The following is a 228,635-nucleotide window of genomic DNA, read 5'->3' on the forward strand; positions in this document are numbered from 1 at the left end:
TGTGGGCAGGATTGAGGAAAACCAGTAAGAGACTGGTAAGAAAACCAGTAGTACTCTAGGCTTGTTTAGGAAAAGCAGTCAAATCCTGGAAGCCTGAAAGGGAGTAGGGGAACCAAACAACAGGCCAGAGCTGGAGCTGCCAAAGGCCACAAGATGTGATCTGTGGTCTTAGGGAAAGATGCAGAGCCACTGACAAGCTGGACTCGTGGAAGGGAGCTCCTTTCAACATCCTGCCAGTAGTCAAGCATTGGCCAAACTCCATGAAAAACCAAAGGTGGTGGGATCAAACCGGCCACTGACGTCAGCCTCCAGGACGTAGGGAAGGTTGGAGAACAGCAAGGAGGGAGACTGGGAGGGACAGAGAACAGTCAGCATACCCCGTCATCCCCTAGCAACCACAAGCTAATGAGGTCCCAGGGCACTGAATTTATACTAATCTTCCCCTCACCAGCACTCTCTTAGGAACAGGGAAGAATATCCTTGCACTCCTATTCAGAACTCAGGACTTGTGTACAAACCCCAGCTCTCTCACTGTATCAGTTTCTGAGGAGCTGCTGTTACAAATTACCCCAACTGGGAGGCTTGTTTTGCTGAAAGTTTTACTTTCTTTTTAGTTTTGAGGGATTCATTAGAAATGTTCATTACACACAATAAAAAATTTCAATATTTAATAGAGGATTATTCATTTTAATTTCAATATATAGTCATTAAAAGAAGAGAAATAGAAACAATAGAGAAAAGTAACAGCACATACATCACCAAATTATGTTGACCAACATCCAGACTTGAATAATGCTGGTAGGTCCCTCATTAACAGCAATCTGGAGTCCCAAATGGGAAAAGGTCACGAGACTTCTTAGACCCTGGGGGTTAGCCAGACCCTCAAGGGCTCAAGAAAATTCTGAGACCCACTCCCTTTCTTATCTAAAGTGCCATCTGACTTGTGCTTGCTGGCAAGCATGGAATCCAGGCAGGTCAGAAGCAGGTCAGAGGCCTGATTTCCTGCTTCGGAAGCCTGAACAAGACTTCCTCCATTTTAATTTCCCTAACATGGCTTAAAACAACAGATGTGTAGTCTCTCAAAGTTCTGGAAGCTGAAAGTCCCGAAACAAAATATATAAGCTACTATATGTAACTGGTACATGAATAGACAAATTGTTCAATGGAACAGACTAAAAATCTAGAAAAGAAGAATCTAGACTACATCTCGAATTTAGTATATAGCAAACATCCGCTGGATCATTGAAAAAGCAAGAGAGTTCCAGAAAAACATCTATTTCTGCTTTATCGACTATGCCAAAGCCTTTGACTGTATAGATCACAATAAACTGTGGAAAATTCTGAAAGAGATGGGAATACCAGAACACCTAACCTGCCTCTTGAGAAACCTATATGCAGCAACAGTTAGAACGGGACATGGAACAACAGACTGGTGCCAAATAGGAAAAGGAGTATATCAAGGCTGTATATTGTCACCCTGCTTATTTAACTTCTATGCAGAGGACATCATGAAAAACTCTGGGCTGGAAGAAGCACAAGCTGGAATCAAGATTGCTGGGAGAAATATCAATAACCTCAGATATGCAGATGACACCACCCTTATGGCAGAAAGTGAAGAGGAACAAAAAAGCCTCTTGATGAAAGTGAAAGAGAAGAGTGTAAAAGTTGGCTTAAAGCTCAACATTTAGAAAACTAAGATCATGGCATCTGGTCCCATCACTTCATGGGAAATAGATGGGGAAACAGTGGAAACAGTATCAGACTTTATTTTTTTGGGCTCCAAGATCACTGCAGATGGTGATTGCAGCCATGAAATTAAAAGACGCTTACTCCTTGGAAGGAAAGTTATGACCAACCTAGATAGCATATTGAAAAGCAGAGACATTACTTTGCCAACAAAGGTCTGTCTAGTCAAGGCTATGGTTTTTCCAGTGGTCATGTATGGATGTGAGAGTTGGACTGTGAAGAAAGCTGAGCACTGAAGAATTGATGCTTTTGAGGTGTGGTGTTGGAGAAGACTCTTGAGAGTCCCTTGGACTGCAAGGAGATCCAACCAGTCCATTCTGAAGGAGATCAGCCCTGGGATTTCTTTGGAAGGAATGATGCTAAAGCTGAAACTCCAGTACTTTGGCCACCTCATGAGAACAGTTGACTCATTGGAAAAGACTCTGATGCTGGGAGGGATTGGGGGCAGGAAGAAGGGGACGACAGAGGATGAGATAGCTGGATGGCATCACCGACTCGATGGACGTGAGTTTGAGTGAACTCCAGGAGTTGGTAATGGACAGGGAGGCCTGGCGTGCTGCAATTCATGGGGTTGCAAAGAGTTGGACACGACTGAGAAACTGAACTGAACTGAAAGACAGCCTCTGAGTCAGTGGAGATACCGTGGATTTTTTAATAAATAATCTTGAGACAATGAGATAGCCTTCTGAGATAAAACAAAACCACACTTCATACAACAAAACAAATTCCTGAAGAATCAAATATTTAAATATCAAAATGACATTGACTTCCCCAGTGGTCCACTGGTTAAGACTCTGCCTGCCAATGCAGGGAACATGGTTTAATCCCTAGTCCAGGAAGATTTCACACGTCACGGGGTAACTAAGCCCATGGGCAATGACTGCTGAGGCCCGCATGCCTAGAGCCCACATACCACAACATGAGAAGCCACTGCAGTGACGAGCCAGAGCACTGCAACCAGAGAGTCGCCCCTGCTTGCCACAGCTACAGAAAGCCCTCATGCAGCATCAAAGTGCCATGCAGCCAAAATAAAGAAACAAAACTTTAAAAATAATGTCATGAAAATATTACAACAAACTAAGGGAGAATTTTTGTTGTTGTTGTTGTTATATTTGGGAGAAGCATGACTTTCTAAGAATGACACCACAGCAGAAGCCATTAAAAATTGTTTAATGCATTCAGTTACATAAATATAGAATTTTTTCCCATAGGAAAGTAAATACCCTAATCAGAGTCAACAGACAACATGAAAAGCTGGAAAAACATATTTGCCAATTATGTCGCAGACCAAGACCTAGTTTCCTTGGTATTTAAACAGATCTTACAAATCAATAAGAAAAAGTCTAACTCAACAGAAAAATGAACAAAGGCCATAAAAAGTCCACAAAAGAGGAAATATAAATTGGTCCTTAAACATATTAAAAAGATGCTCCTCTTCACTCCAAATAAGAGAAGTGCAAATTAAAACCACAACCAGACAGCATTTTTTTGTCTACTAAGTGGCAAGGATCAGCAATGCTTGTTAATACACGGGGTCAGCCACTTTTGTATCCTGCTGGTATGTCCTCACAGACTCCAAAGATAGCAATTGGTAATATCCATCAACTGACGGTGTTTTAACTGCATATATTCTGTGTCCCACCAACTGCACTCTAAGATAGTATTTTACAAATATATTCTCACATGTGCTTTAAAAATATATATGACCAAAGATATTCTTTGCAGCATCGTTTGTTATGGCAGATTGGAAAAAATCTAAATGTGGACTCACACAATGAAATATTATCATTCAAAAAAAAGTGGAGAGTAGAATTAAGGTCAAAATGCAAAAGTAGGAGGTCAAGAGATACCTGGAGTAACATGCAAATTTGGCATTGGAATACAAAACGAAGCAGGTCAAAGGCTAACATGGTTTTGCCAAGAGAATGCACCAGTCATAGCAAACACCCTCTTCCAACAGCACAAGAGAAGACTCTACAAATTGACATCACCAGATGGTCGATACTGAAATCAGATTGATTATATTCTTTGCAGCCAAAGATGGAGAAGCTCTATACAGTCAGCAAAAACAAGACTGGGAGCTGACTGTGGCTCAGATCATGAACTCCTTATTGCCAAATTCAGACTTAAATTGAAGAAAGTAGGGAAAACCACTAGACCATTCAGGTATGACTTAAATCAAATACCTTATGATTATACAGTGGAAGTGACAGATTCAAGGGAGTAGCTCCAATAGACAGAATGCCTGAAGAACTATGGACAGAGGTTCCTGACGTACAGGAGGCAGTGATCAAGACCATTCCCAAGAAAAAGAAATGCAAAAAGGCAAAATGGATGTTTGAGGAGACCTTACAAATAGCTGAGAAAAGAAAAGACACAAAAGGCAAAGGAGAAAAGGAAAAATATACCCATTTGAATGCAGAGTTCCAAAGAATAGCAAGGAGAGATAAGAAAGCCTTCCTCAGTGATCAATGCAAAGAAATAGAGGAAAACAATAGAATGGGAAAGACTGGAGATCTCTTCAAGAAAATTAGAGATACCAAGGGAACATTTCATGCAAAGATGGGCTCAATAAAGGACAGAAATGGTATGGAACTAACAGAAGCAGAAGATATTAAGAAGAGATGGCAAGAATACACAGAAGAACTATATAGAAAAGATCTTCATGACCCAGATAACCACAATGGTGTGATCACTGACCTAGAGCCAGACATCCTGGAATGTGAAATCAAGTGGGCCTTAGGAAGCATCACTAAGAACAAAGCTGGTGGAGGTGATGGAATTCCAGTTGAGCTCTTTCAAATCCTGAAAGATGATGCTGTGAAAGTGCTGCACTCAATCTGCCAGCAAATTTGGAAAACTCAGCAGCGGCCACAGGACTGGAAGAAGTCTGTTTTCATTCCAATCCCTAAGAAAGGCAATGCCAAAGAATGCTCAAACTACCACACAATTGCACTCATCTCACATGCTAGTAAAGTAATGCTCAAAATTCTCCAAGCCAGGCTTCAACAATATGTGAAAAGTGAACTTCCAGATGTTCAAACTGGATTTAGAAAAGGCAGAGGAACCAGAGTTCAAATTGCCAACATCCATTGGATCATCGAAAAAGCAAGAGAGTTCCAGAAAAACATGTATTTCTGTTTTATTGACGATGCCAAAGCCTTTGACTGTGTGGATCACAACAAACTGTGGAAAATTCTTCAAGAAATGGGAATACCAGGCCACCTGACCTGCCTCTGGAGAAATCTGTATGCAGGTCAAGAAGTAACAGAACTAGACGTGGAACAACAAACTGGTTCCAATTAGGAAAGGAGTACGTCAAGGCTGTATATTGTCACCCTGCTTATTTAACTTATATGCAGAGGACATCATTAGAAATGCTGGGCTGGATGAAACACAAGCTGGAATCAAGATTCCTGGGAGAAATATCAATAACCTCAGATATGCAGATGACACCACCCTTATGGCAGAAAGTGAAGAGGAACTAAAAAGCCTCTTGATGAAAGTGAAAGAGGAGAATGAAAAAGTTGGCTTAAAACTCAACATTCAGAAAACTAAGATCATGGCATCTGTTCCCATCACTTCATGGCAAATAGATTAGGAAACAGTGGAAACAGTGGCAGACTTTATTTTGGGGGCTCCAAAATCACTGCAGATGGTGACTGCAGCCATGAAATTAAAAGACACTTATTCCTTGGAAGGAAAGTTATGACCAACCTAGACAGCATATTCAAAAGCAGAGACATTACTTTGGCAACAAAGGTTCGTCTAGTCAAGGCTATGGTTTTTCCTGTGGTCATGTATGGATGTGAGAGTTGGACTATAAATAAAGCTGAGCACTGAAGAATTGATGCTTTTGAACCGTGGTGTTGGAGAAGACTCTTGAGAGTCTCTTGGACTGCAAGGAGATCCAACCAGTCCATCCTAAAGGAAATCAGTCCTGAATATCCATTGGAAGGCCTGATGCTGAAGCTAAAACCCCAATACTTTGGCCACCTGATGCGAAGAACTGACTCACTGGAAAAGACCCTGATGCTGAGAAAGATTGAAGGCAAGAGGAGCAGGGGACAACAGAGGATGAGACGGTTGGATGGCATCACCAACTCTATGGACATGGGTTTGAGTAAACCCCAGGAGTTGGTGATAGACAAGGAAGCCTGGCCTCCTGCAGCCCATGGGGTTGCAAAGAGTTGGACCCAACTGAGCAACTGAACTGAACTGAACTGAGAATTAAGGTCCTCTATTTGTCCTAATATGGAACTATGTCCAAGACATCTGAGGATGAACTTTATAAAGCCAAGTTCAAGGGCAGATGCTGGCTGCCCCAATCCATCCGCCAGTACCCACACCCAAAGTTTCATTCACTGTGTCCCCAAGGGAGCTGAGGCTTCTGGGCTCTTCCCTCACATAGGCCACTGCTAAGGCCCTGGGACAGGCCCTGGCCAGGTGTGCTCAGGTCTTGTATTTTTGTAAAATCTGCAAAAGATATTTAAACCCCAATTGATAAGACCGCTGCGTCTTTCCTTTCACACTCCCCTCTGTCACACCTGGTGACACCTTGTGTCAGGTGGCATCAGGGCAGCCAAGTGCGTTTGGGGTTCCTGGCCAGGCGGAAGGTGGGTTGGAGACACATTAATTACAGGTTGGTGGTATGGGTTTATATGGCCTAGAGTAACTTCCCCCACAGAACCAAGTTATTGCTTGGGGTCCCTGTGTCGAAATGGCTTCCAGAAATATTCCTGTTGCCCACTGTATCACCACATCCGGGCTGGTCACACCAAGTTGTAGGTCACATGAACTGCACAGCAGTCAGTAAGGATTTTTAAATACCGTGGTATTTTTCTGGATGTTACAGTGTTCGTGACATTTATGCTTTTCTTAACGTGTAATTTAGTTTGATTTTTCTATGCTTTATACCAAAAATAATAAACAAAATGCCAAATCCCTTGCTATCCTCTATCTTTGGGGGAAAAAAATTGTCTACTGTCTGAAATGTCCCTTCTATTGGCTTAGAAGTCTCAGGAGTCCAGCTAGCCTGATACTATCTGTTTGGACTCCCCCAAAAGGAAAATTTTATTGGTAGGAAACCCCTGTCCTCTATCTGATAATGGCCCTTTGTCTCTTCTACGGAGTTACCAAAGCCAAGTTTCTCATACCTAGAGCATTTGCTCCCTGTCTCTCCCCAGTTGTAAGACAAATTAACAAACTGTTTCCTGTGTTTCACTGCTGGCAAACATTCACGTAATACAGCCTTTCAGCGGGTGTTGGCATTTCTGTAGGACAGATTCCTAGAAATAGAATTGCTGTGTTAAAGGCTGTGCATGCTTAGGTTGTTCTCCAGAATTATGGTGCTCTCAGACCATGGAAAATTATATGGCCAATAAAAATAATGAGGGAGATGATTGACCAGTTCCCAAAGTTGGGGGAGCAGGGGACAGGCTGCAAAACAAGACATAGAACTTGATTTTAAAATGAGGGCAGTGGGGGTGGGTAGGCAGTGTTGGAAGAGAGTTCCACTTTCTGCTTGAGTCCTCTACATTTTAAAAATATTTTTTCATGAACAAGTATAGGCTCCCCAGGTGGCTCAGTGGTAAAGAATCTTCCTGCAATGTGGGAGTGTTGCAAGTCAAAGTGTTAGTTGCTCAGTCGTGTCCAACTCTTTTCCACGCCTTAAACTGTCGCCCTCCAGGCTCCTCTGTCCCTGAAACTCTCCAGGCAAGAATACTGGAGTGGGCTGCCATTCCGTTCTCCAGGGGATCTTCCTGACCCAGGGATCAAACCCAAGTCTCCTGCATTGCAGGCAGATTCTTTACCATCTGAGCCACCAAGGAAGCCCTGGGTTTAATCCCTGGATTGGGAAGATCCCCTGGAGAAAGAAATGGCAACCCACTCCAGTATTCTTGCCTGGGAAATCCCACAGACAGAGGAGCCTGGTGGACTACATATAGTCCATGGGGTTGCAAAGAGTTAGACACGACTGAGCATGCACACACTGCCTTTAGAGTTTTTAATACTAACAGGAAGGAGGCATAGCTGATATTATACAAATACATCACTACTTAAAGAATAGATTCCATCTGTTATTGAGAATTTTCTCAGTGACATCTCTCTTGAACTCATTCCTGAAACAAAGACCAGCTTTAGGGTTTTAGGATTATTGTTTATCTTGGCTCAAGCTGGCAAAGAGAGTCTCTGTCCCCGACATCATTCCAGATAGGGCCATTTCTGCCTGCCTCAGTCCTGGCAGATTTCCAGCCCTCCCTAGAACAAGCCTGGGGCGGGGCTGACGAGGATCCGCTCCCTGGTTTCCCAGGGCCACCCGTGGACCCCTCCCACGTTTTCCTTGTATTTATGGCCATGAAACACTGGTGCACTTTGGGTAATTGTTGCAAAACACCAAGACCAGCAATATTTCAGAGCTCTGTGGGTGTGGGGCTGGGGCTTTGAGGCTGGGTGGAAGGATTTTTAGGGTGAGTAGCTATGGAGAGGCTGGAGGTCTGGTGGGGGAAACAGCACACTGGGTCCTGGGGCAAATGCGGACTTCCTGAAGGCCACTGATGGTGGGGGGCCCAGCTGCCCAAGCGGGGCTCCAGAGGTCAGAGGCCAGCACAAGTCAGGCTGTGGGGAGCTTTGGAGCAGGATCTCTAACAAGGCTATGACTAATTAAGGCTACTCCAAAGCTATGTCCACCTCCTGCTCCCTGGCCTCTCCCATCCAGCCTGTCATCAAGTCTGGTAGATGGATTTCTCTTCAACCAGTAAGTAGTGAGTGCCCGCTGTGTGCCAAACGGTGGTCTAAGTACGAGAGGTGCATCAGTGATCATGGTCCCTGCTCTCATGGAGCCTATCTCTAGCACTGAACAAAAAGGACGACTTAAGTATTTCATTGTAATTGTATTAAGCGTTATGAAAGAAAGGAATTCTGTAAGTCCTGCAATTTCTTTAAGACATTAACTTTATTTGCCTGTGTTTCCTAAACTGACCTCAGAAATTAACACTCCCCCTTATGTTGAACATAGAGACTTTATTTTTAGAGTAGTTTTAGGTTCTTAGCAAAGTTGAGTGGAAAGTGCTGTACGGAGTTCCCGTATGCCTCCTCCACTCACATATGTGCCACTTTCAACATCCCACATCCGTGTGGTGCTTTTGTAACAATAGATGAATCAACACGGACACTTCAGTGCCAACCAAGGTCCACAGTTTACATTAGGGCCGCATTAGGGCCCTATTTAAAATTGTATGTATACAATTACGTGATAACACTGAGACTCAGAGCTGCAGGCGGTAGGGAGCCTACAAGCTTTCTAAAAAGGAAGTGGCATGCTTACATTAGTGTTCTGCAAACAATTCATTCACTGCTTCTTCTTATCTGACCCATGAATGTGCCCTTATCTTCTGATATTTATTTGGTTTAGATGCCACAGACACCATTTGCCCAGGCTGTGGAAGTGACCTTTATACTCGTCTGCCAGTCACCAGATGGTCCCACCACTTTCACCCCTGATTTGACTCGGAATCCAGATCTGCAGGTTACAGAAGAATGCCACTTTCTCTGTGGCATGAGTTTGCTCAGACATTTACAGTAACTCCTACCAATGGTTTTCCAATATTCTTATCCATGGAACCCATTTGGTGATGGCAGCAGAATATAATGATTAAAAGCATAGGCTCTGATATTTGTAGTCCAGAGATGACATCCTAGCTCTAAGAATCCCAAATTCGTCTTTAAAGAGACGATGATAATACTGCTTGTCAAGGAGATGGGAGATTATGGGGCTTTAAAGAGACGATGATAATACTGCTTGTCAAGGAGATGGGAGATTATGGGGCTTTAAAGGAGATAAAACGCATAAGGTACTTGCATGCATGCTGAGTCCCTTGAGTCGTGTCTGACTCTGTGACCCTGTGGACTTGTGGCTCACCAGGCTCTTCTGTCCATGGGATTCTTCAGGCAAGAATACTGGAGTGGGTTCCCACACGCTTTTCCAGGGGCTCTTCCCCACCCAAGGACTGAACCTGTGTCTCTAACATCTTTTGCATTGGCAGGCAGTTTCTTTACCGCTAGGGCCACCTGGGAAGTCCAAAGTGCTTACTAGCATGTATAGTAAATATTTGACAATCATTAGCTCTTAGTGGTTTTGTTAATACTACTTCTCATAGTAAATCTTAAAGGAAGTCTAAAATATGAGATATAAAAATCAGTGCATATTATCTGAACATTATGATTCTACCCAGCTTACAGGACTAATCACTCAGCCCAATCTGATGTCCTTCCACCCCCAAATGCACTGTTCACCTTCACAACATTCACACAATACTGATCATCCACTTTGCACAAAGATGACACAGACTCTGAATTTTTGTCCATGCTATTCTTTCACTTCCTCTACCCGTCAAAACCTTATCTGAAGTCTGAGGTCCCAATTAAATACAACTTCCCACTTCCTTCTGAAGGCTTCCCTGGTGGCTCAGATGGTAAAGAATCTGCTTGCAATATGGGAGACCTAGGTTCGATCCCTGGGTCGGGAAGATTCCCTGGAGGAGGGCGTGACAACCCACTCCAGTATTCTTGCCTGGAGAATCCCCATGGACAGAGGAGACCGGCAGGCTAAAGTTCATCGGGTCTCAAAGAGTCAGGCACGACTGAGCGACTAAGCACAGCAGAGCAATGAACAATGAAGCCAGAGCAAATTTTTGTGACAGCGTCACATTTCGGAGAACAAGAGATCACCCTCTTGTTCTACTCTCTTGTACTACAACTTCAGGGAAACAATGCGGAGTCTTGATGGAGGCAGGAAATGGAACATAGCCAGAGCCACTCAAAATAGAGTGACCCCCAAATCAGGTGAGGCAGTAGCCAGTGGGGTGCTAAGTTGGAAGTGCTAACATTTTCAGAATGGAGAAAATAATACCAAAACAACTTAAAATGGCATTGGAGTTTAGCCTCTTTCGCCTTGGAAAAACCTTTCACGCTCTGTATCTTCACTCGTGTTAGGGGTGATAAGATGCTTCAGCACCTGGTTGAATCTAAGTGGTATGGCTTTGTAGCTTTCTTCCTCTGCCTGTTGCCACCATCAGGGATAAGGGATGAAGAAGACTTCTCTGAGACTGAGCAACATCCTTAAAGGACCTAAGAATGGATGTGGAGGGGGCACAGTGAAGGTTCAAAGCAAGTTCTGCCCCTTGTCTCTACAAACACCCAGCCTGTTTACCCATCCCCACTCCACCCAATCAGGGAAGGACTGGGGGGTTGGGAGCAGGGCTTGGACACCCTGTATTTTATCTAGCAACCTTGAGAAGGAAGGTCACCTTCTGTAGCCTCCTCTGCACTCTGCCATTTGTTACATAAAGCTCTTCTTGTTGTTGCTGTTCAGTTGCTCAGTCGCGTCCAACTCTTTGTGACCCCATGGACTGCAGCACGCCAGGCTTCCCTGTCCTTCACCATCTCCTGGAGCTTGCTCCAACTCATGTCCATTGAGTTGGTGATGCCATCCAACCATCTCATCCTCTGTCATCCCCTTGTCCTCCTGCCTTCAATCTTTCCCAGCATCAGGGTCTTTTCTAATGAGTCAACTCTTCACATCACGTGGCCGAAGTATTGGAGTTTCAGCTTCAGCATCAGGCCTTCCAATGAATATTCAGGGTTGATTTCCTTTAGGATTGACTGGTTTGATCTCCTTGCAGTCCACAGGACTCTAAAGAGTCTTCTCCAATACCACAGTTCAAAGCATCAATTCTTTGGTGCTCAGCCTTCTATATGGTCCAACTCTCACATCCATACATGACTACTGGAAAAACCATAGCTTTGACTCTACAGACATTTGTCGGCAAGGTAGTATCTCTGTTTTTTAATATGCTGTCTAGGTTGGTCATAGTTTTTCTTCCAAGGAGCAAGCATCTTTTAATTTCATGGCTGTAGTCACCATCTGCAGTGATTTTTGAGCCCAAGAAAATAAAGTCTGTGACTGTTTCCACTGTTTCCCCATCTATATGCCAAGAAATGATGGGACCAGATGCCATGATCTTCGTTTTTTGAATGTTGAGTTTTAAGCCAGCTTTTTCACTCTTCTCTTTCACTTTCATCAAGAGGCTCTTTAGTTCTTCTTCTCTTTCTGCCATAAGGGTGGTGTCATCTGCATATCTAAAGTTATTGATATTTCTCCCAGCAATCTTGATTCCAGCTTGTGTTTCATCCAGCCTAGCATTTCTCATGATTAACTCTACATATAAGTTAAATAAGCAGGGTGACAATATACAGCCTTGTCATACTCCTTTCTCAGTTTGGAACCAGTCAGTTGTTCCATGTCCAGTTCTAACTGTTGCTTCTTGACCTGCATACAGGTTTCTCAGGAGGCAGGTGAGATGGTCTGGTATTCCCATCATACCATAAAACTCTAGCACATTGGAATTGGAAGCAATCTCAGATACAGTTTGGACCAGCCCAACCTCTGCATTTCACTACTTAAAAAATGAGTGATATCCAAATGGGAGCATGAACCCCAGGGCCTTTGATTCCAAGTCTAAAGTTCAGTATCCGGACTGTCTGTCTGCCTCATGTGAAGGCAATCCCGCATGTTTACTTTTCATGTGATTTCACCCATGTGATAAGGAACCGGCTGCAGTATCGTGGAAAACATTGCTGGACCTGGAGTTACAAGCTAACCTGCGAACCCCAGCTCTGTCCCTGAGGAGCTGTGTGACACTCGACATTACTTAAGCCTCCTGTGTCTCAGTTTCCTCATCTATGAAATGGGAAATAGTAATAGAACAACTTCCCAGGATTGTTGGGAGAGGATTAAATGAGGTGGGCTTTTTGAGGGTTTGGTGAGATGCTTGGAGCAGAGTGAGCCTTCCCCAGATGTTATCTACTTCTGTTGCTGCTGTTCCTGGTACATATTTCTGAACCTTGGTTGCAGCAAGCATGGAGTTAAAACACATAATGTATGCTCCTAACACGCATCACAAAAATGGCAGCTTTTATTATTCACTGTGCAAGGAGAGACGGAGTTATAAACATTGACTCTGCTCTTTAGGACCTTACAATCTAGTAGGAGAAAACAGGGAAAGCTCTCTTAAAAGAATACAATTAACAGGCAAATCTATGATTCCTAGGGGCCACATGACTGTAAATTCTTAGAAAGGGGAATTGATCTTCAAGGGATGGTCTGAGAAACCGAAGAAAATGATATAGCATGGGACGTTCGTAGGAACAGAAACAAGGTCTTGCTTTTTCTAACCTTCCTCCTCCCATCTGCCCACCCCACCTCCCCCTTGTTACTGCTGCCCCCTGGTGTCTATCCCCTTCCTAGCGCGCCTGGGCGCTGTTCCCTTGTTCACTAGGAGGAAGGGGCCACCACCTGCCCAGGACACAGCCAAGCGGGACAGAAGATCGGCTAGGTCCTGCTGGGAAGGAAATGAAAAAAGTCAAAGTATTAGTTGCGCAGTCGTGTCCGACTCTTTACGACCCTATGGACTATAGCCTTGTCCATGGAATTCCCCAGGCAAGAATACTAGAGTGGGTAGCCATTCCCTTCGCCAGGGGATCTTCCCTACCCAGGGATCAAACCTGGGTCTCAGACGCTTCACCATCTGAGCCACCAGGGAAACCCACTGGGAAGGAAGGGATCTCTTTTCTTCAGGTTCTCCAGCCTGGACAAGGACACAAACAGCAACTGCCTAGATGGAGGGGAGGGAAGAAACCAGGCATTTATGGTTCGCTGGAGAGTGCATCCAAAGTTGCCTGGGACACATCCAGTGGCTTCGAGACCTGGGAGCAGCAGACAAAGGGGCCGAATCTCCAAAAGGGAGACAATTGTGACACGTGAGAACAGGTTGCCCCTCCCCCTCCTAGAGCTTCAGCTTCACTCCCTCATTGGCGTCAGTGTGTAAACATGCTTGTTTTTCCTTATAACAAAGATAAACATCTCAACCCTTTTCAAGATTCACAGTTATATATTTTGTAGAATGCTTGCCAACTTGGGCTTGTTTGGTGCTTTCTTATGAATAGACTGAGGTTATGGGTTTGGAGAAAGAATATCATGGAGGTTATATGAGATTCTTAATGTATCATATCAGGGACCCCCTGATATCGAATGACTTATTGCTGGTGATGTTAACCTTGATTGCTTGGTTAGGGTGGTATTTGGCTGGTTTCTCTACTGTGAAGTTTTTAATTTTTCCCTTTCCATACTCTATTTGTTAGAAGCAAGTCACTAAGTCCAGACCATGTTCAAGGCAAGAGTTATTAAGCTCCATCTTCTAGAGCAAGGGACAGTACATTAAAACCCTCACAGTAATTAGTAGGGCTAATTTTGGAGCAGATACTTTGAGGCTTTACAAATATCCTGGTCTCCCTGAAAGTTTTACCTACAGATTTTAGCACTCATCAATGGATCTTGCCTATAGCAAGATGGTCTAATGGTGATTTCCTATTTCCCTTATTCCTTCTACACATATTAAGAGAAATTTTTTCTGAAAAGATTATCCCTTCTCTCATTTATTCAGTCATTTATTTGTAGCAGTGTGGACTTACAGAGATTTATTATTTGAATTATAATCTAATATTATCATTACTTTTTACATTGCTCAAATTGTTTCAGCTCTGGCCACTGGAACGTCATTTGAGTTGGCTCTTGTGTCTTTTGAATAGGTGCCTTGCCTTTTTGGCACTTACTTTCTGGCAATGTACATTGCTCCAGAATTACGTCGTATTTTCCCTGTTCCAGTTCTAGAATTAGCCATTTTTCCAAAGAACCCTGGTTCCTTTTATTGGAGAATGGTATTTAGAAGCCAAAAGCTAGATGCTAGGTGTCTCCATTGCTAATGAGTGCCACTCATTTTAGGCTTTCCTAGCAGACAAAGCTTCCAGAGAAGGCAATGGCACCCCACTCCAGTACTCTTGCCTGGAAAATCTCATGGATGGAGGAGCCTGGTGGGCTGCAGTCCATGGGGTCGCTAAGAGTCCACGACTGAACGACTTCACTTTCACTTTTCACTTTCATGCATTGGAGAAGGAAATGGCAACCCACTCCAGTGTTCTTGCCTGGAGAATCCCAGGGACGGGGGAGCCTGGTGGGCTGCCGTCTATGGGGTCACACAGAGTCAGATACGACTGAAGTGACAGCAGCAGCAGCAGCAGCAGACAAAGCTAACAAATATATGTATGTATATTAACCCCTATATACACACAATATCTATATTTATCTCTGCATCTATTTGTGTGTTTATGTGTGTGTAATATGTACATATATATCATAGAGATACCTATGGATTATTGGTCTATGTAGATATTTATATAGCTCTATTATATATATTCTATAACATGTATAATATTATGTTAATAGACATAGACATAGATATCTGTAAAGTGAGAATGAGTTCATTCTGATATCTCCAACTTGAATCCAGCACCACAAAGTTTATTCTGGCCTTCCACTCCCCACATCAACCTAACCACCCCCTTCTTTCCCTGACAGTAGAAACCCTATCTCACTACAATTTATTTACTTACTGTTCAACACTAGTATACAGGTTAAGTAGTATCAGAATTGTTAACCTGTGACCCTTTTACCAGCTATAACCTTTATGTATGATTCCTTTTGTCTTACAGTATCCAGTCAAAACACTGTTTTCCAAAACTACCTGTTTTAGCTCCTCCCCCACATTTTCCATTTATATTCATAATACAGTTAGATTCATATATTACATTTTGCATTCTATTTAGGATTGAATGACTTTTAAAAGTTTTGATTACAATTAAGTTCTTTCTTTGTAGAGTTCTATAGATCTCGACATAGAAAAGTGGCATAGAGTCATGTGTTCACCATCATGATAATCACCCAAAACAGTTCCATCACACTGAAAATTCCCATGTGTGATCCCTTTGCAGTCAACAACACCTTGTTCTCTAAGTATTCTCCCTGCAACCACTGATCTGTTTTCTATCATTTTGCCTCTTCCAGAGTGTCATGTAAATAGAATCACACAAAATGTAGCCACTTGAGTCTGGCTCCTTTCACTTAGCAAAGTGCGTTTAATGCTTATGTATATCGTTGCATGAATCAATAGTTCATTGATTTTTACTGCTGAGTAGTATTCCACTGTACGGGGCTTCCCAGGCAGTGCTAGTGATAAAGAACCTGCCTCAATGCAGGAGATGTAAAAGACACAGGTTCAGTCCCTGGGTCGGGAAGATCCCCTGGAGGAGGGCATGGCAACCCACTGCAGTATTCTTGCCTGGAGAATCCCATGGACAGAGGAGCCTGACAGGCTGCAGTCCACAGAGTCACACAGAGTTGGACACGACTGAAGTGACTTAGCACATACGCATGCATTCCACCACATGGACATACTACACTTCATCTGTTTACCCACTGAAGAACATCTTGGTTGTTTCCAGTTTGGGTTGTTAATGAATAAAGCTGCTATACACATTTGGGAACAGACTTTTGTATGAACATATTATTTTATTTACCAGGGTCAATATGTAGGGAAGAGATTGCTGGTGGTATTGCATGGCAAGTCTATGCTTAATCTTATAAAGAATACCCACACTGTTATGTCTTTAAGTCTTGTATAGTCAAGAGGTTCCTTCCCCATATCCTTTTTTTCCCTTTTCTTTTCTTGAAATGTTTTGTGGAATCGACCAGACAATGATGCCATTAAAACCATCTTCCAAAAATATACCAAACCCCTACATACTTCCCAAATTGCATCTGGAGTTTCCAGGAGGTATGTGAGATGTTACTCCTCTGCAGCCTTCTTCCCGACACTTACCAGGTCTGGCAAGGGGTGCTCCAAGCAGAGCCCAAACCCACCTGGAAGCCTGCCCAGGGTGCCCTCCCCACGTGCCTTAGAGGTCCAGACATCCAGCCAGAGAAGGCGACTCGAAAGTTCTAGGGCAGCTCGTCCTGCACCAAAGCTCCAGGCTGCCCGGAGACCATCTCAGATTGTCCAGGGAGCAAGACAAGAGTCGGGTGAGGGGAGTGGTAAGCTGCAACAGCAAGAATGTGTGTGCCTTTCCCCTCCCCCAGCACACCTTTCCAGGTGACCTTCCACCCAGAGTAGGCCAGACTAGATCTGTGAGAAGGGGGCAGGGAGCTGTTTTAGAGCCTGAAGTGGGAAGGAATGACCCTTAGTTGACAAGCAACTCTAGTTCTCAAACTTCCTTGTCCTGGAGAATCACCTAGGGTACTGTTTAAAATGCTGAAACTCAGGCCTGCCCCCAGAGAATACAACAGAGCAGGTCAGGGGTTGCCTAGGAATCTGTATGAAGAACAAAAATGAAAAAATAAATAAATAAAGCCAAAAACCCTCCCTAATGACTCAAACACAAGTGATCCTCAGACCACACTTCGAGAAACCCTGGCCAAGAAAATGTTTTCTGGCACCAACCGAAGATCCACCCCCCTTCTCCTCTCTCCCCCAACTCCAGCCTCAGGGAGTTGGATGTCTTAGGAACCTGGGAAGAGACAATGACCCTGGGAGCTGACCTACTTTAGGATTCTAATGGGAAGAGGGGTTAGGCCTTTAAATTGTGGGCCCAGAGGGCAGAACAGTGCCCTGGCAGAGCAGTCACAAGGAAGCAGATGAAGAACTGTAAGGCAAATCTACTGTACCAATCCCAACCTGTTGCTGTCGTGATTTAGTCACTAAGTCGTGTCTCTTTGCAACCCCATGAACTGCAGCACACCAGACTTCCCTGTCCTTCACCATCTCCTGGAATTTGCTCAGATTCATGTCTATTGAGTCAGTGATGCTATCTAACCATCTCATCCTCTGCCACCCTCTTCTCCTTTTTGCCTTTAATCTTTCCCAGCATCAGGGTTTTTTCCAACTCATTGGAAAAGTATTGAAGTTTTAGCTTCAGCATCAGCCCTTCCAATGAGTATTCAGGGTTGATTTCCTTTAGGATTGGCTGCTTTGATCTCCTTGCTGTCCAAGGGACTCTCAAGAGTGTTCTCCAGCACCACAGTTCAAAAGCATCAGTTCTTCAGTGCTCAGCCTTCTTTATGGTCCAACTTGCACATCCATACATGACTACTGGAAAGCCTAAGCCCAATCATCTAGTGGGAAAGCGCCCTTTACCTTTGGATAGGTTTCCCACTATGGCTACAAAGCCCCTCAGAATCCAGCTGCTGCTTCCCCCTAGTCCTTACTCATGGCGCCCCATTTCTAGAACTTCACCAGTTCTATGAGTGTGCCAAGGCCCTGATTTGTGGGCCCTCCCTCCAGATATAGTCCATTTGGGGGTACTGCCTGGGCCTGCCCTTGCCCCACTCTCAGCCCAGTCAACCCCCAGGTCATGCTTCAGATCTCGGTCTAGAAGTCAACCCCAAAGTTCCCTCTGACCCCCACAGCTGGATGGAGCATCCCTACTCTCTGTATCCCATATTAAAATTATTTATTGCCCCCCACCCATCTGACATACTGTCTGTATAAAACACCTTTACTGAGTTGAATTGTTGAGTTATAATGCACTGTTTTTAATCTGTCACCCCATGAGGCCATGGGGTCCTCCAGGACCCACTAGCTGGCATTTAGTAGCTGCTCAATAAATGCCTGGCAGTGAATGAATGGCAGTGCCCTGGCAGAGAGTAAAACAGTCTGCCTGGGGAGGCAATGAGCCCTCATCACTAAAGCCTTTCATTCACACAGGCTGATGCATCCCCTGTCAGATCTCGCAGGGGGAGTTGAACAGTGCTGGCTAGGACATGTGCGCCCTGGGTCCCTCCTGCCATGGGAGCACTGGGTGACCACACTAGCCCTGCTGGAGGATACCTTTGAGGAGCAGCCACGCCCCAGCGAGCCAATCACCTGATGTCAGTCTGGTTCGCAGCAGTTTGTGTTCAGGAAGATAAAGCAAATTCATTGCAAATCAGCAATGACCAGACCAGAGGTCACCCTGGTTCTCTTGTCCTCCATTCCAGAGCCAGCTTCTGTCACACCCACTCCTGAATACATGGGGACTTGCCAAGCCTGTCTGGACACACTGGACACAGAGAGGCCCCACCAGCCTTGAGGCAAGGCAAGTTCCTAATACCTGAATATCTCTGGGCCGTGGCCCCTGCTGTGTGCCAGGCTCTCCCCAACCCACTGGGACTTGGGCCCCCAGGCTGTGAAGACAGGGGGCCATCCAGCTTTCCCAGGCTGGGCTTGTCAGTGGTGATAGCTGCACATATAGAGCGGGCCGGAGTTCAGGCAAAGCCAGGGCTCCCAGGGAGCTGCTTAGCTTCCTTCAATCTACCTCTGAAGCATAGATCTTTCCCAAATGTCTTCACAGTCCCCAAAGAGGGCAGAATCCAGAGCACGGATGGGCCCAGGCCATTCCTCCCTCAGCCCCTACTCTGCTCCAGAGAAATAAGCTTCGGGGGCCTGACCCCCATGGGTTAGGACATCTGAGGGTCGGCTCGGGGCAGGAGCCCAGGAGTGTAGCGTTCAACCTGCTATTGATTAGCTGTGTTATAAAGGGCAAGTCCATTTCCCTCTCTGAACCTTTGAGTCCTCCTTGATAAATGAGGGAGAGGGACTAGACAGGTGTTTCCTGACCCTGGCTATGAATCAGAATCATCTCAGTGATAGTAAGAGAAAGTAACTTGAAAATACACAGATTTTCCCAAAGCTCCTAAAGGAATCTGAATCCCCAGGGAGGAGAGGTTTACAAGCTCTCGCTCCCAACCTTGCCCTGGTGGGTCAGGGGGAGGCTCTGTTGTCGGTATTGTTTAGTCCCTAAGCTGTGTCTGATGCTTTGTGACCCTATGGACTAGAGCCCGCCATGCTCCTCTGTCCACGGCATTTCCCAGGCAAGAAGATAGAAGTGGGTTGCCATTTCCTTCTCCAGGGGATCTTCTCAACCCAGGGATAGACCAATGTCTCTTGTATTGACAGGCAGATTCTTTACCACTGCACCACCAAGGAAACCCCCTAAGGAGCCTCTGGGACCCTTCAAACCCTCCCCAGCCCCCTGCACCATGACTCTGGGATGCGGTCTTCCCAGCCACAGCCCACCGCTTACCAGGTTCTAAGCTTCCTCCAGCCAGGGCTAGAGTAAGCTGCCCCATATCTCTCTCCAAAGAGTTCTGGAGCCGGAAGCACTAGTCAGCGAGCAGTTTATTAGCCATCAGCCTGTCCGGGCCTCCCCACGCCGAGGCCTGTACACAGTCTAGACAGGGCCTTCGCTCCCGGCAACCCTCCGGTCCTCGTGTGCAGGCCCCACCCAGAGTCCACCCCCACCCCAGTTCTCCACACTCTCCTGCTCCCACCCCTTCAAGGCAGCACCAGATCAGGGGCCACACCTCAGCTAGAGGAGGGGAGAGAGGGCAAGGGAGAGGAGGCGAGAGCTAGGGAAAACGGAACCAGATTGGCCCCCAAGCCTCTGGAACCACCACCCCAGGACAAGGGAAAGTGGGTAGGGCTGGGAGCAGGGTGCCAGGCGATGGTTCAGGCAGGAGGCTCTTCTCCAGGAGGTGCAGGGAAGCCACTCAGGTCTCGGCCAATGATCTCACTCACTGTAAAGGAGGGGCAGTTGAGAGACTGGGAGCAGGGCAGGTCGCCTCCTTTTCCAGAGACCCCCAATCCATTCCAGGCAGGCCTCCTTCTAGGATGCCTCTAGATTTCTCCTGCACTGGCTGGCTTCTCTTCCACTGGGCCTCAGTTTCCCCACTGTGTCCTAACACCTGCTCTCAATCAAATCTTGCTCAACTCTGTCCACGTGGGCTCTCGGGCCCTCATGCCAGCCCCTTCCTGCTGGCTCAGCCCGCACTGTCAGCAGGGCCGGAAGTGGGTGTAGCCGATGGGAAGAAGAAGAGTAGAAATAAGTGTCCTCATCGCCACTCAAGACCACAGTCACCATGTTTGGGGGGAGGTGAGACAAGGGAAAACTTGACTGAACACCAGCAAACCACTGCCCCCCTCTGAAACTCAGTGTCTGAATCTGCAAATTGAGGGAGCTAGATTGAATGGTCTTGCAAGTACTTCTAGCCCTGTGTCTTTGTGATCTGGGGTCGAGGGCCTAGGCAGAAGGGTGGGGCAGGTACTCCCTGCCCCCTTCAGAATTAAGTTAACCGGAGTCAGCTGGCCACACGCACCAGGCACTTGCCTCCTGAGGCCCTCCAACTGGCCCCGAGGGGCCATCAGGGCCCAGTCTCTGGAAAGCCAAACTCCAGCCCTCAGTAAACATGCAGAGCAACCTCTTGCACACACTCACACTCGCAGCCCCGGGTCCCACACCCACCTTCCTCCAGCGTGATACCCTGGATAGGGACACTGTCTCGGAAGCCGCTGCCGTAGCCACCCCTGGATTTCTCCTGCTCCGGAGCCCCCTCCCCAGGGCCGTAGCTTGGCCCTACCTCACTGTATCCCTCAGCAGGTGGGGGGTGAACACTGCCCTGGGGAGGGAAGGGGCCTTCAAGTGGTGGGGATGAAGGCATCGGGGGCCGGAAGGGGGAGGGAGGAGGGAACTGCAGCCCCAGGGGAAAGGGGGAGCCCCGTCCTCCATAGGGGTCACTAGGGAAGGGCCGGGGAAGGAGAGAGACTGGAGGTGGGCGGGCACAACCTGTGGCACCCCCAGTCTCAGGGAACATCCGCAGGCCGGGTCTGTAGGATGGTGGGGGCCCCGTCTGGGGGTACAGAGGGGGCGTGCCATAGCTGAAGCCTTCTGACAGGTAAGGAGTTTCATAAGCAGGGTCTTCATGGGGATAGGAGGGGTAGGGGGGCCTGGGTGGTGAGAAGTCCATGTCAGAGCCAAAGGGGGGGCCCGATGCTGAGGGGAAGCCCCGGAGAGATGCATCCGGCAGAGGCTCCTCCTTGAAGATCACTGGATGGAGGGGAAGCAGGAGGACATGCTGGTGAGAGGGCTGGCAGTCTCCCCACCACATACCCGCTGACCCCACCTCTCCAGCCCAGGTTTCATCCAGCCCTTAGCCCCTCCCCATGGGGCACTGCATCCCTCTGCCCCTGCCTTAGCCCCCACATCCCCACCCTGCCACCACAGGCTGTACCAGAACGCACCAGGCAGGAACTTGAAACTCTGGGTAGGACTGCGCTTCCTCCGCCCATTGGAGACGTAAAAGTAGACCTGGACCGGCCGGGACACGCGCTTGTTGCTGTACTCAGGGACGGCCAGGGTCAGAGTCACCTGGGGAGGAGCAGAGGATGAGGCACGGAGCCCTCTGGGATCTAGGCTCAGCCCAAACACCACCTCCTGGCTTTTTCCATTTGCTAAGGAGCAAAATTCATCCCCCAGAGGTGTCCCTGCTTCCAGAATGGCCAGGATGTCTCCTCTAGCAAAGAACAGGTCACTTCTGGAGTCCACTCCCAAGGCAAGGGAGTCAGCTGAGAATTTCCTGACTTCTCCCACCCCCAGGGTGGAGACCCTAGGAACACGGGTACCTCATTGCTCTGCAACCGGTTCACCGTGGCCTCCTCCTCCCATTGCAACTTTCCATCTGTGCAGAAAGAACAGGGAGCTCCAGCCCAGCCCCACAGTCCCTGCCCACTGCCATTTCCCCTCTTGCTGAGCTAAGGCCACACTCAGAAGGTCCTAACAAAGCCTGTTTACTCAATCTAATGGAACAGCCCACTGCCTGTTTACTCAATCGAATGGAACAGGCCGGGTTTACAACTGTCTCCAAGATCTCAAGCCATCAGTTGAGCCAAGAGGAATGGCAGGACCAATCCAGGGACCATAAAAAACTCCTGAGCCCTCCCACCCAACTCCAAACATCATCCCCTCGCATGATAGAGCTGGAAAGAAGTTCAAGGGTAGGAAAGGGTCTCAGCTTGAAGGGAGTCAATAAGACTCCAAGTCTCAGGACCCAGAACCTCTGACTCTGCTCTGATATGGTCCTAGGGTGCTAAACTTGAAGGCAGGGGCTGGGGCTCTGAGCAGGCAGGGTTAGGGGCGAGCTGAGCCTCAGGCTGGGGGGTGTACCTGGGCCCCTCAGTCTTCCCTTCTCACCCCTGCAGCTCTATGCTGGATGCCTCACAGGCTCTTGTCATCATAGCTGTGCTGCCAGTCCGGAAACTCAGGAGGGGCTCAGGGTCTGGCATAGTCCCTGAGGGCTACGGGTATAGTCCCATAGGGCTATAGTCCCATAGTCCCATAGTATAGGGCTATGAGTCCCATAGGGCTCAGGGTATAGTCCCCTCTTCCTTTCTCATCTTCCCTGTCCACATGAGGGTAAATTAGCTCACAGCTGACTCATCTTTAATAAAAAGAATGTGTATTTCTTACATTTATTCACCATCTTGAGCATTTCAGATGGCTGTCATATGCAGGGGAAGCAGTGCAAGAGGAAGGGCATCTTTCCGTTCCATTTTACAGGTAAGGAAATTGAGGCTCCACTTGCTAGTGCAGAGACTGTTCACCCTCCCCGTTCCAAGCTCTTCCTCCCAGAATGGGTACTCACCAGGGCCCCTCTCGATGAACACCACCTTGGAGTCTGGCAGGAAGTTGGAGCCAGTCAGCACGAGCTCCTCCCCTCCCCTGACAGAGCAGGCACTGGGGCTGTAGGCCTCCACCTGGGGCAGCTCCTGAGCTGATCGCTGGGCTGCAGAGCAGTGCAGGAAAGGCCTGGCTGGGCTGCTATGGAGAGGACAGGCTCCTGCGCCCCCACCCTGCCTAGGATAACTGCCACAGAGCCTGGAGGAGCGCTCCTCAGCAGCGGACACACAAGAAAAACAACAGTCTTCCTGGGGTCACACAGGCCAGGTAAGGAACCCCTCCTGGGCGGAGAGAGAGGCCAAGGGGCTGCCCAGGGGCAGATGGAGGCTAGGGTTGCTCTGGTCCAGCCTAGGGGCCGAATCTGCAGCCGGGGTAAAATAGAACACTTCCCCCAGCCCACCCACAATAGAAATAAAGGCTGGGTCCCTTAGGGGACCAGCCAGGCACGGCACACTGTGGAGGCCATGGGCAGACAGACACACGGACAAGAAGTTAGCCAGAGACAGAAGGACGGCACAGGGCCTCTTTGCTCACAGCACTCGATGGGTACCGATGCTGTCTGCACCGAGACAACCTTCCCGCTGCCTTGGGGCACGTGTACTCGGAACACCAGCCGCACGCGTGTGTTCTTGCGCCCAATGTCCGTCTCGCCCTTTCGTAGTTCAATATCTGAATTCCGCAGCTTCAGGATTCCGGCACAGTCAATGCTGAAGCCAAAGAACGGAAGGCAAGCCCTCCCATCTGAGGCCAGAAGGGGATGCCTCCCAAGAAGGGAGTCCCCATCCTCCATCCAAAGCCCTAAATGACCTTCTCTGGGAGATTATGGGGGTGGCTGTTTTAACCCAGAGTGCTCCCCACCCCCAAAGTCCTCCTCTAGATAGTAAGAGGGCCTGACACCTCCTAGGGATGATGTCTAACTCCTCTGGGGAGAGGAAGAGTTGGCCTAGCTTAGGCCCCATGGAAAAGGCTAGTCCTAAAGCCGGGAGACCAGAAGGAGATGGAGTGAGAACCTACTTGGCTGCCATGTTGTTCTCAGGGAGCAGGGTCATCTCCAGCACCTTGGTGCCGCTGACTACGGCTTCGTAGCTGGCCGTGGCCACCATCTTGCCGGTGATGCGGTGCACCTGATAGAAAGCGTGGGGCCGCAGGTTCCTCTCGTCCGCTGTGCCGATGAACATCTGCAGGGTCAGGGGCTTCTCGCTGTAGCCCAGGAGCTGGCAGAAGGAGACGGAGGCCACCCGGCTGAAATTTCCCCTGTCTCATCCTTCACCCACGCCCAAGTTTTCAGTCCCCCCACCCCCCACCACTCCAGAGGAGTGAAAGATAAAGGACATCCTGGAAGGGATTCCCAGGGGGGATTGGGCACCAACTCTCCACCAGCTGGGGAGAAAACGTGGCCTGGAGTTCACAGTGTTATTCTTGGAATGAGGCCCAAACTGGGCTGGGTGAAGGAGAAAATCTTCCAAGAGAGACTGGCCCAACTGGACAGAGACAACCTAACTCCCAGTGAACTTTGGCCTCAGCCTAACCCCTCCCCCACATCTGGCAGCCCACCATTTTCCAGAGTAGACAGGAGGCTGGTGTCCCAAGGGATGAATGGAGTGGGGGTGGAGGCACAGAAGAGTAGAAAGTACATCCGGGTCCCTGAAGTGCACCCTTCCTCCCCAGCACTAGTCCCTCCCCCAGGCCGCCTGCAGGGTCATTGCTGAGAGGGAGTGTGGGAAAGGGCAGTGCCATGGGTCTGCACAGCTGCGGCCCATCTGCAGGGATCTGGGACTGGAGAAGAGACAGGCTATCAGGCCTGGCTTCTACCACTTACCTTCACTACAGGGTGACCACCAGGGGCTGCTTTGACAGCTCCCCGGCTGCCCTCTGTCTCATAGTGGGCCCGGTGGTGGGCTCTGGGCTGTACCTCAATCCTCAGCTCCAGCTGCTCATACTGGCTGGGCAAAGGCCAGTCGAGTGGGGGTAGGGCAGAGGTCCTGGAGAGAGACACAGAGAAGCACTGATCACCTGCAGCCTCAGACCTGAGTCAGGGCAACCCTGGGTCCCAACTCCCAGGGGTGTGAGGGAGGAAGGGGTGGGGTGGGTTTGAGAGAAAGGAAGTCAGAGCAGAAGTAAAATGGTCCACAAGCCTATAATCAGGGGCACTATGGGACAGGCCTCTGAGAGGCCCTCGAGATAGGGGGGTGGGGGACACCAGGAGTGAGACTCCCTTCTTCCCAGCTCTGAACACTGGGTCTGGTGGGGGTGGGGCAAGGGTTCCCCTGGATACAGAGGAACCCCAAGATGGGGTTCCTAGATGGGAAGAGTCAAATAAAGAAGCACAAATTCAGGGAATTCCCTGGTGGTCCAGTGGTTAGGATTCTAAGCTTTCACTGCAGGAGGCACAGGTTCCATTCCTGGTCTAGTGATCAGGAGCTAAGATCTCGCATTTCAAGTAGAACATAGTGGGCTAAGCAAGCCAGCAACTAACAGAGCAGGGCCTGATCGCATCCCTTCCCAGGCCAGCACACTTTCCACTAGTTGGAGCTGGACGGGTGGGTTCCAGAGAGCTGGGGATACAGATGTGCAACTTCCCTGTAGTGAGCACCCAGACACTCTGCGCCAGGGGATCTCAACTGGTAAGTGCCCGCAGGTGATATTCGGCAATGTTTGGAAACAACTAAAAAGTTGTTACAACTAGGAGAGTGGATAGAGGCCAGGATGCTGCTAAACATTCTACAATGTCCAGCTCAACCGACACAACAAAGAATTATTCTGCTCAAAGTATCAGGAGTGCTGAGGCTGAGAAACCCTGCCCTACAGGAACCCAGAGGAATGGGTGTTAAAATTTCTTTCCCCCAGGAAATTTTTCTGGATGAAACCAGCTCAATCTGACATCCAAGATTTAGGATTATAGAAATAGACACGGTTCTTTGAGGGTGAGAAGTGTAGAAGGGCAGTAAGAACTGCTTGTTTGAACATGAATTCTTTGACTTGCAAACACATGCTACTTCATCTAAATTTTGCAGATATACTTTTAAGCCACAAGTCAGGGCCAAGGAATTGAGTTAGAGAAAGGGGACTTCCTGCTGCCCATTGCAGGGCAGAATTCCAGCCCAGGATCCAGCACAGAGCTGAGAGTGGAGGACGCCTAGAGGAATTCCTCCTTTACCTAGGTGGTCCTTCTAGGGCTCCAGGGGCTTTTTCTAATATACAGGGAGTGACTGACCTTCGGCAAATCATCTGTCCAAAGGAGATGCCCGTTAAAAAATTCTTCCTAAAACTGAGTGAATGGCAGCAGTCAAGCTGGTAGTAGAGTCTCTCTTCTGTGCCCTAGGACCTTTTCCAAATTCATCCCTTGACCCTCCTACTCCCTGGGTGGGATGGCTGGAGACAGTGGTGATTTCAGGCACAACCCTCACCTGAAGATGGGGCTGTGTCCCCCGATCCGGGCCTTGGACCACGCCAGTGGAGAAGGCACCGCCAGGTAGTCCATGCCAGCTGCCTCCTTCCGAGGACCCCCAGGAGGAGCCCCGGCCTCCTCTGCTCCCGAGGGCAGCTTCCCATTGCATGGGGCAGGCTCCTCAGACCGAGGCAGAGCCACGGCCTGCTCGCTGGAAGTCCTCCGGGTCTTCTGGGGTATGCTTTCAGCTGATGGGGCTCCCACATAGTCAAAGGGGCCAGGGGAGCCAGGGTCCCGGACCAGAGGCAAGGGGGGTGGTGGAGGTGGTTCAGGCCCCTCCTCCCCTAGGCTGCCTCGGCGGGACAGAGCTGGGGAGGCCGAAGATGGGGTTCCCGAGCTGGAATAGCGCCTCTTGCCACATGGAGAGGCAGGTCGTGGGGAGGCTGGGGTGGGCCCAGGAGCGCTGAGGAGTAGCCAGCTATCCTCTGGCCCCCGGCCTCCAGGACTCGGACCATACAGGCTCCAGGGGTCATCGGGGGTCCACGGCCTTGGGGAGGCCCGGGGTGAGGGCAGTGGGGAGCCCAGGCCAAACCGGGAGGCTGCCTCATTTAGCTCAGACTCCACCTCGTCACAGGCCGCATACAAGGCTGCCTCGTCCGAGGCATCCGAGAAGAAGCTCCAGGAGGACAGGCTGCTGCTGCCCGGGCTCGGACTGAAGAACGGGCCCCCACCCTGCCCCCCTGCCTCTCGGTAGCCTCCAAAGCCTTCCGGTGGGGGGTAGTCCCTGGGGGAGCCTTCCCCCCAAGGATCTGGGTTGTCCTCCAGCGCAGCTGGTGGGTCGGGAGTGGGAGAGATAGAGGTGATGCGGATGCTGGGGCACTCAAGAACACGGCCTCCCCCAGCCCCCCCGGAGCTCCCTCCTGGCCCCCCCAGCCTCACTGATCGGGCTGGCTGGCTCTCCCAAGTGCCAGGTGAGGGGGCCGGGCGGGGTGGTGGGGAGTGCATGCCAGGCCGAGGGGGTGGAGGCCGGGGAATGCCAATGGGAGCAGCGCCATAGGGAGGGGGCTCCCCCAGGGCCAGACGGCAGCATGGTGGGGTGTCCTCTGAGTCCAGTTCTGTGGAAAGGGAAGGAGACAGAGACAGGGATGACACAAAAGGCGGGGAGAGAAAGAGGCAGGTGAGATGTCTAGGTTCCTGGAGTGGGCAGCCACCCCTGGCCAGTATGCTACCCCCGCCTCAGCAAAGAGAGGTCTCTGAAATGCCCTTCAGAGCCACAGAGACAAAAGCAGAGTTGGACTTGGGAAGGTGGAGGAGATAGATCCAGAAGTGCCGGACCTTTTCCTACTCAGAGAACCTCAGGGCTCTGGCCCTGGGACCTGGGGTACCAGACAGGGGGCGGGTCTCAAGGCGGGTCGAGAGGGGCTGGAGCTGGGTTTGGAGGCGTGTTTAGGGAAGCATTGGGCTGGGCTGGGGGCGACTCACACATGAACCCAATTAGCAGCGGTTCCCAAACCCCCAAACGGCGCTGGCAGGAGCCCCAGTTGCCATCGCAACGGTGGCCAGGGGAAGGGGGGCTCCAGGGCTGTGATGACGAGGGAAGGTGGCTCCTCCCTCACTCCCCCCAATCCGGGGGCGGGGGTGCAGCGAAGGGGGTGCTGCGCGCCGGCCCGGGGAGGCGCGGGGGGGCGGGGGCGCGGGCTGCGCGGATTCCGTGCGAGCGGCGGCCGCCGCCCCCGGCTCAATCCCAGCCATCTGCCTCTCATTGCGGCCAGACGGGGGAGGGGGAGGGGCGCCCTGGCGGGGCCTGAGAGCGCCCCCAGCCCTCGGCGTCCCGTCTGCGGGCCCAGAGCTCCGTCCCCGAGGGGCAAGCTCCAGAGTGTAATGTCCCCTTTCCCTGGCGGCGCCCTGGGCTCTCAGGACCGTGTTCCCGCCCGCCCCGCATCCCAGTGACAGTCGGCCCTGCCGAGAGGCGGCGCGCAGCCAACGGCACCCCCACCCCCACCCCAGTCACGACCTAAAAAGGAGAAAGTGGTGCCGGGCCCCCAGCCTCACGTCTGCAGATCCCCCCGAGCCCCGCGACTCCCCGCAACCTCTGACCCCCTCATCTCTCACCCCAGGCTCTCTCCCCTGAAGCCCCCAGACTCAGGACACCCGCCCCCTTCCCTCACGGAGCCCCAGACCCCTTCCCAGCCCCGCACTGACCTTCCCCCGCCCCACCCGCGCCCAGCGGGGGGGCCTCCTTTTCCTCCCCGAACACCAGCTTAAACTCCAGCTCCTCATCCTCGCAGCTCGCTGCCCCCATGGGTCCGGCCGGAGCCCCCAGGTCCCGGTCTGGGCGGGAGGGGGGATCTCAGGAGGCTGCAGTGTCTTGACCGGCGACTCCCTCCCTCCCTTCTCTGAGACGCCCCCTCCTCCGCCGCTGACGCCTCCCTCCGGACGCCCCCTCGTTATTATAGAAACTTTTCCAAACTTTTTTCCCCAAACTTCTTCAAAGTGCCCCCCCAACCTGTCTCTGATTGGCTGCCGGGGATGCTCCAGCCCCTCCTCCAGGGATGAGATGGGAAAACCACGCGCCCCTTGTGCCCCCTCCCTCCCGCAAGCCTCCCCGTCTCCCTCCCTCGGTCCTCTCTCCAGTCCCTCCCCCTCAAAAAAAAAAAAAAAAAAAAAAAAAAAGAACAAAACTGAATTGGAAAACGGTCTCTCCAGCGTTGGTAGGACCATAATGATGCCTATTGGCCCTCAGTGGTGACAATCATTTCCCGCAGGGCGCAGTCCCACCGCAATCCCCAACTTAGTCTGAATTCGAGGGCTCTGGGTTCGAATGCCTTAAAGGGGCCACATCCTGGGCCCACAGTGTAGAGGGCCCACGGAAGACCCTTTCTGAAGAGTTGTGCAGCCAGCCAGCAACTAGCAAGGAAGCACCACATTTTATCCCCTTTCCCTTGTCTAAGGGCAACCAGGCTCTGGGGTGCAGAATGGCTCCAGGCTGCTCTGAAGTGGAGAAGGCCATTCCTTTGAAGTCCCTAGCCTGAGGCCGCCCCGCCTAAGCCTTCTGGAAGGAAGCCTTTACCTGGCCGAACCAGCCCCTCCACCGGTCCATCTCTCCCTGTCCCCCAAAAGTGAAGAAGAGTTATTGGTCTTGAGGCACTGTTCAAAGGTCCATGACTCCTGATGGGCGACAATCCAGGCCGGACTTTACTGCTGTCCTAGTCCCAGCCACCCGGAGGGGCCATTAACTAGCCTCCAAGGGAAGCCGGCTCTCTCCTCCCTAGAATCTTAGTCGGGAATGAATCTCGGTTCCGCTGGCATCCCGCTCCAGCTCTCCTGATAATCCTGGCCAGGTTTACCGGCGCCCAGCAGTCCTAAGACCGTGTGGGCCCCTGGGTTGGACACCTGTCACCTGGGCGGGAGAAGGAAGAAAGACTCGGACTGGAGTTCCTAGAAAGGACAGGCATATTGGGGTCCTGTTGTGCGGGAGGGATTTAAGTCGAAATTAGTTATTCAGATGCCTGTCGGTTAGGGTGGGTGCATGGGTGTTGGTACCATTCCCCCTACGCAGACCTTAGGCTACAAACCTATCAGCAGGCCGCAGCTACCTTTAATCTAAAGACCTCCAGCTGAGGGCCCAGCCCGCAGCTGTGCTCGGGCCCCGCACCGAAGGGGTTAAGCGACGGCCCTAGGCTCAGACGTTTACAAACACTCGGGAGCCGGGCGGGGACCGCGCCCGCTACTCTAATGAGAAACAGGCTCGGCGGGGCCAGGGCGCAGGGGAGGGCTGGCCCGGCCGGCCCGAACTCCGCCGCGGCCGAGGCGACTGCCCGCCCCCCTCCCCTCCCGCCCTCCCTCCGGCCCGCCCTGGGGACCCCCCAGCCCCGGGGGACCCCAGTGACGTGCGGAGCTGCCCCGGCGGCGAGCCCAGGACCGCGACGCCGGAGGGGCGGGGAGAAGAAGCCAGGCCGGCGGGGAGAGAAGAATGTTCCGAGGCCGAGCGGGGAGGTGGCCTGGTTTGATTTTTTTTTTTTTTTTCCTTTCTTATTACCCCCGCTTTGGTTTGTCGCCTCAGGTTACATTTCCCTTCCAGCTTCATCATGGAAATAAAGAAAGGAGAGACCCAAGGAGAGAGAGAGTGAGGAGCATCCTGAGACGGACTGCCAACCCGCACCTAAGAGGCTGACCGAGGGCCGTGGGAAGCCGAGGCAAGGCGGGAAGGGGTAGAGACCCTGCCCCTGCTCTAGCTCACCATCCCCGACACGCCGCCTACGCACCCCGCGGCCCCCCCGCCCCCTGCTCCGCAGCACTAGCAGACGTGCGCATTCTTTTCAAATGTCATATTTCCTTTGATCCTGGGCAGCGTTTCTCCATGTGTCTGGCTCAGCTCCTGCCCAGCCAGCCGCTCCCCCCGCCCTCACCCCACTCTGTATTTTCCTGAGGTCCCTCCCCCTCCTCCCAGCATCTGGAAGGCCCTGAGGACTGGCGTTGGCGCACATTCCCCTGGAGACTCTGGCCTCGCCTTCCAGTGACTCAATTTCCCCTCTGCGGGTGGGGGCCGGGAGGTGTGGTGCGGGCGGAGAAAAGAGTTGTTGCGCGTAAATGTGGTATGAACAAGCCTGCAGACTGCTCAGAGCGCCAAGCTTTCCTCGTGGGGCAGAGGAGGGGGGGCTCCCCTCGACTCTGAAAACCCTCGGATCTGTCTGAACTGCAGCTAAGGGATGGAATTTATAATTTCTGCGAAGTCCTGCCCGGGGAAAAGTGGGTAGTTGTAGGTTTGGGTTGCTCCGCACATCTGCCCCCTGGCGACCACAAAGACCCAGCCGCCCTCCCTCCCGCGGGTCCGGTCTCTCGACCGCCCGGCCTTGGTCCCCGATCCCCTAGCGCGCACATCTGAGCACAGCTCCTCTTTCTCACCTTGTGTTCGTGGAGCGTTGACTTCCGCTCTCCACTTTCACAAGCGTGACTCAACGGCCTTGGAAGCGGACTTTTCTTGTTGTTGTTGTTTCTAAATTACACAAAATACAGTCTCCTTGTAAAGGATTCAAGCCATACAAAAATATATAGTAAGCTGTGATCCCCCACCATTTTGTCTAAGTTTATTAACCTGTATATGGTACATATGGCTGGGCTTCTCAGGTGGCTCAGTGATAAAGAATCCTCCTGTCAATGCAGGAGGCACAGGAGACCCCGGTTGTATCCCAAGGTTGGGAAGGAGGAGGAGGAAGTGACAACTCGCTCCAGTATTCTTGCCTGGAAAATCCCATGGACAGAGTTGCCTGGAGGGCTACAGACCCTGGGGTTCCAAAGAGTCAGACACAGCTTAGCGACTGAGCTTGCACACACGCATGCCTGCCCTTTTTGTGTATGTCAGACCATGTTGCAAGCATTTTTCTTGACTTGCTTTTTTTTTTCCCCTCAGTTAACAAATGACTTGGAGATCTTTTCCTGTCAGTACATGTACATCTGAAAATAGTAATAAAAACACTCCTCTTCATTTGAGATTGGTGAGAAAGCTAGGTCTGGAACCCAGGTTTTCTGGGTCCTTGTCCAGTGCTAATTCTACCATACCACATTTTATGTAGGAATCTGTCTTAGAGTGGCCTTCCCCCACCGCCGAAAATCAAACCCTTAAAAAAGAATGAGATGATGCAGGTAGGTTATTGTGGAGAGCAACCACAGGGGACAAAAATGGGGAACTGGGAAGAGTGAAATGGGAAAGCGGAAAAGCCATCCAAACAAGTGATGTGGAGCTGGTGGCCACCTCAAACAACTGGAACATTGTCCCAGCACTTTCTGTGGAGCCATACAGAATGTGATTCCAGAGACAGGATATTCGTCTACTCACCCTCACCTCCAGTGGTCAAAAGTCCCCCTTTAACTGTTAATTCCCTCACTCTTCCAGCTTTACACAAGTGTCAGAAAATGGTAGGTATTCCACAGTGCTGCAGCAAAGACGCCCCCGAGCAAGAGGCGTAAAAGATAGGAGCCATACCTGCAAGCTGGTACTCTCAGGTGACAGGGGCAAGCTATTGCTTGCCATAGTAATAGCTGGAGTAAAAAGATGGATGGAAGATGTGTCCTATCTAATCTTTAATTCACACAAAAAATATGTGTTGAGGAACTTCTATGTTTAGAGGCATTTCTAGGCATTGGGTGCCTGTATTTATAGAACAAGCCTCCAAGAATTGTTGGGTATCATCAGGTTAGAGATACATTTCATACTTGACATCTCCTTTTTCCTTTCCCCCTAACTGTACAGAACTGTTTTATTCACAGAGTATCTATCTGTACTTACTTATCTATCTCCTTCCTTTGCATTCCCTTCATTGCCATTCCAGTGTAGACCTTGATTTTTTCTTAGACTCTCAATAACAGTATTAACATCAATGACATACTTTACACATTTGATAACTGAAGCATATAATTTTTAAACCCTATCTATATGATTTTCAGTATTAATCATGTATGAAACAATAATAGCCAGACAAATTGGAAAATAATAATTTTCTTTTATTGACTTTATATGCTCATATGTTTAACAAGGCAAATAAATATATCTATATATATGTCATATAGATATAGATATACATGCCATATAGTTACAGATTATCTACATATATATATATATATATATGGCAGTACAAGACAGAAAAAAGCAACAGATTAATAATTGTAATTTTATGCATATAATTTTTATTTTAAATATAAAGGGAAAACATACACTTACATATTGGTCTGTCATAAGAATGAATTATAACGTTACAACTTCTGTCTTAATTTTTGCAAATTTGTCAATGATTTTGTCAAAATTGATCTTCACATATAGACAGTATAGCCAGATTTGTTGATCTCACTTATGGCTGATCAAAGAAAACTTTAATAGTCTTAATTTTTTGAGATATAATCCATATACCATAAAATCCACTCTTTTGGAATGTACAACTCAGTAGGTTTTAGTATATTTACAAGGCTGTGCAACCATCACCATATCTAAGTCCAGGCTATTTTCATAACCCCCCAAAAGAAGTGCCATACCCACTAGCAGTTACTCCCGATTTCCCCCTTCCCTTTCTCCCTGGAAACCACTAATTCACTTTATGTCCCTATAAATTTGCCTCCACTTAGCCTAATGTTTTCAAAGTTCATCCACTGGTAGTACATACCAGTATTCATTCCTTTTTATGACTAAATATTTTAATTTAAAAATATTTTTCACAGACACCGATAGAAAAAAATCCAAGGAAAAGATTGGCACAATTCATTAACAATCCCATTTCACAGTAAGTTCCAAAAATTGCAATATGGTTTTGTTTCTCCTTGAAGCTAACAGCTTTCAGGTGCCTCCTTCACTGAAAAGTTTTAAATACAAACACTTCACATTTTTACTGTAATAGTTTCTATTACTGTATAACAAATCACTTTCAAAACTGGGTGCCTTCAAACCACAATGATCATTTGTTATCTCGAATAGTTTCCATGAGTAAGAAATTCACTAGTGATGAAGGCTCCTTATCTGCTCCACAACGTCTGGTGAGAGACTTGCAGGCTAGGAGCTGTAGCGGTCACATGTCTAGCTATTGACATTGACCGCTGCATGAAACTAGCCAGAACAACTGGTTGCACCACATACATGTGACTGTTCGGTGTGGCTTGGGCTTCCTTACCAAACAGCAGCTTTGAGAGCACGCTTCAGGTAGGCACTACATTCTTTTCATGACCTAGTCTTTTTTTGTATATATAATTTTTTTCATTTATTTATTTATTGTTGGCTGTGCTTAGTCTTCATTTCTGTGCAGGCTTTTCTCTAGTTGTAGGGCACAGGTTTCTCATTGCAGTGGCTTCTGTTATTGCAGAGCAAGGGTTCTTAGGTACTCTAGCTTCAGTAGTTTTGACATGTGGGCTCAGTAGTTGAGGCTCCCAGGCTCTAGAGCACAGGCTTAACAGTTGTGGCACATAGGCTTAGTCGCTTTGTGGCATGTGGGATCTTCCCAGATCAGGGATTGGGATTGAACCCATGTCTCCTGCATTGGCAAGCAGGTTCTTTACCACTGAGCCATTAGGGAAGCCCATGTCCTAGTCTTGAGTCACAAGCCCCTGGCCAGAATCAAGGGATGAGAACATAAACCCCTCACCTCTGGGTAGAAGAAGTATCGGTTATATTGGAAGAAGAGCATGTAGAATGCACTAAACACATACATATGGTCTTCTTTAGAAAATTAAATCTGTCACCATTTGGTCATAACAATCCACATTCCTCCCACATTCATCCTCTCCCCATAAGATCTTAAAGTCTCATCCCATTACAGCACCAAGCTCAGGCACAAGGGCCCAGATCTCATCACTTAGATCCTGGACCTCAAGCCTGAGCAAATGCTGTTTAACAAACCACCCTGATACTTAGTGGTTCCTTCCAGCTACATATTATGTAATTGGGAGATAAAATATAAAGGTGAAAGTTATAAACTAATAAAAATGTTTAACAATAACCAATAATTCAGGCAATGTAACAAAACAATTCTATCCATAAGAGATGGTTGGTTGGAAGCAACAGAATATGGCTCCCTGTAACTTAAGCAAAAGAGGAACATTTTGACAGGAGAGATAGCAGAACTAAGAGAAAAGGAGAATCCTTATGAACTTGGGGCTTCCCGGGTGGCTCAGCTGGTAAAGAATCTGCCTGCAATGTGGGAGACCTGGGTTAGGAAGATGCCCTGGAGAAGGGAACGGCTACCCACTCCAGTATTCTGGCCTGGAGAATTCCATGGACTGTATAGTCCATGGGGTCACAGAGTTGGACACAACTGAGCGACTTTCACTTTCGCTTTCTTCACTTATGAACTTGGGTTGAATCTCTCTTGGTCATAGTATATGATCATTTTTATGTATTGTTGGGGTCTGTTTGGTAATATTTTGTTAAGAATTTTTGCATCTATATTTGTCAAAGATATAGGCCTGCAATTTTCTGTTTTGATAGTATCTTTAATTTTGGTTATCACTGTGAGAGTAGCTTCATAAAATGTTTTTGGAAGTATTCCCAACTCTTCAATCTTTTGGGAGAGTTTGAGAAGAATCAGTATATGGTCTTCTTCGTATGTTTGGTAGAATTCACCTGTGAAGTCATCTGGTCCTGGACTTTTGTTTGTAGGGAGTTTTTGTTTTGTTTTGTTTTTTGGCTATGCCAGATGGCATATAGGATCTTAGTACCCCCACCAGGGATCAAACTCACAGCCCCTGCATGGACTCAACCACTGGACCATCAGGGAAGTCCCTGTAGGGAGTTTTTAAGTTCCAGATTCTACTTCTCTTCTAGTGATTGGTGTGTTCAAATTATCTGTTTCTCCTTGATTCAGTTTTGGTTGGACTATATGTTTCTAGAAAGCTGTCCATTTCTTCTAGGTTGTCAGATTTGTTGGCATATAATTGTTCTTTTTTTTGTTTGTTTGTTTTAATTTCTGTAGTACCAGTTGCAATTTCTCCTTTTTCATTTCTTATTTTATTTATTTTGGTTCTCTATCCTTTCTCCTTGTTGAGTCTGGCCAGAGGTTTGTCAGTTTTGTTTACCCTTTCAAAGAACCAGCTCTTGATTTTATTGATTTTTTTCTATTGTTTTTTTAATCTCTATTTTATTTATTTCCTCCCTGATTTTTATTATTTCCTTCCTTCTGCTGACTTTATGTCTTGTTTTTTCTTATTTTTATAATTCTTTTAGGTGGTAGGTTAGGTTGTTTACTTGAGATTTTTCTCATTTTTTTTTTTTAAGGAAGGCCTGTATCACTATGAATTTCCCTCTAAGAACTGCTTTTGCTGCATCTCATATATTTTGTATGCATTTTGATTCTCATTTGTCCCAAGGTATTTTTTAATTTCCTTGTTAATCCTTTGTTTTTTTAGTAGCATGTTGTTGTTTAATGGGGCTTTTTTGTCCTTTCGCTTCTTGTGGTTGATTTCTAGTTTTAGTCCATTGCGGTCAGAGAAGATGCTTGAAATAGTTTCTATACTCTTAAATTTATTGAAGTTGGTTTTGTGCCCTAGTATGTGGTCAGTCCTAGAGAATGTTCCATGTGGACTTGAGAAGAACGTGATTTGGGGGGTGGGCGTGGGGGTGTAATGTCCTGAAAACATCAATTAAGTCTAACTGTTCTATTGTATCATTTAAGGATCTCTGTTGCCTGATTGATTTTCTGTTTAGAAAATGTGTCCTTTGATGTTAAAATCTTCTACTACTGTATTCCCATCAATTTCTCCCTTTATGTCTGTTAGCATTTGTGTATGTACTTGGGTGCTCCTATATCGATGAGTGTATTAATAAAATCCTCTTCTTGATTGGTCCTTTTATCATTATATATTGTCCTTCTTTATTTTTCTTTATAGCTTTTGCTTTAAAGTCTATTTTGTCTTGTGTGAGTATTATAACTACCACTTTCCTGTCACTTTCATTTGCATGAAATATCTTTTCCTGTTCCCTCACTTCATCCTGTGTGTGTCCTTTGCCCAAAGGTGTGCCTCCTATAGACAGCATATGGTAGATTCGTGTTTTTTTAATTTTAATCCAATCTGCCACTCCATGTCTTTTGATTGGAGCATTCAGTCCATTGAATTTAAGGTAATTGTTGATACATATGTATTTATTGCCATTTTAAACTTTGTTTTCCAGTTGATTCTTTGTTTCTTCTTTTGCTTCTTTTTGTGGTTTGATAATTTCCTTTTATTTCATGCTTGTTTTCTCTTCTTTTTGGCATTTGTGAATCTATTGTATGTTTTTTATTTGTGGCTGCCCTGTTTTTCAAGTATGTTAACCCCTACCTACCTGTTTGCTTTAGGCTGATACAGCCTTTAGTATTGCTGTATTCTTTTAGTTTTTGCTTGTTTGAGGCTCAAACACATTCTGAAAAAAAAAAAGAAGAATCTGCATGTTCTTACTCTCTTTTCCCACATTTTATGATTTTGATGTCCTTTTTTTTTTTCTCACATTTTCCTGTTTAACCCTTTTGCTGTTCCTTTTTTTTTTTATCATCACTTTCACAAATAGGTGTTTTTTTCCCTTTGATCTCTATACTGGCTAATTTAAGTGATTTACTTTCCAATTATGATTTATTTCTTCCTATATCTTCTTGCTTCTTTTCTATATAGAAAAGACCTTTCGCTATTTCTTTTAGGATAAGTTTAGTATTGCTGTATTCTTTTAGTTTTTGCTCATCTGAGAAATTACTTATTTCTCCTATTATAAATGATAATCTTACTGGGTAGAGTATTCTAGGATGTAGATTTTTCCCTTTTAAGACTTTTGAATATATTTTTCCACTCCCTTCTGCCCTGCAGTGTTTCTGTAGAGAAATCAGCTGACAGTCTTAGGAGGGTTACCTTGCTATTAAACCTTTTTCTTTTTTTTGCTGCCTTTAGGATCTTCTCTTTACTTTTAATTTTTGAAACTTTTATTGTAATATGTCTTGGTGTAGGTCTGTTTGGGACTCTCTGTGGTGGACAATCCCCTGTGAGCACAGGCTCACGCATCGCTGGTGGGAGTGTAAAGTGATACAACCACACTGACAAGATGTTTAGAAGTTTCTTCAAAAGTTAAATATACCTATCATGTGACTGAACATTCCACTCCTAGATATTCACCTGAGAGAACTGAAAACATAGGCCTATACAAAGACTTGTACATGACATGTACATTTGTAAGAGCCAAAAAGCATTGTCCATGAACAGATGACCTGATGAAGAAATTGTGGTACAACAGAATACTACTCAGCAATAAAAAGGAATAAACTATGCATGCATGCTATCACTTCAGTCATGCCCAATCCTTTGTGACCCTTTGGACTGTAGCCTACCAGGCTCCTCAATCCATGGGATTCTCCAGGCAAGAAAACTGGAGTGGGTTACCATGCCCACCTCTAGGGGATCTTCCCAATGTAGGGATCAAACCCGTGTCTCTTATGTCTCCTGCACTGGCAGGTGAGTTCTTTACCACTAGTGCCACCTGGGAAGCCCGAAACTATTTATACACACAACAGCATAGGTGAATCTCAAAATAATCACATTAAGTGAAAGAGATCAGATAAGAAAAGAAAACATGCTATGTGATCCCATTTATATTAATATAAAATAGAAAAGGCAAACCAATCTAAAGTGACAGAAAGCAGATTAGTGGTTGCCAAGAAAGGGAAAATAGCATAGAAAGGCAGAGGGAAAGATTAGAGGGAAGTTTCAGATGTGATACATATGTTCACTATCTTAATTGTGCTGATGGTTTCACGGGCACATAAGTATGTCAAAACTCATTACATTGTACACCTTAAATATGGGCAATATATTGAATGTCAACTCTACTTAAATAATGCTGTTAAAATATTTAACTTAAAAAAGTTGATAGGAACTTCCCTGATGGTCCAGTGGTTAAGAATCCAAGCTTCCAGTGCAGGAGACATGGGTTCAATCCTTGGTCAGGAAACTAAGATCCCACATGCCAGAGGATGAAATAAAAAAGAAAGAAAGAAAGAAAGAAAAACTGATAAACTTACTTGATTGATTCAAAGTCCAGCTTCCAGAGGACTCTTTCAGAGGATCTCACCCATAAAAGAAGGCAGCTGAAAGAGCATCAGTTCAGTTCAGTTGCTCAGTGTCTGATTCTTTTTGACCCCATGGATGAAAGAGCATAGACCTGCCTTTTTAAAGTTTTTGTATGACCTTAGACTGTTTACTTAAACTCTCACAGCTTCTCATTTTCTTCATCCATAAAATGGGGCTAATAATAATCTGCCTCACAGGTTTGTTGCTAAAATTTGAGTGAGATAACAGATGAGAAAGCTGTAGGTACATAAAATATGATTTCCCATCTCCAAAGGAGTTAGATTCATTTCTGTTCCCACTTTTGCCCTCTTTCCTTCCAGACAGGGAGGGATCCTAGACACAAAGACATCCAGAGGATAAACAATGAGGAGGAAACACGGCAGAGGGCTTGGATTGTGTTCCCCTGAAAACACCGTCTGAGGCCAAAACATGAGACTTCCGGAGGGTGGTCCCAAGGGTCAGAGAGATGGAGTAGAAAATGTGAGTCAGGGAAGGAGATGATGCCCCGAAAAGCCATCTATTGAGCTAGCTACTGTTGTGGAGCTCAGTCCTGTCAGAGACGCTCTGAAGAGTAATAGGGCATAGCTCAGAATTGACCCTTTGGGGCTTTCCTGGTGACTCAGTAGTGGAGGGTCTGCCTGCCAATGCAGGAGACACAGGTCTATCCATGATCCAGGAAGATCCCACATGCCACAGAGCAACTAAGCCCTGAGCCACAACTATTGGGCCTGTGCTTGAGAGCCTGAAGCCTCACCTAAAGAGCCCTCATGCTGGAACTACTGAGCCTGCGCACCCAGAGCCCATGCTCTGCAACAAGAGAAGCCACCACATTGAGAAGCCCACAGACCGCAACTAGAGAGAAGCCGGAGCAGCAACAAAGACCCAGCACAGCAAAACAATAAGTTTATTTATTAATTTTTTAGATGATAAGGGCCTTCCCCAATGGCTCCGCGGTAAAAGATTCTGCCTGCAATGCAGGAGACACATGAGACATGGGTTCAATCCCTGGGTCGGGAAGATCCTCTGGAGAAGGAAATGGCCACCCACTCCAGTATTCTTGCCTGGGAATTTCCATGGACAGAGGAGCGTGGTGGGCTACAGTCAATGGATCCATAAAGAGAAAAGAAAAAAGAGAATTGACCCTTTGAAAGACAGGAGACTGGGGCACTGACCCATGTCCTCCACCACGAGGGTTGCCCCCAAGGCATTAACTCTCCTCTCCTCTCACCACAATTCTGTCAACTGAGAGAGAAAAATTGAGACAGGCCTTTTGGATGGGGTGCTGGCAGGATGGAGGCCGGTTGAGGGGGGCGGGGGGCATATCTACCGTGGGCGCAGCGCAGATCAAAGGGGGCCTGAGAATGTGTGGCGGGGGAGCACCAAAAGCAGCTGCTTGGGGCCCAAAGCCCGTCTTTGGGTCAACCACGTGACCTCCTCAACCTTAGGCAACCTGACAGTTGAGAAGCTTGTGACCCGGGATTCAAGTCCTCCCCTAGACCACAGGCAGGGACACAACTGACTTCCTCAACTGCTCCCTCTGGACACTTGTCTGGGAGAGAGGAGTGAGAATACCTGAGGGGTGAGTCATTAAAGGGGCCCTGGGAGGAAAGGGCGGGGCTGGGAATTTACCAGAAGGAAAAGCTAGCTATTTCACTGAGCAGCGGTGAAATCATTTTTCTCTGCTCTACAAATAGTGAATTAGCAATGCTCCTCAGATTGGAAACACAGTGATACTGATTGTATTAGTGTCTATCACTTATTAAGCACACAACATGCACCTGGAAATGGGCTGTATTCTTTCCCGTGTTATTTCATGTCATCCTCTCAGCCACCCAGTCCAGTCGGTAGTATAATTAATTGAAGTGCAGAGAAACTGAGTAACTTGTTAAATTTTAAACAGCTAGTAACTTGCAGAGGCAGAATTAAGTTCCAGGTAGCCTAACCTCAGAGCCTGGACCTTTGACCACTAGATTATAGTTAACTCCCTATGAGAGAGAGCAGAACATTCAGCTGGGAAAGCTGCCTTACTGGGATGAGAGAGACTAGGAGAGCACAGAAATTAAATCATCAACATTAATTAGACACAGAAAGCAAAGAGAGAAGGACTCCACACTGATATTAGAAGGTGAATCATGGTTGTCTGTGTATGGACAGGCTCCCCGGTGACTCGGTGGTGAAGAATCCACCTGCCAATGCAGGAGATGCAGGTTCAATCCCTGGGTTGGGAAGATCCCCTGGAGAAGGAAATGGCAACCCATTCCAGTCTTCTTGCCTGGGAAATCCCATGGACAGAGGAGCCATGGGGTCCATGGGGTCACAAAAGAGTCGCACATGACTTAGCAACTAAGCAACAGCATGTATGGACACTTGTCATTGATGGTTGTTCAAAATCTTTTTAGTCCCTTTATGATAAGGTAGAATAGAAAGAAGCTACCCTTCCAATTTCCCTTGCCTTGAAGGTGCAGACAGCTTAGGTTCTGCCAAACCTGCTCTGTGAAGAGCCAATGGTGAGCAGAGATTCCATTTGCTGAGGCAGGTGGCCCTAGACAGAGTAGTTCTTTGTGAAAGCATCAGTCTTTCCACTTTGCTGAGGAAAACAAGTGAAAAAAGGCTTTTGTCCTCCTTGGAACACTAAAGGAGAAAAGCATGCCCTGGACACTGAAAAGGTTTCCCTCCAAAATGGATCCAAAAGCAGAGAGAAGCAGGAGCCACCTCAGTAGGGATCCTAAAGGTTCTGGACCCAGTTCCAATGTGTGTCAGGAAGGGGCAGGTGTCTCACAGCACCAAGGAATTCTGGGACACCAGCAGGGTGTCCGACAATTCAACTCAACCCTGACACTACCTGGAGAGAGCATCAGATCCCACAAGGTAGTGAAGGGCTCTGTTCTACAAGTCTGCCCCTCCCCCAACTTCAGATAGTAGTCTCAACTCCAGGTTATCACCTGGGTTTCTAGCCAACAGGCAATAGATTGAAGTTTCCATCAAATCTTGCCTTGGTGTCAATTAATTGACTAGAGCAATGCAGAACACAAAGAAAGATTGCGCTTACTAGATCTCTGGTTTATTAGAAAAGGATTTAACTCAGAAACAGACCGATGGAAGAGATGCACATGGTGCGGTATGGGGGAAAGGGCACAGAGCTTCTGTGCCCTCTCCAGGTGCCACTCTCCCAGAAAATCAATGTGTTCGCCAACCTGGAAGCTCTCCAAATTCATCCTTTCAGGGTTTGTGGAGGCTTCATTACATAGGCATGATTGATGAACTCATTGCCATTGATTCAATCTCCAGCCCCTCTCTCTGATCCAGAGTTTGAAGATGGATCAGGTACCAAAGGTTCCAGCCCTCTAATCACAAGGTTGGTCCCTCTGGCAACCAGCCCGCATCCCTTTGGTACCTAAGGGTTTTCCAAAAGTCACTTCATCAATGTAGCAACATTCCTCTCTCAACACTGGAAATTCCAAGTGTCTTAGGAGCTCTGTGCCAAGAATGGGGCCAAAGAGCAACTATTTCTTGTTAGATCACAATACCATAGATTCCCCTCCAAGCAGAACGTTTTCTCCATAACTCTTCTCTGCTCCCTGGATGGGGGATGGGGGAGGGTTGGTTTGTGACTTTTCTAAGTAGGATGCAGCCCAGTCTCCCAAAGTGACAGTTAATTTGCCCATAGTTGTACCCTTTCCCTCGCTGGGGAGGGTATTTTTTAGCAGCTTGGAGCAGAGATAAGATTTCCCCCGATAAGCAGAAGCAGCTGTGTGCCAGTGAGGGGAGGACCTGCCCTGCCACAGTAACAGAGGTTCTTGATTTATGTTTGTTCTTCACATCCAGAACAAAAAGAGAGAGAGAGAAATAAAAAATTTCTTCATCTACAAAATTTGACAATAGGTCTGACCTCTCAGAATTGTGATGACATTCTGTGAAAGGACTTTGTAAACCATCAAGTGTAAAAAAAGACTAGCTTTTTATCATTGATGATAATGATGATAATAATGACTTATGGTAGGGAAAGGTGACTTAACCAGTCTGGACCCCTTGTCTTTCCCAAAGTTCACACTGTAAAGTTTGCACTTTTGCTCATGACATCCTCTCTGCTGGAATCACTTCTCCCAGGTTTTGTCTGTCGAAACCCTATTCCTTACTGGAACACCAAGGGCCAACTTCAATCAGGTATTAAATGTGACACCAGCAGATGGATAGCTGCCAAAGTCAAGAGGAAGCAGCAGAATAGATTTCCAGGTCAGGGTAGTGATAGGTGGGAGAGGGAAGCTGCTGCACCTCCAGTCCTGCGGGAAAAGGGAGGCTGAGATGTAGCCCTACCAAATAACTTTCACAAATTGACTTTTGTGTTGTTCAGTCGCTCAGTTTGCAACCCCAAGAACTGCAGCAAATCAGGCTTCCCTGTCCTTTACCATCCCCCAGGGCTTGCTCAAATTCATGCCCAATGAGTCAGTGAGGCCATCCAACTATCTCGTCCTCTGTCATCCCCTTCTCCTCCTGCCATCATTCTTTCCCAACATCAGGGTCTTTTCTAATGAGTTGGCTCTTTACATCAGGTGGCCAAAGTATTGGAGCTTCAGTCTCAGCATCAGTCCTTCCAATGAATATTCAGGGTTGATTTCAATATTAGGATTCAATATTAGGATTGACTGGTTTGATCTCCTTGCAGTCCATCAAATTCACTTTAGGAGAGTTAGAAAATACAGATAAGCGGGACTTTCCTGGTGGTCCAGTGGTTAAGAATCTGCCTTGCAATGCAAGGAATAAAGGTTCAATACCTGGTCAGAGAACTAAGATCCCATATGTCTTGGAGATCTAAACCCACAGGCCACAACTATTGAGCCTGTATGACTCAATGAAGATCCTGTGTGCCACCAACTAAGACCCAGGACAGCCAAATAAATAAAAATTTAAAAATACATAGAAAAAAAAGAAAAAAAATACATAGAAAAAATATGAATATAAAATATAAGAAAATAAAAGCACCTGAAAACCTACCACCCATCACTTTAAACATTTTTCTATTTGTACATTTGGATATTTATATATATCTAAAGTTTAATGTTTCTTCCCAGTAAAATTTAATGTGTGAATTTAACTCAGATGACCATTATATCTACTACTGTGGGCAAGAATCTCTTAGAAGAAATGGAGTAGCCATCATGGTCAACAAAAGAATCCAAAATGCAGTACTTGGATGCAATCTCAAAAACGACAAAATGATCTCTGTTCATTTCCAAACCAAACCATTCAATATCACGGTGATCCAAGCCTATGCCCCAACCAGTAACGCTGAAGAAGCTGAAGTTGAATAGTTCTATGAAGACCTACAAGACCTTTTAGAACTAACACCCCCAAAAGATGTCCTTTTCATTATAGGGGACTGAAATGCAAAAGTAGGAAGTCAAGAAACACCTGGAGTAACAGGCAAATTTGGCCTTGGAATACGGAATAAAGCAGAGCAAAGGTGAATAGAGTTTTGCCAAGGGAACGCACTGGTCATAGCAAACACCCTCTTCCAACAACACAAGAGAAGACTCTACACATGGACATCACCAAATGGTCAACACTGAAATCAGATTGATTATATTCTTTGCAGCCAAGATGGAGAAGCTGTATACAGTCAGCAAAAACAAGACCGGGAGCTGACTGTGGCTCAGATCATGAACTCCTTATTGCCAAATTCAGACTTAAATTGAAGAAAGTAGGGAAATCCACTAGACCATTCAGGTATGACCTAAATCAAATCCCTTATGATTATACAGTGGAAGTGAGAAATAGATTTAAGGGCCTAGATCTGATAGATAGTGTGCCTGATGAACTATGGAATGAGCTTCGTGACATTGTACAGGAGACAGGGATCAAGACCATCCCCATGGAAAAGAAATGCAAAAAAGCAAAATGGCTGTCTGAGGATGCCTTACAAATAGCTGTGAAAAGAAGAGAAGCAAAAAGCAAAGGGGAAAAGGAAAGATACACGCATCTGAATGCAGAGTTCCAAAGAATAGCAAGGAGAGATAAGAAAGCCTTCCTCAGCGATCAATGCAAAGAAATAGAGGAAAACAGAATAGGAAAGACTAGAGATCTCTTCAAGAAAATTAGAGATACCAAGGGAACATTTCATGCAAAGATGGGCACAATTAAGGACAGAAATGATATGGACCTAACAGAAGCAGAAGATATTAAGAAGAGGTGGCAAGAATACACAGAAGAACTGTACAAAAAAGGTCTTCACGACCCAGATAATCACAATGGTGTGATCACTGACCTAGAGCCAGACATCCTGGAATGTGAAGTCAAGTGGACCTTAGAAAGCATCACTACGAACAAAGCTAGTGGAGGTGATGGAATTCCAGTTGAGCTATTTCAAATCCTGAAAGATGACACTGTGAAAGTGCTGCACTCAATCTGCCAGCAAATTTGGAAAACTCAGCAGTGGCCACAGGACTGGAAAAGGTCAGTGTTCATTCCAATCCCAAAGAAAGGCAATGCCAAAGAATGCTCAAACTACCGCAGAATTGCACTCATCTCACATGCTGGTAAAGTAATGCTCAAAATTCTCCAAGCCAGGCTTCAGCAATACGTAAACCGTGAACTTCCAGACGTTCAAGCTGATTTTAGAAAAGGCAGAGGAACCAGAGATCAAATTGCCACCATCTGCTGGATCATCGAAAAAGCAAGAGCGTTCCAGAAAAATATCTATTTCTGCTTTATTGACTATGCCAAAGCCTTTGACTGTATAGATCACAATAAACTGTGGAAAATTCTGAAAGAGATTGAAATACCAGACCACCTGACCCGCCTCTTGAGAAACCTACATGCAGGTCAGGAAGCAACAGTTAGAACTAGACATGGAACAACAGACTGGTTCCAAATAGGAAAAGGAGTACGTCAAGGCTGTATATTGTCACCCTGCTTATTTAACTTATATGCAGAGTACATTATGAGAAACGCTGGGATGGAAGAAGCACAGGCTGGAATCAAGATTTCCGGGAGAAATATCAATAACCTCAGATATGCAGATGACCCCACCCTTATGGCAGAAAGTGAAGAGGAACTAAATTATGACCAACCTAGATAGCATTTTAAAAAGCAGAGATATTACTTTGCCAACAAAGGTCTGTCTAGTCAAGGCTGTGATTTTTCCAGTGGTCCTGTATGGATGTGAGAGTTGGACTGTGAAGAAAGCTGAGAACTGAAGAATTGATGCTTTTGAACTGTGGTGTTGGAGAAGACTCTTGCAAGTCCCTTGGACTACAAGGAGATCCATGCAGTCCATCCTAAAGGAGACCAGTCCTGGGTGTTCATTGGAAGGACTGATGCTGAAGCTGAAACTCCAGTACTTTGGCCGCCTCATGCGAAGAGTTGACTCATTGGAAAATACCCTGATGCTGGGAGGGATTGGGGGCAGTAGGAGAAGGGGACGATAGAGGATGAGATGGCTGGATGACATCACTGACTCGATGGACGTGAGTTTGAGTGAACTCCGGGAGATGGTGATGGACAGGGAGGCCTGGTGTGCTGCAATTCATGGGGTCACAAAGAGTCGGACATGACTGAGCGACTGAACTGAACTGAAAGTTTAATGTTTCTCCCTAGTAAAATTTAATGTTCAAACAAAATAACTAAATGTTAATAGAAATCTTCATATCTCCCTAGCTAATATATGGAATCACATTTTTATCAGGTCTTTTTGTGGTGAAATATACATAACATAAAATCTACCATTTCAATCATTTTTAAATGTACAGTTCAGTGGCATTAAGTACATTCACATTGTTGTATAACCACCACCACTATCCTTCAGAAATTTTCATCTTCCTAAACTAAAACTCTGTACCACGCAAACAGTAACTCCTCATGGCCTTCTCCCCTTAGCCCCTGGCAACCACCATTCTCCTTTCTGTCTCTATGAACTGATTATTCTAGGTAGGTCATAACAGTATAATCATACAATATTTGTCTTTTTTGTGACTGGCTTATTTCACTTAGCATAATAGCTTCCAGGTTCATCCACATTATAGCATGTGTCAGAATTTTATTCCTTCCTAAGGATGAATAGTAGTCCATTGTATGGCATAGACCACATTTTGTATTCATTCGCTGATGAACATTTGGGTTGTTTCCACGTTTTGGCTATTACAAATAATGCTGCATTTACAAATAATATTGTAAATAATGCTTACATTTCACCAATAAATACACTGGTGTATAAATATGACTTTGAGTCACTGCTTTCAATTCCTTTGAGTGGAATTTCAATTCCAGAAGTGGAATTGCTGGTAACAGATCCTTTTTGCTTTTTTCTTTTCTTCTTGGCCATGTGGCATGTGAGGTCTTTGTTTCCCAACCAAGGATCAAACCCATGACCCCTAAATTGGAAACTCGGTTTTTAATCACTGGACAGACAGCAAAGTCCCAGCAGATCCTTTTTAAAATCAGTGAACCACATCTTCTCATTTCTATGCGTCTGATATGATGCTAAAAGATTTTGTGGTTGAACTTATGAGAAAACTGATATTCCTTCTTGCATTTCACATGTTCCTTCTGGGGTAGGTTTTCTTCGTATTCCTGGTGCACATCCACTGGAAATTTCTTTAGGCGACTCTTTAGAAATTTCTTTAGAGGACCCTGTAGGTGTTAAACTCAGTTTTCACTTATTTGAAAGTGTCTTAAAAAAAAATAAACTTTGTCCCCAAAATAACTTTACTGAGGATACAATTCAATGTTTATAGATTTTCCCCCCTTTATTTTAGCACTTTGAATCATTCCAGTGTCTTCCGGTTTCTACTGGCTGCTGAGAATTGTGCCACTGGCTTAGCTGTATTTCTTTGCAGATGCTCTATGTTTTCTCTCTAGCCTTTAGTTTGTTGTTCTAAATTGTTCTGCAGTTTTACTGAATTGTGTCTAGATGTGGATTTCTTCAAATTTATCCTTCTTGGCATAAATCATGCTTCCTGTATTTGTGAATTCCTGTCTTTCATCAATTCTGGAAATTTTTCAGTCATTTGCTCCTCAGATATTGCCTTGCCCCATTTTTTCTTTCTCTTCTCCTCATAGAGAAGCCAATTTGATGACTGAAAGATCACCTCGCTTCTTTTGCCTCAACTTTTTTTATCAGCTTGTCTCTGTTGCTGCATTCTGATTAATTTTTTCAGGTCCATCTTCTAGTGCACTTTCTTCAGCTGTGTCTTCTGTATGACAGTTTTAATTTTAATGGTTACATACAATTTTTTATTTCTTGATAATTTATTTTTTTCCTACATCTCTCTGGGCATTTTTATAACCTCTTATTTCTGGTTTATGTTTTCTATTCCATCTTCTGTTTCTTTAAACACTTCCCAACAGCTTCAGATTCTTCATCTGATTGTTCCAAATTCTGGACCCCTTAAAGATTTAAGCCTGTTGATTATCATTCCTGCTGATACTCATTTGTGGTGATTTGAATCCTTACATATTTATATTCAGTAATTTTTTGATGAGTTTTATATTTGGCTGAATTTAATCCAGAAGTTTGGATTTAAGATGCTTTCCTCTAGGGAGAATTCCATTTGCTTCTGTTGGACTTCAAGGAGCATTAATAACATGGGGCCATTTAACGTTTTAAGCTGATGGTTTACTTAAAAAAAGGGAACGTTAAAATTCCAACCACAAATCCCTATGTTAGCAGATCTCACATGGAAGCTAACATTTTTGTTGATGTTAACATCTAGTGCTGCAGTCTGGATAGGTTTGCTTGTAGGTTCCCTCTGCAAGCAGGTGGACTTCTTCCTTTCTGTTAAGAATGTAGCCCCTTGAGGATCCAAGCTTTGGGGAGAATAGAGTTGTCTCACATGTAGCTCTTTACTCTCTGGTTCTCCCCCAAACTCTCTTACCCCTACCCAGTTCCCAAAGCTCTAAGTTTCTACTTAGTTGACCTCTCTGTTTACTTACGATTTCCTTTTTGCTTTGTATTATTTTGTTTGTTTCAGGGGGACACACTTGGGAAATTATCCTTATTTCCGCAGGACCTCACCAAGTTACTTTAAAAATACGTTTGTTGTGCTTTATATAGCATTTAGGTATTCTGCCATGGGAGGCTTCTATGAACTCTGTCACACTACTGGAAGAGAATTTTTGAAGGAAACCAAAAAAAAAATGTGATGATACGGTATATATTGTTTTATAACCTGCTTTTTTTCCTTTGATATATGATAAACCCCTGTTGTACTAATAAATGCAGGCCTAGAGCAGCATTTTAATGGCTGCATAGTCTTCCACTGTGTAATGTATTCAATCTTTTTCCTATTATTGGGTATTTAAGTTTCTATTTTTTCACTATTTTAAACAACATTTCCGTGAATATCCTGAATCTTTGGCTAAATCTTTGCATACATCATAAACTTTTTCTTTCTTTATCTGTTTATAAAAGTGATACCTGTTAATATAAAATATTCAAATACTAAGGAAAACAACGAAGAAGACAATGGCACCCCACTCCAGTACTCTTGCCTGGAAAATCCCATGGATGGAGGAACCTGGAAGGCTGCAGTCCATGGGGTCGTTGAGGGTCGGACACGACTGAGCGACTTCCCTTTCACTTTTCACTTTCATGCACTGGAGAAGGAAATGGCAACCCACTCCAGTGTTCTTGCCTGGAGAATCCCAGGGATGGGGCAGCCTGGTGGGCTGCCGTCTATGGGGTCGCACAGAGTCGGACACGACTGAAGCGACTTAGCAGCGGCAGCAGCAGCAAGGAAAACAAAAATTCTCCATAATCTTTTTTGCTGTCACCTCAATTAATACAATTTGGTCTATAATTGAAATCTCTTAATCAAACAACAGAGGAGAATTAGGGCTAGAATATTCAAGAAGAGAGACCACAGTCTCTGCCCCTACTTGCATCCCAGCAACTAGAAATAGGGAATCAGAGCAGGTACAAAGGATGGGCTGAAGGTCACTGAAGACAATCAGCTATAGAGAACCGAAGGGATGAGAGACACCCAAATAGACTCCAAAGGCCTGGGACAACCAGGGTCAGGTGTCCCCGGCCTCAGAAAAGGCCAGAGCTTCAAACTCCAGGAATCAGCTCTGCCTTGCCAGTTCCGCACTGCTGGAAGAAGAAAGCAGAGGTCTTCTCAGGCACTCACTCCGGGCTCCTCTTCCTACCCCTCCTTCTCTTAAAGACGCTTGGTTTGCTTTTTATATTTTTTTAAAATTTCTTGATGATGTGCCTGAGTATGGACTTTTTTTTCTTCATACATTTGCTGGAAACTAGTGGGCACTTTTGTTTATTTTTGGCTGAGCTAGGTCTTTGTAGCTGTGTGGGCTTTTTCTCTAGTGGCGGCGAGCAGGGAAGACTCTAGTTGTGATGCGAGGGCTTCTCGTCACAGCGGCTTTTCTTATTGTGGAGCATGGGCTCAAATGTGCACAAGCTCCAGCAGCTGCAGCTCATGGGCTCTAGAGCACAGCTCCAGTAGTTGTGGCACACGGGCTTGGTAGCCCCACAGCATGTGGGATCTTCCTGGACAAGGAATCAAATCTGTGTCTTCTATATGGACAGGCAGATTCTTTACCACTGAGCCATCAGGGAAGCCCAAGTTGGTTTGAGTCAAAAACTATTATAGGTTCTGACACCATCCCCAATCTTACACTTTACAGTAACTTCTTCCGATTCTCAGGCTCGTAGGTCAATCTAAAGAAATCTAGCTGTAAAAGGTTTTTAAATGCACCTCTAACTCCTTTCTGACTACTCTCCTCAAACGGAGGCCAGGTGTTGAGACCATGAGCTCAAAAAGAATCATGAAAGGAATGACTGTCCTCTCTGATGGCTCTTAGCTCCTGAACTAGACTTTTTTGAGGAACTGCCAGACTTGCATTTATATTCTGTGAGATACCACCATATCACCACAAGACTTCAGATGAATTCTGTCAACTCTGCAGGTACAAGAAGACACCCCAAACCATAAAGAAACCCAACCTCCTAGCTCCTCTCTGTTGAGTATGGAGCACCACCTGGGATGATTAGCATCTCAGTGAAGCCTCAAAAAGTTAGGGTTGTTCATTTATTAATCCAATTCAACAAATATTTATTGGGTACCTACCTTGTACCAGCTTTTAAACAGACTACAGTTTAAGAATTCCCTAAATAGGTCAAAAATAGCATGCACTGACTCCATCAGAATTCCAGATGTGTATCCTGGAGCTCCAGTTTCTGGAGAAACCACAGTTAACTGCTGGCTGCTTTTGCTCGGCTAGAGGAGTCCATGGACCCCTGGACAGGATGGAAAGTTCCACAAGGTGAGCACCTTCCAGTAAGTCTTGCCCCACGACCCACAGGGTTGAGTCTCCTCATGAAGGACTGAGTGCATAAGGCTGGTCGTATCTAATTCCATAACCTTCAGCTACCGTCAGGCCTTGGGCAGGTAAAGTATGAACACCTTCTGTCAACCCTGAATCCTTAAGTCTCCCCAAGCTCCTGAGTTCTCCAAGACCCTTGTCCAGAGCATGTTTGTCAGGAAGATTTATTAATATTAACCAGAGAATTTGCAATGGAGGAGTGGCTGTGGGGAGAGAGGGCAAAGAGGCTCTGCAGTGTCTCCACTGCCGTGTACACCACAGTATCAGCAACTCTCTGGTGGGCTAATTCACCTAGCTGACCACAGCACCCTGGGAGAGGTCTGTATTCGGAAGGAATAGAGCCCAGTGGACACGCCACACTTTCCCTAGTCACCTTCCCCACCAGCTGACCCCTTTGCGAAAATGGCAAAGCTTCACGGTTCAGAGCCAGCTTGACCAGGTGCTTAAACGCTGAGTGCTTTCTCACCTATAAAGAAGTAACAAAAGCAGTACCTATCCCCTTGGGGTTGATGTGAGGATTAAATGAGCTAATGGCATGTGGTGAGCTTTAGAAAAGTGTTAGCTATGATCTTAGGGCAGCTGTGGGAGAACAGAGTCCTAGGACCATGACATCCTACTCAGCGCCACCCCCCACCCAACCCTCCACTCCCCCCAACCCCGCCGCGGAATCCCAGGCTTGGCGCTGGAGCTGGGAATCCTGTGGAAGAAGGGAGAGAGACCAGCGGTAGGAGGTGGCTGTGGGTTCCTGGAGGGTGAGGATACCCAGCGACAACTGGACCTGACCTGACACCTTAGGAACAGCACTAGTTTCTGTTCTGCACCCTGCTCTGTGCCGTTCCCCGCCCTCGGGGCGGGACTGTAGAGGCATCAATTAAAGAAGGAAGTGGTTCGGGCAGAGAGATCAACCCGGCGAAGCGGGAAGCGGAACCGTGAAGGAGCCTGGAGATTGACCCCTCTCCCAGCCCTCAACTCCTCTTTCATCCATCCGTGGGGGCTCGCAACTTCCAGAAGCTTCTCTCATCTTCCAGCCTGATGTCTGGCTCTACGTTATGGTGAGTGGAGAGTGAGATATGGATGCGCCTCGTGCCAAGACCAGGGCACAGTGGGTCACACGGGAGGGGCTGGGGCTCGAACTAACAGCGCTGAGCCGAGTCACGGAGGTGGCGGTGGCGGGGGGTGGGGTGGGGGGGCGGTTAGAGGGGTGGGGATGGGAGGGGAGCAGGGAGGCCTTGGGCCCACGGCCGGCTGGTTACGTGGCCCCCTCTCTCAGGCCCAGCGGTGCCTCAGCCCCGCTGGTGCCCATCGAGGAACTGGAGAACCCGGAGTTAATAGGCAAGGGCGGATTTGGCTCTGTCTTCCGGGCACATCACAGGAGTTGGGGCGTAGAAGTGGCGGTCAAGATCGTGAACTCGTGAGTGACCCGAGGTGGGGGTCTGGTCCGGGAGGCTGGGCCGGGGAGGAGGGGCCGCTGTGCCGCGGGGCGGGGCCTGAGGGCGGCGGGAAGGATCTCTCAGGCTCAGAGCTGACGGCACCCCTCTCCTGAGGGCAGGAGGGCCATATCCAGGGAGGTGAAGGCCATGTCCAGTCTGCGTAACACGAATGTGCTGCCCCTGCTGGGGGTCACCGAGAAGCTGGTGTGGGAGTACGTGTCTGGGCCGGCTCTGGTGACTCCATTCATGGAGAACGGCTCCCTGGCGGTGCTGCTACAGCCCCGTTGCCCTCGGCCCTGGCCGCTCCTCTGCCAGCTGCTGCAGGAGCTGGTGCTCGGGATGTGCTACCTGCACAGCCAGAACCCAGTGCTTCTCCACCGGGACCTCAAGCCCTCCAACGTCCTACTAGACTCAGAGCTGCACGCCAAGGTCAGCCCATCCCTCACCCAGCCCATCTTCTGGACCAAGTCCTGCCCCAGAGCTGCTCAACCCCATCCGCGGGACATAGGACCCGCATCTGCTGCAGCCCTGTCTCCTGAATACCCTCAGCATCTCCCTCTGGACACAGGGCTGCCCAGGTGTCAAGGCCCAGCCTGGAGCTCTGGCCCCTGCCACACCAGGTGATAGAGGCCTTGACCAACGTGGTCAGGTCCACAGGTCCACCCCACCGGGCCCTCCAAAGATCCGTGGCTGATCTAGCCCAGGAGACTCAGACCTCAACCCAGTGCCATGGAGAGGGGACCCAGACCTCCAACCAGAGGCCCACTGGTCCTACCCTTCCCCTAACCCTCCATACTGTCTTTACAAGGCTGGGCCTGCACTTTTGGGGGGAGGGGGGTAAGAAAAGCGTTCTCGGAGTTTCTTGGACCTGCCCATTCCCTATCTCCCCCTATTTATCTCCCTTTTCTTCCATCCCCTATCTCCTCGTTCTTATCTCCCTTTTGCAGGTGGCAGATTTTGGCCTGTCCACATTTCAGGGAGGCTCACAGTCAGGGGCAGGATCTGGGGAGTCAGGGTGCACCCCAGCCTACTTGGCCCCAGAACTGTTGGCTAATATAAACCAGAAAGCCTCCAGGGCCAGTGATGTCTACAGGTAAGGCACCCACTCCAAACATATATCCAAACATATATCCCCAATTTCTACACCTGTCTGGATCCTTCGAAGGGATGCTGTATGAAAAGGGATCTTGCCAGCAGTTGGGTCAGGCCTCAGCTTTGTGTCTACTGCAGCTTTGGGATCCTAACGTGGGCAGTGCTAGCCGGAAGAGAAGCTGAGAGTAAGACAGACTCTGGGATCCTTCACCTCAGGTGCCCCCCTCCCCTAAGCCCCCAGTCTCCCAATCTCCAAGCCCTCCTCCTCCTCCAGTTTACCTGCTCAGACTGCCCGACTCCCTCCTCACATCTCCTGCACTCCCCACCCCTTTCCATGATGGGGTAGACTTCATACTCTGAATGCCTTCTCTTCACACCCCCACCCCCACCCTATTAGTGCCCCAGACATCATTGGTGCGGGAAGCAGTGTGTGAGAGGCAGATCCGGCCCCCACTGACTGAGCTGCCCCTGTCTGGGCCTGAGACTCCCGGCTTGGAAGAACTGACAGATTTGATGCAGAAGTGCTGGAGCCATGAGCCCCAGAAGAGGCCTTCCTTCCAAGGTGTGCTGGCCATCCAGCTGGCAGTCAAGATAGGCCTGAATTTGTCAGCAGGGGCTTTTCCCCCGGAAAAGAAATTTTGTTCACCTGCCACCCACTCTGCCTTCTCTCTAGAATGCCGAATAAACACCAAGAAAGCCCTTGATCTGGTAAATAAAGGAGATGTGTCTGGGAGAAAGATGAATGCTGCAGTCTTCATGGTGAGTGCTCAACACCCCCATCCAGGAGCTGGGCAGGATGGCACAACGTGGCTCCCTTGGCCACTCAATGACCCCACTGACCACCATTCTCTAAGCTTTGACTATGGTCCCCCCTCTCTTCACCCCATCCCTGAGTTCCCAGGCAACAGACATGGACCCAACTCCCTTGGGTTTACTCCTGCTCTCCCACCTCCATGCCCAGCCAGCTCCCCATCCTTACAGGTGAAGGAGTTCCTTTCTGAGCACAGGGGCAGCAACAGCCCAGGCCTGGAAAGGACAGAAATAGACAGTCCTAGGGAAACCACAGGAAGCCATGACTCCTTGGTCTCTGAAATGATGAACCTGAATCTCGAGGGGTGCCCCAGCTCTGTTCCTGAAAAATGTACAAACCTTCTTGAGAGCATCAGGGTCCAGAGAGAGCAGGTTCCACCTGCCTGGACAGCAGAGACATCTTCAGATTCAACAGCCCGACCTCCTCAGACTCCAGAGACTTTACCTTTCAGAACCCAGAATCCCTGCCCCACCTCTGCTTGGACCCCAGGTCCTGGACCCCAAGGGAGTCAGGTGAGACACTGGCAGGACTACAGGATGCGCTGGGACTCCTGTGAATCCTGTCCGCTTGCCAGGGGACACTTGGGGCTGAGGGTGTCTGCCATAAGGGAATAGGCCCCAAGACAGGGAGCCTGAGAGCCTGTGTTGTTTGTAGGGGGCTGAGAGATGTGACACCAACTGGCCTCCCAGAGGGCCGGCACCAAATCTGGTACCAGGTACCCACTCTCCACTCCTTCCTTTCCCTGCTTAATTCTTCTACTAGCTTCTTCCTCAAGACCAAATACAGATCCCAGGTACTTGGGGAGGGGGAATGAGAAAGGGCTAGAGCCCACCTACCCCAGCCTTCTCATTTTGTAAATGAAGAAACTGACAGCCACGGAGGTCACACAGCAAAGCCAACCTGGCTCCTGAGCATTTGGACTTGCCCCAACACCAGCTCTGTGAACCTCTAAATTCCATTCCACTGTCGCTGTGTTGGTCCAGAGGGTCACCCATCAGAAAAGACCCAAATATCATCAATCCAATGGACTTGAGTTTGAGCAGACTCCCAGAGATAGTGAAAGACAGGGAAGCCTGGCATAATGCAGTCCATGGGGTCACAAAGAGTCGGCCACGACTGAGTGATTGAACAACATCAGAGTCTCAGATGTTAGTTGCCACTCCTCTTTAGCTTCTGCAAACCCAATTCTGAAGGTGCAGCGTGAAGGGAAAGGCTGAAGACAGTCCGAGACCCCACACTTGCATTTCCCCAGGGTGAACACGAGGTGTCGCTGCCCCTCCATCCTGCTGCTCCTCCTTACTATAAATCTCCAGCCACTTAATCCTCCCAACATCTCCACTCTTTCTCTTAAAGGGCCATGGTTTCCTACCATCTTTAACTGCCAAGGAGTACAGATTGGAAACAACAACCGCCTGATTATACAAGGAGGAACTGCCTTATCCACGAAGGGCGTGGCGCCTGGGGGCGTGGATAGGGTCCCTCAGTGCACCCCTCAAGGAAGAAGTTCAAAAGAAGGACCGCAAGAACCTGAAGCCTGGACTGGGCCATAGGAGGTATCATAATAGCAAGAATTGAAGCAGCTTCTCAACTGCCTCCTGGACTTGAGGCTGCTAGCCTAGACTTTCTCTGAGGGCCATCAAGCCTTCACCTGAATTGTCTTTGTGGCCCCAGGAGACAATAAATGTGGAATTTTAACCAAAGCACCATGAAGGAGGCTAAAGCTTCAGCCAGGGGCAGGAAGAGACATGGATGAGAGATGGGGGAGCTGACATCGAGGGAATGGGAGGCACTGTGGTTTCTCTGTGTGGCCAGAGTGGGATGCTGAGGGTTGTGGGTGGGCAATGTTGTGGCACACAAGGTCAGGGCCGTGCTGGCGGTGGGGGCAGGAAGGAATCCTGGCTCCTGGGGCAGCTCTAATCTCAGGGCAGAGCACTTCCTGTAGAGCAGGCAAGACCCCACCCTAAACCAAACCCTGAGGATACAGGCTAAGGTCCTGCCACCACCTTTTCTTCTGAGCTGTAGACACTTGGCAGTGGAGTCCTGGGGAGGGCGCTCTCCCTGGGAATTCTCAGACCCCAGCACATCTTTGCCCTGCATGATGCCCCTAGGCTCTCTCAGGTCAGCCCCCATACTACCACCTCCCTCCCCCACATATATTCACGCACACATTGCTTCCATGGACACACTGGAAACCTTTGATTCTCAGCTGGTATTTGGGAGTGGACAGCAATGGCCCCATGAAGCTACACGCAGATGTGCCCCTCCCATGGAGCTGGACACCACTGGAGTATAGACCGCTCAGACGTGGCCACAGCACTGCCATCCAGGCTGGAGGGGCAGGGAAGGATTGCCTCTCATCTGGACCTAGACCCTGGTCCCCCTGTGCCACCATGCTTTTCTTCCCCACATCCTTGCCAGCTTTTGCTCCAGCCCACCCTCAGTCTCCCCACACCCAAGGTTTGGGGCCCATTTTGACATTTAACACTTGGTACAGCCCACACCACCCCTTGCATCTCTTCCGTGGTCTACATTCCCATTCCTTGAGGGGAACAGATGTGGGGAGGCTGTGGTGTCAGGAGAGACAATCAGAGTCGGGGAGGAAGCGGGAGTGCCGAGCATGGCTAGGGCACAGGAAGGGCCGGGCCATCCCATCGGGGAAGTAGGAGGGGGCTGAGGTGCCTGGAGGGAAGCGCCTGCTGCCCTGGGCTCAGAGCTACTAACCTAGCAGCACGCTGACTCCATAACGGTGCCCCAGAGTTACTTGGTTCAGCTGCAGCAGCATCGCGGCCGTGAGTTGGGGGGAAAAGGAGCGGAGGGCTGGGGCTCCTTTGCTTTAACCCTAAATCCTGTGCCCCTGGCTTTTGCCTGAGCACCTCTGTAGTCTGGGTTTGAGGGTCGACATCAAACGAGTGGGGAGTCCCCTCACTGCCAGCTGGAAGAAGGCTGGGAGGCCCAGAGAGTACCTGGAAGGAGATGGGATTGCCGTGAGCTTGGGAAGTCTGGGAGCAAGTGGCGTGGTCCTGGTGAGAAGGGCACAGTTGGGGCTGGTCTGGGCCTCAGACAGTAACTCACCCTGGCCCTCCTCAGCCCCAGGGGTCCACCCCCAGGCAGTGTGGCGCAGGGCCTGGCGAGACCATGGCCCGCCTCTTCAGTCCACGGCAGCCCCCCAGCGAAGACCTCTTCTACGAGACCTACTACAGCCTGAGCCAGCAGTACCCACTGCTGCTGCTGCTGCTGCTGATCGTGCTCTTGGGGCTCCTGGCGCTGCTCCCTGTGGCCTGGGCAAGTGGCAGGGTGAGCAGGGGAGCGGAGGAGGGCTCTGGTGCAGGTGTCCTTGAGGACTGCGGGACAGGCACTGCCTCCAGGGCATTTTCAGGGTTGGGATTAGTGGGTCTTCTTTTCGATGTGTTTTCTTTGCTGGGACCCGGGAAGCAAGTGCTGGACCTTGCTAAGAGCTGCAGTGACCCTGCACAAGTCACTGCCTCTCAGGGCACAGCTCTGGGTCTATGCAAGGAGACAGCTGGCCCCTCGATGCTTCTAATTTTTCTGTGGGTCTGACCAATCTTACCCGTGCCTGTGATCTGCTGGTCCTAGGATTAATCCAACGCCGGGTTTTCCGATTTTCCAGGGGGGAAATTACACTGGGCCCCATGGGAATCTGTTTCCTGGTTTTCTTTCCCTCTTCGGGGGCTGTGCCACAGTTGTACCCACAGACTCCCAGAAAGCACTTTCCATCCTGCTCTCATTTAGTCCCCAGATAACCTATTTCCAGTTTCTTTTGTGGGGGAAAAGGGCTCTTCAGTTCCATTTCTGGAAATATCCTGCTACATGTTTTCTTTCCACATTTCGGAGGCAAGGTGGGAAACCCACTGGATGAGACCAATGGTCCTCCTCCAAGTCCAGGAAGAGGTGGGGACAAACGGTGGAGCCTGGGAACGGGGTGGTGCTTCTGCGCCTTGAGGAATGGGGAGATCCAGCTCCTAAGCAGGCAAGGGAGTTTCTCGGTGTCCCCCTGCCAAAGCACTGGGAGGTGGGGACAGGTTGAAACTCCAAGTCTCAGGCCCCTGGCAGGGAATTTCCCAAGCCAGTTGGCCTGATTGGATACACTCATGCTAAGTCCCTCTGTGAGCTAGAATTTTTCACTTCCTTTGGGATTCCAGGGGTGGGGTGGGGGTGGGAGGGGTGCTACAGTTCCTATCTGACAGATGAAAAACCTGAGGCTCGGAAAGGACATAGATTCACAAGCAGCCAATATGAGGTTGGAGCAAGGTCTTCTGGGTACATGGTCCAGGTTCCGTCGCCCTGCAGTATGCAAGTGAGATAGTGAGTTGAATCACAAGAGACTGCTGGCTCTGTTGATTAAAAACAGATTATTCGCATTTTCGTGTATTTCAATCTAATGTGAAAGACAAGTGGAGGCGCTTTGCTCACTGCTGTCTGCTCCTCCTCTTCTTGGATAAGCTCCCCAAACCCCACATTCCAATCTTGCCTCATGTTCCCCCTCCCCACCAGGAGCTGGCCGCAGACCCAGCCTTCCTGACCACTGTGCTGTGCGCTCTGGGTGGCTTCTCACTGCTGCTGGTCCTGGCTTCCCGGGAGCAGCGACTGCAGCGCTGGACGCGTCCCCTGTCAGGCCTCGTGTGGGCAGCACTGCTTGCACTAGGCCACAGCTTCCTGTTCACTGGGGGCGTGGTGAGCGCCTGGGACCAGGTGAGCAGGTGGAGCAGGGCAATGGGGATTCCTAGGCCTCAAACATGCACCCAGGCCTGGAGGAGCAGCATAAGCTTGCAACTTCCCGTGCCTCTCTCCCCTAGGTGTCCTTTTTCCTCTTTGTCATCTTCACTGTGTATGCCATGTTGCCCTGGACATGCGGGACGCCATCACCGCGGGTGTCACCTCCTCACTCTCACACTTGCTGGTCCTTGGGCTGTATCTTGGGCCTCAGCCCGACTCTCGGCCGGCGCTGCTGCCACAGGTGAGCACACAGGAAGCACAGGCTGCATCCGGGGCTGGCTCTGCTGGGCGCTGCTTGCTTCCTCTGGGCGTTCACCAGCTGTTTTGTTGAGCTGACTCCATGGCAGGGCTCAGGGTTGAAACAGACTTGGTGGAGCTGGTCCACAGTGCCAGCGCGATGCCTGCAAACGCCAGAAGAGGGCTCTGGCCCCCAGGGAAGGGAGTTCGCCAGGGGACCAGGGTGATGGGGACAGATGTGGATAACAGAACCTTCACAGAGAATGTAAAAATTAGAGCTTGAGTAGTTTCCTGCTGCCGCGTGGGCGGGGATGGTGGAGAGGTATTCTGGCAGAAGGGTTCTAGGCCTAAGAGGCTATGTTGGTGCAGCAACCAAGGGTCTGGATGGGGTGGCGGGATGAGGGAGAAGAGCCCCCTATAGACTCCACAATGCGGCACCCGTTGCCTCGAAATACTCTTAACTGTAGAGTCCTCCCTGCCATCTCGGTTAGCCCCCCGCCCCCACCCTGGGGTGCTGCGTTGCCTGAGACTGACGCTCCCCGCAGCTGGCTGCAAACGCGGTGCTGTTCCTGTGCGGGAACGCGGCCGGAGCCTATCACAAGGCGCTGATGGAGCGCGCGCTGCGCGCCACGTTCCGGGAGGCGCTTAGTTCCCTGCACTCGCGGCGGAGACTGGACACCGAGAAGAAGCATCAGGTTCTCCGGGCCAGGAGGCCGAGCGGGGCTGGGGCTCGGAGAGGGGAGTTGTTTGGGTCACACAACCGAGCTCCGGAGACTGAATGACTTTAGGCGGGTCACTTGACCTGTTTCTTCCTTTATAAAATACAGCTATTGTCTACCTTGGAAGGCTGCTGTGAGGTTCAAAAAACCTGAATCTTGTGAAAGCACTTTAGAGCTTTATGATATTAAACGAAGGGCTCTAATTCCTGTGTTGGTGCTGGAAGTTTAATCCCTAACATCGATCAGTGCAGGGCAGAGCTGGAGCCGGGCTGTGGGCGGTGGGAAGGACCTGGGCCATGGCTCTGGTGAACACCTCTGGGGCTGGGGGAGTCTGTGGGCTCCTAGGAGTTTGAGGGGGTGGGGTTCCTGGCTTTAGGGAGTGGGGTGAGGGTTGGTGCTCATAGTTGCCTCCCTCAGGAACACCTTCTCTTGTCCATCCTTCCTGCCTACCTGGCCCGAGAGATGAAGGAGGAGATCATGGCACGGCTGCAGGCTGGACAGGGGTCACGGCCAGAGAGCACCAACAACTTCCACAGCCTCTATGTCAAGAGGCACCAGGGAGTCAGGTATGAAGGATGGCCAGAGGGGAGGGGGTGTGGGCTGAGACCCCAGCCCCACTGATGCTGTCTCCCCTGCCCAGCGTGCTGTATGCTGACATCGTGGGCTTCACGAGACTGGCCAGTGAGTGCTCCCCTAAGGAGTTGGTGCTTATGCTCAACGAGCTCTTTGGCAAGTTCGACCAAATCGCCAAGGTCAGAGGGGGCTTCCTTCCCCACCTTCAAACTCCCCACCCTGGAGAGACCCTGCCAGGGAAAGTCCTGCCTTATAAGATCCCTGTCCCACTTCCAAGCTCACGTGGGCTCCCAGATACTCCACTGCAGTAGGAAACCCTCTCAAACATCCCCAGGTATGGAACTACTCACAGCACACCTCAGACTTGGAGGGATCTTTCAACATCCTCGCAGATGTCCCAACCACAACACCCCCAAACAGGCTCTGAGTCCCAGCACAGGTGTCTCTGGACACCACAACCAAATCTAGATGGATTTTTCTGATGCACTAATGTTAGGAGGCCCTTCCAAGGGAAATCTCTGCCCTCTGCATCCTCAGCTTAGCTACCTTGTCAGTCCCCAGGGATGCCCCCAAGGAATTTAATCTTGGGTGTCCTCCCAAAAAAACCCCTCAATCCTGAGATGACTTTCATATGCTCAAATCTGGATACACCCTACATGTGCCAAAGCTGGAGAGATTCACAAACATCCCAACTCTTCAGATGCCCTTCTGAGAAAGACAGCCACATACAAAACCTCAGCCAGCCCCATATCAAGCTGAGGGAGGCCCTAGATCTGATCTCGACACTCTCAACCTCAGAAGTTCTTCAGGGCTACCACATTTGCTCCCACTTGTCCCAGCTCCTTCCTGCCTCTTCTGGCTGCTAACCAGCTGCCGCCACCCCCTGCACACCCTTCCCCTAGGAGCACGAATGCATGCGGATCAAGATCCTAGGAGACTGTTACTACTGTGTCTCCGGCCTGCCGCTCTCACTGCCTGACCACGCCATCAACTGTGTGCGCATGGGGCTGGACATGTGCCGGGCCATCAGGTCAGCTGGGGGGGGCAGGATGGATGTGCAGAGGAGCAGGCAGGATGGTGGAAGTCCTCCTGGAAAGAGGGAAGGGTACAGTACACCATGGGTAGGGCTGAAGTCAGCATTCAGACTGTTCTCTACACATCTCGCTCAGGAAACTTCGGGCAGCCACAGGCGTGGATATCAACATGCGTGTGGGCGTGCACTCAGGCAGCGTGCTCTGCGGGGTCATCGGGCTACAGAAATGGCAGTATGATGTCTGGTCCCATGACGTCACTCTGGCCAACCACATGGAGGCGAGTGGAGTGCCAGGGTGAGAGCTGGGGCTCCAGGAGGCTATAGCGAAAGACCCATCAGGCCTCCCACATGCCTGGTTTTTATAGTTCTTTAAAATGAGCATGTTCTCAAGTGGGGCTCAGGGAGATCCTGGGGACAGGAAGGGGAGCTGGGAGACACCTCCTGTAGCACAGGATCTTGCTGGAAGTCATACCTCCAGGAACGATCCTCGAAAGAAATGAGAAATTTGGAATCCCTCCCTCCTGACTCCCCCTGCCCTCTTCTTCCAGACGAGTACATATCACAGGGGCTACGCTGGCCCTGCTGGCCGGGGCTTATGCTGTGGAGGATGCAGCCATGGAACACCGGGACCCATACCTTCGGGAGCTAGGGGAGCCGACCTACCTGGTCATCGACCCCTGGGTAAGAACCCAGCCTGGACCCCATGACCTGGCCCACCCCGACATCCACAGCCAATGAGCCTGATCTCGTCCATGCCAGAGATTGAGCTCCTGGGTCCTGATGTGTGTATCACGAGGGAGGGGACACAAGCCTTAAAGGAGTGTGGGGAGAATGGGGAAGTCAAGTCAACGTGATCTTGACTCTCAGCCCTCATATGGCCCAGGCTGCAGAGGAGGACGAGAAGGGTACTGCAGGAGGGTTGCTGTCCTCTCTTGAGGGCTCCAAGATGCGTCCATCACTGCTGATGACCCGCTACCTGGAGTCCTGGGGTGCAGCCAAGCCTTTCGCCCACCTGAGCCACGTGGAGAGCCCTGTGTCCACATCTACCCCTCTCCCGGTACGTGCACCTCCTTCATGAGCCCAGCACTTAACATCAACCCACCCCCGTGGCCCACTTCCAGCCCTTCCTGCCCCCTCCACCAGTGAGTCACTTGATGACATCCCAAGGTCCTGAACTGTCTGGTCACCCCAGTCACTGGTTCAGGACCTTCCTTGCCCTTCTTTCCAGAGAAAGGACAAAGATGACTTCCCTCTGAGCTGAGTTCAGAGAAGACTCAAGACCCCATAGACTCCGTGCCCATTGCTCCCCGGCCTCCATTCAGGAAGCCCTTCCCCTGGAACCATACTCCCTCCTAACTCTGAGGCCCATGCTACACACCCCTTCTCGCCAGGAAATGGGTCTGTTTAGCTCAGACCGCACGCTCTCTTCTTCAGTCCCTACTGGGACCAGGACAGTGGGGGCCAATCACTTGTTGCCCCCACTCTCCAGCACTTGTACACAGATAAGATGAAGTGAAAGTGAAAATCTCTCATGGGCTTGAAGAAGGAAGTAACAATGAGTGGGCAGCATTGGGGAGAGGACAGAGAGACTGGCCTACCCCTTGTCTGGAGAAAGCTAGGGCAGGATGTTACTGATCTATGCAAAACACTTCAACGTAATGAGTGATTCATCATCTGCCGGGAAAGCCTGCATCTCCCCCACAGGCTCTTGGTACTTGATGACGAGTGGCCTGAACCCCCTCATGCAGGGACCCAGGCCATGTCCCTAAAGGCTTGCCCTGGGATTCGATTCCTCAGCCTCTTCTTCTCCATTGTACCCCATCTTCCCGAAAACTGTTCAGCATTCCTAGCCACTTGTCCACAGATCTTCCCAGAATCTTCTCAGCAAGGTAGACCTGCTTGGATTATGGGGCGACTCCAGAGTACCCTTTCTGTGTCCCATCCCCCCTCCTCTCCCATCCAACAGGAAAGCAGACCAGAGATCAGTGAGCAGTGGGGTGCGGGGAGGGGTGGAGGACCTTGGCAGCAATGGCTCAGTGGCTGAGTGCCTCAGCGTGGGGAAGGGAAGAGGTCAGAATGCTATGCTGGCAGGATGGAGAGGAAGGAAGGACCCAAGACCCAGTGACTATTGCAGGATGAGGCCGCCTGCTGGGGGTAGGAGAGAAGGGGGCTTGCCCAGGGGCTGTAAGACGGTGTTGAGTGCAGTCCTCATCCATCATGGTGGGGATGCCTCCTCAGAACCCTGCCAGATCTCCCTAAATCCTTCACTGTCATGCAGGCTGATAAGTGTTAGGGCAGAGTGGCAACCCCTTATTCTAAGGTATCTTTCAATGCGGACCACACCAGCCCAGAAACTCCCTTCTCAGTTCCTGACGTTCCAGGGTCTCATTTAAATGTTAGGGATCCTGAGAATCACACTTGGATTACTATTAAACAATGTGGAACTGTGGGGTGACTGGGCAGTGTTTGTGTGGTGGCTACCATCCATCCATATCTATTCCTTCTACAATCTTTCATTACCTACTATGTGGCATGCACTAGGGTAGTTCTTGAAAAGACAGAAATGAATGAGATAGTTCCCCGCCTTTAAATAATTTATAGGCATAGGCGTGGGCAGGAGGTAGTTTGATAAAAGTTAGACTCAGGTGTAGATGTATAGATGGTTCCATGCCTAAAACATCTCTCAGTCACTATGTCTCTCCCTCTCTGCTCCTCTCACGTACACAGGGTTTTGGTCTGTGGGCCAAACCCACAGGGTGGCCCCGCTGTGACCTGTTTTCTTCACGTGAGCCAGGGGAGTGGGGAAAAATGATCACCCTACATCTTGCCACAGGTAGTGGCTGTGGCACTTCACCTCCTTCCTTGGTACTCATCCTCAGTTGCATGCTGAATCTCACATCTCTGCACACATTGCATATTCCTTTTGGTGCAGAAGAGAATGACCTCAACCAGGTTTCTCTTCCTCTTCCCCATTGTTTTCCATTTTTGGTTCTCTCCCCTACCACCTCCCAGCTCAGCCTGATCATCATGAAAGGGCAGAGGAGATTCAAAGTGTTCTGCATTGCCATTCCAGTTTCAACCAACAGGGATTTTTTTGGCATGGGGTTATGGGCAAGTCACTGCCTTTGGAATCTGTTGCAGCCCTTAGGGAAGATGAGACACAAGAAATCACAGCCATCAAGCCTACAGAAGATCCAGGGTTGCCTCTTAAGTGATAGAAACTATGAGGAAATCAGAGGGCATAGAGATTCTCGGAGTCTGAAAGGCCAGAAAGAAGCTTGAAGAAATAAATGTGGTTTGTGGGCAGGTGGGATTTGGTAGAGATGGAAATGGAGAGAGAAATGGTGATGTGTATATAGAGAGATAAAGATAAAGATAGAAAGGGAGAGAGAGAGAGTTGAGTCAGATGCTCAAGTCAAGGCCCGTGCAAATTTGAAATGCCTCGCTGCAGAGAGGCTCCACCATGGTGAAGGATGCTCACTGTCTTTCATCTTCCTCCATCCCTGTGTTCTCCTTGCAGGAGAAGGCCCTGTCTTCCTTCAGCCCCCAGTGGAGCCTGGACCGGTGAGGTGGTCTGAGCAAATTTGAGTGGGATTGTCCCTGCGACCAACTTCCATCCTCCCTCAGGGGCTGCTCCTGCTTTGCCCAGATGCTTTTGAGGGTCTTCCTGGTGACAGGCTGGGCTCTCACTGTGCAGGAGCCGTACCATGAGGGGACCTGATGAGGAACTAGACACTGGGGATGCCAAGTTCTTCCAGGTCATCGAACAGCTCAATTCTCAGAAGTATGGAGATCTGAAGAGGGCTGGGAGGGCTGGAGGCCAGGGCTCGGGTGGTAGAGGAGGGACACTGCTTCCTCTGCCCAGAAAGGAAGGGAAAACCTTCCCAGCTCTAGCCTTTCCACTCACCTGACCACGCCCCACCCCCCACCCCCCGCCCCTTCCTCTTCCGGGCTTACTGCCCCCCACCTCCCATCAGACAATGGAAACAGTCGAAGGACTTCAATCCACTGACACTGTACTTCAGAGAGAAGGAGATGGAGAAAGAGGTAGGCTGGGAGATGGCACCAGAGGACTTCCCAACCTCAGTTTCTCTGCCTTGGGGAGGGGCAGGCCTTTTGGTCCCACCTCCCTTTCCCAGTTCTGGGCAGTTTGTGACCTTGAAGGGGTGAAGGGCTCGTACTAGTCCTTTGGATTTCTGGTTGGTGATGAGAGGAAGGAGGACAGCTCCTTGGAGAACCGGTAGGGGCTTCCTGGGTCAGAACTGGAGGGTGGGACAGTGAGTCTGGGGCCCACTCCTTGCTCAGGATTGACACCTTCAAGGTGATGGGCAGCACTGGCGCTGACCCCTCCCCATCCCTTGCAGTATCGGCTCTCTGCACTCCCCGCCTTCAAATACTATGCAGCCTGCACCTTCCTGGTTTTTCTCTCCAACTTCATTATCCAGATGCTGGTGACAAACAGGTGAACGACCCCTAGACAAAGGAAGCCCTGATTCTCCAAAAGAGATCCCCTGGCTCTTCCAGACCCCTAACCCACACTTTCTTCCCTTACTCACTTCCCCTCGGCTCAGGGCACTGAACCACAGAGGAAATGGAAATACTTGTCCTGGGGAACCAGTAATCCTAGCCCTCATCTCATTGTCTTACGTCCTGTGCACTTTCTGCATACCCCCAAGCATTTTCACGTGTCTATCTCCCTGTTCTAACAACAGTCCCACGAGATTTGGATTTCTTTTGTTTCCATTAAGAAATCCAAATCTCACAGCATATGAGCTTAGAGAGTAGGTCCCCACTCCTAGTTCGCTGCTAGGAAGGGTGAGGACTCATTCAGAACTCAGCCAGGTGAAAGAACTTTGGCCCAAAAGCCCAGAGACCAGTCTGATGCAGCCTCGGCCACTCTCATGAGCCCCCTTCCCTTCAGAAATTGTCCCTGGGTTATCCCAGTACTGTCCAAGACCCTGCAGCTTTCCCAGGTCATCAGTATGTAATGTCTTTCATCTGCCCAGGCTTCAGCAGCAGCCAGTTCAGATCCCCAGGACCACTTTTCCCTGTGTCCCCCACCCAGACTGCAGGATGTCTTCCCAGCACACAGAAAGCCTCTTCTGGCTCTTCAAGGCCTCATTCTTGTCTCTCTGTAGGCCTCCAGCTCTGACCATCACCTATGGCATCACCTTCCTCCTCTTCTTCCTCCTCCTCTTCGTCTGCTTCTCAGAGCACCTGATGGTGAGGTGGGCTTAGGGGCAGACTGGTGAGCTGGGGCCCCGACCATGACCTGGCCCGTAGTGGGTGCTCCAGCTGCATGGCTAAGATTCACATGCTCCTTCCACAGAAGTGTGTCTTGAAAGGCCCCAAGATGCTGCACTGGCTACCCACCCTGTCTGTCCTGGTGGCCACACGGCCAGGACTGCGAGTGGCTCTGGGCACCGCTACCATCCTGCTCGTCTTCGTCATGGCCATTACCAGTCTGGTGAGAGAGAAGGGGCCCTATGCACCCCCATCAGGCCATGCTGGACCTTCCAGATGCTGAAAGAGGACCCTTGGATTTGGGAGAACAGCTGGACTAAGGCCAGGGGATACTGGAAATGTTGGACAAGTATAAATGAAAATTACAGTCATGCACAGCCTACCACCTGGGCATAATTATCATTAATAACACTTTGGTGGACATCCTTCCTATCTTTTTTTCTATGTAGGCAGCTTTCCTTACTTACCTTGAAAATGAAAATAGTATTAGTCACTCAGTTGTGTCCAACTCTCTGTGACCCCATGGACTATAGCCTGCTAGGCTCCTCTATCCATGGGATTCTCCTGGCAAGAATACTGAAGTGGGTTGCCATTCCTTTCTCTAGAGGATCTTCCCAACCCAGGGATTGAACCTGGGTCTCCCAAATTGCAGGCAGTCTCTTTACCGTCTGAGCCACCAGGGAAGCCCTACCTTACACAATTATGATTTTGAAAGCTGAGTTTGGCAGGTTTTTTAGAACTTAGAATCATTCCTAGAATTCTATCCCTGAAAAACACTTTAGGAATCATCCCCCAACCAAGTTACAAAACCAGAAGCTGAGGCCCAGAGAGATTATGTGGTTGGCAAAAGATCACACAGTGATCTTGGATCGTGGATCTTTTGATCCATGACGGTGCTCATGACACCCACTCCCCCAATCCCTGCTCACTCCCAGCAAGGACCCCAGCACCGAGACTCCCTCACCAACCAGGGAGGATAGCAAGATCTGCCACTTTGGCAGAGTCTGGCCCCAACTCACCCTTGGGTCAGCTGAAACCCAGATGAAGTCACCATCATGCCCAAGCAGCTGCCTGCTGCCTCAGCTCCTTGTCTCCCGCAGGTCTTCTTACCAGCAACATCAGCCTGCCCTTTTCAGGCTCCCAATATGTCCTCCATGGCTTCCAACCTCTCCTGGGAGCTCCCTGGGTCCCTGCCTCTCATCAGCATCCCAGTGAGTGTCCCCCACAGCCCTGAACGTCCCTCCCCCACTCCATCCTGCAGACAGGGACAGACACAAGTCCCACTCGGTGTGTGTTTGTGTGGCTGTCACCTCTGCCCCTCCTTGATGGGACAGGAGCCCTGGGGTGTCCCTCGCCCCTGCCCGTGGGACAGGCCCCATCTCCTGACCGCCCTGCCTGGCCCCACAGTACTCCATGCACTGCTGCGTGTTGGGCTTCCTCTCCTGCTCCCTCTTCCTGCACATGAGCTTTGAGCTGAAGCTGCTGCTGCTCCTGCTGTGGCTGACGGCCTCCTGCTCCATCTTCCTGCACTCCCACGCCTGGTTGTCCGACTGCCTCATCGCCCGCCTCTACCTGGGCACCTTGGACTCCAGGTGCGCATGGCCGCTGCACAGAGGGGCCCAGGCTGGGATGGGACAGAGCAGAACTGTCCGCATCTCTCTGCCTGAACCACCCACAGGGCAAAGAGAGAGGGAGGCAGAGGGTTACATGGGAGCCGGTGCAGGAAGTGATAGGGAAGCCATGGGACAACGCTTATCTGTGGCCTCCTCAGGCCAGGGGTGCTGAAGGAGCCCAAACTGATGGGAGCAGTCTCCTTCTTCATCTTCTTCTTCACCCTCCTAGTCCTGGCTCGGCAGGTAAGTCTCCCAGCTCACCACTCCAGGGCCTCCCTAGGAAGGGTGAGGCAGGGTCCCCATATATGTGACTTAGTCCCTCTCACCCTTTCCCTTAATTTCACATTTCCAGGGGCGAACCCAAATGGTCTGTCCATTGGCAGCTTAAAGTGAAATTTCCTGCTCCCTTTCTTCTTCTTTGCTCCCTAAGGGGTGTGCCCTTAAATCCTCCCCTCCACCCCTCTCTCCCACCCCAATCTAGGAAAATCATGTTTAAGAAAAAAATCCTCCACCCCTACTGCCCTCCCTCATTTGAATCTAGATTTGAGGCAGTCTCCCTGGGCAGAGTTGCACCTTAAGCTTTTCTCTAAACTGGGGGTATGGTGTGGTTTTAAGCATCATGTGTGAGGGGTGAATGCTCAGAAGCCGGGCCCTCCTGTACCGTGCCTCCCCATGGCCCGCTATGACCCTCCACAGAACGAATATTACTGCCGCCTGGACTTTCTGTGGAAGAAGAAGCTGAGGCAAGAGCAGGAGGAGACAGAGACAATGGAGAACCTGACTCGGCTGCTCTTGGAGAACGTGCTCCCTGCGCACGTGGCCCCCCAGTTCATTGGTCAGAATCGGCGCAATGAGGTGACTCCCCATCCCCAGCTCCTGAGCCCCAGAGGACGAGAGCCTTGGCTTGGCCCATCTTGTCTGGACTCCTGCCTGACGGGTTGGGCAGCCACCCAAGCCCCCATGCCTGTCAGGGGCCTCCGTTTTCACAAGTTCTTAGGCTCTGTCTTTGGTGAGCACAGTCTCTGCCTCCCAAGGTCTTACTGGGAAGGAGTGTCCTCTCTGATGGCTGCTCCCTACCCTTCAAAAGCCTCATGGAGTGTCAGTGGGAACTGTGTGAAGGACATAGTCCTCCCATCCCTCTACCCCTTCACTGTCCACTTTGGTAGCCATTAGCCCCAGTGTGGCCATTCTTTAAAATAGAAGATTCAGTTCCTTGGTCATGCTGGCCCCGTTTCAAGTGTTCCACAGCTGCTTTGGCCAGTGGCCACCATATAGAGCAGCGCAGCCAACAGAACATTTCCATCACCACAGAAACTTCCGCTGGGTGATGCTGCTCTAGACTCTTCTTTTCCCTACTATTGCTTTTTTTTTTTTTTTAGTTTGAATAGCAAAATTTATTTCTCAGAGTTCTGGAGGCTATTAGTGCTTCATTTTATCTTCCAAAGTGTAGCTATCTTTGTAAGCTGACTTAACACTTTTCAGCAATAAGATATAAAGATAATTCCCATGGATATGATCCTAGTTCCAAAAGAGACTCCCTTCACGTTGCCGTGAGGTGATCTTGACTCCGAACTTCTCTCTTTCCTGGAATCATAGTGAGACCCAATCTTTAACTCCTGCGTCACATCCCTGGAGCAACCTGACCCTACCCCTCTGCTTCCTTCCTGATCTTTCTTAAACTGAGGGGGAGGAGTGTGGACACAGGGAGGAGGAGCCATACAGACCCAGAATGGGGAAGAACAGGGCATAGCCCCTCATGGCAGCCCCCTGCCCCCCCCAGGACCTCTACCACCAGTCCTATGAGTGTGTGTGTGTCCTCTTCGCCTCGGTCCCAGACTTCAAGGAGTTCTACTCTGAATCCAGCATCAACCATGAGGGGCTAGAGTGTCTGCGGCTGCTCAATGAGATAATCGCTGATTTTGATGAGGTGACAGCTCCAAGGGTCACCCCCAGACCCTATGTCCTGGATTCTAGAATTTCCCACCAGGCCCTCCTTCCACTTCACTCTCCTGGCCAGGAGGACCATCCTCCCCTCCCCAGCCCTCCGGCTCCTCCTCTGATCCCCCAGCTCTGCCCTCCCCAGCAACTCTGCTCACCGCGACTCTCGCCCTGCCACCATCCCTGACCCCACAACTGGTCCTTTAGCTTCCAAAAGCCTGGGGCTGGGCTTCTGGGAGAGAGCCAGAGAGACTGGGGACACAGCCTCCTTTCTGTACAGCTGCTCTCCAAGCCCAAGTTCAGTGGGGTGGAGAAGATCAAAACTATCTGCAGCACCTACATGGCAGCTACCGGCTTGAACGCCACCTCTGGACAGGATGCACAGCAGGTACCACGTATCCCTTCCTTACCTGCTGACCCTCTTCTGGGCTCTCGTTGGTGGGCCCATAAGTGGGCCTTATCCCTGTGCCTTCATTGACCCATCCTGGTGGGCTGGCCCTTTGCCAGGATGCTGAGCAAAGCTGCGGCCACCTTGGCACCATGGTAGAGTTTGCTGTGGCCCTTGGGTCTAAGCTGGATGTCATCAACAAGCACTCATTCAACAACTTTCGCTTGCGTGTAGGTGAGGACCCTCCCTTCCTGGGGCAGTTTGGGACTTCCTTCTCAGCTTCCCAAGCTCTCCCTCCCCCAAGTCCTTTGTTAGCTGCTCCCCAGCTCATCCCCGGAAACCCCTGCAGACTCACCCCTTGGGATGGAGCATGAAGCTAGAAGGCCCATACACTTCCTTCCCTAAGCAGCACTCCTCTGGCCTGTCCTTTCCTCCAAGGCCCCCAGCCCCTTCAGTCTAGTTCCCTGAGCTTTCTTCCCCACTCTCCTTCTTCAAAATTCCCCCTCAGGGCCCCTCTTTACCACACCTCTTGTCAGGGTTAAACCACGGACCTGTAGTGGCTGGAGTGATTGGGGCCCAGAAACCACAATATGACATCTGGGGCAACACGGTGAATGTGGCCAGCCGCATGGAGAGCACAGGTGTCCTGGGCAAGATTCAGGTGAGGGAGCCACTCAGAGGTGTGGGGGCAGGGGGACAGGGTTAAGGATACCCCCACATTCCCTCACCCCTTTCCAATTGCAGGTAACAGAAGAGACAGCCTGGGCCCTCCAGTCCTTAGGCTACACCTGCTACAGCCGGGGCATCATCAAGGTCAAAGGCAAAGGGCAGCTCTGCACCTACTTCTTGAACACAGATTTGACACGAACTGGACCTCCCTCAGCCACCCTAGGCTGAGAAACCATCCCCGTCCTCTCCATCTGTAAGCTCCTCAGTAAAGAGACTCTGGTATGTCTGGGTTAGAACTGATGTCAGGAGCTGCTAGTTTAGCTGAGGAGCATCTTCTCCTCGCCTCTCAGTAGGACTGCTTCTTCCCAGGCCACACTGAATATATGTGTGCAAGTGTGAGCATGAGTGTGTTAAAAAGGAGTGATTTTTTTCTCACAAGCTCAGCAAAAGGACTGCCTCTGCTTCCCTGCCTGCCTGCCAACCTGATTCCAGTATTGGGTACCCTTGGAAGTAGAAAGAATTTTATCCACATGACTCAAAACAAAGACTTGTCCTCTCCTGCTTCCCACCCACAAATACTGGAAAGAATCTCCAGGAAAATGTCATTTGATTTTTATTTACACAACAAACACTAAATAAGCACCTGTTATGTGCTCACTATGTAGCATAGGTAGGAGGCCTGGGATATAATCTATTAGGTCCCTCCTCATTTCAGCTACTGTTCTCAAGCTGACCCACCATGCTTTCTAGCAAGGACATGTATACAGTTGGGGGTCTCCAATTCTCAGGTCTCTCAGATTCTCCATTGCTTCCTTTTGCCTCCTGCCCAGATGCTGATATTACATAGGTCCTAAAGCATCCATGGCTCATTCCTGCTCACATTTTGGGGTCCATGAGAGGTATCTTGATGTGCAGAAGTTACACAAGGATTTTTGACTTTTCTTCTAGGTGTCTTTCTCTTTTTATGCAAGAGATTCAAAAAGTAAACTGCCGCTACCATCTTCTTAAAATGCTGTCAGAACACAGCCAGTCCAAGGCTCTCCAAGACAACAGTCTTCCCAAGTAAAGAATGACACAACCTTTTCGCTTTTGCAAATCTTCATTTCCTAAGGGTGACCACATCACAGAGGGCCTTCAGCTCCAGCCTGTACCACAGCATTTTAGGGGCTGGCAAGATGCTGATGTGCAGAGTTCTAAGGAATAAGATCTGACGACTTGGCTCGCTGGTGAGACTGCCTCCAGAGAGAGAGGGAAAAGAGGCAATCCCCCAAGACATCTCCCATTGACAGGACAAAGAGTACTGGCAGGATGTTGGAGTCCCGCTAACAAAGATCCCCACCCCAGCCCTCTGGGCAGACACCTCCTAGCAGGTCTAAATGTTCTTCCTGTGCTGAGTCAGGGAGTCTGGAGTGATGGGCACGCCTGGGTGGTCCTCCTTGGCCAGCTCCTTCAGGGGTCTGCAGACCTGTGTTGTTCCAAGTATGATCTGCAGATCGCCTTCCTCAGAATGGGAGTGGGAAGGTCTGATTTCTCCGTCTGTGTCCCAGAACTGAAAAGCACAGGGGACTAAAGGACGTGCCACTCTGCTACTGAGAAGGAGCAACCAGGAGCACCCCAGTCTCCCGTCATGAACGCATCACACACACCCGGGGGGACCCAGTTTCAGACTTCAGTTTTAATTGTAAAGCTGCCTGTGGGGACCCGGTTCCCATTCAGCCCTGAGTTGTGCCCCTCCCCGCCTTCCGCTCCACTTTCCCACCAGCGTTCTCTTCCTCGGGGAAGGAGGGGGCTGGTCAAAAATTGGGTCAGGCCAGCGGGGAGGGCATTCCCCCAGGAGGAAAGCTACGGTCCTTGCACTGCAGCCACCCAGCAGGCCTAGTTGAGTTCGCTTCACTCGAGAGGGTTGGTGGAGGCAGTGAGGCTCTCGGCGGGGTCAGGCTCAGGAGAGGCGGGGGTGCCCCTCACCGTCTGGGCCAGGGTGCCCTTGCGACGGCTGCTGGACGTCTCGGAGCCGGTGCCCTCTAACAGCTTGGCTATGAAGCCCACGCCGGCTGAGCGCAACAGGCCGCCCCCGGCACACGCGTACAGCAGGGGGTTCACGCTGCTGCTCAGGAAGGCCAGCGTGATGAGCACGTGGCGGGCCAGGAGCAGCCGCCGACCCACCGGTCCGGAACCCAGGGCCTTGCCCGCTGCCGCGCGGAACCCCTCGGCCAGGTTCACCACGTGGTAGGGCAGCCAGAAGGCCGCGAAGGCCAGGATGATGAGCGCCACCAGGCGGCCGGTGCGGCGGCTGCGGCCGAAGCGCCGGGCCCGCAACCTGCGCCCAATGTCGCAGTAGCTGGCCACCACGACCAGGAAGGGCAGCAGGAAGCCGGTGATCACCTCGAAGAACAGATGGAAGGCCCGATGTCTTTCGCTGGGGTACTTCAGGAAGCAGGTCAGGCTCCTATTGTTCAATCCCAAGTGCACCGTGCGGTACAAGAGGACGGGAGTGGCCAGCAGAACAGACATCACCCAGATGCCGGCCAGCACCCGCCAGGCGACTGCCTTGGTGCGCAGCTTCTGGGACACAAAGGGGAGGGCCACCGCCAGCGAGCGGTCCAGACTCATGGTCATGATAAGTAGGACGCTGGCATACATGCTGACTCCACAGACATAGTGGAACAGGCGGCAGCTGGACAATCCAAAAGTCCAGGTGCCTTGGGCCACAGAGTAGAGGAAAAAGGGGGCAGTGAGCAACACGGCCAAGTCGGCCAGGGCCAAGTGCAGCACCATCAGGGCAGTGACAGAGCGCTTCCGCAGCTTTGCCAGGATGCTCCACACTACAAAGCTGTTGCCAGGAAGCCCTACAGCCAGCGCCACTGACAGTACGATGATGACCAGCAGAGAGATGAAACTGACTCCTGATGAGGAGGGTGCTGCAGGAGATGTAGTGTTCATGGCTATAGCAAGGACCTGAAGAGTGAGGGTGACACGCACATGAAGGAAGGGTTTCCTGACACTCCCGATACACCTAGTCTGGGTACTCTCATCTGTCTTCAAGGTCAGCACCATCAGATGCTGCTCACCAGGGTATACTACCCTTATCATCACCCACTGACCTGTCTTAAGGGGATCTGGCTGAGTAGAAAGATTAATTTCCTAACTGTGCCACATACCCCCTTCCTGCCCATAGACCCAACTGCAAAATGTACAGCAACAGCAGAGGCAGTATTTCCAGACCTGTCAGCCTCCATACCTTAGGAGACCCTAAAATCCAGAACCAAAGTGGAGGCTTTTCTTAACAATGCTGTACCTCTCAAAAGGCTAGCTCCTTTCCCCTACCACCACCCGACCCCTGCCAGACCCTCAGCCCACTCAAGTGCCACTGCCCTCTTCCAATCACCTACCCACTCACCCCAGAGGTGACCAGGCTCCACCAAGAACAACAGGGATGGGGAAGATTTCATGGACAGGAGACAAGACCAAGTCCTCTCAAGTTCCTTTACCACTGGCCAGCTTTCTTTGGAAGTCCTTTGGACCTTACAGCTGTGCTCCCTCCCCCCACCTCCCCTACTCCCAGGGTACTTACTTAAGGCTTTGCCGGGCACTGGTTGGAAGCTGGTGCCAATCCCAGGGTTAGGGCAGAATGGCGTAGCCTATCCCCAGATCCGAGCCGGTGCCAGGGGCCTGGCCTGGGGTCTGGGTGCTATCAGTTAAGTCAGTTAGAGAGGAAGTACCACAGAGCAGGGGAGGGAAGATACATCTTCCTAAGGGTGGGGCCGAAACTCCTACCCGCTCCCTTCCCTAGGTGGGGTGGAATAGTCTTTGTGTTCCAGAGTCCGGTGGGGAGGAGGACTCCTCAGGGGTGGGGCCAGAAGAGAAGAGCCCCGAAGGGGTAGTGAGAGAGGAAAGAGTGAGGGGGCGGGTAGGCTGCAGTGTGGCCTCAGATGCAGGTCTAGATTGAAGAATTGAACAGAATGATGAATTGTGTCATGCAGGAGAAGGGGGGAAGGAAGCCAGAGAGGGGAAATGGACTCAGACTGAGAGGTCAGAATGTTGAGTATCTTTATATCTTCTGTGAACGATGTAGATTTTCAGATTAATAGGAAATGTGGGCTGGGGCTGGGGCTCAGTTCTGGGCTTGGGTCAGGTGACGTCATGACTTAAAGAGGACAGCACTCTGTCTTTGCCTTGGTTTCAAGCCATGACTGGGATTTGGTGGAGAGGACTCCCTTCCAGTACCCTCCATCCCTCCCCTCATTTAAAAGAACTAGTTCCATTCTAGGTCCATCTCCTTTTTCTTTCGTAGAAGCCAAATGGTCTCTCTAGTATCACAGAGAATGACAATTTCTTCCCCTTCCTGAACCACTTGTCTTGCACTTGCCAATGTGGCTAAGCTGCCACATGAATTTGGACTTAAGATGTGGGCGCTGGGCAAGTAAGTCAGCACCACATCTTTCCTACTTTCCCACAGCTGACTTCTGTCCCACCTTAGACACAGAGGGAAAGCAGAGATGAGCACAAGAAGCAGACATGAGAGAGGGGGAAAACCAGGAATGTGGAAAGCGAAACAGCCCCCAAAAGGATCACTCTTCCCCCTCCCTGGAAGGAGGCAGTCTCCTCTTCTTGACTCACCTGCAGAAGCTAAGAACCAAGAAGTCTAATCTTCAATCCAATAACTAGCCTTCCTGCTTCCCTTCCAACTCCACCCCTTCTTGGGAAATATGCGTAGTGGTGGTAATGGGTACGAGTGGAATGGTGGTCATTGAGGTCCCTTAACCTTTGTCGTGGCCCCAGCTTTCCTGCTTTGAGAAAAGCCAGAGCAGGACTTCCCTGTGGTTAAGAATCTGCCTGCCAATGCAGGGGACATGGATTCAATCCCTGCTCCAGGAAGATTCCACGTGCCAAGGGGCAACTAAGCCCGTGTGCCACAATTCCTGAATCCGAGCTCTAAAGCCTTTGAGCCACAACGAGAGAAACTCACACACCATAACTAGCGAGTAGCCCCCACTCACCACGACTTGAGAAAGCCTGTGCACAGCTACGAAGACCCAGCACAGCAAAAAATAAGTAAATTAAATTCTTTTAAGAAATAAAAAAAGAGACGAGCCAGAGCAGAGTTGACCCAGCAGCTATCAGCTAGAGGATATGATGAAAACAAATGGGCTGAAACCGCAGCAGAAACTGGAGGCAGAGTTGAGGAAGAGCTTTCTGACCACAGCCGGCCTGTGGGATGGGGAATGTGTAACAGAAGTTAGGAAGCCTCTGCTCTGGTGTGGGAGGACAGGAAGAAAGCCATGAAGTCAGTGTTTGAGGGTAGAAGCTTCTGGCTCAGAGCTCTGGGGTCACCCAGAGGCCCCTTCTGACAGGAACTAGGTTGTCTTTGCCTCCTCTTCCACGTTGCTCCCCACCTCCATCTCTCTCTCCCATCTTTCTCCCTCTGCCCCAGACTAGACGCTGTAACCATACTTTCTGCCCGCCCAAGTCCAGAGCTCTGTCCAACCCCAGTTTTGGTGGCCCTGGCCTGACCCTGAGGACTGGATTTCCTCTAACTTGACTTCTGCCTGGGTGGTGTGAACAGTCACAAAAGCAGAACCTAGGGTGATGGTCGGTGTGACCACTCAGGTAATCAAGCATCTAAGTTTGTTAGAGACTCAGGGGTCTGGGACGAGAGACTTGCAGTGCTAAAACTGAGAAAGTCCTAGGCAAATGGGGATGAGCTGGTTACCCTAGTGATCACACGTGTGTGCACATGGACATCCCCTAAAAAGGACTCCATCCTACATTCCCAAACTCAAAAGTGTCAGGATCCAGAACAATTTTGAGACCTAGAGAGATTCCAAAAGATGGGAACCGAGAAGTATTGGGAAGCCAAGACTTGGCAGAGAGGAAAAAGAGAGAAAGGAGAAGTGGCATCTCCCTGAAAAATTCTTTCGTCTTCCAGATATCCACACCGTTCCTCATACCCCTCAACTCCAACCCCCAGAAGCCTCCTGGGTGAATGAGTGTCTGCCCCTGAGCTCCTTTTTTGAGTCAGGTGACCTTTTCAGGGAGAGTTACATTCAGAGAAGGTTAAGTCTCCGACTTCAAGGTCCCTCCCCCGCTGTTCCAACCACAAGACAGACAAGAAAACTTTCCTTTCAAACCCTACAGACTGACTTTCCCCTCCCAGAGCCAGTTTCCCATCCACTTAGCTCTAACAGACCCGGAGAGTAGATCTTATCACCATCCCTCTGCCAAGCACTCACACCTCTCCTTCCTCCTTCTCCTTTCATTTCCAGAGCGATTCTATGGGTTGGCTTGGGGGAACCAGGCCATCTGGGCTGGGGAGGACAGGGTAAGATTGAGGGCTTGCATTGCCCAGACTTGGCCTGACCCAGCAGTGAGCTAGGTGAACATGGGGTAGTTTCACTCAAGTAGGATGAACCACTGGAGGGAGCACTCTTAAGCCACCCTGTAATGTATTTCACACAATTTCACAGTATCTTTCACAATAGCTATTGGCAACAAGTTATCAGCTCTGGCACCGGGCACAAGCCAGCCTGCAGGTACATGATACTCTTTAATACAGGCCATCACCACTCCCAGTCCTGGGAGGAACCTGGGCCTGCCCCAGATGTATAATAATTCTGCCCAGAGAGATCTCAACGCTAGCGGGAGAAGGATCCCCAAACCATCCAGAGTGGTTCCCTGAGTTCCAAGGGGGCGCTGGAAGGGAACAGGGAAGAGCCTGGTGATAGGGTTTGACGTCAAGGGTCCCAACCCTGACTATCCTTCTGCGCCCCGCCCCCAGGGTCTCCATTGCCGCCGGCCCGCCCCACCACCTTGAGCCGAGGGGTAGTTCGGAGCTCCAAGGTCCCCTCCCTAGAGCGGCCGCCCCCTCGGGCCTCTCCGGAGCCCTCAAAGAGCCGCATGAGGAAGCGGGGACCCGCCCGGGGCAGGAGATCCCCGGCGGTGAAGAGGTAGAGCACCGGGTTGACGCTGGAGCTGAAGAAGGCCAGAGCCGTAGTTCCGGCTCGCGCCGCCTGGCCCGCGCCGCCCAGCCTGGCGAAGGCCCCTTCGGGCGGAGCCAGCGCGGCGAGCGCCTGTAGCACGTTGACAGCGTGGTAGGGGGCCCAGAGCAGGCCGAAGGCCAGCACGATGGCGCCCACCAGCCGGCCCACCCGCGTCACGCGCCGCCCGGCGCCCCAGCGGACGCCCCGCAGCCGCGCCAGCGTCACGCCGTAGCAACCGAGCACCAGCCCGAAGGGCAGCACGAAGGCGGTCAGGGTCTCCAGGCTCAGGTGGGCAGCGGCGTGGGCGGCCGACGGGTGGCACAGCTGGCACACATGGTCCGCCCCGAGGTGACGGTAGACGGCCGCCGGGGTGGCGAGCACCAGGGCGGCCAGCCAGACGGCCAGCAGCAGGCGGCGGGCCAGGGCCGGGCTGCGTAGTCGGGGCGCCAGGAAGGGGCGCGTGACGGCGAGGCAGCGCTGCAGGCTGAGCAGGCCGGTGAGCAGCACGCTGGCGTACATGCTGAGCGCGCACACGTAGTACACGGCCTTGCAGCCCGCCTGGCCCAGGGGCCAGGCCTGCCGGGTCAGGAAGGCCACGAAGAGCGGCGTGAGCAGCAGCACGGCGCCGTCGGCCAGCGCCAGGTGCAGCACGAGCGTGGCCGCCAGGGGGCGCCCTCTCGCGGACCGCCAGCCGGCCAGGCTCCACACCACAAAGCCATTGCCCGGCAGCCCCAGCAGCGCCGCCAGCAGCAGGAAGGCTGTACCCGTGGCCCGCGAGGTCTTCCAGCTCAGCAGCGTCTCGTTCCCCGGAGGACGGTAGCAGACTGACATTCTTCTGTCCTTCCGGGAGGCTGGAAAGAGCCGTGGGGCGCATTCAGGTGGGGCAGAAGCCCACGTTCCGCCTGATGCTAGTGAGAAGGGACTGAGCGTCCCTCACTCCCCTGCAGCCTGCCTCTGTTCTGTCTGGGGGCCTCTGTCTCTACCCCCCACCAGAACCCCAGCCCCAGCTCAAACACTACTTCTTGTAACCCATATCACCTGCTCTCTGTCAGGCCACCTCCCCAGTCCTGACTCCCAGGCTGTCCCTGCCTCCACCTCCACTCTTCTCACCTGGCCTCTCCTTCTTGGTCCGGCCCCATTCCCTATATGTATACACCGCAGGGCAAAAGTGAGTGGAGGGGAGTAAGGTCTAGTGGGCAGATCTACTTACCCAGCTGGGCGGGTGCAGGGTTGGGGGCTCTCCAGGGGCCTGGGGAAGCCCAAAGGCAAAGCGGCAGTGGGCAAGTTGCCTAAGTCTGTCCTGTGCCTGTCAGGTTGGCAGAGGGTGAGGCAGAAACAGGGAGGGACAAGGTGGGGCTCCTCTTGGGCCTTTCCAGGAGCCCTCCCTCACCCTGCTGCTTCCCATCACTAACTCGTCCAGGCATGTGAGAGCCCGCCTCCCACATGTGGGCTCCAGGAAACAGGATAGGCTGAGGGGGTGCAGATAAGGTTCCCTGGGTGTGTGGGTGAGTAGGGACACTGCTGGATCCTGCCCCTGGGTCCTGCCTCTGCGCTCATTTCCCCCCTGCAACACACACACACCCCCAGTTCTCAGCCCTCCCACCCTGCAGCTCTTATACTGTCAGGCATCCCTTGCCAGCTCTCAGCAGAGAAGGCAACCCAACTCCTCATTCCCATAGCTGCTGTATCTTTGCCTGTTTTCCGACTCCTGACACTGCTAAGCCCCACATTTCCTCAGCTTCCTACCTACCCCCTCTCACCTCCTGCCTTGGGCCCTGCCCCAGTCACTCCAGCCTCACGGCTCTCAGAGGACTATCAGTGACAGCTTTCAGTGTAAAGCATGGGGCTAAGTTCCCGGGGGGAGTGGGAGATGCACAGAGGTGTGACGGGCTTATAGGCTGCGTGAAGAGTTGTGACACACACCCATGAAGAGGCCACACTGCTGGGCTGCACCGGGATACGAGGTGAGGAAAAAGGAGAGGCTGCGGTGAGAGACACACTGGAAGGAAGCTGTCTCTGGGTGGCGACGTCAGGCAAAACTTAGGAATGACATTTGGCAGATTGATAAAATTGAGGGAAGAAGGAAAAAGGCTTCTGCCTGTCAACAGCCAGAAAGGGGCTCCCTGGGAGCCAGGACACCAGTATTGTCTCAGTTTGGTTTTCCTCCCAGCAGAGCTTGAGTCGAGGGTGTGGATATAGGTAATCCTGTCTTTAGGCAGTCAGCTCGGGAAGCCAGAGTGAGAGCAAGGGAAGGGGAAGAGGGGAGCCAATAAGAGGGCGTTATTAAGTTCCTTCAGTGGGCTCCAGGAACCTCTGAGCACACAGAATACCTTCCGGAAAGACAGAAGGCAGATGTTTATGTCCAGCTCACCTTCCCCATTGTTTGAGGGTTGTCCTAGAGGCTTTAATGCCCTGACGCACACTTGCAGCCTGTCCTGTACAGCTTCAGACAAGGCTCCTGGACAGTGTGTGTGTGATGTGTTCACTGACAGTGAGAGTCTGAGCTTCCATACAACTGTTAGCACAACCACAGCTGAAGTGAGAGATGGGACACGGGATACCTCAAGTCCATTAAAGGAGGCATTTTCTCTGCCCCCAGCCATGACTGTGTGTGCTGTCGCTCAGTCATGTCTGACTCTTTGCGACCCCATGGACTATAGTCCACCAGGCTCCTCTGTCCATAGGGACCATAAGAATACTGGAGTGGGTTGCCATGACCTCCTCCAGGGGATCTTCCTGACCCAGGGACTGAACCCGCATCTGTCTCCTGCATTGGCAGGCGGGTTCTTTACCATTAGCGCCTCCTGGGAAGCCCCCATCCATGACTCCTTCATGCTAATTAAGTGGCCAGTGGAAGGGAAAAGTGAGTGACTAATCCACTGTGACTGAAACAGGCAGTTCTGGAGAAGGAAGTCAGAGAAATGTTAAGCCAGCCCCTCCCCTGGACCACAGAAGGAAGAGCAGGAAAGCAGGAAGGCCAAGGTCCCAGACAGGATCCTGATGATTCTGGATCCATAGATCACACCCCGTGGGCGCACACTGCCTCCTATTCTGTTTTCTCCAAGCCCTGCAGGTCCTCAGCACCCCCTCCCTTTTCCTAAAACTGCAGTAAATTTTTTTTCAGTAGGTGGCAGCACATACAAAGCAAATCACACAACGCAGCTTTGCACAGATTGGCAGCTAGAAGTTCCCTCCATATAAAGAAAAACACCAGAGATTACATTCCATAGCTCCTGTTTACTCTCACATCACACACTGCCACCAGAGACACACTCACAAAACCTCCATGGCTTCTGCCTTCCACCACCACACCCTGCCTCCACCCCCACCTTGGACTTTGCCCTGCGTACTGGCCAGGCAGAGGGGGCCAGAGTCCAGGCTTGACTCATCCCCCTACTCACTGGGGCTGAGATCCCAGCTCTGGAACAGAAAACACCACCACTTCAGCTCCAACCCAGCAGAGAAGCACCCAGCCTAGGACGCCAGGGAGAGGCCCCTCTCCGGTCCCTCCCTCCACCATGGAATACCTCTCTAACCTGGACCCCAGCAGCCTGCTCAGGTGACTCCTAACCCTCCACTCCAGCTCTGGGTGTATGGGCAGAGCCACAACACTCCATTCAGCCTCTAGTTTCCTAGACTCTCCAATTTGTACCCCTCCCCCTCCCTGCCACCACTTTTCACAGTGGGCTTGTCTAGATTCTGACCCACACCCAGTCCCCCATTCTCCTCATTCTCCCCATTCCCCCGCCAGCCCCCTACTTCCTCCATCCCCCACTCGGTAGTCTCTTCCTCTCCCTGGGCTACTCTAATCTGCACACCTAGATCCTCTCTCCCAACTCCCCTAACACTGCAGCTACCCCACCCACGCCCATCACCCCCAGTGCACTCAGCAGACCTCTCACCCCTTCCTGACCTTCATTCCCACCTACCAGGTCAGTATCCAACATGAGCGCCGATTTGGGCCGAAAGGTCTGGACCTCGGCTCCACCACGCCAGCGACCTTTCCGAGTCTGTGATAACAAGCGGACCACCCGGAAAGGCCTGACAGCCGCTACCCGTCAGGAACTGCTAGACAAGGCAAGTGAGTCAAGTCCCTGGGTTCCAAGAGTGGGGACAGCCAAGGAGCTAGTCAAGAGGGAGAGCTTGGAATGACGAGCAGAAAGAGCGGTGGTTATTACATGGCTGCCCCTCCCTGAGGGCTGAAAGCAGGGGGGTCAGCCCGATGGCTTCTACTGCATTTGAGACGATTCATTTTTTTTCTAAGGAGCAAGCTTGTCTTTGGGGGTGGGGAAGGAGTGGATAGGGTTGGAGCAATACATTTCAGAACTCCAATGTATGGAACGGCAATGTCTGACAGATCAAATTCAAATCCTGATTCTGCCACTTCCTACTGTCAAACCTTGGGTAGGTATTCAGCCCATCAAAACTTGTAAAAAGGAAACAATACAGCTGCCTCCTTGGGCTGTGGAAAGATGTAGAAGATAAGATATGAAAGTGCTACAACAGATACTTGACCCTCGTGAAGACTCAAAAAGGTGAAAAGTCACCATTACTGCAAACAGCTCTGGAGAACTCTGTGGGGTTGGGGAGAGTGAGGTGGGGCGTTGGAGATGAGACCCCATCATGGCAGGCCTTGTCAGCATAATACCTTGACCCCAGAGAACTTGGCTAGCTTTTCAATTCCAAACCGGCAGGGGTGGCTTGGAAGCTGGGAGAGGTGACAGTGCCATGGCAGGAGCAAAACAGGACAAATGGGAAACAACGGGCCCTAATGAGGGTTTCCCAACAACCAAAGAACAGCGTGAGCTGGAGCCTTCTGCAGGGACACCGGAGAGCCGGGGTCATCACCCAGCACCCAGGGCCGACCGTTGGGTGCTGGGCAGCTGGGCAGGGACAGGGCACAGGATAAGCTCTGCCCCTCCCCTCCTGCTTCTTGCCACTGGGCAGGCTCTGGAGGCCCTGGTGCTGAGTGGAGCGCTCACACTGGTGCTGGAGGAAGACGGGACCACCGTGGAGAGCGAGGAGTTCTTCCAGCTGTTGGAGGACGACACGTGCCTGATGGTGCTGGAGTTGGGACAGAGCTGGAGCCCCCGCAGGGTGAGAGGCCCATAGTGGGGCTGCAGTAGACCACTGATCCTTCTGTCTCTCCCAAGCCTCTTGTCTCACCTAGCCCTGATCTTGGGGACAGAGGCTGAGAGAGGTGAGGAGTTGTCAGACTCCCCATAGAGGACAAACAATCCAGGCAAGGGGCAGGGGGTCAGTTTCTGTCCCAGGGCTGACAGGGTTTAGTGGTGAAGCTTCAGTACACTGATGAGGGGGTGCCCTGCAGAGTGGGGTGCTGTCATATGGCCTGGGCCAGGAGAAGCCCAAGCACAGCAAGGACATCGCCCGCATCACCTTCGACGTATACAAGCAGAGCCCTCGAGATCTCTTCGGCAGCCTGAATATCAAAGCCACGTTCTACGGGCTCTACTCCTTGAGCTGTGACATTCAAGGACTCGGCCCAAAGAAAATACTCAGGTCAGAGGCCACACGTCACACTTTTCCACCCCTACAGTTGCAGCCCCAACAATTCCTTCTCACGCTCTCCCCCACCCTGTTAGCTCTCCCTTGTGGAAAACCCCCAGCCTCCAGCCTGTGGCTGCCTCCCAGGCTCCCCCCACCTCTGACTTCCTCTTGTCTCCGCCCTGCAGGGAGCTCCTCCGATGGGCCTCCTCACTGCTGCAAGGCCTGGGCCATATGCTGCTGGGGATTTCCTCCACCCTTCGTCGTGCAATAGAAGGGACTGAGCGGTGGCAGCGGCAGGGTCGCCTCAAACCCTACTGAGCAGGGGGTCTGGCCCTAGCCTCATTCCAAGACACAGACTGGAAAGGACTGTGACGGCGTCGAGCCTGGGGGCCTGCACAGTGCAGACTGGCCAACTCACCTCATCTCCCCACTGTCCTCTGATGTGCTGACAACAGGCCTGTTGGCACGATCCTTCCAGTCCCAGCCTACACCCGTTCCTGAAGAACACTATCCCTTCCTGACCATCGTTCCAGCCTCCCACTTACCCTGAAAAGCCACAGCCTGTCCCCAGGTGTCTGGATCCCATTCTGATTGCCACCACATCTAGAAGTCATACTCCCCTGCTGTCCCTAGGCTCCTCGGTGCCCTGAACAGAGCCCTCTCTAACCTCACCTTGAGATCTCTCTTTCTCTGTACCCTTCCCCCTGCAACATAACAAAAGTGTTTCCAATAAAAATATAAAAATGTTTATTGGTAAGACATTTGACTCCAATTAAACTAGAACAGGGCAAGATAGATACTTCCTCTCCTCACCCCCCCATCAACACCCAGTCCCAGATCCAAGTCCTCAGTCTTCAAGTATGGAGTTCAAGGCCCGCCTCCGCTTGGCCACCGCCCCCTGCTCCTGTTCCCAAGCCTCTCGACGCTTCAGGAAGGTAGTCAGGGCCACGTTTCGAGCCACATGGTGGCCAAAAGGGTCTCTTATCAGCTCCTGGTTCCGCTCCCCTGCAAAGGGAACCATTCATGTTCAGTATCACCACGCAGTCATCCCCCTAGGCTTGAAGAGACTCTACTTGGGGAGAAGGTCCCTCCATTTTTCTGGAATCCTGGGTCTGCCTCAGGATAGAGTTAACACCTCACCGTCCAAATAACAAAAACGGAAGCGAAGGGCTGCACAGAGGGGCAGACTACATGGAGGGGCAGGGAGAGCAGACTGCTCAAACCCACAGCCAAAACCACCCTTTAGAACTGAAGTCGCTGCTGAATTTAGGTCCACTCCCAGCCATCCAGCTTTTCAGAATAGGGAAAGGGAACGTTTGGAAAGGTCAAAGAGAGGAGCTCACCCAGCTCGGCAGCAATTTCCTTCCGGGCCCCCAAGGCTGCTCCGCTCCAGATAGCATCTAGCACACGGCTGCCATGGCGACTACAGGCCAGCGTCACATAATGTCCCTGCATTGAGGTAAGTAAGGTAGAGCCATCTACTGCTACTGCTAAGTCACTTCAGTCGTGTCCGACTCTGTGCGACCCCATCTAGGGCAGTCCATAAAAGGGTATTGTTGGTGGGGGTGGGGTGGGGAGGTGAAGTTAAGAGGCCAAGTTGAAGCAGTCTAGGAACTACGCATCCTCTCTGTGACTGAAGGCCAGTCCCAGGGAAAGCACACACTCTCCAAATGGAGGGATGGCAGAGGAATCAAACAGGAGCCAAAACTCTAACCTTTAGTGTCTTTAGCACCCGGCGGCGCTGCTTGCGTGTCACGGAGGGGCTGGTGAGGACGGCATCAAGCACATGGGAGCCGGCAGGGCTTTGGGCCAGAGTCAGGAGCTGCGGTCCTGTCAAGGCACTGAGACTCTGGAGTATGAGACAGGGACTGGAGAAGTGCAGCAGATGCTGCAGCAGGAGAGACCCAAGAACTGCCACTTCCCCCAGGCCCCTGGCGGCGGCCATTTCCACCTGAGAGGACAAAGACAGGCAGTTAGGAGGCAGCCACCAAACCGCCACCTTCACTTGGATGAAGCCAAGAGATCCCACCTCCCTCACCTCTGTGGCGAGGGGCTTCCTCAGCTCTGGGAGGCCTGGTTCCCAACTAGTCACAGGCTTGGCCTCTCCCCTGCCTCACCCACCTGGTGCTCCATGGGCACTGCCCCCTCCTCCTCCGCCAGTCCATAGTACACCTCATAAGCCATCAAAGCGGCAAAGAGGGGCACACAGGCCACTTGCCGGGAAGAGGGCTCTGCACAGTGGAATGCCTAGAAGGGAAGACAGAACGTGATGAAGCTGAGAACTACCTCATCTGACACCTCGGCTTTCCAGCCAGGGGAAAGCGTTCAGGACAGGTGCCTGACTCCACAAGAACATAACCTGCATGTGGAGAGGATCTCATCTTCCTTGCTGTATTCACAGCCTCCATATATATAACAGGGGCTGAATAAGTTTTTTTTCCTTAAAAGTTCTTTCTTTGTCCAGGGAGACACTTTTCATTCCAGGGCCATGAGATGGCTCTGGCTTCATTTCCCCCATACCTGTGAACTCGCTGGGTATCAGATCCCATGGGTCCAGAAACACAACAACTGAAGATTAGCTAAATCCTAGCAGGTAGAACTTGAACTCAGGGTACAAAGGGGTTGCGGGTAACCCCCACTCACCTCCAACAGCAGCTGCAGGACCTGGGCTTGGTGGGTCCCAACTCTGCGGCAGGCGCCAACCAGGGCAATGACTACCCCTGGGTGACCCTGGGCCAGCACAGCTTCCAGGGCGGGGCTCAGCTCCTCAAACACAGGGGACAGCTGAGGGGAGACATGGGGTAAAGAATTTGACATTCTGGTAATGGTGGGCTAAGTTATTCGATGAAATCTTCCTGCCAAAAGCAACTAAAAATGCTAGGTAAAACATAAAAGCATTGGCAAAAGCCAAGACTTTGGTTTGGATGGATAAGGAAGGTCCAGAACAAAAGGAGTCTTAGAGGTGAGGCCTCACATGGGGAGGGGGAGCAAAAGGGAGGGCTAGAGTTAAACCTGCCCTTCCATCCTAGCTCTCAACCCAGGGGATCCTGGCAAAGCATGCCTTGGCACTAAACAGCAAAGAGAAAGAGAAGCTACGAAAGCAGTTTTGCTGCTCGCGTGGATTTACAGCCAAGCACCCAGAGACTGAGCAAGCCACGGAAGCTCAGGCTGAGAACTTGGATTAAGCCAATCTCCTACTGGCACTGGCACCTGAGAAAAGCTAGAGCACATCCTTTCTGGGAAGAAGGCACCTTCACCCTAAGCTCTGGGAAGCCTCCAGGAGTGACTTCTCAAGGGGAATGGCCAGCACACTGTTGGAAATACAGAGGCATGTACACAATAAAGCAAAGCCCAGTGAACAAGAACTAACAGAAACAGACTCGGCCAAGTTCCCAACTCACCAGCTCAGGGGTGGTGATGGCATCCAGGAAACGCTGCAAAGGGAAGTTGGCAATAGAATGTGCAGCCAAGGCCTGCAGATGTCCTTGGAGGTGATCTTCAAAGAGGCTCTGGAGCCTTGGGGGCTCTGACACTAGCAGCACCTGCTCCAGGAGCCTGGAGCTTGTCTGATCTCGCAGAAACAGCAATAGGGGGCTGGGGACAAGGAGAAGGTGATCAGGTAGTCTTCACTTTATTCACAATGCTCACATCACTGGACTTATCATGGCGATCACCATGGACTTATCATGGTGAAGTGTACTGAAATAGCAAATCACTATACTGTCTAACAGGAACTAACATAATGTTGTAGGTCAATTATACTTCAAGAACAAACAAACGGAGGAAAAAAGATCAGATTTTTGGTTACCAGAGACAGGGGGTCTGGGGGGAGGGGGAACTGGCTGGAGACAATCAAAAGTTACAAAATTCCATTTATAAGGTAAATATATACTAAGGATGTAATGCATAACATAATAAATATATAACACTACCATATGTCATATACAAAAGTTGTTAAGAAATTAAATCCTAAGAATTCCCATCACTAGGAAAAAAAAGTTTTTTTTTTCTCATTTCTTTAATTTTGTGTATAAATGAGATGACAGATGTTCACTAAACTTATTGTGGTAACTGTTTCATGAGGTAAACCAGTCAAATCATGCTGTATACCTTAAAATTATATAGTGCTGTATGTCAATTATATCTCAATAAAACTAGACAAAAAAGTAAAATAAAAAAATAAACACACACATACAGAGAATGGAAACAAACAAAATACCCACATCATGTCATTCATTTCACATGGCCCACCACCTTGATCAATCCTGAGGCCCTGTCCATACCTGCCATCTGCTGAGGAATTCCGGCTACTCAGATAGCCAATCACAGCACTGCAGAGGTGGGCACAAAACTGGGGCAGCTTGCGGTGTAAGATCTGTAAGGCCACTTGAAGGCAGAAGCTGGGTATCTTGTCAGTGATAAACACTGTGGGGGAGGGCAGAAATAATAAAAGTGGCTTTCCCAAAATCCAGACAACCTACACAATCTCAGGCAACAGGGTATAAGGGACTATGGACACAAATGGTCTAAACAGAGCCTTTACAACAAACCAGGCAAGATTTGAAAAAAAGACGAACAAGACCAATGGAAATAAGAGCCTTGTTTGATGATAATCCTCTCCAAAAAAGAAGATCCGAGATCTTCCTCTATTTCCCTCCTTACCAGCAATGTCCTTTAGAAAGCAGGAGCTCAGGTTCTGAAGGCAATTCAAGAAGGTTTCAGGGACCTCAAAATCAGTTGGCTTACATTCCCGAGATGGGGCCTTTTGTGCTTCTGAAGGAAGATCAAGAACATATACAGTGGTGAGACCACAGACTGCCATCCCGAAGGGAGAAGAATTGCACAGCTGAACAAGGATTTGGCCTGGAGATGCAGAATGCATACAGTACAACTCAATGTCTCATCTCCATGACTGAACTGAGACTACATTTCCCTTTTAATTTTTCTAAGGAACTTCAACCAGCTCCCGCATGGTCCATAGGAAATAGTCCAAACTCCTCAGTCAGGAATTCAAGGTGTTCCAAAATCAGGCCTCACCTAAACTCACTACCCTATTTCCCAACGTTTTTCAAAATGTAGGTCCGCTGCCTATGAGTGTATTATGAAATCAATCTAGTGGGTTTCAACAAGCACTTTTTATGTAACACACAGAATAAAATGAAAAGGGAGGGAATTCCATGGTGGTCCAGTGGTTAGGGCTCTGCACTCCCACTGCAAGGGGCAAGGGTTTGATCCCTGGTTGGGGAACTAAGATCTTGCAAGCCACACATGGCACAGGAGAAAAAAAAGGTTGGGGCGGGGGGCGGCTGGTAGAAAATATCAGTGGATTGTATGTAGAAAGGTCTTGCTTCCTGACCTTTGGCTTGAATCCAATATGTGTATGTACACACACATGTATATTGAATGATGCTTGAAAATTGTTTTCTTACTGTGAGCTGTAGTTAAAAAAAGTTTGAGAGGCAATGCTCAAGTGAATCACCTCTTCCACTTACCCCCATTCTTCTAACAGCTGTCCCCTAAACACACATAGGCATCCTCACCTCTGGGCCTCCATGCGCACTAATCTTTGGCCTGCTATATCCCTGTCCTAATTTCACTGCTAATTCTTCAAGGACATGAAGAAATCTTCTGCTTACTCTCTCCTTCTGAACTTCCTAAACTCTCCTTCCCTGGAGGTCCACACCCCTTTCTTGTAATACTTACCAGGTGACTGGGAGCCACGGTGCCTGGCTCTCTCAGACTCCAGAAGAGTCCCTCCCAATACCTGCAGCAAAGTTCTGACCACGAAGCTGCCATGTGTGTCTCCACAATAGAAAAGAAAATCATCACAGACCTCAGCAGCTAGTCCCAGGACCAGCTCCTCCAGGGTCTCCACATGACCATCCTTCCCATCCTCCTCCTCCTCCTCCTCCTCTTCTTCTTCAGGGCTCCCTAGCAATCGAGGCAGCTGTAGCAAAGCGCTTTGCAAAACGTGGACCCCACATCGATGACAGGCCACAAAGCGCAAATTGGAGTGCAGAGCAGCCCATACGCGACACATCGGCTTCCGGGGACTGAACCCCAACAGTTCCTGTAGCATCTCACTGCCAGTCCGGTTTGTGGCCAAGGCTAGGGCCTGAGCCTCCACTTCCTTCAAAACATTGTGCACCATCAGCTCTGAAAAAAAAACAAGAAATACATTAAAGAGAATGAGAGGAGAAGGTTATGCCTTAGGGGAGATGAAACTAAGTTTTCACACCCTGGGGACCCACGAAATTGTCCTTACCTGTCCTGAATTTTATACCCAACCAGTTCCTCCCTTGATCCCTCTCCCCAAGTTGCTCCCTACCTCGTTCTTCTCCCGTCTCGGGGGCCTCTTTCAGCGCGGACAGCGCTTGGCGGAAATACCCCAGAGCTTCTGGGCTCAGGTGAGGGTGCGCATCTGGGGCCGGCTCCGAGCGCCCATCCGGAGGCGAGCAGGGATGTCGCTGGCGGCCTGGTGGAGGGCGCCCCGCGCCCTTGGCCCCGCGCCCTCGTTTTCCGCCAGCTGGGAACCGGCGCCCCTGTTTGTGGGGGGAACGCGGACCCAGGCCCATGGGTGCTTCGGGGCCGCTCCGCCCGGAAAAGCTGCCTTAGCCGCTGGGGGAACCTCAGTCAGCCGGTTGAAGGCCCGGGCCCGGCAGAGTTTCGACACGCCGGCGCGCTTAAGGCGCAGCATTACACGTCATAGCCTCGCGACTGCCTCTCTGGGGAAGGCGTGGCTGAGTCTCTGGATCTCCACGCCCCGCTGGTGGATCCTGGCCTCCGCCCCTTGTCCAGGCTCCTACGTGTTGTACTCTTTGACCGGATCCTCCGAGTCTCCTGCTGAAACCGGACCAGAACGTGTACTTCCACTCGACCGTCGTCCTCTTGACTTCTTGTCCCGCCCCTGCGACCAGAATTAAAACTCCTCGACTTCGAGAACTTTGTGAGCCAGACGGCACGAGGACTCCAGCGGCAGCACAGGTGGCAGGTATGGAGTTCGAGCTCCCTCCACATCGGGCTCAGGGTCCCTGGGCCTCGCGCCAACCCTCCACGCGGAAGCCGCACCTCTGGGCAAGGGGCCTGAACTCCATAGCTCAGGACTCTGTAAGACGTGCCGAGAGAGACTGCCCGCCACAGTCCCACTCAGAGTCCCAGTAGATGGCCGGCCTGGACAGCCCCTCGCAGCCCCCTTCTTCACTCCTTGGTCGCCCAAAAGGGACAGCCAACCTTGTCCGGGGCCTGCACTAGTTATCCCTCTCAGAAACTTCTTTCCCCATCAAAGGATCTCAACCTTGGCTCCCCTTCCTACCTCTATCAGGATCACCCCCCTTCGACATAACGCAGTCTGCACGCTTCCCTCAGAGCAAGTCCTTTCTTCCACAGATTTAACCCCTTTGCTTGTTGAGTCATGCCAGCTACCATGAAGGGCCAGGTGTGCGTGGTGACTGGTGCCTCCAGGGGTATTGGCAGGGGCATCGCTTTGCAGCTCTGCCAAGCAGGTGCCACAGTTTACATCACTGGCCGCCACCTGGACACACTGCAGGCCACTGCTCAGGAGGTGAGTGCTTCCTCTGGAGTCCCAGGGGGCAGAAACCATCCGAGGGAGCTCTTTCCATTAACTACTCCTCTTAATCCCTTACCTGAAACCAAAATATTCCTCAATAAACATGAACATTTATTCTAAGTGGGATAAGTAAACCCCATAAGTAACTTCAGATCAGGGCACATTTTGCCATTAAGTGAATTTTATGAAAAAAAAAAAAAAAAAACTTTATTTGAGAGCTTTAGGGATTTTGGAATTGAATTTCAAGAGTTGTGGACCTGTGCTCTTTCTCTTTTCTTGTTAAGATTTTATTGAATTGTTTTCATTTGATTTTTCTACTGAATTTCAGTTAAATAAATTTTGGGGTGCCTTTGATTTGCTAGGCACTGGAGTTACCAAATTTAGTAGGACATAACTTTTGCTCTGAAGTCTAAGGCAGAAATGGATCCTTTCAATGTAATGTGAATACAGGAAGTGATAAGAGATGAAAGGAATGAGTATGAACATGATAAGCAATAAGTGTATCCAGAATGTACTAGAAATGTGAGTGAGCAGTTCGGCAGGGAGGTCAGAGGGTGGGACCCAGAGCATGAATCTTCAGGATATGAAGATTGTTCTTGAATAAATTATTCTTCTTTCTCTGAAGTTAGAGGAGGGGACACATTTGTATAGGAATAGGAAGTAGAGAGTGTTCGTGTCTGAGAGCTTTGTTTTTTCATTTACCAGGCAAGCAGTGTTGGTGGAGTGAGGGTAAGAAGGCTGGGATTGAGTTGAGATTCCAGATGAGTGGTGAAGGGTGGGAGCTAAGGGCACAAGAGATGGAAATGACCAAGAATGAAGAAAAAGAACTCCTTTCTCAAGAGTTCCTCCTTTCTCAAGAGAGCCTCCAAGCCTATTTGTCCCTCAGCCTCCATGTGCAGAGTAATACAATGCCTTGAACAGAGTAGACCTCAGAAAATGTCTGTAGATTTTAAACCTGGGATTCCCCATCCCCCTTGCTCCACAACAGTACCTAGCATTACTGATGGAGAAGGCAATGGCACCCCACTCCAGTACTCTTGCCTGGCAAATCCCATGGACAGGGGAGCCTGGTGGGCTGCAGTTCATGGGGTCACTAAGAATCGGACACGACTGAGCAACTTCACTTTCACTTTTCACTTTCATGCATTGGAGAAGGAAATGGCAGCCCACTCCAGTGTTCTTGCCTGGAGAATCCCTGGGACGGGGGAGCCTGATGGGCTGCCGTCTCTGGGGTCGCACACGACTGAAGCGGCTTAGCAGCAGCAGCAGCAGCAGCAGCAGCATTACTGAAACTCCTCAAACAGACACCAGAGGGCAGTATTGCCCACCATGTTGCCTCAGCTACTGCCTGAGGCCTAGGATTGCCTCGCTCCCACGTTGAGGCTGACGGGAGCTGAGTTCTGTCTCACGTTGTGCAACTCGGAGCTCATATCCCTTCTGTCTCTTTCCAGGCGCAATCCCGGGGAGGCTGGTGTGTGCCCGTGGTATGTGATTCAAGCCAGGAGAGTGAAGTGCGAAACCTGTTTGAGCAGGTGGATCGAGAACAGCAAGGACGTCTGGATGTGCTGGTCAACAATGCCTATGCTGGAGTCCAGGTGCTTTTTGAACTTTGACCCCAGCTCCACACTTCGGACCTCCCCCTCTGACCTGAGTCCTCATCCCCACTGGTTGTCCCCTTCCATTATCCAGCCCCTTCTTGCCTCCAGAGCATACTATTCATCACTCTCCCTGTGCCTTCCAGCCGATCCTGAACAACTCTAAGAAGTCATTCTGGGAAAGCCCCGCCTCCATTTGGGATGACATCAACAACGTCGGACTCAGGTAGGTGCTTCCCCGGCCACCCACTTAAGGGCCTGGGCTCCCCTCAGTCACTCAGCCAAACATTAACAAGCGCCCTCTCCTTTTCCTTCTGATCTCCTCGTCTCTTTGTTCTCCCATCTGTCCTATTTGTCCACTGCCCTCTGAAGGAGTTTCATGCAGGTGAATCTGGGCCCAGGAACGTCAACTTTGGCCTTGTTTCTGTCCATACTTTTCATCTGAACTCGCCCTTGCCCGCTCTCCTGTCTCACTCTCTGCTTGTCCAAATGCATGATCCATAAGGAAGCCTCTTTCCTTTGGTAAAGCTTGCCACGGTATGTCCAAACATGGCTGCTGCTAAGTCGCTTCAGTCGTGTCCAACCGTGTGCGACCCCATAGACGGCAGCCCACCAGGCTCCCCCGTCCCTGGGATTCTCCAGGCAAGAACACTGGAGTGGGTTGCCATTTCCTTCTCCAAACATGGCTAGAGGAAAGAATTATTTTGTTTTAGATCAGCAGAAGGTCAGTGAGGAAGATTGAATGCCAGCCATCTTCGCCTTCCCCTCCTCACTCCAGGCCCACAGGCAAGAGTGTTCCAGGTGTGAGTAGAGAAGGCAGGGGTTTCACATGCATCTGGAAAAGGAATGAGATGAAACACAGCATTTACAGTTCACCCAGCATGACATACATCCTTCAGGGCTGTGTTTATTGTTGGGAAGAGGGTACCCTCTCAGAAACTATACTGCATGGATGTGATCAGCCACCTGTGGGAGTCACCCAGAGATTACATGCAAATCTACATCTAAAGCATCTAAGGAAACCCTCGGCTTCTAGTGGCAATCTCAGGGAAGCAGGATTACAATCCACTTGTCATTTCCAAAGTGGAATAAATGTTGTGAGGAGATGGAGATGGTCAACCAAGAGTCAAGAAAAACCCAAAAAGTTTGAAATTGGCAACACCCATGTCCTTAGCCCTCTAAAGAGAGGGGCCTTCCACACTCTCACCTCTTGCTGGTCAGGGTTTTGAGCCTGCAAAGCAGAGGCCCAGACCCTGGCACCAGAGCCCTGATGAAGGGTCCAAAGCGAAGGTTACTCTGGGACCCTGCTGGAAGCGCACCAACACCTCCTCTCACCACTCACACACATAATTATCGTGCCTGTCCTCTGCATTGCCTGAGGTTGGCCTTCTTTTTGATACCGTAACTCACTCTACTTGTTTTCATCTGGAGAGTCCTGTCTCCTGTGCAAAAAAAATGTTTTTCTGGTTATCAAGTATGTGTGTGTTATTTTTTTTTTAATATACTGTGTAGACCAGTGTAATCATATTCCCCTAGTCACCACCCCTCTCTTTTGCCCGAGATATCGTTGTTGTTCTTTAGTCACTAAGTCATGTCTGACTCTTTTGTGACCTCATGGACTATAGCCTGCTAGTCTCCTCTGTCCGTGGGATTTCCCAGGCAAGAATACTGGAGAGGGTTGCCATTTCCTTCTCCAGGGGATCTTCCTGACCCAGGGATCGAACTGACATCTCCTGCATTGGCAGGTGGATTCTTTACCACTGAGCCACCAGGGAAACCCCCAAATATACTGGGTAGATTAGTATAATCTTATTCCATAATCACCAACCCTTCCTCTTTTGCCTGGGATATAGCTACTGTTAATAGCCTAGTATATATTCTACCATTCATTTAAATATTCCACTGGAAAGAGATACCATAATTTATTTATCTAAGCCCTTATCTGTTGCGGTAGTGGGAAAAAATTAGGCTAAAAAATATGTACCTCAGAGATTTTAGTAAACATTATCAAACTGTCCTCTAAAAAGACCCCACCAATTTATAATCTCAGAACGATGAAGGAGAATATCTGTTTCCCCATGTCTTCTATCATACTAGACAATATCGGGCCAGGAGGTCAGGCAAGTTTGGCCGTTCTAATAAGCCAAAGATATCTGAAGATGTTTTTTAAATTCACATTTCTCTATTATTTGTGAAGTTGAGCTTTTGTTTTTTACATTTGTATCGGTTCTTTATTCTTTCGTGAGTTGTGTTACTAAATTATTCTTTTTACATCAATTTATAAGAGACCTTTGTAGAATAGATCCCTTTAATGTGTGTTTTACAAATATCTTTCCCAATTTATTACTCATTACTTGCCTGCATGCTTTCTTCAGCTCTCTAAACATACTTAAATGTATATACATGTATGTATTTGTATATCTACGTATATACATGTCTTAATGTATAAGTCATTTATATCTTGGTATGGTACTGAGACAAGCTTCCCCATGGTAAAGCGTCTGCCTACAATGCGGGACACCCGGGTTCAATCCCTGGGTCAGGAAGATCTCCTGGAGAAGGGAATGGCAACCCACTCCAGTATTCTTGTCTCCCCCTCCAAAAAAGGGGCTCAAAGAGATATTGGAGAAGGAAATGGCAACCCACTCCAGTATTCTTGCCTGGAGAATCCCATGGAGGGAGGAGCCTGGTAGGCTACAGTCCATGGGGTCGCAGAGTCAGACACAACTGAGCAAATTCATTTTATTTATTTATACTTTCTTTTATTGCTTTTAGGCACTCATTTTTTTATACCCAAGTATTTTGGGAATGCATTTTAAAGCAATAAATGAGGTAGAGAATCCATCCCACCTACTAAATAACTGACCGTGCATACACGCTAAGTCACTTCATTCATGTCCAACTCTGAAGTGGACTGTAGCCTGCCAGGCTCCTCTGTCCTTGGAATTCTTCAGGTAAGAACACTGGAGTGGGTTGCCATGCCCTCCTCCAGAGGGTCTTCCTGACCCAGGGATCAAATCCGCATCTCTTATGTCTCCTGCATTGGCAGGCGGGTTCTGTACCACTAGTGCCCCTTGGGAAGCCCAAATTATTTGTTGGCCAGATGTTTGTTGTTCAGTCTCTCAGTTGTGTCTCCAAGGGTTGGACACCACTGAGCGACTGAACAACAACCATCTCTCCCTGTTGGTTTGAAATGTTCCCTTACTACTTTGCTGAATTCTTCTTTACACTTGGATTAACTATTGAGCACTTTGTTTCATTGACATATTTAGGTATTATAATGCCAGTCCTGAATTCTTTTTTAAAAAATATTTACTTATATGGCTGAGCCAGGTCTTAGGTGTAGCAGGCATGATCTTCGACCTTTGTTGTGGCATGTGGGATCTACGTGGGGTCTAGTTCCCTGACCAGGGATTGAACCCTCTACATTGGAAGCTCAGAATCTTAGCCAAAAAAAAAAAGAATCTTAGCCAGTGGACCACCAGGGAAGTCCTCTGCATTCTTTTAACTATTATGTCATTGCACAGTTTATGGCAGCGTATCCCCCTCACCCACAAGATATTCTTCTTCCTTTTTCAGAATTTTCCCGGCTATTTTCACACATTTATTCTCATTGACCTTTAGATTATTATCAATTTCTCCAGAAGTCTTGAGATATCACTCAAATTGAATCTGTGGATTAATTTAAGCAGAACTCAAGTTTTACATGTTGGTTCTTCTAAACAGATTCTGTCTGTACTTGTTCTTTTTTTACATATTTAGGTGAGAAGTGAATTATTTAGAGAGAAACACAGTCCATACGTAAAGTGTGGGCCATCTCAGAGGGATAGAGCGGCCTGTATTCTTTTATATTAAATAGAGCTTTATAGTTTTTCCTTGTAGATCCTATGTATTTATTATATTTTATCCCCCAGAGTTATTTTAGCTTTGTCATTGCTGTCATGACAGAGCACTTTTCTTCCGTTACAGTCTTCTAAAGATTGCCATTTCTCCTCTTTCAGTGATTAATATTACCTGTGGGTTTCTTAGAATGTGACCTCAGGCCCTTGGTTCACCAGGTTGGCGGCCCTGTTGGAGAAGGAAATGGCAACCCACTCTAGTATTCTCGCCTGGAGAATCCCATGGGCAGAGGAGCCTGGCTAGCTACAGTCCATGGGGTCACAAGAGTCGGACGTGACTTAGTGACTAAGCCACCACCACCACCTGGCTCAGAAGCCACTAGGGGGCAGAAGAAGCTTCTCGAGACAGCCCTAACGTGGTTCATTTCTTCTCTGCCCCACCTTCTAGAGGCCATTACTTGTGTTCAGTGTATGGGGCTCGGCTGATGGTACCAGCTGGCCGGGGGCTCATTGTGATCATCTCCTCCATTGGGGGGCTGCAGTATCTCTTCAACGTCCCCTATGGCGTGGGCAAAGCTGCGGTGAGGACCCACTGGCGCAGGGGTTGGGGTGGACAGTCACAGTTGCCAGAGCTCAGGAGAGATGGTCCCCGGTGGTCCAGGCGGTGAGGCTGACTGGCCCTCCCCTCTTCCTCTCCCCTGTATAGACAGTTCCTTAGCCTGGGCTCCTCTCCGCTGGCCGGCCAGTGCACTGGGGAAGGTGGATAGCTAAGACGGGGCTCCTGGGAAGGCCAGGGGTTGGGGGCATCCTCGGCAGAAGCAGGCAAGGCAGGAGAGGGAGGTGACACGACCAGGTGCCTTGACTCCCACCCGGCCTTCTGTCCCTCTGCAGTGCGACAGGATGGCTGCGGACTGTGCTCAGGAGCTGCGGCGCCACGGGGTCAGCTACGTGTCTCTGTGGCCGGGGCTGGTGCAGACAGAGCTGCTGAAGGAGCACATGATGAAGGAGAATGCTTCAGATCCCCTGATTAAGCAGGTGGCCGGGGGAGGGCGAGGGTGGCAGGGAATGCAAGGAACCAGTCTTTCCCTCTCCAATGACAAAACAGTAACAGCAACAGAGAGTAGATTCCAGGGCTCACTGTGGCGGGCGCAGGGCTGAGCACTGACCCGCATTCTGTCCTTCACTCCGTAAGGGAGATGGTAGCTCCATTTTACAGATTGGGAGACTGAAACTCAGGGAGGTTAAGAAACTTGCTCAAGTCACATATCCTGTAAGTGGAAAGACTATCCGCCTCCAGAGCCCATAGTCTTGACCTCCACTCTGAACTAATCTAGAAGGCCCAGATGCGGTTGGCATCCCCATATTCTTCCACTTAGGAAAGGCAGAAAGGCTGTGGGTACCAGTACGTGGTTACACGGCTCGCGGATGTGGGAAGGAGTGATTCCCGTACCTTCCCAGATGCTGAGTCCTGCAGGCGCGGTGACAAGCGCCTCCCTCTCCTGGAACAAAAGCTGAAAGCAGGAAAGGGACTTGGGCAGCGCTCTTGGAAATTAACCCTTCACTCTCTGCCCCTGTATTTCAGTTCAAATTTCGTTTCTCATCCGCGGAGACCACAGAAATGAGTGGCAAATGTGTGGTGGCGTTGGCAACAGGTGAAAAGGTTGGGGGCGGCTGGTAATGAGAAAGGGCATGGGGGATCTGCAGGGTGGTGGCCACTGGTTCTGGGTCCTGAGCCAGGAATACGCCCTTCTTTTCTATGGCTTCTGGACACCCAAAGGGTCCAATGCCCAGTTTGAGGTGTGGGAGCCTCAGCAATTGGATCCTGGGAACAGTGGCCAGGAGCCAGAGGCCCAGAAACCTTCCTAGGAACAGAAAGAAACAAATATGGGCTCTTAAGCCTATCTTGGTGATGCCCTGTGCCATTGGGCCCAGGCCTGGTCACCCTGGGCCATTTGCAGGCTGTCTCAGCTGTCTGTGTGCCCACAGATCCCAATATCCTGAGCCTGAGCGGGAAGGTGCTGCCGTCCTGTGACCTCGCACGACGCTACGGCCTGCAGGATGTTGATGGTAAGAGCTCTGGCCCAGCAGCCAGCCTGAACCTCTCTTCCTTCCGTTTCCAGCTCACTCCTTCTCCCCTTCTCTCCCTTCCTTCCTCACATTCCACTCGGTCTCTGCAGCCACGTGGGGGTGTCTGAGGAATGGGAAACAAGGATCTAATCCTTCTTTTCCTGTGGTCCACAGGCCGCCCTGTCCAGGATTATTTGTCTTTGAGCTCCGCCCTCTCCCATGTCTCCAACCTGGGCTGGCTGGCCTCCTACTTGCCTGGGTTTCTCCGGGTGCCCAAATGGGTCATGACCCTCTATGCTAGCAAGTTCTAACCCTGCTGGCCTCACACAATTCTGCTTCCCTTTGGGCTGAGTGGTTGGTCTATCTCAGTTGGAACACAGCCTCCTTCCCTGCCTACCTACTGCACACCGTTGATCTGAAGAGAAGCCTCTGCTGTGCCCTGGTTGAGCCCTGGGGGCCTTTATAGGTCCTTCTTCAGGCCTTCCTTACCCCGTCATTTTACTTTTTGCCTTAACACTGAAAAATGTTCTAGGGGCTAATAATAAAGCTCTCATTTCTCCTTCAGTTCATTTTCAAGTACTTATCCTTTGCTCAGCAAGGTGGTAGGTACTTTAGAGGAAGACCTAACGATATGCAACATGTTGAGGCTCTCAAGGAGCTGCATCCACAGGACAAGGCCCCTTTCCTCCACATCTGCTCCTGCTCTTCCCTGCAGAGCTGCCCGTCCCTTGCCCCAGCCAGGGAGCGGGGTACCTCCCCAGCCAGAAGCAGGCACACCCACCCCTTTTCCTCACTGCTTTCCCATGCCCTCATTCCTGCCGTCTCTTCAGGGATGCCCACTGCCTTCTAGCTGGGCCTGATCCCAGGGTGAGGCCCAATCCAGGGAAGGCAGAGTCCATGATATTCAGGATTTCTTGGAACTGGGGAGGAAAATCCCAAGGGAGAGGCAGAGGAATAGTTGATGACACTGACACACTCGCATTCTTGGGATGACACCCCAGGAACTGTTTCCTGAAGAACTGATCACAAGAACCTTTCAGAGCTGCTTTCCCTGCTTGGGGGTCTGTCCCAGCCTGAGGCAAGGCAACAGTGGGTGTGTTCCAAGGAGGAGCCAAGGGCCCCTTTGAGGCCACCTTCCCGCCAGCAGCTCCACGGTCATCAAGGTAATGGGAGAGCTACTATAAATCAGAGTGGCAGAGGCCATTTCTAATCTTCCAAAAAGGCAGGGGGAGAGCCGAGGCCTCCCACAGCTGCCTACAGAACCTATGGAAGCTGCGATCTTCCCGTGGCTTTCTGGGAATAGCCCCCAGTTACTGCTCCAGTGACTGCTGGGGTGGCTCTCTCACCCATGAGAGCTGATATGTGCATCTCCTCCAATCCTGCAGCCAGCCACTTCACGGTGGTTGCTTGAGTTTAGCCATGGTGAAAATATACATGCTACAGGAATCAACAACTGCTGTCAACCAGGGTTTTTTTCCTTTTTTTTTTTTTTTTTTTTTCAAAAGAGCCAGCCAGCTTACAAGCATGTGACTGGAACTGCGTACCTAAACTCCACCATTTGCTGAGGCACCCTGTTTAAATCAGAGCAATCAGATTTCCTCACCACCCTCTCACCCCCTTCCACTCACCACCCTAATCCCCCTGAGATTGGTCAGGGGCAACAGCAATTGCCTATATGCTTTAGGAAGGACAAGGGCCTCAGGATCTCCTCCAGCCTTCCACAGCCATCTTTAAAAGCCATCATTGGGACAAATCCTTTCATGAGGGCCTTGTCCCCTAAAGGTCACAAGGCATGATGGGAAGAAAATGGGCTTCAAAGGTGTACAAATCTGCATACAAACCCTGACTCCACTCCTTTGAAAATTAAGTGAAATAACACATATGGGCCAAGCAATATGGAGCCAGTAAAGTCAGTTCTTTCTCTTGACAAATATGCAAGAGTGTGCTTTGCAGCAGGCACAGTTCTTGGCTTTGGGAGAGCAGAGAACCAGACAGAGTAGGCTCCAGTCCACAGAGGACTTTCATTCAGCCCTGGAAGACCTTAGAAGTCAGTACAAACCTTCCACTTACCGTAGGAAGTGAGTGAACTGGGGCCCCAAGAGTCCACACCATGCAGGGTACAGCCTTGATCCTGGTGTCTCAAGAAGCCAGAGGGAGCGGTTTTCTTCAAAAGACACCACATTGCTTCCCTCCAACAAGACTTAATTAATCTTAGAAATGTAAACAGTAGAGTAGAGGTCTGAGAGAATGAAACACGGAGAAGAGTGTCAAGATCTGAGAAACCCAATAGCAGAGAGTCTTAGGACGTGTTGGGAGTCAGTATTCATTCAGAAACATTTCTTTTGACACCTGCATTCTGCCCAGCACCATGCTAGAGAAGACTGGTTCAATTTGATGAGATGGGTGCTGTAATAAGTACACAGTACAGAGTACAGGAGGAAGCAGCTGGCCTCATTAGGGAATTGAAGGGAGTGATATTGATCAGAGACTTAAAGAATGGGGGTAGAGTAGTTTTTCCTAACTGAGAAAAAAAAACAGGTATTGAAACACAGAATGTTGCAGGACAGCTAGAAGTTGCTATGACGTGACTGTAGATGTGATATGGGATAAATTTTCAGAGAAAGGAGATGAATACAGATCAGTGATTAAGATTTAAATTGTGGGTGGTAGGTTTCCATGAGGGATTCATCTAGACGCTGAGTGACTCTTAAGGCAGAATACCCAGGGGAGGTAGGTGGTTGGAGAGAGGCCAGCTGGAGCTCCAGTTCAGCTGTGGAGGTGACTTCCCTCGGAGCCCAGCAGGACAGCCTTAGAGTGTTCAGCCTCAGGGTAGCCCTGCTGGGACGAGAAGCTGGGCTTTCATTCCCCGCCACCACTACCACTGAGCAGTTGCCAGCCACAGCGTGGCCCAGGTGGGGCTGGGCGGGGTAAACCAGGTCCAGATCAAGGGCAGCCCTCCAAGAAGAGCTGCAGGTGTCAACCCTGAAAGCACTTGAAGGGGGCGTTGGGTACAAAAATGGAAAGGGGCATCCAGGCAGAGCTGGGCAGAGCACTAATGCTGTTGGCTACAGGAGGATGTAAGCGGGAGAGGAGTGTGCACAATTTGTATCTGAGGAAGCTGATGGGCTCAGGGGTGGGGAAGATGGACCGGGGGAAAACAGGCAGGCATCAGAAGAGCTGCGTGGAGTCTGACCAGTGTCCCAGGATGTGACGGCAGTGGGGATGTGGATTCAGGAGAGATTGCAGGAGGCAGAGTCAACAGACAGGGCCTGTCAGAAGGGAGGGGGCTGCTGCAGGACTGAAAGCAACAACAGGCACAGAGAAAGAAAGAGCATGCTGAAGCTGTGAAGGAGACACCAGCCTGCTGGAGGTCAGCCCTGGCGAGACACAGGCTGCTGAGATGGAGCCCCCTCCCCTACCAGAGCAAATCTAGGGACTTGGTCAGTCCCCAGGAGATGCTTAATCCCCTAAAGGAGCTCAGGCCAGGATGGAAAAGAGACTTTTGATTAGCATTTTAAAATGTACATTTCTAACAGCATTGTTTTAGAATGTGGGTCAGAATCCAAAAGGTATACAGAGGTAACGTGAGAAGCCTTCCTTTTATCCCTACTCACCACTGCCAGTCCCAACCTAGGAGCAGCCACAGAGAGAGCCCAGGCCTGTGCAAGCGGAGAGCTAAGCATACTCAGAGAAGAGATTTGACTGCATGCAAATCTGGGCCTCTCTTGTGCTAAGGGGTTGTATTTTCCAAGCTCGAAAGGCCTGTTCTGGCTCCTGTGTTCTACACTTCTAAGAAGGGCAGCCCTGGGTCCAGAGGCCCCACCACTTCCCACGTTCTTATGCAGCTGCTCCCATCGCCAAAACCTTCCCTACCCTGGTAGCAGGGAGAGTAACAGAAACAGCAACTGAAGGCCCAAGGAACGGAGACAAATGGCTGCAAGAAGCAGCAGTGGTGCCGAGGAGCTGGGCCTCAGCAGCCTGGCCAGCCCTGGGCTCCTCAGAAGCGGACCCACACTGCTCCTGCAAGATGCATGTCACACCTGAAGTGGACTCCTCTTTCTAGAGCAACTGCCCAAGCATTAGGGGTGCCCAGATGAGGCCACCTGTGGAGCTTCTGTCCCCAGAGAGTCCCCAAGGAGGTAGCTCTGACCAACTGGCTGACACAAAAAATGAGAAGGTGATGGAAGCAGGGCAGAACCATGGGGTATCAGATTCCAGCTTTCGGTCATTGTAATACGTTCAGTTCAGTTCAGTTCAGTTGCTCAGTCGAGTCCGACTCTTTGCGACCCCATGAATCGAAGCACGCCAGGCCTCCCTGTCCATCACCAACTCCTGGAGTTCACTCAGACTCATGTCCATCGCGTCAGTGATGCCATCCAGCCATCTCATCCTCTGTCGTCCCCTTCTCCTCCTGCCTCCAATCCCTCCCAGCATCAGAGTCTTTTCCAATGAGTCAGCTCTTCGCATGAGGTGGCCAAAGTACTGGAATTTCAGCTTTAGCATCATTCCTTCCAAAGAAATCCCAGGGCTGATCTCCTTCAGAATGGACTGGTTGGATCTCCTTGCAGTCCAAGGGATTCTCAGGAGTCCTCTCCAACACCACAAGCTAAATGACACACCCACCAGTGCCCTGACAGTTCTAAGGCCAACCATCAAAGATCAAAATGTGGGTGGTGGCCCAGTTCCTGGAAATCTCTGTCCCTTCCCCAAAATGGTTGGAATAACTCACCCATTCATTAGCCTGTGAAATTACCCAGCCCATAAAAACTGACACCCCATATTTCCGGGCCTCCTGTCTTCTGAGACGGCCCACACTCTGTGAAGCATGTTTCTCTCAAATAAATCCACTTCTTACCTATCCCTTTGTCTCTCACTGAATTCTTTCTGCAATGAGACATCAAGAACCTGAGCTTCATTAAATTCTGAGAACAGGCCTGTGATCTCAATTAAAAGACCATGAAGGGGGACTTCCCTGGTGGTCCAGTGGTTAAGAATCTGCCTGCTAATGCGGGGAACGCTGGCTTGATCCTTGGTCTGGGAAGATTCCACATGCCACCAGGCGACTAAACCTGTGCATCACAACTACTGAAGCCTGTGCGCCCAGAGCCTATGCTCTACAAGAGAAGCCACTGCAATGAGAAGCCTGAGCACTGGCAGCTAGAGAGTGGCCCCCACTTGCCCCAACTAGAGAAAGCCCACGAGCAGCAAGGAAGATCCAGCAGAGCCAAAAATAAATACAAATTTAAAGTGTGACTCTCCATAAACTTAAAAAAAAAAAAAGATGATGAGGGATTTCCCTGGTGGTCCTGTTGTTAAGAATCTGCCTTGCAATGCAGGGAACGTGGGTTTGATTCCTGGTCAGGGAATTAAGATCCCACATGCTATGGAGCAAGTAAGACCACATGCCGCAACTACAGAGCCTGCAAACCACAAGTAGAGAGTCCGTGTGCCTAAAGGAAAGATCGCACAGGACACAGTGAAGATCCGGAGTGCTGCAACCAAGACCCGAAACAGCCAAATACATAAACAGTAAAAAAATGTTTAGGCTTTGACATTTAAAATAAATACACAAATAAAAAACTGTGAGTTCAAGTCCCATTCTGGGTTTAGGCTGGACTTGAGTCACAGTCAGAGTTACACGGTTTCAGCAGTGTAAACGGGGCTGGCTGTAAATGTCTAACCTGGAGCCCATCTATTTCCTGCCTCCACCTCAGCTCCCTGCCCCCTGCTCAGGGGTCTGGGGCTTGGGAGAGGACTGCACAGGACAGCTGCCAGCTGTGGGGGGACCGGGGCCTCTGTGGGAACAAGCCCTGGGGAGGCTGGCCAAGCCTGCAAGCTCCCTGAACCTCAGCTCCAGGTCCTCCCTGCCCCACCCTTCCACTCCCCTCAGAACTCAAGCCTGAGTCATGATGGGTGCAAAGGGGATACAGAGACACAGTGTTGCTTTAGTCAGCAATTCCAGCCGTTCTGCTTCTTTGCACTGAATTCAGAGGTTCCACACCACTCCCCGTCCACTTCCTCCCCACCTCACATGAGGCCTAGGGTGCAGACACCTCTGACCACCCTTCCCCACCTCACCCTAAGCTCCCAGCTCTTGGATCTAAAGGATCTAAGTCCCAGCTCGGCCTCCTCTTCCCCACCCAGATGGGTGCAGCATATCTTGCTCTGACTGCCATGGCTCATCATTCATTCACTCACTCATTCATTCTTTCCCAGGACCCCTACCACCACCACTAGCTTTATCTGAATGCCCTAGGGCTATTTAATTTTCCTAGGGGCACTTACGACTCGATGAGACCATCTTTTGTATGTATTTGCTTCTATAGAGTGGGTCTCCCCAGCTTGAGAATAAGCTTTATGAGAGCAGGCACCTTGGCAGTCTTCATCATGCTGTGGGGTGAGCTGTATTGGTACTCAGGGATTACTACTCAAGGACTGACTGGCTGAATTATGTAAATGGTTGTTGAGTGGCTACCATGGTGCAGACACTGGACTAGGTGAGGGGACATGCAATCAAAGCAGCCTTCTTAAGAGAGCATGGCCAGAGAGAGAGCAGGGATGTGCACCCCTACAGGATGACCTGACTGCGGGCACCATAGGGTCTGCTGCTGGGGAGGCACAGAGGAGATGCGTGTTTGAGCCCCAAGCCAGGATTCCTCCCCGGCACCTGCAGCCCCATCTCCAAGCTCACTTCCCTGGGAATCTCACCCACTAGCATAAGAGCTCCTCCAGAGTCACACATGTCTCTCTAAGGGCAGAGCCATAATGTTACATTTGCCTATAACATTACTTGACTGCCTCTCTATACTGTTTCCAAAAGTTCTGTGGACAGCCCTGCTCGGGACCATAACTCCATGCATCCATATGGCCTCCATGCCTACCATGGCGTCCAGTTCTGGGGCACCCAGTCACTCTCTGTTGAACAAAGGAATGGACAGGGAAGAGGTAAGGGCTGGGTCCTCCCCCAAGCAAGCAGCCCCTCCTTCCTGGGACTGTCCTCTGTCCCTTGTTCTCATCTACCAGCCAGAGCACCCCACAGTCTCTCCTTGTTCTAAGGATTCTGTTTCTCATGCAGGCGTAGAGTCCAGGGCTACTACTTCTTGGCACCACTCGCATTGTATATGCCCCAAACCCAAGGCATGCCCTCGACTTGTGCACTGGTGGTTGTCATCCAGGCCATCAGGCAGTGAGTTTCTTGGCCATGTTCTCAGCCTCACCATACTCTGGGCAATTTTAAGGCCAGGTTGTCATCTTCACCAGCCACCATGCAGTACCTGGCTTTTGTAACAGAGACTAGTTCTGGCTCAAGAAGTTTTTCCAGCTTTTCAATTGCATTTCCTGGTTGCTTTCCCTTCATCTCTTCCCCTAGATTTGCCAACCTGAGTCAGCACCTGCCACACCCTGGGGGAAATAAGATGCTCTAGCATGGGGACTTTCCCTCTGGGGCCCTTCTGTCTTTGGGGCCCAGCCTTGGCACCCTGCCCTTCCCTCTCACTGGCCAATCTGTTCCCTCTTCTTCTCCAGTTATGGGTATCTGGTGGCACCACTGGTCATCAAGGAATTTCCCCAACCTGGCAGAGCAAACTGAGGAGCCCTCAGATCAAGTACAAAGGACCCCAGAACCTTGGGGAGGTGGTGAATATAAAGGATCTTCTTGGACTTTGAGTCATTCTAGCCCTCTGGGCCATCCCAAGAGTCAGATTCCTTCATAACTTTGGAGAACATTCTAGTCCTCGAATATTCTCTACCCCATTTTCACAAAGTTGTCAACCAGCATACATTTGGTTATCCCCCTCTCTCATGATGGTGAATTCACCACCACTTATTTAGGCCCATTCTATCTTTGGACAGCTTTAATTGTAAGAAAGTCTTCCCCCATAGCAAGTGTATATACATTCACTGGTCTTTGTTCTTTGCTCTCAAGATTAACAGAATCAATATGGCTTCTGTTCCAACTAGAAGCCCTTAGAATCTGAAGATCCTCTGCCCCTTGAGTCTTCTCCCCCAGTTTGACATTCCCATGTCCTCTTTCTGGTCATGGCCTGTTCTCACCATCTTGATTTCTCCCTCCGGACCTTGCTGATTGTCCCTGTCCCTCTTAAAATGGACCACACACTCCCAACAGGGTCTGACCATCACAGATCTGGGGCCTCTGCACCCCCTCATTCTGGGTCCTAAAGTTCTCTTCATACTGCTCAAAGTCAGGCCACTACTTCTGGCAAGGTGCTAGCTCTTACCAGCCCTGACCCAACCAGAATCACCCTGTCTGCCCACTGGTGTCATTCCATTGCCCACACATCATGCCCTTGTGCAGAGGATGGTTTGAGGACCAAAGAACCAGACTGTGCCTCTGTCCCTGTTCAATGCCATCTGGTCAAATCTGGGCCTCAAATTAAGTTTAGATCTGGATTCCGTCATCCAGCATTGCTCCCAACTATGTGTTAGCAGCCTTCAGTTCTTGAGAATGGCAGTGTGCTCAGCCAGCATGCCACTGAAAAGTGCCACCACCAGTAGAGACTTCCCTCTAAGTTGACAAACACACATTAATCACCGTTATTTGGAGATGAAATTCCTACCAGTTATATCTACTATCCTATCATCCTACCCACAGTTAACCATTTTGTCCCTAAACATGTCCCAGGATGGAGCTGATGGCTGCAGAACCTCTGTGATAATCACTGGGAAACCTGGTTTCCAGCCCTGGCTGCCACCAACGTGTATGTAATTTCATGTTACCAAGTGTGTAAGGGCTGCTGGGAAATAAGCAGGAGCCAGATGATCCATCGAGCCCTCTCCAGCTCTGATGTCCTGTTTTGGTGGTGGTCAAGGTTAGAGAGAAGGTCAAGAAGCTGAGGGAGAGGAGCTTCCATGTTGCAAGAGACAGGAAGTGGGCACTTCTGCTCCTGTGTAGAGAAGCTTCATCTCCGCCCTTCCTTCAGGGTGGCAGGTGGCAGGCTCAGATATTCCCCCTTGCAACTCCTTTACTGCCACTTAAGCTGATCTCTGGGCTTCCCAAAAGCCCAGGATAAAAAAAAAAAAAAAAAGTGCTGATGGTAAAAAAAAAAAAAAAAACAACCCTACCTGACAATGCAGGAGATGTAAGAGATGCCAGTTCAATCCCTGGGTCAGAAAGATCCCTTGGATGAGGAGATGGCAACCCACTCCAGTATTCTTGCCTGGAGAATTCCATGGACAGAGGAGCCTGGCCCAGACTTCCCAACATTTGATTTCCCCTCAAGTGCCTGGGGTGCCCCCTCCAAACATCTAACCACTGCTTGCTTGATACCCTGCAGAACTATGGCCTCAAGAAGATCCAGGCCATCAGTTCTGACCATCATCCAGACCATCAGTTCCTCCCAGTAGAACTCCCTTCCAACCTGGCTCTCCAGAACACCCACCCCAGCTTCCCAGAAGTCTTGCGACACTTCACATCCCCACACTCTGGACGTTTGTTGGGCGCAGCTGAGCACAGTGGACAAGCTAGATGGAGGGAAAGTAAGGTGTCTTCTGAAATCAGACAGCCAAGGTTGGTTGGTTGGTCAGTTTGTTTTAGAGAAGGCGAAAACTTTATTGGGTGTATATAAAGGGTGATTTCAGTTGTCCTCTGAAGGGCACCCTGACTTTCAGCGTGAGACCAGGCTGCATCACTTACAAACTGTGTGACCTTGGGCAGAATCTCAGTTTCTTTTTATCCTGGTTGTAAAGAATTTAGTTGTTATTAATATTGGCTTCAAGGTCACAGAACCTCTCTTCATAGTCTATTTCTTCCTTCACTCCCCAGTGAGGATTCTTCACCCCACCGCCCAAGTCTGGCCTTGACATGCCTCTACTAGAGTTTGTCGGTGGGTCTCTCAACTCTGCCTCCCGTGGTCCCCATTCCCTACTGGGTGGAATTCCTGCCTGTGCCCACCCTGCCCTCTTCTGTTATCGACAACAGCAGTTTTAGTCATCTGACTTTGGTTGATTGGTGTTCAGTTAGCACAGGATTGAGATCAGAGGGTATACATTTTAGTTAGAGAGACTAATCACAAACTCGGTGAGTGAGCGCAGTGTTAGGGGCACTTGGTTTCCTCCCAGCTGTGTGGCCTTGGGCAAGCAACTTGACCTCTGTGGGAACCCACTGAATGCACTGGTCCTCACCGTGCAATCATGATAGGTGGTGAGTGCCCCAAATAGGATGTCTGGGCCAGGTCAGTTCTCGGTTATTCTTGCTCTTTTCTCTGCACAGAAGGGAGTAAAATCCTTTCCTCAAGCATCATTCAGACTGTGGCCTCAGACACCTGCCTGCTTCCCACTTATCCCACACAGGAGGCCAAATATAACTCCTGACACATCCTTTTGCCTTAAAGCAAGAGGCTTGTCTTGGCTCCACTGCTCTTATCTCTACAGGCACCTGGTTCAGTCTCTGCCAGCCAGCTAAGTCTGTTTGGCTATCTCTCACCCACCTTCCTGTCATAACACGTGCTTGAAATGCCCTTCCTGTCCTCTTTCCAAAACCAGGCCCCACCTTCTTGGAAGCAGATTTAAGAATCACTTCCTCCCTTAAGTCTGCTTGACTCAAACCTCCCAGTTTCAGGATTGCTAATCACGAAAAAATATTTCATGCCTACTGCAGCCTTCCTCCACCCCGTCTCCTCCACCCTTTGCGACTATGACGTAATAAGATTGCACCTGTCACATCTGTACCTGTGGGCACCTGTCTTTCCAGATATCTGGTTGTACATGTGAGTGGTTACAGAGTAGGAGGCAAGAATAGACAGTGACCAAAAACTCAACCAACAAAACAAAAAAGTAGCTGGTGAGGTGGAGAGAGGACTGGGCCAGATCAGACCTATGTCCATTTGACCACTTACTACATGGGTGACACTTAGCAAGTTACTTAGCCTTTCTCTTTGAGCCTCTATCTCCTGGCATATTTGTTAAGAAAATCAGAAAATTACTAGGACTTCCCTGGTGGTCCAGTGGTTAAGAATCTGCCTGCCAATGCAGGGGACATGGGTTTGATCCCCGGTCAGGGAACTCCAGCATTCTTGCCTGGAGAATCCCAGGGACCGGGGAGCCTGGTGGGCTGCCGTCTATGGGGTCGCACAGAGTCGGACACAACTGAAGTGACTTAGCAGCAGCAGCAGCAGCGGCAGGAAACTAAGATAGCACATGTTGTGGGGCAACTAAGCCCGCATGCCACTAGTAGAGAGAAGTCCCCACACGCTGCGATGAACACCCAGCCCAGCCAAAAAGAAAAAAGTACTACTATTATTATTTACCTTATCCAGTACTGTCCTTGCTCAGTACTGTTCAGACTCTGTCCTAAACACTTTACATAGACTTTTACATTTAATTTTCACTCAACACTAGCAGGTAGGTAACATTATTTTCCCTATGCTTCAGTTGAAAATACTGAGACACAGTAGAAACTCAACACAGATATTAAGTACCTTGCCCAGGTCACATAGCTAAAAAATGGCAAAGCCAGAATTTGCACCTAGGCAGTTGGATCCCAGAGTCCATGTTCCTAAGCACTCTCCTTACTGCCTCCCACATGTAATCCTGTGTGTGTGCAAAGCCCTTGACACAGTGCTTGTCACTTCAGTCCCAGTGAGGAAGGTGACTGCAAGTGTAGGAGGCCAGGGCAAGTGTCTCTTTCCCTGAAGCATGTCAGGACAGAATAGAGAGCGGACACTTTACACGCATTTCCAGGGCCTAAGAAAGGTGGGGAAGAAATATAAAGAATTTAAAGCCATATTTTCCTACCCAGATGTGTCTTATAAACACACATATGCCACATGGACACACACTTCTCACAAATACATCACACTCACACATACACAATCAGTGGCCACTCTGAACCCATGAAACTTCCATCAGGAAACCTTCCTGAGCTGGTCCAGGCCTCACAATCTCTCAGATCCCTAAATGTGTACAGCACTGACCATTAGGCCCAGCCAAGCCAGCCCTCACTATGTAGTGTTCTATTCATTCAAATAACTATGCAATAACTACTGAAAATCGGGACCAAGTATTGGAGAAGGAGGACCAAAAAAAATGTTGTTTCTGTCCTCCAGGAACTTTGAATCTCCTAGGAGAATCTAGCATACACATCAAGACGTCACAGTAGGACAAAGGAATAAGTGTTGTCAGTGACAGACAGGTATTTTGGAAAGCTTCCTAGAGGTGACACTTGAGTTAAATTTTAAAGGTGAACAGGAGTTATTCTGGCAAAGGAAGAGGTGTGGAGGAAGGAGAGTAAGGAAGAGGGAACAGGTTAACAAGCTTGGGAAACCCCAAGTCGTTCTATCAGCTGAAATGAAGAGTTTCTCATAGAGGCAGAACATGAGGCCATAGGGATAAGCAGGGCCCAAATGCCAAAAAGCCTGATGTGCTGACCTGAGAGATTCAGAGTCTTTCCCAAAAAGGGTCATGGAAGGGTTTTTGGCAGAGAAACATCACAATCGAATCTGCATTTCAGAAAGGTTGACTCAGCAACACAGAGATAAAGGGGTGACAGGGTGAAAATGAGGGGACATTGAAAAGACTTTCAACTATCTCTGGAATAAATGAACTGAAATTCTTATCACAGTGGGAATGGAGAGGGTATTTATGAGATACTATGGAAAAGTGCGGAGGTCATCCACTGATATAGGTAACATGAAGGTCAAAGGTTAGACTGGAAGGAGAGGAGCCAATGATACTTTTTGACTTCTGGAGTTCCAGGTGTCTCTTGGACACCCAGGTGATACCTAATAGGCTTATGAATATGTGTGTGTCTGTATTTTTCCCCATTATTACAGTTTTCAAGACATATGGACTGGAGATACAAGTTTGAGTGCCAGGGCAGTACAGGTAGCAAGAATGTCGATGTAGTCACTCAGAGAAAGTGTGGGCCAGGAGGTCTGTGGACTCAGGACTGAGCTCTGAGGAGCTCCAACTTCAAGCAGTTGAAGGCTTGGATTTGTGAACATTCTTCCAGGAGCAGGGTGTGAAGAAAGGAGTGAGAAAAGGAGATCAACAACATTTAGGGGAAAACAAGGTGAACAGACGAGAAGAGAGGGACGAAACTGCAGGAGAGACCAGAACACGGTGTCAGGTCGAGGCAAGTCAGTAGCATCAAACACTGCAGACGTCAACGAAGATAAGGACAGGAAACTTCATGTTAGGTTTGGCAACTAAGAGGTGGCCAGTGCGGCCAGAGTGAGGTCACTCGAGCGATGAAAGGGTGGGTTTCCGGCTGTTGAAATCTTTTCAACTGAAACGCAGTTTGAGCATCTGGCTGGGAGCTGCACCCCGCGCTGCTTTCCCGAGTTCCTCAGAGTCGAGCGTTCACACTGACACACCAGAAGACTAACAGGAACTTGGCGTTTTCGAACAGAGCGCGCAGGAATCCTGCGCAGGCGCTTCCGAAGTCGGTCGGCTCTCCCGCGAGCCCCTCCCCAGGCCTGCAGAGGGAGCTGCGCCTCGGAGAATCCAGGGCGTGACGCCGCTCTAGCCAGCGCTCGGGCTCGGTGGCGGGCGCCGCAGCTCCGCGTCCGGCTCGCCTCCTCCCAGCACAGGTGGGTCCGCCCGCGGTGGGCAGCAGTGCTTGGGAGCCGTGGGGCGGGCGGGTAGCGGCAACCTCTGGGCACGGAGTGGTCCCCATCACCTACGTGCCCCAACTCGGGCTCGGCTCCGGCGGATCGGGCTGTGGCCAGGGCCGCACGTGTGCAAGTCCGGTTCGGGTGGGTTCCTCCTGGACTTGCAGTGTCTGTCCCAGGACCCCTTAACACCCCAGGGGTCTCCGCCCGGGCTTGCTCACGGCTTCCTGGGGACATCGAGGGGCGGAGCTCCAAGGGGCGGGACTCCCATGATTGACACGTCTTTCGCCAGGTTTCACGGGCACCAGTGGACCCTTCTTCCCCTGCCCTGAATCTGAGCCAGCACCATGGTGAGAACCCTGAGCCCAGCTCCTCACCTCCGCATGCTCATGCCCTTGCCCTTGTCCGGCGTGGGCTTGCCTCCGTTGCCCGATATAAACCTGGGGCTCTGCAGGGGTGGTTCCGGTGGGTCTGCCCCAGCAAGGCAGCCTGCACTCCTGCAACCCGCCCATCCCTATAGCACGGGCGCCTGAAGGTGAAGACATCGGAAGAGCAAGCGGAAGCCAAAAGACTAGAGCGGGAACAGAAGCTGAAGCTATACCAGGCAGCCACCCAGACTGTATTCCAGAAGGTGGGGCCCTCAGAGGTAGTCCTCTCCCACCGTGGCTCCCTTAGCATAGTACTTGGCCAAGAACTGCGCCTCAGAGTCAGGTTGCTTGAATCCACATCTAGGTTCTATCACTTACTAGCTGTGTGTCCTTAGGCAAGCTACTGAATCTCTTTGGACCTCAATTTGCCCATCTGTAAAACAGGGCTAACGATTGCACTTACTGCATAAGGCTGTTGTGAAAATCAATGATTGCAAGATTACATATTATCCCATAAAGGGCTTTGTATAGTACTTGTAGTAAAGTGTGGCATTCACAGAACATTCAGTAGTTCTATTTATGTTATGAAGCTCTGTAGCAGAAGAGTGATGTGATCCCTGATCCTGCTATCTGTCTTCTCAGCGCCAGGCTGGAGAACTGGATGAGTCAGTGCTGGAACTGACAAGCCAGATTCTGGGAGCCAACCCTGACTTTGCCACCCTCTGGAATTGTCGACGAGAGGTGCTCCAGCAGCTGGAGGTCCAGAAGTACGTAAGAGTTTAGGGCCCAAGGAAGATGGCCCTCGCTCTGGCCCTGCCCGGCCTGGGTCCAGGGGTGAAAGAAGAATGGGGCAGCCAGGGGCATAGGCGGAGGGCTGGGTGCAGAAAGTCAGGGGTGAACTGAGACTGGGTGTTGGAGGGCCCTGACCCCCATTCCTCTGGGCACAGGTCCCCCGAGGAGTTGGCCACTTTGGTGAAGGCAGAACTGGGCTTCCTGGAGAGCTGCCTGAGGGTGAACCCCAAGTCTTATGGTACCTGGCACCACCGCTGCTGGCTGCTGAGCCGCCTGCCAGAGCCCAACTGGGCCCGGGAGCTGGAGTTGTGTGCCCGCTTCCTCGAGGTTGATGAGCGGAACTGTACGTGCCTGCAGATTCTGTCTCCCTGCCTACACCTGCCCCATGTCCCGGTAGTAGGGCCTCAGTAAGGTCCAGAGTTGGGAGGGATGGCCAGGATGGGCCCACTGAGCTGATGACACAAGGGATGATGAGGTCAAATATGTCCTCCATGGAGGGCACAGAGGTGTTTCTTGGGGTCTCCAAGGGGATGCCAGGGTCCCAGCCAGGCAGCTCTTCTTGCCCTGCTTCTGAGATGTGTTGTCTGCCTATGCCCCTAGTTCACTGCTGGGACTACCGGCGGTTTGTGGCTGCACAGGCAGCTGTGCCCCCTGCAGAGGAGCTTGCCTTCACTGACAGCCTCATCACCCGAAACTTCTCCAACTACTCCTCCTGGCATTACCGCTCCTGCCTCTTGCCCCAGCTGCACCCTCAGCCAGACTCAGGACCCCAGGGGCGCCTCCCTGAGGATGTGCTGCTCAAAGGTAAGCAGGGTCAGGGCGTGCTTGAGAGGACTCTGCCATGCTGCCCTTCTGACCCTGATGCCTAGACCTGCTCTTGAAGCTACCACTCGGGAAAATGCCTGGCTCTGGGGATGCATAAGATCCAGCCCCTGGCTGCAGAGAGCCCAAGTGTCAACTTGGCTCCTGATGTATGCAGCCCCTGGGTAAGGCTGGCATATAAGTGAAACTGAAGGCAGGAAGTTCTCCAAAGAGAGGGCAGTATGTGGGGGTAGACAGGAGCCCAGAAGGGTCCTAACCAAAGCCCCATGCCTCCTTGGCCCCTGCAGAGCTTGAGCTGGTGCAGAACGCCTTCTTCACTGATCCCAATGATCAGAGTGCCTGGTTCTACCATCGGTGGCTCCTGGGACGAGGTGAACAGTACAGAAGAGGTGGGGATTGGAGCCAAGAAGGAATGGAAGGATATTTAAGGAGACCTGAGACTATTTCTTCCCACAGCTGATCCCCAGGATGCCCTACGCTGCCTGCACGTGAGCCGGGATGAGGCTTGCCTGACTGTCTCCTTCTCTCGGCCCCTCCTCGTGAGTCCTGAAGCTTTTGCTGAAGGGTACCATGGATGGTGGGCCTAGTGCCGTTGGAGTGATGGTCTGTCTCTGTCCCCTGCACCAGGTGGGCTCCGGCATGGAGACCTTGCTGCTCATGGTTGATGAGTCACCCCTGGCTGTGGAGTGGAGGACCCCAGAGGGCAGGAACCGGCCTAGCCACATCTGGGTATCCCAGGGTTGGTGGGTGGAGTCGGGGCTGGGACAGGGCTGGGGTGGGACAGTCAGAAAAGTGGTGCAGCCTGGGCTTTCTCTTAACCCTGTGCTCCCAGCTCTGTGACCTGCCCGCCACCTCCCTCAACGATCAGTTGCCCCAGCATACATTTCGTGTCATTTGGACGGCAGGTGATGCCCAGAAGGAGTGTGTGCTCTTAAAGGTGAGCCAGCCTGCAGCCTCCCCGCTTTGCAGCAGCACCCCCCATCCCTGTCTTCCTCTCACGGGTGTCCTCTCCTACCCCTGCTCTGTCTCTCAGGCCGCCAAGAGGGCTGGTGCCGGGACTCCGCCACGGATGAGCAGCTCTTCAGGTGATGAGCACAGGGAAGCACACAGACAGGAGCAGGGCTGTGCACTCTGGGCAGCTGGGTGGGATGCCGGGGGCTCAAGTAGATGTCTCAGACTGGCTACTGGGGATGACCAGCACTGCTCCCCCACCCTGCCCACCCTCAGGTGTGAGCTGTCAGTGGAGAAGTCCACGGTGCTACAGTCGGAGCTGGAATCCTGTAAGGAGCTGCAGGAGCTGGAGCCTGAGAATAAATGTGAGGCCCGATTCCCCTGAGCTCCTGCTTCTCTAAGGAGGGCCCATCCTAGACAGGCTCCTTGCTAGGACCTTCCTAATCCCCGCCCTCTCCCCAGGGTGCCTACTCACCATCATCTTGCTGATGAGGGCGCTGGACCCCCTGCAGTACGAGAAGGAGACACTGCAGTACTTCCAAACCCTCAAGGCAAGTTGGGTCCGCGGGAGTTGGCACGGGGGCAGCCCATCACGCAGGGGGCAGGCAGCTGACACACAGTCCCTGTGCCCTCTTCTCCCTGCCAGGCTGTGGACCCAATGAGGGCAGCGTACCTGGACGACCTGCGCAGCAAGTTCCTGCTGGAGAACAGCGTTCTCAAGATGGAGTACGCGGAGGTGCGCGTGCTGCACCTGGGTCACAAGGTAGGGCGTGCGCATGCGCCTTCCCCACCCTCGCCCGCTGGCCCGCCTCCCTCTTCCTCAGGACCCGGCAGTGTCTATATCTGCTCCTCAGGCCTCAGCCAAGACACTCAGCGTCCCCCGCTTTGCCTTCCATCTCACATGCCCTTCTGGACGTTTCTTCCTTAGCTCATTCCGTGCTTCTCTCCCTGGGGCAGACCCCACCACCTAACAGCTGAATAGTTCTCAGAGATTTCTGACAAACTCCTGACTCTCTTTTTCCTCTGTAGTCCTTCCTAATCAATCTCCCCAACACGTTATTTTTATCATGGCGCTGCTGCCCACCTTTGCTCCCACCAAACCAACTCCGGGCTCACCAGGCCCTCCCCCACTAGTGGTCTGTGTTCATCCCAGCACCGTGTACCTGCCCTGCTCCCTGCACCACAGGCCACCGGCCCCGTGTCCTTGATCTGCAGCATGTACTGCCGGGGGTGGTGAGGTATGCTTCCAGCTGCTCCCTCCTGTCCTCAGCTGGGGTCCCCTAGGGCCTGTGTGGGGCGCACTGGGCGAAGGCCTGATAAACGACAGCTGAGAGCTGTCCCCCAGGCCTCGCTGGGTATCTCGTCCCCCTCCTCAGGATCTGACGGTGCTCTGCCATCTGGAGCAGCTGCTCTTGGTCACTCACCTTGACCTGTCACACAATCGTCTCCGAGCCCTGCCCCCTGCCCTGGCTGCCCTGCGCTGTCTTGAGGTAAAGCCCCCAATCCTCTGTCATTGTTCTGGGTTTTCCTTTCTGCCTCAGCGATTCTCTTATCTACTTCTTCTCATGTGTCCTTGTGAATACATAGTAACTCATGCTAATGTCTGGGCTTCATACCACATTCTTCAGTTTATTTCTTATCTTTCTAAATCCTGTTGGCCCCTAGTATCCTGAGCTCACTTTCTCTAAAAAGGCTTCTAACCACTAATATCTCCAAAATTCCTAATCCCTATAAGCTATAGTAAAATATGCTAACATTACAACATTCCTTAAATCTTTAGCTTCTAACTATTTTAATTATTCCTAAGCCCTTCAGCAAACTCCTTTGCCATAAACATTTCCCTCACAAACAGGTTTCAGATAGCAATCCCTCCCATGGCCTCAAGCTGCGGCCTACGTGCTCATCCTGGAACACTCTTCTGTAAAGGTCCTTGAACGAATGTCAATGATTAACTTTATGAATTATTCTCTGAGCACAGCTGCAGAAGGCTTTGTGCCTTCTCATGCTCCTCTCAAGAACAATAAGCACCTTAATATTCCTTTCAACTCAATATTCCTTTCAACTCAGCCGAGGAGAGGAAAAAACAAGTCAGAATCACAAGGCCTAACTCCTTCATCCCAAGTCTGTGCCTGCGGGACAAGGAGAGGGAGTTGGGGCTGTGCCTCCATTTTGTCAGTAATGCCTAACGTGGCTCCTGACACCTTTCCCCTTCCTCCACCTCAGAAGTCTCCCCACCCTACTAAGAGATGTCAGGGTCCTCCAGCCCCTACAGATGACCCCAGCCTTCTCTTCTGTCACCCAGCCTGATCCCAGGAGCCCTTCCATACCCTGTAAGCTGATCACCCTAGGCTCCCCAGTGGCTTGTACCAATCCCATACTGACAGCTGCCTGCCTGCCTGCCTTGTCTTCCCTGCTCCCAGGTGCTACAGGCCAATGATAACGCAATCGAATCCCTGGATGGTGTCACCAACCTGCCCCGGTTGCAGGAGCTCATCCTGTGTAACAACCGTATCCTTCCGTCTGGGTGCCGTTCAGACAGCAGGGAGGGCAAGGTGCCACACCAGGAAGGGATGGCCAGGAGGCAGGATGGGCATGCCCTGGGCTTGAGGAGGGGGTGTTGGCCATCTAAGCTGAGGAGAGGATAGCCTGACGCTGTATGAGGCTGTCATTGAAAACTGTCATTGTCATTGAAAACTCTCACTGGTAGAGTTTTGCAGGATGGAAGGAAGTGACTCCCTCAAACCTGAGTTCACAAACCGCTGCCTATAGATGCTCTTGGGTACCACATCGTATGTTTAAAATAAGGAGGTTTTATATTCTTTAAAAAATCTAGAATTCTGATTCTTCTCAAAACGTGTAAGTTGAAGCATGCTTTGGCCTGCATTTCTACTTGGGAGCCCTTGGCCATTGATGAATGATGGGCGCCTCTGCAGCAGGGGCTGGCTTTCCCCTTGGCCACAGTTTCCACCACTCTTCTGGGACCATATCGCATCAGGGTCCTACGCCTCCTGCCTGGCCCCCGGCAGGTATCTGCAGCCTAGAGGCCTGTGTCCTACTGGGAAGTGGCCAAGGGGCCCATCCAGCAGGCTGCTCAGTAGCAGTGCTCGTTCTGCAGTGACAGGTGTTCAGGAGCAAGCGGATCTGGAGAACCAGCTGAGCTTTCCTTGACTCCTGCCCAAGGCCTCCAGCAGCCTGTGGTGCTCCAGCCTCTCACCTCCTGCCCCAGGCTGACCCTCCTCAACCTGCAGGGCAACCCGCTGTGCCAGGCGGAGGGCAGCTCGGAGCACCTGGCCGAGCTGCTGCCTTCGGTTAGCAGCATCCTCACCTAAGAGGCCCTGCCCCCACCCTTGCCCTTTAACTTATTGGAACTGAATAAACAATGAAGAGGTCCCTGAGCGCTGCTAAGCTGCTGCCGCCACCACCATTATTGCTGTCACCACTGCATTTCTGGACAAGAAAGGGAGAGAGATGTGTCGGCTCCCCCTCTCTGCTTCTGTTTTATGCTCAGTCTTGCTGTTCCCTGTCGCGGAGCATCAGAACCTCCATTTTGGGGGCAGAATCTGGGCCACGGCTAGATTGGAGTCTGCCTTCTGCTTTGGGGCTGGGCTGCGCCTAAGCTGCAGGCTGGCATCAGGTTTGGGTTCAGTTCTAGTTGGAGTGGGGCTACAAAGCACCTGGAAGTCTCTCCAACTAGAAGGGCTCAGAGAAGTTTCTTCCGTGATCTGTGCCCCTTCCAGATACCCTGTCTGCCCTGGCTCTCCTTCACCAAAGCTGTTCCCAGGAGGTGTGTTCAGAGCGCCCTGGCTCCACTCTCTTATAACAACATTATTAGTCCTCATGAGTGCATGCCCAGGATAAAGAGCCCTTGAAAATACTTGATCCCATTTGATCCCCACAAGCTCTCAGGGCTGAGATGATTAGGCTCATTGTGCTGATGAGGAAACTGCTGTTCAGACGCACCCAAGGTTGCTGAGCTCAAGTGCTGGAGCCAAAGCTGTCTCTGTAACTTGGTCTGGGATTCCAGATTCATGTTCTTGCTTCTGGATTGGGCAGAACCTGGACTTAGCTCCTGAAGTACCGAGATGGTGTCTTTTCCCAGGGTCTCCCCTCCAACACACACAAGTACCTTGTCCTGACTCTGAAAGCCCTGCGGCACTTGAGCCTCCCGGGAGGAAAGGGGAGTGGCTCAGGGGTGAGGGCACTGAGTCAAACCTGGCTGGGTGGGGAAACAGAAAGATTGATTGAAACAAGAGGGAGCGAATGTGACCAGGCATTTTCCTGTTTCCCTGAAAATCTACCTGGGCCTACATGTACACACACAACTCTCAGGGCCCTCCCTGTCCTTTTGGTATCCAGAGTGATACACAAATAGCCTTCCATGAAGCCCTTTGGCTGACCTGCCTGGAAATTGGATTCCTGCTCTTGAATGTGCTGGAGGTGGGGTTAGACACCCCCTGCCAGGTCTGGAGCTTAGGCTTGGACAGGAAAAGGTCATGGGGATGTGGAGGGCTCTGCCAGGTCCTGGAGCCTCCGTCCCCACTCCCCAAGGCACCTCCCTGCCACATGCATCACCAAACTCAGCCTCTCCTCTAGGCAGCTTCCTTGTATCTCCTTGCCCTCCCTGTTTTTACTGTCTTCTGTTTAGTGTCCCATGGGCAGAGCTGGGACAATGGCAGGATGGAGAAAAGAGAACCCAAGGACAGGTCCCAACCTTCCGGAAGATGCCTGACCTCCTCTTTGCCTTGGGGTTCTCTCAGTGGCCTCCGTGGTGTTTCTCCCAGGGTTGGGATGGAATTGGGCAGGTGCCTGCAGCCGGTTGGTCAGGATTCCTAGGAAGAATTCCAAGTTGAGAACCGTGGCCTCCAGCTCACCAGACATTTGTCTCAGTGGAAGAAGGGGGTACTCTGCAGCCTGGGGGCAGAGACTTCATTCCCACCTGAGCCTCAGAGCAAAGACCAAAGTCACCTCCAAACCCCTGGGGGGTTGGGGAAGGGTGACCGTTAGAAAACGAAATCGCTTCCACTCTGACCTTCCTAACCCCAAAGGTGGAGGGACCCAGGGAGCAGGAAGCAGCTCTCACTCATACTGGGGGCTTGGCGGAGCCAGAGGAAGAAGGAGGGACAGGTGGATGGTAGGGTCAGAGGATCTGGTAGAGCCAGCAGGTCAAGGGCTGGCTGGTGGAGCCAGTCTGAGGGCCAATTGCTGATGTCACCAGTATGTAACAACTTGGGATCCAGGGACCTCCCTGGACTGGGTGAGTCCTAAGAGCCCATGGGCAGTTTCAGAGACACAGCCAGGCAGCCTGAGCTTGGGAACAGCAAGTCTGCTGGATAGAGGTGTGGGTGGAAGGGGCTCCCTGCCCCATTGCCCTCTGAGCTTCTCCACCGAGAAGGTGCCTCTGATGCACCCAGTTTGGCAGGCAGCATCCCCCAGACAGGTGGTCTCACCGAGTCTTTCCGACTTCAGCCCTCATAGACTCCAACCGTGCCCTCTCCCTACACGTCGGTCCTTCGGTCCTTAGTTCCTCGAAAAGGGAAAAGAGGGTGTGGCCCAGCGTCATTTCCCGGCCCCCAGACGCTGGACCTCCTCCCCCAAGTGGGGGGACGAAGCAACCTTCCTTCCTCCTCTTCCCAGAAGCTCGGCCCCGCCCTCCCCCCTTAAAAACCACTTACCGGCCCGCCCCACGCCTTCCATTCGTGCGGCGGAGTCCGTCCAGTCCCATCGGTCCCAACCTGTTCCACCTCCGCCGCGGGACTCAGAGATGCCGTCGCCAACACCTTCATCAGGTGAGGGGCTCCGACGGGGCACTGCTGAACCCCAGCGATGCTGTCTGGCGGCCGAGGTCGGGTCCCAACAAGGTGGAGTGCGGGCCAGCCAGAGCCTGTCCGCCCCAGCGAGGCTCCCGGAGACCAGAGATCTCCTGCCTGAGAAGTCTGACTTTAGGCACCTCAGGCCCCTCCCAGCAACTCCTCATGGGTGTCTGACCCAACGACATGGGGAAATGCCAGGACCCCCGGTGGTGAATGTCACTTATCTGTCTAATTCAGAGAGCAGTGGGTGGGGGATTCCTTCTAAGCAATGGGTCCTTGAGGCTGTCAGCATTGGATCTCTAGACTGAGGAGCTGGCAGGGGGAGCAGGCTCAGGATGGTCTGTGCTGCCGCCTTTCGAAGCTGTGACAAGTGTGCACTCGTTTCCTGGGATGAGTGCTGGAGCAGGTTTCTGGATTGGGCATCTGCTTTGGAGGATGTCCGTGTGAGGGTGAGAGGGGAAAAAGACTCGTCTCTCTAATTTGGGGAATTTCTCTAGGTGAGTGAAAGGAGTCTTTGGGGGAAGGTCTCTGGGTGGATCTGAGGGAATCTCAGGGTCAGGGTCAGGGTCAGATCATCTGTCATCTGGCTGGGATGGAATCAGCTCTCTGGATGGAGGGTTTCTGGGTGAGCTGACTGGAGCATCCTGTAGGGGTAAAGGAGATCTGAGTGAGTGATCAGAGCCCCCCTGCCTCTTTCACGTAGGCGGTCCTCGTTCAGATGTCGGCCGCTGGGGCGGAAACCCCTGGCAGCCCCCCACCACACCTTCTCCAGAGCCAGAACCAGAGCCAGACAGACGTTCTCGCCGCGGGGGCCGTTCCTTCTGGGCTCGCTGCTGTGGCTGCTGCTCTTGCCGGAACACAGAAGACGATGACTGGGGGCCTGAGCGCCATGGAGACCGGGGAGGTCGAGGATCTGGCTCCAGGAATCGAAGACCCGACTCCCGGGGCTCAGACTCCCGCCAGCCTGGCTCCCGGGACTCCCGCCGGCCTGGCTCCCGGGACTCCCGCCGGCCTGGCTCCCGGGGCAGTGCTGTGAACGCAGCTGGAGATGGCACCATCCGGGGTGAGGCCCACCTGGCCATGTTATCTGAGAGCCAAAATGCCTTAATTGGGCCTGAGGCTCATTCTGACATCTCTGGGGGCCTGGGAGGCTAGTGGTGGGGGCCTGGACGCCCCGTGGGGCTTTACTGAGCTGGAGCTGTGGCCTTGCAGAGGGAATGCTGGTGGTGACTGGTGTGGATCTGCTGAGTTCACGCTCAGACCAGAACCGCCGAGAGCACCACACGGACGAGTTCGAGTACGATGAGCTGATTCTCCGCCGTGGGCAGCCTTTCCAAATGGTCCTCTTCCTGTCTCGTCCCTATGAGTCGTCTGATCATGTCACCCTGGAGCTGTGCATCGGTCAGTGGAGCCTGCAGTGGGGGATGGGGATGATGGTGGTGAAGTGAAGTAGGGGTGGTGGTGGAGTAGGGATAGGGAGCTGGTTAGCAGGGCTGCCAGCCCTGGTATTAGGGTCACAGGGATGTCTTTAGGCTCCTCCCTTACCCCACTCCTCACCCCTGCCAGCTAAGGCAGGTGTAATCATGTAAGTATGTCCCCCGGAGGGAGGGTCTTGGCTTCCCTGTTTTCGTTTCCTAAGCTCACCCTCTCCGAGCCTCCAGGAGCATTTGTCCCAAGATACTTTTCCTTTGGATCCTTACTACTGCATCCTCTCAGGTGTTGCTGCTTTTGGGTATCTTTCTTTCTGGGTCTGCCCTCCTTCCCCAGGATGTGACTTCACTCTCTGTCCAACTCTGTCTCTCTGTTCCCATGGCCCAGGGCAGGTGCCTCCCTCATTGCATTGCTTGGTGGCCATTGACTGCCTAGGCTGATGATTATACTGCTGCCGGGGGCGGGTGACTCCTGGTACCCTTTGATTAGGGCCTAGCCTTGCCCACCCCAGCCTCTAATTTCCCAGGTACCCTTACCACCTCCAGCAGGGATGCCCTGGGCTCTGGCATCTGCAGCCCCAGTGAGCAGGCAGGCTTTCAGGACAGGAACTGTGCTTTCATGTGGGGCAGGGCCACCTAGACCCAGACAGGGCGGCTCTGCTCCTCCTGCCCGGGTACTGGGACAGTCAGGCAGGTAGAGGGTGACGGTGACCTGGTCTCTTCTGCTCACCTCCGAGTTAAGTGCAAGGGAACAGGTTTGGGATGTTGGACTGGAGCTCTGCCCTGACATGTGGGCACGCATCGGGTGGGGACAGAGCTATTCTCAATCTGGCCCAGGTAATTGTCCAACTTGGGACACACATCCTGGGTGGGGCTGAAAGAAGTCCAAGGCTCCGTCCCCCTGCTTCAAGTGGGCTACAGCAGCTAACTGGTGTTTCCTCCACGGCAGGAAATAATCCCGAGGTGGGCAAGGGCACCCATGTGATCATCCCGGTGGGCAAGGGGGGCAGTGGAGGCTGGAAGGCCCAGGTGACCAAGTCCAGTGGGCAGAATCTGAACCTACGGGTCCACACCTCCCCCAATGCCATCATCGGCAAGTTCCAGTTCACCATCCGCACACGCTGTGAAGCTGGAGATTTCCAATTGCCCTTTGACCCCCGCAATGAGATCTACATCCTCTTCAATCCCTGGTGCCCAGGTGAGCTGCTGGAGCAAAACGCGGACAGGAGGGGAGGGCGTGTAGGGCTTCCTTCGCTAGATCTGGCTACGCGCCTGGGTGCCTAGCCCTAGGAGAAGCCAGCTTCCCAGTGTCCAGGTGAGGGAACCTCGATGCAGGACGTAGAGAAGTGACCAGCCCAAGGTCACAGAGCCGCATCACCTCTCCTGGTGAAGGGCCCTGGTAACAGCCACCCTTCTCCCATTATCCCCTATCCTGTTTGCTCTGTCCTTCCTGGAAGCAGTGCTGTCAGGCTAGAGGCGTCCCTGCTCTTCCTCTGCAGTCATGAGCCCTGCAGAAGCAGCTGAGGGGCAGGTGGGACCCAGGGAGAGGGCTGAAGGGAACCAGGCATATGTGTTTTGGGGACACAGAGGACATCGTGTATGTGGACCATGAGGACTGGCGGCAGGAGTATGTGCTTAATGAGTCTGGGCGAATTTACTATGGGACAGAAGCGCAGATTGGCGAGCGGACCTGGAACTACGGCCAGGTAGGGTTGGCTGGGGCCTCGTGCCCTTAGGGGCACTAGAGGCAGGTGAGGTGGGGTGGGGGCGCAGGTGCTAGCCTAAGGGTCACCTCTGCCCTGGCTCCCCCCAGTTTGACCACGGGGTGCTGGACGCTTGCCTGTACATCCTGGACCGGCGGGGCATGCCCTATGGAGGCCGCGGGGACCCCGTCAGTGTCTCCCGGGTCATCTCTGCCATGGTGAGCCCCCTTGAGTCTCTGAGCCCTACTGAGTGTCTGCCTGCTGTCTCCCGCCCCCACTCCTACCATTTCTGATTCTTCCAGGACCCCAGCCCTGTCCGTGCCCTTGCAAAAGGTACGGTGGGAAGGGATCTCACTCATCTCCCCTCCCAACCTGCCCCCTAACCCTCCCCTTCCTGGCTCCAGTTCCAGCTCTTGTGGAATGTAGGGCCAAACCCCAAACTTGGCACACCCAGGATTCACATTCCTGTGTCAGACCAGGATGGTGGGGCAGAGGGCTGTGGGAGGGGCAGGCAGGACTCAGGCTGCCTCTGAATCCTGAGCGTTTAGGGGTGAGGGATGGTTGCAGGGCCAGGGGTTGGGCTGGGGGCCACATGGCAGGCCCTGAGCCTCTTCCCCAATTCTGCCCCACCCCATCCTGTCCTGGACAGGTGAACTCCTTGGATGACAATGGGGTCCTGATTGGGAACTGGTCTGGAGATTATTCCCGCGGCACCAACCCATCAGCATGGGTGGGCAGCGTGGAGATCCTTCTCAGCTACCTACGCACCGGCAACTCTGTCCCCTTCGGCCAGTGCTGGGTCTTCGCTGGTGTGACCACCACAGGTAGTGGAGGGATGGGACGGGAACCGCCTGGGCTTTACACGGAGGGTGGAAGGAAGCTAGGCTCCACCTTCATGAGCCCAGCCCAGTTGTGGCTGCAGTGCAGGGACGGGCGGGGGTGGCTGGCAGGCTGGCCTTAATTATCATTAATTAGTGTTAACAACCCAGAAAGGCCTAGAGGAGAGGAGGGAGAAGGGACAGTCAGGCACAAGGCCAGGCAGGTGGCCTGGCTTCCCCTAACACCCAACACTCCCTGGCTCGGTGAACTTCTGACTCTAGTGACCCCTGACCCAGCTTGGCAACCCCAGTTGCCCCTGTCCCCTTGCTATTCCTGACCTCATGCCTCACCTGCCCCCCTACCCCTGCCCTGGCCCGGGGCCCTGAACCCAACCCTGGCCGCCCCCCTACAGTGCTGCGCTGCCTGGGCCTGGCCACCCGTACTGTCACCAACTTCAACTCCGCGCACGACACAGACACTTCCCTCACCATGGACATCTACTTCGATGAGAACATGAAGCCCCTGGAGCACCTGAACCATGATTCTGTCTGGTGAGGCTGGGGCTGGGCTGGGCTGCCTGTCCCTGCTGATGACCAGAGACCTGAGGCCTGGATATCGAGAGCAGGGGATGCTGGGGAGGCCCCAGGTAGGCAGCCCACCGAGCCCTCCATCTATGTCCATCCAGGAACTTCCACGTGTGGAACGACTGTTGGATGAAGAGGCCAGATCTGCCCTCAGGCTTCGATGGATGGCAGGTTGTGGACGCCACACCCCAGGAAACCAGCAGTGGTGAGCAGGGCCCCTGCCTGGCTCCTAGACCCCACTGGGGGCCCCTCCCTGTGTCCCCAACTAGGGGAACAAACTCCAGTGTCCTGGACGGGGACTTGGAGTCAGATCCTTTCGTTCCACAGTTCTTCAGACGGACTCATGAGGGCAATCACCATGTGACCGTCATTTATTTTCACCTTTCTGCATAATTATTTGCCCCAATTTTATTTATTTATAATGGTTATTACACTCAGATGGCTCAAAAGTCCAAAGATTTGAGAGAATTCAGGGAGAGGTTTCCCTCACCCAACAAATCCACTTTTTCTACTTACATTTTTATTTACATGTCCTGGAGATAATTAATTGAAAGACCTTTTTATTTATATATATATATATATTTTATAGTTTAAAAAGTCACTATTTTAAGTAAAGAGCTTCCCAGGTGACTCAGTGGTAAAGAATTCACCTGCCAATTCAGGAGATGCAGGTTCGATCCTTGGCTTGGGAAGATCCCCTGGAGGAGGTCATGGCAACCCACTCCGGTATTCTTGCCTGGAGAATTCCACGGACAGAGGAGCCTGGTGGGCTACAGTCCATGGGGTCATAATGAGTCGGACACAACTGAGTGACTAAGCACATTTTAAGTAAAACATGCTTGGAAGGAAAAAATATATAGAATTGTGTAACATAAAATGGAAAATTTCCTATTCTCTCTCAGGTGGTTTCAGTTTTGTTTCAAGGAAATTTCTAGACCTGAATTCCGGGAACAGATTCCAGAAATCTGTGTGTTTTGAAAGTTCCCCTGGTGATGTTGCAGATCGGCTGGGTTAGAGGCTTTCTCTAGGGCACAGTGTTAGGTCAGCAGCAGCGTGAACCCAGCCCCTGACTTCCTCTCTTTTGACACATATTCTTGCTTTTACCAAGTTCTTCTCATTGCTCCGCTGAGTTATATATATGGTATGGGGGAAAAAATCAGGGTTCAGGTAGGTTCAAAGGAGATAACAGCTTCTATAACGCAGTCCAGCCTAAGAAATAATCACTGATGGTGTAACCTACTAGTCTCTGTTCCACAACGAATGTTTCTGCAAAAATTAGATCTCCCCAGACTTTCCTGGTGGCCCACTAGTTAAGACTCCACACTTCCACTGCCAGGGCTGCAGGTTCGGTCCCTGGTGGGGGAAGTTTTGCATGCCATGAGGTGCAGTCAAAAACAAAATTAGATCTCAAACAGGTCCCCCACACCCTTCCCACTTAATAATCTGGCCCCAGGGAGCCCTCACCTGCCCCTCCAGCTGCTTCTCCCCTCCCTGTCTCCCCCTTCTCCCTTCCTCACCCTGAGTCAGATAGCCCTCCCCTAGCCTACCTTCCTCTTCTGGTCTCTCACCAGACCCGTCCCTCTCAATCATCTCTGTAAATAGTGCCCCCTGAGTTATACAACCCCAGAGATGCCTGTGATGTTGAAACAGCCTGTCACAGGACACCAGGAGACATGAGTTCCAGTCCCCACTCTAGGAAGTGGGTGGGCTAGGTGGCAGGCAGGGATTCTGAGGCCAGCCAGGCCCGGGCTTGATTCTAGCTTGATCACTTCTTAGATATGTCATCTTAGGCCAGTTCCTTGCACCTTTGAGCTCTGGTGTTCTTGTTTGTAATATGGGGATGATGTATACCTTATAGGGTGATTGGGAGGATCAAATGAGAAGTCATATTAGACTAGCAGCATGGCTGGAGCTTAGTAGCTACTTAGTAAGGATTAGCTCCTTCCAGTCTCTCTGTGTCCGGCTGTCTTACATCTCCTGGCAGTCACTTTGCCTTGCTGAGCCTATTTCCCCATCTGTAAAAGGAGACCCTAGTTCAAGGTATTTTCTAAGATTCTCTCCTGTTGGACAGCCCTCACTTCCTGTTCTGTGTCCTCTCAGCCACACCTCCTCTCTATCAACCTGTCTCCTCCAGAAAGCCCTCCAGAGCATGTTGAAGACAGACATTGTTTCCTACCAGCTCCCCTGTCACCTCCCCACAGAAAGGATACCGTGGGCTATAGAGCTGAGGGTGGTTCTGGATCTTTCTGGAATGGTGACTGTGATTTCATCTCTTTCCCAGCTGGCAAGCAGAGCCATAATGGGCTCTGGGTTTGTTTTGATGTAGGATGGGGTGGGTGGGGTGGGATCTTGACCTCTGGGGGTCATAGACAGCCGACATCCAGCTTCAGCCAATGGAGGAAGTGTGCCAGCAATTCGGTTAACAAGGCAGGCTTATCCCCGCTACAGTCGTCACTGCCCCTCTCACCCCCACCAATGACTGAAGCAAAATAGAACTGCTCTCCCCTTTGTTTGCCCTCCCTGAGCTGGACTGTGAAGTGAAATCAGTCAGTCGTGTCCAACTCTTTGTGACCCCATGGACTGTAGCCTGCCAGGTTCCTCCGTCCATGGGATTTTCTGGCAAGAATACTGGAGTGGGTTGCCATTTCCTTCTTCAGGGGATCTTCCTGACCCAGGGATCAAACCCAAGTCTCCTGCATTGCAGACAGACTCTTTACCGTCTGAGCCACCAGAGAATCTGGACTGGTGGGGGCTGAACCTGGGCAGTGGGCACTGGGTGGGCTTGGAAGGGTGGGCCCAGGATCTGGGGGTCCTACTCAGCCTCCCTGGATCTCTCACCCCTGTGGTGCCCTCACTCCCATAGGCATCTTCTGCTGTGGGCCCTGCTCTGTGCAGTCCATCAAGAATGGCTTGGTCTACATGAAGTACGACACACCCTTCATTTTTGCAGAGGTGAGAGCTGTGCACCTGGTGCCTTCATGGGCGGCCTGGGGAGACCAGGGCACTGGCGTTGGTCCTAGGTTCTCCAGGCGTGCCCCACTGCTGACCAACTACCTCTGTGACCTTGGGCAGGTCACTCATTCTACAAATCTTAGTTTTCCCAACTGTAAAAAGCCATAATAATGGCTGCCGTGCTTTCTGTGCTCAGGATCAAAAGAAATAATGGGTATGAAATTGCTTTATAAGTCATGGAGTCAGCAAGTGAGTGCAAGGGATTACTGTTATTAATGCCCAATGCACTGTGAGGAGCCTCCCAGATCAACTTCTTTCCTGCTTTCTGGCCTTGTCTGGCTCAGCTTGAAAAGTCTCCCAGTTTCACTCTGCCAGGAAGCTCCCAACCTTTGGATCCGGCCTTCCCTGCAGTTCCTAGGATCCGGGAAGGCAGCTGGAGGGTCATGCCCGCCCTCAGACCCTCTGGCTCATTCATTCCTGGCTCACACCCCTCACAACTGCCCTCCTGACAGGTGAACAGTGATAAAGTTTACTGGCAGCGACAGGATGACGGCAGCTTCAAGATCGTGTATGTGGAGGAGAAGGCCATCGGCTCACTCATCATTACGAAGGCCATTGGCTCCAACATGCGGGAAGACATCACGCACACTTATAAGCACCCAGAAGGTAGCAGCTCCCCATCCCGGCCAGCTCTGGCCACAACCAAGGGTGCCTTCCAAGCGCCCGCCCAGCCAGCAGCAGCTGTAAGCTCACCCTTGACCCTCAACCCCCAGGCTCAGAAGCAGAGCGGAAGGCAGTGGAGACCGCAGCCGCCCACGGCAGCAAACCCAATGTGTATGCCACGCGGGACTCAGCGGAGGATGTGGCCGTGCAGGTGGAGGCGCAGGACGCAGTGATGGGGCAGGACCTGATGGTCTCCGTGGTGCTGACCAACCGCGGCAGCAGCCTCCGCACCGTGAAGCTGCACCTCTACCTCTCTGTCACCTTCTACACTGGCGTCACGGGATCCGTCTTCAAGGAGAGCAAGAAGGAGGTGGTGCTGGCGCCGGGGGCCTGTAAGTGCCCCGTCCCCAGCCTGTAGCACCCGCCTCCATGGCTGGGTAGCCCAGGGCTGGGGACATGGAGACCTGGGGAGGCTGGGTCTGGGGAAGCAGGCCTCGGTGACACCAGGCCTCTTCCCTGCAGCGGAGCGTGTGACCATGCCTGTGGCCTACAAGGAATACCGGGTCCACCTCGTAGACCAGGGGGCCATGCTGCTCAACATCTCAGGCCACGTGAAGGAGAACGGGCAGGTGCTGGCCAAGCAGCACACCTTCCGTCTGCGTACCCCAGACCTCAGTCTCACGGTAGAGCAGCGGGCTGGGCTGGGGCAGATTGGAGGGCGAGGCGCAGGGCACTAGGACAGAAGCAGTGGCGGGAGGAGGTCAGGGACCAGCCTGGGCTCTTGGGCTTTGGTTCCCTTTTCTGGAAAATCAGGTCTCCTTTCCCTTACTCTGGGGTGGCTTCAGCTGGGGAGTAGGTTGGACTTTCCTCTCTGGCTTTGGGTGAGCCCTCCCCCAGAGGCAGGAATGTGGGGTCAGGGCGGTCTTCATTCTAAGGAGCTTTCCCTCCCTCTCTGGTGGGACTGTCCAGTCCCATAAATTTGGCCCGAGGCTCTGATAATGGGGGTCTCTTTCTCTCTCAGTTACTGGGAGCAGCCGTGGTTGGCCAGGAGTGCGAAGTACAGATTGTCTTCAAGAACCCGCTGCCTGTCACCCTCACCAACGTCGTCTTCCGGCTCGAGGGCTCCGGGTTGCAGAGGCCCAAGATCCTCAATGTTGGGTGAGTGCAGCCCCTCCTTCTGCCCCAGCCACTGCCCTTGCCAGCCTCCTGGCTGCATGGGTCCCACCTTTGTCCCTCTCCTGCTCAGGTCAGGACGGTAAGGTCTGTCACTTGGGGCCAGCCAGCAACACCTCCTGCCTGAGTTCAAGAAGGCCTGCTTCAGGCAGTGCTCCTCGGTGTCCCTGCCCTGCCTTGCTGGCTTGTTAGGGAGCTAAAACCTCAAATAGGAATCACTAGTAATTTGTCACTACTGTCGCCCAGCACTCAAGAGTTGAGCAGGCACTTTCAGGAATGTAAGCTCATTTGGAGACCCCCAATACCCTTTAAAGTACATTAGAGATAATCATATGATGAGCTTCAGGTCCTGGCTTCATCACTCATGGGCTGTGTGCTCTATGTATGATCTTCTCTATGCCTCAGTTTTCTCACCTGTAAAGCGGGGATAACAGTAATAACCTGGCTCTGAGAATCACAGGAGACAATGCATGTAAAGGCCTCAGCGTGGTGCTGGGCACAGCATCAGTGCTCCGCTGGTAGCTGCCCCCCTTTACAGATGCGGCAGCTGAGAATCACAGGAGACAATGCATGTAAAGGCCTCAGCGTGGTGCTGGGCACAGCACCAGTGCTCTGCTGGTAGCTGCCCCCCCTTTACAGATGGGGCGGCTGGTGGCCACATCTCCCAGAGGGTCTCGGCTCCTAAGGGGCAGGCTCCACTCCTCCACCACAGTGAGCACCTCACGCAGGCTCTCGAGCTGGTTGCTGGGCTGGTGTGGTGAGCAGAGTGAACAGTTCCTAAGGAGAGAGCCCTGTGCCTCAGGCCCTCATCCCACCTGCTGGGGCCTGATCCCAAGCCAGGGGAGGCTGTGTGCCCAGCAAGTGCCCAAGGTCGTGTTCCCAGGCCATGCTGCCACCTCTGACATGGACTCACACATGCAGGAACAGGGAAAGCAGAGAAGGCCAGAGGCTGACCTTTAAGATCAGCTTTCTGGTGACAGGAGCAGGCATTTTCCTCATCCAATAAAGAGCACCCGAAGGAAAGTGATCACACTCACGGAGGGGCTGGGTGGGGAAACAGAGGGTCCCTGACCACCCTACCCATCCCTCTCCCCCAACACACAGGCTCTGCCTGGGGGTGGCCACCCCTTTCGCCAACAGACCAGAGCTGAAAAGGCTGCTGTTCTGACCTTTGCCCCATCCTGGGCTCCTGGGTGATGGGACACCTCACAAAGGAGCGCTCTCCTCCTATCGCCCTAAAAGAGTTTCTGGCAGCTTAGAGAGTGGAGCTTGGAACTCCCAGGCAGCCTGCTTGCTGGGGTCTCTCACCTGCCGCTGACAGACAGAGGTTCCTCTGTCCTGAGGGGTCCCCGGAGCTGGGCTCCCTTCAGCTTCTCTGCCAGATCTTTGATTCTCTTCCCTTCCAGGGAGTAAGGCAAGGGCCACCCACACTGCGTACTGGAGACTCAGCCCCTCTCTTCAGCTGTGGGGCTTGTATGGGCCCAGTCTCCCCACTAGTAAATGAGAGGGTTGGATGGTGGTTTCTCAAAGCAGGCACTCGGTTGACATTCTGTGGCTCCTCCAGCTACTGTGAGCCCAGGCGGGGCCTCCAGCACGGGTGAGAGCCCCGAGCTGCTGATTTGGGTATATTATTGGCTGGCCAAAAAGTTCATTTGGGTTTTCCCCTAACATCTTAGAGAAAATCCCTGAACAAACTTCTTGGCCAACCCAAGCAATTCCAAAATTGGCATTACTTTGCTCTCATTTGCACATCAAAGGCTGTGGTATGGAGCCTCATTATGGCAGAAGGCATGCCACCCCACCTGCTGACTGGCCACTTAATAAACATTCCAGCACTTACTCCTCCAGACAGCTGTTGTCACCACTAAAGCAGTCACCAGGGGAAGCTAGAAGTCTGCTCCAAACCCTTCTCGGGAATTTCCCCCAGAGCCTGAATCACATTCTCTAGAATGTCCTTAGAGTGGTCTTCTAAAGGAGTGAATTTGACTTTGGGGAGACAGCTTCAAGTCATTTAGAACTAAGATTGATTAATAAGGTAAATAAGTGAGCCGGGTGGGTCATAATGCCCTTTTCAATCAGAAATGAACCTTGGCTGTAAAGGAGGGACAGTGACTTGGCCAGGTGTGAGTGCACGCCCAAGTGGGTACATGTAATGTGTGTGTGGTTTTAAATGGCTGTGAAGGAAAATCTGAGAGGAGCTTTTTTAAATGTTCAATGTGGTGGAACAAGAGCATAAATGCTAATTTGATGCTAATACTCAAATTGGCATCAAAGACAATGCTAATTTGGATGTCTAAGTTCTGATGTCCTGTCAGGGAGTTTGTTTTATTACTGGCACTCAGTTGTGGGCACATTCCAGTGTTCGTAGCTGATGTGTTTGCCTCAAACTCTCAAACTAGGGTGCAGTCAAGGTCTCGCCCGACACTAAGATCAGGGTAGGGAGAGATCTTGACATCCCTAGTTGGAACCTAGAGAGCAATTTATCTTGGAAATAATCTTATAAATAAAGGCTAGGCTCTGAAATAGTACAGTTCAATTACACATGTGTGTGCTCAGTTGCTTCAGTTGTGTCTGACTCTTTGTGACCCTATGGACTGAAGCCCACCAGGCTCCTCTCTCCACGGGGATTTTCCAGGCAAGAATACTGGAGTGGGTTGCCATGCCCTCCTCCAGGGCATCTTCCCGATCTGGGGATCAAACCCATGTCTCCTGAGTCTTCTGCATTGCAGGAAAATTCTTTACCCCTGAGCCACCGGAGAAGCCCCACAGTTCAATTATAGTATGGGTAAATAGACTTTTGAAGGCTGGTCTGAACCCAAACAACCTTTAACCTCATATCAATGGAAAAGTGGGCACAAATTAAAAACACAGATTTGTTACCAGGCAGAGTACAGCTTGAGGCTTCCGCTGTAACTCAGTGGTAAAGAAACCACTTGCAATGCAGGAGCTTAGGAGATGCAGATTCTGTCCCTGGGTTGGGAAGATCTCCTAGAGGAGGGCATAGCAACCCACTCCAATATTCTTGCCTGGAGAATCCCATGGACAGAGGAGCCTGGCGGGCTTCAGGGCACAGGGGCTCAGAGTCAAAGATGACTGAGGCAACTGAGCACGCACGCAGAGTATAGCCTACCTGTTAAGTTGTAGACTGAATTTCAAGTTGGATATTCTGATAGGAAGTCTAGAAATTAAGTCTACAACCTATCAGGTAGGCTATAGACATCTATCTTCCAGACTTTCCTACTTCTCGCCTTCATAGAGCTTGGAGGCACCTTCAAGACCGTCTGATCCCACCCCATCATTTTATATTCACTTCCATTTTACATCAGAAAGTGAGGATGACTGGTACGTGTTCTAAACTACACAGTTAATGGGGTAGAAGAAGTACAGAGTGGTCCAGGGACGTCCCTTGGCAGCAGGCTCCAAGCTAAATGTTTTGCCCCAAGGAAATCTTTGATGTTGGGGTGTTGGCTCATTCCCTTGGAGGACTGTGGTGTTTGCACAAGTCTGGCTCCAGAAATCGTCCCCAAGGCAGGCTCAAGTTTAGCAGGGGCCAGAGGTAAGGGTTTCAGGCAGAGGTGGGAAAGGACAGACGCTAACAGGTGTGATCAACTGCAATATACATTCAGTCACAGTCAATGTGTCTGCGCACATGCAGATTGCTGGAGGAGCTCAGAGAAAGGCGAGATTCATTTTCCTGAGGGTAGGAGGTGCTCCAGGGAGCCCCCAGTGAAGAGGAGGTGTGAACTGGGTCTGGAGGCAGCCCAGAGGCAAGGCAAGAAAACGGGGTGAATTCAGGGGAGGGGTGGAGCTCACTGGGGCTGGTGGGCAGGAGGAATGTGGTGGTGGTGGGGGTGGGGAATGATCCCAGGCAGGCGGGGTGAGTCAGAGTGAGCCTGTGTGTCAGGTCGGGGAGCTACAGTTTTGTCTATCTCCCAAGCAACAAGGAAGCCAAGCCCTTGAAAGGCTCAGTTCACCTCTGAGTGACTGGAAAAATGAATGGAAAATGAGATGAGAGGCAAGGAGGGCAGTTAGAAGGCAGGTGAAATTGTAAATTCCTGGAGAGGTGATCTGAGACTAGAGGTGCCTGGGAAGGAAGAAAATAAAGACACTGAGGGGTGTGTGTGTGTGTGTCTGTGTGTGTACACTAACGTGTATTTCTCTCACATACACACTTGCGTGTGTGTCAATTTAAAGATGCCAATTGTCTCTGTTCTTGGGAGGGACTGCAGTGTTGTTTGCTTGCCTTTTAGGGGACTCCAGTTTTGTTTTGTTTGGGGCTTTTTTTTCCTTTTTCTTTTTTTTTTGAGATAACATCCTAAGAGGTGATGGTAGCAGAGAACTCCTTTTCTTCCACCTTCTTCCTTGGCAAGCCTGGAAGTATTTGGCAACACTGTGTCAAGCCCCAAAGTCTCCTTTTGAGGTTTCCTTGATCTTGGAAACCCATTAGGGGATGGGGCTGACCTGGTTGGGGCAGGAGCATCAGTGATGGGAGAGGAAGGGGGCTGTGCTCGCTCTTCGCCCAGATGTTTGTGAGAGCAGGGAGGGAGGAGTTCTGAATGCCGAGGAGGTTTCCAGCTCGGCAGCTGGCTGAGTAGCTACTGATCACGCTTTGTGGAGGCGGACTTGGGGTTCAGGCTCTGTCCTCCTGTAGGTTAGGTCGTGGGTGTAGAGATTCCAGCTGAGCCCAGAAATGCCTGAAGGGCTCCGCCTGCTGCTCCTTTCTTCCAGCTGCCCCATCAGCCCTTACTCCCCACTCCACACCCTGTCACCCCAGGCCCATGACCCTATCTCTGCCCACAGGGACATTGGGGGCAACGAGACAGTGACCCTGCGCCAGACGTTCGTGCCTGTGAGACCAGGCCCCCGCCAGCTCATTGCCAGCTTGGATAGCCCACAGCTCTCCCAGGTGCACGGGGTCATCCAGGTGGACGTAGCCCCGGCCAGCGGAGGCGGGGCCTTCTCAGACATTAGAGGCAGCGGTCGCTCAGGGGAGACCATCCCCATGGCCTCTCGAGGTGGGGCTTAGCCCTGAGCCAGGAGCAACGGGACTGATGTCAGATGAGCAAGGACACTGCCTCAAGACGGGGGGCTACGGCAGAGAGGCTCCCCAGGGGCTTAGGTGGGAGACCCGGGCCCCTGGGAGGAGCTGATCTCATTTGCACAGATGCTGGACGTAGATGCTAATAAACTGTTTTTTAATAAAGCTGCTGTTCTGTCCATGTGTCAGTCTATGTCAAGCCAAGGAGTGTGGGCTCACGGCCTATCCTGGGGATGCAACTTGGCATTTCTGACACGCCTAGTTCTGAGAAGCGTGGTTGTCAGATCACCAATGGCACCTCTCAACAGCTCTTAATGGGGGCTGCTTGGCATCAGGACAGCCTCCAGTGCTTCCCTGGCCAGTCTCCCCCCACCCCAGGGTGCTTCTACTGACCGAAGCCCTTCTGAAGCTACCTGGGCTGAGGGGGACTGCCCCTTCCACAGCAGCCCCTAATGGAGAGAAGGAGCTAAATTCCTTTCTATGGGCACATGTTTGAGGTAGAAATAGGCTGGATTTCTCTGGGAACAGCAAAAGTCACTTTCCAGTATTGATCTTCAAATATCCTTGTCAAAGAATTTTTACAAAAGTAATACATGTTCAGTGTTAAGCATTAAGAAAATACAGAAAATGGTAAAGGAGAAAATAATAATCCTCAACTCCCACCATGTACAGAAAGTAACTTAACACTGTTTCACATGCTGCTTGCCACCATCCCCTGGAACCCTGCCCATAAATTCCTACAGAGTTAAATATTCTTTGAAAACACCTTGGTTAGAGACTAGATGGTAGACTAGGCCCTCCTGGTCCCTCGAATCTCTGGCTGCCGTTCTCACTCTCTTCAGCTGGTACCTCTGCCTCTGCTCAGGTGACTCAGGCCTCTGTCCTGGGCTGTCTGTCATCCAGCTACACTCTGCCAAGGTGAGCTCTGCCAGCCTTGAGGTTTTAAAGACTCCCCAAGTTGTATGTGTTCCTTGAACCCCAAACTTGTGTATTCACTGCCGTCTCCATATCTTTACAATGTGACTGTCCAATGTGGTTGTCTCATAGACACCCCAAGTGTACCAGGTCTGAAGTCAGACTCATGACCTCCCTCCAGCAGGTATCTTCCTGCAGCTTCCCCTCCTACATCAGTAAATGGCACTTCCATCTTTCCAGTTTCTTGGCCCCAAACTTTTGGAGTCACCCTTGACTCCTCTCTTTCTCTCATAACCCACATTTGGATCTGTCAGCAAATCTTGCTGGTTCTATCTCCCATTCATAGGTGTTCAGCTTCTGACCACTCCTCATCTCCTCCACAGCCACCATCCTGCTCAAGCTGCTTTCCTCCCCTAGCTGGACTGTTGCACTTGCTTCCTAATTATTTCCCCACTTTGACTCAGAATGAGCAAGTAGACCAGATCATGTCAATCCTCTACTCAAAGCCTTCCACTGCATCCCCTCAAATCAAAGTCCTTATAGCGCTCTGTGACTCCGACCCCCCCCCCGCCACCCCGCCCCAGGCTCAGTCCATCCAGCGTGCTGGCCCCTTCCTACCTGGACAGTGTGAGGCACACTCCTGCTCCATGAGCTCCGTGGGGCTGCACTTTGCCTGCAGACTTCTTTCCCACGTGGCCCCACGGCCCACTCCCTCTTCTCCTTCAAGACTCGCTAACTGTCACCATCTTCTGGTCTTCTCTTCCATTCTATTTTATTTTATTCTTTTTTGCGGATCTCTGGGCCAGAGGTGCTGTAATGGCTGTGAAATATGTCAGATACACAAAAAATTAAGTTCAAGTTTTCCCTTTTTAGATCGTATACAAAATGACCGGGTCCCCACTCTGTGTACATCTGGAATTTTCTTTTCTGCAAACTTATAAGGACATTCAGTTTACAGTGGAATATCTGATCAACAGTTCTGAGTCCTTTCACATAATTTATCATCCAAACCCAGACACGCTTGAGATGAAAGGGGCATTAGAAATACATAATTTTTAAAAGCAACTATACTCCAATAAAAATAAAATTCTAATGCCTATTAAAAAAAGAAATATGTAATTTTTGAAACGTTTACTTTTGCTCAGTGTTTTGCTATACAGATGAACTTAAATAGTTCTGTTAAAACTATTCGCAAAGATTTTTTTTCTAAAAAGTGAATATATATGCACAGTAAATAAATATTTAAAATTTCAAATTATTCTTGCTATATATTCACAAACATCAATAAATTTCTTAGCTGTATTTCTAAGTAAGGTGTTACTGGCATTTTTTCTGAAGAATAAAGATTTTTCAGTATGGTTTTGTCACGCGAGTGTATGTTTCCCGGTTCTTTGTCTCGTCACAACAAAGATTTGGAGCAACGGACATTAAAGCCCTTGGCACGTCACAGCTCTCGGGTCTTGGAAAAACCGTGCTACAGCTCTTAGGCAAATCAGTGTCACAGCTCTATTTTATTTAGAAGATAGCAGGAGAATCCAAGACTCAAAGAGAAGAGAGTGGAGGAGTGAGAGGAGAGGGGGAGAGAAAGAGAGAGCAAGCGCCAGAGAGCGAGAGAGAGTGCATGGGAGCATGAGCGCACATGCACTCGGGAGAGAGAGTCCCCCATTCTATTTTAAAATTGCAGCACCTTCCATGTTTGCTGTCCCCCCTTGTTCTTTACTTTTCTCCAGAGTGCATGTTACCATGTGATGTTCTTATATTGAATTTTTGTATCGTTTGTTTATTCTCTAATTCTCTTTACCACTACTGCCCCTACTACTACTTCTACTACTAAGTCGCTTCAGTCGTGTCTGACTCTGTGCGACCCCAGAGACGGTAGCCCACCAGGCTGCCCTGTCCCTGGGATTCTCCAGGCAAGAACACTGGAGTGGGTTGCCATTTCCTTCTCCAATGCATGAAAGTGAAAAGTGAAAGTGAAGTCGCTCAGTCGTGTCCGACTCTTCGAGACCCTATGGACTGCAGCCTACCAGGCTCCTCTGTCCATGGGATTTTCCAGGCAAGAGTACTGGAGTGGGGTGCCATTGCCTACTGCCCCATCCTAGTGCAATCCACCATGCTCCATCACTTGGATCAAAGTTCCAGTTCTCCCGCAAGACTTTGCCCTTCCCTGTCTATTCTCAACTTGGCATCCAGGGGATGCTTTTAAATGTCAATCAGATTATGTTACCAGTCTGCTCACACTCCCCAGTGGTTCCTCACCTCTCACAGAATGACAGCTATGGCTACTTCACCTTTCTTGTTTCTCAAAGTCTTGACATCATGGCCTTCCGACTGATGGTTTTCCCTGCCTGGCACATCATTCCCCTGCTATCCAGGTGGCAGGTACCTTCCTTTGAAGTCTGTCCTCGAATATCACTGTCTTAATGGAACCTTTTCTGGCCACCCAATTTTATTTTGTATTTATTTTTCTCTGTGCCAGGTCTTCACTGCTGCACGGGCTACTCTCTAGTTGTGATTCAAGGGAGGGCTTCTCACTGCAGTAGCTTCTCATTACGGAGCATAGGCTCTAAGCACGCTGGCTTCAGTAGTTGCGGCTCCCAGGCTCTAGAGCACAGGCTCAGCAGCTGTGGTGCACAAGCTTAGCTGCTCCAAGGCATGTGGGATCTTTCTGGATCAGGGATCGAACCCACAGTCGTCTCAATCGAACTCAATCGTCTCCTGCATTGGCAGGCACATTACTACTGAGCCACCAGGGAAGTCCCTGGCCACACTATTTTAAATTGCAACCCACTCTTCTCACGACCACTTTTCCTTGCCTTATTTTTCTCCATAACACCTATCTACATCCAACATAGTCAATATTTTAACAATGCATTTATTTATTGTGTCTCTCCTGCCCCAACTGTAATATAAAACAGTGATTTTTATATTTATAAACAGTGTAATATAAGCAGTGATTTTTGTCTGATTTTGTCTTTGTTATATGCTCAGAAGTTAGTGCATGGAAATACTCAGTGAATACTTGCTGAGTGAAGAAGAATTTGGTACTAACCTATGGCTTTCCTGGTGGCTCAGACGGTAAAGAGTCTAACTGTAGTGCGGGAGACCCAGGTTTGATCCCTGGGTTGGGAAGATCCCCTGGAGAAGGAAATGGCAACCCACTCCAGTATTCTTGCCTGGAAAATCCCATGGATGGAGGAGCCTGGTAGGTTACAGTCCACGGGGTCACAAAGAATCGGACATGATTGGGCGACTTTACTTATGTATAAGAATGACTGTCATCTTCACAACAACCGCTTAAGGTAGTTGGATTGTAATTCCCCCTCTACAGATGAAGAAACTGAGGCAAGGGGCTAGGGTACCTGTCAAAAATCATTAAGCAGTCTGGAATAGGATGGGAACCTGGGCAGTCTGGCTCCACAGCCTGCATTTTATCTGAGATTGAAAGTGGCCCCACAGAGTTCTTAATTTCACCCTCAAACTCTTCTTCCCCTAGTTTTTCCCATCTCATTGTTACTATGATCATCTAGTTGTTCCAGCCAAAAACCTACAAATCACGCTTGATTCCTCCCTATTCTCTCTCCCAAGGTTCACTCCAGCAGGATTTCTTATCAGTTCTATGTCCAAAATATATCCGAGTCTGTCCTCTCCACTTACACTGTCACTGTGCTCTTTCCCTATGGAACTGCCATAGCCTCCTGATGTTTTTCCACTCTTGTTTCTGAATAATCCAATTTCTACACAGCCAGTGAGCTTTCGAAGCTCTAAATTAAATCCTGGCACTCTCCTGCTTAAAACCAGACAGGGCTGGTACTGAACCCAAATTCATTTGTTTGCTTCTTGAAAGCCAATACTCAAGAGACACCTGTTGGTGGGAAGGACTAGCTGCATTATTCAGGAGGACATCAACCTCAGAAGATGGTGGACTAATGTCCTCAAACCATCTCCAAGTTGCCGGTTACAGGACAAAGCGTTATAAATTGGAGTTTCAGGGGTGTTCGAGATGGGGCTATGTGCAGAAGAGCAAAGTCAGCTCCAATAATAATAATAAATTGGCCATGTGGTGTTCTGGTCAGCACCATCTAGAAGGGTTTATGTGCATTTAGTCTTCTACTCCAGGCTCGGTCTGCTCCCATATTCTTAAGGCCAGTCCCTGGGATTCTTAAGCAAGCAAGATTGTCTCCCACTCAACTAGTCATTATCTAAAAGCTCTAAGACCGGCCAGGGTCAGGAGGGAGCGAAGATGCAGGTAAGTTTTAAAATCTGTGCTGCTGGAGCAGCTTATCTTATGGCTACACTTCCAGTGCTTTCCCAACACCCTTAGAACCATGCAAAGTGCTGCCCTCATCTATTTGGCCTTGCAGCCGTCTCTAACCTCAACTCCACCACTTGCCCCTGACCCTGCTGCCTCAGCCCCACAGTCCTTCTGCTTCTCAAATTCACCAACCTTCTACCTAAACCTTGGCATCTGTTCTTCCTTCTGGAGGAACACTCTTCCGCATGGCATGGCTGCCCCTCATTCTTCAGGTCTCAACTCAGATGTCATCTCCCTCAAAAGAGAGGGGATATATGTATACCTATGGCTGATTCATGTTGAGGTTTGACAGAAAACAACAAAATTCTGCAAAGCAATTATCCTTCAATTAAAAAATAAATGAATTTTTTAAAAAAAGATGTCGCCTCCCCATTGAACTCTTCTCTATCCATCAATCTGATTCATTGGTTACCGCCAGCCTCTTAAGTATATCACCCTATTTTATTTCGTATCCTACTTAGCACTTATTGTTTAACATCAGTGTGCTTGTTTGTTCATTAAATTCTGTCTCTTTTCTCTAAAATGTAAGCTCCTTAAGAGCCTGTCTGTTCACACCCAGGACCCAGAACAGGGTCGAGCACAGAGCTGCAGAAGTGTTTGCTACTTACACACTTAAAAGCAACAATTTGCAAGATGTAACTTATCATTGTTCCTTGAATGTGTGGAGCAAACTCCAATAGTTGTACTGTTTTTAAATAAAAATGATGTGATTTACTTGATTAATCTCTCATTCCTAGAAATTTAAGTCTTCCCAAAGTTTTACTATTTAATTTTTTTCTCAATTTAAAAAAAATTGGAGACTTCCCTGGTGGGCCAGTGGCTTAGACTGCATTCCTAATGCAGGGGGCTTGGGTTCGATCCCTACTCAGGGAACTAGATCCCGCATGCCACAACTGAGAGTTCTGCATGTCACAACTAAGACCAAGTGCAGCCAGATAAATTAAAAAATAATAATACATTTAAAAAATTGAAGTATAGTTGATTTAGTGTTAATTTCTACTGTGCAACAAAGTCAACCATTATACGTGTATATGTACATTCTTTTAAAATATTTTCCATTATAGTTTATCATAGGATATTGAATATATAGTTCCCTGTGCTATACAGTAGGGCTTTGTTATTTATCTGTTCTATATATACTAGTGCATCTGCTGCTGCTGCTGCTAAGTCGCTTCAGTCGTGTTCAACCCTGTGCGACCCCATAGATGGCAGCCCACCAGGCTCCCCTGTCCCTGGGGTTCTCCAGGCAAGAACACTGGAGTGGGTTGCCATTTCCTTCTCCAATGCATGAAAGTGAAAAGTGAAAGTGAAGTTGCTCAGTCATGTCTGACTTTTAACGATCCCATGGACTGCAGCCTGCCAGGAGGTAGGTAGGAGGTCCATGGGATTTTCCAGGCAAGAGTACTGGAGTAGGGTGCCATTGCTAACCCCCAAACCTCAGTCCATCCCTCCCCTCCCCTCCAAAAGTTTTGCTATTCTAAATAGAGCTGTAATAAATATCCTTGTACAAGAAAATAAATCTTTGGGTTCATTTTAAATTATTTCCTTAAGATAACCCCCAGAGTGAGAATTATTATGTAAACAAGATTGAGCACATTTAAGGTGGTTCAATATACTTTATTAGTTTCCAGAAATACATCAGTATCTCTTTTTATTGAACTTGGGGGAAAATGTGAGAGCTTAAGATTTCTAACAACTTTGTAACTTGCTTCACATTTATTCACTTCATCCTGGTCCTCTGCATGTATCAGAACTCAAAAATGCTTGAAATCCTCAAAAAGAAAAAGAAAAACAACAACAAAAAAACGGGAAGGCAATGTTATTCCCCAAACAGCTAGAGGGAAAGAAATGAATATATGTTGAGCTCCTACTACGAGTTAAGCTCAAACTGGGTGCTTTATGGGGATCATCTCCTTTTATTTTCTGGGGGTGAGCATCAGAATCCCTATTGTCCCAGTTTAATTTGTTCTTAGGCCTCTGGCTCTCCTCCTACTAGAACGGAAGGGCAAGGACCTTATCTCTGTTACTCACGCTGATTCATAGCCTGTGACATACTAGGTGTTCATCAAATATCTGTTGAATGGAAAATGAACTAAATTGGAGGGTGATGGAGAGTCTGGAGGCTTAGGAGTGCAGTGGAGGATTATGTTTTGGAGCATTTGTGGGAAGAATGCATGAGTGATAACTAGTCCAGCTCTGGGAAGAGATAATTGGGTACTCAGGGAGAGCTGAGTAATGACCAGTCGAGCAAAACTCTTACTGGGATTGTACCTCAGCAAAAGTACTAGGGAAACCTATTTAATACCATTTACATTTTATATGATTATTTCCTTTACATCCTCCTTTATCTAACAGAATGCCTTCCTTAAAAAATTAAAGATGTATTCTTAGTTTTAAGAAATTCACTAGAAGACTTCCTTGGTGGCTCAGTGGTAAAGAATCCACCTGCCAATGCAGGAGACACAGGTTGAATCCCTAATCCGGGAAAATCCCACATGCCTCGGAGCAACTAAGCTCATGCACCACAACTACTGAGCCTGAGCTCTAGAGCCAGTACTCTACAGCAAGAAAAGTCACGGCAGTGAGAAGCTCAAACACCGCAACCAGAGGGGAGGCTCTGTTCGCCACAACTAGAGAAAGTCCACACATAGCAGTGAAGACCCAGTACAGCCCAAAATAAAATTTTTAAAAAAATTTAAAAAGAAATCTGCTAGAATTTGCTGAGGGAGGCTTGGGGAGATAACTATGAGGGCTTTTGTGGAGGTAGTCAACACATGAGCCACAGAAGATGAAAGTCAAGTCCACGAGGCAAGGACAAAGGACTCACCCAGTATGTGCAAAGCACAAAATATGAGACAACTCAGTATATCTGGAAATGCAAGCAGTTTGAAGAGGATTGGCTTATAGGTGCATGATAAGTGCAAAGTGGCAAGGAATGTGTTAGAAGAGGTAAATTTATTCAGATCATTAAAAATCCTTTTGCCATATTAATAAGGGGGAGCTTTCAGTTAGGGATGATGTGATCAATTTTGCATTTCACCAGATTTATGATGAAAGCAACATGGAAAAGAAATTAGGAGTTGGGCTGGAGGTAGGGAAACTAGAGTCTTCTCAATGTGAGAGACAGGGAACCTGATATAAGATACAGACTGTGAGCATGAAAAAAAGAGGGGGTAAGTTTGAAGGTTCCATTAGAAGTAGAATTGATTAGACTTGGTGAGGGATTAGATTTGGAGAACAGAGAGGACAAACTTAAGGGCAATGGTCTTGTTTTCTGAGTCACGGGTAAAGAAACATGTCATGCACAGAAATACAGAGGCCAGGAGAAAGAACAGAATTTAAAATAGAAGATAATTTTCAGTTTTCAGTCTGGCATATAAGGAGCTTAGAAGTTCTTCTCACTTCTGTCCTTACAAGTAGGATGAACAGAAAATCAAAAACCAAGAGAAAATCTTGAAGGAAGCCTGAGGGGTAGAAGTGGGTACATCTTATTTATAGAGGAGCAAGGATAAGAATTACATTGGGGGAATTTCCTGGTGGTCCGGTGATTAGGACCATGTGCTTTCACTGTCAGGGCCAGGTTCAATCCCTGGTTGGGGAACTAAGACCCTGCAACCCATGCGGGGAGGCCAAAATAATAATAATTACATCAGACTTCTTCAGAAACCAAGAAGAGAGCACAGTAAAATGTCTAAAGTGTTGAAGGAAAAAAAAGTCCATCAACCTAGACTTCTGTATCCAACAAGATTCTCTCTCAAAAGTGAAGGAGTAACACTTTTTCAGGCAAACAAAAATTGAGGGAGTTTGCAGCCAGAAGATCTAACTTGCAAGATATGCTACAAGAAATTCTTCAGAAAAGAAGGAAAACGACATAGGCCAGAAACTCAGATCTACATAAAGGCAGAACTTTAGGGAAAAGAATAAAGATAAAATTAAAAAGTCGGGTAACTAGAATTTCATAGATGTCCGATTTGAGTACTTTAGAACTTCCAGCTAGATGTCCCGCGGGCAGTCGAATACGGCTCTGCAGGGAGGAGTATAGGGGCCATTATCTCTAAGGAGATGGCCCATGGAAAGGGTAGTTTCACTAAATCGCTGTAAGGCGGTCAGAGCAGATAATTAATTCAGAAAACAAAGAATACACACTGTGTGTCAAGGTTCTGTCCCTGGAAATAAGGAGAGACTCCAGGAAGGGTGACAAGGAGAAAGACAAGTTATATGAGGGGGCTGACTGGAGTAAGCGCACAACAGAATTCGAAAAGGGAAATCTCTGTTACTATTTTTAGCACTACACGCCTTTAAAAAACATATCAAACACAGAAAAACACAAAAAATTACCTACAGTCTCACCATCTAGAAAAAAGTTAACTATCTGACGTATTTTTTTCAAACTTTGTATTTTATTTTTTAAGGGCGGGCGCCCTCTCCTGTTCTGTGAAAAGAGCCGAACCCTTACTGGAAGCCGCGCACCGCCCGGGGAAGGCTTTGAAGACGCTGGGATTTAAGGAATCGGATTAGAGAGGCTGAAGACGATGGAGAGGGAAACTGGCACGAACCTCCCTTTACAGACTAGAAATTCAAAGAACGAAGCGCTTTCTCTGCAGGCTCCCCGAAATAATGCACCGGTCGGGGGCGGAGCCCAGATCAGCGGCCCCGTCCACCCCGAAGCTGTCGGAAGTGCGCGAAAGCGAGGGCGGGGACCAGCAGCGGCGCCGGATCTGCCCGGGCGTGGCCTTGTGACGCGACGTCACGTATCCCCTGTCTGGCGGCCCATTGGTTCGCCACTACCACCCTTTTCCCGGGTAGGAGAACTGGTCGCAGAGCCGGAAGCGAGGTAGACTTCGGGTTTGAGACAGCGGCGGCGTTTCAGGCAGAGCGGTCTAGTGCCAGTGGAGCTGGCCAGCCTCTCCATTCAGGCTCCATCCCGAGTTGGAGAGAAACAGGATTCTGGTGGCCCTTGGGAGGCGCAGAGTCGGATAGCCAAGTATCCGTTGCAAACTGAAATAGCGGAGCTAGTGAGGGCCACCGGAAGCCCCGCCCCTGGGAGGAGTCGGGAAGCCGCGCCGAGGAGGTAGGAACCCAAAGAGACGGCCCCTGGGGTGGGGTCCGCCTGCCATGGCCACACCCCCGGGGGCCGGTCCCGCTGCTCTTCGCTTTGTAGCTGCTGCCAGCTGGCAAGTCATTCGCGGACGCTGCGTGGAGCATTTTCCCCGAGTGGTGGAGTTTCTGCGATACCTGCGCGCTGCTGCCCCTGGCTTGGTTCGCTACCGGCATCATGAACGCCTGTGTATGGGCCTAAAGGCCAAGGTATTGGAACCAATAGGACCTGGTAGAAGGGATAGGGATCGACTACTTGGGGGTGGAACCGGTAGGAAAAGGGCAGTTTGCTCCGACGTGGGCTTTCTGAGCTCAGTACCCTCCACAGTTGGTGGTGGACCTCATCCTGCAGGGCCGGCCTTGGGCCCAGGTTCTAAATGCCCTACATCACCACTTCCCAGAGTCTGGACCTGTAGTGCGGGACCCCAAAATCGTGAGTAACCCTTGAAGCGAGCCCTACCCCGGTTAATACCTGATGCAGCAAAGTTGCTTCTCTTCGTGGTCACTGGATACTGGTGCCCCTAACCTGTTTGCCTTCCTTACCCTCGACAGACAAAGCAGGATCTGAGGAAGATATCGGAGGCTCAGGAAACCTTTTGCCAGCAGGTGAAGCAGCTGGCAGAAGCCCCTGTTGATTTGGCCTCGAAGCTGCAGGTGGGACTGGCTGCTTTGGAAGCAGTGGTGTAGCTGTTGTCTCTAGCCCTCTCTGACCTGCTGCTTTTCCTCCTGCAGGAACTTGAACAAGAGTATGGGGAAACTTTTATGGCAGCCATGGAAAAGCTGTTTTTTGAGTATTTGTGTCAGCTGGAAAAAGCACTGCCTACGCTGCAGGCACAGCAGGTTTTGTTGGGGCAAAACACTTAAGGGCAGAATGCTGGGATGGCAGGTGGGGTTGTAACAAGGCCTGTGGTCTTCATGCCTCTCTCCCTTCTCACAGCTTCAGGATGTGCTGAGCTGGATGCAGCCTGGAGTTTCTATTACTTCTTCTTTTGTCTTGAGCCAATATGGTGTGGACATGGGGTGGCCACTTCCAGGTACCAGGACCATGTGGGAGAACTAAGAATTTGGGGGGTGGAGTTTTAGCTTGAGACCTTTTGAGACAGCCCACTGGAAGGGTTACATCGGCCTGAGGTATAAGAAACCAAGCTGAGTGGATGTGTTCGAATTTTAGCTTTTTAAGAAGCCTTGTTTTCTTCTTCAGAGTACTCTGCTACTGATTCAGTGAACACGACAGAGCCCTCAGAGCAGAGTCCTCCTCAGCAACCAAGACCAGCACTCCACGACCCTCTGCCAAAAGCCTCTCCTGGCCCACTGCTTCCTCAGGGACCAGCCTCGAGGAAGCATCCGGAACCTCTGACAGGCCACCATTTCAATCTGGCCCCTCTAGGCCGGCGAAGAATCCAGCCCCAGTGGGCACCCACTAGCAGAGGCCATAAGGAGCGCCCCACAGTCATGCTGCTCCCCTTCAGGGACGTGGGTTCACCAGCCCAGGTCACATCTAAGCCTGGGAAGAGCAAAGATGGCACACATACAGCAGATGCAGCCGGTGCTGTGGGCACCAGAGCACCCTCGACCGGGAAGTCTAAGAGTCCATCTGAGACCCTGGGAGGAAGAGCTCTGAAGGAGAATCCAACTGACTCATCTGCGTCGGAGCAAAAGGAGTGAGTAGAACAGCTGCATCTCCCTACTAGCAGCACGTGCCCTGCCCGCTTTCCTTTCACCCTGTCTTTGCTTGCTCCCACCTCAGGAACTGCCACATGGACTGCCACATGGAACCACTTAGACTGTCATTATCACCTCCTAGGAAGTCAGGTAGGTATCCTGAGTCAGAACCAGATCAAACAGCCCTTCCTCCTGGGGACTCCTGAGGATCTGTGTTCACTGAGGAGAGTGCCTGGACTCTGCTTTTCTCCCTACAGTGTGTCCTCCATCTTTGTACAGCTCTGACATTACCATAGGGGACCTGGTTTTGGACTCTGACGAGGAAGAAGATGGCCAGAGGGAAAGAAGAGTGAGTAGGAAAGCTGGGAAGTGGATGGGTGGGCAGAACAAGACAGAAAGTGACATGCTCTAGGATATGGAGGGCTCAGGGCACGTTTCAATGATGATAGGATCTCCCTGCTCCCTTCTCTGCAGGAATCTCTGGAAAACTATCAGAAGACAAAGTTTGACACCCTGATCCCCACCTTCTGTGAATATCTACCCTCTTCTGGCCCCAGCACTGTGTCTATCCCCTTCCCTGACTGTACAGACAGTTCTAGACTCCTGTGATAAGACTGAAATGCTCACGACATTCTGCCTGTCTCCTTTCTCTCATACAGTTTAGTGGGGATAAAGTGAAAGCCTGGGCTTGGGTTGCCCGACTATAATGCTGAAGTTACTTTGTAATGCTTGATAATTAAATTTTGGATTTGTTAAACACTGTCTTGATGCAAGGAAGGGGAATGAAGCCTTCTCTAAGGTCTAGGTAGGTCATTCTTGAGAAACATAACCAGCCTCTCTGGGGCTGGAACTGATCCTTTTGCCATTTTACTTCCCTTGGAGAGTGTTGTTCAGACATGTCCAATTACCAGGGCTGAGAGCCTGTAAGAAAAATTTCCTTTTGCTATTCTGAAAATACTCTGTGGTCCGATGCCAGAATATACTTTGTAAATTCTCATGCTGCCAGGTTCGTTGCAGGTAGTGGCTCTAGAATGGAGATATTTCACGGGAAGGGTACTCACTGTCCCTGACTCTACTGGGTCAGTGCCGGCTCCACTTGCCCTGGGGTAGCACCCAGATGCCAGCCTTATGCAGAAAATCCCAGAATCTCAAAGTCATTGGGATCTCTCTTTATTGAGGTATTTAAATTATGTAAATACTTCCACGCTTTGTAGATATTCAGAGGTCTATTTAATGAATCCGATTAACAAAACATGATTCTAAAAGCCTACCTCTACCAGAACCAAGGCCACATAAAACATTTATGTATGAATCAGCCTCTCTTTTCAATCCTCTTCAGAATGCTGGGTCCCCAGATTCCCACTTGATTCTCTCAGCTTCCTTTTCTCAGCCTGCCTGCCTTGCTTCCTCCCCACTAAGTGCCGTCGGCATTTTGCATGTGCAAATAGAGAAGTACAGGATTACTGCAGGAACCGTCAGGAGAGGATAGGAAATGACCAAGTAATAGCCTAAGTAGCTGGGACGAGAGAGGGGCCCACTTGGGAGCCCTGTGGTGGATGTTAGAGCCCTGGGAGGGCAGAACTGCTCAGGTCTAGCTCTCGTCACTGAAGATCGGATTCACCTGCTGGGTGACACGGATGAAGGTAGTTCTCCGGCTCAGCTCCTTCAGCTTAGCTGCTCCCACGTAAGTGCAGGTGGAGCGGATGCCTCCAAGAATGTCTCGGATGGTATGTTCCACATCCCCTTTAAAGGGCACCTCCACTGTCTTTCCTTCTGAGGCCCTTAGAAGAAGAAAAGCTTTCTTACCTTTTCTCGCTGGATTCCTTACCCTGGTCTCTAGCATTTAGTCCTTCCCTGTTCATCACTTTTCTTCCAAGAACTGTACCATCCATCTCCCAGCAACCATGAGTTCTGCCATCACCCTTCTAGGAAAGTCATGCTTTCCAAGAACCCTTGGCCTCTGGCCACCACACCTACCTGTACTCAGCCACACCCCCGGCATACTTCTTCATGGCCATTTCGGAACTCATGCCGTAGAAGAGCTTGTACTTCCTGCCATTCCTCTCGATGAGCTCACCACCTGACTCACTGTGCCCAGCCAGCATGCCGCCCAGCATCACGAAGTCAGCCCCTGCCCCTGCCAGCACCAGCGAGAGGGTAAGAGATGAAACTGGCCCAGGTGCCCAAACTGTCACCCTCAGAAGCAACTCACACCAAGTTTTCAGGCCTCACAATGATTCTGGCATCTTCCTGGTTTTGTTTCCTTAGCTGGCCCATAACCCAAGCACACAGGCCTGCTCTGCCCTGACTCTATTCCTCAGTAGGCCTGACTTTTCCAAGAATTTCAAAAAGAGTCTCTGCCAGGCTTCTGCTCTCTGCTTTTTGTTGCTTTTGCCATCTGCCTCTTTTTACTGTGCCCAGCCAAGACTCACTTCAAGTGTCTCAAGAGCAAAGGTCTCCAACTTGAGTGTGAGCAAGGATGACCCAGGAAGCTGGGAAAGTACAGATCTGCAGCCCTACTCCCCAGAACTAGATCCTGTGGATGTGGTGTGGGGCTCGGACCTCTACTCCATCCAGTTGTCCAGGCGATGGTGCAGATGGTCCTGGCCCACATTTGGAGAGTCTGTATTAGAGTTTCAGGATGTCCCCTGCTGGCTGCCCCAGGTGACACCATAGACTTCTGGGTCCCTAGTCATATTATTAAAGAACAGCTTTCTTGGACTTCCCTAGCCTGATCCTCAACCCGCTCCAGTGTTCTTGCCTGGAGAATCCCAGGGACGGGGGAGCCTGGTGGGCTGCCGTCTATGGGGTCGCACACGGTTGGACACGACTGAGGCAACTCAGCAGCAGCAGCCTGATCCTAGACCCTCAGAGGTGACTCATCCTCTTCTACAGGATCCTCCTTACGTGCCCTCCTTACCGAAAGCCTTGGCCACATCCCCAGGACAGCTGCAGCCTCCATCCTGCAAAGTAAGGAGCACTGTGAAGAGACAGCATGGATGCCCCAAGCCCTCTAGGAGGTCCCAGCGGCCCAGCTCAATGCTGACAGGGACCCAGGAACCCTAATCCAAACTCTACCAGAACCTCCAGACGTGGGTGAGAACCCAGATGTTTGGCAGCTTCATACTCTATCCTGCCCTTGACCTTACTGAAATGATGTGGCCTTTGAGGCCGTGAGCAGCATCTGCACACTCCATCACTGCACTTAGCTGTGGATACCCCACTCCAGTTTTCTTCCGGGTGGTACACACGGAGCCTGAGAAGAATGTGACAAGAATGAGGATGAAGTTGTTCACAGGTGTCTGCCACTGGAGGGGTGGCCAGTGGCCCCCAGTGAACCAGCTTACCTGGTCCAATTCCCACTTTGATGATGTCAGCCCCAGAGAGGATCAGCTCTTCCACCATTTCTCCTGTTACCACATTCCCTGCCTGGGACAGAACCATCAAAACAGCATGCTCAGGGTCAGAAAGAGTCAACATTATTACGAAGAAGAGTTGCTGGGTTCCCCTTTTAGATGAGTCACTTCAGAGGACCCTGCTTCCCAAGCTGAGCTAAGGGGGTGAGTAGCCAGTGTTACGGTTGTACTAGGGTAAAGTGGGGTCTAGCTGGAATAAGATCACACTGGATTTACAGTAGATTTCTCTCCCTCCCGACCAAGACACCCAAACATATCCTGTCCTTAAATTGTTACGTCATGAGACCTCTCTGGCTTCAGGGGAAGTGGGAGGACATGGTAATGTAGGCTCAGTACCCACCTACCCAGCTGTATTTGCTTTTGATGAACAGGACAGAGAGACCCCACAATGCTGTGAAGAAAACAAGGCCTTGTCATCACTCCCCTGAGCTTGTAAAAAATAAAACTGCATTTCATGCAACCCCTTTAATGTAAGACCGTAGTGTCTGTCCATGTCTTTGGGCAGGTGTGTATGTACCAGAGATATGTACAATGCATAAGTGTTCCATTGTGGTTTGGTGAGTGACATCGGGTACTGGATTTACAAGACCGTGTATCAAGGGTCAGAGAAAACAGCACTGGCCAGTAAACAAACATCTAAAATGGGGAACCGTGGATAACCACCCAGTGCCATGATTAAGTGGACTAGGAAATGCAGTAGAGGAGAAAGGAACTTATAACAAAACCGAGTGGTAGGAAGAGTGGAGGAAGGAGAGGAACGGACCCACTAGAGGGCAACAGACATACCATGATGGTGTGTTCAGGGAAGCGCTTCCGCACATCCTTCACAAATTCCACAAAGTGTTCAGAGTAGCCATTGGCCACGTCCAGGCATACATACTTCACCTGGGGAATAGCGTTCAGGATCTGTTCCAGCTGCTCAAAGTCCGAAGAGCCTGTGCCTGAGCTGGCAGCCAGATGCTGTGAGAGAAACAGGGCCATGAGCATGTCAGAGGCAACAACATGGCTGGTTAGCCAAGGGGAGTGGGGAGGTCAGGGTTGGAAGACAAGCAAAAGGGATTGTCGGAAGACGGCTAAGGCAGGGGTCGGGAGGACCGGTGTTACCTCAAGACAGTCAGGATTCTGGCTGGCAAACTCTTTCCACTGCTCGAGGCTGTAGTGTTTATGGACAGCAGTGAAGAGGGAGAACTGGGGAGAAGAAAGCGTTAAAAAGGAAAGAACTTGTTAGAACCGCTTTCTCTGGAAACAGACCTTTATATTATCCTATCTGAGGGACAAAAGGACTGAAGTCTGGAAAAAGCAACTTGAAGATGTCAGTGGTTGAGCTGAGACCTCAGTTCCACCATTATTCTCCCTACAAATGCAATCGGGCTTTTCCACATAAGCCAGTACCTGCCCAACACTCCCACCAAAGCACTAAGTCATTTGGATTGGACTTTACCTGCCAGCGTGTGCAGTGCTTCTGACTTAAAAGGTGACAAGAACAAGCTGTTGGTGCAGTGGGATAAGCAGCAGACAAGAGAGAACCATGAAAAGGCTGTACAGAGACAGTGTCTGCCTGCACTGACTCAGCTCCTCCAATGACAACCTAGTACAGAACTAACCTATTTTTGGTATTTTCTGTTCCATTTATCAGCAGTAATTCAGTGAGCCTAAATGCTCACAAAATCAAAAGAGGTAAAGCCTTAAGGTTAACAGCCAATAAGGTACTACCCTTTCTCCATCTCTGCTAAAGTAGTGGACAAAAGGGACTTTGTCGGTGGTCCAGTGGTTGAGACTCACTTCCCATGCAGGGGGTGGGTTCGATCCCTGGTGCCACATGCTTCAACACATGGAACCCACCCCCCCCAAAAAAAGTAATGGACAGATTTTCTTAAGTCATGGACCAACCTGAAAAGTCTGTTTCATTCAGCCTGTTTTGGTTAACCAAGTTCAAGGCTAGAATGACTCATCAGACTTATGTTCCCTAGCTCAAAAAATTGCAGACAACATCCCAATACAAAGGCCACTGTGAATGCTGGTGTTTGTGCTTTAAAACTGCAGACATGTGAATAAACAAGGCAGCAGTTGAGAAAGCACAAATCTTGCAACTGATGAGATCCAAGGGATTAGCCGGCAGTAAGGAAGTGCGCATGCTATACTCAGACATCATCAACATTGCCCAGCCAAAGCTGCTACTGAATTCTGCTTTCTCAGAACACTGCCACTAACAAAGAAAAATCACTCTAGGAAGTCATCACACCTGGGAGATATCTTGGCATAGGGTGGCATGATGAATACATCCAATTACATACCAAGCTAGAGATCTAGAAAAAGGTCCTTGCTTGCACCCAACCTTTTAATTATTACTGAGACTTGCCTGTATCTCTAAAATCTGACTTCTTAAACATTCATCAGCAGAAACAAAAAGCCAGTCTCAACATAAAGCTCAAGAAAGTCCCAGCAAGGTCCATACGTTGTAGGACATCTGTTAACACTGAAGTCAGATTCACCATTGCTGCTTAACTCTACTGGACAGGCCAGGTGGACAACAGGCAACAGTGGGATTGCTAAGCAGATATTGAATGGCAACAGAAATATGGTACCAAAGCTGTGTAACTATGAACCTCAGAGAAATGACAGCATACATTCCAGAAAGACTTCTAGCAATCAGAAACAGAAAGGAAGACGAAGTCCTTAAGGATAGCAGAGCCACAAGCAGCAGCAGAATCCATCAACCAGGGCTACATGGATAACCAGAAGAGTGTATACGTCCTCAGGATACCCAAAGTAACTATCTGCTTTCTCAGCTACAAGTATAGAAGCAAGTAATATAACTGACAGGAGCAGCATCTTCCATTTTGAAAACAAGCAATAACCTGAATAAGAAAAACATTCCATTTTGGGCACATCCCAGAACACTCAGGAACCTAGGACTTAAAAGGAAGATTAAAAAAAAAAAAAAAAATATATATATATATAGCAGGCATGAAAGAAACTAAATTTCTTCTCGATAGGATTTTCTAGTTGGGAATTTTTGAATGCTCAAACTATATTTAGTTTCTGGACTAAAACAGTGAATGCTGAGTATCCTAACAGTAGTGTAAAGAGAGATGCATGTGGTTTGTAGAGGGTGATCTGGGTAGTGGGAAAAATTGGCAGGATGTTTAAAATGCTGGACAGGAGAAGAGGGAAGTTTCGTTAAAATGGGTGCAAAACTTAGCTTTGAATCTCCCTAAGTCAGATGGCCATTTAAAGTTATCAGATAAAGAGGCCTTAGTACTATTGCAGAAAGCAGTAAATCAAGCATCCTGTTAATTGCCAGAGCTGACCTGGGATGGGAGTGGGGATGCAGATACCTATGCAGTCAGCCCACAAAACACCATGAGGAAGGGGCATGAGGGAAGTCCTACCTTACAGAGGACCTTGGCCATCTCAAAGGTGCCCACAGTATCCATATTGGCAGCAATAATGGGGATCCCAGTGTACATCTGCTTTGAGTTCCGAAAGGCAAAGGATCTTGTGAGATCCACCTGCAGATGCGAACAGGAAACTGAGCGTTTCACTCATCCAAAAACAAGTACTGCAGGAGAGCAAAAGCCAGGAATCTTTCCCAGTTCAGGCCCTCCAAGGAGCTTGGAATCAAGAAAGAGCAACTAGGAAAGCAGGCTCACCTCACTTCGAGACTTAAGGGTACTGCGTTTGGGCCTCAACAGGACATCCTTGAAATCCAGTTTGACGTCGTTGTCGATGTGAGGCATGGCAGGGACCTTAAGATAGCAATGAATCTGAGGGTTGGAAGGTAGGAAAAGTCTAGGAGAGGGTAGCTGAGTCAACTTCCCTTTAGCTCTTAATGCCCTGTTAGGGCTGGGTGGCTTATCTCTCTCCTAGCTTAAATCGTGGAAAGTCTGAGCATTGACTGAGGTACAGTCCCTGAAGAATGTCACTTCAGACCCATGCGGTTTCACTTTCTCTCGGTGTCTTCAACAAATAGTACTATTTGTTGGGGAGAACTGGGATGGAGTCGTGAGTGACCCTAAAATGGTGCATTCTTTACCCCCACCACTCTTCTTTCTGCCACCCTTACAAAGACCAATCTGGGGTAAGGGGCAGATTTGGAAGCAAGGAGTGGTGGGTTTCTCATAAACCAGCTTCCGGGATAGGGGTACTCACTTCCTGTCTCCGTGATTCGAGTGGCAGTTGACCAACGCTTCTCTCGCTTAACCACAGCCTCGCGCAGCCCCGCTGAGCCTTGTGGGATAACAGGTTGGGCTAATTTGCCGCAGAGAACTAGCAGCCGAGGAATTCCGGCTTCGGTGGCAGCCGTGCAAGGCCTTCTGGATAACAGAGTTCACACACTGAGGATGCCGTCGGATCCGAGGGACAGGGGACTACAACTCCCAGAGTGAGACGCGCGGAGCTGCCCCCTGGCATGATGGGAGGAGTAGTTCGTTCCGTGCCCTCTTATTACTAGCCCCAACTCACTGGGGACTCTCAGAATTGTCATCTCTGCTGTGACTAAGCTGGCTGCCTTTTTACTTTCTTTTTTTTCTTTCACTACGCTACCGAAACGAAACGCAGAAATATTCCTGAGCCTTTCCGGAACCCCTTGGAAAGAAGGGAGAGGGGGAATGCGAGGCAGGGGTGGAGCCTGGCTGTGACCCGGAAGTAGAAGTGATTCCTGCCGGCGGAGTGCTGGGGAGAGGCATCGGCGACCGTAGCGGCAGAAGCAGCAATTTGTCTGTGTGCAGCCCCAAACTGAGAAGAAGATGCTAATTAAAGTGAAGGTGGGAGCACCACCAGCCTTGCCAAGACGCAGTGGTACTGGGCTGGCCGCTGTGCCTTAAGGGAGAAACCGGGAAGGAAAACCACGCCTTTCCCGAGCCTGGAGGGGGTTGACAGCTTCGGGGCTCCGCGCGAGGGGTGCCGGGAGGTAGGGGGGAGGCCCAAGAGGACTTTGAGAGCAGGGGGCTGGCCCCGTCAGGAGACTTTTCCTTACCTGCTTTTACTTCAGGGCCGCCTTTGTCCGAAGTCTCGCTGTTTGTATGCACCCCCGCGGTCTTAGAGAAGGCCTAGCAGCATCTTGGCCTCCTTATCTCTCGGTTTTTTTGGAATGAGCTCTGTTCCCCATCCTTCATCCCAAGTTACCCGGTTCTCCCAGCGCCTAACGTAGGCTACTCCGAGTACAGCACAGCACAAAAGCGTTAGCCTTTTGTGGGAAATGGGGCCTCCCAGAAACTAGACTGTAAGCCTTGGCTAGTTGTTGCCAAGATGTAGTATCTCAGCCTTCCTTCAGGAACCAAAGGTGGGAGCGTGTTCAGTCAGCGCCTGCCTTTCTGAGCCAGCATCCTGGACTAGCCTCAGTTCCTTGACTGAGGCAAGTTATCAGTATCCTAGTACGCGATCTCCATCCCGCCTCCCATGGTTCTTCACTAATTCCCAACCCTCATTAGCCCTACCTGCAGTTTCCTCCTTTGTGCCTTAAGACGGAGGGACAAAAACTAACAATTGGTGCAGTGCAACGTTAAACTTTTTTTTTTAACTGCTAAGTAAGTCTGTCGTTACTGCGTCTGCTCCTTAGTGTATTTACCACGCATAATAGCAATTAACATCTTTAGCTCTTCTGAACTACCTCTTAGCTAGGGATTGGGGCCAAGCAGTATTTTAAAGGTCATTGTTTTTTAAAATTTGAATAATGACTTACAGCTTATAGCTCAGTCAGTAAAGAATCTGCCTACAGTGCAGGAGACTTGGGTTCGATTCCTGGGTCAGGAAGATAGATCCCCTGGAGAAGGAAATGGCAACCCACTTCAGTATTCTTTCCTGGAGAATCCCATGGACAGAGGAGCTTGGCAGGCTGCAGTCCATGGGGGTCACAAGAGTTGGACACGACTTAGCAACTAAACCACATATTTTCATTTCCTTTGGATAAATACCAAGGAATGGAATTACTAGGTCATGTATAACTTTAAAAGAAACTGCCAAACAGTTCTCCAAAATGTGGCACCATTTTACATCCCCACCTGCAATGAGTAAGCATTCTAGCTGCTCTGCACCCGTCTTTATTTTAGCTGTTATAAGGCAGTGAAATGTTACCTCAGTCAGGTTTATATTAATCACTGTTGGTCTTCCCCCACCACAGCATTTTGTCATTGAACTTTTGTATTTGGACAATAATAATCAGTATGGCATTTCCTTGTATGTTGGTTTGTTTTATTAATTGTATGTCTCATTGTCTGTTGACTATAAATCTTCATTTGAAAAAGATTGTTGATAGAGGCTGAGTCACTTAATTTCTTTTGTATCCCCTCCAGTGCTTAGAGCAGAATGTTAAGTTTAGCTTCATCATAGTTCAGTTGAATACCATTAGATGTATTCCTAGGTCACAATGATCAGATTTGAGGGAAGAAACCCAGTATGACGTGATCTTTTAAAATTGTTCGGTTTTATTTATTTATTTTTAATTGTTCAGTTTTAAACAGTTTTAATTTATGGACAATTTCAAACAGATAAACAGCAAAGAGAAGGAATAATGCACCCTATGTTGTTGTTTAGTCACTAAGTCATGTCCAGCTCTTTTGTGATCCCATGGACTGTAGTCCACCAGGCTCCTCTAGGTCCATGGGATTTCCTAGTCAAGAATACTGGAGTGTGTTGCCATTTCCTTCTCCAGGGCATCTTCCCAGCCCAAGGATTGGACCCAGGGATCAAACCCGTCTCCTGCATTGGCAGGCGGATTCTTTACCACTGAGCCACCAGGGAAGCCCAAAGCACCCTATACACAGTTTCAAAACTATCATCTCATGGCCAATCTTATTTTATTTATACTGACTACTTTTCTTACTTGATATTTTAAGAAGCAAACCCCAGATAGTGTACCATGTATTATTTGTACATATTTCAGTATTTATCTGTAAAAAAGAATTTTTTTCCTAACATAACCATAATTATTACACCTCAAAAATCAATGATAACTCCTCACTATCATTGTCTTATTTATTTTTTACAATTTGTTTGAATCTGGATCCAATTAAAATTCATACATTGTGCTTGGTTGGTAAGTATTTTAGGCCTCTTTAAAATTGTAATTCTACATTTCCCTGATTTTTTCTTGTTTAATAACCTAGATTATTGGCCCCATAGAGTTTCCTATGTTTTGGATTTTGCTGACTACATCCCCATGTAGTCTTTTAATATATCTCTTTCCTCTTTATTTCCTGTCAATTGATAATAAGATCTAGAGGCTCAGGTAGTCCTGTTTGTCTGTTCATATGAGAATAATTCAGGGGTGGTTTTGTGACATTTACTTCTGTCAGGTGGTTTTGCTTTCTGTGATGTTAGTAGTTGCCTAGATCTATTATTGCATTGGAGTTTACAAAATGGGGATATTCTGATTTTATTGTTGCTTCCTACATAAGCTGGAATGCTGAGCCGTGTCCAGCACAGTGCCCATTAGCCCTCGTGGGCTATCAAGCACTTGAAATGTGGCCAGTGAGACTGAGGAATTGGAAGTTTTATTTCAGTTATTTATTTTATTTGTATTTCATTTTAGTTAAATCTAAGAACTAAAACTTTATTCAGCCCTTGCTACTGCTGCTGCTAAGTCACTTCAGTCGTGTCCAACTCTGTGCAACCCCATAGATGGCAGCCCATCAGGCTCCCCCGTCCCTGGGATTCTCCAGGCAAGAACACTGGAGTGGGTTGCCATTTCCTTCTCCAATGCATGAAAGTGAAAAGTGAAAGTGAAGTCGCTCAGTCCTGTCTGACTCTTAGAGACCCCATGGACTTCAGCCTACCAGGCTCCTCTGTCCATGGGATTTTCCAGGCAAGAGTACTGGAGTGGGGTGCCATTGCTGGGAAACCTTTTAACTTGTTTGGAACAAGTTGGGAATGTAAATCTTTTTCAACTGTAAATTATGAAAAAAATTTTAATCTTTTTAATACTTATTTATGTGGCTGCATTGGGTCTTGGTTGCATCATGTGGGATCTTTTGTTGTGGCACATGGACTCCGGCTCAGTAGTTGTGGCACTCCGGCTTAGTTGCTCCTTGGCATGTGGGATCTTAGTTCCCCTACCAGGGATCGAACCCTGATCCCCTGCGTTGCAAGGTGGATTCTTAACCATTGGACCACCAGGGAAGTCTCATCAACTGTAAATTATGAAATTTAAATACAGATCAAGTATTTGAGATGAAAACTTACCATCTGCATTGAAGTGTGCTGTAAGTATGAAATGCACACAGGATTTTGGAGATTTAGTTAGAAAAAAGAATGTAAAATATATTAATAATTTGCATATATTGGGTTTCAGAATATTAAAATTGCACCTTAAAAAATGTGGCTACTAGAATATTTAATATTGTGTATGTGGCTGTTACTAAGTTTCTATCTCTAGTAGACGATGCTACTTTACTCTCATCAAGGACATTATTTTAATTTTTTTTTTTTATTCCAGAGTGTTCATGGTTTTTAAAAAAGGAAAATACAAAAAAGCACAAAAAAAGTAATTTAAGTCAGCCATAATCTCACAACTCAAAAGCACTGATGTGTATATCCTTTCAAACTTTTTTGAAAGCATATAAATACATATGTTGATTTATTTATTTACAAAATTAGAATTATACTATTAATCTAAACACAATTTGAGGAGTCTGTGATTTTCCCCCTGTGTCTGTACCATAATTTATTTAACCTTCAATTTAACCTTAAATTGCTCTTCTAGTTTTGCAGTTTCAAAAGGTTGCAGTCCCATTATCATAGATATATTTTTGGACATATTATTTTCCCAGAAGCGTTGTTGCTGGGATGCCATATGCCAGAATGCTGTCTGGATACATTCATAGGCTTTTGTAGTCAATCTCAGAAACAAGAGAACCAGTCCTAGACTTTTAGAATTTATAAACCAGTAATTTTTTTCAAACCTTGTAAAGCACAAGCATCCAACTCTTGGGAGGGCAGTTCTAGGCCTCCTGTTAGAGTTTTTTGTACTCTTTAAAAATTGTTATTATTAAATCAGAATGAATATTTATTAATATCCATATGATAAAGGAATATATTTTTATTAGAAATGTAAATAGTACAGATAAAGGGAGAGTCAGGTTTGGTAAACCCTGTGCTCAGTCCTACTCCTCTTCTCAAGGATAATCATCATTTTAAGAGATATGTATACTTTTAATCCTTTTTATGTATGTATGTATATATCTACATGTAGAAAGTGATACTAATCGTATATTCTTTTAGATCTTTCCATGTCCGTGTATAAGCTGTTGCATAATAAATATATCATTTATGGATGTACCATAGTTTGTTTTCTTATTAATAGGCATTAGGCTATTTCTCGGAGAGGGCAGTGGTGCCCCACTCCAGTACTCTTGCCTGGAAAATCCCATGGACAGAGGAGCCTGGTAGGCTGCAGTCCATGGGGTCGCTAAGAGTCGGACAGGACTGAGCGACTTCACTTTCACTTTTCACTTTCATGCATTGGAGAAGGAAATGGCAGCCCACTCCAGTGTTCTTGCCTGGAGAATCCCAGGGACAGGGGAGCCTGGTGGGCTGCTGTCTGTGGGGTCGCACAGAGTCGGACACGACTGAAGCGACTTAGCAGCAGCAGCAGCAGCAGCAAGCTATTTCTAGTGTTTTGCTTTTATAAAAGGTGTTACTGCTACTGCTAAGTCACTTCAGTCGTGTCCGACTCTGTGCGACCCCATAGACGGCAGCCCACCAGGCTCCCCCGTCCCTGGGATTCTCCAGGCAAGAACGCTGGAATCGGTTGCCATTTCCTTCTCCAATGTGTGTTACAGTATACTTTATATGTTCCTCTTTGAATATGTACTGAAATTTCAAGTTTTTCCTTTAGGTTAGTTACCTAAAGATAGAATTGTCTGGTTAAAGAGTCTTTGCATTAAGAACAATAAAGTGAAATATTTGTGGACAACGCAGAATTGTATACTTTTCATTTGGTCAGGAAAGAGCCTAAAAAAAATACCGTATATTGTCACTGTCATTTCATAAAAGGATTTTTAACAGCTGAATATATTTAGTTTCAGGGCTTCCCAGGTGGCACAGTAGTAAAGAATCTGCCTGCCAGTGCAGGAGATGCAAGAGACACAGGTTCGATCCTTGGGTTGGGAAGGTTCTCTGGGGTAGGAAATGGCAACCTGCTCCTGTATTTTTGCAGAAAATCAGAGGAGTGTGGCGGGCTACCGTCCACGGGGTCACAAAGAGTCAGACACAATCGAGAACGCATGCACATATTTAGCTTCATGAAAATCTCACTGTTGCTATTCCTTTTCTCATTTTAACATAGACTATTGAATTTTCATATAGCCCAGCTTGGTTTGGGGTGGAAACTTAAGAATCACTATTGTAATTTATTATTTTGTATCCAAACAGGTCAATCCAAGGGAGTTACTCCTGCATTTTTTTTTTTTTTTAATATCCTTAGTACTGAGCCATTGTCATGGTTGAGAAATTAGGTCTTATGTCCTTTCTTCATTCTGGCCCCATAAGTGGGAACCATATGTTATTTTGTTATCTGCCACAGGAGTGTACATCGAGTCCCAATACTAGGTCACCTGGGCTTCCCAGGTGGCTCAGTGGTAAAGAATCCACCTGCCAAGGAAGGAGTTGGAGATGCAGGTTCAATCCCTGGGTCAGGAAGATCCCCTGGAGAAGGAAATGGCAACCTCGTCCAGTATTCTTGTCTGGAAAGTCCCATGGACAGAGAAGCCTGGCGCACTACAGTCCACAGGGTCATAAAGAGTCAGATGCGACTTGGCAACTGAGCACGCATGCACTAGATCAGCCAGACTCAGGCAGTGCTGAATATGGAGCTAAAAGCTCTGGTTCTGGGGCCAGCGAATTTGTGTTTGGATCCACACTGTCCTTTTGACATCATAGGCATGCTTTTTAACCTGTCCAAACCCCATTTTCCTGATCTATAAATGGTTATAGGAATAGTACATATCTCAAGTTACTTGCAAGGATTAAATATTGATGCATTTAAGACACTTGGTATAGTTTCTGACTCTTAGAAAGTGTTCAGTAAGTGTTGGCTGTGATCATAACATGATCTTCAGTGTATTTAGTGAGTGAAGTTGCTCAGTTGTGTCCGACTCTTTGTGACCCCATGGACTGTGGGTCCTCCGTCCATGGGATTTTCCGGGCAAGAATACTGGAGTGGGTTGCCATTTCCTTCTCCAGGAGATCTTCCTGACCCAGGGATTGAACCTGGGTCTCCTGCGTTGTAGGCAGACGCTTTACCGTCTGAGCCACCAGTGTATTTAGCCTTTCCATTATTATTTATTGACTGCTTATATGTCAAACACCATACTTTGTGCTTAGACTGGGAAGATTGAACAGTCTCTGTCCTTTAAGAAGTTGGAGTATAAATTGGAGAGTTTGACACTTAACTAGCTGTAATATCTATTAAAGTGCATTGGTGACAAGCCATCAATCTTAAAGGGTCCCTTAAAGGTTTGAGAAGGAGTGGAAGAGGGGATGGCAACAAGGAAAACAGTAGAAGCAAAGAAAATGCCCCTAAATTAGACCGTCCATTTGTAGTCTAGATTACTGTAGACTGATGCAGGTGGAACTTTAAGAGCAAGGATGGATGGGAGATAAGATAGGATGAAGCACAGTATTTGTAAGTGTACAGTTGTGTTTTGGGTATCAGCAACCTTTAGCCTATGGAAGAAGTCAAGAAGACCAGAGCTGCAATTTTAGGATTTAGGTGAAAATCTGGAGAAGATACAGAAGAATAGAATGTTGAGTTCTAGTATGGCTTAAAAAGCTGGTCAGAGGTGATCTCTAGTGTCCTTGAGAATGCTTTGAATTATCTGAGTGTTAATTTCTAGCATTAGTACATAAAACAAGGTCCTTTTCAAAGGAATACTCTCCTTAGGACAACTCTCATTGACGTCTTATCCAAAGGAGTTATAGTATCCTCATGGATTCTAATTGGGTGGGGGATGAGATGACCTGTGAGATTAAGAGGTCAAATGGTTTACAGACTCTTCCCCTGTCAAAGTTGTTCACAGCCTAAAAATGTCTGAAATTGGGTATGAGCAAATACTCCTGACACTTCAAATCAACTTTGCTGAGAGTGTGCATTTCTCAAAAGGAAGTCGATCCCCCAAGGCTAGGCCAGGATGTTTTACCTAGGAGACAAATTGTATACTGAACTATAAGACTCAGGAAACCCTTGCCTATTTCAGACGCTGACCGGAAAGGAGATTGAGATTGACATTGAACCCACGGACAAGGTAATGTATGCCCAGTACCTCTCCAAGCCTGTCTCCCTACATGTACCTTTGCCTGGGTATGCTGATGAACTTAGTCCTTTTGCTCTCATGCTATCTGCATAGCTCTTGTTCTTTCCACTTCCATGGTCCCTCCCCCTGAGCAGCCCCTGACTACTTGTACCCCTAAAGGTGGAACGAATTAAGGAGCGTGTGGAGGAGAAAGAGGGAATTCCACCACAGCAGCAGCGGCTCATCTACAGTGGCAAACAGATGTAAGTATGGAATGGAAATGAAAGTATGCTGATGGGTTTTTTTTCTTGGCTATGCTGGGTCTTTGCTGTGCTGCCTTTGCTGTAGTTGAAGTGCATGGGATTCTCAACGCCGTGATTTCTCTTGTTGCAGAGCACCAGCTACAGGGCATGTGGGCTTCAGTAGTTTCAACTCCCAGGATCTAGAGCACAGGCTCAACAGTTGTGGTACATGGGTTTAGTTGTTTCTCGGCATGTGGGATCTTTCCAGATCAGGGATTGAACCTCTGTCTCCAGCATTGGCAGGTCGATTCTTTACCACTCAGCCACCAGGGAAGTCTGAAAATATCTGTAATTTCTCTTGTTAACAGGTTACCCATATTGCTAATACCCCTGTGGGCTTTTGTCTGTGTTCAAAATTGAAAGAAATATCAAGTTACAGTTGGGGATTAGTAAAAATATAAAAGATGTAATTTTTTTTCTCATATGCATTCATAGATCTCCAGAGATCCGTGAAACCCAGGTTAAGAACGCCACTCTAAAGGGTATTGCTAATACCTTTTTTTTTTCTTTTTTGCCTCTTCCTGTAGGAATGATGAGAAGACAGCAGCTGATTACAAGATATTAGGTGGTTCAGTCCTCCATCTGGTGTTGGCTCTGAGAGGAGGAGGTGGTCTTAGGCAGTGACGGACTCTGCTCCATTTTACCTCCCTGCCCTGTCACTCATAATGAGGCATCATATATCCTCTCACTCTGTGGGACACCAGAGCCACTACCCCCTCCCCTGGATGCCCAGTCTTGTGTGTCTGTTGGTGGGAGATTGTGAGGACCCCAGGAGGCAGTGTTCCTGGCCCAAAGGGCCCTTGCTGGCTATTGGGTTTTAGTTTGCAGTCCTGTGTGCTTCCCTCTCTTATGGCTGTGTCCCTGGTTCTCAATAAAATATTTCTTGACCTCCTGGAATCTTTCTTCTATTGCACAAATGTGACTGAAATCAAAGTGGACCCAGGGAATTCCCCAGTGGTTCAGTGGTTACGATTCCCTGTTTTCACTGCTAAGGGCTGGAGTTAAGTCCCTGGTTGGGGAACTAAGATCCCACAAAACGGGTGGGATCTTAGTTTTGGGTGTGGCCAAAAAAACCCAGAACGGACCCAGTGCACACCCAGTTACACCAGGTTGAAGGACTGTGACAATGGAAAGGAACATACCCTTAGAGGAATTCTCAAACTGTAAGTGTATACTCAGGAGTGTGCTAGAGCCAACTGTTACTTGTGCCAGAGCTAATCGTTGGCATCTTTCCCAGCCCCATATTAACTTACTTCATGTTGGTAGCTTGAAATTGGCCATGGTCAAGAGTATTTACAGAAATTGACAATACAAATCAGTCCTTCCCCCCAAACTGGTTGTTAAATCTCTTTCAGCATACTACTGATGTGGGTGGTAGAAACCAGGAGAGTGAGTTCTCCCCCATTGAGATGCTACAGGGCATTTGGGCCTGGTTCAAGAAAAGCCCTCAAGAGCTTAATCAACACTACATTCTTTTATGGCTGGAATATTGCTGAGGGCTTAGGTTTCTATACCATGGAGAGGCTGATATTGAGATAGGATGAGGAGTGATGAGCTATGATGGATCACTTTAGGTCTCGGTGAGATAAAATGAGAGAGGGGTACTAGAAGAAAGGGCTTCCCTTCCTTGGCTCCTCTAGTTCAGTAGCATATGGTGAGCCTGGGTTGGATGGAGAAACAAGACCTTGCAGAGACCTGAGGGTCATAGGAGCTGTCGGCGACGGTACTTTGCTGAGGTCCTTCCCCTCCTCCACCACCAGAGGGCGCCCTTGTGCGGTCTTGGGACCGACCTTCCCAGCTCGGCTTGGCGACGCTCTAGTCGCCGTTTCTCTGAGGCCCGCCGGCGGCCACTGAGCTGTGAGAGCAAGGCCTGCCTCCGTGCGCACAGCCTGCGGGCACGGGTCATGGCGCGACTCCCCAAACTCGCAGTCTTCGATCTAGGTGAGGGACCGGGTTGGGGAAAGTTTCGTAAGGCACAGTATTTCTCCAAAGCCCAGTAGCTGCTCTCGAGGCCCTGCGCCCTCGCAGGCTGAGACACCCTCATCTTCTCCCTCTCGCAGATTACACGCTCTGGCCGTTCTGGGTGGACACGCACGTAGACCCCCCGTTCCACAAGAGCAGGTGAGGCAGGGCTGGGGAGGCCTGGGGCCAGGCGGGGCTCCGCGGGAGCTGAGCGCACTCTCGCCGTCTCCAGTGACGGAACTGTACGAGATAGGCGGGGCCAGAGCATCCAACTGTACCCTGAGGTGCCTGAGGTCCTGGAACGATTGCGGGGCCTGGGAGTACCCATCGCGGCCGCTTCACGGTAAGAAGAGGGGCTGAGTCGGTCTAATGTTGAGAGATGTGTGCATGAGGAGACTTACGTGTAACCCTTTGGCTGCAAAAATTTAGGCCGCGCAAATTTGCAGGTATTTGTACATTTTCGAATTGTACCCTCTGCTGTGCATTTTGTAACTTTATAAACATTGGCTCAGTGGTACCCGTATCAGGCAGGAAGGATATGGAATTGAAGCTGGACGGAAGATGCTTGCCCATCCCGGACAAACAAGAAGTTGATTTCCCCCTGGTTACACATTAACTTCACTTGCAGCCTTGGCCCTCCATTCTCCCCATCTACTACACCTTTTTTCAGGACAGGTGAGGTTGAAGGAGCCAACCAGCTGCTGGAGCTCTTTGACCTTGTCAGATACTTTGTTCATCGGGAAATCTATCCAGGCAGCAAAGTCACGCACTTTGAGAGGTATGAAGCGATAAATGGTGAAGCAGGGAGAGAGAAGACCAGGGAGACTGGAGGGGCTAAGAAGCCAGCGTGGTCACTCCCAGCGTGTCTTGCACAGGTTGCAGCGGAAGACTGGAGTTCCTTTCTCTCAGATGATCTTCTTTGATGATGAGAAGAGGAACATCGTAGATGTCAGCAAATTGGGTACTAAGTGGTGAGGCTAGCCATTTGGGGAATGAGGAGAAAGGCTTCCTAAGAGGGAAAGGGTTGGGAGGTATGTACAGGATAGTCTGCATGCAGGTGATGCCCCCAAAAAGGCGAGAGTCCTAACTGGGAGCCCTGAAGGCCTGATGAAATGTGGCTTCTTTTCTTTCTAGGTGTTACCTGCATTCATGTCCAGCATGGAATGAGCCTTCAAACCCTAACTCAAGGATTAGATGCATTCACAAAGGCCCAAGCTGGACTCTGAGGTCCAGTCATTTGAGGCACAGAACTGAAAGGAAATCAGGAGGGCATTTTCAGGTGCATTTGTAAATTATTAAAGTGTATTTGTGTGCGGCAGAAGAGATCTTACCCTGTGTGGGTTGTTTCTGTTTTGACCTGGGGTGGGCCATCCGGAGGTGCAAAGACCAGAACGTGAGGCACTGGATCCGCCTTATGAACTTGCGGCAAACCGACTACGATCTCCTTGTGCGCTCCCCATTCCCACCCCTCTCCCGAGCTCTGTCAAGGGCGTAAAAAACTCTTGCACTGGCCCCAAGTAGTAGGGTGCATTACCCTGCACATTTCTTTCCAGGAAACAAAGAGTTTGTTTGCGGGTTGGAGTGGGGCGGCCTTTTTATTCAGCGGGAAACTAAGCGGCCGCTTTGAGAGGAGCGCGTGGGTTTGGGGCTGGTGTGTTGGCTCACGTGATAGCAGTGGTCTCACTGGCGCCTGTTGATGATGTCGCCGCGGTGCCCTAAGGAGGGATTGGCCGAGGCCGGTCTCGGAGTGAGGCGTACGGCACCTACTCGGGAGCAAGGCGGAAGCGCACGGGATACCGTGGGGCGGAGGCGGGAGAGGCGAGGGTCGCGATGAGTGGGCTTGGCCGGCTGTTCGGGAGGGGTGAGCCCGGGCAAGACTGGTCCCCGGGAGGTGCTGGCCGCAGGGGGCTGGAGGCGGGGAGAGCAGGAGACGCTGTCTGGAAAACCCCTATAGCCCGGCCTTCTCCCGAGCCAGCACCGCCGCCTTGTCTGCGTGCGCGGTTCCAGCTGCCTTCCTGGGAGGGAAGAGCCTGAGGCCCTGGAGGGGGCGCGAGTGGAGGGCGTGGCTACTGTGCTGGCTCCCACTGTTGAGGCTTTGGGGACGAGTTTCTTGGCATGCAGTCCTTTCCAAAGCACTGGTGCTTCCTTCATGCTGGGCCGGAGGCAATCTGAGGTGACCCAAGAAAGTTAGCCCTCTTGAGCTCCTCTGAGGTGGGGGAGACAGGCAAAATCTGGCATTTACGGTGTGGTGTGGCAACTCCGTGATGGAGATTTTCCCGAAAGCCAGGGGTGATCCGGAGTCTAGCAGTATGCCAAGCGGCGGGTGGGTGGGTGGAGGGGTGGGTGGAGGGTGGCGGGGGTGGGAGGGTGGTTGAGGTTCTCTAGGAAAAGGTAACTGTGCAAAACAGAGGCAGGGAAAAGTGTGGTATATTTAGGGAAAAGAAGTTCTGACCTCTGAGTATGGGTGTGTGTGTGTGGTGTGTGTGTGTGTGTGTGTGTGTGTGTGTGAAGGACCCTGTGTATCTTGTTAAAAAACCTTTTTTGGATTTTATTCTGTAGGCAGTGGAGAGTATAGAAGGATCTTAAGCAGGTTCAGGCCTTCAGCTTTTTTATTTTTTAAAAAATAAGTCTGTTAGAAGTGCAGAAGATACAGGGGAAAATTGAGATCAGACTTTTTTTCTTTAGCCTCTATGCTCTGTTCACTTTGATGCTGTGGAGTCAGGACCTTGAGTATCTTCTAGGATAACAAGTGGAACACTGATTATAAAACATGATTGAACTCTGGTGGGGAACGAGATAATGAGGAGGTTATGCATGTGTGGGTGCCGGCGGCACACGGGAAGTCTTTCTACCTTCCACTTGCTCAGTTTGCTGTAAATCCAAAATTGTTCTAAAAAAAAAAAAAAAAAAAGATTGGAAATGACTTGAAATGTAGCTAGGAATAAAAAGGATACTGGCTTTGGAATTCATACTGTCACATTTCAGTTCCCTTGCAGTCTCTTACTACAGTAGTTGTGATTTTAGATCAAAATGTTAACCTCTTTGTGCCTGTTTTCACATTTGTAAACTGGAGTTAGTACATTCATTATAGAAGGTCATTTGGGGATTAAAAACAACACTATTAAGTGCCTGGCACATACCATGCACTCCACGCTGCTAAGTCGCTTCAGTCGTGTCGGACTCTGTGAGACCCCATAAACGGCAGCCCACCAGGCTCCCCCGTCCCTGGGATTCTCCAGGCACGAACACTGGAGTGGGTTGCCATTTAATCGTTGGCTAATATTTTTCTTTCACACAATGTGGGCTGCTCCATTGGATTCCAGGAAAGAAGGAGAAGGGGCCAACCCCTGAAGAGGCAATACAGAAACTGAAGGAGACGGAGAAGATATTGATCAAGAAACAGGAATTTCTGGAGCAGAAGATTGAACAGGAGCTACAAGCTGCCAAGAAGCATGGGACCAAGAACAAGAGAGGTAATGGGGAGGGAAAGGTGCCACCAGGGAGGGCCCGGGGGAGGCAAGGGCTTCTGGCTCTGATGTTCAGGGTGTGGGCTGGATCAGCTGCCCTACAGGCTTTGCGGAGGAAGAAAAGGTTGGAACAGCAGCTGGCACAAACCGACGGGACATTATCCACCCTGGAATTTCAGCGTGAGGCCATTGAGAATGCCACCACCAATGCAGAAGTGCTTCGTACCATGGAGCTTGCTGCCCAAGGCTTGAAGAAGGCCTACCAGGACATGTGGGTATGGGGGGAGGGGAGGAGGGGACCCAGGCACTGGGGAGAGTAGCTTGGTTTTGTGCTGTGACTCTTAAAACCTCTCCAGATGTGAATTTAGAGTAGAGACGCCTGTGATGGCTAGACCTCTGTCAGCCTTCTTGCTTACTACAAGATGATCTCTGCTGGCTGGGACATTCTAGGGAGGAAATATGATTTCCTGGTTTTTTTTTTTTTTTTTGGCTGTGCCGAGCAACTATGGGATCTTAGTTCCCCAATCAGGGTTTGAACCTGGGCCCCCAGCAGTGGAAGTGAGGAGTCTTAACCACTGAACCACAGGGAAGTCCCAATTTTTCTCATTTTTTAAGACCCTTCAGAGAGAGCAACCAGTCTTCCCCACTGTGGCTTCATGTCATTTCTCAGCCCATGTTTGCCTCTTTATACTTTTCCAGGGGTCTCTTTTACCTGGTAGCCCTGGATTTGTCAGTCTGAAGCCACAGGCAGGAGGGACGTCATTCATGTGAGATTAAAAAATGAAGGGGATTGTCACCTGATTTCTGGGCTGTGTATCTTGTTCTCAGGGACATTGACAAGGTGGATGAACTGATGGCTGACATCACAGAACAACAGGAGGTGGCCCAGCAGATCTCAGATGCCATTTCTCGGCCTGTGGGCTTTGGAGATGACGTGGATGAGGTGACTGGGCGAGAGGGGTCAGGGAATGTTGAAGGCATGGGACCAGCCAGAAGGAATGCCCAGGAGAATTGTGGGGCAGGTTTGGGGGGAACTCCAAAAGTATGTTTTTGGAAATAGAATTTTCCTTTGTTCTGAGTGGCCTTGTCCTCCCGTATCCAGGATGAACTGTTGGAGGAGCTAGAGGAGCTGGAGCAGGAGGAATTGGCCCGAGAGTTGTTACACGTGGGTGACGAGGAGGAGGAGCCCCCGGTCGCACTGCCCAGTGCACCCTCTACACATCTGCCTGCGGAGCCAGGTGCCCAGGGCTCTTCTGTCATCTCAAGGACTTGAGAGGGTGGGATAGACAGGGGGGAAATTATTCCTCATCCATCCTGCCTCAAAGGATCCAGGCAGAGAGGGTTACTGCTACAGTTGCATAGGTTGTTGACTGCATAAGGATACCTGGCTGAAGGGGAATGGGGACTGAGATCCAGCTTGTCCTTCACCCCACAAACCATGTATCCTGGTTTAGGGATGCAAATGCTGGGAGAAATGAGCACCTTCTGATTTGCACAAAGGTGCTATGGGAATTAGCAGCAGCCCAGCAAGCAAGACCATACCCTTAGGTTCTTTGCTGGGAGAGAGCATTCAGCAGGTTCCTAGTGTTACAGAAGGGGATGGTTGGAAGTTGCTGAGACCTTAACACTTGTCTTTCTCTGGGTGTCCTTGTCTCCAAAGCTCCCAAAGCGGATGAAGATGAAGCGGAACTAAAGCAGCTGGCTGAGTGGGTGTCCTGATGAGTCTGGGGTTGTCAGCCTGACGCTGCCTTTGTTGCTCTCTTTTCCTTAAGTGCCAAATGCTGAGCTAAAGGAACATGGCCTTGTTGGTAGGTCCTGCTGAGGGTGGTGGTGTGACCCTGCCTGAGAAAAGGGTCTGTGGCCCTCCCTTCCCTGGCTCAACTATGAAGAAGGATTGGTACGGGAAGAGCCCCTGGGCTCCCATGGATAGCATTACAGTGCCCTCATCCCCAATAAAACTGGGTGGACGGAACCCTAGTGCTTATGCTGCCTTGTCTACCACTGAAACTCATCTCCTGGTTCTTGGAGCTTTGTATCAAGAAATGAGTGACAATGAGAGTGAGAAAGGGGAGCTGTAGCGTAGAACAAATGGAGCTTCCAGTATCTTAACCTGGTGTGTTCCAGGCAGATATTGTTCCATCTCTCAAGCTGGTTTGTCCTAGGGATGCCTAGTGCTGAGCGTAAGGAAACTGCCGTCTAGTATTATCCCAGAATCATGTGGGGCCGCCCCTAAGTCTTCCCTCATCCCTTTTTACCCAATTGTGCCACTGCAAAGAGAGCCGCATGATTTACTACCCATATTCCTTTTACTAAGCCCGTTCACAGATAGGAAAGGAGAAATACACGGATGACGGGGTAAATAGGTTTGCTTTCTCCAGAACGCGTAGTGAATAGGCTTGGTTTGAAACTGTTACTTCCACGTGTAGGAACAATAATGAGGGACCCTAACTCCTGGGACTGTTTCAGTGGTGGTTAAGGTGGCATTTGGAGGAGGAAGGAACCAAAATATTGCCCACCTCCTGATACTGGTTTCTAAAAGAATGAACAATGCTGTCCCTTTGGACTGTAGACAAACAGAGCAACCAGGGTAGAGCAAGTTCTGCCCCACTACTTGAACATGTGGAGTGCATGGAGACACACAGCAGCGAGCATGTCCTCAGCCAGAACAGTGAAGCGTCTCTGAAGCAGGTGTTCCTCCCATCTCGCCCAGCCCACCTTCAGAACCACAGAAGAGCTACACTGTAAATTACAATCTAGACTTAACTGGTGTCAGGATGACTGGTTACAGGCTCTGGGCAGAAATCCACCTCTCACCCTCAGCACTGTTCCCTGCTAAGGGTCCCCTGAGGAAAGAATGTGACTCCAGCTAATGAAACTAAAACAGAATTAGATTTATTTATTTTTGGTATAAAAGATTTTTATCCCCAGACCCTCCTGCTTTGCTCCTCTTTCAACCCCCCTCCCCCCTCTGCCACTTTCAGGTACTGATTTCCAAGGACTGGTGACGATTAGTGGTGCTGGGGGGCTGGCACATGGCCTCGAGTAGCCTGATCTCATGGGTGGGTTGCTCAGGCTGGAACTTCAGCACCCAGGGATCCTTGATGATGTCCAGGATGGTGGCACGCTTGGGGGCTTGGCGTAGCGTCTGGAGGATCAGGTTCTAGGGCAGGGGAGAGAGAGGTCTTGGCTGAGCTGGCCCCCTACTGTGCCACACAGGCAATGAGCAGCTGGACCTAAGGAAGAAGCAGGATAGCCCATCACACCACTCTGGTGAAAGGGAGTATGGCCCTGACTTTACCCTTAAAAGCCTCCTGTCTGCTCAGAAAGCCAATATCTTGAGGGGAACCTTGCAGAATCCCCTTCTGGCCTAGAGATAGAGACTAAAACCTGCTCATCACTCATCCCAGGTGCAAGCCCAGGGGTTGGCCCTTTAAGCCCTCCCTGCCATTCTAGGGCAGAGGGTGGGCGTGAGATAGCCCTGGTGGCGGGGAGCCTTCCCCTGGATCGGGAGGTCTAGGTTGGGTGTTCCCTCCCTACGGGGCACCCAAGGCTTCAGCCCTCCTAGGGGAGCCAGCACCTTGCACTCCTGGGAGATGGCATAGTTAGGTGGAAAAGTGACCTCCTTCTGAGTCTCTTTCAGCAGCTTCTTAAGATTGGTGTCATCAAAGGGTAGACGGGCGACCACCAGAGTGTAGAGGATGACGCCCATGCTCCAGGTGTCAGACAGGAAGGGGTTGTAGGGCAAGCCTAGCAAGATCTCTGGGCAGGCATAAGCAAAGCTGCCACAGTAGGTCTGGCTGAGGTGGCTGAAGCAGTTCATTTGGCGGTAGGAAGGGCTATTCCGCACAGACTGGTTGGAAGGCACCATCTTGGCGAAGCCAAAGTCCGATATCTTCACGTTCTCCCGCTTGTCCAGCAGCAGGTTCTCCAACTTTAAGTCCCTACCAGCAGCAGAAAGGCTGGGGGTCAGGAGAGGGCTTAGTATTAGACTGGGAGCTGAAGGGCCAGGGGTCAGAGGCTAGAGATGAGGAAAGGCAAAGGGAGAGAGATGCCATTATGAGGACACAGGGCAGAGAGGAAGGAAAGCCAGGGAGTTGTGAGCAGAACCCAAAGGGGAGAGGATGGCAGCTAAGGACTACTGGGAGCTTAACATCACTTTTCATTAAGTGCTCTGCTCACAGGGGGCACTTAATATGTGTTCTTGAGCAGACGATTAAAGTGGATGGATGGGCCTAGATACTCAGGAGGGAGATCAAGGAGGGGAGGGTGAGGGAAAGAGAGCAGAAAGTAGATGTGCATAAAACCCCCTGGAGCCCAAAGGCCCCAGTCTGAGTGGCAGCGCCCTCACCGGTGCACGATGCCTTTGCTGTGCAGGTAGGCGATGCCCAGGGTCAGCTGGGAGAACCACTTTCCAGCAAGGGGCTCAGAGCAGGCCCCGTAGCGCTGGATCCACTCAAGAACGTCACCACCCTGAGCCAGCTCCAGAATGATGTAGACCCGGGATGTGGTCTCGATGGCCTGATAGAAGTTGATGAGATACTTGTGCCGCAGGACCTTCATCACCTGGCTCCAGAAGAGGGACCCATCAAACCCAGGCAGGGAGCTGTGCTCCAGCCCTCCTCCTCTCCCACTGCTGCTTTTTTAGAACTCTGCAACAGAATCAAACCCCAGAGGGCTGGTGGCCTGTGGACAAACCCTGTTTTGTACTTTTACTTTTGGAGGGTCTGAAGGTGAGGTGGAAAGAAACTTAAATTTTCCTAGCTGCCTAGTGAGCCATTCAGTCGTGGTTTAGTGGTTTCTGGCTCCACCCCCTCCTAACCGTACCCCTTTTGAGAACCATTAAGTATCTTGGTATCAGTTCCCTCTTCTAGACCCCTTTCCAACCTGTATCTCACGGGGCAGGAACTTGTTAAGATAGTCCTCAGAGGCCTTCTTCTTCGAGATGATCTTGACGGCCACCATGACCTTCTGCTTTGTGTAGTAAGCCTCATACACTGTCCCGTAGGAGCCATTGCCAATGACTTTGCCCACTTCGTAACCATACTCCTCCATGACAGAGCGGTAGGCCGAGGTGGGTGGTGCTTCCATGTCTCCCTTCCCCATGGTGTTGGGCTTGCTGAGTGCAGAGAGCTTTGCTACTTAAAAGCCTCCTGTCTGCCTAGAAAGCCAACACCTTAAGCTGCTGTAGGCTAGGTAACTTTAAAGTGAAGTTAAAGTCTCCAAAAGCTTGCCTATGCAATCTGGGATGCTGGGCTCAGCTCTCCACTAGGAACTTGGAGGGGGAAGAAGGGAGAAGCAGTTCTTTTGTCTACACTGGCTGTTGTTACTTCTTTCTCTTCTTGGTTACGGAACTCCCCAAGGTCCCATGTTCTGCACACATCATAATTCACCTTCTATCTACCACTGGCCACAAGGCTTGAGAGGAAATGCAGTTTCATTGCTGGAAATTATCCCTTTGTAATCTGGTGAGACTCATTCCATGGATCTGGTCCTTTCAACCAATCATGTTTATTGAGTACCTGCTATGTGCCAGGCAGTGTGTGGCATCCCGTAAGAAAATTACCAGTAAGACCAATAGAGACCCTATGCTACTAGTGTTTATAATCCAGCATGAGAAACACCTGAGTGTGAGAATATTACAGGGAATGGTAAGGTATTGCAGAAGCATGTTCTAAGGAGTCTAAAATATTCTTTTTGTGGAGGTGGCTTTTTTTTTTTGAACAGATTGAGCTGGACTCACTTGAGTAGTTCATCTGGTGACATCATCTCAGCTAGGCTGGTTTGTTTCTGCATAAGTGAAGTGAAGTGAAAGTTGCTCAGTCGTGCCCTACTCTTTGTGATCCCATGGACTGTACTGGAGTAGGTAGCCTTTCCCTTCTCCAGGGGATCTTCCCAACCCAAACCCAGGTCTCCCACATTGCAGGCAGATTCTTTACCAGCTGAGCCACAAGGGAAGCCCAAGAATACTGGAGTGGGTAGCCTATCCCTTCTCCAGGGATCTCCCCCACTGAGGAATTGAACTGGGGTCTCCTGCATTGCAGGCGGATTCTTTACCAACTGAGCTGCATATCATGTCATTATTCAGTAGACTAGCTCAAGTTGCCTTACATACTTTGCACTGAATTCCAAGTGGAAAAAAAAAAAAAAATCGGAAGCTGCATGACCAATTGAGACCTAGGGTCCAAAATCAAAAAACATCACTTCCGTACCTTTATATGAATAAAGACAGGTACAAGGATCACTCGGATGTATGGGGGTGGGGATGGACATGCTTCTTAACCTTGAAATGCACACTTATCTTGCCTTCCATGACCCTGGACTCCACTTTTCCTTACATCCAGCCAGCCATTCCCCAGGATTCACTGAAGCCTCTCCCACCATCCATCCCTGTAACAGAACCTTATTTCTGTTATTTCTCCCTCTGTTACTAATAGAAATAAGGTTCTGTTACAAGCCTTATTTCCTCTGACCTTTACATCCTTCCTAAGGATCTCATCAAGACCCTTCATTTCTTCACTGATGACTCCAGCAAGCCTTCTGCTCCTCTCCCCTTGGTGTGTTCACCGTGAAATCCAGGAATAAATGATTTTGTTCCCACAATAGTTCAGTGCCTCCCCATTCTCCTTAGGATCAACTCGAAATTCTTTTATGTGACTTCAAATTTGACCCCACTTACCTCTCCAATTTTCTGTTGTAACATACATGTAATGCTCCAGCCAAACAACTGCTTTTCCTTCGTTGTTCCCTCTGTTCTGGCAGACTGTGACTCTCTTCAGGGCTTAGCTGATGTGCTATTTTAAGGAAGCCTTTGACTGCTCAGGTCCAAATCAGATGTCCCTCCCTCCTGAGTGCTCCCACAGCTCCAATACTTTGTCTAATGTAGTGTCTGTTGTTTTTCCTGCTTGCATCTCCCACTAGGCTGTAAGGAAGGTCAACTGATGAGAGAAGGGGTATGAAGTCAAAGATCTGAGAAGAAAGGCTTGTGGAGAATGGGAGGGAGCTGACTGGGAAAATGAACACTGGGCAGCACTGACGGTCCCACTGAGACTGGAAAACCCAGCTTATGGACACAATCTTAACACAGTGTAGTGTTAAGATTCTTTTAGCATCCTGGATATTGGTGCTTGAACATTAACAGACAAACTGACCCAAGATTAAGATTTCACTTGGCAGCTGCAGTGAAAGGATAATCAAGAACTCAGGCAAGAAGGTGGCTAAAGACCCAAGCTGCGTGGGTTAGGAAGAGAAGCAAGAAAAAGGCCAAAGGGCAGGGGGAGGGGTTGCAGGTCTCTGTGAAATGAAACGAGTCTGGTGGGAAAGACGGAGGAAGAGAGGTTATCTGGATTTAAGATGATGGGGTGGGGGGGTGGGGATGGCACACAAGGAATAACAAGGGAAGAATCAAATTTTCTTTTATCTTCCATCCTCCAAAACAAAACTTTCAACAGATTATGCCATAGGCTACTGGTAAATTCTCATTTATTGATAATCCTGCTGGCAGGGTGGCTGAAAGTCCTGTTGGAGTCAGATCTACATCCTCAGTCTATCAAAACGAGCAGCTGTCCAGGACACACCATGGGAAGAAGGCGCACCCAGCCCTGCCTGTCTTCTGCTCCCCTGGATAGGCAACTTGGTGGCACCTCTGTTCTCATCATGTATAGCAGGTAAATCAGTTCATGCACAGAATGCGTATTAAGCTGCCTCAGTTGCTCAGTCGTGTCTGACTCTTTGCAACCCCATGACTGCAGCACTCCAGGCTTCCCTGTCCATCATCAACTCCCAGAGCTTGCTCAAACTCATGTGCATTGAGTCAGTGATGCCATCTAACCATCTCATCCTCTGTCAGCCCCTTCTCCTCCTGCCTTCAATCTTTTCCAGCATCAGGGTCTTTTCTAATGAGTCAGCTCTTCACATCAGGTGGCCAAAGTATTGGAGCTTCAGCTTCAACATCAGTCCTTCCAAAGAATATTCAGGACTGATTTCCTTTAGGATTCACTGGTTTGATCTCCTTGCTGTCCAAGGGACTCTCACGAGTCTTCTCCAACACCACAGTTCAAAAGAATCTATTCTTCGGTGCTCAGCTTTTTTTATGGTCCAACCCTCACATCCATACATGACTACTGGAAAACCATAGCTTTGACTAGATGGACCTTTGTTGGCAAAGTAATGTCTCTGCTTTTTAAAATATGCTATCTAGGTTTGTCATAGCTTTTCTTCCAAGGAGCAATTTCATGGCTCCTTAATTTCATGGCTGCAGTCACCATCTGTAGTGATTTGGGAGCCCAAGATAATAAAGTCTGTCACTGTTTCCATTAAGCTGCCTACTGTATACAAAAACACTGCTAGGTTGTGCTTGCTAAGGATTTATCCTTTGCTAAAGATACCAAAATGGATAAATTATAATCCCCCTGTGAGGAGTTAGCAATTAGCAAGGGAGACCGACACATAAGAAGTTAACGAAATCAAAATGAATCCGCCACAGGTATAAATAAATAATTTTTTTATTATTATTTTTTAATTTTAAATAAAAAATAAAAAAAAAAAAAGTTAACGAAATAGTACAGTGAGATAAAGTTCTATAAACAAAGTCTGAAAGGAGATGCAAGGGAAGGCTTTATAGAGAAGGTGGCATTTGTACTGTTCAAAAGAAAGGTAAGCAGGGAATGCTGGATTGAACAGTATAGGCAGAAGGAACCATATGAAGCTTGCAGGCCTGAGAAAATATGACATTCAAGATTTCAATTTAAATACAGGATAGGGTTCCAGAGGGGAATGTACCCGGAGAAGTAATTTAGATCCAGGTCTGAGAGGCCTAATATGCCAAGTTTTTTTTTTTTTTTTTTCTCTGTCCTATGTACTCATGGTTAAAGTTTGGTATGCATCAAAATCAGAGCTTGTTAAAAAATACTGATGCCCAGTAATGTCCTCCCCAAGATCCTGATTTGGGAGGGGACCCAGGTATCTCTGTTTATAATAAGTTTCTAGCTGAACCTGATGCATACTGAGATTTAAGAACCGTTGTTGCAAACTAGTGAATTTACTTTTTTTTTTGGTCGCACTTCGAGGCATGTGGGATCCTAGTTCCCCAACCACGTTCCAGGCATTGGAAGCAAGGAGTCTCAACCACTGGACTGCCAGGGAAGTCCCAAACTGGTGAATTTAACAAAAATAAGCAGACTCACAGATAAAAAAACAAACTAGTGGTTACCAGTGAGGAGGGAGAGAGGGACAATACAGGGGTGGGGGAATGGAAGATACAAATTACTGCGTGTAAGATACGCTCAAGGATGTACGACATGGGGAATACAGACAATATTCTGTAATAACTAAATGGAAAGAAACCTTTAAACATCATATTAAATTTTTTTAAAAAAAGAATCATGGGTGCTGGAAATAGGACATCTTTAAGATTAAAGAAAGAAAAAAAACTTGCAGCAACAGTGTGGAAAATAGATACAAGGGGAGAGATGACCAAGAGAGAAGCAAGGTGGCTGTCAACTTAGTTGAGGGGATAGGGCCAGCACCAAGGCAGCATGGAAAGCAATTTGGAAGATACTCGAGAGAAAAGCAGAGGAATCCTGGTGGCACTGATCTTATTGGGGGGGAGGAGGGAGTGACTGTTAACTGTGAAAGAGGCCCAGGTTTAGAGACCAGGGGGTTGTCACATAAAAGATTATTCCAAAGCCACTCTAAGTTACTTTTCTAGTTATAAAACTCACTGTCTAAAAATCTGAACCCCTACATCCTGGAACCTCACCTCCTCCTGCAGGGAGGGAGGGAGTAAATGAAGGACTTCTCAAGCCAGAAGTTACTTAACACTTTCCACTTTATTTACTCCAGTAAAAGGAACCTTAAGTTGTTCCCAAGTGACCAAAGTCACCGACCCTAGGTCTGATCTCCATAGGAACTTCCCTAATGACAGATCCCCTTGACAGAATAAACTTTTCCAGAATAATCTGCAATACAAAATTAAAAAGATGCTCAAACACATACCAAGAACTTCCAGATGTTCAAGCTGAATTTAGAAAAGGCAGAGGAACCAGAGATCAAATTGCCAACATCTGCTGGATCATAGAAAAAGCAAGAGAATTCCAGAAGAACATCTACTTCTTGCTTCATTGACTACTCTAAAGCCTCTGACTGTGCATCACAACAAACTGTGGAAAATTCTTCAAGAGATGGGAATACCAGACCACCTTACCTGCCTCCTAAGAAGCCTGTATGTAGGTCAGAAGCAACAGTTAGAACTGGACATGGAACAACAGACTGGTTCCAAACTGGGAAAGGAGTACATCAAGGCTGTATATTGTCACCCTGCTTATTTACCTTATATGCAGAGTACTTCATGCGAAATGCCGGGCTGGATGAAACACAAGCTGGATTCAAGATTGCTGGGAGAAATATCAATAGCTTCAGATATGCAGATGACACCACCCTTATGGCAGAAAGCGAAGAGGAACTAAAGAGCCTCTTGATGAAGGTGAAAGAAGAGAGTGAAAAAGCTGGCTTAAAACTCAACATTCAGAAAACTAAGATCATGGCATCTGGTCCCATCACTTCATGGCAAATAGATGGGGAAACAATGGAACAGTGACAGACTTTATTTTCTTGGGCTCCAAAATCACTGCAGATGGTGACTGCAGCTATGAAATTAAAAGATGCTTGCTCCTTGGAAGAAAAGTTATGACCAACCTAGACAGCATATTAAAAAGCAGAGACATTAGTTTGCTGACAAAGGCCCGTCTAGTCAAAGCTATGATTTTTCCAGTGGTCATGTATGGATGTGAGAGTTGGACTATAAAGAAGGCTGAGTGCCTAAGAATTGATGCTTTTGAACTGTGGTGTTGGAGAAGACTCTTTAGAGTCCCTTGGGTTGCAAGGAGATCAAGCCAGTCAATCCTGAGGAATATCAATCCTGATACTCATTGGAAGGACTGATGCTGAAGCTGAAGCTCCAATACTTTGGCCACCTGATGAGAAGGGCTAACTCATTAGAAAAGACCTTGATGCTGGGAAAGATTGAAGGCAGGAGGAGAAGGGGCTGACAGAAGATGAGATGGTTGGATGGCATCACTGACTCAACGGACATGAGTTTGAGTAAGCTCCGGTAGACGGTGAAGGACAGGGAAGCCTGGAGTGCTGCAGTCATGGGTTCGCAAAGAGTCATACACGACTGAGCGACTAAACTACAACAAACACATACACACAGGTAAATAAAAATAAAAACAGCGATCAAGGCATGTTAAGATGCTTTACCTGCAATTAATAATAAGCATCAGGCTGCCCAACTCACGGGGTAAAAAACCCGATCTCTTTGCCTGCTTCTGCACCAGACCTGGCCCAGGCCTGCCTATCGTCGGACACAGGACGGTCACTATACAGTCAAGGAGACCTCCAGTACAGCCTCGGAAAGATACTTTTATTTACGTATTTGGTTTTTGGCGAGAGGCCATTTATGACTGTTGGCAGAGCAGCCGTGAGGTGAGATCCGACTCCAGGGCCGTTGTACGGGCTGTGTCCTCGCTGTCCTAGCACAGCAGCGCCCAAAGCCTCATCCTCGTCCTCGGTGGGAACCTTGAACCACCTCTCGGGACTCGGCCTAAGCACTCGGCGGCGAGTCCCGTTGGTTCAGCCGGCAAACGCTTCGGGCATCCACTAGGCGTGGGCTAGCCGCCCCCGGGATCCGGACGGTCACTCGGTGCGCGCGGCGGGCACTGCTCTTAGGCGTCCAATCCCAAACTTCCCGAGGAGAGGGGACGGACTGTCGGCGACTCTTATCCAAAAAAAGGTGTTTGTGTCCTCTTAGCGAGGTCTCAACCGCAACCCCTCCAGTGCAAACAGGATCGCGTAGCATCGGCTTCAGCCGGGGGGCGTGGCTCCCTCCAAGCTCCAGGAAAGGAGTTTTCCGCGGGGCTGAGGTCCCTGCGGGCGAAGGCGGAAGGGGTAAGATTGACGTGTCCCGAGCTGCCCTTTCGATTGCCGGGAGGGCCCTGCGCCGGGCGACGCACTAGCGGAGAGTCGCTGGGTCTGCAGAGGTGGGCCGAGCCTCCAGCCGTAGAAAGTTCCTCCGGCAGCACTGAGGTGAGCCGAGCGCGATGTTTTGCGGTGCGGCCGCAGCCGCTGTGATCAGGCACCGCGGCGGCCAGCCCCGTGGAGGTCGGTCGTCAAGTCCTCTCCAGGCCCCCCGCTAGCGCGCCGCTTTGGGGGAGACCCCGGCTGGAGCGCAGGAGCGGCTACGGGGCCGCAGAGGCCTCCTCGGCCAGCCCTTCCCGCGCGGAGAGCACCCCGGGGCTACAGCGGGAAGGTGCCGGAGGTGCGGGGCCGCGTGGCGTTGCCATGGAAATGGGCTGGGGCTCGCGGGGAGGTCCCAGGCAGGAGGGCTGCTGGAGGGGGGACCCCAGGTTCAGAGGACTACAAGAGCAGAGGCGGAACTTAATGTTGGGGCTAGAGAGACTTGGTGTGGTGTGGCGGTGGGGACGGGGGGTGGTGGTCTCCCGAGGGATGGGAGGAAAGGCCAAGGGGAGGAATTGGAGCTATCGGCTTCAGTTCGAAGAACCTGACCTGGGGCGTCATTTGATCCCTGGTTCCCATAACTGCAGGACTCCCTCGAACAGGTTCCGCTGCCTTAAGGATGACAGTCCTAGGGCACCCTCGAAGTTGGAGCTGCCGGTGGTGGCCGCTCCTGCTGCTGCTGCTGCTCACAGGCCGTGAGCCAGGGGGTGGAAGGTGTGACACACTACAAGGCCGGCGACCCCGTCATTCTGTATGTCAACAAAGTGGGACCTTACCATAATCCTCAGGAGACTTACCACTACTATCAGCTTCCAGTCTGTTGCCCTGAGAAGATACGCCACAAAAGCCTCAGCCTGGGCGAAGTGCTGGATGGGGACCGAATGGCAGAGTCTCTGTACGAGATCCGCTTTCGGGAGAATGTGGAGAAGAGAGTTCTGTGCCACATGCAGCTCAGTTCCGCACAGGTCAGCCTCTCCACAGTGACTGGGACTCAGCCCACCCTCCCAGGACCTTGAGTTTATGGTTTTCAAAGCACCTTTATGGAAATGATCTGATTTGATTCTAACTACAACTTTATGTGACAGGCAGGACAGTTGGTTGATACAGAAACATCCTTGCTCAGAAGTAACTTTTTTCGAGACTACATAGATGGTGGATTGCAGAGTTGATATGAGAGCCCAGGGCTCCTGACTCGAAGCTTCTCTGTTGATCATAAGGTCCCAACTCCTACGTAGTCATTTTTTTCCATTCCTACCTCTCAGCTATGTTAACTGGCTCCTTTACACTCTGTTTTGCCTGTCATGCTGTTTTCTTCAGCGATTCCTATCTTAGGGCATTTTCCCTTGGTCTACTCTAGGCCTTCCTACACCTTCTCCCTCTCCTTCTAAGGCCTTCATCCTGACAAATCATACTTGTTCATTTAGGAGAATCACAACATACTAGGGTCTGATCCAGTGGCTCTCAGCAGAGGGTTTTTGTCTCTCAAGGGACATTTGGCAATGTCTGGAGATATTTTTGATTGTCGGGATTGGGGGCTGCTGCTGACATTTAGTGAGAAGCCAGGGATGGAGCATCTTACAATGCGTAGCCCCCCAACAACAAAGAATCATCTAGCCCAAAATGTCATTAGTGCTGAGGCTGAAATCCTGCTCTAATCCATTGCTTGGGGAGGCCTTGTCTGACTCCTGACTTGCTCTCTGTAGGTGGAACAGCTACGCCAGGCCATTGAGGAACTATATTACTTTGAATTTGTGGTGGACGACTTGCCAATCCGTGGCTTTGTGGGCTACATGGAGGAGAGTGGCTTCCTGCCTCACAGCCACAAGATAGGACTCTGGACCCATTTGGACTTCCATCTAGAATTCCATGGAGATCGAATTATATTTGCCAATGTCTCAGTGCGGGACGTCAAGCCCCACAGTTTAGATGGGCTACGGCCTGATGAGTTTCTAGGCCTCACCCACACCTACAGTGTGCGCTGGTCTGAGACATCAGTTGAGCGTCGGAGTGACAGGCGCCGTGGTGATGATGGTGGTTTCTTTCCCCGAACACTGGAAATCCATTGGTTGTCCATCATCAATTCCATGGTGCTTGTGTTTTTACTGGTGGGTTTTGTGGCTGTTATTCTCATGCGTGTGCTTCGAAATGACCTGGCTCGGTACAACTTAGATGAAGAGACAACCTCTGCAGGTTCTGGTGATGACTTTGACCAAAGTGACAATGGCTGGAAAATTATCCATACAGATGTCTTCCGCTTCCCTCCATACCGTGGTCTGCTCTGTGCTGTGCTTGGTGTGGGTGCCCAGTTCCTGGCCCTTGGCACTGGTGAGGTGATAACAATTAATCAGGGATTTCTTTCAAGGGGTAGCACTAAGTAGGTGGTTTGTTCAGAAAAAAGATCAGATCTTTTCTGTTCAAGTTGAGGGGCAGACCTAAGGGGTGGGATGGCTCTAGCGAGGATGCATATATTCTGTTGTGGGTTTTCTGGACAACAGAACTGGGGGATATTGGAAGCCCTGGGTCTGGGAGAAAGGGGGCTGGCTGATCCCTCTGAAGTGGGATAAATGAGATCTAACACAGGCTTTCCACTACCACCCTGCAGGCATTATTGTCATGGCGCTGTTGGGCATGTTCAACGTGCACCGTCATGGGGCTATTAATTCAGCAGCCATCTTGTTGTATGCCCTGACTTGCTGCATCTCTGGCTACGTGTCCAGCCACTTCTACCGGCAGATTGGAGGCGAGCGCTGGGTGTGGAACATCATTCTCACCACCAGTCTCTTCTCTGGTATGACTGCCTGTTTCCTGGTGGGCCAATTTAGGAACTTAGAACACATTGTGGAACCTGAGATAGAGTCCAAGTAAGGCTTTAAGGGAATGAAAATAGGCAAAACACTAAAAAAACTATTCAAAAGACAAAAATGCATTTTTTTCCATAGTTAAAAATGATTAAGCCCTTTAAATGTTCTAAGCAGCATGATAAGCACTTGACATGCCTTCATCTCATTTAATCCTCATTACTGACTTTATGAAGTTGGTACTCTTGTTCCCATTTTACAGATGAGGAACTTCAGCTTAAGGCTGGTTGGGTAACTTGCCTGAGATTATACTTCTAAAAAGCAGGTTTCATAACTAGGCAAATTCTAGAGCCTGTATTCTCAACCATTCCACTGAAATAACATTTTTTAATTTATCTTTTGATACTCCCTTTCTTTTTCCTGAAGCTTTTTAAATTTGGAAGTGGGCTACCCCACTCCAGCCTTTCAAGCCAGCTTGTCCTTTCAAAGACAGTAATTTGCATTCTGAACCTTTTGTGTTTCCAAATCAAGTGTCTGATTTTTGTTCCATCACATTTACATTTGAACCAAAGCTTTCTGAAAACAGGGCCTTAATTCAAAGGAATGTCTCATACTAGGAGTCAGCCAGTGCTATGGCAGGACAAGTCCTTGGAGGCAGGTGGATTTGTCATTTGTAGATCATTATGTAACGGGCTTGCCTTGATCCTTAATGATAATGGGTAGTGGAGGGAGTGTTGGTAAGCCAGGGAACAAAGAACAAGACATGAAAAGGGTGGAGTCAGCCTGGGAGCAGGATGTTTCACTCCTCACCCCTTTAGGTCCAGTCTGATTGGTGCTCCCAGGGATGTAGCTCCTAGTGCTGACCCTCCCTCTGGGGGCCCATCCCTGCAGTGCCTTTCTTCCTGACGTGGAGTGTGGTGAACTCCGTGCATTGGGCCAATGGTTCAACACAGGCTCTGCCAGCCACTACCATCCTTCTGCTTCTAACGGTTTGGCTGCTGGTGGGCTTTCCCCTCACTGTCATTGGAGGCATCTTCGGGAAGAACAACGCTAGCCCCTTTGATGCACCTTGTCGCACCAAGAACATCGCCCGGGAAATCCCGCCCCAGCCCTGGTACAAGTCTACGCTCGTCCACATGACTGTTGGTGGCTTCCTACCTTTCAGGTATCCTCCCTTTATTCTGTGGCCATCACTCTCAGGATCCTGACCTTAACTTTCCCCTTCCCTACCCACCAGTACCCTAACCCAATGTCAGTGATGGTCCCTGGTTCAGCTGTACCATTAAGAGATCACTAAGTGGTTCCTCCTTTCTCCAAGCAGGAGAATCATTTCAAGTATGAGGGTGTCTTAATTTGAAAAGCTCTCCAGAGACATTGCTCCTTTCACTGTCTTCCTAGTTTCTGACCTTAGTGACACCATGTGGGGCTTAAAACCCTTTTGATTACTCATTCAATTTGTTGAGTACCTTTTCATGCCAGGCAAATACAGTGCAAAACAGAACAGACAAAATCTCTGCTCTCAACCTACCAAAGATGTTCTTGAAACGAAAGCAGCTAATCATAGGTTAAAAACAATCCCCATCAAGCCAGGAACTCCAGGGCAGGAAGAGGCGAGGGCCCACTTTCCACAGTGACCCGGTAACACGGAAGGGTGGTGGCTGGATTTGGCCTGGCCGCTGCGCTGGCAATGCACACAGTCCTTTAACTGCTGTCTACCATCTCTTCTCTTCACAGTGCCATCTCTGTGGAGCTGTACTACATCTTTGCCACAGTATGGGGTCGGGAGCAGTACACTTTGTACGGCATCCTCTTCTTCGTCTTCGCCATCCTGTTGAGTGTGGGGGCTTGCATCTCCATCGCACTCACCTACTTCCAGTTGTCTGGAGAGGATTACCGCTGGTGGTGGCGATCTGTGCTGAGTGTTGGCTCCACTGGGCTCTTCATCTTCCTCTACTCAGTTTTCTATTATGCCCGTCGCTCCAACATGTCAGGGACGGTACAGACAGTAGAGTTCTTTGGCTACTCCTTACTCACTGGATACGTCTTCTTCCTCATGCTGGGCACCATCTCCTTTTTATCTTCCCTAAAGTTCATCCGTTATATCTATGTTAACCTCAAGATGGACTGAGTTTTGGGTGGCAAAACTATTGCTCTTTCCCTTTCTTCATGCTGCCCCTCCATTCATACCAACATCTCTTCGATTGAGTGACTGACTTGTGTGGTGGTTTTGTTGCCTTCCCCTTTGCCCTTTGGGTCTCCCTTCACCAGAGGGCCTGGAAATTATAAATCTCTATTATTATAAGGAGTATATATTTGAATTTTTTAAGTTGCTTTTAGTTTTGGGCCTGATTTTTCTTTTTACAATACCAAAATAAAATTTATTAAGAAAAAGGTTTGGTCTGGCTATAGGAACTCATGCCCTGCCGTTAAGGGCAATGTCCCGTAGGAAGCCGGGTCGGCCGCGAAATGCACGGAACTGGAATTCTCCGCGGAGCTTTGGAACTGTCTGCTGGGGGAACTTATATTACCAGGGCCCTGTTTCCGCGGCTCAGCCGGCGCTCGGCCCAACGGAAGTGGTGGAGCCCGAACTCCGCTGGAAGCGAGTTGAATCACCCTGGTGACGGGAGGGGCGCGGAGTAACGCCCTTTCCGCCGGAAGCGGGTTTCAGAGCCTCCACGTGCTGTCCCTCCCCCCTCCCGGTCCGCAGCCGCGGCTCCGCTGCTGCCATGGAGCCCGCTGGCCTGGAACAGATCCTGCGGGAGCTGCTGCTGCCGGACACCGAGCGCATCCGTCGGGTACGGGGCAGACGGGACCGGGCCAGGGCGAGTAGGGGATTGCGGGAACGGCCCGACTCTGACCCTCAGGCTCTTCCCAGGCCACCGAGCAGCTCCAGATCGCTCTTCGGGACCCCGCCTCCCTGTCCGCGCTCTGCGACCTGCTGGCCTCAGGGGGCGACCCTCAGGTGAGGCTTCTGGCCCTTCCCGCTGAGCTATAGTGAGCCACATGTCAAGTCCTAGCTCCTGCCCTCGGCCATCCGCTCAGCATCTTCGTGCCCCGGTCCTCACACGCCCGCTTCCTCGTCCTTCCCCGGACCCCCAAACGCCTGCTTCCTCGTCCCGGCCCCTCACGTATCTGCTTCCTTGTCCCAGATCCGCCAGTTCGCGGCCGTGCTGACCCGCAGACGACTGAGCACCCGCTGGCGTCGGCTGGCGGCAGAGCAACGGGAGAGGTGGGTTGGGCCAGGGGCGGGGCGGGGCCAGACTGAGGCGGCTCCTGGGTACCAATCTTCTGCCACCTGTGTTCCAGCATCAAGTCCTTGGTCCTGACGGTCCTCCAGAGAGAGACAGAGTAAGTGCCTACCTGCCACCTCCCGGGGTTCTAACAGACTCCAGGCTGAGACCTCCGGGTTTGTAACTTCTTTTTCAGCGCTAGGCTGGGTCTTGGGGGGCAGGGACTTTGGTTCTAGATCAAGGGTGGAGGAAGAATTTTTCTCAGGATGTATTAAAGACTAAAGTTCTTGAGAGTGGGCTGTGATGGTCTGGCAAACTCGAGTCAGAGAATGGAACTGAAATTCAATATGAGGTCAACCCCACCACGCTTCTTTTTTTTTTGTTTGTTTGTTTTTAAATTTTATTTTATTTTTAAACTTTACAATATTGTATTAGTTTTGCCAAATATCGAAATGAATCCGCCACAGGTATACCTGTGTTCCCCATCCTGAACCCTCCTCCCTCCTCCCTCCCGATACCATCCCTCTGGGTCGTCCCAGTGCACCAGCCCCAAGCATCCAGTATCGTGCATCGAACCTGGACTGGCGACTCGTTTCATACATGATATTATACATGTTTCAATGCCATTCTCCCAAATCTCCCCACCCTCTCCCTCTCCCACAGAGTCCATAAGACTGATCTATACATCAGTGTCTCTTTTGCTGTCTCGTACACAGGGTTATGGTTACTATCTTTCTAAATTCCATATATATGCGTTGGTATACTGTATTGGTGTTTTTCTTTCTGGCTTACTTCACTCTGTATAATAGGTTCCAGTTTCATCCACCTCATTAGAACTGATTCAAATGTATTCTTTTTAATGGCTGAGTAATACTCCATTGTGTATATGTACCACAGCTTTCTTATCCACTCATCTGCTGATGGGCATCTAGGTTGCTTCCATGTCCTGGCTATTATAAACAGCCCACCACGCTTCTTGTTTCTGAGTTGCCATCTTCTGTGTCCCAACTTGGCAGAGACCATGTGCACACACCTGGAGGTTTCTCTTCTGGCCATCCTAGGGAGACAGAGCCATTGTGTACAGAAGGGGAGTTGGGTGATATAGGGTGGGGAATCTCTCCTGTTTGCAGGCATTCTGTGAGTCTTAGCCTGGCCCAGCTCTCAGCTGCCATTTTCCGAAAAGAAGGCCTGGAGGCCTGGCCTCAGCTCCTGCAGCTTCTTCAGCACAGCACACACAGCCCCCACATCCCGGAGAGAGAGGTACTGTCACATGGTTGGTGGGAGGAAGAGACCCAGAGGCTGGATAGACTCTAAGCTTTTCCCTCTCAACCCTTCTTCCTGAGCAGATGGGGCTTTTGCTTCTAAGTGTGGTGGTGACCTCCCGACCCGAGGCCTTCCGACCCCACCACCGGGAGCTTCTTCGACTTCTGAATGAGACCCTTGGTGAGGTGGGCTCTCCTGGGCTCCTCTTCTATTCCCTGCGCACTCTGACTACCATGGCCCCTTACCTCGGCATTGATGATGTGGTGAGATGTGGGCCCTTACCTTCCTTGGTTCCTGTCCTCGGGCTTTCGTGTCCTTCCCCTAGTGGACGCAGATCTACTTGAGATTCTTTCCCTGGTTTTTGTTCTGCCTAACAGTTGAGAGGGGATCCTGTGGGTGGCTGTCCCTGGACTCCTCCTATGTCCAGACTTTGAGGAAGCTGCCAGTTTCTCGGGCTGGAGATTAGGCTGTGTCATGCTGTCTGTGATTCATCTCATCTTGTGTCCTCCAGCCTCTTGCGCGGATGTTGGTGCCCAAGCTCATCGTGGCCGTGCAAACTCTGATCCCCATAGATGAAGTAAGGACATTTGGGTGGGAGCTCTGTTGGAAGGAGGAAGGTTGCAGGAGTGTTCAGCCTGATCCACTAAAGAAGAGCATAATAGGCCTGTGACTTCTCTGTTTGGTAGGCAAAAGCCTGTGAGGCCATGGAGGCCTTGGATGAATTGCTGGAGTCAGAGGTGCCCATCATCACCTCACACCTCTCAGAGGTCCTCACATTCTGCCTGGAGGTGAGCCTGGGGTCAGCACTGTCCTCGCTGCTTGTTCTGCTGGGAGCTTCCTTGCCTGTTTCTGACTTGAGCTGGTCTCTGGGCAGGTGGCTAAAAACGTGGCCCTGGGTGATGCAATACGTGTGCGTATTCTTTGCTGCCTCACTTTCTTGGTCAAAGTCAAGAGCAAGGTGAGTTGCCTTCTGACACACATCAACCCACCCCCATCTCCTCCTCTGCCTCACTCCTGGGGCTTGCTGTCCTTCTGGGGATATATAAAATACCATAGCTAAGGTGTTCCAGATTTGGCCTGGACTCAGCCCAGCTCTTGGCTTGGGGACTGGGAATCTCCTGCTGGACCCGTTGTAGCCTGGAAGGCTAGAATTTTAAATGTGAGCCCATCTTGGGAGCAGATTCTCAGGACACCCTTCCATCCTTCCCCTTCAGGCCTTGCTGAAGAATCGCTTCTTGCCACCCTTGCTGCACACCCTTTTCCCCATCATGGCTGCTGAGCCCCCCCTGGGCCAGCTGGATCCTGAGGACCAGGATGTGGAGGAGGAAGAGCTGGATCCTGGGCTGGTGGGGGAGACCCCCAAGCACTTTGCTGTTCAGGTGCGATAAATGTGGAGGGTCCAGTGGCTGGGCTGTGAGGTGGTTGGAGAAGGTTGCGGAACAGAGATGGAGTCCGGCTGGGTCTTCCTGTCTTGTTCCAGGTCGTGGACATGCTGGCACTCCATTTGCCTCCTGAGAAGCTCTGTCCCCTGCTGGTAAGTGTGGCTCTGTCCTTCCAGTGCTCCTAAGCCCAGGTTTGCCTAGTCCCTCCGAGGCTGAGGATGTTTGGGCTCTGGTAGGCGTGGCAGGCTCTTGCTGGGGTCTCAGGAGACTGCCATCTGCTCCCCTAGATGCCCATGCTGGAAGAGGCCTTGCGGAGCCAGAGCCCATACCAGCGCAAGGCTGGGCTCCTGGTATTGGCGGTACTCTCCGATGGAGCTGGCGACCACATCAGGCAGAGGTGTTTGTTCCCCTGTCTTGGAGTGAGGGTGGGCCATGGTGAGGAGGACCACACCGCCCATGGCAGTCCTGGGCTGCGCTTGTGCTTCAGCCTCATCATCAGTAGCATCTGCCCTTCCTCTCAAACGTCCTGATCTGGCAGATCAATGTCCATACCCCAGAGGCCGGTGCTTACCGTCTGGTGACAGAAAGCTTGGTTTTCCCAGGGGAGATAGCAGCCTGGCTCAGCCCAGGGATCTCAGGGCCTGCCCCTCAGACTCCATTGTCTTGTCCTGCCCCATCCAGACTGCTGCCCCCACTGCTGCAGATTGTGTGCAAGAGCCTGGAGGACCCGTCGCAGGTTGTGCGCAATGCCGCACTCTTTGCCCTGGGCCAGTTCTCAGAGAACCTACAGGTCAGCAAGGCCGCAGGGGGCAGCCACCATTCCAGAGTTCCCACCGCTCCCCCAACCCCCTGCCCCGTCCCAGGAACCAGCCTCCCCTCAGCTCATCCCTCTGTATACCTGTTGCCCTCAGCACTTAGACGCGTGCCCTGCAGCTAAGCTGACTCAGACCCCCTTTCTCCTCCCCACAGCCTCACATCAGCAGCTATTCTGGGGATGTGATGCCACTGCTCCTCTCCTATCTAAAGTCAGTGCCTCCTGGGCACACACATCACCTGGCCAAGGCCTGCTATGCCCTGGAGAACTTCGTGGAGAACCTAGGTAGTGAGGGCATTTGGGGGTGTGAGGGAGCGGATGGGGCTGTGGTTTTGGCCGAAAGGGCAAGGATGTGCAGCTCCATAAACCACTGCCCGTGGTGGGGACAGGTGTGGCAGGGAGACAGGCGCGGTGGGGCCACAAGGCGGATTGGCCTGGAGGCAGGCATGAGAACCTTGGTTGCTGGAGGGGTGCCCTTTCCCACAGGGCCTAAAGTGCAGCCCTACCTTCCGGAGCTTATGGAGTGTATGTTGCAGCCTCTGAGGACCCCCAGCAGCTCCCGGTCCAAGGAGCTGGCTGTGAGCGCCCTGGGAGCCATTGGTGAGTCCGAGGCAGGAGGTGGGCGCCCAGGGTTCACTCACCGTTCACTCACTTGCCGTGCCTGTGGCAGGTATCCCGGCTCACCCGCCGGCTCTGAGTCTGTCCTTCCATCCATAGCCACGGCTGCCCAGGCCTCCATGCTGCCCTACTTCCCCACCATCATGGCGCACCTGCGGGAGTTCCTGTTGACGAGCCACGAGGACCTGCAACCTGTTCGGATCCAGAGCCTGGGTGAGTGAGGGGCTCCTGGCAGGTTTCCCGGGGCCAGGGAAGGGCCAGTGCTCACCTGATGTTCACAGAGATGGGCTCCGGGGCAGCACAGGTGTCTTCCTTCCCTCGCACTGTACCCAGGGGTGGGAGGGTTTCTGAATCCCCCTCAGCTACCTCTAGTTCCCCAAGCCTCGGTCCTGCACATCTCTAGCCTAGAGCTCCTTGTGCTAACCATGCCCTTGCCTCCGCAGAGACGCTTGGGGTGCTGGTGCGGGCAGTAGGAGAGCCCATGAGGCCCCTGGCTGAGGAATGCTGCCAGCTGGGGCTGGGCCTGTGCGACCAGGTAGACGATCCTGACTTGCGGCGCTGCACGTGAGTGAGCCGTCACCCTGCCCCCACCCAGACCCCAGACCTCCTGTTCTGGACCATGGGTTCCCCGGGCTCCCCCATCCAGCCTGGCTACAGCAAGCAGGACTATACAGCTTCCACCTGCCTCTCCCAGGTACAGCCTGTTTGCAGCCTTATCAGGGCTAATGGGTGAGAGCCTGGCTCCCCACCTGCCACAGATCACCACACTCATGCTGCTGTCTCTGCGTTCCACTGAGGGCATTGTGGTGAGTGGAAGGTCAGGGGGAGGGTGTGGGCCCGTGGGGGAAGGCCACCCCTGGGATGGGAGCTCTCTCCAGGGCCCAGCTGAGCTGAAGTCCCTGCTGGGCCTCCCCTTCCAGCCTCAGTATGATGGAAGCCGCTCATTCCTTCTTTTTGACGATGAGAGCAGTGGTGAGGAAGAGGAGGAGCTCATGGAGGAGGATGACGAAGAAGAGGATGACTCAGAGATCTCAGGGTGAGGCGGCTGCCCTTCTGGGCCGGGGGTCCTGGCGCAGACGGGCCCAGGGCCAGCTCTGCTCTTCCTGGCATTGATTGCTGCTGCCTGCCCGCCTTTCTCTAGATACAGTGTGGGAAATGCCTTTTTTGATGAGAAGGAAGACACCTGTGCTGCCCTGGGGGAGATCTCTGTGAATACCAGGTGGGCATCAGCCCTTCCCCAGCACTGGGAACCCCTCCTGGGACCCTCTTCTCCATGGTGTGTCTGTCTGTCTGTCACAGCGTTGCCTTCCTTCCCTACATGGAGACTGTCTTTGAAGAAGTGTTCAAACTGCTGGAGGTGAGTGGGCCAGTGGGCCGGTGAGCAGGGCCAGAGGGCTCGGGTGGGCCCTGCACACAGCGTGCACGACCTGCCCCTCCTCATGCTGCAGTGCCCTCACCTGAACGTGCGGAAGGCAGCCCACGAGGCCCTGGGTCAGTTCTGCTGTGCACTGCACAAAGCCTGTCAAAGCTGCCCCTCGGAATCCAACACTGCTGGTGAGAAGGGGAGGCCAGGAAACGGGGTGGGTGGGGAAAGGGGCAGGGTCTGACCAGGGCTTCAGCCAATCGTGTCCCCAGCTCTGCAGGCCGCCCTGGCCCGGGTGGTGCCATCCTACCTGCAGGCGGTGAACGGGGAGCGAGAGCGCCAGGTGGTGATGGCCGTGCTGGAGGCCCTGACGGCGGTATTGCACAGCTGTGGGGGTCTGGCACTGCAGCCCCCTGGGCGGCTTGCTGAGCTTTGCCAGGTGCTCAAAGCTGTGCTGCAAAGGAAGGTGAGGAGGGCAGCAGGCTGCACGGTGAGGAGGTGGCCCCGCCCCGGGTGGGGCTAGTCAGAGACATCCCCCTCCTTCCACCCCATGGAGCCGGGAAGGGGCTGGAGAGCCCAGACCGAGCTGAGCGCCCTTTCCCGCAGACAGCCTGTCAGGACGCTGATGAGGAGGACGAGGAGGAGGAGGAGGACCAGGTGAGAGCTTCGGGTGCACACTGGGACCAGGTCATCTCCACGGGGCAGGGTGGACAGTGCACTTGGCCTTGGCCTGGGGGTACAGGGGCTGCTCAAAGATTGCTGGTGGCTCTGAACAACCAACCCCGCCCCCACCGAGGCAGTGGGGATTCAGGGAAGGCTTCCTGGCGGCGGGGATTTGGGGCAGCTTGGATCAATGGACGGGGATAGGAGAACCAGGAAAGAGGAAAGGCTGAGCTGCAAACCAGCCTAGCTTGGGAGGGGCCCCCAGTCCTGTCGACCAAGGGCAGCCCTCAGGGGAGACCACCTGCAGTTGCGGAGGAGCGCGATGGGAGCTGGTCCCAGGCTCAGAGCTGGCCCTGGCACTCCAGTGTCTGACCTGGCTCCATAGGCTGAATACGATGCCATGTTGCTGGAGCATGCTGGCGAGGCCATCCCTGCCCTGGCAGCTGCGGCTGGGGGAGATGCCTTTGCCCCCTTCTTTGCTGGCTTCCTGCCATTACTGCTCTGCAAGACGGTGAGTGCTCTGTTCTCTTCCAACCCTGTTCCTCCCGGGCCCCAGTGCCCTCCTCCCCTATCTGTCCCCGTCCCGGGCTGACTTGCACTCTTCCCCTTACCAGAAGCAGGGCTGCACAGTGGCAGAGAAGTCTTTTGCAGTGGGAACACTGGCGGAGTCCATTCAAGGCCTGGGTGCCGCGTCGGCCCAGTTTGTGTCCCGGCTGTTCCCCGTGCTATTGAGTGCCTCCCGGGAGGCAGACCCCGAGGTACGAAGTAATGCCATCTTTGGACTGGGTGTGCTGGCAGAGCACGGGGGTCGCCCTGCCCAGGAGTATCCTCAGTTTGCAGGAGGGGGGGCCTGAATGCGGTTGGGAGCGTGGCCCCGGGGTTCGGGAGGAGAGCGGTCTGCCCCTGTGCCTGTTCCTTGACTTTGGACCAGACACTTCCCCAAACTGCTGGGGCTCCTGCTGCCCCTCCTGGCGCGAGAACGCCATGATCGTGTCCATGACAACATCTGTGGGGCGCTTGCCCGCCTGCTGATAGCCAGTCCCACGAGGAAACCGGAGCCCCAGGTAAGGTTGGGGGGCATCAGGCAAGGCCATGGACCCTGCTGCAGAGCGTGTGGGGCCAGGGGCCAAAGTCTTCTGTGTGTCCAGGTGCTGGCCCCCCTGCTGCATGCCCTGCCACTGAAGGAAGACCTGGAGGAGTGGGTCACCATGGGGCATCTCTTCAGCTTCCTGTACCAGAGCAGCCCTGACCAGGTAACCCCGATATTGGAGCCCTTGCAAGGGGCTTGATGCTCCAGTCTCATTGATGGGCAGAGTTAGCGTCAGTTGAAGCTGCCCTTCTCAGCTTTCTCATTAGTATGGCAGGATTGGCAGCCAGGACTTTAATATGAGAGAATGGGCTTCCTCTTACCACGTAGCATTTTTCCTCAGGGAGCCTTCGTTTCCACCCTCTGTTCTGAGCCAGAAATCCCAGCTTTCATAAACTGATTTCCTAGACCAGGGCTCTTTCAGACTGTGCTCCATGAAGCCTGGTTCCTCTGGGCCACCCTGCCTCCTATTCTAATCAGAGCAGCTCTGCTTTCTGAATACAACTTGCCTGAACCAAGTGGCTAGCTCTGGAACCACGCCCCAGTGCTCCCATCTATCACCCCTGCCTTGCACCTTCAGAGACTGTGTTGGTGGAGCTCCTGAGTGTCTGAGCTCCTGTTGGTCTTGAGGCCAGGATGTCAATTATCTGTGGTCACAATCCCATCCTCCCGCCACCCCTCATCCCCCTGCAGAATTACTACTACCCTGTTTCATGGGTCCTTCTCAGGGTTCACAGTTGTTTGGGATGTCTGTTAATCAGTGTCAGGCTCAAACAGCTCAGGTGGGAGGCTGCCTCTCCGGGGCTCCTGCTGCCCACCCCAGTGCTGGGGCCCAGAGGTTCTCCTTCCCCTTAGTTGGCCCATCTTTTCCCACAGGTTGTAGACGTGGCTCCAGAGCTCCTTCGTATTTACAGCCTCATCCAGGCCGAGAACAAGATCCCATCAGGTGAGGATGGCAGTTGTGGGCAGGGCTGGGGGGAGGCAGGGAGCAGCAGGGCTCGGAGGGCCTGGGGCAGCTAGGGTTGGGGGCCAGTCCTCCCCAGACGTCTCCCTCTTCACTCTCCACTCAGACACCAAGGCGGCGCTGCTGCTTCTCCTCACATTCTTGGCCAAACAGCACACCGACAGCTTCCATTCAGCACTGGGCTCCCTGCCTGGCGACAAGGCTCAGGAGCTCCAGGCCGTCCTGGGCCTCACCTAGACTGTGGGCTGCAGCTGGGCTGGAGAGAACAAAGCCTGCCCATGCCCAAGACCAGCTCTCAGCCCAGTTCCAGCTCAAGCCTTACCAAAGATTCTGGGCCTGGGCCTCATACCCACTTGGAGTCCCAGCCTTACTTGCTGCCTTACGGGGGTGTCCCCTAGGGCTGGAGCTGTGGGACAATACAGAGTCGTGACACCATTCTATAATAAAGGCATTTATTTTCTTCTTGAACGGTAGCTCTAGGAGCAGGAAGGACAGAGATACACGTTCAGAAGGACACAGTGTAATGTAGTTGGTTGCCTGGCAGCTTTGTAAATTGGCTCTTAACTGTCGTGGAATCGGGGCCCTGGCTGGATCAGGAGGCGCCCATATGGCTCTTCTTGTTTCACACGAAGGATCTGCTGTGCGGCAAGCACTGGTCAACAGAGGAGGAGGGGGCGGTCAGAGGAGTCGCTACCACAGCCTCTGGCCCGTGTGTCCGCTCCCCACCCTCCGCGTGGGCGCACACGCTCCTCACTCACCCAGGAGCAGGTAGAAGACGCGGGCGGCCATCCTGCGGGGGCTGAGAGGTGGCACCAGGCTGCTGAAGTTGGGCTCCCTGTCGGCCTGCAGCTCCCGCGCCACTGCCCTGTGGTTAAGAACCAAGAACCGTCAGGTGAGGCCGCAGCCCGGCCACCCGTGGAGGGACGTCCTTCCTGGTACCTGTGCACAGCCTCCAGCGAGAGCAGCTCGGGCTCTGGGGGCAGCTCCACGGGCAGCTCCACGGGCACCTCTGGGAGCTCAGGCACCACAGGCAGCACAGGGGCCTCTGGCTGCTCCGCCTCCACCCAGGCCCTAGAAGAACACACGAGTTGGGCGGAGCAGGGGAGGAGGCAGCGGTGACAGGCCCGTCCCACTGCTTGCCCCTCCTGGCCAGGGCTGCGGGCAGGCTGCTGCTCACCACCGCTCTTCCGGGGGCACGAGGCTGATGCGGGTCTTCTCCTCCTCAGCTACTTCCAGGGAGAGCTCTGTCAGGGAAAGGGGAGTGTCTTGAGCTTATCTGTGTGCATCTGAGCAGTCAGGATTTGGGGTCACCTGGCTCAACTGGGTGCCACAGTGGGCAGTGACTTGCTAACGGCACTTGGCAGGGAGGGGAATGAAGATAATCAGTCTGTGAGTCCTTATGTTAAATGCACTGACAAGAACTGTCAGCAGTTGAGGCTCCACTTTCCCGGGACAGTGGTTAGAGTGGTGGTTTCCGTTGCCCCTTCTCCAGGTACTTACCAGAAGATACCATGAGGGGCCCACTGGGCTCCTGGGCCTCCCTCAGGACCTGGGGATGAAAGAAAGAGAGCTAAGGCCCCAAGCATCGCACCTGGGGCAGGGGTAAGGCAGGCCTGTTGGCTCATGTGGGCAGAAGGCGGCCTGTGGGACTTTAGTCAGAGCAGACGGGGCTCCAGGAAGGACTGAGGGGGCCGCTACCTCAATATCGCTCGGAGTCTCAGCCTTTCTCCTTTCCTCCTCAGCCGCTGCCTCCCTCTCAGCCTCTTCTAGCTCCTCAGGCAGCCTTCGCCTTAGTGCCCTTGGAGGTGGCTGGGCACAGTGGGTCCAGAAAGCCAGCAGTTCTGGGGGTAGCCAGCCAGCTGAGGAGAGGGGCAGCAGGGAGGGGGTTGAGGTGTGAGGAATAGGGGTGTGGAGGATCCCCTACACCAGCTCCCATCACTCCTCACAGTAAGTCGGGTTTCGGAACAGCTCCACAGGGGTCCTGATCATCCTCTCAGGAGGCTGGACCATTGGCTGTGTGCAGAGAAGGCCAGAAAACCAGTTAGGAAGGAGCTGTGGCCCTTCACCTGTAATGCCTCGTTCCAAGGCCTCTGGCCTTCCAGCTCTTCCAGGCTCGTGCACCTGCCTGCTCTGCTGATTGTTAAAATGATTTTTCAATTGATGCCCTTGGATGTGCTAGGTAGGGTCATGAAGTGCTGCATGGGCAGCTCCCCAACCCATGCGTTTTGGGGACTGTTCTCAAGATTCCCCCAGGAGTTTAGATGGCCCAGCATGCACCTGCCTCCCTCCATCCCTCCAGAGGCTGGGGTGTACTCACACACTCCCTGCAGTGGGCTCTGGTTTGCAGTTGTTCCTGGAATTCCTTCCGGGAGATCTGAGTCTCTTCGTCCCAGAATAACAACTGGCGGCGGCGACGGCGAGCTGGTGGGCCCCTGGGAGGTGGGGGGACTGGGGGCCTCCTCCACTGAATGGGGAGGGGAGGTGGGGGCAAGGCTACCCATTACTCTTTTTCCTGAGGTCCTGGTGGACTGTAAATAGGCCCCACACTCCCAATCCCTAGAGGTGCCCTGGTGAAGGGCTTGGGTGGGGACTCGGGGGGTGCAGCCCCCACTGTATGAGGTTCCCATCTGGGAAGTTTAGGCTGGATAAAATGGGGTGTGGACCAGGCTACCTTGTACAAACTTGGACAAAGGCCTGTGGAAGCCAGCAGGGGCCTTGAGGAAACTGAAAATGGGTGAGGAGCTCTGGCAGAGGAGGCAGTGTGGAGGGGCACCACTCACCTCAGGGCTGACTGGGATGGGTGGCGGACGCAGCTCCAGCGGGGGTGTCACCTCTGCAACAACAGTCTAGGTCCACACCTTTTGCCCTCAAAGCCACCCAGGTGAGAAGCTAGAGGGTCCTCCCTTCAGCAAGTTGGGTTACAGGGCATTGTCTGCAGCAGCTGTGCCAGGACCCCCAGGAAGGACCCTGGTTTAGTGGGTACTCACCGGGAAGTGGGACCTCCGGCTTCAGCTCCTCTGGGGCCAGGACCTCCCTGGGAAGTGGCTCTGCTGCCTCCTCCACCCTGAGGGGAAATGGGCAAGAGGATGAAAACACCCTCCCAGCGCTGACCCCTACCTGGCCCGGGGCTCCTGCCCTTACCCTACAAGAGCTAAAGGCGAGGGCGGGGGTACTGTGATCTCCCGCTCTGGGGCCCAGGGCTCCTCTTTTAATTCTGTGAAGAGAGGATCAAGCTTAGGACACAGAAGAGATGTGAACATTGCCCGGCCCAGATGGCCAGTGCCTGGGGTCTGACCGTCCACTGCCAGGCGGGTCCTACCTAGCCGACGTTCCTCTAACAAGATGGCTTCATCCTCCTCAGCAATCAGCAGGTCCAATTCTCGGCGGCTGACTTCTGGGAGGTCCAGTTCACCCTGTCAGGAGAGGTGACAATTTCATTTCTGTCTGAGAGACATGCCACAGGGCCAGGCCAGGCCAGGCTGAGGAAGCCTATGGGTACTCAGGCATCGAGGGAAGGGGTAGAGAAATGGAGGCAAGAAGGCAGGACTCTGGAGGCAGAAGGAGCGGGTACAGGGGGCCTGGGCCATCAGACGCAGGACTCAGGCCTTGGACTCTGTGTGCAGGGGGACAGCTCACCTCGATCCGCAGCATACGTATGGGCTCCGCCTCCTGGATCGTGATGGCTTCGGGGGTGACCCGAATCCTTTCTGGAGGGGGAGGGAAGTCACACAGCCTCTGTTTCTTTTCAAGTCCCCACACCCATGTACGTAAGGCAAAAACGGACTCTAGAGTCAAGCCAACCTGGGTTCTAGTCAGGCCCTGGCCAGTCACTGGCAGTCTGACCCAAGGCATATTGCTTAACTACTATGGACTTCACTTTCCTCATCTGTAAAATGGGCATAATAATTCCAATCTTGTAAGAATCTTGTAGTGCCCCTCCCAAGGCCTTGCTCCTGAAAGAAGCTCAAAAACAGTTATTTCTTCGGCCCTTGGGCGCTCCTCTGTCTCTCACCAGAAAGAAGGGTCTCTGCTCACCTGGCTTCCGAGGCTCTACGGGGACTTCAGGAGGGATCTCTTCAGGAACTTTCTCTGGGGTCACAGCCTCTAGAAGGTGTCGAACCTTTGGGAAGGGATGGGAACAAAAGACGGGATTCAGCTTCAGTGCCCTGCTCCCCCACTTTTACAACCTTATTCAGACAATGGACAGTGACACCCCTTTATGCCTAATCCTGTGGCACTAACAGCAGCATGCAGGCTGAACCCACTCACCATCCAGCTCCCCTTCCATTCCTGCCCCCGCCCAATCATCTAGCCTGGGTCACTTTGTGAAAGAAGTACTGCATCCTGGGGTCAAGTGTTGTCAGGGACAGAGGAAACAAAAGATCCTTGACCTTGAGGATATTGTCTAGTGGGGAGATAAGTTTGTGTATGACCCCAGCAAAAGCCAGCACAAAGAATGCTGTGCTGCTGAAACTAGCACAACGCTGTAAATCAACTGCACTTCAATAAAAGCTGGTCTAAGCTGTAGGGGTGTTAGGAGTGGATGGACAAGGACATGGAAAACCCAGTGCCGAGGGACACTGAGGGCCTGGAGGAATGGTGTGAAGACAAAGCTGCCTCTAGGTTGGTCCTGAATAGGTAAGTGTAGCAGGCTTGTCTGGATAGGCCCACCATGACAGCTGCCCTGCACTGACTCCTGTGGGGCAGAGCTGGAGCAGGCTACCCCCCAACCCTGGTGCTGGACCGGCACAGAAATAGCATGCCCCTCTGCACTGTCAGCTCATCAGTCTGAGCTGTCCGAGGGGGAGGAGACCTACCTGAGGGATATCAAAGGGATCAGGCAGCATGGGAGCCACAGACATCATCCCAAAAAAGGGGTCTGGAGCATCTTCCAGAGTCTCCATCCTGGCCAGGTGGTCAGGCAGCAGCAGGCTGGGTCTGAGGGAGACCGTGGGCTGTCAAGGACTGAGGCCAAGTTCCCTTCCAAAGACCGGGTGGTCCCAGCCCCAGGGATGCACTCACAGTTCAGTCTCCACCATATCAATGCGGATCTGCAGCTGTGCCCGGTGCAGGCGCTCCAGGATATGCTGGATGTCTTCTGTGGTGAGGGAGGGCAAGCTACAGTGCCCGCCCAGGGGAGGACCACTCGGCACTGCCCTACATCCAAGCCTTCCAGCCTTACCTACAAGGTACTGGCATTGTTGAGAGTAGACCCGGATGACGCCAATCTGGAGCTGCGCTGAGAGGTAGAGCGAGAAGCGGGGCCGCGGTGCACCCGGCAGCGGGGGCTGAACTCGCACCAGCACGTAATTGAGGATTTCCTCGCTGGGGGAACAATGCCCGCCATCACTGCTGCACCAAAGACCTACAGCCTTGCCCAGCCCAGTCCATCTGCTAACCCACCCCAGCCCTGGGCCACTCTTTATGGACCTTACCAGGTCTTCACCACATTCACGTTCAGGTATTCGCGCTTCACCAACCGGCAGCCTCGCGTCGCTGCCAGCCTGGAAGAAGAATGAGGGGTGTAGAGGGAGGGGGAGCCCTCAGGTTGGGACCCCTGGGTGTCCCTCCCAGAGCACCTACCCTGGCCGGGCCCGCCCTTACCAGATGGTGGCGAAGCAGCCGGTGTGGCGCTGAAGCACATTGGGATAATAGAACATGGTCCCTCCAGGGTTTCACCCTCGTCTACACCACTTCCGTTCAGATGTCAATCCAAATTCTTCAGGGTACAAAATTTCCCAAACCGTTGGAGAGAAGGATGTGGACAAGTAGCGTGGCAGGTGGACCCAGAATGCCAAATAAAGGAACCGATGAACTATGTATGGGTGGATAAATGATTAAGGGGATAAGTAAATGGAGACACAGACTGGATATACGTCAGCCCTGAGCCAGTCTGCACACCACGTGGGTGCTTCGAACTTAACGGGAGCCTTGCAGATTGGGTTCCAGGTTGGAGATGCCAAGATTCGCGAAGGAAGAGGGTCCGAGCTACAGCCCAGGCCCGGTCCGAAGGAGAACGGGTGTCCTCTGCAGATAGGCCCGGCAGCTGACTGTTGCGCAGCTTCGGCCGCCGCCGGTCCGCTCCTGCAGCCTAGATCCCGCCGCGGGGAGCGCGTGCTCTGGTGCTTTGCACTTTGCTCCTCATTAGATGGCGCGGTCTCCAGAGCAGCCAATGGGGAACAGGGTCAACTTGGGGGCGCTCGTTCGGGGCGCTAAGTAGTCTAGTCCAAGGCAACAGGGGGCTCCCGAGGCAGGCAGCGAACCAATGGGACGAACCCTGCAGGCGGTGGGGGGAGGTTGGAGGGATTGTGAGGTGTCTGGACCAATGGGCTCTCATCCTCGCCCGGGTAACAGAGGTTCCTCAGAGGTGCTTCCCCGTGGACCAATGAGTGGGGAGGAGACTCCGAGCACCGAGCCTGGTAACAAGGGTGCTTCAACTAGCAGAGGAGGTTGCGTCATGACAAGGGCAATCGCCAGGCCCTGTTTAGGGCGCCTGACTTGCAGTTAGACCTAAGCCTTTTTCCGAATCCCACGGAGCAGCAAGTGGTTGGTCTACTTTTGTGCCCAGCTTAAGGCCTATGGTGAACGGGTGTGAGGTGGCCTTGGAGCCACCACAGGTCGATGGGGAAGAAAGATCTCACAAGCAGTGAGGGACTTGCCAAGTCACTTCCTAAACTTGAACAGCTTAGGTTGTAGGCATTCCTCTCCTGGCTGTTTCCCAGGTGTGAATGTTCTCCTGGCTGAGACCTTAGTTTTGTTGGATGTAGGGCGTATTTATCAGCATAGCAAAAGCTGTTTGTCTCAAACAACTGTTTATGTGCTATAAATTGTGTGGCTGTAGTTGCAAATATTCCTTTCCTCATGCCTCCTGCATAGTCATTTCTTTGGTCTAGAGTGCACTTTTCACCCTTGACTCCAGGGCGTGCTTCTGTCTCTAAGACTCAGCTTTTCACACCATACACAAAAATAAACTCAAAGTGGCTTAAAGACTTAAATAAGACATGACACCATAAAACTCCTAGAAGAGAAGAGAGGCAAAACATTGTCAGATATAAATTGGAGCAATATTTTCTTAGATCAGTCTTCTAAGGCAAAAGAAATTAAACTCCAAAATAAATGGAACCTAATGGAACTTAGAAGCTTCTGAATAGCAAAGGAAACCATAAACAAAAGGGGAAAAGCCTACAGAATGGGGGAAAATATTTGCAAATGATGTGACTAACCCAGGCGTAATTTCCAAAGTATACAACAGCTCATACAATTCAGTATCAGAAAAACAAACAATCCAATCAAAAAAATGGGCAAAAGGGGACTTCCCCGGTGGTCCAGTGGTCAGGGTACACGCATTCCATCCTTGCTCTGGAAAGATCCCACATGCTGTGGAGCATCTAAGCCCATGCGCCACAACTACTGAGCCCACGCGCCACTACTGAGCCGACGAGCCCTAGAACCATGCCCTGCAACAAGAGAAGTCACTGCAGCGAGAAGCCCATGCACTGTAAAGAGTAGCTCCCCGCTCACTGCAACTAGAGAAAGCCTATTCGCAGCAATAAGGCCCAGCACAGCCAAAAAAAAAAATACAAATTTAAAAATATTTTTTAAGTGGGCAGATCTAAATAGACATTTCTCTAAAGAAGATATACTGATGGCTAACAGGCACATAAAAATATGCTCAACATTATTAGAGAAACGCACATCAAAACCACCGTGAAGTATCACCTTACATCAATCAGAATGGCCATAACTGAAAAGTCTACAAATAATAAGTGCTGGAGAAGGTGTAGAGTATAGGGAACCCTCCTACACTATTGGTGGGAATGTAAATTGGTGCAGCCATAGTGGAAAACAGTATGGTGATTAAAACTAAAAATAGTTACCATATGATCCAGCAATCCCACTCCTAAGCATATTTCCAAAAAAGACAAAAAGTTTAATTTGAAAAGACACATACCTCAATGTTCATAGCATTATTTTCAATAGGCAAGACATGGAAGCAATCTAAGTGTCCATCAACAGATGAAGATGTGGGGTATATATTTATATATATACACATATACAATGGAATATATTACTCAGCCATAAAAAAGAATGAAAAATGCCTTTTGCAGCAACATGGATGGACCTAGAAATTATCTAAGTGAAGTAAAAAAAATACAATGATATGCTATCACTTATATGTGGAACCTAAAAAAGAATACAAATGAACTTATTTACAAAACAGGAATAGACTCACAGACATAGAAAACAAACTTATGGTTACCAAAGAGAGAAGGGGAGGAAGGGATGAGTTAGGATTGTGGGATTAACAGATACACACCACTATATTTAAAAGAAACAAGGACCTACTGTATAACAGAACTATATTCAGTATCTTGCAATAATCTATAGTGGAAAAAGAATCTGAAAAAAATGTACATAACCTTGTTTAGTACTTTTGAAACTAAAACAATAATCAACTGTAGTTCAATTAAAAAAAAAAAAAACAACACCTCAGCTCTTATTAGAGCCAAACTAACCCTATTTTATTTTGCTCCTTCAATCCAGGGGCTCTTAAGATTGGGGTCTTGGGGAAAAAAAAAAAAGATTGGGGTCTTGTTTTTTCCTTTAGTGCCTGAAACTTAGCAAATATTTGTCAAATGAATGTACAATTGCCCTAAATTTACAACCACTGAATATTAAGGGTGAATGGGATTCCAAAATCTAGTCCAAGACTTGCCTTCATGGTGAGAAAAGAGAGGCCCATACAGACTGTTTCTGCCAGACCACACGGCTCTGCAGTGGCAGCCTGGTTGGGAACTCAACTCTTTTGAATTCCAGTGTTCCCAATCCTTCCATGGTGCCTGGCTAAACTGGTTTCTTCATGATACTTACAAATTGTTTTGATCATATATTGCCAATGTTCCTAAGGGTTCACACTGGGGCACACATATGATAAAGTTGGGGGCATCTGCCTTTAAGGCACTTATAACCTAGTTTAAGAGATAAGGGATACAGTAATTCGTTCATTCATTTAACAAATATTTATTAAATGCCTACCATGTATCAGGCAGTCCTCCAGGCACTGGGGGTGTAGCAATGAACAAAATAAGTCCCTGTTCTCAAGGAATAGGAAAGGAGTGATGATAATCAAATAGACAAACAGAAATGTATGAGGTCATAATCTGTGCTGTGAAGAAAAATGAGGCAGCGTAACAGAATAGAGGAGTGAGGGGTGCTATTTGGGTCAGGTGCTCAGGGAAGCTCTCTGAAGAGAAGGGGGGCAAGTCAAAGTGCTTACCTGAAAGAAGAGTGTTTTTGACAAAAAAAAAAAAAAAAAAAACTTAACAAGCAGCAATGAGGTCCTGAGGCAGAAATGTGTTTGGCAGGTTCAAGGAGCCTAGAGCAAAGTGACTAAGGAGAAGTATGGCAAGAGGTGAGGTTAGAAAGGTGGATAGGAGTCACATCCCCTTGGAGGCCAAGGAGAGGATTTGGGCTCCTCCCTGAGTGAACAGAAAACTATTGGAGAGCTTTGAGCAGAGGAGTGACGCGATGAGATTTATGTGTTAAGAGGATCTCTTCTGTGTTGAGAATGGACTGATGGTGAACAAGAGTAGAAGCAGAAAAGATGTGGAAGGAAGCAGAAAGAAGAGGTGTGGGAGATAACTGGTTGAACAATCAGTCTTAGCGAGGGAAGCAGAGGCCAGATTCTGGAGAGAATTCTGAAAGGGATGCTAGAACCAGCTGATGGGTTGGAGGTGGGGTATGACAGAACAGGAAGTAAAGGGCCTGTGCCCCTGCGCACTCAGCACCCGACTTCCTCACTGCCTATGCAGGGCCTGTCTCGGGAGGGACAAGGAAGGTCCAAGGAGGCAGGAAGGCGCCAAAGCAGCGCTGACATTTGTCAGGTGAGACAGTAAGGACTTCCTCAAGAAGCCAGACGTCTGTCTAGACTTAATGATGTAGCTGAACCACTCAAAGCTTATATAAGTGGCATCACAGGAAGGAGCTGGTTTGGGAGGTTCCTTCTCTGTCCATCTGGTGTCCTGTATGGGGAGGGGGGAGCTGGAGGCTATGGCAGTTTGGTAAGTGGTGAACTAGTTTGGTGAAGGTGAACGTCCAGAGAGGTAGGAGGCCCGCTGGCAAGTCGTCCTTGGGAAGAACTTCCAATTTGGGAGCAAGATAAACACAAAGTAAGAGAGGTGTTGGTGGATTTGGGCCCCTGGGATCCCCACAAACACAGTGCTGCTGACGGGGCAGTCTAGGTTAGGCTGTTTGTCGTGGGGCTCTGGCGGAGCAAGGAGACCAGCATGGGAGCACCCTTCAGTGAGGGTGACAGTGCCCCAGACCCTGGGAGAGAGGCTCCAGGACCTGATCCGCCTCGGGCACGGGAGGCTCAACCCCTCATCCCTCTGATGTCCTCCCATGCCAGGCCCCAGGGCCTCGAGCTCATGGTTTCAGGTCTGTTCATTGAGGCTTCCAGGTAGGAGTTCAACCCTGGGCTGAATCAGAGGCCTCTAGCCACGGGCTGTGGACACTGGACTTTCCCATGAGAGAAGGTGGCTTGGAGCCCTTCTTGGTGGCTGACCCCAACCCTCCCTCCAGTCCTGGTTGCCCAGAGGACACAGAGAGCTGGGCCCAGAACCCACAGAGCCTGGACAACTCCCTCACCAGAACCTGTGGGTGGAGGAGGGGAGAGGGGCCCAGAGACACCAGCAGTAAGAAACCCTGGGAACCCTGCTCTCAGGTGACATCTCCATCATCTCCCTGTGATCCCGCTGCCTTCTTCTCTCAATGAATCCGATGCGGAGTCCTTTTTCAGTAACATTTTATTTTAAATCCTTAGTGAAGATCTAAGACAAAAATATAAAGTGCTAGGTTTTAGGGTTGGGGGCAGAGGGAAAGGCCCACTGCGTTCACACCATTTGGACTTGCCCTGTTCAGTTCCTCAGAGATGAAAGACGGTTTATCTCAAAATTGGGAAAAAAAAAGTCATTCTTGAGTTTCCCACCAATCAGTGTCCATGAGGAGTTGAGGGACAAAGTCATCACAGACCACCAATGAGAACGCTCACTGTGGGAGGCAGGTTGACAGCAAGGAGGCTGAGGCTGTCTCAAAGAAGACGGGCGGGATAGAGAGGAGAGGAGGCACCGGGTCCTGCAGGCTCTGCAGCAGAGACAGGGTGGCCGCCTGCTCCTCTGGGGTCTCCTTCAGCATACGTCGGGCAAAGGCCTGCTCCATCTGTGCGGAGAGGTGGGAGAGGGGTCCCTGAGCACCACAGGGCCAGATGCTATACCCCGGGCCTTCTTCCCCAGGATGCCTTCTCTGGAACATACCACCCCCGCGCAGGCAGGCTCTGCTGACTCACCTGCACCGCAATCAGACTCTGTGAGGTGTGGCTGGGGTCAGGGTTCTCCTCCCAGAAGTTCAGTGTCACTTGAAACTTGGGTGGGGGCCCCAGGCCCTGGAAGTACCTGGCCAAGTCTGAGAGAGAAAAGGCCAGGAGTTGGAAGAAAGAGAAGACAGAAGGCCCCAGGCAGGGAGGGACGAAGGAGGAACCCATAAGGGAGGAAGAGGGGTGGTGATGGGGCCACTCGGAGGCCAAGGCTAGAGCAGGAGCCGGGGGTGGTGGGACCGCTGTCTCGTGCTAGGAGCTAAACTGCTACTCACCTGAGGACAACAGGGAAAGGGCCCCTTTAGGGGTAGCCGATCGTCACACACCCTGAAACCCCTCTGCTGGGGGAGCTCAGGGTCCGCTTGGCAGCAGCCCTGGCTGCTGACACAGCCATGCCACACCTTGGTTGCCTGTTCACTCCCTTCCACACTCACGCTCTGCATCCCCTATATTCCTGGCCCCAGTCCCAAGGTCCCGTTGAGAGCTGAATGGAGGCAGGAAGTAGAATTCTCAGCATGGTTGGGAGAGGCGGAACCCCAGGGCAGCTCGAGCAGTGGGTGAGAACATGTGACATGCACAGCTCTCACAAGTGTGGATGGTTGTTGTGCGAGTGTGTCTGGCGGGGGAGAGGGGTGTGGTGCAAAGCACACCTTCTTGTAATTACTGTACGCTCCCATGTGGTGGCGCTCCTGAGATGCAATATTATGGTGGTGAGCTCCACCTGGGCCTCACCTTCTGTGGCCTTGGCCCAGGAAGGAGGGCTGCCAGGGCTGAGCCCTGGGATGTGCACCACACAAGTGCAGGGGCCAGGCCTGGACTGTGCTGGGGGATTGGCTGGAGGGAGCACAGGGTGACGGCCGGCCTACAGGTGGGGAGTGGAGGTGGGGGAAGGGGCTCAGGTGCTTGGCTGGAGCAGCCTCACCTCTGCAGAAGTAGCTGGTTCTGAAGAGCTCCACGCACTCGTTGGTGGGCAGCAGGTGCGGACCCGGGCCAGGTGGCATCTGGGGCGCGTTCCAGGAGATGGGAATGGGGCAGAGGCGCTGCACAAAGAGGCCCCGGGAGTTGCTGGCCAGCAGGACCCCTCTCTGGAGCTGGTTCAGCAGACGGTGGGCGGGCTCGCGTGGGTCGGGTTTGGGAAAGATCACCTGCTCCATGCTGCACTGGGAGCTTGAGGGCTCAGCCACGAGGCGGCAGTCCAGGCTCTGCACCTGGGCCTCACCCACCACACGCCCGTTGTAGATGAAGGTGAGCAGCAGAGAGTAGTCTGCAGACAGAGAAAGGCCAGCTGCACCAGTGCCCTCCAGGGGGCCCACTAACTGGCAGGAAGTTCTGGAGAAATGAAGAGGGACACCTTGCGAATCCAATATCCTCATTTTGCTGGTGAGGAAGGTGGGCCTCACAGAGACCAAATGAGGGCTGGTAAGCACCAGGCAGGCTGCGAGGCGGGGGCAGCAGCTGTACCTTCTGAGGACAGAGAAGACCCTTGCCTTTCCTCTCCTCATCCCCCAAACCTCAGCAGCCGGGGGCGGGGCAGGGGGCGGGCGGGTCTTCCACTCATGCTTTCCCAGCCCTTACGTATGGGTCTGACTCTCTGCAACTCCATGGACTGTAGCCTGCCAGGCTCCTCTGTCCGTGGGATTTTCCAGGCAAGAATACTGGAGTGGGTTGCCATTTTCTTCTCCAGGGCATCTTCCCGATCCAGGGATCAAACCCAGGTCTCCTGCATTCCAGGCAGATTCTTTACCACTACACCATGGGAATTCCCTGGCTCCCAGCACTCAGGAGAGGAGCTAATACATAGGTTTCCACTGAGGCCTTAATGCTCAGGGTCTTACAGTTTACAAGAGGGTCCCTGAGATCAGGCCTCTACTTAACCCACAGAATCAACATCTCAAAGTGGATTTCCAGGTTAGAGAATGTGTAGGGGGTATTTTTGAGAAGTGAGCTGTGTGGAGTCTGGAATCTGGCAGGCATGCTGCCTAGAAACCAGTGCCTCTGGGTCAGGGAGCCTGCTGCAAGCCCTGACAGATTAGATAACACATGCATGGCCTTAGGACGATGAAGGGAGACAGGGACAGGGGTGAGTCAGAAACGCCAAGTACCTGAATCTGGAGGGGGCAGAACCTCCAGGGACAGCAGTTCTCCCTGGAAAAGAGCCTCAGCTGTGTCCCTACCTGGAAGGGAGGCAGAGGTACTGGTCATTCAGAGTGGACCGGGGAGTCCAAGGGCCATAGGGTGTGGTGTGGAGGATGACAAAAAAGGCAGGGCACTCAGTACCTTCCTGAGGCTCAGGGCTGTTGCTGCTGCTGCTGCTGCTTCCGCTGCTGCTGCTGCTGCTACTGCTGCTTCCGGTGCTCCCAAAGTCTAAACGGCCAGCTCCCCCATTGGTCTCCACCATCTCCTGCAGACACAGTTCCTGTGGTTGGCCCACCTCGCCCCCAGTCACTGCTCTGCCCTCAGACCCATCCGGTTCCCTCCCCAGCTCTCACATTCTGAGGGGGCTCCTGGAGCAACGAGGGGCTGAGTATGCAGTTCTTTGCGGTAACTTCTTCCTCTTTCTTCTCAGAGGATGCAGAACTGTGGGGTCGCTTTGATGGTAATTTCTGGGTCCCTGATTGAGCTGTGGAACGTTGAGAGGGAGGCAAACGTCAGAGCCTTAAGTGGGCACAGAAGGAAGGGGAAAGACAGGAGGCAGTGAAAGCACTGGCAGGACTGGGCAGGGAACCTCCTTCCCAAGGACAGGGCAGATCTCTGAGCCAGGGGCCTGGAGGGAGGCCCACCACCCTCCTGGGAGGCGCAGAACTCCATCCTTCCCCCACACTCCACCCCCAGCTGCTGATTTTAAGAGTGGTGGGGCACAGGGACACCCACCGGGGACAGTTCCTGGTGGCAGCAGTCGGTACACCTTGTAGGGCTCAGCGCCATCCCTGTGGCCGATCTCAGGAACCTCCTCAAATTCACAACTTTTGTTGAGAGCACAGCGCAAACGAGTCTTCCAGATGGCAGGGCCTTCCGAGCTCCCCTCCCTGTACTTCCCCTTGTATATCGCCCAGGCCTAGAAGACAGCAGCAGTAAAGAAGAGATCGCTGGTAATGGACCACTGACCCGCCTGGCTTCATGGATGTACAGCCTGAGCGCTCGCACAGAAGGGCTCGAGCTAGGTTTATGCTCAGTTGTTGCCACCGCGAGATCCTTGCTGAGTTTTGCCTTTCCATCTTGCGTGGGGCTGGTCCTACCCTCCAATCGCCCGTTTATCTGTCACCCTACAGGGTGACAGTGCCAGCGTGTGCTCCACCCCTCCCTCCGAGAGGCCAGTTTCCAGGCTTCACCTTGAAGAAGGCGGCATCCTGGTCCTCCCGGAAGTCCTGCTTGCCTGCGTGCTTCCAGGGGATCCGGAACATGGTCTTGGCCGCATCCTCCCAGCACACTCCTGGGAACTGCCCGCTCTCCACTTGCTCCACCACCCAGTTCCGGAGCTTTCGGGTGCAGCGCGTCCTGCCTGATGCCATCCTGGGGATAAGAGCAACAGAAGTGTCAGGGGAACTGACACTTTGGGAAGAGTGAGACCCTGGCCCTTGGGGTTGGCTTCTGGCCAGGGCCCCTGGAGATCCCATTTATATTTTGCCTCCAGACGTATCTCAAAATTCTAAGGCTGAATTGTTTCATTTCTGCCATCACTAGCAAGTACCAAAAATGCTTTCTTTTTAACATCCCAAGCTGTGACGTCTGGAGGGAAATCCTAGGCATTGGTCTTGATATTTTTCAGGAATCTACTGTTTGGAAGAGAATTCCCCTGGTGTCCTGCTCCAGGTGAGATGTCCTGTCTAGATCCCCAGTGTTTACAGTAGCTGCTTCTGAACCCTCTTCACCCACCACCCACAACTCCTTTGATGTTTCCCAAACTTCCTCTGTGCTTGTCCCAGGAGCAGGTTGGGCAGGGAGCTGGGGGCTGGGGCAGAGCTGGGGCGGAAGTGGGCAGGGCCAGAAGGCAAGAAAACAATCAGGAGATGGGGGCTATCTTCTTCCCCAAACAGCCCCATAGCAGGTCCACCTGCCCTTGGCCTGTAGGGCTTGGGACACTGGCCCCGGATCAGTCTTTCACTCAGGCCAAACTTCTAGCTCCCTAGCTCACAGGCCTTCTGCTCTCTATCCCTCAGTCTAGCAGAGGCGTCCCCAGAAGCCCCTACCACCACCTCCAGTCTGGCCGGGCTTTCCAAACCTAGGCCCAAGCTGATACCCATTTTTGGTTAATCTTACCTGAGCTGCTGTGCAGGCAGTTCCAGGTCTCAGCCGACCTCAGCTCAGCCCAGCTCAGCTCAGCTCAGCTCCCAGCTGGGCAGCTTCTGTATCTCTCCACCCCTTCCTACAGTCCCCACCCTAAGTTTCAGTTCTCCTCCAGGGAGGGCCCTTTCCCTGAAATCACGTGGTCTCAGAGTTGCAGGGCAACTGGTTACCACCAGGGGGAAGCAACATCTGAGAACCTTATATTTAGAATCCTGCTGTCGGAAGGTGGAGGAAGGCCTCTCCTGCTTCAGGCTCCTTCCCTTTCCTCCCTTAAGATTCCCTTTGCTTGTATCTGACGTCTTTATGACACTGCTGCTTCCCCTGGGAGGCTGCAGTGTCCTGGAGTCTGGCCTGGGGCCTCTGTATAGCTCTGTACCACTTGCCCATCTATATTCCCCCCATGGTGCCTGCTTGGTACCTACTAGGTGACCCTAGATATCAGCTGAATTCAATGAAAGAAACAAAGGAGGCAGGGAAGGAAGAAGCCCAGGCCAGGTGGCTGGATGGGGAGGTTGCCCTTGGCTACCCACAAGTTTTAACAAAGCTGTGTTCACCCCATTCCCCTTTCCCTGGTGCCCCAGGATGGTTAGGTCAGGAAGGAAGAAGGACTACTAAGAAGCCTGGGCAAGGAAATGCCTCTTTATTGGTGCTGGAGTTGTTCCTGTGGGAGTCGAACCACAGGCCCCTCTTTGGGACCCTCGCCCTCAGCTACTTCCTCCTGCGGGGGATACTCTGTCCCAAGGGCACCTCTTCTATCAGCTTCTGCAGAAAGAGAGAGAAGACGATGATGCTGGAAGCCTGGGACTCAGACACAGGCTGGAAAGGGGACTCCTAGAGAGTGGAGTCAGAGGCAAGGCTGGTGGGGAGGCTTCACCTGTAACAGGCGGGCGTGGTAGGTGGGGGCGTCCTCCCCGGGCAGCGCCTGGGGGCGCACGTGCAGGTAGCGCTCGGCAGCTGTCTCCAGTTCTTCCAGTTCATACAGGGTGGCTGGGTCCAGTGAATGGGCGTTGATGAGGCTCACAAGATACTCTTTGTAGTGCGCCCTGGGGAGATGAAAGGGTAGAACATTTGTTCTGTTTGGCTGATTTTAACTGAGTGAGCTGAGCACCATGCTGGGCACTAGCGTACTCAGAAGAACCAGATGGACGCCCCTCACCTGTTGCTCTTGTAGGCACTTGCCAACCTGTGCGTGCTGCCTGCCGTGCCCTTGCCTGGAGGGCCCCCTCCCTCCCACTTCTCACAGGACGCACTACTCCCAGAGGCCCACTTCTCTGCCCAGGCACACCCCCAGTTCTCCCCGCAACACCAAGCTCCATGCCCCGCCTGGCACTCACTGGCAGAGGCCAGCATAGCCAGCGGGAGTCTCCTTGCCACAGGCTTCGTCCCGGAACCCGTTGGGAACTTCCTTCTGCTCCATCACTCGACAGCCACCTAGGGAAAAGGGAAGGGACCCTTTGCCTGGAAGAGGCCACTGACCACAAAGGCCCAGGAGAACGTGGGAGGCGGCCTCTGGAAGAGGACTGAGGAGAGGAGTCCCTGCTCTAACGGGGGCGGGGCAGGGGGGGCGTTGGGAAACAGATGCCACTATGCAGACCACTTGTGATACAGAAGCAGGGATCTGCTGTCCTTGCGTTTAGCTAAGCTCTTACAAGGTTAGCTTATTCTGTGAAAGTCTCACTCCATGTAGATGGTGAGAAGTGGGATACATTAGAATCACATGTAACATCTTTTCTGTTGTCCTCACAGAACCTAAAACAGTGCAACTAGTAAGTCTCATTAAATAGGCATTGAGTTAATTAATGAATCACTATCCTTTGGGAATGGGAGAATAAAATTAGCATCAAGGTACCAGGTGCTTGAATGTGGCCTTACATAAAACAGCTGGGCTGTACGTTGGACACGAGCCCGCTTCACAGAGGAAGAAGCAAGCCCAGGGAGGCTGACTCACCAGAGGACACAGCAAGCAGGCACAGGACGGGCTCTGCATCCTGGTTCAACCCCACACCCAAGCCCCCCTTCATCCATCACACTGCGGGAGCCAGCCCCTCCTCCCAGGCCTGTCCCGACACTCACCTCCGGGCACTGCCCGGGCCCCCACTGGGGGTTCTGTGTTGAACATGACATTATTGTCCTGAGGACAGAAGGATGGGAGTTAGTTTCCCTGGATGCCAACCTGCTGATTTCTCCACGTCTGACCTTTCCCTTCCTGCCACCCTACACCCTGCCTCCTCTCCTGGGCAGCTGGCAAACCAGCCAAGTTGGCCACCCGACCTGAAGTAGCTTTTGCAGCCGGACAGCAGACCAGTCCCGCAGGTAGAAGAGGCAGTCTCGGGGGTGGTGGCCGTGCAGGGACTTCTTCACCCTGCAGTTAGGGTCTGGACATTTCTGGTGGAAACCCAGATAGGAGAGGGGCAGTTGGAAACTGTTGGGGTCCTGGCCTCTCAGGAACCCCTGCATGAGGGGTATAGGGGTGGGGGAGATGGAGACATTGGAGGGTCTGGAGCAAGCAGAAGCGGGGAGGGGACAGAGAGAGGTCCTTGACCTCACCCGCCCTGGTCTCCTCTTCCCCTGGGCTGCTCCTCCACTGCCTCCACCCCTCCTCATGGGAGCCCCACCCTGCTACCCCTTCCATCCCAGTCCTGGGGGCTCACATTCTTGGCGTAAAAGGCACTGTAGCAGCCACTGCAGAACTGGTGGCGGCACTGGGTGCAGTGAAAGTGCATGCAGCCTCCCCGGGCCAGTGCGTACGAGAACTTGCACTTGGGGCAGTCTGCAAGGGTCAGCAGGTCAGGGTCGGGGCTGCTCCTCAGGCCCCAGGAAGAGTGTCATTCTACGCAATGAGAGATTACTGGGCACCTTACCTATGCCATTTTCCTGAAGGTACATCGCCAAGCCCTGGGCTTGGTATTCTGGGTCATTGGTGCGTTTCCAGTTCTGGAAATCTTCACAGCTCCGGCCTCGGTGCTGCTCCTCCCACTGCCAGAAGGAAGCAAGCTTCCCATGAAAGCTCCATGCCAGGCCCTTCTTGCTGGCCACCCCACTCAGATCCAGAGGGCCCTGACTCAGTGTACAGCTCTGCCATCCACCCTGTGCTCCAACACCAAACTGCAGGGCCAGCCTTGGTTCTCTCATCTCTTTACACCTGACACATTCACCAGCAAGTCTCATTTCTGTCACTCCAGCCCAGCTCCCCTTTTCTTTATCCCTACTCTGACCACCTTTACTCCAGGCCAGGTCAGGTCTCGCCTTGATTGCTTGCCTTGATGACCAGTCTCTCTGCCTCCACTCCTGCTCCGCTGTGGTTCAGCCTCCACCCGGCAGCCAGTGTGCCTCTGAATGCACACATCAGGCAGCTTCAACTGCACTGGGAGTGTTCTAGCTTGGAAGTTTGGAGGTAGGGTGGCAGGTGTTCACTTTATTATTGTGTTTCATAAGACAGACGCAAATTTTTGGTATCAAATATTTAACCTTTTTTATGAAGAATAAACAGCCAATTTTATTGGGATCACTCAGACCAGGAATCCATTCAAATATTCAACATTTTAAAGGTACATGAGAGCGCACAACCCCTTGTTCAGTCTTAGAATGAAAGGACCTGAGACTTCCCTGGTGGTCCGGTGCTTCAGACTCCACACTTCTACTGCACAGGGTGCAAGTTCGATGCCTAACTGGGGAACTAAGATCTTACATGACCCATGGCACAGCCAAAACAGAGAATGAAAGGCCAATGCCCTCCTCACTCGGCCTCATCATGACCTCTCCTGACCTGGCAGCCAGCTCCTCTGGGACCACCTGGCACTCTCGCCCTTGCTCTTGAGGCTCCAGACATACAACACTTTTTTGGATTTTGGCCTTTCTGTGTTTTGTTCTTTCTCTCTCGAATACTTTTTGCATAGTTGACTTTTAAATTTTCAGGCCTGAGCTTAAATTAAGCCATTTCATTTATTTCTAAATATTGATTTACTTTTGGCTTTGATGGGTCTTAGTTGTGGCAAGCCACTGGGGCTCTAATTGTGGCGCATAGGCTCAGATGCCTCAAAGCATGTGGGATCTTAGTCCCCCGACCAGAGACTGAACCCCTGATTGCAGGGCGGATTCTTAACCACTGGACCACCAGGGAATTTCCTAAATCAAGCCATTTTAGAGAAGACTTATCTAACCTCCCAATCCCATGTACCAGGTAGGTCCACCCTGTTATTCCTGACCTCAGACTCCTATTTGTTTTCTTCATAGAACACAAGGTGATGTATATACTTCTGTTCTCACTCCCTTCCTCAACCTTGCCCCCTCCCTCCCTTGCTAGTCTGTAAGCTCTTTGAGACCAGAGAGCTTGTCTGTTCTGTTCTGTAGCAAACCCCGAGCCTAACACAGCACCTGCAGTGGCTCAGCAGGTATTCCAAAAGGTTAGACGTGCCTCACCTGGCGCTTACAGCGCACACAGAAGGTCTGTTGACACTGGGGACATGTTGCTTCCAGCTGCTCACGCTCGTATATGAAGCCAAAGGAACACTGTGGGTGCAAGAGCATAAAGCTATCTAAGGCCTGACCGCGTGCTACTCCCCACCCCTCCTTCCGGTCAGCAACTCTGGGCAGCCCACTGACCTGGGCACACCACAAGAACTTGGGGTCCCGCATGAGCACGCCCTCCGTCAGCTTCTTGTGGAATAGTGCATAGGCATCTGGCTCTAGGCTCTCTCGAAGCTGGGGACAGGATGCCAAAGTGGCGGGTGGGCAAGGCTCCTGTTCAAAGCCCAGGGCACCCGGAGTCCGAGGGACTGCCCTACCTGGATGTCGAGGGTGGAGAAGTAGCCGAGCAGCTGGGTGTCATCGGTGAGGTCGGGGCGGCCACATCCAGGGCACGCCATATCTGTAATGTGCTTCTCCTTCAAGGCGATGGTGAAGTGCTGGCGGAAGCAGTCGGGGCAGATGGTGCACTCACAGGAGGTCAGGGACTGCATCTGGTGGAGGGGAGAGGATGGGAGGGGAGGGGTCAGAAGCTACAGCTGCCAGCCGGTGGGAGGGGCAGTGGCCTGGTGTCTGCTACAACTGGTCAGGCAACCTAAATGTCTGAAGACCTTCAGATGGAAAAAAAGCAGACAATGGTGAGACCTAATGTAAATGGAAGAAGACACTCTAAAGGCATCCTCAGTCAATTAAAAGCAAACACATGATAACTGAATCACTCTTCTGTGCTGTACACCTGAAACTAGCACAACATTGTAAAACAACCACACTCCAATAGAAAATAAAATTAAAAAAAACCCAAACATTAATTAAAAAGGAAAAAAGGGAGGGGGGGTATTCCCTGGTGGTCCAGTGGTTAGGATTCCACACTTCCACTGCTGAGCACCTGGGTTCAATTCCTGGTTGGGGAACTGAGATCCTATAAGCCATGTGGCATGGCCACAAAAAGCAAACATACAAACATCCTTGAAATGATAAAACTATAGCAATGGAGAACAGACTGCTGCTGCTGCTGCTGCTGCTGCTAAGTCGCTTCAGTCATGTCTGACTCTGTGCGACCCCACAGATGGCAGCCCACCAGGCTCCCTCATTCCTGGGATTCTCCAGGCAAGAACACTGGAGTGGGTTGCCATTTCCTTCTCCAATGTATGAAAGTGAAAAGTGAAAGGGAAGTCGCTCAGTTGTGTCCAACTCTTAGCGACCCCATGGACTGCAGCCCACCAGGCTCCTCCATCCATGGGATTTTCCAGGCAAGAATACTGGAGTGGGGTGCCATTGCCTTCTCCGGGAGAACAGACTAGTGGTTGCTATATGACAGGAGGAGGGGAAGAAGGTTACAACTATAAAGCTGTAGCACAAGGGGGTTCTTTTGTGATATCTTGATTGTAGTGGTGGTTACATGAATCTACATGTGAGATAAAATTGCACACAAGTACACACATAAACCAGAAGAAATGTCAACAACCTCAGATATGCAGATGATACCTCTTTAATGGCAGAAAGTGAAAAGGAACTAGAGAGCCTTTTCATGAGTGAAAGAGGGGAGTGAAAAAGCCAGCTTAAAACGCAATATTAAAAAAACTAAGATCATGGCATTCGGTCGCATCACTTCATGGCAAATAGAAGGGGAAAAGGTGGAAGCAGTAACAGATTTCCTCTTCTTGGGTTCGAAAATCAGTGTGGATGGTGACCACAGCCATGAAATTAGAAGATGATTGCTTCTCTGTCTATGAAAAACCTAGACAGTGTATTAAAAAGCGAAGACATCACTTTGCCAACGAAGGTCTGTATAGTCAAAGCTATAGTCTTTCCAGTAGTCGTGTACAGATATGAGCTGGACCATAAAGAAGGCTGAGCACCAAAGAATTGATGTTTTCAAACTGTGGTGCTAGAGAAGACTCTTGAGGGTGGGTCCCTTGGACAGCAAGGAGATCAAAGCAGTCAATCTTAAAGGAAATCAATCCTGAATACTCAATGGAAGGACTGATGCTAAAGCTGAAGCTCCAATACTTTGGCCACCTGATGTGAACAGCAGATTCATTGGAAAAGACCTTGATGCTGGGAAAGATTGAAGGCAGAAGGAGAAGAGGATGACAGAGGATGAGATGGTTGGATAGCGTCACTGATTCAATGGACATGAACTTGGGCGAACTCTGGGAGATGGGTGAGGGACGGGGAGGCATGGTGTGCCGTAGCCCAGGGGGTTGCAAAGAGTTGGACACAACTTGGTGACTGAATAACAAACATCCACGTCCACGAACAAAATGAACAAGGTCTGCAGTCTAGCTAACGTTGTACCAATATTTATTTCTTGGTCCTGACACTACACTACAATTGTATAAGATATTACCATTGGGAGGTGGGTAGAGCACACACGACTGTACTATTTTTACAACTTTCTGTGAGCCTACAATTATTTTAAAATAAAAAGTAAAAACAAACAAAAACACAGAGCCAGCCTAACTAACCTGGGCTGTATTTGGCCAAAGAACTGCCACTTCTGACCTAGAGTTAAGTTAGAAGGGGCTCAGGAGATAAGAGGGGCCTATCCCTACCAAACGGGTATTTGATCAGGACATTAAAGAATTACTGGTAATTTTTGTTGGCGTGACAGTGGCATTTGTGCTTGTATTTTCACAGAGTTTTATCTTTTAGAGATAGATATGAAAATATTACAGGTGAACTATCTGATGTCTGAGATTTGCTTCAAAATAATCCTGTGTAGATAAGTAAAGATTGGCCATACATTAATAATGGTTGAAGCGTGATGATGAATACATAGTGGAGGGAGGGAGGCTGAATTTCTTATACAATTTTCTCTACTATTGCATACTTGAAATTTCCCATAATAGAACATTAAAAAGAAAAAGAGAGAGAGGTGGCCTATTCCTGCTCTCCCCTTCCCAGAAGCCTTCAGGGGCACATGGGCAACTGCAGAGCAAAAGACAACATGAGAGACAGGACCCGGGGTAGAGGGGAGGCCCAAAGGGAACAGAGCGATTCTAAGGCTGGAGGCAGTGGAGACTCACCCGGTTGCGGGGCAGGGCCCAGCTGCACACGGCACACTCCTGGGCAAGCAAGCGGCGCAGGAAGGCCCGGTCCTGGCTCTGCCTCACAGCCTCCACCACGTCCCCCAACTCATAGTTTCTAGGTGTTTCCTGCAGCAGCGCCAGCGCCAGCTCTGCCCGGCCCCAGCTGGGGAGTGAGTGGACTGCCAAAAGCCGTCTGACCAGGCTCTGCAAGGCGATTCAGGCGGAAAGGGAAGAAGTGGCTGTCAGACCCCAGGGAGCCTACCCTTCAGCCTGCCCTCAGCCCTACTAAGTGGGCTCTTCACCTCCTTCCAGCACCTGCTTATCTGGCCCATCCCAGGAAGGGGTGGGCTCAGGGCCACTGTCCCAGAGGCGCTGATGGAAGGGCTCCAGGCGCTGGCGCTGTAGCTCAGTCAGGGCTCGTGCCACATCACCCCCATGTTGGAATAAGGCTTGAAGAGACCCTTCCTCAGGCTCGAAGCCCAGGGACCGGAGCTCCTGCACCTGTGAGTTGGGAGGGGCGAGAAGCAGTGAATCAGAGCGTGAGAGGCTCTTAGATCCACAGCCCTCAACCCTGCCTCACCTCCAGTAGGGCTGCTATACCTTCCTCCGCCGGGTCCTCACACACTCTTCCACAGCTTCATCCAGGTTGCCATGACGATCCAGCCAGGCCTTCCGGGCCTCCTGACAGGAAAAGGCGCCCAGCCCCGGGTCCTGCTGTCCAGCCAGCTCAGCCACCATCTCCAGCACGTACGGCAGCTCTGAGCGCAGCCACTGCAGGGGCACTTCGGTGCCCGAGTACTGTAGAGCCGAGAAGACCTCCTCTGGACAGGCGCCTCCAGCTTCCCCTTCCTAAGAAACAGCCCCGCTCAGATAGAGAGCCCATCAGGAAGGGCACACTCCATCCCCCCCTTGAAGAAGTAAAGTTGCTCAGTCATGTCCTACTCTTTGTGACCCCATGGACTGTAGCCTACCAGGCTCCTCGGTCCATGGGATTTTCCAGGCAAGAGTACTGGAGTGGGTTGCCATTGCCTTCTCCAGGGGATCTTCCCAACCTAGGGATCGAACCCGGATCTCCCGCATTGTAGACAGACGCTTTACCGTCTGAACCACCAGGGAAGCCCATCCCCCCCTTAGCCTGAAACAAAATGCTGACAGTGCTTGAGACGATGGATCATGTGAGCAGTGCACAGTCTGATACCTGCCGTGGGGGAAGGGTTCAGGCAGCTGCTGCTGACAATGACAGGTTTTGAGAACGCCCATCAATCAACTGCAGCCTTTCCCTTCCCCGACAAGCTCATCCCAGGCCCACGTCCTCACCCGGATCTTGAGCACCAGCTGGAGTCCTTCTTCCCTCATCTTGTCTTGGCGCTGCTTCTCAAGGTCCCCACAGGAACTAGTCACGGGGGCATGGAGGGGTCGTGGAGGCCCTGGTTCAGGGTGTCGCTCTTCCAAAGAGCTGGCATGGGGCTGGGGGGTCTGCTGTACTGGGACGGGGCTGCTGGTCCGGTTGCACATAGCACATACCCAGCCAGGGCCCGAGTTGCAGAAGGTACAGTGAATACAGTACCACGCTGGAGTCTGGACAGGGGAAAGCACAGTATCCCCCTGCTGGAAAGGCAGAAAGAATTATCCTATCAAAGGGTGGCTAAGGCTCAAAATGGAAATATAGGAAGCTTGGGGGAAGATACCGGGGAACTAAGGGAAAACAGAGGATGAAGAAGTTAGAGAATGGCCTGTGGTAACAGATGTAAATAAAGAGATGAGAAGGCCAGGAACAAGATACCTGAAGGGGCTTCAGGCAAATGCCGGAATCCTGAGAATCCACCACCAAGCTGGGAGGCTGAGCCAGCCGAGGTCGCTCACATATGGCACACAGCACGGCCGCAGCCTCGTTCTCAAAGGTGCAGCTCTGGCAGGCCCAGTGACCCCGAGAAAGCTCAGGTTCTAGGCCCCCAGTTCCTTGGGGACCCTCGATTCCCGGACCCAAACCCTTACAGCCTCGGGGCCGATCACAGGCCACACAAAGTACTGCCCAAGGTTCATTTAATAGGGCACAAGCAGAACAGGGCCAGAGCAGACGGGCACTTGCAGGATCGGGGGGAGAAAAAGAGCTGTCTCCCAGGGTCGGCCCGGAGGCTGGCTGAGGCCGTGGTGGAGCTGAGGCAGGTAGGCTGTAATGGATAAATAGACATGGCCTGCTGAGGGGGTTGCCTAGGCCTCTTACCCATGGGCCCCCCTCATACCCTGCAGGACAGCACATGGCTCTGGCCTTTGCACATGTTATCCTCTCTGCCTGGAACATTCGCACACTCATAGCCTATTCATCAGTGAAATGACAGCTTAAAGTTCAGGTCTGCCTGGTAAATATCTCAGCCTCACCCCTATTAGACACTTAAAATACTGCCAACTGATTGAGCTGATCCTTCTGACGAGGGTGCATCCTCCCACTACCTATTCGCACACCATGACAATCTATTTTGCTATGACTGGTATGTATATCTTGCTTGGTATGCATGTCTATGATCTCCTGAAGGGCAGGAGCCAGCTGCTTGGCATCTATGAAACAGTCTTTAGCACAAAATCCAGCACACAGTAGATTCAAGGAATATTAAGTTCTCTCAATTTTGCTCCCACTCAGAAAAGAAGATCTCTCTCGCACCTGGGGTGGACGGCCTGAGGGGCTCCATGCAGGGTCTGGCGATGGTGATGTGCACGTTCTGGGTGTCCGTGGAAGAGGCGATCACAAGTTAGACACAAGGCCTGTTTACAGGCTGAGCAGTGGAGCGTGCCTGGGGCAGAACCACAGAGGAAGCAGGGAGCAGGAGTGGAGCCTGGAGAATGGGAGACAAAGAACAGAGTATCTTTCTAAAAAAGACCAGGTTACATTTGAATCAGCTGTGGAGGGAAACAAATCACAGACTACTTTTCAACACATCTTTCTACCCAAAGAAACAATCTTAATCTCTTTTTTAAAAGAAAGGGAGATAATCAAGAAGAAAGAGGAAATTTCTATCAACATGATCTACTAGCACTCCTTCCCCCTAATACATAACAATAATACCTGCAGCAGAGGGTATGGTGAGGGGGCTGGGAGCAATCTCTCTCAGTAAGGGGGCAAACTCTGAGAGCTGCAGTAGCTGTGGAAAAAGGACAGGGAATGAGTAAGGGCTTGGGGACACAGGCCCACAACAGGTTTCCTTTGTTCATCAGGCCCCAAAGCCCCATTCCTGCCTTCCTTACATCATCTTCAACCTTGTCTTTCAGCAGCTGCTCCAGTGCTTGCGGTTTTGGATGAGCATTCTGCAAACAAGATGAGAAGAGTTCCCACCTATAGCCTTAGAACAAGACCCTCCCTCAAAGCCCTGGTCTCCCAACATTCAGAGTGAAAAGAACAGAGAGATCCCAAGTTACCGTGGGGACTATGCCTGTGATTCAGCAGTATGAGAGTCCCCAGACTGGCTTTGTTGTTAGGCTAGTCTCCCCAGCTCTGGTGCTTAAGTCCTCAGGACCAGAGATACCTTACCTGTAACAACAGATTGAGCTCTGTCCGAAGCAGCAGTACTTCCAGTGTGACTGTAGCAACTTGCCGCTGATCCGGCTCCTCCTGCCTTTCAGGAAAGCTCAACCCATCTGGCTGCTCCTCTGTGTAGCCATACAATCGCAGAACATCCCGGCCCCCCTACCACACAGGCAAACCAGTTACCGCCCAGCAGGCCCCCTTCCCAATAGGGCTGGGACTTCTAGCCAACTCCCAGCCAAGGCTAAGTCCCATTAGTCCTACTCCCATTAGGGGCTCAGGGGCTTCACCTGCACAGCATCCACCGTAGAACGAAAGACAGGGTTATTAAACTTGACCCCGCGCCAGTACCGAGGCCTCTGAGGGCTTAGGAGGTTGCGGCCATATTTCTCCAGGATATTCAGGGCCGTGGAGAGAGTGTTGAGGTAGTTTCGGGGCTGGGAGCAGTCAGAGAGCAGAGAGCTGTGAGCCCCGGCCCAGCCTCAGGTCCTCTGTCCTCCTCCCGAGCCGGGGCGGGCCTCACCTCCCCATGAGCGTTGCAGCGGACCAGGCGTGCAGCATCCAGCTGCAGGTAACGGGCTTCTGGCGGCAGAGAGGTGCCCAGTAGCGGCCAGAGCTGCTCCTGCGTAAAGGCCTGCCCGGAATCCCTCCTCAGGGCGCTCGCCAGCTCCTCGCGGGCCTCCAGGAAGGCCCGCTTCTCCTCCTCCCCCGGCATCCTGAGACAGGAGTCAGCCCCGGCCCGCTGCCAAACTGGACCGGGCGCAGGCTGTGCACGGCCCGAGCACCGCCCGGAGCGTCTGGGGTCTGGCTTCCCCGGCCCGACCCTGGTCGGTGCGGACGCCCCGGGTCACTCAGACCACGGTCACTCTTCGGCCCCGGGCCCCATGCCAGGGTTAGCGGGAACAGGAAGTACTAGGAAAGAGGGCGGGATTGAGACCCAAATTCAGGGGAACGGGAGGGGTTTAAACTTCAGATGGGGTGGGGCCAGGAAGTCAGGGGGCGTGACCATGAAGACCCAGCCAATTATAATGGTAAATAGTCCCTGGCTCCTCCCCCAGAGCGCCTAGGCAATAAACCTCGTTCTAGGTCGCTTCCCCTCTTTGGTCCAGGCTGGTTCCACCCTTCTCCGGGTAGCTCCCGGTGCGGGGTTACTTTATTCCCCTCAAAGTCCTCCTCTCTATCCGCACCCCACTGAGGAAATCCCACTCAGCTGGGGACTCAACTCTGGCCAGCCTGAGCCCGTCAAGCCCCTCTGTCAGTCTTGAAGATACAGGGCCCTTCAGGAGGAAGCCCCCTCTCCTTCTTCCATATCCTCTATCCTGTCTCCCTCCTACTACTTCTCCCACTCACTCTGATCCCTCTCTGACCCTTGCCCGCAGTCGAGCCTTCCTGGGGGAGCCACACCACTGAGCACCCCCTTTCCCACTCTCCCACCCTTCTCATCCCTACACCAACCCTGACTATTCTTGGGCGGTCCTTTCCCTTCCCTCTAAGCCTCTCCCCTTCGAGAGACAGCCCCTGTTCAATCTCCGCCTGTTCCACTTGTCCTAGCCCCTCCCCCGGGCAGCCCCTGGGCTTGTGACCAGTCGGCACCGCCTCTCCTACTCGCACAGGCTGAGAATGGCAGAGGGGCTCCCTACGGTTTGCTGCCTTCCAGGGGGAGGGGGAAAAGAAGGAAAGGGGCGGGGCTGAGGGGGGCGGGCCTGGACGTCGGGAGTGAAAGCGAAAGCCCAGGCGGCGAACTGGGGGACCGGAGATCTAGCAGCAACTGGAGCAGCATGGCCAAACCTTGCGGGGTGCGCCTGAGCGGGGAAGCCCTCAAACAGGTAACGGCGGGCCGGGAGGCCAGGAAGGGGCCGAGGAGCCCCTCTGAACGGAGGCCGGACTGGGTGCTCCGGGGGAACGAGGCCGCACCAGAGAAATCTCCCAAGCTCTCTAAGTGCTTTCACTTCTGCCCCGGGGGATTACAGATACCACCTGCTCTCTGGACTATCTCTGCACTGAGCATAGGTTTCCAGGGAAATTTGGCTTGTGGTGCGAAAGAACTGAGCCAAGTTGGAGGGCATCCCATTGAGGGTGGGATCTTACTCTGGACAACCGAGACCCTTAACCGACATCCGGGTACTGCTCTCTGTGCAGGTGGACGTCTTCAGGCAAAATCTTTTCCAGGAGGTAAGTAAATCTTCAGGATTCAAGCGATTTAACCCAGAATCTAAAGCCAATACTTGAGGGTTGCAACTTCTCAGACTGGTCCCCAAACCCACCCTCGCCCCGTGCCCTACTTTATCAAACCTTCACCCAAGATAAGCTCTTAATTGTTGATCTCTACTTTTACTTTGACCTCTCTTAAAACCGTCCTCAGTTCCGTCACTTCCTCTCCCTTCTTTTGGTGTGGAGGGAAAAGCCATGGCCCCAAAGTAGGAATGAATACCACAATTCTTGATTCTGCTGCGTCCCAGCTTGGGCAAGTCCCTTCACTTTTCAGGGCTTCAGTTCCCTCATTTGTAAATGTTAGAGTCAATGATTTCCAAGGGCCCTTCCAGTCCCACTTCTCAGACATCTCACTGAATGTCTTCTGTGATTCTGACCGTTGCAATATAACCCACAGGCTGAGGAATTCCTCTACAGATTCTTGCCTCAGAAAATCATATACCTTAATCAGCTCTTGCAAGTAAGTAGTGTGAACTCCTCCTGCCCATCCCAAGGCCTCTCTCCTCTTCATCCACTCTCTCTAGCTAACAACTGCATTCTGAATGCAGAATACAGTTGTAAGTGGTAGACTGGGAACATTAGAATAACATGAAGCCTGAGCCTAGGTTCCGAGGCAGAGGGTGGGTGTGATGTATGAAGGGAAGTCTGTGACCCAGGTTGAGGGGGAAGAGGCTGGGCAGCCCCTGACAATGAGCTCTATGCAGGAGGACTCTTTCAATGTGACTGACCTGAATTCTCTCCGGGCCCCACTGGACATCCCGATTCCAGACCCCCCACCCAAGGATGATGAGGTGAGGCACTCAGGGTGTAGGGCTCTGGCTATAAACGCTGTGTAAATGATGGCCCTCCAACCTCCGCTACTTTTCCCCTTTTTCCCTTAGATGGAAACAGATAAGCAGGAGAAGAAAGAAGGTAAAAGAGGAAGAGGTGGCTAGGGAAAGGGAAATGGCACATTGACTGCTGGATGAGAAAGGGTCTAAATCCCCTCTTTCTCACAGTCCCTAAGTGCGGCTTTCTCCCTGGGAATGAGAAGGTTCTGGCCTTGCTTGCCCTGGTTAAGCCAGAAGTCTGGACTCTCAAAGAAAAATGCATTCTGGTAAGCCTGGGAACTGGGGGACATAGAGAAGACAAGCAAGGCCAGGCCCTAGATACTCAAGTCCTTCATTCAGGAACTTATTCCCCAATTAGGAAGCTTCCTTCTGTGCCTTGTGTTTAGATACCTTTTGTTTATCACAATGTTGATCACATCCCCAAGTCAGATGGTGCTGTATCCACCTCCATAACCTCTGAACCTACTGCTGTACCAGGTATGCAGCACAGGTGCTATGATATAGTGAGCTGGTTTAAGAACTTAGGCACTAGAGGGAGACTGCCTTGGTTCAAATCCTGACTCTATCACTTACCTAGCTGGTTACTTAAAGTAAGTCACTTAGACATCCTGTGACTCAGTTTTTTCATCTGTTGAGTGGGTACAATAAGAATATTTACCTTGAAAGTTTGTTGTGAAGATTAAATGAGATATATAATACATAGCACAGTGCCTGGCATATAATAAGTACTCAGTTAAATGTAGGTTTATTAGGAAGTAGCAGTAATAAGAACAGAGAGTTTGTTGAATGATTCCTACATGATATCTTTTAATGTAGGTGATCACATGGATCCAGCACCTGATCCCCAAAATTGAGGATGGAAATGACTTTGGGGTGGCAATCCAGGTAAGAAAGGGTATGTGAGGATGCTGAAAGCAGGGAGAGACTTGGAGAGAAAGGGACAGGAGCTGGACATGAACCAGGAGGAGGTGGGAGATAGTGAGCGAAGGAGGGAGATGAAGTGTTTTCTTTGCCTCCCATCTCTTTTGTCACCACAGGAAAAGGTGTTGGAGAGGGTAAATGCAGTCAAGACCAAAGTGGAAGCCTTCCAGACGACTATTTCCAAGTGAGAACAGTTGGAGGGCTAGTATGGGGGTCTGCAAGGACATTTATTTGGACATGCCCAAAGCTGAGCATGCCCACTGGGATGTAGCAGGGCTTTGGGAAGGGTCTGAGGGACTCTCTCTCTCTCTCTCTCAGAATAGTCATTCCTGTGGTTATTCCTCTTGCTTCTGGCAGGTACTTCTCAGAACGTGGGGATGCTGTGGCCAAGGCATCTAAGGAGACCCATGTAGTAAGTACATAGTCTACCTGCCTTTTAGCTGAGGCTGGCTGGGGTGGGGCCGGATGAGGAAGTGGGGATAGAGGTCCTCTTTGTCTTGTTTATGACCTTTCCAATGTGGAGTATATTAAGCCAGGAAAACTGATTTGGGCTTCACAAACCTTGACCCCTTTCTCTGATCCTGTGTGATCCCATATCTTGGCTGAGAAGGGGTTCATTCTTCAAGTTACCTATTCCCTATATGAGCAAATGAGACTAATATCCCACCCTTCTATGGGGCTGACTCAGCTTTGCTTCTCACATCCCAGATGGACTACCGGGCCCTGGTGCACGAACGAGATGAGGCAGTCTATGGGGACCTCAGGGCCATGGTGCTGGACCTGAGAGCTTTCTATGTGAGTCTGGAGTAAGCCCTTAAGGGAGGTGGATGAGGGAGGCAGGGGAAAGGCCAAGAAACTGACTGTTGTCCTCTGGCCTTCTTCCAGGCTGAGCTTTACCATATTATCAGCAGCAACCTGGAGAAAATTGTCAACCCAAAGGGTGAAGAGAAGCCATCTATGTACTGAGCCCAGGGTTAGAAGGGAAATAAATGACCTATACTTTGTGTAGATAACCTCTGGTGTGTGTCTTTCATTCAAAAAACATGTACTGTCACCTGGGCTTCTCTTGGGGCTCAGATGGTAAAGAATCTCCCTGCAATGTAGGAGACCCAGGTTTGATCCCTGGGTCAGGAAGACCCCCTGGAGAAGGAAATGGCAATCCACTCCAGTACTCTTACAGTAGCCTCAAGACTTCTCCATCCATACAGCACTGATGATAAAATATCTAGGTTAATGATGAAAAGATTCTCCACAGTGAGGGACACCTAGAGAGGTTCACAGAGTTACATGGAGAAGAGAAGAGGGAGGAGGGAGATAGAGGTGACCAGGAGAAGAGGGGGAATCAAAAGGGGAGAGCGCAATCTAGCCAGTAATCAATTCCCTTTCTGCTTTCCACAGTCTGGAACACTCAGAGAGGTTCACGGAGTTACACAGAGAAGAGAGGAGGGAGGAAAGAGATAGAGGTGACCAGGAGAGCAGGGGGAGTCAAAAGGAGAGAGACCAGTCTAGCCAGTAATCAGTTCCCTAAGTGTTCTCCACAGCCCGGAACACCCAAAGAGATTCACAAGAGTTAAGTAGAGAAGAGAAGGGGGAGGGAGGAGATAGAGGTGACCTGGAGGAGAAAAAGAAGAGTCAAAAGGGGAGAGAGCAACCAAGCCAGTAATCACACTCCTAAGTAAAAAATGGGTACTGAAGATTGGATTCTTAAAGGTACAAAATTGATAACAAATACCAAAAAGCAAAGATTAAAAATCTAGAGTAGAGGTTAGACTCTCAGAAATACAATATTAAAAAAAAAATCAAAAAATTATTAAAAATATATATACAAAATATGCTTTAAAATAGGGTCTTTTTTTGCAAGCTAATAGGTTTTTTTTAATGAAAATTAAAGGAGTAATAACTTAATTTTTTTAAAAATTAAAAAATGATAATAGTAAAATATATCTAGGAATTTCTCTGGAGCTGTTGAGGGCAGTGTGGGGTCAGTTCAGTTTCAGATAGTTCCTTGTTCTAGCTTATACTTCTCAAGGTCTATAGGCCCCTTCTGATGTAGTCAATGCTAACTACTGGGTTTTAATCTGTTGCACCTGTCACTTCCAAAACCATTCCCTCTTCTTTATTTTGGCTTCCTCTGTTTGCAAGTCTCTTCAGTATCTGATTTCCACCCTGACGCAAGGGGGTGGTGGTGGACACTTTTTTAGGCTTACTTGTTCAGTCGTGCTGTGGGGAGGGAGGAACACTGCAAACAAATATCACTGGTGTGTGT

At 50.8% G+C, this 228,635-nt stretch overlaps 22 protein-coding genes and 1 long non-coding RNA gene across 36 annotated transcripts; 14 read left to right on the forward strand and 9 right to left on the reverse strand.

Moving 5' to 3' along the window:
* Nucleotides 1–19,859: 19,859 nt before the first annotated feature.
* NFATC4 (nuclear factor of activated T cells 4) lies at nt 19,860–29,182 on the reverse strand. Its single transcript, XM_070377416.1, has 11 exons — nt 29,082–29,182; nt 28,778–28,906; nt 26,595–27,690; nt 25,007–25,169; nt 24,202–24,401; nt 23,722–23,894; nt 23,153–23,293; nt 22,134–22,189; nt 21,753–21,879; nt 20,977–21,558; nt 19,860–20,251 (listed from the first exon to the last, which is right to left on the reverse strand). The coding sequence occupies exons 2-11, from the start codon at nt 28,875–28,877 to the stop codon at nt 20,184–20,186; spliced, it is 2,706 nt and encodes a 901-aa protein (XP_070233517.1). The 5' UTR covers nt 28,878–28,906; nt 29,082–29,182; the 3' UTR covers nt 19,860–20,183.
* Nucleotides 29,183–29,974: 792 nt separating this feature from the next.
* On the forward strand, nt 29,975–32,065 carry LOC138989374 (uncharacterized). The gene is made up of 2 exons (XR_011465581.1): nt 29,975–30,571; nt 30,657–32,065. It is a non-coding gene; the product is annotated as an uncharacterized lncRNA (long non-coding RNA).
* Nucleotides 32,066–52,221: 20,156 nt separating this feature from the next.
* RIPK3 (receptor interacting serine/threonine kinase 3) lies at nt 52,222–58,016 on the forward strand. Of its 5 annotated transcripts, XM_070377418.1 has the most exons (11): nt 52,230–52,524; nt 52,743–52,883; nt 53,022–53,331; nt 53,850–53,995; nt 54,133–54,179; nt 54,392–54,556; nt 54,668–54,753; nt 54,976–55,317; nt 55,460–55,520; nt 56,159–56,358; nt 57,893–58,016. In XM_070377418.1, exons 1-10 carry the CDS (start codon nt 52,505–52,507, stop codon nt 56,353–56,355), a joined length of 1,515 nt encoding a protein of 504 aa, XP_070233519.1. In that variant the 5' UTR covers nt 52,230–52,504; the 3' UTR covers nt 56,356–56,358; nt 57,893–58,016. The 5 variants fall into 5 exon arrangements, 4 of the variants coding, with proteins under 4 accessions (XP_070233520.1, XP_070233521.1, XP_070233519.1 ...); XR_011465582.1 differs by lacking the exon at nt 57,893–58,016 and having other exon boundaries at nt 52,223–52,524; nt 55,257–55,317; nt 56,159–56,236; XM_014483133.2 differs by lacking the exon at nt 57,893–58,016 and having other exon boundaries at nt 52,231–52,524; nt 56,159–56,597.
* ADCY4 (adenylate cyclase 4) lies at nt 57,271–72,358 on the forward strand. The gene is given in 27 exon segments (XM_005910284.3): nt 57,271–57,594; nt 57,893–58,099; nt 59,318–59,515; nt 59,620–59,665; nt 59,668–59,780; nt 60,322–60,471; nt 60,913–61,061; nt 61,136–61,247; nt 61,971–62,098; nt 62,238–62,396; nt 62,650–62,782; nt 62,985–63,158; nt 65,622–65,665; nt 65,799–65,885; nt 66,079–66,148; nt 66,466–66,563; nt 67,240–67,324; nt 67,431–67,568; nt 68,446–68,556; nt 68,753–68,937; nt 69,117–69,201; nt 69,655–69,813; nt 70,739–70,885; nt 71,177–71,284; nt 71,404–71,518; nt 71,821–71,945; nt 72,029–72,358. Coding segments are annotated over 26 exon segments (3,231 nt in total). The 5' UTR covers nt 57,271–57,594; nt 57,893–57,940; the 3' UTR covers nt 72,182–72,358.
* Nucleotides 72,359–72,903: 545 nt separating this feature from the next.
* Nucleotides 72,904–83,006, reverse strand: LTB4R (leukotriene B4 receptor). 2 transcript variants are annotated; one of them, XM_070377421.1, is made up of 2 exons: nt 82,860–83,006; nt 72,904–74,908 (listed from the first exon to the last, which is right to left on the reverse strand). In XM_070377421.1, exons 1-2 carry the CDS (start codon nt 82,875–82,877, stop codon nt 73,844–73,846), a joined length of 1,083 nt encoding a protein of 360 aa, XP_070233522.1. In that variant the 5' UTR covers nt 82,878–83,006; the 3' UTR covers nt 72,904–73,843. The 2 variants fall into 2 exon arrangements, with proteins under 2 accessions (XP_070233522.1, XP_005911809.2); XM_005911747.3 differs by lacking the exon at nt 82,860–83,006 and adding an exon at nt 75,525–78,661.
* LTB4R2 (leukotriene B4 receptor 2) lies at nt 78,681–82,998 on the reverse strand. 2 transcript variants are annotated; one of them, XM_070377422.1, is made up of 2 exons: nt 82,860–82,998; nt 78,681–79,781 (listed from the first exon to the last, which is right to left on the reverse strand). In XM_070377422.1, the coding sequence occupies exon 2, from the start codon at nt 79,759–79,761 to the stop codon at nt 78,685–78,687; it is 1,077 nt and encodes a 358-aa protein (XP_070233523.1). In that variant the 5' UTR covers nt 79,762–79,781; nt 82,860–82,998; the 3' UTR covers nt 78,681–78,684. The 2 variants fall into 2 exon arrangements, with proteins under 2 accessions (XP_070233523.1, XP_070233525.1); XM_070377424.1 differs by lacking the exon at nt 82,860–82,998 and adding an exon at nt 80,141–80,312.
* Nucleotides 80,312–85,153, forward strand: CIDEB (cell death inducing DFFA like effector b). Its single transcript, XM_005910287.3, has 5 exons — nt 80,312–82,489; nt 82,863–83,007; nt 83,878–84,027; nt 84,260–84,450; nt 84,624–85,153. The coding sequence occupies exons 1-5, from the start codon at nt 82,449–82,451 to the stop codon at nt 84,754–84,756; spliced, it is 660 nt and encodes a 219-aa protein (XP_005910349.2). The 5' UTR covers nt 80,312–82,448; the 3' UTR covers nt 84,757–85,153.
* Nucleotides 85,154–85,168: 15 nt separating this feature from the next.
* Nucleotides 85,169–91,137, reverse strand: NOP9 (NOP9 nucleolar protein). The gene is made up of 10 exons (XM_005910286.3): nt 90,767–91,137; nt 90,142–90,594; nt 89,101–89,211; nt 88,722–88,863; nt 87,840–88,032; nt 87,082–87,222; nt 86,560–86,685; nt 86,153–86,389; nt 85,782–85,887; nt 85,169–85,443 (listed from the first exon to the last, which is right to left on the reverse strand). Exons 1-10 carry the CDS (start codon nt 91,011–91,013, stop codon nt 85,286–85,288), a joined length of 1,914 nt encoding a protein of 637 aa, XP_005910348.1. The 5' UTR covers nt 91,014–91,137; the 3' UTR covers nt 85,169–85,285.
* Nucleotides 91,138–91,189: 52 nt separating this feature from the next.
* DHRS1 (dehydrogenase/reductase 1) lies at nt 91,190–100,070 on the forward strand. The gene is made up of 9 exons (XM_005910288.3): nt 91,190–91,429; nt 91,825–91,999; nt 93,457–93,600; nt 93,747–93,826; nt 97,888–98,020; nt 98,331–98,474; nt 99,022–99,091; nt 99,426–99,506; nt 99,681–100,070. The coding sequence occupies exons 2-9, from the start codon at nt 91,850–91,852 to the stop codon at nt 99,815–99,817; spliced, it is 939 nt and encodes a 312-aa protein (XP_005910350.2). The 5' UTR covers nt 91,190–91,429; nt 91,825–91,849; the 3' UTR covers nt 99,818–100,070.
* A 12,820-nt stretch (nt 100,071–112,890) lies between these two features.
* On the forward strand, nt 112,891–119,402 carry RABGGTA (Rab geranylgeranyltransferase subunit alpha). Of its 2 annotated transcripts, XM_070377425.1 has the most exons (17): nt 112,897–113,053; nt 113,367–113,424; nt 113,595–113,705; nt 114,085–114,209; nt 114,390–114,577; nt 114,835–115,038; nt 115,344–115,427; nt 115,513–115,595; nt 115,684–115,785; nt 115,889–115,992; nt 116,088–116,141; nt 116,284–116,372; nt 116,470–116,558; nt 116,654–116,770; nt 117,384–117,497; nt 118,428–118,515; nt 119,188–119,402. In XM_070377425.1, exons 2-17 carry the CDS (start codon nt 113,422–113,424, stop codon nt 119,334–119,336), a joined length of 1,704 nt encoding a protein of 567 aa, XP_070233526.1. In that variant the 5' UTR covers nt 112,897–113,053; nt 113,367–113,421; the 3' UTR covers nt 119,337–119,402. The 2 variants fall into 2 exon arrangements, with proteins under 2 accessions (XP_070233527.1, XP_070233526.1); XM_070377426.1 differs by lacking the exon at nt 113,595–113,705 and having other exon boundaries at nt 112,891–113,053.
* A 150-nt stretch (nt 119,403–119,552) lies between these two features.
* Nucleotides 119,553–136,332, forward strand: TGM1 (transglutaminase 1). The gene is made up of 15 exons (XM_005910289.3): nt 119,553–121,793; nt 122,521–122,880; nt 123,030–123,218; nt 124,197–124,445; nt 124,835–124,953; nt 125,061–125,168; nt 125,600–125,774; nt 126,182–126,320; nt 126,455–126,558; nt 129,217–129,305; nt 129,818–129,971; nt 130,079–130,360; nt 130,491–130,651; nt 130,990–131,126; nt 135,942–136,332. The coding sequence occupies exons 1-15, from the start codon at nt 121,769–121,771 to the stop codon at nt 136,165–136,167; spliced, it is 2,517 nt and encodes an 838-aa protein (XP_005910351.2). The 5' UTR covers nt 119,553–121,768; the 3' UTR covers nt 136,168–136,332.
* Nucleotides 136,333–145,994: 9,662 nt separating this feature from the next.
* TINF2 (TERF1 interacting nuclear factor 2) lies at nt 145,995–151,323 on the forward strand. 3 transcript variants are annotated; one of them, XM_070377430.1, is made up of 10 exons: nt 145,998–146,480; nt 146,571–146,716; nt 146,835–146,939; nt 147,059–147,160; nt 147,239–147,346; nt 147,444–147,540; nt 147,708–148,167; nt 148,254–148,318; nt 148,426–148,517; nt 151,064–151,323. In XM_070377430.1, the coding sequence occupies exons 2-10, from the start codon at nt 146,699–146,701 to the stop codon at nt 151,232–151,234; spliced, it is 1,218 nt and encodes a 405-aa protein (XP_070233531.1). In that variant the 5' UTR covers nt 145,998–146,480; nt 146,571–146,698; the 3' UTR covers nt 151,235–151,323. The 3 variants fall into 3 exon arrangements, with proteins under 3 accessions (XP_005904986.1, XP_070233531.1, XP_070233530.1); XM_005904924.3 differs by lacking the exon at nt 151,064–151,323 and adding an exon at nt 148,643–149,388 and having other exon boundaries at nt 145,995–146,716; XM_070377429.1 differs by having other exon boundaries at nt 145,998–146,716.
* Nucleotides 149,323–155,941, reverse strand: GMPR2 (guanosine monophosphate reductase 2). Of its 2 annotated transcripts, none has more exons than XM_070377431.1 (10): nt 155,737–155,941; nt 155,238–155,351; nt 154,977–155,096; nt 152,689–152,772; nt 152,371–152,544; nt 151,516–151,597; nt 151,318–151,424; nt 151,089–151,131; nt 150,146–150,305; nt 149,323–149,949 (listed from the first exon to the last, which is right to left on the reverse strand). In XM_070377431.1, the coding sequence occupies exons 2-10, from the start codon at nt 155,322–155,324 to the stop codon at nt 149,760–149,762; spliced, it is 1,047 nt and encodes a 348-aa protein (XP_070233532.1). In that variant the 5' UTR covers nt 155,325–155,351; nt 155,737–155,941; the 3' UTR covers nt 149,323–149,759. The 2 variants fall into 2 exon arrangements, with proteins under 2 accessions (XP_070233532.1, XP_005904984.2); XM_005904922.3 differs by having other exon boundaries at nt 155,238–155,333; nt 155,737–155,939.
* A 252-nt stretch (nt 155,942–156,193) lies between these two features.
* On the forward strand, nt 156,194–165,013 carry NEDD8 (NEDD8 ubiquitin like modifier). The gene is made up of 4 exons (XM_005904921.3): nt 156,194–156,350; nt 163,779–163,826; nt 163,995–164,077; nt 164,644–165,013. The coding sequence occupies exons 1-4, from the start codon at nt 156,333–156,335 to the stop codon at nt 164,738–164,740; spliced, it is 246 nt and encodes an 81-aa protein (XP_005904983.1). The 5' UTR covers nt 156,194–156,332; the 3' UTR covers nt 164,741–165,013.
* Nucleotides 165,014–165,898: 885 nt separating this feature from the next.
* Nucleotides 165,899–169,538, forward strand: MDP1 (magnesium dependent phosphatase 1). 2 transcript variants are annotated; one of them, XM_070377433.1, is made up of 7 exons: nt 165,899–166,057; nt 166,177–166,237; nt 166,311–166,421; nt 166,749–166,856; nt 166,954–167,049; nt 167,213–167,357; nt 169,402–169,538. In XM_070377433.1, the coding sequence occupies exons 1-7, from the start codon at nt 166,021–166,023 to the stop codon at nt 169,447–169,449; spliced, it is 606 nt and encodes a 201-aa protein (XP_070233534.1). In that variant the 5' UTR covers nt 165,899–166,020; the 3' UTR covers nt 169,450–169,538. The 2 variants fall into 2 exon arrangements, with proteins under 2 accessions (XP_070233534.1, XP_005904981.1); XM_005904919.2 differs by having other exon boundaries at nt 166,954–167,039.
* On the forward strand, nt 167,785–171,517 carry CHMP4A (charged multivesicular body protein 4A). Its single transcript, XM_005904916.3, has 6 exons — nt 167,785–167,939; nt 169,402–169,551; nt 169,639–169,816; nt 170,374–170,488; nt 170,648–170,783; nt 171,206–171,517. The coding sequence occupies exons 1-6, from the start codon at nt 167,909–167,911 to the stop codon at nt 171,262–171,264; spliced, it is 669 nt and encodes a 222-aa protein (XP_005904978.2). The 5' UTR covers nt 167,785–167,908; the 3' UTR covers nt 171,265–171,517.
* An 813-nt stretch (nt 171,518–172,330) lies between these two features.
* Nucleotides 172,331–175,657, reverse strand: TSSK4 (testis specific serine kinase 4). The gene is made up of 4 exons (XM_070377434.1): nt 174,430–175,657; nt 173,894–174,108; nt 173,123–173,504; nt 172,331–172,705 (listed from the first exon to the last, which is right to left on the reverse strand). Exons 1-4 carry the CDS (start codon nt 174,646–174,648, stop codon nt 172,523–172,525), a joined length of 999 nt encoding a protein of 332 aa, XP_070233535.1. The 5' UTR covers nt 174,649–175,657; the 3' UTR covers nt 172,331–172,522.
* Nucleotides 175,658–182,148: 6,491 nt separating this feature from the next.
* On the forward strand, nt 182,149–186,658 carry TM9SF1 (transmembrane 9 superfamily member 1). Its single transcript, XM_005904915.3, is given in 6 exon segments — nt 182,149–182,260; nt 182,262–182,522; nt 183,261–183,882; nt 184,160–184,345; nt 185,247–185,520; nt 186,090–186,658. Coding segments are annotated over 6 exon segments (1,821 nt in total). The 5' UTR covers nt 182,149–182,176; the 3' UTR covers nt 186,484–186,658.
* Nucleotides 186,659–186,801: 143 nt separating this feature from the next.
* Nucleotides 186,802–196,207, forward strand: IPO4 (importin 4). Its single transcript, XM_005904913.2, has 30 exons — nt 186,802–187,150; nt 187,231–187,317; nt 187,505–187,584; nt 187,662–187,703; nt 188,716–188,845; nt 188,932–189,111; nt 189,360–189,425; nt 189,535–189,636; nt 189,723–189,806; nt 190,063–190,227; nt 190,329–190,382; nt 190,518–190,627; nt 190,912–191,020; nt 191,200–191,329; nt 191,531–191,644; nt 191,762–191,875; nt 192,106–192,226; nt 192,357–192,468; nt 192,583–192,698; nt 192,804–192,881; nt 192,962–193,019; nt 193,111–193,216; nt 193,298–193,491; nt 193,632–193,682; nt 194,074–194,199; nt 194,303–194,511; nt 194,620–194,752; nt 194,837–194,941; nt 195,652–195,721; nt 195,846–196,207. Exons 1-30 carry the CDS (start codon nt 187,082–187,084, stop codon nt 195,974–195,976), a joined length of 3,246 nt encoding a protein of 1,081 aa, XP_005904975.2. The 5' UTR covers nt 186,802–187,081; the 3' UTR covers nt 195,977–196,207.
* Nucleotides 196,208–196,257: 50 nt separating this feature from the next.
* Nucleotides 196,258–201,940, reverse strand: REC8 (REC8 meiotic recombination protein). The gene is made up of 18 exons (XM_070377428.1): nt 201,344–201,940; nt 201,175–201,243; nt 200,762–201,064; nt 200,557–200,677; nt 199,775–199,859; nt 199,376–199,446; nt 199,059–199,152; nt 198,881–198,953; nt 198,727–198,803; nt 198,520–198,572; nt 198,057–198,203; nt 197,686–197,752; nt 197,438–197,598; nt 197,240–197,288; nt 196,917–196,983; nt 196,679–196,810; nt 196,498–196,604; nt 196,258–196,391 (listed from the first exon to the last, which is right to left on the reverse strand). The coding sequence occupies exons 1-18, from the start codon at nt 201,397–201,399 to the stop codon at nt 196,300–196,302; spliced, it is 1,824 nt and encodes a 607-aa protein (XP_070233529.1). The 5' UTR covers nt 201,400–201,940; the 3' UTR covers nt 196,258–196,299.
* Nucleotides 201,941–206,526: 4,586 nt separating this feature from the next.
* IRF9 (interferon regulatory factor 9) lies at nt 206,527–211,865 on the reverse strand. Of its 3 annotated transcripts, none has more exons than XM_070377437.1 (10): nt 211,368–211,865; nt 210,440–210,620; nt 209,982–210,165; nt 209,600–209,730; nt 209,388–209,511; nt 209,213–209,284; nt 208,686–208,830; nt 208,033–208,439; nt 207,084–207,199; nt 206,527–206,956 (listed from the first exon to the last, which is right to left on the reverse strand). In XM_070377437.1, exons 2-10 carry the CDS (start codon nt 210,617–210,619, stop codon nt 206,786–206,788), a joined length of 1,530 nt encoding a protein of 509 aa, XP_070233538.1. In that variant the 5' UTR covers nt 210,620; nt 211,368–211,865; the 3' UTR covers nt 206,527–206,785. The 3 variants fall into 3 exon arrangements, with proteins under 3 accessions (XP_070233538.1, XP_070233537.1, XP_070233539.1); XM_070377436.1 differs by lacking the exon at nt 211,368–211,865 and adding an exon at nt 210,799–211,278; XM_070377438.1 differs by lacking the exons at nt 208,686–208,830; nt 211,368–211,865 and adding an exon at nt 210,799–211,251 and having other exon boundaries at nt 208,033–208,374.
* Nucleotides 211,866–212,012: 147 nt separating this feature from the next.
* On the reverse strand, nt 212,013–223,328 carry RNF31 (ring finger protein 31). Its single transcript, XM_070377435.1, has 21 exons — nt 222,931–223,328; nt 222,698–222,844; nt 222,414–222,569; nt 222,131–222,190; nt 221,952–222,027; nt 221,550–221,721; nt 220,674–221,061; nt 220,208–220,498; nt 219,491–219,739; nt 219,206–219,391; nt 218,888–219,094; nt 216,179–216,352; nt 215,997–216,095; nt 215,814–215,903; nt 214,256–214,370; nt 214,046–214,164; nt 213,666–213,779; nt 213,468–213,525; nt 212,729–212,825; nt 212,269–212,437; nt 212,013–212,156 (listed from the first exon to the last, which is right to left on the reverse strand). Exons 1-21 carry the CDS (start codon nt 223,120–223,122, stop codon nt 212,103–212,105), a joined length of 3,213 nt encoding a protein of 1,070 aa, XP_070233536.1. The 5' UTR covers nt 223,123–223,328; the 3' UTR covers nt 212,013–212,102.
* A 767-nt stretch (nt 223,329–224,095) lies between these two features.
* PSME2 (proteasome activator subunit 2) lies at nt 224,096–227,382 on the forward strand. Its single transcript, XM_005904910.3, has 11 exons — nt 224,096–224,233; nt 224,547–224,579; nt 225,016–225,078; nt 225,323–225,409; nt 225,500–225,530; nt 225,617–225,714; nt 226,265–226,333; nt 226,486–226,553; nt 226,727–226,781; nt 227,078–227,164; nt 227,255–227,382. Exons 1-11 carry the CDS (start codon nt 224,186–224,188, stop codon nt 227,333–227,335), a joined length of 720 nt encoding a protein of 239 aa, XP_005904972.1. The 5' UTR covers nt 224,096–224,185; the 3' UTR covers nt 227,336–227,382.
* The last annotated feature ends 1,253 nt before the right edge of the window (nt 227,383–228,635 follow it).

This window comes from Bos mutus, chromosome 10, assembly GCF_027580195.1.
Source record: "Bos mutus isolate GX-2022 chromosome 10, NWIPB_WYAK_1.1, whole genome shotgun sequence".
NCBI classification, from domain to species: Eukaryota; Metazoa; Chordata; class Mammalia; order Artiodactyla; family Bovidae; genus Bos; species Bos mutus.

Coding starts and splice junctions, on each gene's coding strand:
- LTB4R2 (XM_070377422.1), bottom strand. CDS start 79,761: ATGTCAGTCTGCTACCGTCCTCCGGGGAACGAGACGCTGCTGAGCTGG.
- TSSK4 (XM_070377434.1), bottom strand. CDS start 174,648: ATGGGGAAGGGAGACATGGAAGCACCACCCACCTCGGCCTACCGCTCT. Junction 174,109..174,429: donor TCCTGCCCCGTGAGATACAG/GTTGGAAAGGGG, acceptor TTCTGGAGCCAG/GTGATGAAGGTCCTGCGGCA. Junction 172,706..173,122: donor CCATCTCCCAGGAGTGCAAG/GTGCTGGCTCCC, acceptor CCCCTGCCCTAG/AACCTGATCCTCCAGACGCT.
- DHRS1 (XM_005910288.3), top strand. CDS start 91,850: ATGCCAGCTACCATGAAGGGCCAGGTGTGCGTGGTGACTGGTGCCTCC. Junction 92,000..93,456: donor TGCAGGCCACTGCTCAGGAG/GTGAGTGCTTCC, acceptor GTCTCTTTCCAG/GCGCAATCCCGGGGAGGCTG. Junction 98,021..98,330: donor ATGGCGTGGGCAAAGCTGCG/GTGAGGACCCAC, acceptor GTCCCTCTGCAG/TGCGACAGGATGGCTGCGGA.
- PSME2 (XM_005904910.3), top strand. CDS start 224,186: ATGGCCAAACCTTGCGGGGTGCGCCTGAGCGGGGAAGCCCTCAAACAG. Junction 225,531..225,616: donor TAAGCAGGAGAAGAAAGAAG/GTAAAAGAGGAA, acceptor TCTTTCTCACAG/TCCCTAAGTGCGGCTTTCTC. Junction 226,554..226,726: donor TTCCAGACGACTATTTCCAA/GTGAGAACAGTT, acceptor TGCTTCTGGCAG/GTACTTCTCAGAACGTGGGG.
- IRF9 (XM_070377436.1), bottom strand. CDS start 210,857: ATGCCTAGGATTTCCCTCCAGACGTCACAGCTTGGGATGTTAAAAAGA. Junction 210,621..210,798: donor TTAAAAAGAAAGCATTTTTG/GTACTTGCTAGT, acceptor TCTTATCCCCAG/GATGGCATCAGGCAGGACGC. Junction 209,731..209,981: donor GCCACCAGGAACTGTCCCCG/GTGGGTGTCCCT, acceptor AACGTTCCACAG/CTCAATCAGGGACCCAGAAA.
- GMPR2 (XM_070377431.1), bottom strand. CDS start 155,324: ATGCCTCACATCGACAACGACGTCAAACTGGATTTCAAGGATGTCCTG. Junction 151,425..151,515: donor CAAAGTGGGAATTGGACCAG/GTAAGCTGGTTC, acceptor CATTCTTCTCAG/GCTCCGTGTGTACCACCCGG. Junction 150,306..151,088: donor GGATGTGGCCAAGGCTTTCG/GTAAGGAGGGCA, acceptor TGGTGCTGGCAG/GGGCAGGGGCTGACTTCGTG.
- REC8 (XM_070377428.1), bottom strand. CDS start 201,399: ATGTTCTATTATCCCAATGTGCTTCAGCGCCACACCGGCTGCTTCGCC. Junction 199,153..199,375: donor TACGTATGCTGCGGATCGAG/GTGAGCTGTCCC, acceptor CTCTCCTGACAG/GGTGAACTGGACCTCCCAGA. Junction 197,289..197,437: donor AGACTCCGAGCGATATTGAG/GTAGCGGCCCCC, acceptor TTTCATCCCCAG/GTCCTGAGGGAGGCCCAGGA.
- CHMP4A (XM_005904916.3), top strand. CDS start 167,909: ATGAGTGGGCTTGGCCGGCTGTTCGGGAGGG. Junction 169,552..169,638: donor TGGGACCAAGAACAAGAGAG/GTAATGGGGAGG, acceptor GGGCTGGATCAG/CTGCCCTACAGGCTTTGCGG. Junction 169,817..170,373: donor AAGAAGGCCTACCAGGACAT/GTGGGTATGGGG, acceptor TCTTGTTCTCAG/GGACATTGACAAGGTGGATG.
- MDP1 (XM_070377433.1), top strand. CDS start 166,021: ATGGCGCGACTCCCCAAACTCGCAGTCTTCGATCTAG. Junction 166,058..166,176: donor ACTCGCAGTCTTCGATCTAG/GTGAGGGACCGG, acceptor TCCCTCTCGCAG/ATTACACGCTCTGGCCGTTC. Junction 166,238..166,310: donor CCCCCGTTCCACAAGAGCAG/GTGAGGCAGGGC, acceptor CGCCGTCTCCAG/TGACGGAACTGTACGAGATA.
- NFATC4 (XM_070377416.1), bottom strand. CDS start 28,877: ATGGGGGCAGCGAGCTGCGAGGATGAGGAGCTGGAGTTTAAGCTGGTG. Junction 27,691..28,777: donor CGCGGGTGGGGCGGGGGAAG/GTCAGTGCGGGG, acceptor CCCTTTCCACAG/AACTGGACTCAGAGGACACC. Junction 23,294..23,721: donor ATCGGTACCCATCGAGTGCT/GTGAGCAAAGAG, acceptor ACTGCTCTGCAG/CCCAGCGATCAGCTCAGGAG.
- RIPK3 (XM_070377418.1), top strand. CDS start 52,505: ATGTCTGGCTCTACGTTATG. Junction 52,525..52,742: donor ATGTCTGGCTCTACGTTATG/GTGAGTGGAGAG, acceptor CCCCTCTCTCAG/GCCCAGCGGTGCCTCAGCCC. Junction 53,996..54,132: donor AGGGCCAGTGATGTCTACAG/GTAAGGCACCCA, acceptor TGTCTACTGCAG/CTTTGGGATCCTAACGTGGG.
- CIDEB (XM_005910287.3), top strand. CDS start 82,449: ATGGAATACCTCTCTAACCTGGACCCCAGCAGCCTGCTCAG. Junction 82,490..82,862: donor GACCCCAGCAGCCTGCTCAG/GTGACTCCTAAC, acceptor CCCACCTACCAG/GTCAGTATCCAACATGAGCG. Junction 84,028..84,259: donor AGAGCTGGAGCCCCCGCAGG/GTGAGAGGCCCA, acceptor GGTGCCCTGCAG/AGTGGGGTGCTGTCATATGG.
- RNF31 (XM_070377435.1), bottom strand. CDS start 223,122: ATGCCGGGGGAGGAGGAGAAGCGGGCCTTCCTGGAGGCCCGCGAGGAG. Junction 222,191..222,413: donor AGCTCAATCTGTTGTTACAG/GTAAGGTATCTC, acceptor TCTTGTTTGCAG/AATGCTCATCCAAAACCGCA. Junction 219,392..219,490: donor TGAGGACCCGGCGGAGGAAG/GTATAGCAGCCC, acceptor CCCAACTCACAG/GTGCAGGAGCTCCGGTCCCT.
- TINF2 (XM_070377429.1), top strand. CDS start 146,525: ATGGCCACACCCCCGGGGGCCGGTCCCGCTGCTCTTCGCTTTGTAGCT. Junction 146,940..147,058: donor TAGTGCGGGACCCCAAAATC/GTGAGTAACCCT, acceptor TACCCTCGACAG/ACAAAGCAGGATCTGAGGAA. Junction 147,161..147,238: donor ATTTGGCCTCGAAGCTGCAG/GTGGGACTGGCT, acceptor TTCCTCCTGCAG/GAACTTGAACAAGAGTATGG.
- TGM1 (XM_005910289.3), top strand. CDS start 121,769: ATGCCGTCGCCAACACCTTCATCAG. Junction 126,321..126,454: donor CTGAACCATGATTCTGTCTG/GTGAGGCTGGGG, acceptor ATGTCCATCCAG/GAACTTCCACGTGTGGAACG. Junction 126,559..129,216: donor ACCCCAGGAAACCAGCAGTG/GTGAGCAGGGCC, acceptor TCACTCCCATAG/GCATCTTCTGCTGTGGGCCC.
- IPO4 (XM_005904913.2), top strand. CDS start 187,082: ATGGAGCCCGCTGGCCTGGAACAGATCCTGCGGGAGCTGCTGCTGCCG. Junction 192,699..192,803: donor GATGACTCAGAGATCTCAGG/GTGAGGCGGCTG, acceptor GCCTTTCTCTAG/ATACAGTGTGGGAAATGCCT. Junction 193,683..194,073: donor AGGAGGAGGAGGAGGACCAG/GTGAGAGCTTCG, acceptor CTGGCTCCATAG/GCTGAATACGATGCCATGTT.
- NEDD8 (XM_005904921.3), top strand. Junction 163,827..163,994: donor ACATTGAACCCACGGACAAG/GTAATGTATGCC, acceptor GTACCCCTAAAG/GTGGAACGAATTAAGGAGCG. Junction 164,078..164,643: donor ATCTACAGTGGCAAACAGAT/GTAAGTATGGAA, acceptor CTCTTCCTGTAG/GAATGATGAGAAGACAGCAG.
- NOP9 (XM_005910286.3), bottom strand. CDS start 91,013: ATGGGCCTGGGTCCGCGTTCCCCCCACAAACAGGGGCGCCGGTTCCCA. Junction 90,595..90,766: donor CGAGACGGGAGAAGAACGAG/GTAGGGAGCAAC, acceptor TTTTTTTTTCAG/AGCTGATGGTGCACAATGTT. Junction 87,223..87,839: donor CCATCACCACCCCTGAGCTG/GTGAGTTGGGAA, acceptor GTCTCCCCTCAG/CTGTCCCCTGTGTTTGAGGA.
- RABGGTA (XM_070377425.1), top strand. Junction 115,786..115,888: donor ACCGGCCTAGCCACATCTGG/GTATCCCAGGGT, acceptor CTGTGCTCCCAG/CTCTGTGACCTGCCCGCCAC. Junction 116,559..116,653: donor AGTACTTCCAAACCCTCAAG/GCAAGTTGGGTC, acceptor TCTCCCTGCCAG/GCTGTGGACCCAATGAGGGC.